This window comes from Jaculus jaculus, chromosome 7 (assembly GCF_020740685.1).
Source record: "Jaculus jaculus isolate mJacJac1 chromosome 7, mJacJac1.mat.Y.cur, whole genome shotgun sequence".
Lineage (NCBI taxonomy): Eukaryota > Metazoa > Chordata > Mammalia > Rodentia > Dipodidae > Jaculus > Jaculus jaculus.
This window is the reverse complement of record NC_059108.1, coordinates 157,275,138-157,562,232: the sequence shown is the minus strand read 5'-3', so window position 1 is coordinate 157,562,232 and position 287,095 is coordinate 157,275,138. Positions and strand designations below refer to the sequence as shown.

General features: G+C 47.2%; 6 protein-coding genes, 1 non-coding gene and 2 pseudogenes across 21 annotated transcripts; 1 reads left to right on the top strand and 8 right to left on the bottom strand.

The window, feature by feature from the left end:
* Positions 1-16,372: 16,372 nt before the first annotated feature.
* LOC123462373 lies at positions 16,373-16,563 on the top strand. The gene has a single exon (XR_006638202.1). It is a non-coding gene; the product is annotated as a U2 spliceosomal RNA (small nuclear RNA).
* A 21,486-nt stretch (positions 16,564-38,049) lies between these two features.
* Positions 38,050-49,536, bottom strand: Tedc1 (tubulin epsilon and delta complex 1). 3 transcript variants are annotated; one of them, XM_004665572.2, is made up of 8 exons: positions 49,244-49,533; positions 49,074-49,152; positions 48,441-48,643; positions 48,040-48,195; positions 47,385-47,483; positions 42,156-42,242; positions 41,660-41,839; positions 38,050-39,919 (listed from the first exon to the last, which is right to left on the bottom strand). In XM_004665572.2, the coding sequence occupies exons 1-8, from the start codon at positions 49,376-49,378 to the stop codon at positions 39,590-39,592; spliced, it is 1,269 nt and encodes a 422-aa protein (XP_004665629.1). In that variant the 5' UTR covers positions 49,379-49,533; the 3' UTR covers positions 38,050-39,589. The 3 variants fall into 3 exon arrangements, with proteins under 3 accessions (XP_004665629.1, XP_045009786.1, XP_045009785.1); XM_045153851.1 differs by lacking the exon at positions 41,660-41,839 and having other exon boundaries at positions 49,244-49,536; XM_045153850.1 differs by lacking the exon at positions 47,385-47,483 and having other exon boundaries at positions 49,244-49,534.
* Positions 49,537-51,545: 2,009 nt separating this feature from the next.
* Crip1 (cysteine rich protein 1) lies at positions 51,546-53,384 on the bottom strand. The gene is made up of 5 exons (XM_004665661.2): positions 53,235-53,384; positions 52,304-52,398; positions 52,168-52,225; positions 51,800-51,846; positions 51,546-51,672 (listed from the first exon to the last, which is right to left on the bottom strand). The coding sequence occupies exons 1-4, from the start codon at positions 53,272-53,274 to the stop codon at positions 51,806-51,808; spliced, it is 234 nt and encodes a 77-aa protein (XP_004665718.1). The 5' UTR covers positions 53,275-53,384; the 3' UTR covers positions 51,546-51,672; positions 51,800-51,805.
* A 9,272-nt stretch (positions 53,385-62,656) lies between these two features.
* On the bottom strand, positions 62,657-68,573 carry Crip2 (cysteine rich protein 2). The gene is made up of 8 exons (XM_004665660.2): positions 68,436-68,573; positions 65,530-65,624; positions 65,403-65,460; positions 65,035-65,175; positions 64,893-64,961; positions 64,719-64,813; positions 63,322-63,379; positions 62,657-63,224 (listed from the first exon to the last, which is right to left on the bottom strand). The coding sequence occupies exons 1-8, from the start codon at positions 68,476-68,478 to the stop codon at positions 63,157-63,159; spliced, it is 627 nt and encodes a 208-aa protein (XP_004665717.1). The 5' UTR covers positions 68,479-68,573; the 3' UTR covers positions 62,657-63,156.
* Positions 68,574-71,913: 3,340 nt separating this feature from the next.
* On the bottom strand, positions 71,914-126,070 carry Mta1 (metastasis associated 1). Of its 8 annotated transcripts, XM_045153988.1 has the most exons (22): positions 126,003-126,070; positions 101,547-101,614; positions 97,267-97,360; positions 94,334-94,384; positions 93,614-93,740; positions 93,479-93,542; positions 89,727-89,844; positions 83,451-83,553; positions 82,611-82,710; positions 82,162-82,350; positions 78,973-79,047; positions 78,551-78,609; positions 78,119-78,234; positions 77,672-77,823; positions 77,387-77,576; positions 77,165-77,254; positions 75,794-75,946; positions 75,580-75,615; positions 74,264-74,275; positions 73,141-73,172; positions 72,685-72,836; positions 71,914-72,603 (listed from the first exon to the last, which is right to left on the bottom strand). In XM_045153988.1, the coding sequence occupies exons 1-22, from the start codon at positions 126,028-126,030 to the stop codon at positions 72,453-72,455; spliced, it is 2,160 nt and encodes a 719-aa protein (XP_045009923.1). In that variant the 5' UTR covers positions 126,031-126,070; the 3' UTR covers positions 71,914-72,452. The 8 variants fall into 8 exon arrangements, with proteins under 8 accessions (XP_045009923.1, XP_045009924.1, XP_045009925.1 ...); XM_045153989.1 differs by lacking the exon at positions 74,264-74,275; XM_045153990.1 differs by lacking the exon at positions 75,580-75,615.
* Positions 126,071-135,981: 9,911 nt separating this feature from the next.
* On the bottom strand, positions 135,982-157,508 carry Tex22 (testis expressed 22). The gene is made up of 3 exons (XM_004665658.2): positions 156,683-157,508; positions 137,724-137,852; positions 135,982-137,622 (listed from the first exon to the last, which is right to left on the bottom strand). Exons 1-3 carry the CDS (start codon positions 156,833-156,835, stop codon positions 137,443-137,445), a joined length of 462 nt encoding a protein of 153 aa, XP_004665715.1. The 5' UTR covers positions 156,836-157,508; the 3' UTR covers positions 135,982-137,442.
* LOC105944572 lies at positions 149,653-150,193 on the bottom strand (annotated as a pseudogene).
* Positions 157,509-157,546: 38 nt separating the features above from the next.
* Pacs2 (phosphofurin acidic cluster sorting protein 2) lies at positions 157,547-254,640 on the bottom strand. Of its 6 annotated transcripts, none has more exons than XM_045153982.1 (24): positions 254,516-254,640; positions 217,560-217,647; positions 215,323-215,412; positions 206,191-206,316; positions 192,534-192,696; positions 191,620-191,693; positions 191,158-191,238; positions 189,723-189,782; positions 179,826-179,983; positions 177,424-177,514; positions 177,027-177,119; positions 176,306-176,448; positions 174,509-174,644; positions 174,051-174,155; positions 173,739-173,845; positions 173,115-173,269; positions 172,104-172,214; positions 171,540-171,648; positions 165,836-165,878; positions 163,927-163,969; positions 163,522-163,663; positions 161,948-162,174; positions 161,501-161,614; positions 157,547-160,294 (listed from the first exon to the last, which is right to left on the bottom strand). In XM_045153982.1, exons 1-24 carry the CDS (start codon positions 254,632-254,634, stop codon positions 160,176-160,178), a joined length of 2,697 nt encoding a protein of 898 aa, XP_045009917.1. In that variant the 5' UTR covers positions 254,635-254,640; the 3' UTR covers positions 157,547-160,175. The 6 variants fall into 6 exon arrangements, with proteins under 6 accessions (XP_045009917.1, XP_045009918.1, XP_045009919.1 ...); XM_045153983.1 differs by having other exon boundaries at positions 174,509-174,641; XM_045153984.1 differs by having other exon boundaries at positions 177,045-177,119.
* A 5,935-nt stretch (positions 254,641-260,575) lies between these two features.
* LOC123462645 lies at positions 260,576-260,719 on the bottom strand (annotated as a pseudogene).
* Between the last annotated feature and the right edge of the window lie 26,376 nt (positions 260,720-287,095).

Genomic DNA, 287,095 nt, shown 5'->3' with positions numbered 1-287,095 from the left:
CTACTGTGCCAAGCATCTGCTGGGTGCCTGTGCTATTTCCACAGTACCCACTCAAGACAGGTAGCATCATGGAGAAAAGCAGGTGTCACTCCTGGGTTGTACCCAGAGTATGCCACTCCTGGGGAAACACCAAGCAAAGGGCAAGGCATGTGCTACAGTAGTGCCAAAGCCAGAAAAGACTGAGGGACTCCCTCAACTAGAAGGAAGAACACTGAAGATGGGTGACAAGTGCCATACAAGGACCCATGGAGCACATTACTGGGACAGAAGGGAGGTTTAAATATAGTCCATGGATTGCACAGAAATACTGCATCTGTAGTAGCTCCCTGACTTGGAGGTTACAGATAGAGAGAGCCCTTTGACTTCAGGGTATTCTCTTAAGTGGTCAGGATAATGGGCACCATGTCTACAGCTGCATTCCTTTTTTTTTTTTTTTTTTCATTCCTTTTTTTAAGAATGAGGTGCACAGGATCTTGCTACATTACTCAGGCTGGCCTCAAACTCATGGTTTCAAGTGATTCTCCCACCTCAGCCTTCCAAGTACCTGGGAATATAGGCACATGGCACCATACTTGGATCCACATACTAATTTTCAAAATATCCATGTATTAATGTCTACCAATAGGTGTATATTACACATGTTGTACGTATGCATATATGTACACAGTGTGTGAGTAGAGAATAAGGTAAACTGGGCATCTGGGTGAGCACATTATGGGAGTTATGGGCCCTACTTCTTCAGGTTTTAACTTGATATAATGTTTTAAATTATAGATATAATTCTTCACATTAACAAGAAAAATATGATCAAGTCAATAGATGCAGAAAAGACATATAACAGAGTACAATCATTGGTTATGACATAAAGATGAGCTCTCAGGGCCGGGCGTGGTGGCGCACGCCTTTAATCTCAGCACTCGGGAGGCAGAGGTAGGAGGATCACCATGAGTTCAAGGCCACCCTGAGACTACAGAGTTAATTCCAGGTCAGCCTGGACCAGAGTGAGACCCTACCTCGAAAAACAAAAAAAAAAAAAGATGAGCTCTCAGGACACTAAAAATGAAGAGAAGTGCCTTCAATCTGATAAAATGTATCAACAAAAATCTTGTACAAATAGAAGCCTCAGTAATGAAAGATCAGAAATATTCTTGTTTTTAAAGCATAGACACTTTTTTAAATATTTTACTCATTTTTTATTTATTTATGTATTTATTTGAGAGAGAGAAAGAGGCACAGACAGAGAAAGAGCAAGGGAGCCTGCCAGGGCCTCCAGCCACTGCAAACGAACTCCAGGTGCATGCGTCCCCTTGTGCATCTGGCTTACATGAGTCCTGAAGAATCAAACCAGGATCCATTGGCTTTGCAGGCAAATGCCTTAACTGCTAAGCCATCTCTCCAGCTCAGAAATATTCTTTTTTGTTCATTTAATTTATTTAAAAGAAAGAGAGAGAGGCAGAGGCAGATAGACAGAGAGAAAGGGCATGCCAGGGCCTTCAGCCACTGCAAAAAAGACTCCAGACACATGTGCCACCTTGTGCATTTGGCTTATGTGAGTCCTAGGGAATCAAACCTGGGTCCTTTGGCTTAGCAAGCAAACACCTTAACCACTAAGCCATCTCTCCAGCCCAGAAGTATTCTTTTTGAACCATAACTAGACAGATGTCTGAAGCTACCATGTCTATTAATGTTGCAATAGGGACACCAGAAAGCAGGGATATACATGCAAGGAATAAGAACTGGAGATTTAAAAATGAAACATGAGCCAGGCATGGTGGTACATGCCTTTGATTCCAGCACTCCAGAGGCAGAGGTAGGAGGATCACCATGAGTTTGAGGCCACCCTGAGACTACATAGTGAATACCAAGTCAGCCTAGACTAGAGCAAGACCCTACCTCAAAAAAATAAATAAATAAATTATAATTTCCTCAAACTGAGCTATAATTCCAAGTAATCACAAAATGCAAATTTTTTTTCCTAATATTCTAAAATGACCATGAAAAGGCAGAGTCAGGCAAACAGGAAGCAGAGCAGGACATGCCCTCCATATATGAAGGCTATCTTAAGATAGAGTAATTCACAAAAGGACAAACAAGAAAGAATGAAAAACACAGAAATAATCCAGATGTGGAGGCACATGCATGAAACAACAGCAGTTAGGAGGCTGAGGCAGAAGTATTGGCAGTTTTCTGCCAGCCTAGTCTACAGATAAAGCCTTGTCAAGGAAGGAAGGAAGGAAAGAGGTAAGAAGGGGGGGCAGAAGAGGAAGGGAGGGAGGGAAATAGGGAAAAAAAGGAAAAAGGCAAAAAGGAGGGAGACTGGAGGAAGGAAGCAAGCAAGGAGCATCAGCCAGGTGTAGTAGTCACAACTATAACCTCAGCACTGGGGAGGTGAAGGCAGGAGGATCAGGAGTACAAGGTTACTGTGATGGTTTGATTCAGGTGTCTCCCATAGGTCCCCAGCTGGTAGCAATTTGGGAATTGGAGCCTCGTGGAGGTAGTGTATTGCTGAGGGCAGGCTTATGGGTATTATAACCAGCTTCCCCTTGCCAGTGTTTGGCACACTCTCCTGCTGCTATTGTCCACCTGATGGTGGCCAGAAGGTGATGTTCACCCTCTGCTCATGCTGTCATTTCATCATCATGGAGCTTCCTCTCAAACCTGTAATTCAAAATAAACCCTTTCCTCCCACAAGCAGCTCTTGGTTGGTAGGTTTGTTTGTTTTTTTTAATTAACATTTCCCATGATTATAAAATATATCCCATGGTAATTCCCTCCCTCCCCACCCCCACACTTTCCCATTTGAAATTCCATTCTCCATCATATTGCCTCCCCATTACAATCATTGTAATTACATATATACAATATCAACCTATTAAGTATCCTCCTCCCTTCCTTTCTCTACCCTTTATGTCTCCTTTTTACCTTACTGGCCTCTGCTACTAAGTATTTTCATTCTCACGCAGAAGCCCAATCATCTGTAGCTAGGATCCACATATGAGGGAGAACATGTGGCGCTTGGCTTTCTGGGCCTGGGTTACCTCACTAATATAATACTTTCCAGGTCCATCCATTTTTCTGCAAATTTCATAACTTCATTTTTCTTTACCGTTTTTTTTTTTTAATTACTTATATATTTGAGAAAGAGAGAAAAGGAGAGAAAGAATGAGCATGCCAGGGCTTCCAGCCACTACAAGCAAACTCCAGATGCACGTGCCACTTTGTGCATCTGGCTTACATGGGTCCTAGGGAATTGAACCTGGATCCTTTGGCTTTGCAGGCAAGCACCTTAACTGCTAAGCCATCTCTCCAGCCCAAAATAGGAGCCCTCCTTTATTATTTATTTAGTTTTGGTTTTTCAAGGTAGTCCTGGGTGGCCTTGAACTCACAGTGATCCTCCTACCTCTGCCTCTTGAGTTCTGGGATTAAATGCATGTGCCACCACACCCTTGGTTGGTGTTTTCTGCCAACAACATGAAGCTGCCTGCTACAGTAAAGTTAGTACTGAGAAGTGGAGTCATTCCTGCTAAAAACCTATGTGGCTTTGGTCATTTGGAACTGATTTGGAGGAATATGGAAGGATTTGAAACCCTGGCCTAAAAGATGCCTTGCAATGCTGTAAGTGGACAATTCTGGTCAGAGTTGAAAGACCTGAATGCAGTAAGAACTATGGACTGTGAGGTTTGGCTTGTGAGGGTGAGAAAAAAACTTCCCCTCAACTGGGCTAGAAGCAGTGTGTGTGAGAGGCTTGCTGTTTATGGCCCTGTCCTGAGAACTTGTGCAGGGTTGCATTGTGTAGAAAGGGACTGATATGAGCAGAGGGATATGGCACAGAAAGAAATGAAATCTTTGAACTGAAACTGCTCCCTGTTCTACAGCAACTGTTTGAGAGATTACAACTATTGAGACTGGGCCAGCTGATCTGCATTGTAACATCAAGAAGAATGCAGACTCTATTGAAGTAAGGGGTTTGAAAGCTAAAGGAGTGTTGTACTCTTCAAAGTTGGATTTATTTGCCCCCTGGATTAACAAGTTGGTAGCCCACCTGGCACTATAGAGTATAACAAATGCCGAAGAGAGGGTCATTGAATTTGCAACTTGGTTTTGTTTTGGAAATGGCCATGGGCAATGTGAAGCAGGCTTGTTGGATTACCTGCATGGAGACCTGATGGACCCATGAGGATGAACCATGGATTGCAGTGGGGACCCAATGGAGATGCCAGGACTATGGAATAGCTGCCAAGGACAGCTTCCAGTAGTGGAGGAAGTTTTCCAGGACTTTGAGTTCCCCAGCTGGAGGGGCAGAATCAAAACTCCTAAGACTTGTCACTAGCTAGAATTATTGGACTTGGAGACTTGTCACTGGTTAGAGTTGTCAGACTTGGAGTACTGTACAGCAAATTTACTCTACCATTGAAAGGTGTAAGCAACTATTGCCAGCTTTATCAAAAGCACCTGGGTCAGGCTGGAGAGATGGCTTAGCAGTTAAAGGGCTTACCTGCAAAGCCAAAGGACCCTGGTTCAATTTCCCAGTATCCATGTAAGCCAAAGGTGCATGCTTCTGGAGTTCATTTCAGTGGCTAGAGGTCCTGGCATACCCATTCTCTCTGGCTGTCTCTCTCCTCTCTCTCTCTCTCTCTCTTTCTGTCTCTGTCTCCACATGCACATAAAATTGAAACTTTTTTAAAAAGCCATTGGGTCAACTCACAAGAGATTTAGGTGTCCCCTGTGTCAGCTGTCTACAGTAATACACAAGATCTGGTGACCTGGGGGAGGGGGTAATAAGAACATACAGAGAAGAAAAGATCTAAGAATAATGAGCTCCATTGAGATGGTGTCTCTTGAGTTTCCATGCTCTATAAGTAAGACCTCACCCCAAGGCTGAGGGAAGAGCATCCAAGAAATAATTCTGACACAGGAGTCTCCATTAAGGTGGCTACTTTGGAGGCCTCATGTTCCTATATGCTTTGTGACACCCCCACCCCCAATAAGTTCATTGGTTCACCAAACTTGTATTAGTGTAATAGTACTTTGGTCTGCCATCTGAGCCCCATTTGGGGTGAATACGTGCATCTGCATCTACCCAGGGGAAGTTTCCTATGACATGGAGCTACAGTTTGATGGTTTAAACCTTACATTGGTCAAATATTTCTTTGCTATGCCCAATGTTATCTTTTGCAGTGTGAATGTTTATTCTGTGCCATTATGGGTTTTTTTTTTTGTTTTTTTTTTTTGTCCTTGTTTTTGTTTTTGGTTTTTTACCAGTACAGCTCAGTTAAAAGAGCTTGGATTGGGCTGGAGAGATAGATGGCTTAGCAGTTAAGCGCTTGCTTGTGAAGCCCAAAGACCCCCATTCAAGGCTCCGTTCCCCAGGACCCATGTTAACCAGATGCACAAGAGGGTGCACGCATCTGGAGTTCGTTTGCAGTGGCTGGAGGCCCTGGCATGCCCATTCTCATATTCTCTCTCTCTCTCTCTATGCCTCTTTCTCTCTCTGTCTGTCACTCTGAAATAAATAAATAAAAATCAACAAAAGACCTTGGATTATGGGGATATTTGAACATCACTGGGGTTGATAAAAACTATACTTTGGACTTCCCGGTAAGATGGTTGCATAGGAGTCACAGTAATCCAGCCTAGGGAGGGATTTGAGCAAAACCACAGCAAAATACACTCTTCATCTGAAAACTGAATGTGTATAGCTTTTTTTCCACCACAGCAGAGAAGCAGGTGAGACAAAGATCTATCAGAAAGGAGGAAATCGGCCAGAATCCCACCATGGAGCCTGTGGACCGAGCTGCAGGACCCACACAGATCTGCACACCCCCTTGCTGCCCAGCTGCAGGAGCAGAGACCAAACAAGCGAAATAAAACCCTCATCAGCCTCCTTGCAAAGTCAAGAAATCTGAAGGAGAGCCAGCTGGACACAGGTGGGATGAGGAACTGAGCAGTTCCAGTACTCCAGGCTTCCCGCACTCTCCCATCCCCCAGCCACAGCACTGTGACCCTCCAGAAGGCATTCAGCTCCCAGCAGTGGCAGGGCATCCAACCCAGCTGATCAGAGCACCAGGTTCCCTACACAACACACAGGGATCAAGATAGGCCCTCAGCATTGGTGAGATTTGAAGCCACCTCAAAAGGTAATGCGGCCAAGTGACAAAAAAGCAGGTACATAGGCCTGCACTAGAAGTGCTAATCTCTCTAAATCAGGGCACGTTACATATTCTTGGTTGGATTTACCATTCACAATTAAGCTGTATTGGGGGGTTGACTATTGTTGCCTTTAATGCTTTCAGACTCGTAGGGCCTTGGCCTTTTTCTTCTGTCATGATTTGGGGCAGGGTCTGGTTCAGACACAGGTGGACCTGGAACTCATTTCAGAACAGAAATCTCAACCTCCCAGCTGACAGGATTAAGGGTGTAGAGCAACACACACCCTTAGGGTTTATGACTTTATAAGGTTATCTGTTTGTTTTGATCCCCACACTTGCATACCCTGTGCTGGTTTTTATTGATTGTGCATATTGCTCAGTTGAATTTTAGAAATTCCCAGTAAAATGCTCTACCCAACCCACAAGAATATTTGAATAGCAGGCAAACTCAACACCTAGTATTACTTCTATGGTTGGATTGGAGTACAAAAGCTATACTTGGCACCTTAAACTCCTACTCTGAAGGTACATAAACTTGGACTTCCAAATCTTAAAAGCACCACAGATTATTATAAAACCCAAGCATCCGTCTGTGATGGTGGAAACCAACTGCCTTCTAATTGGACTGGAGGCCTGCTCCATGGGAGGGAATACATCCCTGATACTGAAAACTTAAAACAGGGGTAGTCATGAGCCCTAGAGTTATAATGTCTGCTGTCTGGCTAACTGTATATACTATGCTTATCAAACTGCCCAGTAGGTACTTCTCTTATTGTTGATACCCATATATTAATGCTACTCTCACTTTTGGTAGAGAATCTTCTCTTTTCAGATGACAATGACCTTGAGATGACTCAGAAGGCATCATGGTGCTGGAAGAAGTGACAAGAGTGCTCAGCACTGCAATATCTCTGTCATACCTTCCAAGGCTCAGGGTCTATTGTGGAAGAGGTGGTGGAAAGAATGTATGAGACAAAGGAAGGGTAGGACTCCCTGCAACATGGGCCCCCCAGACACAAAATAGCCTGGATATCCATGACCTCACAATGCCTGACACTACCTACACAAGACCATAATAGGAGGAAAAGATCATGACATCAAAATAAAAAGAGAGACTGATTGAGAGGGAAAGGGGATATGATGGAGAATGGAGTTTCAAAGGGGAAAGGAGGAGGAGGGAGGGCATTACCATGGGATATTGTTTACAATCATGGAAGTTGTTAATAAATTAATTTAAATTTAAATTAAAAAATTTAAAAAACAGGCATCAAATCAACTCAGAAAGCAAAAATCACAACATTATAATACAATAATCACAAACGATCAAGATAATGCAATCCCACCAAAAATTATAAATCCATCAAAAATGGCCCCCAAAGAGACTGTTTTCAATGAAATACCTGACAAAGATTTCAAAAAATGATTTTATTTATGCTCAAAGAAATTAAGTAAGAAATCAAAGGAATCAAAGAAGAAAACAAACTCCTGAAGGAATTCCAAGAGAACATAGGAAACCAGATTAATGAAATAAGGTGATTATAAGACATGAGTAAGGAAATAGAAACACTGAAGAAAAAGCAGGAAGAAATTCTAGATCTGAAAAGCATAGTCAGTCAAATAAAAAACTGTGGAAAGTCTCACCAGTACAATGGATGAAGGAGAGAACAGAATATCTAAACTAGAAGACCAGGTGGCACATCTAACACAGTCAAAGAAAAAGACAAGCTAATAGGAAGGTATTCATGAGAATTTTAAGATATCCAAGACACTATGAAAAGATCAAACATAAGAATTCAGGGCATAGTAGAAGGAGAAGAATTTCAGTCCAGAGGCTTAGTAGGCATTTTCTTATTTTTTTAATTTTTTTTTGTTCATTTTTTTTTTTTTATTTGAGAGTGACAGAGGGGGGGGGGGAGAAAGAGAGAAAGATAAAGAGAGAATGGGCATGCCAGGGCCTCCAGCCACTGCAAACAAACTCCAGATGCATACGCCCCCTTGTGAATCTGGCTAACGTGGGTCCTGGGGAATTGAGCCTTGAGCCAGGGTCCTTAAGCTTCACAGGCAAGAGCTTAACCGCTAAGCCATCTCTCCAGCCCTTAGTAGGCATTTTCAACAAAATCATAGAAGAAAATTTTCCCCAAATTGAGCAAGAAATGCCAATGTAGATACAGGAAGTTTTTAGAACACCAAACAGACAAAACCCAGAAAGAATCTCTCCTCACCATGTTATAATTAAACTACTAAACATGTAAACCAAAGAAAATTTTTTTTCCTTTATTTATTTATTTATTTATTTATTTATTTATTTATTTATTTATTACTAACACTTCCATGATTGTAAACAATATCCCATGGAAATGCCTTCCCTCCCCCAATTTTCCCCTTAGAAACTCCATTCTCCATCATATACCCTCCCCCTCTTAAATCAGTCTCTCTTTTACTTTGATGTCATGATCTTTTCCTCCTATTATGATGGTCTTATGTAGGTAGTGTCAGGCACTGTGAGGTCATGGATATCCAGGCCATTTTGTGTCTGGGGGGGAAACAAGTTGTAAGGAGTCCTACCCTTCCTTTGGTTCTTACATTCTTCCCACCACCTCTTCCACATTAAACCCTGAGCCTTGGAAGCTGTGATAGAGATATTGCAGTACTGAGCACTCCTGTCACTTCTTTCCAGCACCATGATGCCTTCTGAGTAATCCCAAGGTCACTGCCACCTGAAAAGAGAAGGTTCCCTACCAAAAGTGACAGTAGCGTTAATATAAGGGCATGAGCATTACGAGAAGTGCTTACTGGGTAGTTAGATAAGCATAGTATATACATTTAGCCAGACAGCAGAAGACGTTATAACTCCGGGGCTCATGACTAGCCCTATTTTAAGTTTTCAGTATCAGGGATGTATTTTATCATTTTTTTTCTTTTCAATTTTTTTTATTAACAACTTCCATAATTATAAAAAATATCCTATGGTAATGCCCTCCCTCCCCCCACTTTCTCCTTTGAAACTCCATTCTCCATCATATACCCTCCCCCTCTCAATAAGTCTCTTTATTTTGTTGTTGTTGTTGTTGTTTTTATTTTTCAAGGTAGGGTCTCACTCTAGCCCAGGCTGACCTGGAATTCACTTTGGAGTCTCAGAGTGGCCTCGAACTCACAGCAATCCTCCTACCTCTGCCTCTACCTCTGCCTCCCAAGTGCTGGGATTAAAGGCATGTACCACCACACCCAATCAGTCTCTTTTATTTTGATGTCATGATCCTTTCCTCCTATTTTGATGGTCTTGTGTGGGTAGCATCAGGCACTGTGAGGTCATGGATATCCAAGCCATTTTGTGTCTGGGGGGAACACATTATAAGGACTCCTACCCTTCCTTTGGCTCTTACATTCTTTCCACCACCTCTTCTGCAACAGACCATGAGTCATGGAAGGTGTGACAGAGATACTGCAGTGCTGAGCACTCTTGTCACTTCTTTCCAGCACCATGATGCCTTCTGAGTCATCCGAAGGTCACTGACACCAAAGAAAATATATTGAAAGCAGTTAGAGAGAAAAAGCAAGTCACCTACAAAGGCAAGCCCATCAGAATAACAGCAGGTTACTCAACACAAACTTTAAAAGCCAGAAGGGGAATGGAGAGATGCTTAGTGGTTCAGGCATTTGCCTGCAAATCCAAAGGATCCTGGGTCGATTCTCCAGGACCCAAGTAAGCCAGATGCACAAGGGCATGCATCTGGAGTTCATTTGCAGTGGCTGTAGGCCCTGGCATGCCCATTCTCTCTCTCTCTCCCTCTTTTTCTCTCAAATAAATCAATAAAAATATATATTTTTTTAAGCTGGGTGTGGTGGCACATGCCTTTAATCCCAGCACTTGGGAAGCAGAGGTAGGAAGATTGCCATGAGTTTGAGGCCACCCTGAGGCTCCATAGTGAATTCCAGGTCAGCCTGGGCTAGAGTGAGACCCTACCTCAGAAAAAAAAATTATATATGTATATATATATATATATATATATATATATATATATATATATATATATATATATATATTTAAGCTGGAAAGGCTTGGAAAGATATATTCCAAGTTCTGAAATATAACTACTGTCAACCAAGATTACTTTATCCTGCAAAGCTGTCTATCCAAATTGATGGAGAAATAAGGACATTCCACAACAAAAACAGGCTAAAGGAATTTATGACAACTAAGCAAGCTCTACAGAAAATACTTGAAGGAATCCTTCACACTTAAGAGAAAGCAAAGCATACATATGAGGAAATAGGAAAAAATAAACCATACTCAAATAACATTTAAAACAAGTGAGTAAAGGGAAAACAGGAAGCACTACAAACCAAGAAGAATGGGGAGAACAAATACATATGTTTCAATAACTCTTAATATCAATGGCCTCAATGCCCCAACAAAAAGACACAGACTTGCAGACTGGATTAAAAGGCAGGATCCTAGGCTGGAAAGATGGCTTAGTGGTTAAGCGCTTGCCTGTGAAGCCTAAGGACCCCAGTTCGAGGCTCGATTCCCCAGGACCCACATTAGCCAGATGTACACGGGGACACACAAATTTGGAGTTTGTTTGCAGTGGCTGGAAGCCCTGGTGCACCCATATTCTATCCCTCCCTCTTTCTCCCTCCCCCCCACCTGTCTCTTTCTCTGTCTGTTGCTCTCAAATAAATAAATAAAATTAAATAAAAGGCAGGATCCTGCCATTTGTTGCCTCCAGGAAATTCATCTGTCAATAAAAGATAGACACTGTCTTAGGGTGAAAGGATGGAAAACAGTATTTCAAGCAAACAGGCCTAGGAAACAAGCAGGGGTTGCTATCCTTATATATGACAAGATAGACTTCAAACCAACATTAGTGAGGAAAGATAAAGCAGTTAACTTTATACTGATTAAAGGAACACTTCAACAGGAAGACATTACAATCTTAAACATATATGCACCTAACATGGGGGCTTCCAATTTCATCAAGCAAATACTATTAGAACTAAGGTCACAGATAACACCAAACACAGTTGTAATGGGTGACTTCAATGTCCCACTCTCAACATTTGATTCCAGCACTCAGGAAGCAGAGGTAGGAGGATCGCCATGAGTTCGAGGTCACCCTGAGACTCCATAGTGAATTCCAGGTCAGCCTGGGTTAGAGTGATACCCTACCTGGAAAAATCAAAAAAACAAAATTAAAAAAAAATTAAAATCTTTTTTTGTTTTTTCAAGGTAGGGTCTCACTCTAACCCAGGCTGACCTGGAATTCACTATGGAGCCTCAGGGTGGCCTCGAACTCATGGTGATCCTCCTACCTCTGCTTCCCGAGTGCTGGAAATTAAAGACATGAGCCACCACACCTGGCTTATGAAAATATTTTTAAAAATAAAAATAGAGAGACATCTACATTAAATGATGTCATGGGACAAATGGTCCTAGCAGATATCTACAAAACATTCCATACAAATGCTGCAGAATATACATTCTTCTCAGCAGCATATGGAACATTCTCTAAAATAGACCGTATATTAGTACAAAAAGCAACTCTTAACAAATACAGCAAAAATGAAACAATCCCTCGTACTCTATCTGACCACAATGGGATTAAACTACAAATTAGCAACAAGTTAAAAAAAAAAAAAAAAAGAGCATACAGAAATGCATGGAGACTAAACAGTACACTGAATTGAATGATGAATGGGTCATTGAAGAAATCAAAAAGGAAATCAATAAATTCATATAATCAAATGATGATGAGAACATAACATACCAAAACCTTTGGGACACAATGAAGGCAGTCCTAAGAGGGAAATTTATAGCTCTAAGTGCCTGTATTTAGAAAATTAGAGGGCTGGAGAGATGCCTTAGTGGTTAGGGCATTTGCCTGCAAAGCCAAAGGACCGAGGTTCAATTTCCCAGGACCCATGTAAGCCAGATGCAAAGGAGCCAGATGCAAAGGTAGTACGTGCATCTGGAGATTGTTTGCAGTAGCTGGAAGCCCTGGAGAACCCATTCTCTTTCTCTCTTTCTCCCTGCCTCTTTCTCTCAAATAAATAAATAAATAAAATCTTTTTTCAAAATTGGAGGGTTCACAAATGTGGTAGTTTGATTCATGTAATCCCACAAACTTAGATGCTCTGAATGCTAGGTTCCCAGCTGATGGGTATTTGTGAATTAACTGTAGCAGTATATTGTTGGAGGAGGGCTTATTGGTGTTATAGCCAGCTCCCCCTTGCCAGTGTTTGACACATTCTCCTGTTCCTGTTGTCTACCTTATGTTGGCCAGGGAGTGATGTCCACCCTCTGTTCATGCCATTGTTTTCCCCTGCCATCATGAAGCTTCCCTTCAAGTCTACAAGCCAAAATAAACCCTCTTTTGTCACAAGCTGCTATTGGTTGGGTGATTTCTACCAGCAATGTGAACCTGACTACAACAGTAAAGTGGTACCAAGGAGTGGGATTGCTGCTAGGCACCGGACTGTGTGGCTTTGGCCTTTTGGAGCTGACATACTTTAAGAATATATATGCCTCTAAGCATGATAATCTGAAAGAAATGGGTGATTTCCTTGATTCATATCACCTACCAAAATTAAATTAAGATGAGATAAACCAATTAAATAGACCTATTACAAGTATAGAGATCCAAGCAGTTATAAAAAATCTCCCAACTATTTGTAGTTTAACCCCATTGTGGTCACATAGAGTACAAGGGATTGTTTCATTATTTGCAGATGATATTATTCTATACATAAAAGACCCTAAAGACTCTACTAGCAAAATGTTAGAGCTGATAAAACACTTTTAGCAATGTAGCAGGATACAAAATAAACACACAGAAATCAGTAGCTTTCCTACATACTAACAACAAACATGCAGAAGATAAAATCAAGGACTCTCTGCCATTCACAATTACCTCAAAAATAAAGAAAGAAAGAAAGAAAGAAAGAAAGAAAGAAAGAAAGAAAGAAAGAAAGAAAGAAAGAAAGAAAGAAAGAACCTTGGAATAAACCTAACCAATTGTGGTGGTTTGATTCAGGTGTCCCCCATAAACTTAGGTGTTCTGAACGTTAGGTTCCCAGCTGATGGAGATTTGGGAATTAACACCTACTGGAGATGGTGTATTGTTGAGGGCAGGCTTATGGGTGTTACGGCTAGTTTCCTGATACCAGTGTGTGGCACATTCTCCTGTTGCTATTGTCCATCTGATGTTGGCCACGGAGTAATGTCCATTCTCTGCTCATGTCATCATTTTCATGATCCTCATCACGGAGCTTCCCCCTTGAGACTGTAAGCCAAAATAAACCTCTTTTTTCCCACAAGCTGCTGTTGGTTGGGTGATTTCTAGCAGCAATGTGAACCTGACTGCAACACCAAGGAAGTGAAAGATATCTACCACGAAAACTTTAAAACACTCAAGTGAGAAATTGCAGAAGACACTAGGAAATGTAAAGACATCCCATGTTCTTGGACTGGAAGAATCTATATTGTGAAAATGTCAATCTTACCAAAAGCAATCTATACATTTAATGCAACCCCTATCAAAATTCCAATGGCATTCTTCACAGAAATGGAAAAAAAAAAGAAATACTAAAATTCATTTGGAAGCACAAAAAACCTCAAATAGCCAAAACAATTTTGAGCAACAAAAATAAAGCTGGTAGAATCACCATTTTAAGCTATATTACAAAGCCACAGTAACAAAAACAGCATGCTACTGGCACAAAGACAGACATTTAGATCAATGGAACAGAACAGAGGACCCAGATGTTAATCCAGTCAGCTACAGCCATCTGATTTTTGATTTAAAAAAGTGCCAAAAATATTCATTGGAGAAAAGACAGCCTCTTCAACAAGTGGTACTGGAAAAACCAGATATCTATATGTAGAGAGATGAAAATAGATCCTTGTCTTTCTCCATGCACAAGAATCAAGTCCAAATGGATCAGAGACCTTAATATCAGACCTGAAACCCTGAAATTGTCAGAGGAAAAGGTAGGGGAAACCCTTCAACATACTGGCATAGGCAATGACTTTCTGAATATAAATATTTCTGAATATAATTGCCCAGGAAATCAAACCACTACCCAACTACTGCTATCTTATGAAATTGTAACACTTTTGTACAGCAAACGACACTGTGAATACAGCAAAGGGACAACCTACAGAATGGGAGAAAATCTTTGCCAGCTACACATATGAGAGGATGAATATTCAGAATATACAAAGAACTCAAAAAAGAAAATGATAAGAAATCAAACAACACAGTTAAAAAATGGGCTATGGAACTAAATAGAGAGTTCTCATCAGAAGAAATACAGATGGCATATAAACATCTAAAAAAGTGTTCTAGGGCTGGAGATGTTGGGAGCCATGAACCAAACCTCGGCCATGTTAACAGAGACTGCCATATAGCAAGTTAAAGTTTCTACTTCCTCACCTAATACTCAACTACCAGAAACAAAGACTGCCATATAGCAAGTTAAGTTTCTACTTCCTCACCTAATATTCAACTACCAGCAACAATGGGATCGTACACCTGGCCAAACATTCCGCCATCCTGCCAGTAGCTGATGAAGAAACAAAGACATTGCAGTTTAACCAGTAACTCTGTGATCTTTGCCCTAACTATGTCCCCTTCCCCCTACAACTCCTTGCCCTGACCACGTCCCCTTCCCCCTACAACCCTATATAAACCTACATGTAAGAATAAACTCTCGAGGCCATGACAAATGCCTAGCATGGTCTCCTTCTTGTGTCTGTTCGTCTTTCACCCAGGTTAGCTTCTCCTTGAGTCCTTGTTCAACTCCCCGCTGGCTGGGGCAAGTGGCGCCCAAGAACGTGGGGCCCAAGGTACGAAGTGTGACCTGGGCGTCGCTTGAGTGGACGGCCGTCCCAACCATTAGACCGCCACCCCACCAGAGGGGTGAGTGAAGGTCTGCATAGAGGTCACTACAGGCAATACACCTGTAATACAGACCTGCACCACGATTGACGCAGAAAAAGCCCGCCTGTGAAACTGATCCATTTGAGGTAAACGACGAATTTTAGGCAATTAAAGTAAAGACTATTGAGTCATTTTTTTCAAGGCACAAGAACTGCGGGACTTCCTTTTTGCACTTCTTTTCCTCCTTTTAATTTCGGTTGGCGCCATCACGTGGAATTGCAACACAGCGTCAGGGCAACTGAAGTCTCTTGGCCAGGGCTACCCTCTGGCATTGGCTGAAGGCCCCTAGCTCCGTGTGCGAATCCCAACAGCCCATTCGGGCGTTGGCAAAGACCTCCTATCTAGCCTCTTCTTCCTATCAACAAAACTGGGTACGCAACAGCCAGTAAATGCTCTTAGAGCGGCTGCCAGTTCTTAAAATTGCGGTCAGGCCCATCAGGGAACCCCCCATGCCAGTTCTCCAACCAGGAATGTTGCCCTCTGGTCTTGCTGTTTCTCCTTTTTCCTTTTCTATCATGGGACAGACCCTAAGTAAGCATAAATTGTTGAAAAGCTTAAAACTTCTCTCAAGGCACAAGGAACACAGGCTAAAAAAAAAAAAAAAGATTTAACAAAGAGTAAAAAGGAGCTAATTGCCATAGTAAAAGATATTTTAAAAACACAAGGAATTGAGATTACTTCAAGTTCTTTTTGATTTTATCAGGAGGATTTGTTCTTTGTGTGTGTGTGTGTGTGTGTGTGTGTGTGTATGAATGTATATGTGTGTGTGTGTGTTTATGTGTGCTCATTGTGCTTGCTAGTCGTGTCATGTTTGTGACTGTTTGTAACTAAAGAGATGAGATGGACACAGGTGACATTCCTTTCTCTTCTAGAAAACCAGTCAAGGAAATCAAAGACCTAAGCATAGAAATTAAAAAGGAAAAGTTAAATATCTTTTACAGGAGTAAATTTGCCAGATATTTGTTCTAGATCAAGTTCACCTTACAAAGAGGATTATTAAAAACAACAAAACTTCCTCTAAAGAGGTAACATATAATTTGCCAGATATTTTAAAAAAGATTGTAATGTCCTGTTACTTAAAAGGTGGAGACAACTGACCTGACTTCTGAGCCAGCCTGCCTCAAGATAACAACACAATTTGCCTTAGCTACTCCTAATAAAATCATTTCCAAGTGTGTTATTGGTATTAATGATATAAAATTATATATTAAGACTGTTTTCTTTTAAGTAATAGTATTAATCAATTTGGTGTAATTTTTTAGTAGCCTTATAAGAAAGATAATCACTTCTCAGCCTTTTGGCTAAGATCAAGTATAGTATCTGTTCTTATCAGTTTAATATCTGATACGACCTCTATCTGAGGACAATATATTAAATGGATTTTTGGAACTTGGAGTTGGAATAGGAGCTTACTCCGTCCACTCCATGCATCGACCTGGTATTGCAGTACTTCCAGGAATGGTGCAACCCCTCAGGGGAATAAAAAAAAAAAAAGAGAAAAGATAAATAATGATGGGGTGAGATAAATTGATTGAAGGAACTGGGAAATAATTTTTCAATGTTGGGACATAGAATGCTCATTAAAAATGCTTTTTGAGTGGTACTGAGAATGTTAAGGTATGTGGATAAAGATGTGCGTATGTAGGAAAGAATTTTCAGGCTAAACCTAAATGCCATGCCTAAAGTTAGAGATTCTTCAACTGTTTACAGACTCTCAAGGATACTCTAAAAGTTTTATATAGGGACATAGTCTTAATCTAAATTCATCTTACATTAGACACAGGTGATGCCTATGTTAAGTGGGTCACAAAGTCATAAGTACAGATGTAATTGGAAGTTTAACCAGGTTAAACATAGACAAGAGTCCATCACCTTGTGTTTTGCAAATGGGTAAATTTGCTATGTAAAAACAAACAACTTCAAAATAGGAAAGAAATGTCAGGATGCTCATCTCTCTGCTCTGTAATTTCATTTTGTTCTTGCTTTCCAACATATGCTACTTAAATTCATGGAAAGCTGGACTCTGAAAACAAAAAAAACAGGGCTGGAGAGATGGCTTAGCGGTTAAGCGCTTGCCTGTGAAGCCTAAGGACCCCAGTTCGAGGCTCGGTTCCCCAGGTCCCACGTTAGCCAGATGCACAAGGGGGCGCATGCGTCTGGAGTTCGTTTGCAGAGGCTGGAAGCCCTGGTGCACCCATTCTCTCTCTCCCTCTATCTGTCTTTCTCTCTGTGAGTGTTGCTCTCAAATAAATAAATAAAAAATTAAAAAAAGATGGAACCCCCTTTATCTCAAACCCCATGCAAATTTAAGCCATGTGTGCCCCAGACTCTGACTAGAGACAAAAATGGCCAATTGTCTCTGACAAGGAAAAAGGAATACAGCATATAACTATAGTTCTCTTTAGTACATCTCTTATGAACACCTAAAGTCACATCTGTTAGATAAAGTCTCTCACTAGACAAAATGTTAAATAGATAAACTGAGTCTTATGATAAGGCCTCACTCATTAACAGGTCACTGATGCTAATTTGTTATGATTTAAGGGTTATAAAACTGGCTTTAAGACTCTCTCAGTAAAGTAAATTAGGTTCCTCTTTTCATCAAGGTTTTAACTATTCTCAAGATAAAGGCTAACATAGAAATGTTTAATTTCCAAAGGTAAAGTACTCATACCTAAAGATATTGTGACTTTACAGATAGCTTCTGTCTTATTTATGCTAATTTTATTGAATGGTCATAACTAGGTTTAATCACTTAGGTTTAAGTGATTCAATTTCAATAATAATAATAACTTTCATCTTTCTGGGATTTGTTGGGATAGCTTACTTAAACTTTATCAAATTTAAGTCATGGGTAAAACATCAAATTGTTTTATGTTAATAAAAATTTCTGTGATACATAAAATCAATAGCTATCAAGTTTAAGCCAAAATCATTGGTTGTCAAATAATATTTTTCTTTCAAAAGTTTATCAAGGGCTGTTTTGGCTCAAAATAGACCAAATTCTACTCTATTCTGTGTAAAATACCTGTCTCAATTTTGGCACCATGATAACATTTTGTTAGATTTAGTTAACTTACATTCAAAAATTCTAACCATACAAAACAGTCTCTTGATTTTGATGCTACTAAGGCTGCTAATGATTTATTTACTACAATTAAGTCTGTTTTGCCTGGTTGGGACTCTCTAAGTTCCTAGATAGGCAGATTACAGCTGTGGGAGTTTGCCTTCTGCTTCTCTTATGCCTATTGCCTTTTTTCAAGTGTTTAATGAAGTCTATTGTAAATGTTCACACAGAGGTCCGAGCTATACACTATAGGACATGTCCCTGGCTCTCTCAGACTTTATCCTAGTTCTCCCTGAATTTTGTCCACTGATGGCCAGAGATGGATAAGAAAAAAGAAGGAGAATCTAAAACAGAGAAACCTGCTGGGTCAAAAAACACTGAGGATAAGGTAATCTCGGACTTCTGGTTAAGATGGCGGCGTAGGTACCACGCCAAAGCAGCCTAGGGGGGAAAAAGACCACAAAAACTCAGCAAAATACACACTTTTACTAAAAAGTGAGGTGTACAGGAAATTGAAGCGGCAGCAGAGAAGTAGAAGAGATCCAGAGCATTCAGAGCCCGCACAGGCTGGCAAAAACGGCTCCGGCAGCTCCGCCAACCACCACAGCAGTAGCGCACCAGAAAGCCTCCAGGCTCAGCTCCAGCCGCAGGAAAAGCCAGGTGCAGGAAGCTTCCACTCACATCGGCGCTCTCTGCAACTCAGGAAACATGAAGGGAGAGCGGCAGTAAGCAACGGAGGAGCAGACCACGAGGTAGAAGAACACATGGAACAGCAAGAGAACCAGAGCAGTTGTGACTCCCTCCCCTCCCCCACCGCCTGAGCCCAGCTCCAGAGAACAGAGCAGCGGTCCCGGGATTGCCCACGCCAACTTGAGCCAACAGCAGGACCCAAGCAGAAGCAGAGTTCGGCAGCAACATCAGTGGCTCTGGCACTGGTAACAGCGGCCCAGCAGTAGCAGCTCCAGTCGTGGCAGCAGCAGCAGACCCAGCAGCAGCAGACCCAGGAGCAGTAGCAACAGCAGATCCCACAGCAGCAGCTTCAGTGAGAGCAGCAGCAGTGGACACAGCAGCAGCAGCTTCAGCAGCAGTGGTGGCTCCAGCAGTGGCAGCTACAGTAGCAACAGAGGCAGCAGCAGTGGTGGGTCCAGCAGCAGCAGCTTCAGCAGCAGCGGCTACAGACCCAGCAGCCGTAGCTTTAGCAGCAGCAGTTCCAGCAGCAGGGGTGCTGATCTGCAGGGCCATACTTGTCAGGCTTGGTTTGCCCCACAGGAAAAGCCAGTGCCCAGCTCCAGAAATCAGAACAACATCCCGACGACCCAGGCAGCAACTTGACTGAGACCAAAATCATCCAAGGTAACTGGGATTGCACCAGGGAAGGGTCTCACTTGGTCGCAAGCTGACTTGGATCCCTCAAAAGACCAGAAATCTTAACCTCTTTGTTGATAGAGGATCTGGTCGTTATAATAACTACTCTGGCATACATACTTGGGGCTGTTTTTGACTGAATGTGTACAGTGTTTAGTTAAATTTTAGAATCTACCTGTATTTTATTCCTCAGCCTGCTTGAATACTCCCATAGCAGGGAAACTCAACCCCTAGGAACACCTTTGTAGATACTCTGAGAGTCTTAAGAGCCATACCTAACACCTTAAGCTCCTACCCTGAAAATATATAACATCAAATCAACTGATACAGCTAAGAATACCCAGCTAGCTAGAAAATCCAAGCATTAACTTAATCCAAGATGCAAAAATATATACATTATAACACAAGAAACACTAAAAAGCAAGACAATATAAATCCACCTAAAAGTATTAATGCATCAGAGATGTCCTCCAGTGAGAACGAGTTAGAGGAAATGCCTGAGAAAGAGTTCAAAAGAATGATTATAAATATGTTCAAAGAGGTCAAAGAACAAATCAAAAGAATCAAAGAAAAAATCAAAGAGGAAATCAAAGGAATCAAAGAAGACGCAGGACACCAATTTAATGAAATAAAGAAGGCAATACAAGACATAAATAAGGAAATAGAAATAATAAAGAAAAACCAGTCAGAATTACTAGCAATGAAGAACACAGTTAATGAAATAAAAAACTCTGTAGAAAACCTCACAAGTAGGATGGATGAGGGAGAGGACAGCATATCTAAGCTAGAAGACCAGGTGGCAGATCTAATACAGTCCAACAAAGAGAAAGACAAGCTTATAGAAAAGTATGAATGGGAATTTCAAGATATTCGGGACACTATGAAAAGATCCAATATAAGAATTCAGGGCATAGTAGAAGGAGAAGAATTCCACTCCAAAGGCACAATAGGCGTCTTCAACAAAACCATAGATGAAAATTTCCCCCAAATTAGGAAGAGGTGCCAATGCAGATACAGGAAGCCTTTAGAACCCCAGCCAGACAAAACCCGGAAAGAACCTCTCCTCACCATATTATAATCAAACTTCCAAACACACACACCAAATAAAAAATATTGAAAGCAGTTACAGAGAAAAATCAAGTTACCTACAAAAGCAAGCCCATCAGGATTACAGCATATTATTCAACACAAACTTTTAAAGCCAGAAGGGCTTGGAGTGATATATTCCAAGTTCTGAAAGATAACAACTGTCAACCAAGGTTACTTTATCCTGCAAAGTTATCCATTCAAATAGATGGAGAAATAAGGACATTCCATGACAAAAGCAGGTTAAAGGAGTCCTGGAAGACAAAACTAGCTCTGCAGAAAATACTTGATAGAATCCTCCATGCTGAAGAAAAGGAAAAGCACACATATAAGGAACCTAGAAAAAAAAAGCAATACTCAAATACTAGTTAACAGAAGAGAGCACAGGTAGAACCAGAACCACAAAAAAAATAATGGCAAACATATATACACACCTTTCAATAATATCTCTTAATATCAACGGCCTCAATGCCCCAACGAAAAGACATAGGTTTGCAGACTGGGTTAAAAAGCAGGATCCTACAATTTGTTGTCTCCAAGAAACTCACCTTTCTACAAAGGATAGACATTATCTTAGGGTGAAAGGTTGGAAAACAGTGTGTCAAGCAAATGGGCCTAGAAAACAAGCAGGGCTTGCTATCCTAATATCTGACAAGGTAGACTTTAGTCCAACGTTAGTCAAGAAAAATAAGGAAGGTCACTTTATATTGACTAAGGGCACACTCCAACAGGAGGACATTACAATCCTAAACATATATGTACCTAACATGGGGGCTCCCAAATTCGTCAAACAAACACTATTGGAACTAAGGTCACAGATAACACCAAACACAGTGGTGGTGGGTGACTTTAACACCCCACTCTCATCAATTGACAGGTCATCCCAGGAAAAAATAAACAGAGAGGCATCTGGACTAAATGAGGTTATAGAAGGAATGGACCTAACAGATATATACAGGACATTTCATCCAAAGGCTGCAGAATATACATTCTTTTCAGCAGCACATGGAACATTCTCTAAAATATACCACATATTAGGACACAAAGCAAATCTTAACAAATACAGGAAAATTGAAATAATTCCTTGCATTCTATCTGACCACAATGGAATTAAACTACAAATCAGTAGCAAGAAAGGCTATAGAGCATACACAAAATCATGGAAATTAAACAATACACTACTAAATGATGAATGGGTCAATGAAGAAATCAAGAAGGAAATCAAAAAATTTATAGAGTCAAACGATAATGAGAACACAACATATCAAAATCTCTGGGACACAATGAAGGTAGTTCTAAGAGGTAAATTTATAGCCTTAAGTGCCTATATTAAGAAATTAGAAAGGTCGCAAGTAAATGACCTAATGCTTCACCTTAAAGCCTTGGAAAAAGAACAAGGCAAACCAAAAATCAGTAGATGGGAAGAAATAATAAAGATTAGGGCAGAAATTAATGAAATAGAAACAAACAAAAAAAATCCAAATGGCTGGGCGTGGTGGCACACGCCTTTAATCCCAGCACTTGGGAAGCAGAGGTAGGAGGATTGCCGTGAGTTCAAGGCCACCCTGAGACTACAGAGATAATTCCTGGTCAGCCTGGACCAGAGTGAGACCCTACCTGAAAACAAAAAAAAAAAAAAACATCCAAAGAATTAACGAAACAAAGAGTTTGTTCTTTGAAAGGATAAACAAGATTAATAAACCCTTAGTAAATCTGAACAAAAGAAAGAGAGAAGAGACACAAATTAATAAAATCAGAGATGAACAAGGTAACATCACAACAGATTCCAGAAAAATTCAAAATATCATAGGGACATACTATAAAAACATATACTCCACAAAGTATGAAAATCTGAAAGAAATGGATGATTTCCTTGATTTATATGACCTACCTAAATTAAATCAAAATGAGATTAATCACTTCAATAGACCTATAACAAACATGGAGATCCGAACAGTTATCAATAATCTCCCAACTAAAAAAAAAAAAAAAAAAAAAAGGTGGACTGGAGAGATGGCTTAGTGGTTAAGCGCTTGCCTGTGAAGCCTAAGGACCCCAGTTTGAGGCTTGGTTCCCCAGGTCCCACGTTAGCCAGATGCACAAGGGGGCGCACGCGTCTGGAGTTCGTTTGCAGAGGCTGGAAGCCCTGGCGCGCCCATTCTCTCTCTCCCTCTATCTGTCTTTCTCTCTGTGTCTGTCACTCTCAAATAAATAAATAAATAAAAATTAAAAGAAAAAAGAAAAAAAGAAAGGTAATCTCCATTGTGATGGGGTGAGCAAACAACAGTACTTTAAAACTTTTTAAATTAATAAGGCCATGGTACCTATGGGAGCCCTACAACCAGGCCTCCCCACTCCAGTAACAATTCCTACAGGATATTGTAAAATCATTATTGACCTAAAAGATTACTTTTTCCCTTATACCCTAAGAATTGTCAGCATTTTACAGTTAGTTTACCTGTGGTAAATTTTAGAGGCCCTAAAGATCGTGGAGGCTACAGTTATGAGCCAAAGGGTCACTTTTATCTCTTATAAATAGCCTCTTCTCCTGGTTATTTGTGCCACTGACTTTACACCCACCAGTGTGTTCTGGCAGAAGGGGCCCCTCTTCTGGGTCCATTTACCCTCCAAAAGTTAAAAACGGGGGATTTATATCCCATTAAAGGCTCTCCAAAAAACATTCTTCATCATGCGCTGTTTGTCCTAAACTTTTTAACCCTTGATACTCAGGGAAATTCAGCTGCTGAATGCTTTTGGCACACAAATACAAAAAATACCTTTGCCAAAGCCATGTGGAAAGATCCTTTAACTTTAAAATGGAATGGCCCAGACCCAGTACTCCTTTGGGGACGAGGATCAGTATGCTTATTTGACACTAAAGAAAATGCTGTGAGATGGCTTCCAGAGAGACTTGTAAAACAAGCTGATGATCCTCCAGCGACATCTCACATATCCAGGGAAGAAACACTTTCCTGAGAGAATCTCCCTTTTTTCCCTAACAGGACAAAGCTGGAAGGACCTCTACTTATCTTAATCCTCTCACTCACAATCGGAACCATTATTATAATTAAAATCATATCTTTTATATGTCAACAGATTAAAGCCATTAAGGTGCAGCCTTTACAGGTCCATTATCACAGACTGGAGCTGGCAGATCCAGGCATTGCCACTGAAGACCTACCACCTGCAGCTGCCACTCTCCCTTTATCTTACATTTTGTACTTATTTACTATACTGCTGTCCTTTACACCTCTGCTATTGCTGCGGTCTACCTGTCTTGGCCAAATAGCTACCCCTCCTACGGGAGCTGCATAGGATTCAGACCTATGCATATCAACTCACAATAAAGTGAGTGTGATATGGACACCAACGTGGGTGCAAGGCAAAGCACAGCAAGGGAAGGTCCTTATCTGACTGCTTCTGAATTCCCTGAGAGGTATACCTGGCTTGCATGGAGGTTGGTACCATAACTGTTATCACTAAGGCCGTGCCTCACTCTCCGGCCACATAGGCCCTGCCTCCCCTCCCCAAAAGGTACCAAGGGCCAAAGATTGTGGGAAAAAGACATCCCATGGGAGGAGTCAGGTCCCTACTCCCCCAGTTGGTTAATGCCCACCACTGCAAAGCGGGCCTTCCCTCTTTTTGTATAAAAGAAGGGAGGAGATGTTGAGAGCCATGAACCAAACCTCGGCCATGTTAACAGAGACTGCCATATAGCAAGTTAAAGTTTCTACTTCCTCACCTAATACTCAACTACTAGAAACAAAGACTGCCATATAGCAAGTTAAGTTTCTACTTTCTCACCTAATATTCAACTACCAGAAACAATGGGATCATACACCTGGCCAAACATTCCACCATTCTGCCAGTAGCTGATGAAGAAACAAAGGCATTGCAGTTTAACCAGTAACTCTGTGATCTTTGCCCTATGTCCCCTTCCCCCTACAACTCCTTGCCCTGACCACATCCCCTTCCCCCTACAACCCTATATAAACCTACATGTAAGAATAAACTCTCGAGGCCATGACAAATGCCTAGCATGGTCTCCTTCTTGTGTCTGTTTGTCTTTCACCCAGGTTAGCTTCTCCTTGAGTCCTTGTTCAACTCCCCGCTGGCCAGGGCAGGAGAGATGGCTTAGCAGTTAAGCGTTTGCCTGTGAAGCCTAAGGACACCAGTTCAAGACTCGATTCCCCAGGACCCACATTAGCCAGATGCACAAGGGGGCGCACATGTCTCGAGTTCATTTGCAGTGGCTAGAAGCTCTGGCACACCCATTCTCTTCTCTCTCTCTGCCTCTTTCTCTCTCTGCCTGTAACTTTCAGATATATAAATAAAAATAGACAAAAAAATTTTTTAAAAAGTGTTCTATATCCTTAGCCATCAGGGAAATGCAAATTATAACTACTTTGATATTCCATCTCACTCCTGTCAGAATGGCTACCATCAAAAAACAAATGAGGACTGGAGAGATGGCTTAGCTGTTGAGGCATTTGCCTGCAAAGCCAAAGGATCCCAGTTCGACTCTCCAGGACCAATGTAAGCCAGATGCACAAGGTGGCAAATTCATCTGGAGTTCATTTACAGTGGCTGGAGGCCCTGGCTTTCCCATTCTCTCTCTCAAATAAATAAATAACATGTTTTTTTTAAAGCAAAAGAAAACAAATGACAATAAATGGATGCAGAAAAAGGGGAACCCTTCTACACTGCTGGTGGGAATGTAATCTGGTACAGCCGTTGTGGAAATCAGTGTGGAGGTCCCTGAGGTAGCTAAAAATAGATTTACCATTTGATCCAGCTATAGCACTCCTAGGCATATATCCTAATTATTCTTCTCACTACCTTAAAGATACTTGCACAACTATGTTGATCACTGCTCTATTCACAATAGCTAGGAAATGAAACCAGTCTAGATGTCCCTCAACAGATGAATGGATAATAAAGATGTGGTACATCTACACAATGGAGTTCTTTCTATTCAGCAGTAAAGAAAAAGAAATTATGAAGTTGCTGGGAAATGGATGGATCTGGAAAGGATTATACTAAGTAGGTAACCCAGGCCTAGAAAACCAAACATCACATGTTCTCTCTCATATGTGGATCCTAGCTACAAATGTTTAGACTTAGTATATAAGCTAAACCAAAAAATCAGTAGCAGAAGCCAGTAAGCTAGAAAAAGGCTAAAAGGGATGGATGAAAAGTAAGGGCTTAGGGGATAGCATTGTATATATGTAAGTAGAAGAACAGATTACAAGGAGTGTAATGACCTAAGTGAGGCCATGGGAAGGGATTGAGTAAGAGAAGGGTGGGGGGAAGGGAGCATCATTGAAAATTCAAGACATTCTGAATGAGACATATGAAAGCATACTTCTTTGGATAACAGCACATCCAGAAGCCATAGATTACTACTAGAAAATTTTCAGTTCCAGGGATAGGATACCTACCAGTCAGTTGTTGGCCAGGGAGGTCCCTTCTGCCTCCAAAATCATTACAGGCTCTTGCCAAGGCCTTTGGTTCCCAGGAGAAAAAAATGGTAAGACTCCACATGCATGGGCAGCAAGATCACTGAAAAATCTAGCTGGTGCTGAGCTGAAAACCTTCTCCCAGTAGCCCAGCCAACTTTCAGCTGGAAAAAGCTGCACTGGATACAGCCCTATGGGAGACAGAAGTCATCAACAGTGAAAACAGTGGGCACTGAAGCCTCAAATTTGGCCAGGCAGGCCAAATGACCAAAGGTGTAATAGTGACATGTCTGCTCTGGGAGAAACCAACTGCTCTCTAATTGGACTGGAGGCCTGCTCTATGGCAGGGAATACATGTCTGGTACTGAAAACCTAATCAAAAGACTATGGCAGGGGAGGTCATGTGCCTTAGGAGTATAAAGCCTGCTCTTGTCTGGCTAAGTGCATACATTATTCTCACCAAACTGTCCTGAAAGCACTATACTAATGTTCATATCCATATATTAATGCTACTCTCACTTTGGTTAGAGAAGCTTCTCTTTTCAGATGGCAGTGACCACTGGGATGACCCAAAAGGTAACATAGTGCTGTGAAGAAGTGACAGAGTGCTCAGCACTGAAACATCTCTATCACACCCTCAAGGCTCAGGGTCCATTGTGGAAGAGATAGCGGAAAGAATGTAAGAGCCAAAGGAAGGATACAACTCCTTAAGAATGCAACTGTCCAGACAGAAATTGGCCTCAATATCTATGTCTTTGCAATGTCTTCAGAAGATTGTCATAATAGGAGAAAAAGGCAATGACATCAAAATAAAAAGAGAAACTAACAGAGGGAGGGGATATAGTGGAGTGGAGTTGTGAAGAGGACAATCGGGGAGAAGAGGGAAGTATCATGGTTTATTGTCTGTTAAGTATAAAAGTTATCAATAAAAATTTTTTTAAATCTATACTTTTAACCAGGCTTAGTGGCTCATGCCTTTAATCCCAGCATTCAGGGGAGGCAGAGGTAGGAGGATCGTTGTGAGTCAAGGCCACCCTAAGACTACATAGTGAGCTCCAGGTCAGCCTGAGCTAGAATGAGACCCAACCTCAAAAAAAAAAAAAAAAAAAACCAAAAAACTATACTTTCCATTGTATTTTACATCATGTATGGTTATCAGTTTATGGGGACTAAGGGAGGAATGTTGTAGTTTGATTCAGGTGTCCCCCATAAACTTAGGTGTTCTGAATTCTAGGTTCCTGGCTGGTGGCAATTTGGGAATTGCAGCTTCCTGGAGGCAATGTATTGTTGGGAGCAGGTTTATGGGTATTATATATAGCAAGCTTCCCCTTTCCAGGGTTTGGTACACTCTCCTGCTGCTATGCCCACCTGATATTGGTTAGGTGGTGATATCCACCCTCTGCTCATGCCATAGTTTCCTCCTGCCATCATGGAGCTTCCCCTCCAGTGTGTAAGCCAAAATAAACCCTTCCTTCCATAAGCTGCCAGCAATGTGAAGCTGGCTGCAACAGTTAACCTAGGCTACTTACCAATGAACACCAGATCTCTAGCAAGTAGCACTGAAGACCAATGGAAATGGAGGAAAGGGACTTTCTGCAAAAGGTACTGAGATAATTTCCACTCAGAATCAAAGTACAGAACTATGAGTGAGCCTTGCTATATGTAACTTAAAATCCTCTTTTTTTTTTTTTTTTCTTTTTTTGTATTTTTGAGGTTGGGTCTCACTCTAGCCTAGACCTGGAATTCACTATGTAGTCTCTGGCTGGCCTCAAACTCAGTGATCCTCCTGCCTCAGCCTCCAAGGGCTGGAATTAAAGGCATGTACCACACCCTGCCAGATAGACAGACAGACAGATAGATGAGAGTTCTTCAAGGTAGAGTCTTGCTGTAGCCCAGGCTGACCTGGAATTCACAGTCTCAGAGTGGCCTTGAACTCATAGCACTCTTCCTACCTCTGCCTCCCAAGGCAATAGAGATAGAGACACAGAGAATTGGTGTGCCAGGGCCTCAGCCACTGAAATCAAACTTGAGATGCCTGTGCCACCTATGGGGAATGTGCAACATTGTGCTTGCCTCATCATTATGCGTCTGGCTAACATGGGATCTGGAGAGTTGAATATGGGTCCTTGGGCTTCACAGGCAAGCACCTTAACTGCTAAGCCATCTCTCCAGCCTTTTTTTGTATTTCTTAAGGAGAACTCGTGTGCCATGGCCTCCACCCACTGCAATCAAACTCCAAATGCATGTGCCATCTTATGTGTTATGTGCAACCTTGCATGTTTGCATCACGTTGTGCACCTGGTGGGATCTGGAAAGTAGAACATGAGCCCTTAGGCTTTACCAGCAAACGCCTTAACTGCTAAGCCATTTCTCCGGCCCCTAAAATACATTCTGAAAGATGAAATGTGAGGTAGGAGGCTCACCATGATTTTAAGGCCAGCCTGGGCTAGAGTAAAAACCTGCCTCCAAAACCTAAAACAGGGCTGAAGAGATGGCTCAGCAGTTAAAGGTCCTTGTTTGCAAAGCCTATCAGTCCAGATTCAATTCCCCAGCGCTCATGTAAAGCCAAATGCAAAGTAGCACATGCACCTGGATTCCATTTGCAGCAGCAAGAGACCCTGACACATTCTCTCTCACAAATATATTCTCACAAAGATGAAATGTGATCCCTGCTTCACAGTCTATACATAAAGTGAAGTTCAATGTAGCATGTAGCCCTAAATGTGAAAGGCAAGGAAAATAATCCATTTTTGTTTCCCCCTAGAAGATGCCTTATACTGGGAAATGTTGATAATGTATCAAATTACTGAAGTATTCTTATCTCAAATCTTTTATGCATTTTATATATATTGTATGTGCATACTGTAGTGTGTTTCTGTGGTATGTGCACATGCATGTGTTCCAGTGCTCACCTACAGTGGGGTGTGCTTCCTTTCTATGACCAGAGGAGAACATCCATCTCACTTCATTGTTCTTCCTTCCACCTGTTCTTACTAGAGTGGGAATCTCTTACTGATCCCAGAGCTTGCTATTTTCTCAATAATCCCAGCAATTTTCTGGTCTCTGCTCCCCATGGAACTGGAGTCATGGACATGCAAAGCCACATCCAGTTGTTTATGTGGGTCCTGGTGGTCAAATCAGTCTCTCAGGCCCTCCTGCTCACATAGGAAATGCTCGTAACCACTGAGCAATCTCTCCAGACTCACATCTCAAATTTTCAATGCCCACTAAAAAAGGATAATTAAAAGATGTGATCAGGAGCCAGAGGGATGACTTAGGGGTTAAGGTGCTTGCCTACAAAGCCCAAGGACCTGGGTTCAACTCCCCAGTACCCACATAAAGCCAGATGCACAAGGGGGCGCATGTGCCTGGGGTTTGTTTGTGGTGGCTAGAGGCCCTGTTCAGTCCATTCTCATTCTGTTTCTCTCAAATTAAAAAAAAAAAAAAATACTTTAAAAAAAATGTCACCATGAGCCAGGCATGGTGGTGCATACCTTTAATCCCAACACTTGGGACGCAGAGGTAGGAGGATCACCGTGAGTTCAAGGCCACCCTGAGACTACATAGTGAATTCCAGGTCAGCCTAGGCCAGAGTGAGACCCTACCTCAAAAAAAAAAAAAAAAAAAAGTCACCAGGAGCTGAAGAGATAGCTTAGCAGTTAAGGCATTTGTGTGTGAGCTCTAAAGACACAGGTTCAATTACCCAGTACCCACGTAAACCAGATGCACAAGGTGATATATACTCCTGGAGTTCCTTTACAGTGGCAAGAGGCCCTGGGGTGCCCATTTTCTCTGTCTCCCTATTTATTTGTGTAAGACAAAGACAGAAAGAGAATGGGCACCCCAGGGACTCAAGCTACTGCAAACAAACTCCAGATGTATGTGCCACCTTGTGCATCTGGCTTACGTGGGCACTGGGGAATCAAACCAGGACCCTTTGGCTTTGCAAGCAAATGCCTTAACCGCTAAGCCATCTCTCCAGCCCCTTATTTTTGTTTTTTTTTTGAGGTAGGGTCTTGCTCTAGGCTACATTGACCTAGAATTCATTCTCAGAGTGGACTCAAACTCACAGCAATCCTCCTACCTCTGCCTCCTGAGTATTGGGATCAGAGGCATGCATGACCATGCCTGTCTCACTTTTTAAAATAATTTTTAAACATCTTATCATATATATATATATATTATTTTTATTTATTTGGGAGAATGAGGCAGAGGAAGAGAATGGGCACACTAGGGCCTCCAGTCACTGCAAACAAACTCCAGATGCATGTGCCACCTTCTACATCTGGCTTACATGGGTTTTTCAAGGTAGAATTTCACTCTAGCCCCAGGCTGATGTAGAATTCCCTGTGTAGTGTCAGGATGGCCTTGGATTTATGTTGATCCTCCTACCTCTGCCTCCTGAGTGCTGAAATTAAAAGTATGCACCACCACAACTGGATTTTTTTTCTTTTTAAAAATATTTTTATTGGATCACTACCATCACCATCATCATCACCACCACCATCACCACCACTACCACCACCACCACAGCCCGGGACCCTGGCCCGTGGAATGGCACTATCCACAGTTAAGATTTCCTGTGAGCCACACGTACTGGTGTGCCCAACTTACCGGGGGCCATCTGCCCGATTGCCCCTGACTCTGGCAGTGGGGTCCTCGATGGCAGTGGGCATCTCCCCCTGAAACCTGCCAAGCTGGACGCCACAGCTCTGCACGACAACACCTTGGCCACCTCCGCGCTCCCCTCAGAGGCTTGCAACCATGTAGTCCTAGCCTGCAGCCCGGGCATCCCCGAGGAGCACTACGTGAGCGAGGCTGTGGATGATGCTCCCGGCTACCGAGGGTGCCGGGATGCCTGCACCATCACCGACGTGTGCAACAGTACCAACCTCCCGGAAGTCGAGATCATCAGTCTCCTGGAGGAGCAGCTGCCCCACTACAAGCTAAGAGCCGACACCATCTACGGCTATGATCACGACGACTGGCTGCACACGCCGCTCGTTTCTCCAGACGCCAGCATCGACCTCACCACCGAGCAAATTGAAGAGACTCTGAAATACTTCCGTGACCTATGACTCACTGCGCTGTGACTCACCGTGGTGCCGGGTCATTGTATGAGAAGACATAGTCCCCAAGATCCATTCTGGACCGGTTGTCTGCACCCAGTAGGGCAGTGATACCCCATGGAGGGTGGAGGGGGTGCAGGGCTCTCCGTCAGCTCTACTTGCTGTTGAGTGTCCAGGGCAGACGCAGCCCGGCCATCAGGCTTGGGGACCAAACCCCACTGCTTCCCGGGTGGACGAGCTTCGCTTTGCCCTCCCTCCTCCGCTGGCAGGGAGGAGAGAGGAGGCTCTGAGTTTCTACCTAAGTTCACTGAGGGTCAGCTGAGCCTTTCTGAAAATCTTTCAGCACTTTCCCAGCCAGGTGGACTTTTAAGTCCTGACAAATCTGAGAAGTGCAGAAAAATAAAGCAAGTGGCTTGGGTCACAGTGCCCATGACCTTCCCAGTCACCACCATTCAGCAGGCACCGGGTGACTCGTGCTGTGTTGGCCGTTAGGTGCCTCTGACTCCTTGTTGGAATTCCTTCCCGGGTCTCTTAAATAACCTTTGGTGACGGGCACTGGTCCAAGGACCTCTTTGCTGTGTGCCACATGCAGACGCCTTGCTGACCACGCCACCTCGGAGCTGACCAGGAACCGTCTTTTTCATGAGGAAGAGGACCCCAGTTCAGAAGCAAACACGTTTCGGGATATTGTTACAGTTTGCTTTTACCGTAAAGTGCTTTTAACGAAGCGGCCAGTCGATACGTAGTGACCAACGGGCATGTGTAATCTTTCCAGGACTGGAGTCCCAGGCGAGGCCTTCTGACTAAGGAGATGAGCCATCGCCTGCGACATTGATCTTCCATGACCCAGCCCAGGGACTTTGCACAGGGCTGGACCCACGGTGTAGGCAGCTCCCAGGGCCTTTGGAGGAGTTCTCAGCTGAGTCCCTTGGCCTTACCTGTGGGAGGAGGGAGAGCCTGGAAGCTTCTATAAGCCTGCTTCTTTTGTGTTGTTTTTTTTTTTTTTTTTAAAATAGGGTCTCACTCTAACCCAGGCTGACCTGGAACTCACTATGGAGTCTCAGGATGGCCTTGAACTCACAGCGATCCACCTACCTCTGCCTCCCAAGTGCTTGGATTAAAGAAAGGTGTGCACCACCGCGCCTGGCATTGTATTAAATTTCTAAAGCTTAAATGTGAACCAACTATAACCAGAATTATACAAGGATGCAGAGTCTGAGCTTCTTATCGGGGAGTTGGGGCAGGAGTTCTGTGCGGGCCCTCCACGCCTGGACTCTGGCCGCCCATGAAGTGGAGCTTGCAAGAATTCCCATCTTTTTAAGAGAGTTTTTAATTTTACTTTTTTATTTATTCATTTGAGAGAGACGGGGGGGGGAGGGAAAGAGAGAGGCAAATAGAATGGTTGCTCCAGGGCCTCCAGACACTGCAAATGAACTCCAGATACATGCATCACCTTGTGCATCTGGGTCCTGGGGAATCAAACCTGGGTCCTTTGGCATTGCAGGCAAGTGCCTTAACTGCTAAGCCATCTCTCCAGCTCTTAAATATTAAAAAAAAAATTATTTTTAAAATTTATTCATTTGAGAGAGAGAGAGGCAGATAGAGAGAGTGGGGAATTCCCATCTTTCTTGATCCACTGTGTCCCCATGGTCACAGGCGTGTGAGTGTGTGCAAAGATGGTTGCACAAATGTTGTGAGGAGCCTGAGTCTGTAATTCATGCTCATAGGCCTAGACCCAAAGAACTGGAATCTGCCCTGGCTACTGTGCGAGTCCACTGAGCAGCCGGCCGTGACTTTAACTACTTTGAGGCAATGTCTCACTGTGTATCCCAGCCTGGCCTTGAACTCATGGTATTTCTGCCCCATCCTCACGAGTACTGGGGTGACAGGCATGGGCCATCACATCCAGATGACATGGGAGCTTAACCAGACCCTTCCCTTTCCACACTACTACCTGGAGTGCTGGGGAGGCGGCTCATTTGGTAAAGTGCTTGCTGTGAAAGCACAAGGGCCTGGCTTTGGGTTCTCAGCCCTATGTAAAAGCCAGGTGTGGTGGCATGCTCCTGTGGTCCCACCCTGGGGTGGCAGACAGGAGGAACCCAGGCGCTTGGTGGCTAACTAGAACAGCTGAATGGGTGAAAGACCTCCAAAAACGAAGTTAGGAAGACACCCAACATCTACCTCTGCTCACCCCACATACCCTCACCTGCACATGCATATGCATGGACATGTATGCACACCTGCACAACACACACAAAAAGAATAGAGTGGAGAATGTTTCTTTAAAAAGATCTTAGAGTTAGGCATGGTGGCTCACACCTTTAGTCCCAGCACTCAGGAGAATAGCTATAAGTTTGAGGCCAGCCTGAGACTACATAGTGAATTCCAGGTCAGCCTAGGCTACAGTGAGACCCTACTTTGAAAACTGGGGGAAAAAAAGATCATAGATTAAAGAAAACAATTTAGCATTTCTTTCTGGTCACTAAAGTGTGCTTATTTAAAATTATTGGGAAAATGAAAACAAAAATGATGAATAAGTTAGTAATACCAATCTCTTCTTCTTGTGAGATTTTTCTGGGTTTTTTAAATGCAAAATATTTATTCTGTACTTGGAAACACGATGCTTTTAAAATTAGTTTTGTATACCAACCATTTCCTTTGTCAGTAAAAATCTTTTTTTCCTCTTAAAAAAAAAAATATTTTTATTGGGCTGGAGAGATGGCTTAGCGGTTAAGCGCTTGCCTGTGAAGCCTAAGGACCCCGGCTCGAGGCTCGGTTCCCCAGGGCCCATGTTAGCCGGATGCACAAGGGGGCGCACGCGTCTGGAGTTCGTTTGCAGAGGCTGGAAGCCCTGGCGCGCCCATTCTCTCTCTCCCTCTATCTGTCTTTCTCTCTGTGTCTGTCGCTCTCAAATAAATAAATAAATAATTTAAAAATATATATATATTATTTATTTATTTATTTATTTGAGAGAAAAAGAGGGAAGGGAGGGAGGGAGAGAATAGTTGCACCAGGGCCTCCAGACACATGTGCCACCTTGTGCTTCTGGCTTACGTGGGTCCTGGTGAAATCAAACCTGGGTCCTTAGGCTTCACAGGCAAGAGCCTTAACTGCTACACACCTGGATGTTTTTTTTTTTTAAGTTTTTTTTTTTTAATTTATTTGACAGTGACAGACAGAGAGAGGAAGAGATAGAGAGAAAGAATGGGCACGCCAAGAACTCCAGCCACTGCAAACAAACTCCAGACGCATCCGCCCCCTTGTGCATCTGGCTAACATGGGTCCTAAAGAATCAAGCCTCAAACCAGGGTCCTTTGGCTTCACAGACAAGCACTTAACCACTAAGCCATCTCTCCAGCCCTGGATTTTGTTTTTTTTTTTAAGATTTTTACTTTATTTATTTACTTGACAGAAAGAGGGAGAAAGAGAATGAACACGGCAGGGCTCCAGCCTCTGAAAACGAACGCAAGATGAATGTGCCACATTGTGAATCTGGCTTATGTGGGTCCTAGGGAATCGAGCCTCAAACCAGGGTCATTAGGCTTCACAGGCAAGCGCTTAACCGCTAAGCCATCTCTCCAGCCCAAGGATTTTTTAACTTAAGACATAAATTCAAATGCATTTTTGCCCTAGTAAATAGAAGTTATTTGTTACCAAAAAGCGGCATAGAAAAATGGCTGAGACACTGTGAACCAAGAAGGCTGAAGGACTTCCAGGTCTAGAAGAGACAGAGCAAAGTGTCCCTGGGGAGCAGCTTAGACTACTCCTATATTCCACAGGGAAGAGGGGACAGCATGCCCCTGCTCTGGCTCACACCCCAGGGGCCCACAGTTGTTCCTACCACAGGCACTATCTCCATCACCTGGTCACATGGCCCCCAGGGAGCAATAGTGATACAGGGACTGAGCAGTTCAGGAGAAAGCTCTGGTTCACAAAGGAGAGGCCAGACTGCAGGGAGATCGTGCTGGATGAAAGGCTGACCCTTGACCACTCTGGGCTTATCTGGGTCAGAAGAACGCCTTTGGCTGCTGGATACTTAAGTGTGTTGGCTTGATAGTCCTCCCTCCATTTGCCAAACAGTGAGTGCAAGTGAAGGCATAGGGAGATTTCATCAGACCCCCACCTGATACCTCAGGCATCTCCTATGCCAACTGTATGCAATAATGCACAAGGCTGGGTGGCCTCAGGAGACAGAGTATATAGAGGGCAAAAGATCAAGGAAGAATGAGATCCATGGAAGTTGTTTCTTTGGGATCCCAATGCTCTGTGAGTAAGCCCTTACTGAGGCAATCCTGACAGTGAGCCCCACTGAAGTTCTGCTTTGTGGACTCCATACTTCTGGAGAGGGACCAGGAGCTCCTTAAAGTGGCCATGGGGAAGTCACCATCCAGGATGGGATGAGACTTCTTGGTGACGCAGCTGAGCCTCTTTGGGGGCTCCATGTTCCTGTAAATAACCCCTCTCTATATTCTGTAAGTAACCTCAATAGACTCATGGGTTCACCAAACTGCTATTGGTGCAATCACACTTTGGTCTGCCATCTTTATCCTCATCTGGGGTGAAGACATGTTCACATCTCCCCACAGAAAATACACCCCTGACAGTAAGCATGAGAGTCACTTCCTGCCTATGTGGTCATGGGCTATGCTGTTTCCAACCAGATGCTTCCCTATGTGGTCAGGCCCTCCTCATGGGATCTCTGAGTGAATCAAGCTTCTTCCTTCAAGACAGCCACCCCAACATTACATGCCATTGCTGAGGCCCTTGGTTTGCCATCAGGAATAGATGGTAAGACCCTGTTGCTGAAGACTCCACATATTTGGGCTGCAAGGTCACTGAGAAACCCTGCTGGAGCTGAGCTGAAAACTTCCTCCATGTAGACCAGCTGACAAAAAGCTGGAAAAAGCCACGCTAAATGCAGTTCAATAGGAGAGAGAGAAAAATCACCAGTGGAAGATACCCAAAGGTGGACACAACAAGCCTTATATTTGGCCAGCCAGGCCAAATGACCCATCAGGTGCAACAGTAGCACATCTATTATGGGGGAAATCAACTGCCCTCTAATTTGACTGGAGGTCTCCTCCATGGGAGGGAATACATCCCTGATACTAAAAACCTACAACAGGGATAGTCATGAACCCTAGGGGTGTAATGTCTGCTGCTGTCTGGCTAAAAGTATATAGTATGCTCACCAAACTGATTAATGTTCATACCCATATATTAATGCTACTCTCACTTTTGATTAGAGAAGTTCTCTTTTCAGATGGCAGCGACCTTGGGATGACTCAGAAGGCACCATGGTGCTGAGAAGTGACACAGCAGTGATGAGCACTGCAATATCTCTTATCACACCTTCCAAAGCTCAGATCCATTGCAAAAGAGGTAATGGAAAGAATGGAAAGGATGTAAGAGCCAAAGGAAGGTAAGACTCCTCACAACATGCTCCTCCAGGCACCAAATGGCCTAGATATCCATGACCTTACAGTGCCTGACACTACCTACACAAGACCATCATAATAGGAAGATCATGACATCAAAATAAAAGAGACTGATTGAGAGGGGGAGGGGATATGATGGAGTGGAGTTTCAAAGGGGAAAGTGGGGGGGATTACTATGGGATATTGTTTACAATTATGGAAGTTGTCAATAAGAAAATTTAAAAAAAAAGACAGCTACCCCATGTCCTGCCATCCCTGATTAAAATACATGCAAAATTTGAGTCTGTATGCTGTGCAGCCAGCATCCCACTTAGCTTGTGCCTGTACAGCAGACTCCAAGAGAACTGACAGGCATGTTGTCCCTACTTCCTGTCCTGAATTCTGGTTAAGGACTCACCCCTACCTCACTTCAGGCCACCAAATCAATGGCCCACCTATAGCCCCTGTCCTTGGCCCTGGGGCCCTCTTCTGCACATCATCTTTACTTGGCGTCCAAGATTCATCCTCTCCTGCCCCCACCCCTACCTGCCCCTTCACCATTGTCTTCCTAGCCACAATGCATGATAGGCCTATGGATTAGGCTTCAATCTTGGGTCCTGGCCTCATCATCGCCAGTGTGGTCTCACCGACATCATGGGTTCTCAGCTATTGTCCAGCCACTAATTCAAGATTTATGCAGCTAACTTCCTGACCATTTCCCCACTGGAATGCCAAGGTGAAAGTGCTAAAGCTAGGCTCCCAAGATAGCTGGTTACGCAAACCCTCAGCCTGCCCAGCTCAAGCAATGAACTGAGGACCTCCCCACACCAGTCCACCAGACCCTGGAGCAACTGGAATCCACCTAGCTCCCTGGCCCTCTGCTGGACCCCAGAGCCTCTCTGTTCAAGTCAGACCAGACCCAAGCCCTGTACCTGCAGCTCACCTCCTACCACCATTCCCCCACTCTCACAGCTCACCACTAACAAATGTCCCTGTACCATCCTCCTTAGGCTTGTTAGGATCCCCTCCATGCCAGCAGACTCCTTCTAACCACCACCCTGCCCAGCACTCATAGGTCAAGCATAGCCCAGCTATATTGGAGTGTCCATGCATGACTACCACATTACATACATGTACTTATTGTCGGCTATTCCCTTCTGGATGCAAACCCTGGGCCTCTGCTTTTCTCACCACCCCCAATTCCCAGACAGTACCTTATGTATTCTGACCAAATGATTGAGGGAAGAAATAACCATGACCAGGGAGGGACAGAACCCATACATGGGGTGAGGGTGGACACTCCTAAAGGGCAGGGACGGCTCCAGGCCCAGTCATAACCACACTTGGGCAACTTCGGACACATGCACCACTTTGTGCATCTGGCTTTAATTGGGTACTGGGGAACTGAACCTAGGCAGTAAGGCTTTGCAAGCAAACACCTTTAACCACTGGGCCATTTCTCCAGCACTCATGTTCATAAGGACTGCCACCAAAATCTTTTGACACATCATTTATTAGACCCTGGATTATCTTTCTTCATGGTCTGCCCCCTCCCAAAGGTACCAGGGATAGAATCCAGAGCTTCACACGTAGTAGTCAAGTGGTGTTCCACTCAGCTACATCCTCAAGATATTCCTTCACATTGCCCCTCAGCTCCCTGAGTCACACGCACACACACACATGGGATTCTGACTAGAACAAGTGGAACCCTGGCAGCAGAGCATATGGAGAAGTGACTACCCATAACACTGGGTCTGCATTTGGGTTTCTTAAAGTAAATATCCAGAAGGCTGCTGGGAATCCCAAGTCCGGGCAGTTTTCGGAGGCAAGGAGCTCAAGGCTTGCTTATTAAAGCACAAGAGCCCTCATGACACAGGGGCAAGGAGCTGAAGACAGCAGAAGGGCTGGGTGCAGAAGCCCAAAGGCAACTTTGCAGTGGTGGAGGCCACATGCCCTAGACCAGAACTGGAACCCACAGGCAGAAGCAACATGAGGAAGAGCTGCAGGCCAGGAGTTCAGCACAGCGCAGCGGCATGCCTAAGGCTCCAGTAACTCTCAAGGCTACATCCATGAAGGTCACGGAGGCCATTTAACACGGCTCCATCCAACAGCATGTTAGAAACAGCTGCTGGAGCACAGCGGCATGATGGGCAATCCTAGAGAGTGCCTACTCGTACCAGAGCTGGCATACCAAATGTGGACTGTCACTCAGCACACAACCCAGGCAAGCAGAAAGACCCCATGGGAGAATGTTCTGGTAAAGGGCCTAGGATGCCTAGTCTGGAAGTGGCCTTGAGACTGAGCTGGTAGGTCCCACCACTGCCTGATGTTGGGTCAGTGTTTAGAGCTGGGGATAGAGAGAGAGGCAGGGCTGGAGGCCACAAGGCCTGCCTGTGCCCACTGGCTGGGAGAAACTGAGATGGGAGAAAGCCATCCCACCAAGCTATATGGGTACATCCTGAACACAGGCAGCTTTGTCAGGGCTGAGCTCACACAGCAAGCTCCAGAACAAAGGCCCTCTGTCTGCACTGCTGCTTCCCCTCCCCCTCACTTCCCAGGGCTCCCATCTGCCCCCCACACCTCACACATGCACACCAGGCACATCCATGGCCCAGCAAAGGAGGGCTCTGCTGCTCAGCCTGGAGTGAAGGACATAGCCAGAGTCCAGGGAAGGGTACAGGAAGTTGTTCAGAGCTGTTCCATTCAGGAGAGGCCTGGGCTTCCCTGACACTTGCCTCTCCGGGTCCCAACATACTCTGTGCTGTAGACCATGCCTATCTCTCCATCGTAGTGCCAGCCCTGCTCAGGGCTGAAAGGGCACTGGGAGAAGGGAGGAGGGCAGCAGCCTGGTCCCCCAGGGAAGGTTCTACCATGCATTTCTAGATTCCTTCCCAGAGGGACCAGCCCATGGCCACATTACAACTATAAGCCTAGGGTCTGGAGGGAACACATAGCCTGGAGCTCTGCACCCACACCTTAGGCTGCTCCTCTGATACCTAGTTAGGCCCTTCACACAAGGGCACATTCAGGGGCCCTTAGTGTCCAGGAGCCAGGATCCAAATAAGGCCAGGCAGGGTTCCTGCCAGCCTGGCCAGCTCCTGCTGACATTGATCTTGTAGTTGGCGCAGTGACCCGTCCAGACTGGCCTCCTGAGTCCTCAGCATCCTGATCATTTCTGCCGCCTGCAAGTCTTGGGGTCCCGGTGTCCCATCCTTGCTTCTCACCAGTCGGTGGGGCCTCTGGAGCTGGGGAGGGCCTCCGGATTGTTCCCAGGATCTCTGCAGGGCTGTCAGCTCCTGTTCCACAGTCTCCTGCAGGGTTTTCCTTGCAGTAATCCACTCTGGCCCCCTGCCTAAGCTGCTAACCTGAATGAGAGAAGGTGGAAGCTCCTGAGCTCTGGTAGTGCTGTCCCCCAGGATGGATGGCTCAAGAGCCTCTCAACACTCTCCGCAGCCCCGCAGCCCTGAGGCTCCAAATGAAGGCTAAATGCCCAGATATAATTTCAGTCAAAGAAACGCTGACCACCCTAGATCAGCACAGAAGACCCAGCCGGCCCACACTGCTTCACCCTCACAAAGCACCAAAACCCTATACCAGCAGCAGCTGGGACACAGGAAGGCCCAGGGAAGCAAGACCCCAAGTCTTCCCTCAGGACCTCCAGCCATAGTCCACCAACCCTGGCTCAAAGACAGAGGATGGAGTGAGTGGGGCTGACCCTCAGGGCAGTGCTTATCCAAAGACCCTATGGACAGCAGGTCTGGGGTGGAGGCCAAACTGATGAGATCTTCCCGCCCAAATCCACTCAGATGGAAGCCACACTGAGCCCCTGGGTGCCTTGCAACTCTGCCCGTACAGTTCTCAAAAAGTGCCCTGAACCAGGACAAGAGCAGGACTTACTCCTAGGGAAGCAACTACTTTATTGGAGGGGAGGGCACCTCCAACTCAACTACAACCCAAGTAGGGTGTGGCAGGGCAGTCTCACTGGAGTGGACATGGTGGGCACACAGCCCCTGCTCTTCATTGAGAGTTACTAAAGAGCACAGGTGGAACCTGCTTGAAGCATCTGATAAAATGCTACCAAAAAAAGTAACTGATGCCAGGCATGATGGTGCACACCTTTAATCCCAGCACTTGGGAGGCAAAGGTAGGAGGATCATCATTGTGAGTTCAAGGCCACGTTCAGAGTACATAATGAATTCCAGGTCAGCCTGGACTAGAGCGAGACACTACCTTGAAGAAAAAAAAAAGGTAACTAAGGCTGGGGTGATGTCTCAGCAGCTAAGAGCACTTGCTGGGAGTGTCTGAGACTACAAGAACCCAGATAAATATCTGGGTGTGACCACATGCCTATAGTCTCAGGCTGTGCTGAGGTTTGCTGATGGGAAGAGAACAAAGAAAGGAGGAAAGGAGGAGAGGGAGGGAGAGAGAAGGGAGGGAAGGAAGGAGGAAGGGAGGGGGGGAAGGAAAAGAGGTAGGGATGGAGAGATGGAGGAAAACAGCAGCTCCAAGTAGAGAAAGACCCCATCTCAAGGAAGTATGTGGAAGAGCAACAGGGAAGGGAACCTGAAATCCTCCCCTGGGATCTACACACATGCATACACATGACACATAAACACAACACACCACACACACACACACACATTCTCTCTCTCTCTCTCTCTCTCTCTCTCTCTCTCTCTCTCTCTCCCTCTCTCTCTCTCTCCCTCTCTCTCTCTCTCTCACACACACACACACACACACACACACACACACACACACACACACACGATAGGCAAAAGACAGGGCAGGTGGTTGATGTAAGTGGAGGGGTAGATAATTCGGAGCAGGAATGCCTCCCTCCTCTGTACAGAGTCTCCAGGAGAGGATGGGGACAGTAGTGAGGGACAGTACTGTCCCTAAACTACAGACCCCTGTTAAAATTTAGTGGCTGGATCTATCACCTACCAAACTTAATTTAATTAAGTAGGTGATTCTACTATTGGCTCAAATGGTGAACTGTGTTCTCCTCCAGAAATGGCCAGCTCAGGGAAAGAGAAAGGAACAAGGTGAGGCTTGAGGGTGGGCTAGCAGTGATGGGCAGGTGAGGCAGCTGTCCAGGAGCTCACCTGGGCCTCCCAGGCAGCGCGACGGGGCTCAGCTGCCTCCTGAAGCTCCTCCTGCAGGGCTTGCAGCTCCCATGCTACCAGCTCCAACTCACCAAGCCCACGTTCAGGGATCACAGGCAGGGTCAAGGGCTGTGAAGGCACTGCAGGAGCCCCTGGGGTACAGGCACCCAGGACCGTGTCCTGTGAGAGAGTGAAGCACCATGCTTCCAATGGGGGCAGAAAGTGCAGATATCCAGAAGGCAGTAGTGACACTCCCAGGTCCCAATGCACAACTACTGACATGCCAGCTTTTGGTGGAAGACAAAAACCAAACCTCTGGGAGAACCACATGAGAGCCAGCAACATCAGGTCTCCACAGAGGACAAGCAGATGTCCTGAGAGCCTTCTCTTCTGTCTGAGAGGTACAAAGAACTGCCCCACCCCTACCACCAAGAGGCTGTAACTGCTAATGGGGCTGGGGAAGGAAAGGGAAGGGAAGCAGGGAGAGCTTCCTCACCATCCACTGCCAGAAGACCAGCTCACAGCGTCGCCACTCCAAAGCCGCCTCCAGGCGCACATTCTCACACTCCAGTGCCTGCAGTAGCTGACAAAAAAAAAAAAAAAAGCCATAGCTGAAGGCTGGAGAGATGGCTTAGCAGTTAAGCGCTTGCCTGTGAAGCCTAAGGACCCCAGTTCGAGGCTCAATTTCCCAGAACCCACGTTAGCCAGATACACAAGGGAGTGTACACATCTGGAATTCGTCTACAGTGGCTGGAAGCCCTGGTGCACCCATTTTCTCGCGCACGCTCTCTCTGCCTCTTTCTGTCTGTCGCTCTCAAATAATAAATGAATAAATAAACAAAAAGCCATAGCTGAGCCAGACCACCCACTGCTCACCTCCTGTACCAGGTTCTTTCTGGCCCCAGGGATCAGAGGGGCCAAGGCATCACCACTAGGCCACCACTCTCTCTGGCTTTTAGGGTCCTTACCACACAGAATCTACCCAGCACAACTACCCTTACCCTTATCAAGACACATGGCTATGCTTGGCTGCCATTCCTCTCTGAGAACATCTGTGGCCCCCTTGTCTGCCCTCCCTATAAGGCTCACAAGGTGTGGGGCTGAGTCCAGGGGCCTCTGAACAAAGTGCTCCATCCATACCCTACTGACTGTGGGCTGGGCATAGATGAGGAGGCCAAGGACTGGGAAGCTTCCTGGGCCCTCCCGTATAACTTTGGGAATCCCCGAAGTCAAGCAGGAGTTTGCACCTGACCAAGTAGTAGAAGGTGGCCGTAGGAGTATGGGGTAGGAGGGTAGGATAGAGGTAAGCCATGCTCTAGAAGGAAGGACAGGGCCAGGTCAAAACAAACCCACCACCAGCAGCAGCAGCCCAGAGGCTGCTGGGCACTAACAGATATGCGTCAGAGATTCCAGCACAGTGACCCAGAGTCCAGCATCACTGGTCTGCTCTGGCCTTTGCCTCCTGAGGCTCCTTCTCCTGTCTGGCTGGACCCAGAAGCCCCCTAGCTCCTTGCCCCTCAATCCTTGGTTAGAAACCCCCAACCTGGAGGCTCTCTTCTAAACACACTCACCCAGAATACCTGATCATTCCTTCTAAAAAACAAGATACTGGGAGATTTGCAAGTTAAGGATGCCTCTGGACATTTTATAGGTGAATGCTCAAAGGCCAAATCCATACAAAAGGCAAGTGTTCTCACCCTTGACATCTGTGTCAGGGTTCTAGGGCCCCTATGCAGGAAAAGAACTCCTGTGGGGGACAGCACATGCCAGGCCCTCTGCCCCCAAATTCTTCATCCCTGGCTCCCCAGAATGCAGAGAGCAAATGGAGAGATGGGGCCTGGGGCCCAAGCAGTGGGGAAGAAGCCTTGAGTACCAGCCAAAACTAGTCCATCTGAAACACAGCAGACACAGGGGAATAGAACCACCATGTGTGGGTCCCAGGATCCTCGGAGCCACAGTTCCCTAGAGACAGTCAGGCAACTTGCAAAGCAGGGTCTTGAGCGGCCGTGAGTGCGATGGGAAGTACACCCAGGAGACAGCTTCAGAGAGTAGCTAGGTTTATTTGCCAGGGGAATGAGTTTTTATAAGCAGTTGAGAGAGAGCAGGGAAGAGGGTCCTAAGGGGATTAGTGGGTTCAAAGGTTGCTTGCCTAGGAATGTTCATTCCAGCACTAGGGTGAGTCAGGTGATCTACATAGTTGTAGGAAGGGGGCCGCAGGGGGATGGGCTGTGTGAAGACTACTGGCTGATAAGGAGCTTCCTAGGCAACTGGCCAAAGGTCACAGGGCTATGAGCAAAGCCTAAGTCTCAGGATGTCCAGGTGTCCTGGACCTGGAGAGGGAGTGGCCTCCTGTAGCTAGAGGCCCTTACCTGCGCCTGGGAGCTCAGGCATTTTAACCCTCAGTGGCCCAGGGCCCTAACCTGTGCCCCACAACCACAGAACCATAGACAGAGATGGGAGGTAGGGAAAGATGTAAAGAGCCAGACCAGAGGAAGGGGAGCAAACAGGTCTACAACCCAAACCAAATGAGCAAAGACCCCACCCATGGGTACAGGGCACCTAAACATACTAGTAGAAGGACATGTAATTCAGTCTTTAAACTCTAGAAGCCAGGCATGGTGGCACATGCCTTTAATCCCAGCACTCAAGAGGCAGAAGTAGAAAGATCACTATGAGTTCAAGGCCACCCTGTGACTACAGAGTGAATTCCAGGTCAGCCTGGGCTAGAGTGAGACCCTACCTCAAAAAACCAAAATAAATAAATAAAACAGTTGCCAGGAGGCCCAATACCACTAGAACATGGGCGGGGTGGGGGGGACATGATGAAGAAGCAAACAAGCCTCTTCACCGTCTCATGACTCTACACCCCAATTCTGCATTCTCTTGAGGTAGCTATCGCACCTGCAGGAACAAGGGCACAGAGGGAGCAAATAAATGGTGTGGGCTCTATGGTAATTAAAAGAACTGCATAGTCACACAACAGCATACCTGGCTGCTCACACATCAGGCACAGATCATTCCAGAAGCTTTTGGGACCCATTCTAGAAATAGAGATCTTGCAGGTAGGCCAGGTCCAGGCTTTGGACACCTTCCAGCAACACAGAAGAAAGCCAACCCATGGCCCCAGTCCACATGGCCACAACTGTCTGCAGTCTGCAGCACCAGCACAGGCCAATCTCTGAGACAAGGTATGTCTTATCCACCTCTCCCAGTAACTGGTCACCCAGCAGCATCCCAGGCAGTGCCATAATGAGCCAGAAAGGCCTTCACTCTGCTCCAATCCAAAGACCAGGGGCTAGAAGCTTAGTTTTGCTGAGTCACTACTGAAAGGATGTCAGAACCAAAGGCACAAAGGGACACCCAAATGCTGCCTAAGCACTTCAAGGCCAAGTATTGGCCATACCACACTGAGCCTAAGAGACGGAGGCCCAGCTGATACCAATAGTCAGGCAGCTTAGAACCCTTGGCCCATAGGGGGCACACAAATCCAGGCTTTGGCCAGCTCCCCTCCAAAACACGGAAGAAATCCAGGAGCAAGGAACAAGGGTCAGACCCATTTGCTCCTGACCCTGGATCCTCTGGTCCCATCTGCAAGATAGGTATGAGATAAAACAGAGGGTTAGGAAAAGGAAGAGGCAGAGAAGGGGCTGGGCCTGAAAGGAGGGGCAACCCAGCCTAAGCTCCAACCCTGCTACCCAGTACTAGATACCTAAAGCCAGTGGAGCAAGCCAACTACTCAGGATAGACCACAGTCCATCTCAAAAGTGGTGGCCAGCTCTGATCCTGTCCTAAAACCTCAGGGCAAGCCAGACATGGTGACACATGCCTTAAATCCCAGCACTCAGGAGGCAGAGGTAGTAGGATCGACATGACTTTCACCCCAGGCTAGAGCAAGACCCTACCTTGAACAAAAAAAGAAAAAGAGGGCTGGAAAGATGGCTTAGCAATTGAGGTGCTTGACTGCAAAGCCTAAGAACCCAGGTTCAATTCTCCAGGACCCACATAAGGCAGATGCACAAGGTGGTGCATGTATCTGGAGTTTGTTTACAGGGGCTGATGGCCCTAGCATGCCCATCCTCCCCCTCTCTATCTGCCTTTCTATCTCTCTCTCAAATAAATAAACTTAAAAAAAAGAAGAAAAAGCCCAGAGTGGTGGTGCACGCCTTTAATCCCAGCACTCTGGGAGGCAGAGGTAGGAGGATCACCGTGAGTTCAAGGCCACCCTGAGACTACATAGTGAATTCCAGGTCAGCCTAAGCTAGAGTGACACCCTACTTCAACAAACAAAACCAAAAAAAAAAAAAAAAGAAGAAGAAGAAGAAGAAGAAATCCTCAGGACAAAGCTGACCAAGAGAAAAAAAAAAAAAAAAAAACAGTGGTGATGTGCAGTCAGGCCCCAGAAGAAGGTCAGCAGAGGTGAAAAGAGAGGGGGCAGAGAAAGTGGGAGGAACTGAACTTACTGAGGAAAAGCTGGGGATGGGCCAGCAGACACCTTTTTTTCCCCCCACATTATGGGCTTATTATAGAGACTATCACAAGAAAAACATACAAACACACCTGAAAAGATGCAAAGTCCAAAGCACATGTGAAGAGGACCTGCTTACATCCCTCCCCAGGTACACCAGGAACTTCCCATGTTCTGATACCTAAAAGCCCTACAAACTCTGACATATTGGGTTTCCGTGAAGATATCATTACTTAAACCTGACTGATTAAGTCACTGGTGAGCACCTCTCCCCTCATCAGAGGTTGGAGTATGAGGCTGCAAGTCCCAACTCTAATTCTATCTTACCCTGAAACTGCCTAGAAGGCTACCTGTCATCAGTCAACACACTAGTATAAAAAAAGACCTGAGCTGGGTATGGTGGCACACACCTTCAATCCCAGCACTTGGGAGGCAGAGGTAGGTGAATCTCCACAAGTTCAAGACCACCATGAGACTACATAGTGAATTCCAGGTCAGCCTGGGCTACAGTGAAACCCTACTTTAAAACACACACACAAACACACACACAACAAAAAGACCCATCACTTTCCAAGCATCTTAGGAATTGTATGCCATGAAATAGGACAAAGACCAAATACATATTTAACAATATCACATACTGACACTCTTCTTGTCAGTGCCCCAGCAACTTTAGGCAGAGGACACATCACCACCCAAGCTCAGAGCCTGGTTCTCTTCCAGGCCAATGCACTCCAAGACTTGGGTCTACCTGGGAGCCCCAGGAACCCATCATCTCATAAGAGGTGATGAAATGGCCCTCCTTAGAAATCACAGGGTGGCCTATAGTCAGCAAGTAGCACCAAGACATACCTCAGCACACTCTCCACAACATGCCCCTGTGAGCTTGGTCCTAGGCTCTGAAGGGCAGCTGTCCCCAACACTAAACTCCTCCCCAGTTCCAGGCATACCAAATGACAGTGTACACCTAAAGGCTCAGCTCAGATCTGAGATCAGTATTCCTCCATTCTGGTGGTCCCCATCCTTAGCCACTTCCAGCCCAGGCTAGACAACATGCCCTCCAACACAGCTCCTAGTCTGCATTCCTAGACAGGCAGGCAGTCCATGCAGTAGGTAGAGTTCTGGCACCCACAAATGATAGCAAATTTGAAAAACACCCAGAGGCACAGAAATCAAAGCCTGACACTAGCCCCAGGTACTCCCCAACAGGGCACACTCCACTATGGGCAATGCCTGCTACAAAACTTTGCCAGTCCTCACCTGTTGGGTGTTATCTGGGTCCCTGAGCATCTCTGTTTCAGCAACAGACAGATGGCTAAAGCGCTGGTGACTGTGGCTTCCACAGGTGTACAGGTGTATCTGCAAAAGCAATATGCTCAGACTGGGGAACAGCTCCCCAACATTTCCCTCAGCCCTATGTGAGACCCTCATAGCCCACTTACAGCCAGGCAGAACAGGGCCAGGCTTAGGATAGCTAAGCAATGCTGGGGTCCAGGCAGAAGAGGGGCAGCAGGCATTCTCCATGAGTGCTTCACCACCCCACCTTGTTCCCCAGGGGGCACAACACGGTAAAGACAGGCCCCACCCAGCTCACAGAGGTGAGACCTGATTCAAAGGCCAGATTAACCCGGGCATGGTGGCACACGCCTTTAATCCCGGTACTCAGGAGACAGAGGTAGGAGGATCGCCTGAGTTCAAGGCCACCCTGAGACTCCATAGTGAATTCCAGGTCAACCTGAGCTAGAGGGAGAACCTACCTCAAAGAAAGAAAGAAAAAAAAAAGTCAAAGGCCAGAGTAGGAACAGGCCCAGCAGTCCAGTGAGCCAACAATGTGGGCAGATATGAGCCACAGGAAAAGACGACCTGGGATGCAAGACAAACAGGAGAAGCATGAGAGGTAATATACCCCTACTACCTTGCTCAGGAGGGAGCAGTGCTCCTGTTGACTGGAAAGCAATTGCCGCCACCTGATCCGCAACTTTCCCATCAGCCACTGCACTTGGTGGAGGTCCACAGGACCTTCTATTTCCATACAGGACGCAGGAGGGCCAGGTCTGGCCAGGACCACAGACTGGAAAGGAAGCAAGAGTCAAGACCTGTTCTATGCCCCACACTGCCGCAATGAAGGGGCTAGAGCAGTGTGGGCCACGCTGCCTACCCAGGACTAAGCCTCCCCATCTCAGCTGGGAAGCTGGATGAGCCCCTCCGAGGGGCAAGATTAGACCTGTCTTTGCTCTGGGAACAGGATTTGGAACCACAGAGAAACCCAGGACTCTTGAGTAGAGCTGGGCCTAGACACTTTCACTCCATACTCACCTCAAACAGGGACACCTGGTCACCCAGCTGCACCCGGCTCTGGGCCAGCAGCTGCTCAAGCAGGGGTCCTCGTGCCAAGAGCCAAGACAGGGCCAGCAGCAGCTCCCGGCTACTCTGGGAGTTGCCCTCAGAGCGTTGTGCCAGAACAGACCTAGGATAGCCCTGGGAGCGCAGCACTGACTTCACCAAGCGGACTTGGAACTCTGGAGGAGCAGACCAATAGCTCGCGCGGGGATGGCGGGTGGAAGGGGACCCTACCTAGAGAAGACACCATCTGAATCTCTCCAGGAACCTTTACACCCCTAGCCATAGACTCGGAAGAGGAGACCAAGAAGGGGGTCCTCTGAGAGCCTACTATACGGCCAGGTCCTAACCAGGAGGCAGGACTTCTCTGGGCGGTTGAACGGGGTCTAACCAACAGCAGAACTTCACTGGAGTGGGCAGGTGAAAGGGGCCAGAGCTGGTGGGACCAGACCTTGGAGAAATGGGTGGGGCGGTGGCTGTCATTAAGGATTGGAACAAGAGCTAAGCCTCTAGGAGCAAAGTTTACCAAACACGCACCTTAAACCCTAACGCCCCATGGACGGATCCAAAGGTCTTCGGGGGTGTGGCTTCCTAGGGGGCGAGGCTTACCTGGAACCAGAGTGGCGCCAGTTTTGTCTGTCGCGAGCGGAGAGAGCACGCGGAAAAGAAGCTGCCAGAGCGCGGGAGCCTGCAGCGAACAAACACGAGGTCAGAGGGGCCAAGGCAGGGTATCCGCCCGGAACAACGCCCAGCCCGGCCGCCTGCCCGGAGAGGCTCACCGCCTCCGGACGGTCGAACTTGGCGCGGCGGAATATCTCAGGGCTGGGCCCAGCTGGTAGCGACCGACTCAGAGCGGCGATAGCCTCGGGCAAGGCCCCGGCCGCCCTGTCCTCCCGGCGCCTCCGCCTCCCCATGCAGCCGGCTCTATGAAGCGTCGGACAGCCCGCCGAGGCGGGCCGAACCAGCGACCAATCACCGCGCCTTTGCCGCCGGGCCCAATGAGCGGTGACCCTGGCATAGCTTAGTCATCCTGTGCGCAGGCACTTCCGAGACGCGGGGGTGGGCGTCTTGGGTGTAGCCAACTCGACAGAATTCGCCCGGTCTGGAATCCGCCAATCAGCGCCTTTAGCCACCCGCCGCCTAGCAACCGCGGCCAGCGCGAAACTAGAGAGTGCGCATGCGTCCGAGACGCCCACCAGTCCGCCCCAAGCTGCGGTGGTCGGAGCTCTCACCACCAGGGGGTGCCAGAGCCCTACCGCAGGCAACTCAGCAATGCAAAGCCTGGGGCGACCCACCGACCGACCTCGTAGCCAATATTTAGAGAAGAGTTTCTCTCCATTACCGCATCTCACTTTAAGCCTTGAGGAAAATCTACCAATTTAGGAAAAAGTGAAGTGGTCTTGTTTTAATTGAGGTTTCCCACAAACCACACATTGGCAGGCCATAAGCGAAGGCCAAAAGGGAATCTGCAGGGGCGAGAACGAACTGAGCTCTGCGCACTCGACGTCACTAGGGTGTAGCTGGGACAAGGAACTGTACCGTGTGTACTCCACACCTCAAAGCCAGAAAGGAAACAGGTGGAGAGGAAGGTGCGGAAGGAGGTTGGAAGGAAACCTCAAGCACCTGATTGCTTGGCCACACCCACATGCTGGTCACGCCTTCCGGAAGCGCCGAACTCGGGGCCCACTTCTCGGCTTTGGCTTTTCGAAAGTCTGCCCAGAGGCAGGCCTCCGTACTGTCCTCTGCTTCACCCTGGCACCTGCCAGCCGCCTCTTGCTGCAGAACCTCCTCAGCTCGCCCTGGCGCTCTCAGCTCTTCTGTTTCCGGCCCTTCGCCAAATGGCCGCGCCCAGCCAGACTCGGCCCGCGTACTCCTGCTCCTGCTGCCCTGCGTCCAGAACCAGGCCGGTCCTGCCCACAACCCAAACACGCAGAACCCCACAGCCTTGGGAGCAAAAGTTTTGTTTCTGGTCGGTGTGCGTCCCAAGGAGCCCTTTGCCTCTCAGGGTCTTTGCAAGGAGAGACCCTGCCCCAAACAAGGTGGAAGGCAGGAGTGTTCCTCCACCACCCCTTAACTCTTATAGGTATCATCTCCCTGAGGGTTCACCCCCAATTGGTTCCAAATTGTCTAAGCTACAACGGAGGGGGAGACACAGCTTTGGGAGCTAGGAGACAAGGGCCTCAGGGATGAGGAGTAACTGAGCAAAGGATGTCCTACAGTATCTGCCCTGACCTCACGATGTCGTTGGACCCTGTGGTCGGTTCCACATCACCCCAGCTTTTCGCGCTCTATCGGTAACCCTCAGGTAGGCATCTTCTGTTCTCCATGGTGTTGGCATTCGGAGCAATATAAAACACCCTGGCCTCCAACTCGTGGAATTCTGGATTACCCAGTCTTACACTGCACTGTCAGTCAGCCTGCAGTACATGCACCAAAACCTATGGCAGGTCAGGCCAGTCCAGCTAAGCATCTCTGCTCTTGATGCTCGTCAAAGTCTGGGCGGCCAGCAGAGGAGGACTCAAAACTCAGAGTGCCCTGATTAGGCAAAGGAATTACCATAAAGTCCACTCTACTACTGCACAGCTAGCCCTCAAATCCCATAAGAGCACCAGGCCACCTGGGGCATTCCAGGGAAGGAAGGACAGCCATGTGGAGGTGGTGTCTGGGTCCTGGCTAAGCAGCTGCAGCACACCCACAAGGGTGCAGAGGGGAATCACAGGGGGCAGGGTGGGGTGGCAGGAAGTGGAAGGGGGCCAGGCAAGAAGTACACACAACTCTCCCAAATCTGCTTTAAAAAGGAACCGGCTCTAGCTGACTCACCCTCTGACTGTGGCCAGCTCCACCCACCCCATCCTCATGCTCCTCCTGGAGCCCCGCCCCAGACTAGAACTGGTGAGAGGTCTCGGGTCACTTCAGTGGGTCCTCGAGTTAGAAAGATCTGAACTCTTTCCCTGCAGAGAACTTCCACCATGGGCCCCTCCCTCAAAAGCCACCAGGAGGGCAGCAGCTGGGCCTGGGGTGACAGCTCTCAGCTGTAGTTCCCCTCCCACCAACCACCACCAGGCAAACACAACACAGGCCTTCAAAGATTCAGGTTTATTGAGGGTGTGAAGGGCTACTGGGAGACCTGCGTGTCTGGGAGTAGGATCTGGCATGTGCCTGGGCTGAAAATGCCCCAACCCGTGGCAGAGGATAGGATTTCCATGGCCTGTAAGAAGAGAAGAGACAGGTGTGGTGCTACCTCCATGCCCTGTACCTGCCCACCAGGGGTAGGCCCTGAGGAGTGTCCCCATCTTGTGGGCGGGTGGATTGGGTGGGAGTGGAGATGAAGCTACCTCGGTCTACTTGAAAGTGTGACTTTCAGCTCCACCTCTTCCGAACCCTGCAGAAAAGATACAAAGGTCAAAATGGGGCTGGAGAGATGGCTTGGTGGTTAAGGCACTTGCCTGCAAGGCCAAAGGACCCAGGTCTCACATCAACCAGATGCAGAAAATGGCGCACACGTCTGGAGTTTATTTGCAGGGACTGGTGGCATACCCATTCGCTCTCTCGCTCACTCTCGCTTTCTGCCTCTCTCTCATGCTCTTTCTCATTCTCCATAAATAAATAAAAGTTTAAAGAATATTTTAAAGACAGGTCAAATGTTGTGGGAAGGAAGCTGGAGGTGGATTAAGAGGTGGTCAAGAGCTGTCCAGCCACATACCTTTGGGCCCAAACATGGCGGAGTAGCAGGGATGGTTGCAGTAGGGTTTGCCTTCATGCTGCAAGGAGAAGGACATGGGTGACTTCCTTCACCCCAACCCTTAACCCCAGTGTCTCTGCTCTCCAGCAAAGCCTACCTCAGCATGGCCCCCGGAGGTCAGTGTCTTTCCACATTTCTCACACTTCAAGCAAGGCCGATGCCAGTCTTTGCCCAACGAGGTCACCCGCTCAGCTGCACAGAAACACCCTTCTTTGAGACTGAAGGCTCAGTACACCCCTCCCCCATGACTCATTCTCTCAACTTGGCAGCCCACTCTGACGCCCATGGAGGAGGTACCTCCCAGTCCTTTGGTCCATATCTGCCAAATCAACAGACAGGGTCGCTTAACCCCTGGGGCATTCCTAGGTGCTAGCCCTTAGGGATTGTAGAGCTCTAGAGGAGACCTTTTGAGGGCTGGGTGGAGTGTGGGGAGCGGGATCAGAGTACCTTGGGTCAGGACCCCAGAGTTAAGTCCTCTGACCTCTGCGCAGGGACAAATGGGACCACTTATGTCCTTCCTTCCCTTCCGTGGGGGCCCAGAGGCACGAGAAAAGCAGGAAGCAGGGCACGCAAAATCAGAACGCGCCCCGGGATGTCGGATTCCCCGTCTGTTTCTACTTAGCTATGGGAGGGGCAGTCCCAGTCCCACGTTCCTTCCTAGCCCGCGGGGACCCCGCCCAGGGCGCACCAAGAAAAAGCGGGAGACAGCACCAATTAAAGGAGGAGGGAGACCCAAAGGCTGAGATGATGGAAACGGAGAGACCCAGAAGCTGGGGTCACAGAGACGGGAAAAAACCAAAAGCAGGAAGACGTGGACACAGGAGACAGTGAATGGCCAGAGTTGACAGCAGACCCACCTGACGCAGGCTGCCCACCCTCACCTTCCAGACCGCCGCGAGGGAGGTCTACAGGTTGGCTCCCCCGCCCATTTAAGTGGCCGGACAGGCCTCAGGGCCTCGCTTTCGCATCCCGCCTGCCTTGCGCCCGAAGGCGCGCTAGGAGAGGCCGGGATAGCCGGGTGTGCTCACCGAAGTACACCTCCTTGTCGCACTTAGGGCACTTGGGCATGGCGGAGCCTGGTGCGGGATGAGTGTCTGCAGCTAGGAAGTAACAGGCTGTCGATTCCGGACTGGGCGGAGTCGGCCTGGTCCGTGCTTTTCAAGGACCCCACGGCCCTGCCCCTTGAGGCCCCTCCTCCAGGTCCGCCCCCTGAGTCGGGAACTTGGACCCCAGGACCTCAGATCCGGACTGACTGATAAAGTACTGTCTTTTGTTCCACTCCGGAATCTGGCAGACTCACCCTGGCCAAAGGCCGAAGTGAGGCGCAGGGTCTCCGGGGGACCCCCTGGGGGAGGGACTGTTCGGGCTCTCGGGTCCACGCCCCGTTCCCTTGGAGCAGTGTAGCCTGCAGTCCTAGATCTAGGGCCATGGGGATGTCCCAGACTGGAAGTGGCTCCCCACCTGAAGCCAACAACTGCTTGCACCTGCGCAAGCCGGTGGAGAGTCAAAGAAGGAGCAAATCCCCTTTAAAGTTTAGATGAAGCTGGGCGTTGTGATGCAAGCCCGTCACCCCAGTACTAGCGAGGCTTGAAGCAGATGGATCGCCATGAGTTTCAGGCCAGCCTGGTGTAGAGGATAAAACTGTTTCAAAACAAAAACAAACAAACAAACAAAAAAGTGTAGGTGGATAGCGTTGGAAGTCATTCTTTGCACACTTTGACCCTGTCTTAACCCAGAGGATTGAGGACATATTCTGAGAGTCTCAGCCTGATGGCCCAACCCTTCCCAGCCCTTCTCTGGTCTTTCAACCCACGCAGAGATCTGGAGACCAGCCTCCCCGTCCTGGAATACCCAGTCCAGCTACCCCCCCTCCAACAACTCGCTGCTCCCTGAAAACTCTACAGACCCGCAGCTGGAACATCCCAGGGGAATTCAGAGGGGATTCCCACTTAGGGCAGCTTATGGGGACCACAGAGAGAAGGGTTGAAGACTGGATGGACAAGGAAGATGAGGCCACACCCAAATCTCTTCCGTGATGCCTCAGGAGACAGGTCCTTATCGCTGGGGGAAGCACCCTAGCCCGCAAACGATCCAAGTCCGCCACCCTGCCAAGGCAGAGTCTGGCCCACGATTAGTACCAGGCAGACACCGGACGACCTAGAAGGGCTGACGCATGCCCTAGGGCCTGAGATGCAGAAGGGATGCCAAAGAGCCCCCATCATTCCATAAACTCAGGCCTCAATCTGAGTGACACCTGAGCCTTCTATCCCCTTGCCTAACTCACTGGTAGTGGGGTCATTGTCAGATAAACACTTCCTCCCCCCTTCATCTTCTTGCATTGTGCAAACTATATACTACCCCAGAATATGGACCCTTCCTTTTCTTGCTATCCCTCCCTTCAGACATCTTGCTACTGAAATCCTCATCTCCCCTTGGCAGACTCATCTCAAAACAATATGTATCCTCAGGTCCTGTCCAGGCTGTATCCCTGCAGCAGCACTGGTACTATCCCCCATACTGCCCAGGGACCCTGTGTCTGGGACTCAGCCTTGACTACACTTGTGTTCATACCTACCATTGCCAGCCCCCAAGGCTTTAGGGGAAGGGAGCTGGGGACCTCCATATCGGGATGCACCTCCTCTGACCCTAGCTGGGGTGGAGACTGGAGCACATAGGCTACAGGATTACAGAGGCACCATTCATCTGATGCAAAAACCAAAGACCAGGAACCCCACAGGTGTATTCCAAGTCCCAGCCCCCAACATTTTCCATTCTTGTCCCTTTTTTCTGGGACCACCACCACCACCACTCTGCCAACTTGGGCTCTACAAATACCACAAGGACATTCTGAAGTCCTCATGGACTGAGGTACACAACCCTACAAAGATGAACCCCACTTTCCAGCCTGGCAAGCCTTGAGACTCACCATGAGGCCTGGATCAATATACTCTGCCAGGCATGGGCAGCTCTGAGTGACTTCTGGACTTAAAGCACCAGCCCAACCCTCCCCACATCCATTTCTTTCTTTCTTTTTAAGATGCATAGAATTGCCTTTATTTATACTGAACAATTGATTTTTTTGTAAAGTTATTTACTTTTTTAAAATTTTTTAAATTTTTGTTAACATTTTCCATGATTATAAAAAAATATCCCATGGAGCCGGGCGTGGTGGCGCACGCCTTTAATCCCAGCACTCGGGAGGCAGAGGTAGGAGGATCGCCAAGAGTTCGAGGCCACCCTGAGATTACATAGTAAATTCCAGGTCAGCCTGAGCCAGAGTGAGACCCTACCTCGAAAAACCAAAAAAAAAAAAAAAAAATCCCATGGTAATTCCCTTCCTCCCCGCCGACACTTTCCCCTTTGAAATTCCATTCTCCATCATATTACTTCCCCATCTCGATCATTGTACTTACATATATACAATATCAACCTATTAAGTACCCTCCTTCCTTTCTTTATCTTCCCTTTATATCTCCTTTTTAACTTACTGGCCTCTGCTACTAAGTATTTCCCACATCCATTTCTGAGGTTCTTCTGGGCCAGTTTGATAAACAAGAGGTCTTGACCTCTCACCTCCTGACCCCATAGTCTGGAGACCAGCAGGGATAAGAGAGAGGCATCCCATAGCTAGAAGCTCAGATAGAAATCTGAGCAAAGTCCCTGGTGACAGGAAGAGAATACAGGCATGGCCCAGGACCATGTGGAAGCATTAGGTCACTACCACCACAGATCCCTAATCCTGGCCACACACATACCCTCAACTACTCATGGAGAAAACCAACAGCTGCTCAACAGGGCCCCAGCAGGCTGCCTACCTCCATCCCTCAACCGGGACCATGTGCTCCAGGGATACCAGACTGGGTGTCTGGATGCAGATGAGTGTCCTGGGCCTGCACGCATACATGCCTGTATGGGGTGGGTCCTTCGTGGCTTCTCTTGGGTCCTGTGTGTGGTCTCAGAGCACGTGGCAGCCCATGTTTCTGTTCAGCCCCACCCTACCACAGATTACTTGACAGATCTTCCCCAGCTTTCACCAAAGGACATTGGCTGGCACAAATGGGGACAATGACCTGGTCCTTGTTGTGCCCTCCACTGCACCACCCCATGATGGTTCCTTCCTTCATACCCTGGACTACAGTCCCACCTTGCACTTGGGACCCCCTCCCCTGAAATCATGATGAGTCCTTCTTGGCCTTCCTTGCTATTGTTTCCTGTTTTCATGGCCACAGGAGGGGTGCCAAGGGCCATGGGGCGGTGCCGTCTGTGTTAGTACACAGCAATTTTTCCAGACTATATACTCAGATGCACACACGTACATACACAGAGTCATGCACAAGCCAGCCCAGCTGCACAGGCCTGTGATGCTAGTCAGTCCTAATCAGGCTGAGGCAGGATTAGCTGTTCCCTGGACTACACAGTCAGACCCGTTAAAAAAAAGAAAAGAAATGAGCTGGACATGATGGCACACACCTTTAATCCCAGCACTTGGGAGGCAGAGGTAGGAGGGTCACCATGAGTTTGAGGCCACCCTGAGACTACATAGTGAATTCCAGGTTAGCCTGGGTTAGAATGAAACCTACCTTGAAAAAATAAAGTCATAAAGTCATACTCTACTCTGACCCAGACACACACAATCCCTGGAACTCTCAAAACTTACATAGTGGCTGCAAGTGTTCTGAATTCTTTGTAGTCCCCAGCTTCTTCCTCCATCCAGGCACCAGAACCAGGCTGCTGGCCCACCCAGGACCCTGCTCCCATCTGAGGCTCAGTTGGTTCCACTCTAGGCCCTGCCAGTTTGCCTGAGCCCCAGCCAGCACCACACACCAGATGACCTCTGCTCACCTGCTATCTCTTGGCCCAGGCTGTATGGAGGAGGATCATTGAGCAGGCCCACAGGGGCAATCTGACTGGAAGCCTTGGCTTTTCTGTATGACTGCATGGAATGGGGGAGGGAGATAGCAGTGTAGTGAGTGATAGAACAGGACACTGGAGCTGGAGAGATGGCTTAGCGGTTAAGCACTTGCCTGTGAAGCCTAAAGACCCCGGTTTGAGGCTCAATTCCCCAGGACCCATGTTAGCCAGATTCACAAGGGTGTGCACACATCTGGAGTTCATTTGCAGTGACTGAATGTCCTGGCGTGCCCATTCTCTCTCTCTCTCTCTCTCTCTCTCTCTCTCTCTGCCTCTTTCTGTGTCTGTTGCTCTCAAATAAATAAGTAAAAATGAACAATAAAAATAAAAATAAAAAGAAACAGGCATGGTGGCGCATGCCTTTAATTCCAATACTTGGGAGGCAGAGGTAGGAGGATCACTGTGAGTTCAAGGCCACCCTGAGACTACATAGTGAATTCCAGGTCAGCCTGGGCCAGAGTGAGACCCTACCTTGAAAAACAAAACTAAATAAATAAATAAAAAGAAACAGGACACTGAGAACCAGGGACAGCATAAGAGTATATGGTAAGGGGGAGCTATAGGATCATCATTTATCTGCTTAGCCTCTCTGCAACCTTCCCCCACCCTCCGCATGCCCTCAGCTGGACAGGATATTATACCCCAAGGCCAGCCAGAAAAAGCAAGGCTGAGCCCTCTCACCACTGAGGAATTCTAACATCCACCCCCCCACCAGAAAAGTTCAGTTCCTCATGGAAAGGTCCCCTTCCTCTGCACAGAGTGTGGCAGAAACTTCCCTCACCCAGTGCTTTGCCTGGTATCCCCCTGAGGTCAGATATGAAAATGTTTGGCGGCTGGAGGCTAGCCAAGCCTGTTCTGTGTTTGCAGCACTTAGGTGCATGCACTGCCAGTGCACACAGCAGAAACCATGGAGAACCCAACCAAATACTCAGCACTGACCTCCCTAGGGCCCACACTCCCTGGCCCTCCCCTCAGCCCAGTTGAAAACAGTCACAAGTTCCCAGGGCCTATTTTCAGCAACTTTTATCTCCTGGGACCCTTGTCTGGTCTGAGAGCTGACCCCTGGGTGGGCCTGCTAGGATGATTGGCCACAGTGGAACTGGACATTGCTTCCCAGACAGGCTTTTCTGCACTTCAGGCCTCATACCTTAGGCCCAAATGCAAGGTGCTTAACTTCCTCCTTCCCCAGAAGCATGCCATGGCCAGAGATATGGAGCAGATGGGGGTGGGGATGTGCTCCTCAGCCAGGCTTTCCCCAGTAGAGCTGCACCCTCTGCCTGGGGCTCATGGTAGTATAGCCAAATGAGATGCCCTGCCCTGTGCCTCCTTGAGGCTGCCCAGTCTCTGCTTCCCGGAGCCAAAGCCCAGTCAGAATCTCCTACAATTCCAGCCTCCCTAATCCAGCAGCTGAGGCCTACTCATGGCCTTAAGCCCACACCCACAGCCAGCCTGGCCTAGGAAAAAGGATGACCCACACCTACCAGTCCTTGCCTGTGCCTGTCCAACAGCTAGATCTAGGGCATAAGCACATGGGCATTTTGTGTGTGGGATATATATATATATGTGTGTGTGTCCATATATGTATGTAGACATGCATGTGGAAGCCAGAAGACAAACTCAGGTGTCATCTTCAGAGACGTACATAATCCACCTCTTTTAAGATACAGTCTTGACAGAGTTAACTCCAGGTCAGCCTGGACCAGAGTAAGAGTCTACCTGGAAAAAACAAAAAACAAAAAACAAAAAACAAACAAACAAAAAAAAAGATACAGTCTTATTAGCTGGGCGTGGTGGCACACGCCTTTAATCCCAGCACTGGGGGGGGGGGGAAGGTAGGAAGATCACCGTGAGTTCAAGGCCACCCTGAGACTCCATAGTGAATTCCAGGTCAGCCTGAGCTAGAGTGAGACCCTACCTCAAAAAAAAAAAAAAAAATAGTCTCAGGCTGGAGAGATGGCTCAACAGTTAAAGCCTGCAAAGCCTAATGACTGAGGTTCAGTTTCCCAGTACCCACATAAATCTGGATGTACAAAGTGGTGAGTGTGTCGGGAGTTTGTTTGCAGTGGCTGGAGGCCCTGCTGTACCCATTCTCTCTGTCTCTCTTTTTTCTCTGCTTGCAAATAAATAACTAAAAATATTTTTTAGGGCTGGAGAGATGACATAGTGGTTAAGGTGCTTGCCTACAAAGCCACAGGACTCAAGTTTTGATTCCTCAGGACCCACATAAGCCAGATGAATAAGGTGGTGCATGCTTCTGGAATTTGTTTGCAGCTGCTAAAGGCCCTGGCACACCCATTCTCTCTCTGACTCTTTCTCTCCCCCTCTCTCTCACAAATAAAATTTAAAAATTTTTGAAGAAAAGATAAGAGTCTTTCATTAACCTGGAGCTCACTTTAGACTAGATTGGGTGACCAGCTTGCTCCAAGGAATTAGCCTTCCCAGTGCTGGGACTACAAACACGCATACATGAGTTCTAAGGAGCAAACTCACATCCTCTTGCTTGGGAGGCTACCACTTAACCAACTGAGCTATTATATGGGTTGCATGGTGACTTATGTTTTGCTATGCCCTGTGTGTGTGTGTGTGTGTATGTGTGTGTGTGAGAGAGAGAGAGAGAGAGAGATGGGGGAGGGAGGATTGTGGGTGCACATGTGCAAAGGTGTACTTGTGGAAGTCAAAGACCACTTTCTGGTAGGTTCTCAACTTCCAGTTCCTTAGAAGCCAGGTCTCTTTTTGTTCTCCACTCCATAAGTTTCTGGGATATTCTATATCCACCTCCCTTTCCACTGTAGGTATACAAGGATTACAAAAGCCCATCACAACTTCTGGCTTTTACATGGGATCTGGAGATCTGAACTCACAAACAATGCATGGCAAGAAACTTTATCCATTGGGCCATCACCCCTGTCCTCAAGTTGATTTTTTGATAGCCCACACACAGCCAGCAAGCAGTGAGTTGGGTCTACTCTACCACCCTGAGATGGATGGGTCCTCAGGGTGCCAGAAACTAGGGGGTGTTTTGGTGGGCAGGATGCCCAAGGCTGATGCAGGGGTCATTGGCCTAGGGGAAGCTGGGCTAGGACAGGAGTGAGATTGCTGGGAGTTTGAAGCATGGACCAGAAGATCAGAGAGGAGATATATATAGATATATATAGGCCAAGCCCTACACAAAGAAGTCCAAATAGGGAAACCAATAGGGGGGTCAGAGAGAGAAGCTAGGAAGGCCTAGCTAAGGGCGGCAGTTAGATTACACAGATGGTCAGTGGAGTGTCTGGGGAATGCGCTGGTAAAGGGCTGCCTGGGCTATAGGCTGTAAAGCTCCTTGTGAGTCCCTGAACTCAGCAGGCAGAAGGTCCTGAGAGGAGTGAGGCGGCCAGATGGCACCTGGAGTCATTTCCCTAGCTGTCAGGTATGAATGGAAGCACGGGGCACCTTCCCAAGGAGGACAAAGGCTCTATTCCCCCTCCTCTTCATCGTGGGGCATCGGAAGCTGATGCCCTGACTAGCCCTGGCGGTTCAGCGGACACCGCCTGGCAACAAGACCCAAACAACAGAGCACCGCCGGGTTTCCACGACGACTCCTTGGAAACAAACACGCTGGCGTCATCTTCCCCCGCAGGAAAAGGGCAGATCCTGCCCCACCCCAACCAGCCTGGAAGCAGAGCAAAGCTGGCCACAGGGTCAAGGGCAGATCTGCACTGCGAATACCCTGCCCCTCTCTCCAGCCCAGCTAGGAGAGCCCCTCTCACCCTCACAGGCCCCACCCAAGATTGTGGGAGGTCCTGTTCCCTGACAGATTTTTTTTCTTTTCAAAAAAAAAAAATTTTTTTTTTGTTTTTTTTTGAGGTAGGGTCTCACTCTAGCCCAGGCTGACCTGGAATTCACTATGGAGTCTCAGGGTGTCTTAGAACTCATGGCGATCCACCTACCTCTGCCTCCCGAGTGCTGGAATTAAAGGCGTGCGCCACCACGCCCGGCTCATATCATGGGATATTTTTTATAATCATAGAAGTTGTGAATAAAAAAATTTTTGGCCGGGAGTGGTGGCGCACGCCTTTAATCCCAGCACTCGGGAGGCAGAGGTAGGATTGCCATGAGTTCGAGGCCTGAGACTCCATAGTGAATTTCTGGTCAGCCTGGGCTAGAGTGAGACCCTACCTCGAAAAACAAACAAACAAACAAAATCCCATGATAATATTCTCCCTCCTCCCATGTTCCCCTTTGAAACTCTATTCTCCATCACATCCCCTCCCCCTCTCAATCAGTCTCTTATTTTGATGTCATGATCTTTTCCTCCTATTATGATGGTCTTGTGTAGGTAGTGTCAGGCACTGTGAGGTCAAGGGTTTTTGTAGGACCTGGTCGCTGCTTTCTGAAGCAACCTCACCCCACAGAGTGTGGACAAGCCCTTCCCCCCACCCTAGCCCAGCTGATCGCCAGCGGCCTGGCCTGGCTCTTTCCCAATGCCTCATCCCTGTGAGTGAGGCGATGAGGCTTGAGCTTCTCAGCGCTGGATACTTGTCAAATCTTCCCGCAGGTCGCCGGCCCTGCACATGGCTACAGGCCTGGCGCAGGTGGGAGGGCCGCCCGAGGTACTGCCAGACGCTGGGGCAGAGGGCCTGGCGCTCAGGTTCAGCCACACCCGCGCTAAGTGGCCTAGAGGGATGAACGGGGGAGCCAGGAACAGGCCTGAATGCCCCCAGCACTCCCGGAGCGTGAGATCCAGGAGACTTCGCCCTAGGCGGAGGGACATCTAGGACATACACGGAACAGCTAACAGGGGCCCTGGACAGGGTAGGGCTTGGGTGGAGCACGCTGTTATTGAGCTCGGCAGGAACCTTAAGGCAGAAGCGCCCTCTGGTGTTCCATATGCGTATACTCAGGTGATGGCCCTCTACAAACCCACCAGAGTCCATGGGTGGAGAGATCCTCAGACCCTCTACAGCCACAGACTACCTCATTCTATCCTTGGATCACCTTCACCGACTAGAGGCAGGCCAGGTCCTGTGTACAGAAGAACATGGCCATAGCTGAGCCTGGTCAGATCTGGTATGACTGCACCCCTAAACTCCATTCATGGACTTCCCAGCCCTATTGTATTGTACCCCTACCTAAATCCACACCTGATCCTCTCTATACAGGCCCTCTCTGGTCACCTGTCTCCCTTCCCTGGCCCCAATGTCTTTTGCTGGTTCTCAAGTCTGACCCCACAAATGCATCTCTTGGTTATAATGCCCTAGGGTCTAAGCACAGCCCCATGGATACCTCTCACCTGTGCATGACCCACTGATGTGTCCTTATGGGCCCATCTTTCCCTTACCTGGACCTTTTCCCAGAAGCCCAACCCCCCACCTCTACCCAGTTTAGCCATTCCTTGCTGTCTCAACCATCTTGGCTGGCATCATTGCCTAAAGCAGCCTTTCCATCACAGATGTTTCTGGATCCCACCTTCACCAGCACTGGATCTAGGGGTGCTTCATGGAAACAACTGTGGAGGAACAAAGGGACACTGTCCTAGACTCACACCAGCCCCACACCCTTGGCATTTCTCAAACCTTTTATTGCTAGCAAAAGTCTCGGCAGCTGTGAACCATATAAGGGGTGAATAGGGGGCAGTGTGAGACTCAGCAGGGGGCTCCTGCCTGGCAAGGGTGCTGCCACCTCGTGAGCATGTGGCCATTACCAGCAAAGCACAAATCGTACTGGTGGGCAGGCACTGTCAACAGGGAGAGAAGACAGCTACCTCAGAGTCGCCAGAATCATGGGGACACAAAAGAGAGGGAGGAGGAAGGGAGAATGCTAAGGCTCAGGAATACAGAATACACAGGGGCATGAAGGCAGACACAAAATGGGCAATCGGTAACATAGGACATGCTGAGAAGGTGACACCCAGCTTGGATTTGGGCCTGCTGTAGAGACTGTCCACAAGGCCACCTCTCTGGCCCTGGATTTGCAGGCAAGACACACTGAGGCAGGACTGAGCAGTGGGTCACTCTCCCTCAGAGCCAAGTAAGAGAACCTTGGGCAGTGACAGCAGGTCTAAGGCTGAACTGTGCCTTCAGGGTCCTTGTCATAGATGTAGCTTCCCACGCCTCCGGTATTCACTCCTGTGAAAAAAGGTGGCTGGGGTGGCTGAGCAGGAACAAGCAGGGATCTGGGGAAGGGGAAAGGTCCCCGTGTCTCTCCTTCCCTATCCATACTCACCCTTGGGTCCAAAGAGTATTCCATAGCAAGGCTTGTGGCAGTAGGGCTGGCCATCATGCTGTGGGCAGGATGGAGAGGGTGCTGACCACAAACCCTCTTCTCCCACTTCCCCAGACATGCCAAGATAATATGATTTGGAATTCTACCTCCCTTCCTGAGAGCCCTCAGGCTCCCAAGACCACCTTGGGAGGGGTAGCACACCCCCAAAAAACATCATGGTGCTGATGCTATAGCCACTAGAGGGCAGCCCTTATTGCTTGGGACAACCCTGGGTAGCCCAGGCTGATCTAGAACTCACTCTGTAATTCCAGGTTGACCTCCAACTCACAGCAATCCTTCTACCTCTGCCTCCCAAGTGCTCCATCTCTTTTTTTAAAAAAATAATTTCTTATTAATTTACTTGTTTATTTACTAATGAGATAGAGAAAGAGAATGGGCATGCCAAGGCCTCTAGACACTGCAAAAGAACTCTAGATGCATGTGCCACCATGTGCATCTGGCTTACCTGGGTTCTCAAGTTTGGCAGGCAACTGCCTTAATGACTAAGCCATCTTTCCAGCCAATATTCTTTTTTTTTTTTTTAAAAAGCACGTTATTAATCCAGGCGTGGTGGCACTCGCCTTTAATCCCAGCACCGGGGAGGCAGAGGTAGGAGGATCGCCATGAGTTCGAGGCCACCCTGTGACTCCATAGTGAATTCTAGGTCAGCCTGGATCAGAGTGAGACCCTACCTCAACAAACTAAAACAAACAACAAAAAAAAGAAACCATGTTATTTATTTATTTAAAGAGAGGGAGAGACTGAGAATGGGCACACAGGGGCTTCAAACCACTGCAAATGAACTCCAGATGCATATTCCACCTTATGCATCTGGCTTACGTAGGCACTGGGGAATCAAATGGGTCCTTAGGCTTCACAGGCAAGCACTTTTAACTGCTAAGCCATCTCTTCAACCCCCAATTTTTTTTCAAGGTAGGGTCTTGCTTTAGCCCAGGCTAACCTGGAATTTACTATGTAGTCTCAAGATGGCCTCAAACTCACAGCAACCCTCCTACCTTAGCCTCCCAGAGTGCTGGGATTAAAAGCACACTCCACCACCATTCCTGGCTTTTGTCCCTTAAATTCTTTACTTCATTTATTTGTTTGAAAGAAAAAGAGAATGGGCACACCAGGGCCTCTAGCCACAGCAAATGAACTCCATATGCATACGCCACCATGTGCACCTGGCTTATGTGGGTCTTGGGGAATCAAACCTGGGTCCTTAGGCCTTGCAGACAAGTGCCTTAACGGCTAAGCCATCTCTCCAGTCCCCTTGAATTCTTACTCCAATACTTTCTTCCTCTCTGTGGCCCCTTTCAGTCCTGCATAATCCCTACACATCCACTCTCACCCCTCACCTCCGCATGTCCGCCTGGGGTCAGTGTCTTGGAGCAGCGTTCACAGCGCAAACAAGGCCGGTGCCAGTCCTTGCCTAGCGATGTCACCTTCTCAGCTGAGGAGGAGAATGATGATGATGACCCTGGCCCAGAAGCACAGGTTCCTTAAAGCTGGGGCTGGGTGTGGCCACTCACCAAAGTAGACCCTCTTGTTGCAGCGAGGACACATGTTGGGCTCCCCAGTGAATGTGGTGACACTAGAGGCTAGGGAAATAGGACTGGGTCAAAGTGGGCCTTGCCCAAATACACTTAACCCCCCACCCAGAGTCCATCCTACCTTTGCTGGGTCCTTTGGGGGGTCCACTGGCCTTCCGCTCCTCAGCTCGAACCACAGGGACCTCAATGGGGCCAGTGACCTGAGGGGACTCAGTTGAGGGCTTCTCATAGATGTAGGAGCCAGCCCCTCCAATATTCACGCCTATAGGTGGCAGGTATGTTATGCTAGCAGGTGGCTAGTAGCCAGTGGCTTTAACCCCACACAGCTCTCACAAGAGTGACTTCTCAGCCAGTCATGTCATGGTTTTCCAGGGCAGGAGAGGCCCAGAGACAGAGGAGGGGGAAAGAGGTAGGATATCTCCCCCACATACACACCTGGTGTCCACAGGAGCTGTCCTGTGTCACAGAGCTGTCAGGGATCCTGCTTACCTTTGGGTCCAAACAGGGTGGCATAGCAGGGCTTGTGGCAGAAGGGCTTCCCATCATGCTAGACAGAGGAATGATGGTGAATGAACTGTGGTGTGTCCCCTTCAATCCCCTCCAGAAGTACACTCACCTCAGCATGGCCCCCAGGTGTCAGCGTCTTGTTACAGCGCTCACACTTGAGACAGAACTTGTGCCAGTCCTTGCCAAGAGAGCTCACCTTCTCGGCTGTGGGCAGGAGGGGGTCAGGGGAAGAATGCTGGCCAGTCTCCTCGAAATCTCCAAACTTCCATGACCACACCTCTCCACTTCACCCCACCCATCAGGCATGAGGCCTGACTCCCATAGGAGTTCTAGTTGCTTATGTTTTCTGGAGATTCCCTAAGCAGCAGGCAACATTGGTAATCGGCCTATAGCTCTACTCTTCTGGTGGATCTTTCCCATATCTCTAAGTGGTCCCAGCCCATGCACCCATTGATACCCCCAATGTCTGCTAACTATCCATTTATAACCCCTCCTTCAAACCTGCTTTATACTCACACCAGCCCCCACTTGCTGCCCCTCTCACTTGTTCTCAGCCTCCACACCAAAGACCCTAACAGAACCAGAAGATCCCCCTAACTAATGGTGGAGTCCAGGACCTCCAGCACCCACTGAGTGAATGAAAGCCAGTCCACCCAGGGACCACTCTCTAGCTGCCTCATCCTAAGTAAGCTCTGAGATCTGCTTCCATTCACTCAGCTGCCTCCAGCTGCCACTTTGGTGCCAAAGGTTTGTGACCAGCTGCTCAGGATGGTAAGCCCTGCTGCCCCCATCCCCGGTGGCTCCTGGGCCACATCCCAAAGGAAGGAAGCCAGGCCTTCCCACGGGAATAAGGCAGGAAAAGGGTGGAGAAACAGGCAGGAAGAAGGGCCTGAGCTGGGAGCAGAGCCTGAATTCCAAAGGGAAGGGGTTTGGCTGGAGGTGTGTGGGAGGAGGGGTGTCATGCTTGCTTGGCTAGGGCACTCTACTGGAGAATGGCAAAACAGCTCTTGTGGCTCTCCTCAGAGTTGCCCATAGAATACCTCTGAGGCCAGGCCTCCCATCTCCTGGGCAACCCTGGCAGGGAAATGCCATGGAGCACACCCTACACTGAGAGGCCCAGGGGTGCTGCTGCTGCAGGACAAGTCTAAATCCTCTGCGTGTCGGAGGCTGGCTCCTCATAGCCTTGTGGAACCTGCTGGGCATGGCCAAGCCAGGCTATCTGCCAGGAAGCTTGAGGCCCCTGCCCTGGACAATACCATTTAGCGACCTCTCTGATGCTGAGACAACAAAGACCAGCCAAGGTCCTGCTGTGTGCAGGCCAGGGCAGGAAGGAGCTGTTTGGATAGAAGGCAGGCTTGGCCCCACACAAACCTGGCACCCTTTCCCAGCACTTAGATAAGGAGGTTGGGATGGCCATTGGTGGCCAATACAGCTGCAGCTCAGGGGCTGCCAGAACCACACTGCTCTGGCCAGCTCTGGGATGTGGGCCATGTGGGGGCAGGGAGCTGACCCTCAAACCAAATGGCTGGGTCAATGGCCCCACTGCAAATCCAAATTTGGAACACAGAATTGATTGGGTCTAATAGCTTGGAAGGGAATGGGTAGCCCACCTAGCTGCAATCTTCAGGAAACACAGAGGCACCCTGGGGTCCCTATGGCCTGGGATCTGCTCAGATGTGGGCTGCTAGGGCACAGCCTGGCTGGTGGAGGGCAGCATTCTGGACCCCAGCCTCCTTACCAGTGCCTCCCACAGGACAGAAGCCAACGAACAACTCTGAGGTGCCTTTGTTTTCTGCTGAGAACCAGAAGCGCCCAAGCAGGCTGAGCACTTTTCCAGGTTGCCTGTTGGCCTAGGCCCCAGAGAGACCAGTAGGCCTGGCCTGGGGCAAAGTCATGCAGAAGGGCCCTGAAGACTGTCCCCATCTTGACACTTGTCAGACTGCCCTCTCTAGGATAGAGACTGAGATCTGAGATTGGGCAGCTGCCCCCCCCCCCCTTTACACAGCCCCGAGGCAGCAGGAAGCTCCTGGCTCAAGGCCACACAGAAGCACTCCAGGCCAAATCCAGTCTTTGCCCTCTGGGAACAAAAGTGGCCTGTCCTCTCCTTTTGTCAGCTGGAGAAGCCCACTGACCTTCTGCATATCCTGGACACTGACCACTGTTTCTGGGGTAACCAGAAGAGGAACCCTGTCTTTTCAGCTCCTGCCAGCCATAGTTCTAGCCCTGAGTTCATGGGTAAGGACATGCTACACAAAGTTGCTCAACTAGGAGCAGAGCCCTACGATATTAGCAGTCAGAGACCAGGGTGCCTGATGAAGGAGGCTGCTTCCAGGGACTACTTTGGTGGGGGCTAACCCTTTCTGCCTAATATGGCCTCCTACCCTGGTAATGCTGACCCCAAGATGCCAGTGACCTGGCCACCTGGTGCACTCTGAAGCGCGTGGAGACCCACTTGTCACCGTGCTCCACCCCGGGTGAAACCATGGAGGCAAATGGCCAAGGAAGGGAGCAGGCTGGGGCACGCAAAAGGCATAGACCAAAGTCGCCCCCGCTTGGACTGAATCCCTATTCCAGTCGGAGCCAGACCTGGTCCAACCGCCTGGGCACAGGTCGGAGTGAGGGCTGCGGTCAGTGTTCGGGGCCACGCTGCAAGGCAGGGATGCCAGGACCCGACCGGACCGCGCGGGACCAGCCCCAGGCGCGTGGCCTCGTCCGATCCGCCCGGAGCAGCGCCGAGGAAGAAAGGTGATGAATCGGTGGCGGAGAGCGCGACCCAAGCCCCAACCCACCAGGATTCCGAGCACGCCGGCGCGCCCACCGGCCGCTTCGGGGCCTACCCGCCAGCATCGCCCCTAACCCGAGCGGAGCGAGCCGGCGTGGCCGCCCTCGGCGCTGCCCCACCCTCCGGGCGCACCCTCGTGGGCAGTGTGGCTACTGGCAGTGCATCCCGAGGCCAAGGCGAGGGCGGTTCTGAGGCAAGGGGCTGGCGGAGAGGGCAGGCGGGCGGGTACTCACCGAAGTACACGGTCTTGTCACACTTGGGACATTTGGAAGCCATGGCCGGTGCTCCCGGTCGGTCCGCGCCCTCCGCCCGCGCTCGCCTCGGCGTCTTCGCCCGCGCTGTCGCGCCGGCCCCCCACTACCCATTGGTCTGCGGCCAGGGCGGAGCCTCGGGAGCCCGGCCCCCGGACGCCAGCAGCCCTGGGTGCGCGCGGCGGGAGGGCGCACCTGCCGGAGCCGCTGGGACCCAGCCTGGCGACCCCGGCCCTCGGGTGAGGAGGCGTTCGCCAGGCCCGCCCGTGGTTCCCGTGACAGCGTCGGGGCTCCCGCAAGCCCTCACGAGCGAGTTGGGCCCCCGCACCCTGGCCGGCTCGTGGGGGCGCGAGCAGCTCCCAGCCCCCACCCCTCCCGCCGTCGCCTCCCTTTGTTTCCTTGTTTCCATAGCGACGGCCGCGGCGCTGGGCGCCGGATTCCGGGCGGGGCGCCGCGGTCCTGTCTGTGGTGCTGAAGGCGGGTGGGCGCGGCTCGCCCAGAGGCGCCGCCGCTTCCAAAAACAGCGCAGGAAACCTCTGGGATGGCGGGGCGGGGCGGAGGCGGCCAAACCTGCTCCAGGGGCGGCAAGGGCACTTGGACCCTAAGGCTCCTCCCTTCGCGCTTCCACGCTGGGAAGAATGGGGCACTTGCTCGGGTTCTCCGCGCGCCAGGTGTTTTGGGATACACGCCCTGCGCCCAGGACTGCTGTTGGCATTCCTCTTCGCCCCAGAGCCTCTGACTCCTAGCCCCCAAAGCATCTGGCAGGGCGGAAGAACCAAGGATCCTGCCAATCATACCCTGCCAGCACTAAGGACCCCACAATGTCCCACTCTTTTCTTTCCTCCATTCTGGGACCCACAGGCCCTTCTCTGAGACTTCTGGTCACACCTGAGCCTTGGGTCTGACAAACACTCCCTCCTACCTATCCCAAGTCCTGATGACCTGACTCAGTGCAGCCAACTGTCTCTGGGGACACCCCTCCTACCCTGTCTTCACTGCTTTATGCTAGACACCTGTTTCCTCTGCTTGATGCATCTGCCCAGTCCAAGGACTGGGACCAAGTGGCTCCTGCTGCTAGGCATGTTGGTGAATCCTGGCCTACCATGGCTCCCTGGAATGGTCCCTCCCTCTTCCTTGCGTACACACACACTTCCTGCAGCTATTGCTATTTCCATGGTGACAACAGCTCAGAAACATGTCGTTTCCCCCCACCCCCACCAGCCTGACTGACCAGCCTGACCAGCTCCCCCTGAGCACCACTGGACATGTGCCAGCCAAGGCAGGAGGCAAGGCAAGGAGGCCTCAGCAGTTCCTTCCTGGATATAAGCAAGGCTCCTTGCTCAGGCTGGAGTTATGAGCCCTGACCCTGATGTAGCACCCTTTAATGTGCCTTTTCCAACTTCCTTCTCATCATGAGGACCCTTGGGCACCATCATACCGTTGATATTTGCAGTGGAAGACTGGGCTGGTTGGGCACATGTGTCTTCTAAAAGGACAGGGGCTTGAGTGTGCCCAGCCCTGTCAGAAGAATGGATATGGGTGGGGCCTTTCCAAGGGGTGGCATCAGAGGAGTATTCAGTACTGCACAGATACCCAGGTTGGGAAGGGGACGGTGTGTGGAGGGACAGGAGAGCCCATTGGCTGTTCTTGTCCTGCCTATTCTGCTGCTCTGGGTAGAGGTGGAAACTCCCTGTGTCATGAGACTATTCTGGGCCTGGCAGAAGATGCATGGGCTGAATGAGTGGCCTTGGTCTCCACCTTTAAAGCCATGGAGAGCAGGCCAGGGCAGGATGGTAGGTGTGAACGATGGCAGGTTATTGGGTCAGGTTAGTGGAGAGCCCGGTTGGCCAAGCCAGATGGTTGTGTCCGTCCACTAGGACCCCAGCATGAGTTGAGGTGCTCTCAACTGTCATGCAGGGCAGGGAGCCTGGTCTCAGATCTGGTGCAGGGAATTCAGGGCTGGGTGATGGACAAGTGAGGCCTTGGCCAGGGTAGGGTATGCAGGGTGATTCCAGGATGGGTCTGCAGGCCAGACCTAACCCCTCAGAGAATGACTGTCCAGCCATCCTGAATGCCCATTTTCCTCATCAGCAAGGCTTTGGGAGGATAGAACCATGCTTTCCTTTAGCCTGTGCCCACTCCCCATTTCTCAGCCCTGCCTTGGTTCTCTAAGCATCCAGAAGTGGTCATGCAGCCCAAGCCATGTTTTACCTGCTCCTGGAATGGACACTATAGCTAGGGGGTTAAAGTTGGTCAGGGCAAAAGGATGAGACTAGGATGAGACCTGCTTCCTCAGGGGCCCTCTTGCCCTTGGGACAGATTTCTTGACCAAGACCTGGAAATATCTTTTCATCCAACATGTCTCCAGAAAAGAACAGCCTTGAGGAGATGACCCTGTGTCTAAGGAGGGTAAGGACTCTAGGATGGAAAGGACTGTCTTCACCCTGCTTGAGCTGATAGTCCCTGCTCTTCCTGCAGACCTTCAGTTTGAAGAGGCTTTAGAGGCCCTCAAGGTCTTTTTTGGGGCAGTTGGGCACACAGATGGAGCTCAGGATCAGCTGGGGGAAGGGAACCCAGTGACCCTGAGAGGATGGGTATGGTATATGCCACAGACTTGTCCCAGACACCCAAGCCTGTCTGATAGGCCCCCATCACAGGCTTGCAGAAAGAGGCCAGGATGCCCCCTTATCTGTCTCCAAGGCGGGAACAGAAGTGGTTTCTATTTTAATCTCCTGGCTGAGATTTCCACACATCACAGGCGCCTGTGTGGAGTGGGGTAAAGGAGGCAGAACCCAAAGAAGGATAAGAGCCCATGGTTTCCAGGGAGGGGCTGGATGACTCCTCCCAGTGGAAGCTGAGAGGTCATCCAGAGTCAGGCCTCCTTCCTCCAGTGGCTGGCCAGGCCAACACCTGTCTCTAGGCCTGCAAGGGTAGGTGCAGGGGAAAAGCTGAGATAGGATTTCTGAGCAAAATTTGAGCAATTATTACTTTGGAAAAGCACACCTGCTGGGATGGGTGTGACTGGGCAGAAAGCCTCAGACATCTGGGAAAGGATCTGCTAGGGGCAGAGAGTTGGGGCAGGCTGACCCAAGTGACACTTGGTGGGGAAGTCATGGGGCCTGACGCAGGCTCAGCTCCCTATGCAGCATCAGACCCTGGTGGATAGACAAGATTCATCAGAGCTCCTAAGGTGGAGGTCCTTGTACCCTGACCCTGACCCCTACTGGAAGGGCAGTAGGCTGTGGGCCAGGGGTCTGGAGTCTGTAGGAGCTAATCTCAGAATGACAGAGACCAAAGACATCAGCATGGGCTACCTGTTGGGCCCAGGAGTCCTCTAGGAAGAGGTGTCCTGGTCCCAGATTGCCAAGCAAAGCCTTAGGGGTCTTCTAGTAGTTAGGGAAGGGTGGGCCTGAGGCCTAAAATCAGGGGCTGGAAACAAAAGACACAGAGAAGGGCTGGCTGGGTTTTTTGCTTTTTATGTGATTTTTTTCCTTGTTTTTGTTTAATATGAAAATTACTTGAAAAGACAAGGGGCCAACCTCGCCAGGCAGCTTGGCCACCACTGGCCGCACTGATCCTAACATTCCAGGTGTAAGTTACAGAGCTCAAGTTCATCTACAAAAAAAGTAATAAAAATAAAATTTAAAATGGCACCTTCAACAGAACACAACAAAACCTCAGGGCCGACCCGGGTGAGAGGCCCTGCAGCACAAGGCCCAGGGCGGTCCTCAACTCTGCTCCAGCCAGAAAGTAAACACAAAGCTAAAAACGACTCCTCGGCGTCCTGGAATAAGTTAGACTGCACTTCTTTCCCCACGTGTGTGTCCACCTGAGGAGCAGTTTCTCTGCAAGTGAGGGCGGGAGGTGGGGCACTACAGAAACAGAGGGTGGGGCAGACAGCAGTCTGGTGAGGGAAGGAGGCCACCTGGCCTGCACAGACCTTGTGGGACACTCTGGGGCTGATGGAGGGGCCCGGGCAGGCCAAAGGGTGGGTAATGCCTAGTCCTCAATGACGATGGGCTCATCATTGACTGGTGCAGGTGGGGGTGGCCTCAGTGGCAGGACCTGGCTCTGGCGCAGGGCAATGGGCTTATAGGGCCGGCGAGCAGCGCGCTTGGTTTCTGAGGATGAAAGCAGCTTGCGGATTTTCCTGTGGATAAGCAGAGGCAGGCTGGTAAGGGCCAGAGTATGGTGGCCAGGCCTCCCGCCCCATCCCCAGTAAGACCCTCACCTGGTCTCCTCGGTGGCCATGTAAAATACATCATCTGGGGCATCAATCCAGTTCATCCGCCGCCGCTTGACAGGGGGCAGGGAGCCCCCACGGATCAGGCGCACTTTGGTGGGGTATGACTTTCCATTAAGCAGGAGGTTCCGACTTGGTCCCTGTGGTAAACAAGAAGTATGAATGAGGGGAACAGTGCTTTGTGTGGGCCCCACCTTATAAACCACTGCCTAGGTGCACTGCATTTGGGGAATCCAGGCTCCAGGAGCCACAACCAGCAGACCTAGCACAGGGAGTAAGTCCCAACAGGCCAAAGGTGTTGGTCTTGGTACTATCTCCAAGGTCTGGCCAAGGCCTCCCAGATGTTACCTCATGGTACCTGGTAAGGCTGCCTGCCACCCCCCCTAATGCTTGAGGGATCTGTGACCAAATAGGAGTATACTTCATCTCTGGCCACCCTCTTACCATATGCCTGGTCTGCCCATGGTTTGTCAGACCTGGTAAGAAAAAAAACACCAAGTGAGGTGGGCAGGGAAAGCATGTCCAGCATCTACAGTGCCTCCACACCAGGCCTAGGCCACAGGTACCAGAGTGGGGACACAGCCTCTTGAGGCCATCACCTAAAATAAAGCCAGCCTACACCCAAGAGGGCCTGGAAGATGCTGTAAAAAGCTCAACCCGTGGGGCCCCACAGCTCTGCAGGCTCTGAGTATCACTGGATACCAGCTAGCAAAAGACAGTAGTTTGAGCTCCAGGAGAAGGCCAGGTGTCTTGGATCTGACACTTGCCTGCACAAGGTAGACCACTTACCCACTTCTCACTGAGCCAAGACAGATGAAGTCTGGTTATACCCAAAGTAACCAGGCAGTGCCCAGTGCTATAAAAATAGCAAAATGCCAACACCTCTCAGGACAGCCCATTGCCTGCTGGCCACTCACACTCCAAAGACAGAGCTGCTTGTGACCAGGGCCTGGGGCTTAGGTCACAGCCACACCACCATTTGAGCCCAGGCATTCTGGCAGGTGCTGGGTAGGACACTGAAAGTTCCTGACTATAATAGCATGCTTGCAGACTAAGGACCTAAGAGGGACTGGGACATCGCTGGAGTAAAGGCAAGAGGCTAACCTTGGGCTGGGTGGTAAATGCACCTGAGCAGGAAGTAGGCCTGCGAAGTGCTGATGCCTCCTGGACCTGCCTGCATATGTGCCAGGCACAGGTCACTGGGTGGCCTGGCCCCCACAGGACAGGACAGGATTCCTTAACTCTACAGAGTCTGGGAATGGCATTCTACCTGTCCCAAACTCAGCTGAGGTCTCCCACTTTTTTGTCAAGACAGGATCTCAATATGTAGCCCAATTACAAGGACCCTCTTGCCTCAGCTTCCAGAATGCCAGGATTAAAGTAGTAGCCGGTCCTATACCTCTGCTTACAAGCTGCTTCCTATGCAGGCTGGGTCCTCGACCTAGCCTTTCGCATTTAGCTCACTTAGCTCTTGCCTGGTCAGCACCACCTGGACAGACAGCCTGCTTACACTACTAAGGATCCCAGCCCTGCACTCATGGATAGCACTATCACAAGAGCTACTTACCCAAGTAAGTGCCTGCCAGAGTGACGAGGTGGCAAAGGGAGAAGACACATACTAGAGTTAGAGTGAGTGGCACACACTGTGGCAGCCGAGCCGTGGGGTGGAGCAGCAGGCAGCACAGGGCAGTGGTTAGTGAGTTAAGACCCAGAGTGCTGGGGACTAGTGCCTCTCCCAGAGCTCCCATCTGCATCCCTGTGTCAGACCCAGACCCAGACCTGTGGCTGCCCATTGCACCCTCAAAAGGCTGAGAATGTCTCCATGCAGCCAGCTCCCAGACTACCTCCAGCATCTAAGTCTGGACTTAGTGCCTCAGGATGACCACTTCTGACCTGGAAGCCTGATCTTCCCAGGCCAATCCACAGGATCATGGGCTTCCATTACATCCTGGTTGGATACCCACTGCAGAATGTACCTCCGGATCCTCGCCCTGAGCTTTGGACAATTCTGTGGGAGTGACCTGCTCTTTATAGAGGCCAGGGGCAAGGTCTGAGATGGCTGCTCCTGGGCTCCGCTTCATGAGACACAGACACCAAGACCAGCCCCACCACCAGATAGCAGGGGTAGAGGGACACAGGCAAAGAAAGGGCCTCAGAGGTCACCTTACCACTGGGCTGGCTGTGCAAGAACATGCCTGATTGGATGAAGTACATAGCTGGATGGCCACTGCTACCTCCTGGGTCCCAGGCCTGGCCCTCACCTTGCCCTGTGACCCCTTTCCTGTTAGGTAGGGTGAGGCCTGCACTGGCTCATGCTGGCTAGTGCCCCAGGTCTCCCCACAGATCTTGCCCATGCCTTAAATATCACCTCTCCATACTGATGATATCCAGGTTACATGCTATCCCTCCTCCCTATATGGGGCCATGGCTCTACTGTTTCTACTCCAACAGCCCAGAGTCTGAGCCAATCCTCAGGTGGAAGGCACCAAGGCCATATGCAAGTCCAGGCACCAACCTGTCCTGCTGTCCCCACCAGGCAGGGCGCACAAAGTATTGCAGGCAGTGTGAGCGGGCTCCATGAGCAAGGCTGCGGGCATGCGGGCAGTCACAGCGCGATGGCAGTGGGGGCACCAGGGCCACACATGCAAGGACAGTCCACTGAAGGCTGGGAGGGACCAAGGATCAGAGTACCAGGGCTCCTGGGCTCTCCGTCAAGTCACAAGTGAAATCAAGAGGCATGTAGTGGTCTGGGCTGTGGCCTAGGCCTGTGTGGACTGCCCTTGAATGTGCCCTGAGCCACCCACTGTGCGAGCAGACAGCACACACAGGCATCACAACAGCGCCCGGCTACAGCACCCCACCATTAGCCACCCCAGACCTTACCCCTACTGGGCATCAAGAGGCGCTTCTTCATGTTGCCTGGCAGTGCCCAGGGATGGAAGAGAGAGGAAAAACAAACAAACAAACAAAAAACAAAAAAACACCATCAACTAGGACAGCCATGCCCTGGACCATGAGGAGCCCCGGGCCAGCACTTCTTCTCCTGGCATACTGGGCCTAGCCTCCTCACCAGGTCCACCAATGAAGCCAGACTCACCATCCACCCCATTGTGCTGCTCATAGCTTCTCTTGCCCAGGATGGTGGGGGAGCCATTGTTGATAACGGGGGCTGACTTAGCGGGGGTCAGACTGCTGAGCATACTGGATGCACTCTTCACAGGGTCGGGCTTAGGGGGTCGAGGGTGGGTCTCTGTGGGAACAGCAGAGGCAAGAGTTCATCTAGGAATACTGGTGCAGGGAGAAGGCACTCCCTACAGTATTGACACCTTATTCTGAGGCCCCACATGGAGCACAGGTACTGTGACTAGGCTAGAAGGGGAGAGTTACTATGCTACCAGGGCCCAAGGAAGCTGGGGCATCCAGGACCTTCTCCAGCAGGAGTAACAGCCTAGTAGCACCCAGCCCAGTGCCTTGAACATTTAGTGGATGGCTGGGTGACTGCCAGAAGCTTACAAGACCCAGACACAGCTCATAAACACAGCAAGCCCATCAGACAGCCTCCATGTCCAGGCCACCAGGTTTGATGGCAGCAGACTGGCCATTGGCCAGACACTCCCTAAGGAAGGCTGATTCTGGCACTGGCCCCATCATCCCATGGAACAAGGGTGAGGCCAGACCAGAACAGGGAGCCATGCCAGAGCCATTTGTGTCTACATGGAGCACACTTAGATCATGGGTCTGGAATGTCCTTCCTAGGAAAGTTACCTCCACACTAGAGGATTGATTCATGAGCCCACACAAACCCCATCTACTGTGAGGCTCCCTATCCCAAGTGTCTGGCCCAACCTTCAAATGCACTATTTCTTGCTTTGCCAGTTCTTAGACTCACACAAGTGACAGCCTACACTTGTGATACTGCTAGACAGGTCTGTACCTCCCGCCTACCAAAGGCCTGGGCTGCCCTTGTAGAGGGACTTGGCTGGAGAAGAGGCCTCCCTGCGAGCAGCAGGTAACCATCCCATCCTGGAGGCCCTGCAGGTCAGCCTGCGCCCAACCAAAACCACAGTGGGGACACAAGGCTGCTGGGTATGCAAAAGAATGCTAGGCCTGAGGGGGCTGAGCCTCAGGACTGGGAGGGGACAGGAAGTAGCACAGGCTCCAGTGATCTGAGCCTGGCTTAGTACAAGGTAGCCTTTAAAAAAGGGCAGCTTCGGGCTGGAGAGATGGCTTAGCGGTTAAGCGCTTGCCTGTGAAGCCTAAGGACCCCGGTTCGAGGCTCGGTTCCCCAGGTCCCCATTCTCTCTCTTCCTCTATCTGTCTTTCTCTCTGTGTCTGTCGCTCTCAAATAAATAATAATTAAAAAAAAAAAAAAAAAGGGCAGCTTCAATGACCACCAAGTACTCCCGAAACAGAGCTGCTAGGGTTAGGCTTAGGAAGCTGTGCCTGATACCCCCGCGCCCCAGCTTACCGAGATACCGGAGCACAGCCTCCAGGGGTTTCCGCACTGCCTGCTTCAGCACCAGTGGGCTCTGGGAAGCTTCAGGCAGTCGTGCTGTGCCTGCAAAGGGAACAGGTAGGGTGAAGGGCTAGGTCCCCCAAGAGCCAAGGTTCTCACCTGTACCCCAACCTTGAATATTTGGCTTGGACCAGGTCCATTCTGACCCAGGGGAAGAAATGGGGGATGACTTACACTCAGCCTTGATTGCTGCGCTGTTGATGGGCATGTAAGGGTGCCGTGCAGCATGCCATGGGCGTAGAATCTCACGGCACAGACGCCGGGCAATGCGTGTCAGCTTGGTAGTATGCAGGTAGAAAGCCTGCCTTGTCTTCATGGCAAACTTGGGGCTCCCACTGCTCCGGGCTGGGATGCCATGGGGACTCTGTGGAATGGGGCACACCGCCCCAACACAGCACCATGACCAGAGGCATGGACTTGCAGCCAACATGCAGCAGGTGGTGGGCATGTTCGACTTACCATGTTATTGCGGTTTGGTCCTGGCCTCTCTCCATCTAACCGGGTTGGCATTTTCAAGCCACCATATTTCTTCCAATATGTCCAACAAGATGCGCAGAGGCGACACTGCATGTTAGGGGGACCCCAAGAATACCACTGGTAAGACTGTGTGGCTACGGACAACAAAGTTGGAAATAGACGGATTCTTAAGCAGAACCAACGGTGCAGAGAGCATCCCAGTGTTCCCACCGCCACCGCAGCCACCCCATCTGCTGGCCCTGAGTTGAGCCTCCCTCCCACTTCTGAGGGACTTTCCCAAACCACCCACCACTGCTGCAGCACCACCTCTGGCAGGTCTTCCCAGGTTTGGCTACGGGGGGCTTCAGAGGCCACTTGAGCACCACAGCTACAGAGTGGCATCCCTGGTGGCCTCTGCTGCTTGGGATGGGTACCAAGCACAGCACTTACTGTAACAGCTCTCGCAGGCCCGGCCGGCCCCCGGGGTCTGGCCTGGCGTCCCTGTGCCATTCACCACACTGGCCTTGACACTGTTGACGCTGATCTGGTTTGGATTTGGCTTGTTACTGATGGGGGAGAAGGATCAGTCACAGCAGCCCTAGGGTGGCCACATCACAACAGACACCTGTCCTTTAGAAGTGGCTGCCATTCCCCACATCCCAGTGTGCTAAACATTAAGCCCAGCTGGTACCCTGGGCCAAAAGGGTTTGAATACTGATCCACTCTCCCCATTTAAAAAGCCTATAACCTAGAGCAAACCCACACTTGGAGAGGGAGACTCTGGGAGCTTCCCTGACTAGGCCAAGGGGCCACCTGGCCCATCAGACCTCCACACCACTGCCACTTGCAGCAAGTACCCGGGGACACAAGGACAAGACTTACTAGTTGGGAATATAAACTTGCTTTAACTTGCTCTCTGCTTCAGCTGCTTTCAAACGTTTCTTAAAACAAAATACAGAGTCACACAGGTCAATAGTCTGGCCAGATCACAGTCGGGACACCACAGGAAGGGGAACATGCATGCAAAGTTATCCTCAAATGTGTAAGGGAACCTGAGACAGAATTGGCTCTCCCAGCCTGGCCCAGTGCTGGGGAATGGGGGTATGAGGCTGGCCAGGGCCTACAACATCCTTTCATCTCAGCCTTGAATCCTCCTTCTAGTGACCCCCAACTCCTTCCTCTCTACCCTGGGGCCTGTAAGAAGTCTGTGGGGAGGGATAGGACAGATACAGTGTAGCTGGATGGGTCCTAGTAAGGGGGGCTGTGGAGGGACAGGGCAAGTGTGGTGTGGCGGGTCAGCCCACCTGCTGGACGTATCTGTCGGTGGTCTTCCACATGTAGTAGTATTCGATGATGCTGGTGAGTGATTTCCATGGAAGCTGGGGTGAAAAGGACAGGTCATGGGGCGGCAAGAAAAGGGCTACTGCCCAGACAAGTTAGAGAGGATGGTATGGTTGGGGCAGTGCTGGGATGTTATTATCGGGCCCCCACTAATGGAGTCATGACAGGCAAGGACCCTCAAGCATAGTGCCAAACCTGGCAAGCCCAGAGGAAGTGTGTGGCTTGACCTTCCCCTGAAAACCCATGCTGGGACACAGTGCCACTGTGTCTGTTTGGGTCCTGAAGGAAACAACAAGGACTCCAGGACACTATCCTATTGATAAAAGATGAAAGGACAGGCTCAGCAGACTCTTGTGTACTCTCGCCCTTCTGTCTTCTGTCGAGATGATGTAGCACAATGGGCCTTGTTGGGTGCAGGACTTCCACCCTTGACTTCTCAGCTTCCAGAGCCTTTCTATTTATTATAAGTTACTATTCTCATGTGTCCTGCTCAAGCAGCACAAGAGAGGCCAAGACAGGACAAGGGGTTGCTGCACCAGCTTATTTTGTTTTTAAACTTAATTTATTTGAGAGAGATAGAGGAAGGCAGAGAGAGAGAGAGAGAGAGAGAGAGAGAGAGAGAGGGAGAATGAATGAATGAATGAATGAATATGGGTGTGACAGGGTCTCCAGCCACCGTAATAAACTCCAGAAGCATGTGTCACCTTGTGCGTCTGGCTTACACAGGTCTTGGGGAATGGAACCTGGGTCCTTAGGTTTCTCCAGGAAGCACCTTAACCACTAAGCCATTTCTCCAGCCCACCACTTTTTGTTTGGGGGTGGGAGGATTGAGGCATGGGTCTTGCTCTAACCCAGGCTGACCTGGAATTCACTATGTAGTCTCAGGGTGGCCTCAAACTCTCAAGTGATCCTCCTACCTCTGTCTCCAGAATACTGGGATTAAAGGTGTGCGCCACCATGCCAGGCTCCAGTTTATTTATTTATTTATTTTGTTTATTTATTTATTTGAGAGCGACAGACAGAGTGAGAAAGAGGCAGAGATGGACAGAGAGAGAGAATGGGTGCGCCAGGGCCTCAGGCTACTGCAAACGAAATCCAGGTGAATGCACCCCCTTGTGCATCTGGCTAACGTGGGTCCTGGGGAATTGAGCCTCAAACTGAGGTCCTTAGGCTTCACAGGCAAGCGCTTAACCACTAAGCCATCTCTCCAGCCCTCCAGTTTACATTTTAATACTGCATTTTACCTTGACCAGAATGCCAAATTTTCTTCTTCTCTAGGCTGAGTATAATTTAACCATAGGACTTCCTTCCATATATTCTGTCCTTCTCACCAGTCTTTAATTTTGGCCCTTGGGCTGAGGTGTTTTCCCTCTTGTGATGCAATAGTGTCTGGAGCTACATCATGACTCCTCCCCATTTTTCCTGGGTCACAAGCTAAGAACATGAAACTTGCAGTCTTCAAAGGCTTGAGGGGTTGATTTTTGGCTGCTAGAGATCAAACTCAGGGCCTTCCTCAGAGTGCCTTACCACTGAGCTACACTTCTAGGCTAGAGTTTTAGTTCTTAGTCTAATGGCATGGTTAGAAAGCCTCACCTATAAAATTTCTGCTTTTCTAGTATTTACCTATCTTATCCATACAACCAACATCCTTTGATTAAACGCATGAGTGTTCCATGGCGCAGAGATATGCAAGAAGCCAAGCTTGAGTGTTCTGTAAAGAATGCAGAGTTCTTAGCTGGTTGTGTCACACCCCAGCAGGAAATTGCTGGAGAGTTCAAGCACTCAAAAGTTCTGTATTTGGTTCACTTGATCTTCCAGCCAGCAGGCCTTTTTCTACAACAGGTGAACAACTCTCAAGTGCTGTCAGCTCTGTTCCAAGCCATACTGCTGCACTTTCTTCCCATCTCTTTCTTCTTGCTATAGTTTTTGTCTGAGATGGCTTCACTCATTCTGTTGGCTAAGTCAAATACAAAGCTGTCTGGCACAGGCCAGGTGCTATGGTACTATGGGCTAGTGAGGAAGTAGCCGATGTTTGGGTCTCCTTGGGGCTTCTCCTTTAGGCCTGCAGCCCTCCAGTCTGTGCCTGCATCCTTGGCACTGTGTGTGATCTTGGCTGGGCCATCCTGGTTTGGGCTCCTTTTGGGTTTTTTTTTTTAATTTTATTTATTTTCCTTTTTTAAAAATTTTTATTAACATTTTCCATGATTATAAAATATATCCCATGGTAATTCCCTCCCTTCCCACCCCCACACTTTCCCATTTGAAATTCCATTCTCCATCATATTACCTCCCCATGACAATCATTGTAATTACATATATACAATATCAACCTATTAAGTACCCTCCTCCCTTCCTTTCTCTACCCTTTATGTCTCCTTTTTAACTTACTGGCCTCTGCTACTAAGTATTTTCATTCTCATGCGGAAGCCCAGTCATCTGTAGCTAGGATCCACATATGAGAGAGAACATGTGGCGCTTTGCTTTCTGGGCCTGGGTTACCTCACTTAGTATAATACTTTCCAGATCCATTCATTTTTCTGCAAATTTCATAACTTCATTTTTCTTTACCACTGAGTAGACTGGTTTGGGCTTCTTATTAGTGCTGTTTGAGGCTTTACTATGTAGCCAAGGTTGGGCTCAACCTAGTAGCAATCTCCTACCTCAGCCTTCTGAGTCTTGAGATTACAGGCAAGTGCTATTGTACCCAGCCTTGTTATTACTTCGATGTTGTTCACATGGACAATGAATGGCAGCCCAGTGTATCCTGGTCACCTCATCATGCCCAGACATACTCTTCCTTAAGGTGCTCTGTTGGCTTTCAGTCAACTTTAACACCTCAATCCTTTGTGAAGTTGGGGGAAGGGGACCTTGAGGACAGAGGCTCTCTCATAGTGAAGAACCTGCAGGTTTTCCCTTCACACAGGAAGGAAGCTAAGTTTAATTAAGAACAAAAACAAATAAATTCAGGCAGCTGTAATTCCCCTTGAGGATGCTCTAGGCCCACCACACACACTTATGATGAAGGTTAGGACTCATACCAGAAAGGGGTGCAAAGCACCAGCTATAACATGCACACTGATGGGTGCCTACCACAGCCTACTGGGAGATGGGGCCCAGCCAGCCACTCCCAGAACCTTACCCATGACACTTACAAAATCCTGCTGAATATCCGTGAAATCTTTCCCATATTTTTCTAGAGCTTCCTCAAACAGGTTGGCCTCTGATGCGGACCACTCTTCCATCTCATCCCGGCAGAGCACCGGCCCGCCCTGTGGCACAAGCGCCGAAATGGCCTTGGAGATGTCATAGATGTTTTTGTGCAATGTGTCCATGGCATGGAACTGCAAGACAGGAGGACTCCCCTGGGTCTAGGCTGCCCTAACTGTACCTGCGACATGACCCCCCACCTTCAGATCTTAAGATGACAATCCACTGGCTGTCTGGGCCCCTAATGGGGACCCTTCTTTAACTCCCTTAGCATATGATGACCAAGTCTGGAAGAGGCTAGAGTTCAGGAAGACAGATACCCCCCTAGGGTCCTGTGTGCCTGGGTGGATGCTGGATCTTGGAAGATGAGGGAAGGTGGCAGTAGCCCACTCACCAGGGTGATGTCTCGGGAGGCTGCTGCGGCACTCATGTGCAGGCTAGGCTGCCGCACAGAGCTGCTGCAATCCAGGGCCCGTGCAAAGGTGCCCACAGAGCTGAGGAAAAGGAGACACTGACCATCAAAGCAGACCAAGGGGACTAGATCCCACCAGGCAGATTACCTGGTGGTAACCTGGGCAGAACCTAGACCCAACAAAGAACCCCTGGGACTCAGTATTCATGAAGCCCAGGGCAGAAACTGTGGGGGCATCTTGGTAGCACATAAGCTCCATGTGTAAATATGCCAGGGGGCAAGAAACATACAGAGTGTTATTGACAGAATCTTCTACACCCACAGATGTCTGGTGGAGAGCACTGTATCAGGCTATGCCTCAGTGCTGGGGACCCTGAGCCTGCAGCAAAGACAAGCAGGACCCTCCCCCCCCATCCTGGGTCATGGTAGGTCTGGAGCCTCAGCACTAGTTGTGGGGCTCAGTCTCCGTCCAAGCAGCTTCTGCCCTCCTCACACCCTGTAAAGCAGGAGCTAGGAACCCCTTGGCCCAGTCCTAGCTTAGCCCTAAGAGAAATGTCAGTGGTGGGGACAACCCCAAAGTACTTAATGAGAACACAGGCCCAGCCACCCAAGCACACCCATCCCAGCATCTGCAGAGACCCAGGAACAGTCCCGGCTTCCAAGGACCACATGTTCATCTGGGGAAGGATCTAGTCATGGAACTGATGTGAAAACTAAGACCCCACATCCCTAAGATCCACTGCAGGGCCCCAGGCTGAGTCCCTTGTGATCTTGTTCCAAGGTCCAGACAATACCCCATTGCCCCTGGTGCCTGGAACTCACCGGGCCACCACAAGAAACTGGTCTATCTGCTTGTCAACCAACGGGTTGTGGGCCTCCCACACCTTGGTCTCCAGTTTGGACTGGTCACGGCCATCTTCCTCACCTACATGGAAGAAGTGTGGTTTGGGGAGGTCAGCAAAGGCTATAAAGAAGAGCCTGACATTGGAGCCAAGGGTCCATCAGCCCCCGCAGTCTTATGGCGCCAGGTACTGGGAGGTTCCAGGATAGAGAAGAGCTGTTGGACCTTCCACAGGAGGGGAAGACCAGAACACGGCCACAAACGTACTCTAGGGCATGCATGACACATGACTGGCTTCTTCATCTGCACATGCCATGGCTGGAGGTTTCAAGTAGAGTACTATGCAGTCAGAAAATGAGGAGGCCTGGGTGAGCAGGTTACCAGTATCCCGGTGGAACTGTCCTACCAAGGCTATTGGACACTGTTACCAAGGAGACACAAACCTATCTCCCAAGACTCTCTTGCTGCCCCAAGGCTCCATTCTGGCCCATCAGGTCTGGCTGTCCATGGAAAATCCTAAATGTGCTGGGGGCTCTGGTGTCATAGTAAGACCTCTTCTACTGTGAACTTTGGGGCAGTTCCAGATGAAATAACCTTCTACTCACAAAGAATATACATTGGTGTAGGGAGCTCCCTAGGAGAGTAGTGTCATGATCCCAGACAGGCCTGATGAGGGAAGAGGCCCCAAGAGAAATCCTACAATCGCTCTTTGTCTGACTCTCTGGGTAAGGACCGTATCCATAATTTAGTGAAGGTATCAAGTTTCATGGTTCACAGCAGATCCAATCAGCTCCCCTTTGGCCCTTGGCAGCCATGTACTGTGTGCTTGTGGCACTGTAGGGTGTGTCAAGTCCTACATCCAGGCACTAAGTAAGCTCTCTGGGTAATGCAAGGCTGGACAGCTCTAAGAAAACATTCCTGACCCTAACCAAGAGTTACTGTCTCCAGATCTTGCCCTGAGTCCAGGGAAGGTTTGGTTTCATGATAAGTGAGTCACTGAAGCTAGGGTCTGAAGCCCAGCACTGCAGAGGAATACAACAGACTTAATGGGAACTGCCATGAGGACTGAAGGTCTTGATCTTCAGCAGAGGTCCTGGAGGTCTCAGTTGACATCTGGATTCTGAAGCACCACCCTGTGCTTCTAGCACAGTGGGATTTTCCCAGTGTTACGGGTGAGTGATGCAGACTGCTCCCCTCACCTGGGACCAAGGCATGCAAACCCTGGTATTCTAGGGTTTCAAGCAGAGATACTGTTCCCAAAAAATGCCTGGCAATCATCCCAAGCAGAGAGCAAAGCCTGACTTGGACCCTAAACTGCTCACCAAGGTCATTTACACTCCCTTTGAAATTTCCAATGCACTGAAGGCAGATATGCAATTTCGTATCACTCAAAAGGGACACTGTGTGTGTTGGGGAGGGGGGCGGGGAAGGCCACTGCCCCTTGCACCAGAGGTCAAAAGCCAGAAGGCCACAAGAGTACTGGGATGAAGGAAGCCACTATAGTAGGCCTGAGATTCCCTTCTTTGCCCAAGAAAGTGGCCTGTGGTGCAGAGGAGACAGCCCCAGGACCTGAATACAGGACTTCCCTGGGGAAGATGCTCCAAGCAAGATCTCTCCATCTCTGCAGGTTTCCACACAATCTAAGTTCATGTGAATTTCACAGCTTAGGCCTCTGTTTCTTCCCTCAGACCCTTCCCCTGGAACAGGTTAGGAAGGCAGATACAATGGCTATGTAACCCCAGGGCCAAGCCTGCTTGGAGAAGAGGCTACATTATACCAGCACAAGGTTAGCAGCTGGCTGGGCTCTGGCTGGGTTAGAAGCATTGCACGTGCATTAGAGTGCTACAGAGTGGTAGGGATTGGGTGAAGAAGTCAGCCACAGGACAAAGGCAGGTCAGCAGACAGAGAGGGCAGCTTCTAGCACCCAGAGTGAGAGGTAGCACCTTGGTGAGGCAGGCACCACACAGCAGCCACCCAGCTCAGTTTAGCACTTCATTTTTAGAACCAACCAGCACTAGAGACAAAGAATAAAAAGCAGAAGGGCTGAGCTGTAGAGATGGCAGTGGTTGAAGTGCTTGCTTACAAGCCTGATGGCCCAGGTTCAAATTCCCACTACCCACATAAAGCAGGATGCACAAAGTGGCACATGCATCTGGAGTTTGTTTGCAGTAGCCCGAGGCCCTGGTGTGCCCATTCTCCCTCTATCCCAAAGCAAACAATAATAAATTAATTAAGAATAAAAATAAGGGGCTGGAGAGATGGCTCAACAGTTAAGGTGCTTGCCTGCAAAGCCTAAGGATGTAGGTCCAATTCCCCAGTATCCACATAAAGCCAGGGGTGCATGCATCTGGAGTTCAAATATAGTGGCCAGAGGCCCTGGTGCACTGGAGAGATAGCTCAGCAGTTAAGGCACTGGCCTGCAAAGCTTAAGGACCTGGGTTCAATTCCTCCATACTCACATAAAGCCAGTGGCCCATGCATCTGGAGTTCAAAAGCAATGGCCAGAGGCTCTGGTGCACCCATTCTCTCCCTTTCTCAAATCAATTAATTAGTTAATTAATTAAAACAATATAAAAGCAGAAGGGCAAGCTGGGTGTAATGGCACACAACTTTAGCCCTAGGCTGAAGAAGGAGGGTCGCCATAATATCAAGTCCAGCCTAGGACTACAGAGTGAGTTCCAGGCCAGCATAGGCTAAAGTAAGACCTTACCTTGAAAAATCCAAATAAATAAATACCAGAAGGGGAAGGGAGTAACATGTAAAATGAAGTAAAGAATGTGTGATGCCCTGGGTTCTATCCTCAGCCTTGCAAGATAGTCTCAGAAAAACTAGGTACTACGTTCGGACAAAACAGAAGGCTACAGAAAAAGAAAAAGTAAAACATTCATTAAGAGCCAGACACGGTGGTACATGCCTTTAACCCCAGTACTCAGGAGGCAGAGGAAGAAGGATTGCCGTGAGTTTGAGGCCACTCTGAGACTACATAGTGAATTCTAGGTCAGCCTGAACTAGAGAGGACTGAAAAACTAAAAACAAATGAAGAAGAAGAAGAAAGAAGAAAGAAGAGAGGAGAAGGAGGAAGAAGAGAGGAGGATGAAGAGAGGAGGAGAACGATGAAGAGAGGAGGAGGACAAAGAGAGGAGAAGGAGGGAGGAGGAAGGAAAAGGAGGGAGGAGGAAGGAGGAGGAGGGAGGAGGAGAAAGGAAGAAGAAGGAAGAAGGGGGAGAAAGAAGGAAGAAGAAGGGGAGTACCCAGAGAAAAATATAACCATAGAAAATACCAATAAAGGCTGGAGAGATGGCTTACTGGTTAAGGCGCTTGCTGGTAAAGCCAAAGGACCCAGGTTAAATTCCTCAGGACCCACAGGTGGCACATGCATCTAGTTTGTTTGCAGTGGCTAGAGGCCATGGTGTGCCCTTTCTTTCTCTTTCTCTCCCTCTCTGCCTCTTTCTCTATCTTATATAAATAAATAAAATAAGTTAAAGCTGGGCATGGTGACGGACGACTTTAATCCCACCACTCAGGAGGCAGAGGTAGGAGGATTACCATGAGTTCGAGGCCACACTCAGACTACATAGTGAATTCCAGATCAGCCTGGACTAGAGTGAAACCCTACCTCGACAAAAACAATAAATAAATAAACTAATTAAATAAAATAATTAAACACACGCGCACACATGGGTTGGAGAAATGGCTTAGCAATTAAGGCACTTGCCTGCAAAGCCAGAGGACCTTGGTTCAATTCCCAAAGACCCACGTAAGCCAGATGCACAAGGTGGCACATGCTTCTGGAGTTCGTTTGCAGGCTGGAGGCCCTGATGCACCCATTCCCTCTCTATCTGCCTCGTTCTCTCTGTCTGTCACTATCAAATAACTAACTAAAAATAAACAACCAAAATAATACATATATAAACACACAATTGAGCAGAAAAATGAGGGAGCATACTGAATGTCAGCTAGAAAAAAAATAGAAGAAAGGGCTGAAGTGATGACCTAGCTGCTAAGACACTTGCCTGCAAAGCCCAAGGACCCAGATTCAATTCTCCAGGACCCACATAAGCCAGATAGACAAGGTGGCATACACATCTGGAGTTTGTGTGCAGTAGCTGAGGCCCCGGTACACCCATTCTCATTCTCTTTCTCTCACCCAAATAAATAAAATACTAAAATAAGAAAACAGAAGTAACAGATCCCCAGTTCCCCTGTGAAGGTCACTAAGTAACCACACCAAAAGACAAGAGGTCAACATAATGAGTGAGGCCTCCAAAGCTCGCTGTGGTGGGGGATGACCCTCCTCTGACCATCAGACATCACTAAAGAGGTTCTGTCACCACTACTGTGCAATGGGTGGGGTCAGGCTAGGCTGACTCAGGAACCCAAAAGGCACAGGGAGATGAAGAAAAGAGAAGACAGAGTCCAGCCACATGGAATCCACAAGGCCCAGGAGACCCTGAAGTGAACAACAACCCTCAACTGCAGCAGAGATCAGCAGCAGCAAAGATGAGTTCCAACATCAAGAGGACACTAAGCCAAGGCCTGGGCCAGCAACACAAAGAAGGGAGCTGCAGCCACTCAGAGACAGACAGGAATCCAGTGGGATAGGTAAGAAAATCAGGGAGTCGGGAAGATCATTGGCAGCCACAGATACAGAGCTAGAGAGGTATGGAAGCATACACCTGCAACCTCAGCACTCAGGAGGCCAGGGCAGGACTGCTGTAAATTCAAAGCCAGTTTGGGTTACACAGTGTGTTCCAGGTCAGCCACATTTACATAATGAGACCCTGCTCAAAATAAATAAATAGAAATAGCAGGGTGTGGTGGTGCACATGTTGAATTTCAGCACTTAGGAGGCAGAGGTGGGAGGATCACTGTGAGTTCAAGGCCAGTCTGAGACTACATAGTGAATTCCAAGCTACAGCAAGACCCTACCTCAGCAGGAAAAAAAAAAAGGGTGGGGGGAGATAAGGCAATACATGGCTTGACCAGAGCTGAGGGTGGCTGCTGGGCAAGGCCGTATGTGAAAGAGCTTTTCAGCCATATAGCCTGTTACTGTGGCAGAGGAGCAGGAGGGTAGGGGAAATTCAGGGTTATCCTGATTTTGACCCAAGGGCCTGAATCTAGACCCAACTCCAGCCCCATAAGTGTAATAAAGCTATTGTTCATCCACCTTGTGCTTTCCCCAAAGCCCACATGTGCTCCAGCAAACTGCCACACTGCAAGCCTAAAATGCCACTATTCTTCCACATAGAACGCTCACAAATGCCATAGATTACTCTTATAGTTGCTGTGACAACTATACAGTTGCATCCTCACTTAGAAGCACACGTGGAAAAGGGACTTGAGCCACAACCCACAGCCACCTCCTAGAAGCTCAAATCCAGCAAGGCTACGAGGGGGCAGATCCACAAGCATCCACAAAGGCCAAGCTGGGCATGGTGGCACACACCTTTAATCAGCACTCGGGAGGCAGAGGTAGGAGGATCGCTGTGAGTTTGAGGCCACCCTGAGACTCCATAGTAAATTCCAGGTCAGCCTGAGCTAGAGTGAGATACTACCTCAACCCCCCCCCCAAAAAAAAAGAGAGAGAGATGAAGGCCAGGGATGGAGAAATAGCTTAGCAGTTAAGGCCTTTGCCTGCAAAGCCAAAGGATTTTGGTTTGACTCTCCAGGACCCACATATGCCAGATGCACAAGGGGGTGTATGCATCTAGAGTTCGTGTGCAGTGGTTGGAAGCCCTAGCATGCCCATTCTCTCTTTCTTTCTCAAATAAATAAATAAAACATTTTTTTTAAAGAGAGAGAGCGATATGAAGGCCAAAGTCTCAGGATGATAAAACTATCCTGCCAGGGCTGCTGAAGAAGCAGATGTGGGAAGGGACCGGCCAGTCTCTGGCTGCCGGGTCAGAGCCTGTGAACACGTCTGCCATAGCAGTAGCCATGCAACTATGCCTACCTTCAGCCCCCAGCAAGCCTCTAGCACAGAACAGACACAGGAACCCAAACCCCAGGGAACTCACTCCAAAGAAACACCTTGGAGAGAAAACCCTTTACACTTGTAACGAGCCAGGTGTGGTGGTACACAACTATAATCCCAGCACTCATTCCCTGTTCCATGGACAGCTATGCCTGGCCAGCATCTCACTACGTGAATGTGTGTAGGCATACATGTAAGACACAGCCAGAAGCACCAGGTAAAGTCTCTATCTGGCAAAGGGGTGTTACCAACCAGGGTTGCTGTGACCTAACCCTAACCCTACCTTCTTTCAGCAGGTCCGTGATGTCGGCCTGATAGCGGTTTCCTACTCGAATCTCCCCTTTATCAGCCAGGAGGGTCTTCTGCTGTGGGTCGTAGACTAAAGAATAGAAGAAGAAATCCTGAAAGACATCACACAGGATGGAGGCATCAGACAAGCCCTCAGTGGCTGGCTGCTCCCCACCAGCCAGCCTGTGTCTGGGGGAGGAAGTATATGTGTCCATGATTGTGGATAGAAGTCACTACAGCAATAGGAAGAGTGCAGTGAGAACTGGGAGGGACTCTACCTATTTAGGAACTGACTGGTGATGAGCCATGAATTTGCTGGCCTGACCCACCCCACAAAAAGCCCCTGCCCTCTTATCACCAGCAATAATCTGAAAGCATTCGAGAGAGCCACAAAAGTCAAGGTACCTAGTAACAAACCCAACAGAATAGGCAAGTAAAAGCACAGAAAGGCCTAAATGCTCTAGAGGTGGTACACACAGCGGCCACTAGAGCAACTGCCAGTCTTCGTGGCAGATATAGTTCTTTGTCCTGAGTCTACGTTCACTCAGACCTTGGCCACTTGGCTCTATTCAGAACCAAACACATACAACACAGCCTTTCCCTGTTCCATGCTCTAAGCTAAGTCCTATTCTCTAGAAAGATCATGGAGACAGTTGTTTTGAGCCTCCTGGGCCTGCTCCTGGCCTGGGCTCTCCACACGACCTAGGTTCCTATTGCCCCATGTTTATATACCATGGCTCTCTGTAGTGGTTTGAATTAGGTGTCCCCCATAAGCACATGTGTTTTGAATGCTTGGTTCTCAGCTGACGGCAATTTGGGAAGTGGTACCTTACTGGAGGTGTGTTGGGGTGGACTTTGGGGTGTTATAGCCAGTTTCGTTTGCTCACTCTCCTGCTGCTGTTTCCCCTGCTGTGGCAGAGGTGACGTTCAGCCTCTACTCGTACTGTGTTTCCTGCCGTCACAGAGCTTCCCCCTGAGACTAAGCCAAAATAAAAACTTTCCTCCCATCAGGTATTTTAGCCAAGTACTTGGTCCCAGCAATTTAAAGGTAACTAGAACATCCTCAATTCCTTTGCCATTTTCCAGCCCCCATCCTACTTCCTCCTAGTGCTCTGAAAACTACTCTAAGAACCATACAAACAAGATCTGACAATGAGAGCTGCACTGTCCTGGGTCCAACCAGCCCAATAGGCTATAGAGCTGCCCCGACTCCTCTCCTGCTCTACCTGGCTCTTTATCCAACCTGTCACTGTGTTCAGATCTCACTACTATTTCTTTGAATTAAGAAAACATGGGGGCTAGAGAGATGGCTTAGCACTTAAGGTGCTTGCCTGCAAATCCAAAGGACCCATGTTTGACTCCCCAGGACCCACGTTAAGCCAGATGCACAAGGGGGCGCACACATCTGGAGTTTGTTTGCAGTGGCTGGAGGCCCTGGTGCACCCATTCTATCTTTCTCTTTACCTGCATATTTCTGTATCTCTCTCTCTCTCTCTCAAATAAATCAATAAATATATATGTAAAAGAAGACATTGCCTGGAGCCAGGCATGGTGGCACATGTCTTTAATCCCTGTACTCAGGAGGCAGAGGTAGAAAGATTACCATGAGTTTGAGGCCACCCTCAGAATACATAGTGAATTCCGGGTCGGCCTGGGCTAGAGTGAGACATTACCTCGAAAAAAAACAAAAACAGAAAGAAAAAAAAAAGCTGCAACAAAACAGAACACTAGGACCAGCTGGTAACTCACTGCCTAGGCTGTCTCAGTCACCCCACACTGCAGGGACTGTCCCTGTGTCTGTTACTCCACAACCAGCCTTTGGCTTACAAACAAATGTCTGTATCTCCTCCTGGTCTTTGGTGTCACCCAAGGTCCTTCCAAAGTGAAAGCAGCAGTCCTCCTTCCCCTGTGGAAACACTCCTAGCAGCAGCCACAGTGTCTGTTCTGGGTTCTTCTGTGGCCCCTCTGCAGACCTGGCTGTCTGGAGAATGGTTGCTGTGGATTTCAAGACTTCCCAGACTCCTGGCCCTGCAGAGCCTCATGTAGCACTCACTGGACTATCATGTTCAGCTGTTTGAAGGCTCTGTGGCAGCAGTGGGGTTATGGCCAAGAACATGGGGTGGCAACCCCGCAGAGTAGGCTCTGATATGCATGAGAAGTATAAGACTAAGCTTAGAACATGGTCTGCCATCCTGGATCCATCAAGGCCTAAGTGTCAGTGGCACTCCCTAAATTGGGCTAAGCTAATTGAACATGGGAACTGGAGGCCATAGTCACCCTGAGGCAACAATGCCCTGAAGGAGTCAGTCCCAGACTAGGGGACACACCTGTCCCCTACTTGACTTGCAAATCTTTCTTTTTTTTTTTACTTTACTTTTATTTATTTATTTGAGAGACAGAGAGAGAGAAAGAGGCAGAGAAAGGCAGAGAGAGAGACAAAGAATGGGCACGCCAGGGCCTCCAGCCACTGCAAACGAACTCCAGACGCATGCTCCCCCTTGTGCATCTGGCTTACGTGGGTCCTGGGGAATTGAACTGAGGTCCTTTGCCTTTGCAGGCAAATGCCTTAACCACTAAGCCATCTCTCCAGCCCCCAAATGTTTCTTTAAACCACCATATCATCCAAAAAAATGGCATGTGCAGTTGCTGTAGCCCATCTAGCCTCAGAAACCTGACCTTTCCAGAAGCAATGCCCCAAAATATCTTCAGGGACTTTGCTTTCTTAGGGACAGGTATACTTTTGTGGTGTAGCATCTGTGGGTAACGTCCCACAATGTACAGGGTAACCCTAACTAAGAACTACTTGGAACAAGTATAGCAATGTCATAACAAGGCCAGAAGCCCTGAGGGCCATGTCAGACTGGGGACAGAAGTAGCCTATGCAGGGCCAGGCGTGGTGGTGCATGCCTTTAATCCCAGCACTAGGGGTAGGAGGATCGCTGTGAGTTTGAGGCCAGCCTGGAACTACAGAGCTCCAGGTCAGCCTGGGCTAGAGTGAGACTCCACCTCGAAAAACAAAAAAAAAAAAAAAAAAAGGGGGGGGGGTCTAGACAGATGACTTAGTGTTTAAGCCCTTGCCTGTGAAGCCTAAGGACCACAGTTCAAGGCTCGATTCCCCAGTACCCACATAAGACAGATGCACAAGGTGGCACATGTATTTGGAGTTCATTTGCAGTGGCTGGAGGCCCTGGTGTGCCCATTCATATATTCTCTCTCTCTCTGTTGCTCTCAAATAAGCAAATTAAAAAAAAAAAAAAAGCCGAACATGGTGGTGCATGCTTCTAATCTCATTAATAATGTAGGTGGATTACAGTGAGTTCGAGGCCACTTTGAAACTACATAGTGAATTCCAGGTCAGCCTGAGCTAGAGTGAGACCCTATCTCAAAAAAAACAAAAACAAAACCAAGAAATAACCTATGTAGGGTTCTCCATCATGAGACCCATCAAGCCTCTTATAAGCCGTCAGGAGGGAAATGAGGAGGGGCCCACTACTGGAGTCCTGGCAAGGTAGGAAGGAATGTCTACCTACGCCAACCAAATCCTCCTCTAGAGTGGGGATCTCCTCACAGAGGACATCTGGGAAGATGTGAACCCAGGAGGAGCTTCCCACAAGACACCTAGAAATGACCAGCAGATACAGGCTGGCTTCCTCTCAGAATGTTGGTGTAGGAGATGCTATAGGAAGGGAGGGCCAGAGTACAATGAAGAGAGCAGGCACCATGCCCAAGCCAGGGGACAGGCCTCACCTCTCGCTCCAGGTAGGACTTGAGTGACTCGGTCTCGTTGAGCAGGGTGACACTGCACTTGCCCCTGGAAGAAAAGGACAAAGAGGTGGAGGAGGAGCGGGAAGCAGAGCTCTGGGCGGGGGCCGTGGGAGCTACCTGATGTGGGTGGCAGGCAGTGACTCCAGCTGCCTGGACAGAAACAGCTCCCTATGCCGCAGTTGGTGCTTAAGTTTCTCAGGCAGGTCCACCATTTCTGGATTCTCCACCTCCTCCTCCACTTCCCCTAGAGGACAAAGAGGCCCGGTCAGCCAGCCTTGCATATGCCAACTACTAACTCTAGCCTCTAGCGTGCAGGGCACCAAGCACAGGAGGGCCACCTCCCTGCCTGGCACATCCTCTGCCCACCCCTAGGCAGCCCAAGAGCTCTGACCAGGGCCTCACAGATATCCTGGCACCCAGGAAAACAGGGTTCCAGGCACCAGAGCCAGAAGAGGACATGGTGTCCAGAATCAGCCAGAATTAGCCTCAGAAGCAGCAGGCCGAGAGGCAGAAAAAAGAGGGACACAGTACACAGCCAGGATAGGAGGGACAGAGGCCACTGCCCTCAGTCTGGGTCCTGTCCTCTAGGTCCCGAGGCCATATGGCCCTTCATAGCCCACTGTAGACCTCCCTGCACAAGCAGGACACCCCTTGGAGCTGGGGTCACAGCCAAGGCTGGGTTGCAGGCCAAACATAGGGAAGCCCCCTCAGCCAGCTGGCAGGGCACGCAGGTACGGGCATGCAGGCAGCCCGTCCAGGATATAACCATGAGCGTCGCCCGCCCCAGCCCAGGGACACAGACTCGAGGATGCCCTCCTTGCAGAGGTCGGCTCTTACCTTCCTCGCCGGTGTCCGCCCCCGGTCCGGCTCTATAGCAGACTGACAGGGCTACATAACAGACAGACAGCACCCAGACGGCAGGTTAGGGCCAGAGCCAGCCGCTTGCTCCCTGCCCAGGGCCCGGACCGAGGAGACACGGGGGCCATAGGCCTCCCAAGTGGGACAAACACCACCCAGCTAAAGACCACCCAGGCCTCCTGCCCACCCTAGCATTCAGGCTGCCCACCCACCTTCAACCTTTTCACACTGCTGCCTAACAACCTCTCTGTGCACAGTTCCTGTCTTCCCCAGCCAGATCACTTCCCATAAGCAATGCACTAGTCAGGGCCCAGGCCCCTAGATGGCATGTACAGGAGGCAGATGTCACCCAGACAGGATTACCCAGACTACAGTAAGAGGACAACACGCCAGCAACTGGGGACACTGTCCACAAGGAAGGGCGTAGGTTACACTAAGGTCATAGACAGCACTTCAGAAGATTGGATAGTGCCCATTACCCTCTGCCAATAAAATACTTCTTAGTTCATTCCAACCCCAAACTGGGGGGAAGGGAAGTGTGGAATAGTGTGCTTCATGGTGGTCCTGGTGTGCCCAGTATGTCCACCAGAAGGACATCTCTGGCCACTGTCACCTAGGCTCAACTCAGTTGAACAGGCTTGCCTACTCTCTATTGCCCCTGTGTGGTGACTGAGGGGAAAACTGGCACCTTTGGAACTACAGCCCAAGCCTCAGACACCTCAGAAGCCAAGGCCCAGGAGCAGGGCTCTAGGATTGTTCCAGGCAGGCATAGCTAGGCCCCAGGTCATCAGCTCCCAGAGCCCATGCAGCTGGTAGGGCTGGCCAAGAAGTTCCTTGCTCTAGCAGCCAGGAACCATGCAAACACCTCACCCTCAGCTGCAGACATCACTAGATGTACCCTAGAGACAGGCTTTGTCCACAACCACCATGTTGGACAGCAGAGCTAGGGGATACAGCCAGACCTCCAGTGGTGGATGGGCCTGTGGATGGCATTATGTCTGGTCCTCAGGTACAGACCTCCACCAGCCTAAACAGGGGCCCATAGTAGTTCTGGATACCCTCACCTCTCCTAGGCCCAGAATAAGACTATAGGTTTCAAACCCTCCATGAATTCTGGGGCAGGTAGGAACAACCCCCATCCATACTCCAAACCCTATCTCAGGACCCAGAAAAATTAGTGTTAGGCTCTCAAACCTCCTCAGCCTTGTTCTACTGAGTCTTGGACTTCCTCTAGAGAGCTCTGAAGAGGAGTTAAGCCACATCCCTACCCTGGACCCTCACGGGGATCTGGAAGGGCATTCTACTGCAAGGGTGTCACAGGCTGGTGGCATCTGCCTCTTGTCTAAGGCCAGTGCTTGGGATGAACACCACAGTAGGGCTCCAGAGGGTCTTGAGTCCTTACAGGAAGGGCCCTCTGCTATGGGGCAGCAATATCTTGGCTGCAAGTGAGCTGGAGGAGAAAAGTAGCAGAAAACCCTCAGCAGGCACAAGACAGGCTGGGGGAAACTTGCCTGCGTGGTTAGGCTCAGTTCACAGGAGGCTGAGGCAGACTCCCATGCTTCTTGCCTGGGAATTGTCTAGGGGTTCTGAGGGCCTTTTAGGGGGCTTGTGTTGGCCCCCAGCTCCCTCCAGGAGGCCTTCAGCCTTATGCTAACCTCTCCCAGAGATCATTGTTGAACCCTCCCACCACCACACCCCCTCTGACACAGAGGCCCATGGGCCACCTGCACAGCAGTGAGGTATTGACCAGCCCACTGTGCCCAGTGGTCCTCAGAGCAAGCCACCGTACGCCACTGTGGTCCTCCTGGGACAGCCCCAGCTTCCCTGCAGTGTCGGTTCTCACTGCAGAGCTGCAACCAGGCATACCATCCACAGCATGTAGCCCTGTATCTGGAAAAGTCACTGGCTGTGGAGTCAGGGGATACACTATCACCATCACTACTGTTGCCCTGATGTTAGCTCTGATCTCTTCTTGCCCCATCCCTAGTTAGTACCTGGGCTAGGGAGGAACCTGGCTGGGCCTAGGTACCCTGCCTCTCAAACACCCATGCTAGGAGCAAAGCTCTAGTCTGACTTGCTGCCAACACATAGAGGTCCTGGCTCTTACAGCCAACTCCCACCCATTAGGAATGGGGCCTATAGGAAATATAGGTGGGTCTTAGAGCCTCCACCCAGCAACAGAAAAATCACAGACAATGGCTACTGAAGTCTTGATGAGAATGTGTCCACTGATAGATAGAAGGCCCAGGAAGCCCTACTCTTACCAAGCCTCACAGCATCCAGACAGGTTACCAGACATATGTGGCAACTGAGAATCTCCCCAAGGCCCAGCAGCTGCCCTATACACACACAACCCTGCTTGTTACAACCTCAAGTGCACAAGACATTGACTTCACCAGTCTGTGGGAGACTGTGTCAGGGTGAGAGAACAGATTGAACATGAGGACCTGGTGAATGTCTGATGTGGAGGGAAAGAGCCGCTGCAGACCATGCTATCAGTTTTGGGTTTTGAATTCCCAAAGCAAGGAAGAAGGGCTTTGTTACAGAAAATGCTGCTAAGGATGCAATTAGCACCTCTCAGCAAAATGAAAACAAACGAAACATCCAAAGGTCCAGGCAGTAGCCATAGGCTCTGCCCTAGGCCAGGTCCACCAACATCCCAGGCTGGTCCATGACAATGGGCACAAGATGCTGGTGAGAGGTATGAAGAGGATGTTACCTCGATCATGAAGAAACCATAAGATCTAAGAGGGCTTGTGTACCTGCACAGAGCCCTACAGGTGAGTTACCAGAGCACAGCTACAGACAGGCTAGGGCAGAGCTCACCAGAAGTGGCCTCAGCAAGGCGAGGACCCAAGAGCAGGCCCTGAGGGGAACAAACACATCATCCCAGGGGAAAAGCCAAGACTCACTTGCATGCTTGTCAGCCAGGGCAATGAGGGTGCTGGAGATGTCCCGTCTTCTGTAGAAACACACCACCTTGGCCTCCACATTCCCGTTGGCAGTCTGTAACAGTAAGGCAGGGTTCTGAGCAGTGCAAGCTCCAGAAGGGGCCTCAAGATAGGACCTGCCCCCTCCACTAAGACCCCAAGAACATTTACACAGTAAAGGGTCAAATCTCCAGTTCCTCAGCCTAGTTGTGGGGCCCCAAGAAGTAAGCTGAGCTGGGTGTGGTGGCACATGCCTTTAATCCCAGCATTCAGGAGGCAGAGTAGGAGGATTGCCATGAATTCAAGGCCACCCTAATACTAGCGTGAATTCCAGGTCAGCCTGAACTAGAGTGAGACCCTACCTCGAAAAAAAAAAAATGAGCTGAGAGCAGCCACAATGCTAACACCTCCAAGGTCAGATCAAGGTTGCCAAAGAACCCAGGAAGGGAATGCACACTGGACTAGGCCCAGCAGGACAACCCCCCCCCCACACACACACACTGTAAGCTGCCTAAGAACATCAAAGAAAAGGCCACTGTGCCAGGGAGAACCATGGCTAGTTCTGGGCACCCACTTCCATCCAATAACCCAAGCACACAAAGTGCTATGTTGCTGCTAGAGACCCCAGAGCCCAGGGGAGTGGGGAGAGAGGGGCTATGTCTGCCAATTCCCCCACCCCACTCCAGGCCCAGCTTGCTTCACCAGAAACCTACAAGGACAGCCCTGGGTACAGATTCCAGCCACCCCTGCTTCCCTCTGGCTAAAGCTGCAGCACTACCCAACACAGGGCAGGTAGCAGGAGGCAGGGGGAAGGCTGGCTTACAAAGTGGACTGCATCACAAACAGCAACCACTTGGGTGAGACCACAGGCCAGCTGTGCGCTTCAATCGGGACTCATGTGACACCATGTGCTTGTTGGCATTAGCAAGGAATTTTATACAAAGTCTACATAGAATGCTATGACCACTACCTATGCCTTGGATATAGAATCTACATAAATTACTTGGAGGGTTCCTGCACAGGCTACTTGTCTCCTCATTCCTACTTATCTACTTGTTTACTCCCATCAGAATGGGCTATGGACACTTGCTATACCTGCAGTCATCATCCAACACTATTCTATCCTTCCTATTGGGGTCAGGCCGTTCTATTGTAGCCACTGGGAGCTCATTCAGTGGCTCCGGTGTCCCTCTGACCAGTCCACCATGGTGCAGTGAAACACTTTTGCGAGTGCAGTTTATCAAAGCAGTACATGTAATCTGAAGCCTCAACACACAGAGCCTGCTGTGAGACACAACAGCCCTCATCCCAAGGTGGCAGCTTGGGTCTAGACTTCCATCAAGGTCTAACCATCACTGCAGACCAAGCCTCACCCAGTATATACTGCCTCACCTCCACAATACCGTATTTCTGATTATGTTAGTTTTCTATGTTTGTACTCTGATCACATAACTACCTAAAAATGGCTGAGTTGTGCTGGAGAGATGGCTTAGCGATTAGGCTTTTGCCTGCAAAGCCTAAGGAACAAGTTTCAATTCCCCAGTACACACATAAGCCAGATGCACATGGTGGTACATGCATCTGGAGTTCATTTGCAGAGGCTAGAGGCCCTGGCACACCCATTCTGTATCTGCCTCTCTCTCCCTCCCAAATAAATAAATAAATTTTTTTTTAATCAACTAGGGGGCTGGGGAGATGGCTTAGTGGTTAAGGCATTTGTCTGAGAAGCCAAAGGACCCCGGCTCGATTCCCCAGGACCCACATAAGCCAGATACACAAGGTGGCACATGCATCTGCATCGGGGGCATACCCATTCTCTCCCCCTCTTTCTGTCTCTTTTTTATCTCTCTCTCTCTCTCTCTCAAAAAAAAAAAAAAAAAAAAAAAAGACTGGGTTTCTACTGTGACTCTGTTCCTTTTCTTCCATTTCTGGAGGTCACCATCACTTACTTTTTTTCTATTTTGCTAATTTTCCATGAAACTATCACAGACTCTTCCAAATAGGCTTGAGAGTTGAACCCTTGAGCCAATGCCATGACTTGGACAATTCTACCATCCTCCTGATAATCCTGGTGGGATCCCTCCACTGTCCCATAGCAGCAGCCTTGCTGCAGGGGTGCACAGGCTCCACAGCCTCCCAAGAGGCTGACGAGTGTGTTAGGTCACCTGGCCATTTCTCAGGGACACACGATCCTTGTTTCTGTGTGCCATGTTCTATCTGGATAGCAAAACACATACTCAAGAAGGCCCTATGTTCAGTTCTTGTTCCATTGGTCACCCCTGCCTGTTGACAAGGCTTTCGTTTCCTGTAATTCCTTCTTTGTGGGTATTGGGCCACGGGACTCAGTCTAGCTTTCAGACTGTTCTCCCATGGTCTCCACATTCCTGTCCTACTTTCTAGGAGGTGTCTTTAGCCATCACCTAATCTGCCCTTTCCTTTTTCAGTTCTGGGAGCCTGTGCTCACTGAGCATTTCCCCCAGGCACAGTATATGCCTGTACACTTCACCTCTTCCCTCTTGAGAACTTCAGTGTGCTCTGGACTTGGTCCCCTGCACCAGCACCTTTCCCACCTAGCTTCATTTGCATGTGTGCACTAACCCTTCATGTTCAAGCCCTCTCTGAACACCTCATCTTATTACCCACAGGGAGATGCAGAAAAGCTGGAAAACCAATCAATGTATGTTGCCATCATTCCGCTGAACACAGCATACTGGCTTCCAGGAGTGACCTCTGACTTTCCTAGACCCTTTGAGGAGAACCCACCTGCACTGTGCATGTTTAGCCAGGTGGTGAGTGCAGGTCCTGGGGCATCCAGTTTTAGCCCAGAGAGGGCTATATGATAATTTGGGTTGCCAGACTTGCGACCTGTTTTCTGAGTTTGGCCAATTCCCATGGCAAGCACTATGCCTGGTCCTCCTACTCTAACCTAGGTCAGGCTCAGCAGGGTCAAGGGAAAGGCAGCACACTGCCCTGTCTGAGCCAAAGAATCCTAACTCACCACTCCAACATCCCGAGGTTCGGGAAAACAACTTCTCTGGAAGGTCTATGGTACTTGGGAAAGCTAAGGTTGCTTCAGGCCACCCAGGCTAGCAGAAAGGAGGGTGGATCTCCAGGGACTCAGGTCTAGGAAATACACAGCACCATAACCTGCATCTAGCTGGGGTGGAAGCAAGGGAGAGACATGCCTGCCCATTCCAGCACCCAGGAAAAGCTCCCAACCAGGTGCCAGCTCAAGTGAGACTAGGGCCAGAGAGATGGCTCAGTGGTTAAAGGCACATGCATGCAGTCTCACAGCCCAGCTACAGTGCCCATGTGAAGCCAGATGCATGGTCTGGAGTTCATTTGGAGCAGCAGGAGGTATTCCCATTCTCACCTCCCTTCTCCACCCACATACAAATAAAAATACATGAAAAAGAAAAATGAAAAAAAAAAAAAAACAAAAAAAAACAGGCATAGTGTTGCATGCCTTTAATTCCAGCATTTGTGAGGCAGAGGTAGGAGGATTGCTGTGAGTTCAAGGACACCCTGAGACTACATACTGAACTTCAGGTCAGCCTAGGCTGGAGTGAGACCCTATCTTAAAAAAAAAAAAAAAAGACAGTGAGGTTGGGGGCAGGCAGGCTATATCTCTTGGGGGTGGGAGTGGGCAGACTACATCTCTTAGGGTTTGGGGTACAGCCAAATGTTCCAGTAACCAGAGGGGACAAGAGTGACAAGGTGTGCATACATGCTGCAGCTCTGATATGACCTGCTCTCAACAAGCCAGCTGCCCAAATGCACAGTGAACTGGATGGACCCAGGATTTTGCATCTGTGTAGCCATTCCTCCACACTTCTGGCCTCTGCCTTAGGTGGACTGAGTGTTCCATAGGCAAAACCACATCCCTTGACTAAGAAGCAAGTACCTGACAGCACTCCTAGCACATAGACAGTATATGTACCCTGAAGACTCCCATGGGCAAAGCAGGAAGCCACCTTGGATTAACAAGGAAACAGAAGGCAAGGAGGATGGGGCAGGAGTCAGTAAATACTGAGGGCTGCTGCCCCAAGCAGGCCAGCATCTTCCAGGCAAAGCTGCAGCTTGACCATACTTTGAGGGCATCCTTGAGCATATCCTCAAGAAGATATGGCTCCAAAGAGGTCACCAGGGACTCACTCAGCCTCTCCTGGAGGGACACCCAAGTCCAGGAAGCCCACCCACAGCTGTATAACCCCGCCCTTCCCACCGGGTGCAGGCAGCGGCACCACCTTATGAGCTCCTACCTTATTGAGCTCTTCGATCCTGCGGATCAGGTATGGGTTACTGGAGGAGTTCTCAAAGTAGACGTAGTCTGCAAATAGAGAGACTATCACATGGGGCACAGAGTTCATGGGCCCTCCCCACCACTCTTAGGACCTTTTTGCCCACAGGCATGGGTTGGGGGATGGCTCAAATAAACCTTCTGGCAGGGAATCCTCCATCCCTGCCCAGTCCCACACAAGAGAAACATGTGGCTAGAACCCAAACAAACAGTTCTGGGCCAGAACATAGGAAGTGATGGGGTAAGGAGAAGGTAGGGACCATGGTGGACACAGGCTGCAGCTCTCATTCTGCATAAGAGCTAAGTGCCTGTAGGTGCTCACCTGGGGAGGCCATAAGGGATAACTGCAGTCCCTGCCCCCCCAAGCCAGCTCAGAGCCACAGAGAAACCTTCCCAAGCGACCAGTGACAGTGTGTCCACCATCTGCCACCAGAGGCCATCTCAGCACAGCAGTATACTTCTCATCTTTCCTCCAAAACAACAGAAACAGCAACTATGCAGGACTCAGGACAGGGCTTCCAGAAGAGCAGACACAGGATTACTCTCCTCCAAGGTAAGGAAGAGTGACAGTACTAAGAGCTCAGAAGTTTGGAATCCCGATGGTGCCACGGGCACCAGAGTCCCCCAGGACAGTCAGTTTAGTGCAAACCTGGTCCTATTGGTGAAATCACACAGCCCATGACTTTCTAACTAACTCACAGATGGAGAACCAGCTGCTCTGGAGGCTGAGGCTGAGCCTGGACAACCCAGGCTGCTTTGTGGCAACAAGGCTCCAAGAGTTCCAGAGCACCAACAGGGACTCAGTTCTGGGATCAGGTGAGACTATCATCCCCATAAGGCTCATCCTGCCATAATGGGGCCAAGTGGGCAGTCAGTAACAGGAAGTGCTGGGTTGGGTTGACTGTGTGGCCAGCCCTTGTGAAAGGGCCCCTGCTTCCATCTGGGCAAAGACCTGCAGGTACATGCCTGTCGCTGCATTCTCTTCTAGACCGAAACCTAGGATGCAGCCACACCTTCAGAACTCTAGGGGGATAACGAGAGGCACTCATGTTGGGGTGAAGAGGAAAAAGGCAGGGCCAAGGAAGTGAGGAACACAGGGTTTAGAAGGTTCTGAGCTCAGACCTGGAGACTCCTAATAAGTAGTTTGAGAAAATACAAAACTTAATGATCACACATGGATTGTATCTCAATGAAACTAGATTTTTAAAAAAATATTGTGCCAGTCATGGTGGTGCATGCCTTTAATCTGAGCACTAGAGAGGCAGAGAGGTAGGAGAATTGCCATGAATTCAATGCCACCCTGAGACTCCATAGTGAATTCCAGGTCAGCCTGAGCTACAGTGAGACCCTACCTCGAAAAACAAACAAACAAAAAAGTTTTATTTAGAGCTGGGCATGGTGGTGCATGCCTTTACTCCCAGCACTCAGGAGACAGAGGTAGGAGGACTACCAAGAGTTCAAAGACACCCTGAGTGAATTCCAGGTCAGCCTGTCTACAGCAAGATCCTACTTCAAAAACAAAGATAATAAAAACATTTTATTTAAGCTGGGCGTGGTGGCACACGGCTTTAATCCCAGCACTTGGGAGGCAGAGGTAAGACTTTGAGGCCACCCTGAGACTACATATTGAATCCCAAGTCAGCCTGGACTAGAGCAAGACCCTAATTTGAAAAAACAATATATATATTTACTTGAGAGAGAGAGAGAGAGAGAGAGAGAGAAGGAGGGAGGTAGAGAGAAACAGAAGAAGAGGCAGTTAGTGACAAAAGAGAATGGGGGACTTCCAATTAAGATGGTAGTATAAGAACCACCAAAGCAGCCTAAGGGGAAATTAGCCCCTCTACCCCCCAAAAAACCCCAGCAAAATACACTCTTCTACTAAAAAGCAGAGAAGTAGGAGAGCTCCAGAGAACACCCAGAGGCCACATAGGCAGGCAGAAGCTGTGGCACCAGGTCCCTAGAGCCACAGCTACAAGGCTTGGCTTGAGCCACAGGAAAAGCCTGGTGAGAGATTTGCCACTCACACTGGAGCTCCTTGCAAACTCAAGATACATGAAGGGAGGACTGCAGTGGCCAACAGAAGAGCAGCTCCTGAGGTAGAAGATCATGTGGACCAGCAGGAGAATTAGAGCCACCATCAACAGCCTCCTCTCCCCCACCACCAGCGCAAGTAAGCACCAGAGACCAGGGGAAGGGAGCTCACGGCACCCAGCACCTGCGAACAGCGCAGCGATCCAGCGACCCAGCCAGCCTACTTTGAACCCACAGTGCACCAAAGAGGGAACCAAGCAGGAGCACAGCAAAACTGAGACCAAAATCATCCTAAAAGGTAACTGGGATTACACTAGGTCAGTACCCACCAATAAGCATGGCACATAGGCTTGAATTGGAAGTGCTAATTGCACCTTCCATATCAGAATAAAATATATGTTAAATCTGATGGATGGTCAGATTGGCCAATCTTAAATAAGCTACATTTTTTTAAAAAAATTTTTTGGTTTATTTTTATTTACTTATTTGACAGCAACAGACAAAGAGGCAGAGAGAGAGAAAGAGAGAGAGTGGGTGCGCCAGGGCCTCCAGCCACTGCAGATGAATTCTAGATGCGTGCGCCCCCTTGTGCATCTGGCCAACGTGGGTCCTGGGGAATCGAGCTTCGAACCTGGGTCCTTAGGCTTCACAGGCAAGCGCTTAACCACTAAGCCATCTCTCCAGCCCTTAAATAAGCTATATTTTGGGCCTGTTATTTGTTGCTTCTTAATTTATAGTGGCTTTGTGTCCTCTTCTATTGTTCACTAGGGAAGGGTCTCACTTGGTCACAAGCTGACTTGGAACATTCAACAGAATAGAAATCTTAGCCTCCTAATTGACAGGATTAAGGGTCTGGGGCAACACACATCCTAAGGGACTGTGACTTTGTTAGAGGACTTGGATGTCATAATACCTACTCTTGCATAAATACTCTGTGCTGTTTTTCATTGAATGTGTACATTGTTTAGTTAAATTTTAGAATCTGCCTGTATTTTGTTCCACTCAGCCTACCTGAATACTCTCATAGCAGGCAAACCTAACATCAAGAGTCACCTTTATAGATACTGAGAGTCTTGAAAGCCATACCTAGCACCCTAAGCTCCTACCCTGATATTTAACATCAGATTGATTGATACATCTAATAATACTGCAGCTAATTAGAAAATCCAAGCATTAAATTAATCCAAGATGCAAAAATATATACATTGTAACATAAGAAACACCAAAAATCAAGACTATATAAATCCACCAAAAAGTATTAATGCATCAGAAATGACCTCCAGTGAGAATGATTTAAAGGAAATGCCTGAGAAAGATTTTAAAAGAATGATTATAAATTTGCTCAAAGAAGTCAACGAGGAAATCGAAGGAATCGAAGATGACACAGGAAACCAATTTAATGAAATAAAAAGGTCAGTTCAAGACATAAATAAAGAAATAGAAATAATTTTTTAAAAGTCAGATTTACTAGCAATGAAGAACACAGTCAATGAAATAAAAACTCTGTAGAAAATCTCACCAGTAGAATGGATGAAGGAGAGGACAGAATATCTAAACTAGAAGATCAGGTGGCAGGTCCAACAAAGAGAAAGACAAACTAATAGGAAAGTATGAATGGGAATTTCAAGATATTCAGGATACTATGAAAAGATCAAACATAAGAATTCAAGGTATAGTAGAAGGAGAAGAATTTCACTCCAAAGGCACAGTAGGCATTTTCATCAAAATCATAGAAGAAAACTTCCCCCAAATTGGGGAGGTACCAATGCAGATACAGGAATCCTTTAGAACACCAACCTCTCTTCGCCATACTATAATAAACTACCAAACACACAACCCAAAGAAAAAATATTGAAAGCAGTTAGAGAGAAAAATCAAGTTACCTACAAAGGCAAGCCTATCAGGATCACAGCAGATTACTCAACATAAACTTTAAAAGCCAGAAGGGTGTGGTGTGATGTATTCCAAGTTCTGAAAGATAACAACTGTCAATCAAGATTACTTTATCCTGCAAAGCTATCCATTCAAACAGACAGAGAAATAAGGACATTCCACAACAAAAGCAGGCTAAAGGAATATTTGAAGACAAACCCAGCTCTACAGAAAATACTTGAAAGAATCCTCCATGCTGAAGAGAAGGAAAAGCACACAAATAAGGAACCTGGAAAAAACAAACCATACTCAAATAATACTTAACACAAGACAGCAAAGGTAAAACCGGAAGAACTACAAAAAAATAACAAAAATAAATACACACCTTTCAATAATCTCTCTTACTATCAACAGCCTTAATATCCCAACCAAAAGACAGGTTTGCAGACTGGGTTAAAAAGCAGGATCCTGAGTCAGGCGTGGTGGCGCACACCTTTAATCCTAGCACTTGGGAGGCAGAGATATGTGGATCACCATGAGTTCGAGGCCACCTTGAGACTTGTGAGTTCCAGGTAAATCAGCCTGGATTAGAGTGAGACCCTACCTTGAAAAACAAAGCAAAACAACAAAAAAGAGTATCCTCCAATTTGTTGCCTCCAAGAAACTCACCTTTCTACAAAGGAGGGACACTATCTTAGGGTGAAAGGTTGGAAATGGTGTTTCAAGCAAGCAGGGGTTGCTATCCTAATATGTGACAAGGTAGACTTCAATCCAACAATAGTTAGGAAAGATATGGAAGGTCACTTTATATTGATTAAAGGCACACTCCAACAGGAGGACCTTACAATCCTAAACATATATGCATATAACATGAGGGCTCCCAACTTTATCAAACAAACGCTATTAGAACTAAGGTCACAAATAACACCAAACACAGTTGTAGTAGGTGACTTCAACACCCCACTCTCATCAACTGACAGGTCATCCTTGCCACCATCAGGTGGACAACAGGAACAGTAAACTAGACTTTTTAAAATTTTGTTTCTTTTTAATTTATTTGAGAAAGAGAGGGAGAGATAATGGGCACGCCAGGACCTCCAGCCACTGCAAACAAACTGTAGACACATGCGCCACTTTGTGCATCTGGCTTACATGGGTCCTGGAGAATCCAACCCAAGTAAGTCCTTTGGCTTTGCAGGCAAACATCTTAACTGCTAAGCCATCCTTCCAGCCCCAAAACTAGATTTTTAAGAGGGTCTCAAGACCGTAATCTAAGAGTACATTTTTAGCTTTCCCATAAGTCAGAGCAGAACAAATCAAACCTAAAACTCCAAATTATTCTTACTTACCAAAAACTGGAATAAAAACAATATTTCTCAAGCGGAAAGCGTACAGGTAAGCCAAGACCCTATTCCCTCAGTGGATGGCTGTTCAGCAGTACCCAGGGATAAAGCCAGCACTCACATGAGACAGGCATGCACCGAGGTGCCTCCTCCAGGGGAGGGATGAAGATACAAAGGTATCCAAGGGCAGGGAGCAGGGCACATGGGTGTAAGGATGGTGTGGTGACATGCCATGAACAAAGGGCTGGCACAGGGCATGTGGACAGGGAGATACATCATGGCTGGTAGCAGTGACTACACACCCTTTCCATACCTCACAGAACTTTGTGCCAGCAAAAGAAGCATACTGTATGTAAGTTACGCTTCACTAGGAGGAAACACAAGGCAGGCAGGTAAAGATATACCAAACAAAAATCAAAGGAACCAGCAATTAAAATATCAATAAATCTTGGGCTGACAATAATGGTGGGATGTCCCCTCAGGTCCCAAAGCCATAAGTGAGGAGAGTAACAGGACAGAGCACAGGGGCAGCTTTATATCAAACACTGGACAAATGATGGAATGGACCAGCTGCCCAAAAGACAAACCAGCAAAGCCTGCCCAGGAGGAAGCAGACACTATACATCTGCTGCAAACAGTGACCCATACAGAACCCCTCCTACAACAGCAAAAACTCAGGGCTGGGGATATAACTCAGTGACAGACAGCATGTCTAGTATGTTCAAAGGCCCTGGGTTTGACAGCCAGTACCACCTACCCTCATCCACTTCTGTGCAAATATCTTATCAAACATAAAAACACTAGTGAGGAAAATTAAGGAATAGCTAAATAAGTGGTATTGTAAAAGGCACATGGGTTACAGTACAGGTTGGCAAACTTCTGCAGTGGTCCAAACGGTAAGGAATTGAGACTGTACAGGCCATGTATGAACTAAAGAACAGTAGTAAATAGGTGGTAATAAAACAAAACACAAATTTTTAAAGTGGGGGTTGTTGAAGGCATGTTTTTTTAATTCATCAGAAGGGAATCTTCTTTCTATCTATCTATCACCTACCTATCTGGAGAGAGAGAATGGGCACTCAGGACCTCTTGCTGCTGCAAACAAACTCCAGATGCATATACCACTTTGTATATCTGGCTTTACTTAGGTATTGGGAAATAGCACCCAGACCAGCATGCTTTGCAAGCAAGCGCCTTTAACCACTGAGCCATCTCTCCAGCCTAAAACTTCCAAATTTGTTTTTGTTTTATTTTTCAAATTAGGGTCCCACTCTAGCACAGGCTGACCTGGAAGTTACTCTGTAGTTTTGTCTGGCCTTGAACTCATGGCCACCCTCCTACCTCTACCTCCCAAGTACTGGGATTAAAGGTCTGGCCCCAAAATGTTTTCTTTGCTTTCTTTTTTTATTTATTTATTTCTTTCCTTTTCTTCTTCTTCTTTTTTTCTTTTCTTTTCTTTTCTTTTTTTTTGTTGTTTTTCAAGGTAGATTCACACTGTAGCCCAGGCTGACCTGGAATTCACTATATAGTCCCAGGCTGGCCTCAAACTCACAGCAATCGTCCTACCTCTGCCTCCTGAGTGCTAGGATTAAAAGGTGTACACCACCATGCCCAGCCTCAAATTTTTTACTGATGAAATCACAAATAAAATCATCAAGTTGATTTTAAAAATGCAAAAGCATTGAGCAGACTGGAATTTTTTAGAGTTGTAATTGGCTTCACTGGTGTCATGAGTGTTCTACACACACTCCACCAACAGTGCTGGGAGGGCTCTCAATGGACAGGGCTGTCAAACATGTGACTGGAGCTCCACTAGGTACTTCTCAGGGCCTACTCTCCCAGAATGTCCAAAATCTAAGCGTTCACTCCACCAGTCAGGCACAGCTTAGAGGAAGGTCTGCCCCTTGATCTGTTCCAGGGAAGTGGCCTCAATGCCCTTGGAATGTCTCCTACCAAGACCTTGGCCTTACCTTGTAGCCTCTTAACAACATGGCTTATAGTGGACCATGTGGTAACAGCCTGATCACTGGAGTTGACAACCAACTTCCAGGAAGAACCCTGATTCCCATGGTCCAGGCTGGTCATCCCTCGACCTGGAGAGAAGGCTGGGACCAATGCCAGCCTCTCCAGACCCCCTCCCCTTGTGCTCTTGGCGTTGGTTGACACCTTTCCATTATTATATTATAGCAGCACCTTTGAGTTCAAAGTGCTGTACAGAGGCCCATGTGTCCCCGCAAAGAACTGGGTCTGAGGGTAGTGCTAGGGACCCTCTCCCACACATACAAGAATTACTGGGAAGACTGACACCGCCAAGTGCAGAGTGAGCCCTAAAGGCAATCCTAATCAAACCTTTCCATTTTACCTCTGCGCAGTTTACTTTTTGCCAGTCAGTGCCAGAATGACCTTAACACAGTCCAAGCTTTGAAGTCCAGTGTTGCTCCACCTTGGGTGGCAGCACTTCAGGACAAATTCACAGCATCACCAAGCATAAGGACAAAACTCATTTCTAAAGTCATTTCCTGGGCTGAAGAGATGACTTAGTGGTTAAGGCACTTGCCTGAAAAGCCTAAGGACCCAGGTTCAATTTCCCAGTACCCATATAAGCCAGATGCACATGATGGTACATGCACTTGGAGTTCATTTGCAGTGGCTGGAGGCCCTGGCATGCTTGCTCTCTCTCTCTCTCTCTCTCTTTCTCTCTCCCTCTCTCTCTCTCTTTCTCTCAAATAAACAAAAATATTTTAAGCTGAGCATGGTGGTGCACGCCTTTAATCCAAGCCCTCAGAAGGCAGAGGTAGGAGGAGTGCCATGAGTTCAAGGCCACCCTGAGACCACAAAGTGGATTCCAGGTCAGCCTGGGATAAACCAAGACCCTACCTTGAAAAAACAAAAATTAAAAATAAATGTTTTTCAGCTAAAGATTGACCTACCATATGACCCAGCTATAGCACTCCTAGGCATATATCCAAAGGACTCATCTCATTTCCTTAGAAGTACGTGCTCTACCATGTTTATTGCTGCTCAATTTATAATAGCTGGGAAATGGAACCAGCCTAAATGTCCCTCAACTGATGAGTGGATAATGAAGATGTGGCACATTTATACAATGGAGTTCTACTCAGCGGTAAAGAAAAATGAAGGTATGAAATTTGCAGAAAAATGGATGGACCTGGAAAGGATTATACTAAGTGAGGTAACCCAGGCCCAGAAAGCCAAGCGCCACATGTTCTCTCTCATATGTGGATCCTAGCTACAGATGACTGGGCTTCTGCGTGAGAAGGAAAATACTTGGTAGCAGAGGCTAGTACGTTAAAAAGGAGACATAAAGGGAAGAGAAAGGAAGGGAGGAGGATACTTAATAGGTTGATATTGTATATATGTTTAAGTACAATGATTGTAATGGGAGGTAATATGATGGAGAATGGAATTTCAAAGGGGAAAGTGTAGGGGTGGGGAGGGAAGGAATTACCATGGGGTATTTTTTTATAATCATGGAAAATGTTAATAAAAATTTAAAAAATAAATGTTTTTATTTATTTGAGAGAGAGAGACAAACAGACAGAGAGAGACAGCATGGGTGTGCCAGGGTCTCCAGCCGGCTTACATGGGTCCTGGGGAATTGAACCAAGGTCCTTTAGCTCTGCAGGCAAACGCCTTAACCACTAAGCCATCTCTACAGCTTTATTTTTAAATTTACTTTTATTTGAGACAGACAGAGGAGAGACAAAGACAGAGAATGAGTCCACCAGGGCCTCTAACCACTACAAACAAACTCCAAATGCATGTGTTACCTTGTGCATCTAGAGAATTGAACCTGGGTCCTTAAGACTTCATAGGCAAGTGCCTTAACTGCTTAGCCATCTCTCCAGCCCTAAATAAAATATTTTAAATCACTTCCTGCTTCATTGATGTGATTACAAGTGGTCAGTCTCTTTCCTGGAATCTTTCACTCTAGCCTGAGTTTGAGCACTGCCAAGCTACCATGCTGAACTGCAGTGGGTCAGGGCAGGATATTCAGCTTTTTTTTGGGGGGGGGGTTTGAGGTAGGGTTTCATTCTAGCCCAGGCTGACCTGGAATTCACTATGTAGTGACAGGGTGGCCTTGAACTCCTACCTCTGCCTCCCAGTGCTGGTATTAAAGGTGTGTGCTACCATGCCCAGCTCAGCTTCTGCTTTTGTTTGTTTGTTTTAATGTTATTTATTTACCTGTAAGCAGACAGACAGGGAGAAGAGACAGACAGACAGAATGGGCACGCCAGGGCCTCCAGCTACTGCAAATGAACTCCAGACACATGTGTCACTTTGTGCATCTGGCTTTACATGGGTACTAGGGAACTGAACTATGGTTGTTAGGCTCTATAGGCAAGCTCCTTAACTGCTGAGCCATCTCTCCAGCCCTCAGCTTCAGTTTTTGACAACTGTTCTAGGACTAGTAACAGTCAAGTACATGAGGTCAGGCAAGCATTGTCCATAGTACTGGTGCAGAGATATGACAGAGCACCTACTGATTAGCCAGTGGGTAAAAGGCTATTTCCAGCTAGGCATGGTAGCACACACCTTTGACCCCAGCACTTGGGAGTCAGAGGTAGACTCACTGTGAGTTCAAGGCCAGCCTGGAATTACAGGATGAGTTCCAGGTCAGCCTGGGCTAAAGTGTGACCATACCTCCAAAGGAAAAAAAAAAAAAAGGCTGAGTACTTTGCATTCTTATTCATCAATCCACACCTCTGTTTGCTCCATATAACCCATTTGTCACAGATTTTAGCAGACTCCATTCTAGTTTGCACTAAGCACTTCCCCAGAGTATCCTGACTATGCATTGTTCCAGAAGCTCATACCTCCCTCTAATACCTCCACTGAGTAACTGAGTAGCCCCAGGAACATCAGCTTACCAAGAACCAAGAAGCCGCAAGATACCTCTCACTGTTCCAACTACAGGAATGCCTGAAAGCCCTCAGCTTCTTGAAGCATTGCCTAGGGTGGCTCATCTCCTCAGGACACTTTTCTCTCTCTGTCTCTTTTTTTCCCCCCTCTTTTTTTTCTCTGTCTCCATCTAGTCCAGGCTGACCTGAAATTCACTGTGTAGTCTCAGGGTGGCCTCACTCATTTATTAATCAAAGAGAAGTGTCCGGGCATAGTGGTACACTCTTTTAATCCCAGCATTTGGGAGGCAGAGGTAGGAGGATTGCTGTGAGTTCAAGGCCACCCTGAGACTACATAGTGAATCCCAGGTCAGCCTGAGCTAGAGTGAGACCTTACCTTGAAAAATAAATAAATAAATGAGTGACTTGACATCTGACTGTATCCACAAGTTCATCTTTTATTTCCTGAGGATCAACTTTCTATTCTGAACATTATGCTTCCTCAGGTCAGGAATCTTGTGATGCCAACATGTACCATTTTTCCCTCCCACAACAACTATGTCCTGAATCCTGAACAAGCCTCTGCCATACAAGACAATGACTGATGACATACCTGATACTGGGTCTGAAAATCCCAACATTTGCCGGGCATGGTGGTGCATGCCTTTAGACCTAGCACTTGGGAGGCAGCGGTTGGAGGATTAGCATGAGTTCGAGGCCAGCCTGAGACTACACAGTGAATTCCAGATCAGACTGGGCTATAGTGAGACCCTACCTCAAAAAAAATAAAATAAACAAACAAAAAACACGCAACATTTGAAGCCCCCACTTCACAACTGGGTATGTTAAGACACAGCAACACATATCATCTTAAAATGCTAAGAGCTAAAGATATGGGCCAATAGAAGACACTTGCCTGAATGCCCAATGACCTGGGTTCAATTCCTGTGTACCCACATAAAGCCAGATGCACAAAGTGGAGCATACATCTGGAGTTTGTTTGCAACAGCTAGAAGCCCTGGCATATCCAATTCATACTCTCTTCCTCCCCCCTTGGAAATAAATAAATAAAATAATGCTAAGGGCTGCCATTGTATCCATGCAGCTCCATAGTGTTGAGCACACACACAAAAAGCAATGGTCACTGTGACACCATGACAAAAAAATAGCTGTTCAGTCCTTGTCCTTATTTCCTGGCACATATGGCTGCAATTCATCTGGAGTGCCCTCAAGATTCATGCTTGGCCCCCAACATGTGGCTACTGGGAGGTGGTACTACTGAGAGGTAGGAGGATCACCATGATGAGTTCAAGGCCACCCTGAGACCAACTCAGCCTGGGCTAGAGTGAGACACTACCTAGGGGAAAAAGAAAGAAGAAAGAAAGAAAGAAAGAAAGAAAGAAAGAGAGAGAGAGAGAGGGAGAAAGAAAGAAAGAAAGAAAGAAAGAAAGAAAGGCAGGAAGGAAGGAAGGAAGGAAGGAAGGAAGGAAGGAAGGAAGAAAGAAAGAAAGAAAGAAAGGCAGGCCGGCCGTGGTGGTGCATGCCTTTAATCCCAGCACTTGGGAGGCAGAGGTAGGAGGATTGCCATGAGTTCAAGGCCACCCTGAGACTACATAGTGAATTCCAGGTCAGCCTGGACCAGAGTGAGACCCTACCTCAAAAAGCCAAAAAAAAAAAAAAAAAAAAAAAAAAGGAAGGGAAGAAAGAAAGAAAGAGAGGGAAGGAGGGAAGGAAGGAAGTGGTATGGTCTGGGGTCTCTTCCTATTAAAAAAAAAAAAAACTTTTTTTTGTTTGTTTGCTTTCAAGGTAAGATGTCCAGGTTGATGTAATCTCAGGCTGGTCTCAAACTCACATCCTCCTATATCTGCCTTCCAAGTGCTGGGATTAAAGGTGTAAGATGCCATACCAGGCTCTTCCTATTGTCTTAAAATATATTTTTAATTTATTTATGAGAGCCACTGCAAACAAACCCCAGATGCATGTATCGCCACCATGTGCATCTAGCTTACATGGGTTATGGAGGATCAAACCTGAGTCTTTAGGCTTTATAGGCAAGCACCATAACCTCTAAGCCATATCTCCAGCCCTCTTATTTTTCTTTACTGCCCCAGCTGCCATAAGGGAAGCAACTTTGCTCCTCCACCCATTTCCATCCCAATATCCTGCTGTGCCACAGGCTCAAAGACAACAGGAATAGATGACCATAGATGGACACCTCAGAAACGTGTGCCAACAAGTGCAAGTGACCACAGACAGTGTGGTAGTTTCAATTCATGTCCCCCAATAGACTCAAATGCTTTATGAAAGCTTCTAACTTAGATTTCAAGCCACTTGACTGGAAGAGGTGAGTGTCCCTATGAGGTCTAAAAGGTATGCAGAGTGCCTGAGCACTATCTGGGGTTCCCAGAGTATGCTTGCTTTTTGGTGGTGCTGGTGGTGGTTCCTTCCCTCTGTGAGGACCTATGAAAGGGGCCAGCTCCTTCCACCATCATGGAACTTCCCCTGGATCTATAAACTGAAATAAATCCCTTCCTCCCATAAGTTGTGTCTGGTTTAGAACAGCATGAAGCTATGACAGACACCTCAGAAACATGAACCAAAATAAATCTTTCTTCTTTGTAAGTTAATCATCTCAAATAGTCACAGCAACAAAAAGGTGACTAACACAGGATGCTAATGTGATGGCTGTGCTAGGGTTTCTGAGGCCACAGGGTGAGACTGGACCTAAAAAGATCAAGTAGGATCAGAAGGCTGGGTCTTTCAGCCTACCACCTTCAGGGAGGGGATAGGCTTTATAAGCTGAGCTGGTCACCAGTAGCCACTGGACTTGATCCTGACTATGTACTGGAGACTCCATAAATGAACAGCCTTGGTTCAGAGAACTTTGTGCAGCTGAATATATGGAGGCATCTGAAGGAGGGGAAAGCCACTAGAGGAATGGAAGCCGCATGGATGCCCTATCCACTTACTCATCTGTCTGCTTTGTGATTTGTGTGTATTTGTGGCTTGTGTGGATGCACATGCACGTAGAGGCCACAGAACAACCTTAAGTGACATTCCTCAGACACTTACCCATCTTTTTGAGACAGGGTCTCACGTTGGCCTGAGGCTCACCAGTTAGGCTGCAGAGAGCTTCAGGGATCCTTCTGTCTCTGCCTCCCCAATGCTGCCATTACAACTGTGCACCACTACACCCAGCATTTTTACTTGGGGCCTAAGAACCAAACTCAGATCCTCATGCTTATGTGGCAAGTATTTTACTAACTGAGCCATTCCCCCAGTCCTATGGCATCCCTTGTAATAAACCATCAAACACACTCAGTGTTCACGCTGTAAGCTGCTCCAGCAAATTAAGTGAACCAGAACAGGGTGTAGCAGAAGCCCTGACCTATAACTAAAGGTGTAAAGCTGTAAAGTGGGATGTCCTGTGGAGCTGAGTCCTTGGCCTGTAGGGCCTGACATCAGAGCCCTGTTTAATCACAAGCCACCAGGATGGTGTCCCCTGGAGACCTGACTGGCTGCTGATGGGAGAGTACCCCTACTATCCCACAGCACTGGCAACAGGGCTGCAGTGCTCTGTGCTGCTGTGAGAAGAAAAAGCAGGCTAGTAATAGCTTAGGTTGCCACAGAATATACATGTTAACTTAAACATGGCCATGTTCCAATAAACTTTATTTATGGCCACTGAAATTTGAATTTCATAAAATTTTCTCATGTTATAAAGCATGCTTTTGATTTTCCTTCTCCACCATGTAAAAAAAATATAAATGCCATTCTTGGCTCATGAGTCACAAAGACCCAGTTGGTGCACTGTGCAAGTCTCTCAGAGGCGTTGGTATTGGCCAGGATGTCAATCCTCCCCCACAGTGATGATCCAGTCCTCCCACTAGTTTGTTTGCTTGTTTGTTTTTTTTTAGAAATCAACATGTTTTAAGAAAAAGTAAAAATAAATAAATAAAACAGACAAGCTGTACAATTTTGAAAAGAGCAAAGTTGGAGGACTCTACCTGATTTCCAAAACCACCAGGACAGAGCTGCAATAATGGGCAAGACAATGTGTCCTAGCTAAAGAGACACACAGACCCATGGGAAAGCATAGCCAATAGGGCAACAACGTGGGACAAACTGATTTCTGACAAAGTATGAAGACAATTCAGTGGGAAGAAGGGGTGTTTTTAACAAATGGTAAATATCAACTGGACATGCACCTGCAAAAGCCAAAAAAAAAAAAACATCCTGACCCTCTCATAGACACTAACCTAAGTAGAGGCTAAAATAAGACTGAAAACTACAAGGAATCTGCAACAAGAAAGGACACTTTGTAACTCTGAATTAAGGGGATTTCTTAGTCACAAAATGCTCAATTTCAGTCCTCTGAAAAAGGTCTCAAATCCAGATTAAAAAATAAATCCATGGGTAGAGTGTAGTTAAGCTATGGAGCACTTACTTGTCCAGCATAAGCAGACTCTAAGTTAGATTTCCAACTCACAAAATAAATCAATAGGATGCCCTGAATGGGAGGGTGCGCGCAAAGAAAGGTAGCAAGACCAGAGGAGATAAATCACCCCTCATATTTCAGCCAAGGCCCAGGTGAAACAATGGAGGAATTGGGTAGATGAGCTTCCATGGTGAGCCTGACAATCAGTGCCAGGGTGAAGGAGACATTGAGTACACTCAACACTTACCAAAGCAGAGATCCAGAGGCTCCTGAGAGCTCATCACTGAAGTAGACTTAAAACTCACCCACAAAAAAAAGATTAAAAAAAAAAAAACAACTCACCCACCATGGCTCAGGGAATTTTGTGAAAGGGAGTGGGGCAGGGATTGTAAGAACCACAGGTTGGAAGACATGCCTAGAGGCATTGCCTCCATCCAGTAACTGAATGGTGCTCCAAGAACACATACCCCAAAACCCCATGGGTTAGAATACCAGCAATCCCACTGAGGAGGGGCCCAGCAGAATGGTGACAGGGGAAGGGAAAATATGGTACAAACACACAACGTATCCATACAAAGTATGTTCTTAATAATAATAGTTTTAAAAAGCTGGGCACGGTGATACACGCCTTTAATCCCAGCACTCAGGAGGATCACCATGAGTTCAAGGTCAGCCTGAGAATATATAGTGAATTCCAGGTCGGGCTGGGCTAGAGTGAGACCCTACCACAAAAAAAAAAAAAAAAAGAAAGGAAGAAAGAAAGAAAGGAGAGTGAGAAAGAAAGATAGATGGATAGATAGATTAAAAACAAGCAGTCAGGGCTAGAGAGTTAGCTTAGCGGTTAAACGCTTGCCTATGAAGCCTAAGAACCCCGGTTCGAGGCTCGATTCCCCAGGACCCACGTTAGCCAGATGCACAAGGAGGCGCACATGTCTGGAGTTCATTTGCAGTGGCTAGAGGCCCTGGCGCATCCATTCTCTATCTTCTCCCTCTCTCTCTGCCTCTATCTCTCTCTGTCGCACTCAAATAAATAAGAATAAAAAAAAAAAAAAACCAAAAAAAAAAACAGGCAGTCAGAGCTGGAGAGATGGCTTAGTGGTTAAAGCATTTACTGACAAAGCCAAAGGATGCAGGTTCGATTTCCTAGTACCCACATAAATACAGATACACAAGGTGGCACACATGTCTAGAGTTCATTTGCAATGGCTAGAGGCCCTGGCACACCCATTCTCTCTATCTGCCTCCTCCTCCCTCTCTCAAATAAATAAATAAAATGGCTGGGCATGCCTTTAAACCCCAGAATGAGACCCTACCTTGAAAAACCAAAAAATATATGTATTTAATTTTTCTTTTTTAAATCAGGGGCTGATTCTCACTCGGAGAACTTTGGAATATCACTTGCCCATTTCTCATGAAGCTAAATGTAGACTGGCCATTCAACCTAAACCATGAGACTTGGCATTTTTTTTAAATTTATTTTTATTTGAGAGCGACAGACAGAGAAAGGCTGATAGAGAGAGAGAATGGACGTGCCAGAGTTTCTAGCCACTGCAAAGGAACTCCAGACGCACGTGCCCCCTTGTGCATCTGGCTGACGTGGGTCCTGGGAAATCGAGCCTCGAACCGGGGTCCTTAGTCTTCCCAGGCAAGCGCTTAACGGCTAAGCCATCTCTCCAGCCCAAGACTTGACATTTTTATATAGGAGAAACGAGAACCTATGACCTTTTGTTTTTCTTTCGGTTTTCCACAGTAGGGTCTCACTCTAGCTCAGGCTGACCTGGAATTCACTATGTAGTCTCAGGGTGGTCTCAAACTCTCGGCAGTCCTCCTACCTCGAGGTAGGAGGAGTAGGAGGACTGCCGTGAAAGCAGCAAGATCCAGAATCAGGGAGGGACTCTGCCCTCTGCATGCATATACATGAGAGCACACATTTGCATGCACATACATGTATATACACCACAAAACAAATACCACACACAAACAAAAAATAAACCACAGCTCTGCTTATATAAAGTATACTTAAAGACATCTTAATATACATACATACATATACATAGTAGAGCCCACACTTGTTCCACAACAGCTTAGTTCTCCATCACCATGGTCACCAACTACTGAACACAGACCCCCTTCCTCCAGGAACAGGCAAGGCCCTGTGAGCCTCTGGTCAGGGCATTTTTGTGAAACAAGCCCTAGTGGTCCTGTTTTATAATTAACAGGTCTTCTTATTTACTAATGCCTAACTCAGGCTCAGAGCATGGTGACTCACACCTCTGAACCAATAGAGCCTGGCACTCAGGACCACTAGACAGCATGCCAGCAGTGCAGTGGGGGTCACCAGACAGAGAGGTCACCAGCAAAGAAACAAAATGCACAGCACTAAAGACAGAGAAAGAAGCCTGCTTACCGGAAGTTAGAGAAGGCAGGCAGCAGCTATATGAACGTAGAGGATCCTAGCACGACAGATGTGAAAGACAGCCGCAACTCCCCTCCAGGTCCCACTCCCACAGCTCACACCTCACTCTAAGTCAGATCCAGTATAGCCAGAGACAGAAGTGTTTTCCTTTTTCAAGTTTAGGGACAGAATACAGAAAAACAGACCAGTCCTCAAGAAAACAATTTGCAGGCCTGCTCCAGAGCCACAACCACATGACAGCATCTCAGCTCTCTGTCCTATGCCTTGGCCTACTAGACTTGGATGCTCCGGTAGTCATGGCCTCAACCAATTTCGTGGGTATTGTCCTCCATCCTTATCCAGGTCCTGCCTCCCTACCAGGACCTCAGTAGTCCCCATAGGCCTGTCGGCCCAGCTTGGACTCCATTTCATACTGGAGGGCCCCTGGGAACAGTGATGACCTTGGAGAGCAACAAGTACAGGGAACCACCTCACAGTTCCCACAAAGTTCATGGATGGGAGAGACCAGATCCTACCTGTAAAAGCAAGTGATAAACAACTACTGGGGTTAAGTGTCCAGTGTGCACAGGTAACCAGGTAGCCCAATGGGTGGGGTGGGGGATTCTGCTGACTCACCAGTACAGGTCTTAGGGCTCATTTTCAGTTGTGTCAGTTTTAGTCATGTCCACTATGAAGACTCCAACTGTAGCACTGAGCCAGGCCCTGCCACTGACCATTTCCTTCCACTCTTAGGTAAGGAAAGAACCTTTGCCTGCGAACCCCTAACCAGGAACCTAGAGGAGCTTTCCAGATGCCCCAGCCTAAAGCCATCACCAATAGCTCAAGCACCGACCCCTTGGGCTGAGGCAGAGCTGTTTGGGACATAGGCAAGCCATGCAAGTGCTTTGGGCCATAGGGCCCCTACGGGACAGAAGAGCCTGAAAGCAGGAAGCCAGATTACAGGCCCTCTAAGCAGCTGTAAGCATGAACAAGGGCATAAACAGGATCTGCTGCTCAGAAGGATCGTCTCCCCAAGAAGTCAGGGGCCTGAGTTGGGAAGAACTGCAGAGGGCATCACCAGAACCCTGGTCAGCAAGCAACAACATGGGGACTATGTGCAAGACACTTCCCTGAAGTTCCAGCCTTGGGGGTTACATCCTATGGGCACGAGGACTGTACTGTGGCAAGCCCTGGGAGGGGCTAGACCCCAACTGGGCACATAGGTGACCATGCACCTACCCAGGATAAGGTGCTAGGGTGACACCTGACATCACCTTGCAGACTGGTGGCTACAGCCACCCAAAGCCTCTCTCAGGGCTCCACCTATGGTACACCCAGAACCACAGCTGAGGAGGCAACCCCAACACCCTTCAGGCTGTCACACCAGCAAGAGGGGCCCACAAAGACTTTTTACCCAGTGTCACTAAAGGATCCCTGCTGGTGATACTCAGTTGTGGGCAGTTTGGGGGATGTCACTGAGGTACAGGGTCCAAGGAGAGAGTACCAGGCAAGGAAGCAACAACACTTTTAATTTCCTGAGAATAGCTTGATGTCAGGCTGCACATGGACTGGGTGGACCAAAGCCTCAGATTCTAGGGGAGTAGAGCAACAGTCAGGCAAAGCTGAACTCAAAATCTGAGCACCCAAGTTCAACTGGAGGCAGACAGGGCAGGTAAGGGCCTGTACCCACCCCCACCCCCAAGAAGCACGGAGTATCCCTGTCTTCCCATGTGACACTCCTGAGAGAAACTCTGACCACAGGACCCCATATCCCTGCTCCATAGAACGACTTTGATGGCCACTGCAGATGACACCAGACCCAGTAAGCCTGTTATGGGAGCTTTAGCCGCAAAAGCAGCTTCTTTGGATCATTTACTCCAGGTTCCTTTTTTTTCTCTGTTTGTTAATCCAAGAGTTGTTTAATGACCAAATCTTTCTCTCAAAACAAAATGATTTAGTCCAGCATGCTGGCACACACCTTTAATCCTAGCACTTGGGAGAGATAGGAGGATTGCTATGAGTTAGAAGCCAGTCTGGAACTAGAGTGAGTTTCAAGTCAGCCTGGGCTAGAGTACGACCCTACCTTCAAATAAAACAAAAAAGTAGCAACTGAGGCCAAAAGCAGGTACCCAGCCTCACCTCCCACCCCATACTAAAGCAATCTAGCTCTGCTCAGCACAAGGCAGGGCAAAAAGCAAGTCTTTGTGAGGGTTAAGAAAGGGTGTCCTGGCCAGGTGTGGTGGAACACGCCTTTAATCCTAGCATTAGGGAGGCAGAGGTAGGAGGATCGCTGTGAGTTCAAGGCTGCCCTGAGACTACATAGTGAATTACAGGTCAGCCTGGGCTAGGGCAAGACTCTACCTTGAAAAACAAAAAAGAAAAAGAAAAAAGGATGCCCTGGAGCCTTCTCTCACAAGTTGTGTAGGGCAACCCCATGTTCCTCTAATGACACTCTCCCACCCGAGCCCGCGGCCTGCTTTTACAACATCTGCTATCCATGATGCTCTCTCACAGAAGGGAGAGCCATGACATCTCAGGTCTTCCCTGTGGTATGTGCTGCAATAGGAAAAAGCTGGGCAGGACCCAAAAGCCTCAGTGGGACCACTCAAAGTCGTCACACACTAGAGAAGACCAGAGACCAGGACACTACAGTCTCATGGTTTAGGTCTGAAATTTTCATCCTGGGAGTGTCTTAGATAAAAAATTTCAGGGCTGTAGAGATGGCTTAGCAGTTAAGCGCTTGCCTGTGAAACCTAAGGATCCTAGTTCAGGGCTCAATTCCCCAGGACCCATGTTAGCCAGATGCACAAGGGGCACATGCATCTGGAGTTCATTTGCAGTGGCTGGAGGCCCTGGTGCGCCCATTCTCTCTCTCTTCTGCCTCTTTCTCTCTCTGTCACTCTCAAATAAATAAAGAAATAAAAATAAACAAAAAAATTCAACTGAGGGACTGGAGAGATGGCTTAGTGGTTGAGGCACTTGCCTGCAAATTTCAATTGAACTAAAAATGCTGGGACTGAAGTTGCAGCTCAGCAGTGGAATGCTTGTCAAGGCCCTGGGTTTGATTCCCCAGCACTGCAATATATACGTACGTGTGTATATACATTTTTGTTTGTTTTGATTTTCAAGGTATGGTCTCCCTCTAGCCCATGCTGGCTTGGGTTGCACTACGCAGTCTCAGGCTGGCCTCAGACTCATGGTGATCCTCCTACCTCTGCCTCCCATGTACTGGGATTAAAGGTGTGCCACCATACCCAGCTAAAATTTTTGTTTGTTTGTTTAATTTTTATTTATTTACTTGAGAGCAACAGACAGCGAGAGAAAGAGGCAGAGAGAGAGAGAGAGAGAGAGAGAGAGAGAGAGAGAGAGAGAGAGAGAGAGAATGGGCGTGCCAGGGCTTCCAGCCACTGCAAACAAACTCCAGATGCGTCCGCCCCCTTGTGCATCTGGCTAACGTGGGTCCTGGGGAATGAAGCCTTGAACCGGGGTCCTTAGGCTTCACAGGCAAGCGCTTAACCGCTAAGCCGTCTCTCCAGCCCTGTTTGTTTTTTGAGGTAGGGTCTCACTCTAGCTCAGGCTGACCTGGAATTCACTATGTAGTCTCAGGGTGGCCTTGAACTCATAGTGATTCTCCTACCTCTGCCTCCTGAGTGCTGGGATTAAAGGCATGCGCCACCACACCTGGCTTAAAATTTATATATATATATATATTTTATTTATTTATCTGACAGAGAAGGAGGGAGGAAGGAAGGGAGGGGGGATAGAGAGAGAGAGAGCATGGGTGTGCCAGGGCCTGCAGCCACTGCAAAAGAACTCCAGATGCATGCACCCCCTTGTGCATCAGGCTAACGTGGGTCCTGGGTAATTGAACCTGGGTTCTTTGGCTTTGCAGAAAAATGACTTAACCACCAAGCCATCCCTCCAGCTTAAAAAAATTTTTTTAAGTGAAAATGCTGCCAGGTGTGGTGGTGCATACCTGTATAGCACTCAGGAGGCAGAGGTATGAGGATCGCCATGAGTTTGAAGCCAGCCTGAGACTACATAGTGCATTCCAGGCCAGCTTGGGCAGAAGACCCTACCTCAAAAAAAGAAAAAAGAAAGAGAAAGAGACAGAAACACTCAAAGTTCTGGTGATGTCTCAACAATTAAAGGCACTTGCTTGCAAAGCCTGCTACTCTGAGTTTGACTCTCCAGTATCAACGTAAAGCTGGTCCCCCAATCTGAAACATGCATCTGGAGTTTGCAGTGGCAAGAGGTCCATGCATGCCCATATTCACACATGCTATCAAATATATTTTTTTGTTTGTTTTAAAAAACACAGAAGCAGGCTAGAGAGACGACTTAGAGGTTAAGGCATGTGCCTGCAAAACGTAAGGACCCAGGTTCGATTTCCCAGTACCCAAGCCAGATGCACAAGGTGGCACATGTGTCTGGAATTCATGTGCAGCAGCTGGAGACCCTGGTACACCCATTTTCTCTCTCTCAATTATGTATCTATCTATAAAGAATGGGAGGGAAGGAAGGAAGGGAGGGAGGGAGGGAGGGAAAGAGACAGAAGGCAGGCGTGATGGTAATCTCAGCACTCAGGAAGCAGAGGTAGGAGGATTGCTGTGAGTTCAAGGCCAGCCTGAGACTACATAGTGAATTCCAGGTCAGCCTGGACTGGAGTAAGACCTTACCGAAAAAAAAAAAAAAAAAAAAGAAAAAAGAAAAGAAAAAGAAAGACAGAAGGAAGGGGGGGAGGGGAGAAGGGAGGAGAAAGGAAAGAAATTCAGCTGCCCCAGGCCTTCCTCAACCCTCAGTCTCACAGGATAGTCTCAGCAAGGACAGACCCTGAGTCCACCACACATCACACTTGCAAGGCATTGGAATGTGGCCTCTGTACAGCCAGCCAATTTACCAAGGAAGAAGCAGGCCATGTTCTCTCCCTGGCTGACCACTTCACCCAGGCAATCAGTTGGCACACAACCTTGGCCATTGAACCTTCACTCCACCCAGCCTACCCTAGGAGGACCTCCAGTTGACCTGCAGGGAGGACACAGGGTACCCAGATGCTGCATAGCAGACCACTCTTCTGGCATATGACCCATGTAACACTTGGAGCACACTTACAGTGGGACATGGCTGTTTATCTGGAATTCAAGACTTAATGGGCATCTATACTCTTCTCTGCTACATATACCCACTGACAGAGGTCCCAACCTAGGTCTCCACCAGCCACCCTCCCAGGACAGAGCAGGCTGCCCAGAGGACCAGACCCCTGAACTGAGAGGCCTGCTCAGAGGGTGTTTTGAGAATTTGGCCAGCAGTATCAGGATAAGAGGCCAAGAGCCAACCAGGACTTTCTAAGTGGCACCAGGAATCCCTGTAAGCAAGCAGGGACTGAGGCAAGTCCATCTTTAGGGGCCCTTCCGCCACCTGCTAAGGACACACGGTAGGTGCTGGGGACTGACAGCTCCTGTAAGTTCACCATCCCATACTCAAGGCTGCACATGAAGAGGGACCCTGACTGTTGCTGATCCTCAACTACACAAAGGGGAAAGGTGTCTCTCCTGGCACTGCAGATCAGCCCCCATGGGACCCCAGACAGGCCAGGATGGCTGCCGCAGGACACAAAATGAGGACAGAGATGGATCCTTAAGCACACCACAGGGAAATTGAGGCACAAACAGCCTGCCAGCCAAGCAAGGTAGCAGAGAGACCCAAGTCAGGGCTCAGGCCTTCCTTGCCAGTGTGCTGGGGTCCTAGCTACAGTTCCCACTCCAAGCCCTCATAAGCATCCCCCAGCAAGGCAGGAGTGGGTAAGACCCTCAGGGCCTGGCTGAAGTGCCTGAGTTGAGTACCCAGAGTCCTAAACCCCATCTCACTCACACTGCCACCCTCTTCCTGGCAATAGATACAGACCTCCATGCGCTTATCACTCACTGCTCTCCTCAAGGCATGAGATAGACCGTCATGAGGAGAAACCACACAAGGACCAGTCTGAAGACTTGGATCATGGAGGCTTTGCACAAGTGAGGAAGAACCTTCCACAACAGGGATGCTGGAGTTTAAGAAGCTGCAAGGTCAGCAGGTGCCTTGGGGACCTTATGTTGGGGGAGGAAGGTGGTCTATGGGCCCAGCACATGCAGGAACATCACTAGGATAGTCATGAGCACAGCAGAACTGGCCTCTGCCCTGCATAAAGACCAGTGAGCTCCAGCCATCTAGTGCTCTGACCCATTTCCCCTGGGACTGGCAATGCTGGAAAGGCAATGGTGGTCCCTACCTTGCAGAGTCCCACTACCCAAGACCGTGCCCTGTGGGGCTCCCACAAGACCCCTAGGGGTAGGACCACCCATTCAAGTGGAAACAGTTGCAAGGATGTGCCCAAGGCCGCAGAGCAGGCATGGCTTGACCATGCTCTTGTGAGAAGGGTACATCCTGGGCACTCAGGGGTCAGGATCATATGGGGGACCAAGCAAGCAGAGGTATCCCCTGGTCCTGTCCCACAGCGTTGCTCTCCCAGAGTAGAAGCCCACTTTGCTGGTGGAAAAAGATAGTACCAGAGACCTGGGAAGGCTCATGCACATTAACCCTGTGATCCCAGAGAGTCAACAAGCCCAGCGAGAGTCAAAAGACCATGGGATAAAATGAAGGGGATCAGTATGGATAAGGTATGTGCAAGAGGACCCCAGAGCCTCCCAACATACACAAACTGGGTAAAGATTCAAAAATGGAGGCTTCCTGGGTCCCAACCAATGGGGGGTGGGGGACAGCCCGAGTGGGCAGCTCTCCCCCAAGACCAGCTCATTGGGGACCTCTCATCTCCCCAAGGCCTGTAAAGCACCTCCTAGCTGGGCCACGGTGAGCAGCAGCAAGGAAAAGTTTGGGGTGACTCAGAGAGCTCTTGGGAAAAAGGTTCCCTTTGAGGCCGACCCCCAGGAATCTCTGGTAGGGGGAGCCCCAGGGCCGCGTGGGAGAGGCTTTGGATAGGAATGTGGACCCTGCCATGGGACTCCAGGTCGCAGCTCACGGAGCTGGCCCTGCACGGCCCCGGAGGAAACCCCTCGTCCCCGGGAGCCCCAAACTCCTACTCGCGGGACCGCAGCCAGCGCTTCAGAGCCACGTGCTACTGCTCGGGGGCTTCGGCCCGGACCCAGGCCCAGGCCTCTGGCCCGCCGGGCCCACCGGCCACTGGGATGCCCTTAGCCTCCTCGCGCCTCTGACGGCCACCCCCGGCCCCCAACAGGTGGACAGATGCCCCTCCCGGTGGCAGCTTGCCCACCAAGCACCCACTCCGGCTGGTGCCGGCCAAGGGGCCATTTTGGGCCGGGGCGAGCCCTGGGCCGTCCAGAACCGAGGCGCGCGGCGGCGCGTTGGGGGAGGGGCGCGGGCGCGCGAGGTGGCGCGGGGGAGGGGCGCGGGCGGCCGCGGCGGGGCCGGGCAAGCGCGGACGGCGGGCCCGCGGCGCATAAAGGCCGTGGCGGGGCCTTACCTCCGACCCTGTACATGTTGGCGGCCATGTCCGGGCCGGCGGCGGGGCCGCGGGGCGCGGGCGGGCGGACGGGCGCGGGCCGGCGCGGGGGCGGGCGCGGGCCGGCGCGGGGGCGGGCGCGGGGGCGCCGGCGGGCGGTTTAAAGGGGCCGCGCTGCTCCGCCGCCGCCGCCGCCGCCGCCTCCGAGGCCGCCGTGGCCGCGCAGGGACGGGAGGGCCGCGGCGCGGGCGGGAGAGGAAGAGGAGGAGCGGCCGCGGGCGGCGGGGAGGGGCCTCGGGCGCCGCCGCCCACCGCGCGGGCCGTTACCCGACCCCGCGCCGCGCCGGCCCGCGTGCCCTCCCCGGGTGGGCCCAGGGCATCCCCGGTGGCCCTCCGACTCCCCTGCCCGCGCTGCCCCTCCTTCCCCCTTGCCTGGGTGGGCCCTAGGCATCCCGGGGCTTCTCCCGCTCCCCTGCCCGAGTGGGCCCGTTAGCATCCTCGCGTGTCTATTCCGCGCCCCTGCCTAGGTGAGCCCTGGGCATCCCGGGATGACTGTCCTGTGCTCCCCGAACAGGTTTGGGCCCCTGAACATCCTGACTCCCCTGCGCCCCTGCCCGGTGGAATCCTCAAATCATCTGAGCGATTCTCCACACTCCTCTGTCTAGGTAGGCCTCCAGAGTCGGTAGGCCCTCTGAGCGTCCCCTGGGAGGTTCTCCGGGCGTGCCCTGGGTCCTTCTTGTGGCCCTTGCAGCCTCATGCAGATCCTCTCTCCCCAAGCCATCTAAGGGTCCTCCGGATGCCTCTCATCTTCCAACCTCCTTGGTCATCCTTGAACCTTGTGACTTTGCCCTCCTCCTTGATAAAAGCAGGTTCCCCTGTAGTGAGAAAGCCAAGAGGAGACAGACCTCAGCTGAAGCTGGCAGTTCACAGGCTTTGTGCTGGAGTGCTGAGAAAGGGTCCTCTGAGGAGCTTTCAGGACGTCTCTCAGCAGAACCCATCAGCATTTGTGACCGTGGGCTTCCCTTTGCCTCTATCGAAGGTCTGTGGAGTGTGGAATGCTCAAACATGACCCCAGGGGCAGAGAACAGGTGGTATCATACCTAATAGAGAACCATGACCCTGCTACAGTGAAACAGGCATTGTATGTGGGAGCGAAGGTGGTTTTGGCAAGCCTGTGGTGCTAGCGGTTACTCAAACAGTAAAGGGCCATAACTGTGCGTCCCTGTGGGACATAAAACAGAGCAAAGAACTGGAAATCAAGCATCTTGGGCCACCAAGCAGGGTTTGGGCAGGTGGTTAGGGGCCCAGGGCTGGTACGTGGCATACCTGCATGACACTTGGACCAAAGCTAGGCAGGGTCACAAGGACAGTGTAAGCCACAGAACTGTGCATCAAAAGGAGTTGAAAACCGGGCGTGGTGGCACACGCCTTTAATCCCAGCACTCAGGAGGCAGAGAGGTAGGAGGATCGCTGTGAGTTTGAGGCCACCCTGAGACTACATAGTGAATTCCAGGTCGGCCTGAGCTAGAGTGAGACCCTACCTCAAAAAACAAAAAAAATTCCTTTGGGAGCTGGAGAGATTGCTCAGTGATTAAGACACTTGCTGGCAAAGCCAGAGGACCCAGGTCGATTCCCCAGTACCCACATAAAGCCAGATGCACAACGTGGTGCATGCAATCTGGAGTTCATTTGCAATGGCAAAAGGCCCTGGTGCAAACATCTTTCCATCTGCCTGTCTTCCTCTCCCTCTCTCTCCCTCCCTCTCTCTCTCACACACACATAAATAACATACATTTATTTATTTATTGGAATTGGAATTTAGCATGCATGCTATAAGGGAGTAGGGGGATGCGGGATCTCCAGGTGCTTGCTTTTATTTGGAGTGTTATTGATAGAAAGGGTAAAGAAGAGAAGTGCGTGAAGACAGGATATATACAGGCAGTCTCCCCACAGGTGTAGGAAAGTACAAAAGTGGGTCTTCCTGACAGGCCTGCCCCTCCCATGCATGTGCAGCAGAGGATCATTACAAACTGGTTAATGTCCAAACAGTGGTCAAGGTGGATAGGACCAAATGGGTACATCCTATATCTGCATTTGCCTCCATTCCAGAGAACCGTTCCACACAAATCATTTTCCTTGTGGGGTAGGGAGGCAGAAATGGCTGCCAGAGCATAGACAGCCAGGGCTGACTTCTGTAAAGGCTTCGGCATTCCAAGCCAGTGCTGGCCACAGCTGAGGACACATCTCTGAGAGGAGAGTGGTGGTATGCAGTACAACCTTAGAAGAAATACTGTTCAGCTCATTGCCTTCCCCTTTGCAGACTAGAGAAGGTAGACTGGATGTGTTGCCTGCCCCTTAACCTAGCTTAGAAGCAAACAGATACCAAATGAGTGACAAAAAGGAGTAAGATGGCTGTGTGCATTTGGTAGCAGAGACTCAGGACAGAGAGAGATATGCTTATGCAAGTGTATGAATGCTGGCATGATGACCACATCATCATATAATCTGAAAGTAACACTGGAAGGAGGGAGGCACAGGGCACGTGAAAACAGGAGAGCTTTGCCTGCTCATATCCTGGTAAGAACTTGGATGAAACAGTCCAGAACTCAATGACAAAGCAGCAAAAGAAAGATCAGAGCCAAGGAACATGCTAAGGGTCACAGCACACCTTTGCTGGAATAAGAGTAGCAAGAGGGAGATTGTCAAACTATTATGGAAAGAAAGGCTTCATATCATTTCATAAAGACAAAGCAATTGACTGGGCCCATTCACATTTTCTGAGCATCTCCTCCATGCTATAGACCAGTCCAAACACTATAGTCTCTGACTTGAGGAGCTAGCAGGGGGAAAGAGATTTAAAAAAAAAAAAAAAAAAAAAAAGTATGAATGTCCTGTGCTTTCAAGGCAAAGAATGGGATAAAGGGACAGAGCCTTAATAGTGAGGGGCCACCACTGATCTCCTGAGAGATCAGGGAAGGAGGTGCAGGTGAACAACAGCCAAAAGACAACTGGATAGGGCTATGTCCCCTGCAGGACCTTGTGGGTCTTGGGAATTTGGCTCTGACTCAGGGGCTCAAGTGTCCCGAGCTTTTTTTTTTTTTTTTTCAAGGTACAGTTTCACTCTAGCTCAAACTGACCTGCAATTCACTATGTAGTCTCAGGGTTGCCTTGAACTCATGGTGATATTCCTACCTCTGCCTCCTGAGTGCTGGGATTAAAGGTGTGCGCCACCATGCCCAGTTTCTGAGCCTATTTTGTTGTTGTTGTTTTATTTATTTATTTGAGAGCGACAGAGAGAGAGAATGAGAGAGACATAGAGAGAATGAGCACTCCAGGGCCTCCAGCCACTGCAAACGAACACCAAACGTGTGTGCCCCCTTGTGCATCTGGCTAACATGGGTCCGGTCTAGGGGAATCAAGCCTTGAACTGGGGTCCTTAGGCTTCACAGGCAAACGCTTAACTGCTATGCCATCTCTCCAGCCCCTGAGCCTACTTTTTAATAAATTATTTATTTTTGGTTTTTCGAGGTAGGGTCTCACTCTGGACTAGGCTGACCTGGTATATGTTGTCTCAAGGTGGCCTTGAACTCACGGCGATCCTCCTACCTCTGCCTCCTGAGTGCTGGGATTAAAGGGGTGCACCACCATGCCTGGCTTTAATAGATTTTTTATAAATATATTATTTATGTATTTATTTGACAAAGAGAGGTAATGGGTGCACCAGGACCTCTAGCCACTGCAAATGAACTCCAGATTCATGTGCCACCTTATGCATCTGGCTTACATAGGTCCTAAGGAATTGAATCTGTGTCTTTTGGCTTTGTAGACAAGCTCCTTAACCACTAAGCCATCTCTCCAGCCCTTAGCCTATTTTTTTGTTCAAAAAGATTCTTAACTTGGTTCTGGAGGCAGAAAGTCTGCAGGTTGGAGAGATGGCTTACCAGTTAAGGCACTTACCTGACAAGCCTAAGGACCCAGGTTTGATTTCCCAGTACCCATGTAAGCCAGATGCATAAGATGGCACATGCATCTAGAGTTCATTTGCAGTGGCTGGAGGCCCTGGTGTGCCCATATTCTCCCTCCTCCCCCATCTATCTATCTATCTGCCTCTTTCTCTTTCTCTCAAATAATTTTTTTTTAAAAAGCTTGTGATTTCTCCAGCATCATCCAAAGCTCAGAGAGCTCAACCTTAGGAGGTGTTAACGGTCATTTCCTCATCCGATTTTTAGAAATATTTTATTTTCATTTATTTATTTATTGGGGGGGGGAGAAAGAGAGAATGGGACACCAGGGCCTCCAACCACTGCAAACGAACTCCAGATGTATGCAACCCCTTGTGCATCTGGTTAATATGGGCCCTGGGGGGCTGGAGAGATGGCTTAGCGGTTAAGCGCTTGCCTGTGAAGCCTAAGGACCCCGGTTCGAGGCTCGGTTCCCCAGGTCCCAAGTTAGCCAGATGCACAAGGGGGCGCACGTGTCTGGAGTTCGTTTGCAGAGGCTGGAAGCTCTGGCGCGCCCATTCTCTCTCTCTCCCTCTATCTGTCTTTCTCTGTGTGTCTGTCGCTCTCAAATAAATAAATAAAAAATTTAAAAAAAATTTTAAAAAAATAAAAATAAAAAAATATGGGTCCTGGGGAATCGAACCTGGGTCCTTTGGCTTTGCAGGCAAACTCCTTAACCACTAAGCCATCCCTCCAGCCCTCCCATCTAATTTTTCATGCAAATATAAAGGTCTCAGGAAAAAATTGGATATAATAGTGCACAAAAAAATAAGGTTATTTTTAAAAAGCCAGATGTGGTAGCACACACCTTAAATCCCAGCACTTGGGAGGCAGAGGTAGGAGGATTGCTGTGAGTTTGAGGCCAACATGAGACTACACAGTGAGTTCCAGGTCAGTCTGGGCTAGAGTGAGAACCTACCTCAAAAAAGATTTTTTAGCTGGGCGTGGTGGCGCATGCCTTTAATCCCAGCACTCGGGAGGCAGAGGTAGGAGGATTGCCGTGAGTTTGAGGCCACCCTGAGACTCCATAGTGAATTCCAGGTCAGCCTGGGCTAGAGTGAGACCCTAACTCGAAAAACCAAAAAAAAAAAAAAAAAAATTTAGAGTGCTTGCGGAGATGGCTCAGTGGCTAAAGGTGTTTGCTTATTAATCCTACAGGCCGAGGTTTAATTCCCCAGCCACTCATGTAAGGCTATCCTGGCATTCAATTGCAACAGCAAAAGACCCTGTTGTGCACACACACACTTTTTGTCTCTTTTTTTCTAAGTACTGTTTCATGGTAGCTCAGGCTGACCTGAAGTTAGTCTCAGAGTGGCCTCAAATTTACAGCAATCCTCCTACTTCCGCTTCCCAAGTGTTTGGATTACCTGCAAAGCCTATGGATCCAGGTTTGATTGCCCAGTATCAACATAAGCCAGATGTACAAGGAGGCGCATGCACCTGTAGTTCATTTGCATTGGCTGGAGGTCCTGGCCTATGCATTCCTATTTGCTTCTTTATGTCCCTTTCTGTCACTCTCAGATAAATAAAATACATAAAAAATTGTGGTTTTTCTTTATTTATTTATTATTATTGTTATTATTATTATTATTTGGTTTTTCGAGGTAGGGTCTCACTCTAGCCCAGGCTGACCTGGAATTCACTATGGAGTCTCAGGGTGGCCTCAAACTCATGGCAATCCTCCTACCTCTGCCTCCCGAGTGCTGGGATTAAAGGCATGCGCCACCACGCCCGGCTAAAAAATTGTTTTTTAATACTTTTAAAAAACATTTTATTGGACTGGGGGGATGACTTAGAGGTTGAAGGTGATTGCAGCAGTGTTGCTGGACCCAAGGTTCAATTCTCAAATTCTTAAGTGCCTATGTGAAGCCAGATACACACAGGCACAAGCATCATTTGCAGTGGCAAAAAGCCCAGGCATGACTATCCTTCCCACCTCCTATTTTTTGTTTTTTCGAGGTAGGGTTTCACTCTAGCCCAGGCTGACCTGGGGTTCAGTGTAATCTCAGGATGGCCTCAAACTCAAGGCCTATCTCTGCCTCTCTTCCTCCCCTGGGATTAAAGGTATGTGCTACCACGGCCCATGCCTGGTACACCTGGCAAATATGTACTTTTTTTTTTTGGGTTTTCAAGATAGGGTCTCACCCTAGTTCAGGCTGACCTGGAATTCACTATGGAGTCATAAGGGCCTCTAACTCATGGTGATCCTCCTACCTCTGCCTCCAAGGGCTGGTATTAAATGGTATTAAAGGCATACGCCATCATGCCCAGCATAATATTTTTTTTTTTTTGAGACAAAGAGCATGGGCTCACCAGGGCCTCTTGCCACTGCACATGTTCTCCAGATGTATGCACCACATTGTGCATCTGGGGGTTTGAACAACAGCTGGCAGTCTTAGGAAGCAACTACCTTTAACTGCTGGACCATCTCCTCAGCCCAAGCTTAAATGTCTTTTTGTTTAAAAAAGATTTTATTTATTTGAGAAAGAGGCGGGGGGGGGGAGGAAAGAATGGGTACATCAGGTCCTCCAGCCACTGCAATCGAATTCCAAATGTATGTGCCCCCTTGTGCATCTGGCTTATGTGGGTCCTGGAGAATCCAACTGGGATCCTTTGTTTTGCAGGCAAATGCCTTAACCACTAAGCCATTTTTCCAGCCCTTAGATATCTTTTTTAATTGATTGATGTATTTATTTATTTTTGGTTTTTTGAGGTAGGATTTCACTTTAGTCCAGGCTGACCTAGACTTCACTATGTAGTCTCAGGCTGGCCTCAAACTTACAACACCTGGCACAAGCCTGTTTTTTTTTTTTAATTAATGTATTTATTTTAGAGGAAGGGAAAGAAAGGGAGAAAGAATGGGCACACCAGGGCCTTTAGCCATTGCAAACAAATTCCAGATGCTCGTGCCACCTTATGCATCTGGCTTCATGTGGGTACTGGGGAATCAAACCTGAGTCCTCTGGCTTTGCAGGCAAACACCTTAACCACTAAGTCATCTTTCCAGCCCTTAAGTGTTTTTTGTTTGTTTTTGTTTTTCAGGGTAGGGTCTTGCTCATCCAGGCTGACCTGGAATTCACTATGTAGTCTCAGGCTGGCATCAAACTCACAGCCATCCTTATACCTCAGCCTCTTGAGTTCTGGGATTAAAGGCATGTGCGACCATGCCCTAAATGTTTTTAAAGTAGCACTTAGCTTCAGAATGTCCACCCTTTCATCCCATATATCTTAAAAATAGTTGAAACATCTTCCTCCCAGAGTTAAAAGCTGTCACTTCAGTGACTAAGTTGTAGAAATTGAAAAACAAAAACATTCTTCATTGTGTTAATTATAAGAAATTATTTTTGCAAAGCCAATGAGGTTTCTTCAGAGGAGGCAGTGCTGGGCACTGTGTGGCAGCAGAGAGCCATGAACTACATCTCCTAGGTGCCCCGGTGGCACTGCACTGGATAGGATCTGTTGCCAGAGAGTCCCCTTCTGCATCAGGTGTCCAGTGGCCTCTACTCCCCATTCAGAGCCAGCCAGAGTCTCACAATAAGAAGGGCGTTGAGTTATTCAGGCAGGCTTCAGGGCCAGCCTGGGCAAATCTGAGCTGTGCTGACAGTGGTGGTGGTGAGGTGTCCCTTGAATCTTGAGGAGGGACAGATGCTGACCTGGTGTTCAAGAAATGAAACATGGTGGTAGTCTTGCTGCTGCATATGTAGGAATTAAGTACAGTAATGCTAGAAACTTTAACTGGGTTCCCCTGCCTGTATTCAGGAGTTTTTCCTCTCCCCAGCTGGCTTGGCCAGCCTCACCTTAAGCTCCAATGCCCATAGACCCTTTCCCCAGATATTTCTAATTTAAAAATATTTATTTATTTATTTATTTGAGAGAAAGAGGCAGAGAGAGAGAAGGGGAAAGGAGGGAGGGGGAGAGGGAGAGACAGGAAGAGAATGGGCACACCAGGGCTCCAACCACTGCAAACAAATTGCAGATGCATGAGTCCCTTGTGCATCTGGCTTATATGGGTCCTGAAGAATCAAACTGGGATCCCTTGGCTTTGCAAGCAAAAGCCTTAACTGCTAAGTCATCTCTCCAGCTCTCCCCAGATTATTTCTGCTCATGGTAGAATGAACTCTTGTTTGTTGTGAGCTCCCCAGATCCTTCTCTGTTCCCAGGTTTTCCCAGCAGGATGCTGTGGACACTGGGGACTGAGCCATTTGTGGTTGTGGGGAGCTGTCCTGTGCACTGGAGGACTTCAGCAGCACCCGGCCCTCTGCCCACTAGCCAACAGCAACATGGGGAAGGTACCATACTCTCTTCCCAGAATGTCCTATATTTGTTCCACAGGGCCTGAGAATATGCTGGGTGACAGGGCAAGGGAATCAAAGTTGCTAACAACATGGCCGTAAAACTGGGAGGTTACTCTAGTCATCTGGGTGGGCCCAGAGTGGTCACAAGTTTCCTAACTGTAGGAGGGCAGGGAGGAGGTGTGAGAACAGAGTTCAGCCAGAGCTGCTGCAGCAGGTGGAAAAAGAAAGGCAAGGATCTTCTTAGTGCCTCAGACAGACTCTGCTGTGCTCTCATCTTGAACCTAGCCCAGCAAAACTCCCTGTGGACTGCTACAGAATTTGATGATGATGTATTCTTTTTTTAAATTTTTGTTTATTTTATTTATTTATTTGAGAGCTACAGACAGAGAGAGAAAGAGGCAGAGAGAGAGTGTGTGTGTGTGAATGGGTGCACCAGGGCCTCCAGACACTGCAAACGAACTCCAGATGCATGTGCCCCTTATGCATCTGGTTAACGTGGGTCCTGGGGAATCAAGCCTTGAACCGGGGTCCTTAGGCTTCACAGGCAAGCACTTAACCGCCAAGCCATCTCTCCAGCCCTGATGTGCTCTTTTAATATACTAAAACAGCAGAGTGTGGTGGCACACGTCTTTAATCCCAGCACTTGGGAGGCAGAGATAGGATTGCCATGAGTTCGAGGTCAGCCTGGGCTACAGTGAGACCCTACTTCAAAAAAAAAAAAAAAAAAACCCAACATAAAACACTAGTGTCAATCAGTTTACAGCAGCCACTAAAACTAATGTCTGGCCCTAGTGTGGCACTGTCACTCCTCCAAGCTCAGGGTCCTTGCTGTACTGAACTTGCTGGCCCTGTGACCACACTTGCCACAACAATTAGTCAGTGGACCAGGATCAACTCAGGACCTCAGCCTGACACCTGTGATCAGGAAGATTCCAAGGAAACCCCTACAGAGGACCAAGCTGGCCACCTCAATATATCCCTCCATCTGGTTGCAGCCTCGGGAGACATCCAGGTAAGAGAACAAGGGTCAAGAGCTGGAGAGCTGGCTTAGTGGTTAAGGTGCTTGTCTACAAAGCCAAATCACCCCAGTTCAAATCTCCAAGGCCCACGTAAGCCAGATGCACAAGGGGGCGCATGCATCTGGAGTTCATTTGCAGTGGCTAGAGGCCCTGGCCTGTCTATTCTCTCCCTCTCTTTTCTCTCTCTCTCTGCCTCTGTCTCTCAAATAAATAAAATATACTCTTTAAAATTTGTTATTTATTTATTTGGAAGTGACAGAATGAGAAAGAGGCAGAGAGAGAGAGAATGAGTGCACCAGGGCCTCTAGCCACTGCAAATGAACTCCAGATGTGTGTGCCCCCTTGTGCATCTGGCTAATGTGGGTCCTGGGGAATCGAACCTCAAACTGGGGTCCTTAGGCTTCACAGGCAAGTGCTTAACTGCTAAGCCATCTCTTCAGCCCAAAATATACTTTTTTAAAAATGCCAGAGCCAGGCATGGTAGTGCACGTCTTTAATCCCAGCACTTGGGAGGCAGAGGTAGGAGGATCACTGTGCGTTCGAGGCCACCCTGAGACTACATAGTGAATTCCAGGTCAGCCTGGGCTACAGTGAGACCCTATCTAGTAAAACCAAATAAATAAATAAGTAAATAAAAAGAGAACAAGGGTCAAAAGGAGCTTTGTCAACTTACGACAGAGTCCTTTAAAGCCACGCAGAGCTGAGAACCACAGAGTACATGGCACTTCACCTTTCCGCACACTGTGTGGGGCTCTACCCAGAGAAACTCATCCTCTAGGTCATTTTCGGAGCCTCTGAGTCAGGGTAGGGACAGTGGTGTTCTTCAGGGCCTTAGCCAAACCCCACTCCTAAAGACTAACTCCTGTTCCAGTCCTTGTGGCTCCATGGCCTACCCTCCCTCAACTCTTAGTATCCTTACAAATGTGAAGACTCCTAGACTGGACAAAAATGACATTCAGCACACACTAGAGGGAACTGAGAGGGGTTGTCCAGCTGGGTGATCTAAGCAGGTGTCTTGGAGGAGGAAGATAGGTGGGAAAGGAGGGAGGGAGCCAGATGGGGGACAGCACTACCACCTGGCTGGTTCCTGCCAGACACATCTGGTAGCACAGGCCTGATTCCTGCCCTCACTAGGGTCTCAGATATATCACTTCCTCTTGATTAAAAGACTCCTCTATCAGGAAAGGAGGAAAAGATCATGACATCAAAATAGAAGACTGATTAAGAGGGGGAGGGAATATGATGAAGAATGGAGTTTCAAAGGAGAAAGTAGGGGGAAGGAAGGAATTACCAGGGGTTATTGTCTACAGTTATGGAAGTTGTCAATAAAAAAAAAATAATTAAAAAAAGACTCCTCCACCCAGCAACAGCCACAGAGAAGCCTGGTCCACCCTAACAGTCCAAGACACTCCCCCACACTGCTACCCTGTCAGGGCTGAGGTCACCACCCTCCTTTTCCTGTCTTCCATTCTAATCCTTCTAGATTAATCTCCCCCAAATGTAGCATGTGTTGTCACACCAGCTTAGAACCCTTTTTCAGGCCCCCAATTTTCAAACAGAGGTAGACATGGCTGTAGGCCAATGCTCCTCACACACCCTTGACCCCCTCTGCACACTACCTTCCTAGCCCTCCCTCCTTCACCAAGTCCAGTATCCAGGATGAAACCAGTACCACATCCCTCTGTCCAGTGCCTCACTCCAGTTGTCCCTACGCAGCCTCTATTGGCTCAAATGGCTGTCAGAAGGTCCTCCTGGGTGCCTCTCACCACCTTCGTAGAAAGCGGCTCAGTTCTCCAGCCTCGCCCCTGGTGGGGCCAGCCAATCATTAGGTTATGAGCCAGTGTTTGTGTGAGAATCCCACCTCCCCAGTAAAACACGTGGCATGGGTGGCACAGAATGCGGGCTTTCGGGGAAGGCTCTGCCCCTCCCTCTCCAGTGGCAGCCTCAGGCTGGACTGGGTTACCCCCTCCCCGGGCACTCCGTACCCCAACCAGTGCCTTAGGAGTCCTGAAATCTCCACCCGGTCCTGCTTATCTCCAGAGAGTGGGTTATTGACCCCCTGATGGGACATGAAGAGTATGTGGAGGTCCCCAAGGAAAGCACTGTACGACAGATAGCTAGGTTAAGCCGGGCTCTTAGGAAGGTCTTAGGAAGGGGGTGACCTCGAGGTCTGGGCCTCAAAAGTAGAGCTCTGCCAGAAGGGCGTGCTCCGAGCCAGGAAGTCTTGGAAGGCGTTGGTGGAGGCAGCGGACCTCAGCGGGCGGGGGAGGAGCACGTCCCTGTCCACATCCTCAGACACCAGCTCTGCCACCATCTGCGTGATGTCCTGTAGGCGACAGCGACGTCAGGGGCCTCGCAGACAGGCAGGGAGGGAGGGTAGGGGAGGAGGGGAGGCTCCCGCCCGCGCGCCCGGAGCCTGCCACGCACCGGCCTGGGGGACGGGGTCCCAGAGGAGTCCCGCCTCGGCTGCCCGCGCAGCGCCGCCAGCCGCCTGCGCTCGTCGATGCTGATGCTCCAGCGGCGGCCCGAACGCCTGCGCTCTGGGGGCTCGCTCACCTGCGGGGACAGAACCAGACCGCGGGTCGTGCCCGGCAGACGCCACGCCTTCCTCAGTAATACGGACCTGACCTGGCCTCGCGGGCTCCAGCGCAGGCAGGCTCCGGAGAACGTGCTGCATTCCGCCACCGATCCCTGGGTGCTCCGGGATCAGCGCGGCTGCAAGGGTACGACCGCTGTGGACCAAGCCCTCTAAGAACGGGACAAAGGAACCAGTTGTTGTGTGTCCCCAGCAAGAAGGGTCTTAAATGTCAGCCCCCAGCCAGCATCCTTGCTGTCCAAGCTTCTAAAGTGATCCTAAACACTGGGCTCTAACCCCAACACCGACAAAAAATAAAATGGTGCCAGGAGTGGTGGCGCATCGCATGCCTTTAATCCCAGCACTTGGGAGGCAGAGGTAAGAGGATCTCCGTGAGTTCAAGGCCACCCTGAGACTACATAGTGAATTCCAGGTCAGCCTGGGCTACAGTGAAACCCTGCCTTGAAAAACCAACCAAAGAGAGAGAGAGAGAGAGAGAGAGAGAGAGAGAGAGAGCGAGAGAGCGCAAGCGAGCGAGCGAGCGAGCCAGGCGTGGTGGCACATACCTTTAATTCCAGCACTTGGGAAGCGGAGGTAGGAAGATCACCATGAGTTCAAGGCTACCCTGAGACTGCATAGTGGATTCCTGGTCAGCCTGAGCTAGAGTGAAACCCTACCTCAAAAAAAAAAAAAGAGAGAGAGAGAGAGACAGCGAGCACCAAAGCAGCCTGTAGGGGCACTGCCTAGATGTACTATCTATTGAAGGCCCTCTAGACATTGCCCTGCTTAGGGGAACATCCTGCTGCCTTCCAGGAGGCTAGGCCAAAAGTGAGGGATGAGATAACTCCAACTGAATCATAAGAGATAAAATAACATTTTACCCAGCCCTTCCACTTCTGCAACATACCCAAAAAAACTGAAGTCAGGGACTTGGGAATTGGACACTCATGTTGTCCACAGCAGCGTTATTTCCACAATCAAAACAACCCAAGTACTTGAGGGATGGAGAAGCAACATGTGTTCTGCCCAGACAATGGAACATTATTCAGCCTTAAGAAATAAGCACAGGTTGGCCATGCATGGTGGCACACACCTTTAATCCCAGCGCTTGAGAGGCAGAGGTAGGAGGATCCCTATGAGTTAGAGGCCAACTGAGACTACTTAGTGAATTCCTGGACTACAGTGAAACCCTGCCTCTAAGGAAAAAAAAAAAAAAAAAAAAGGGAAAAGCAGCACAGGGGCAGTTAAAGTACTTTCCAAGATTAAAATGGCACCAAGGGATGGATTGTAGCTTGATGGTAGCATGCTTGCCTAGCATGGTTAAGGCCTTGGGTTTGATCTCAAACACCACACTCAAAACCAGAGCATGGCATCTGGGGAGATGGTTCAGTGGTTAAAGGCACTTGTTTGCAAAGCCTGTCAGTCTGGGTTCAATTTCCCAGTACCCACATAAAACCAAGTACAAAATAGCACATGAATCTATGCAAAGCTAAGATGCCAAAGCTCTCAGGCCAATTGGTATGATATCATTTGTAGTCTGGCAGATTGTTTGAAGTGGCAAGAGACCCTGTCTCAAAGAAGATAGAGCACAGACACTTCCAAGTTGTCCTCTGACCTCCACACACACACTGTGGCACACATGTCCATACACACATGAGAGGGAGTTAGTTTTGTTAGGCGGTTAGGGTGACTGGGCCCCTGAAAATAAGAAGCAGGGCCTCTTTCTTTGGGCCTATCCTTGCAGTCTGTACTTCGCTAGAGATCAAAGTATGATCTCACTTCTTATCTCTTCCCTAGATCTATTTTTCCACAAGCAACCTGGGCCCCTCCTGGCAGGGAGGTTTTTGCTAGGATTCAAATCTGGTCCTAATATTGTGGTCAAGTTCAGCCCCCAGAACTTGGCTTCATGGCTAGCTTCTACCAGAGACAGCCCTAGACCCAGACCAATCAGCTGTCCCTCCGCTCACCTGAGCCAGAAGGTAGGGCCTACCACCATAAGGTTATAAACATATTTTTGTGGGGGAAGGGCAAGGTCTCTGGGCTGCCTGACCACTTGTGAACCTCCAGCTTCTTGTGAGTTTCTCCTATGCAGCCTCTGGCCAAGCGGAGAAGAAAACTTCCTAACCCTACTTCCCACATGGGCTCTTTCCCCTCCTGCTCTCCACATGGCAGTTCTTCATGCTTTCTTTTCTGTCCTCTCCATAGTTTTTCCAGGCATACCATGTGGGCTCTCAAGCCATGTTGGTATATTTATTTTCCTTCCCTTGGTTATGTATTTCCTTAAATAAGTATAATAATTTATTACTTATCCTCAGTCTTATTTTATTCAGTTCTTTGGTTAAAAGTAGACTCGAACCCAAGGTTTGGGGTTCAAGACCTTCCTGAACCCCTAGCACCCCATTTCACACATACACAGATAAATAAGTAAAATTAAAATTGAAAAAATAGGGCTTGCACAAAGCATCAGAAGCCCACTGTCACATCGTAGCAGTGGAAACTGATAGGTGAGGTCTTTAAAAAAGGCCTGAAAGAAAATTCTTCCTAAAATTTTTCCTAAGCAAATCATCGTACAAGTATATAAAGATATTTTCACATCCTTTCAGTCTTTAAAGTCTCAATAACCTTAACATCCTGTAAATCTTTCTGGAGGAAGTTGTCAGATGAGATGCTCTGGGAGTAAAGAGAGAAATAAAAAAACCAAGGACACAGAATTCAAAGAATCAGAGACAGACAGGAGAGACTTGCATATGGCTCTGAGGGTAGCAGACCAAATGAAGAAGGCAGGCCAGGGCTTCGGGAGGGCCACAGTCCAGGAGAAAAAGTCTTACATGACTCAATATGCTTGTCCATTTGTCAGAAGAAACAAATATGTGATGGAAGGTTCCAGAAAAGATAATTAATTGTAAAAGATGGAAAAGAGAGGAAGTGGAGAGGAAGAAGAGGAAGCAGAAAAGAGACAGTTATTATTGCCAAGTTAAAACAAAGCTGTATGAGAAAAGAAACATCCCAGCATGTCATCCCTCAGCTATGGCAACACTAACCACATCACAGCTGACACTGGAAGCAGATCCAAGGCATATGACAGAACTACATGGGAGGGTGGAGAAAGGAAGACTGCACAGGAGGAGGCAGGGTGCTAATTCCTCAGTTTTTTTTTGGCTGCGAGTTAAATCTAAAATTGAGGAGTAAGAGGAAAACAGCGTTAGCCACATGTGCACATTCTATCATCACATGTTGACATGACCACCTACAAGAGAGCTGACAGCAGACCTTTGGGACCACTGCCCCACACTGTACATGAATGTATTAACAGATCCCTGTAACACACAAGCCTGTTACTACACAGTGATACAAATGGAACTTTTTTTTTTTTTTTAAGGTAGCGTCTCGCTCTAGCCCAGGCTGACCTGGAATTCACTACAAAAGCTCCTACCTCTGTCACCTGAGTGCTGGGGCTAAAGGCATGCACCACCACACCTGGCCCAACCATCCTTTTAATTGATGCTTTAGTGAAAAAGAAAATCAATACTGAAATGTGAATTTATTTACATAAACAGGACACATCAATCCTCTCTATAGATGAGCAGTGACCTGTGTCCTCTGAAGACAATCTATAGCTTAAAGCACAATACAGTCCAAATAAGTAACGCCCAAAACAATTCCCAAGGAAATCGGCTAAGAAGCTGGAAAAAGAACAACAAAAATAATAACCAGCAGTTTAAAGAAGGGATTAGGAAATAAGTGAATGAATCAGGAATCAGATCAGTGAATGAATGAAAGAAAAAATAGTGAACAAGGATCATAAATGAATTCCTTGAAAAACCAATTGAACAGTGTTACTCTTTCCTTACACACTCATTGGATCCTCTATACTCGTCTTCATCATTTTTGCTAGTTTCCTCTTGTTTGGTGTTCATTTAGCTGCTTCTTTGGGAATGGAAAATCCCCAGATTACCCATTCTTCAGTTTGTTTCTTTTATGAGCTAAGGATCAAATGCAGGATCTCATACATGTTAGGCAAGTATTCTATCACTGACCTATAGTCCCAGCCCCTAATTCATCATTTTAAAAATAATAATTTTAGCCGGGCATGGTTGTGCACACTTTAATTTTTTTTTTTCAAGGTAGGGTCTCGCTCTAGCTCAGGCTGACCTGGAATTCACTATGTATTCTCAGGGTGGCCTCGAACTCATGGCAATCTTCTTACCTCTGCCTCCCAAGTGCTGGGATTAAAGGCGTGCGCCACCACACTTGGCTGAGGTGCACATTTTTAACCCAAGCACTCAGGAGGCAGACTGCATAGAGTTTGAGGCTACCCTGAGACTATGTGGTGTGAGCTGAAGTTCCCAGGAAGTGCTGCATCCCTCAGATAAGTCTGAATGGACTGATAAAGCTCCTGTGATCACAGAGAGATGGAATGTTGCAAGTCAGAGCCAAATTACCTTGGGCTATCTTTAGCTCCTTTAATAGCCACTTCTGTGACTGAACTAACATCCTGGCGACTATCAATTGATCAGATGTGATCCTTTTGAAATGTAAGAACAGACCCAGCTTCCACCCACCCAAGGGCTAAGAATGTTATCAGATAACATCTGAAGCCAATGGTGGAGAGTTCTCAATTTACTATAACTCACCTACCTGATGGTCAGATGGAAATTGTTAACATATTGGAACATGGAATTTGAGTTAACTAAAATCTGTGTTCCCTGGCCATGGTCATTCATATTTGGCTCCAGAATAATCTCTTATCCCCTTTGAGATGAGAGCAGTGTTTTTTGTGTTGAAATAGTGAATGCCAGGTCAGCCTAGGCTAGAGCGAGACCCTTGAAAAACAACAAAAAAAAATTGTGTGTGTGTGTGTGATTGTGTGTGTGCATATGCATGTGTCACAGCATATGTATGGAGTTGAGAGGACAACTTTCAGTAGGTCCTTGCTGACTACCTTTTTTATTATATTTTATTTACTTATTTGAGAGAGAGAGAGAGCAGAGTTTCTAGTCACTGCAAACAAACTATAGATGCATGTGTCACCTTGTGCATCTGGCTTAAGTGGGTACTGGGGAATGGCACCTAGGTCCTTAGGCTTCCCAGGCAAGCATCTTAACCTCTAAGCCATTTCTCCAGCCCCTCCTTCTACCTTTTTTGAAGCAGAGTCTCTCATTGTTGTTCACTGATCTCTTCACGAACTTCTGAAGAGTCCTTGTGTCTTTACTTTGCTTCTCACCATAGGTGCCCTGGGATTACAGAAACCATAGCTTCTGGCTTCCACATGGGGCCTGGAGATCTGAACTCAGGAACTCAAAATTGTGTAGTAAGCATTTCATCTACTGATACATCACTCCAACTCAGCTTTCAGGATATTTTACTCATTGCTGTTTTGTTTTTCAGACAAGATCCTGGCATGTAGATCAGTCAGGCTGGCCTCAAACTCATAATCACAGGTGTGTGCTACAATGCCAGCATCCTCATTTTAAACATCTTTCTCTCTCTCTCTTCCTTCCATCTTTCTTTCTTTCCTTCCTTCTTTCTTTGTTTGTTTGTTTCTTTCTTTCTTGTTTTTGTTTTCGAGGTAGGGTCTCTCTAGTCCAGGCTGACCTGGAATTCACTAGGTAGTCTCAAGGGTGACCTTGAACTCATGATCCTCCTACCTCTGCCTCCCAAGCACTGGGATTAAAGGTGTGTGCCACCACACCCGGTGTAAACTTTAAAATTATAGAAATATTGTATTTTCTGCCAGACTTAACATCTTGTGCCCTAGTTTAAAAATCTGTCAGGCTTCTTCCATTTCTTTTTTTGTTTTGTTTGTTTGTTTTTTGAGGTAGGGTCTCGCTGTGGCCCAGACTGACCTGGAATTCACTATGAAGTCTCAGGCTGGCCTCAAACTCATGGCAATCCTCCTACCTCCACCTCCCAAGTGCTGGGATTAAAGGCATGTGCCACCACACCCAGCCAATTTTTGTTGTTTTAAAAATATTTTTCAGCGGGCTGGAGAGATGGCTTAGCGGTTAAGGCATTTGTCTGCGAAGCCTAAGGACCCTGGTTTGATTCTCCAGGACCCATGTAAGCCAGATGCACAAGGGGGCACATGCGTCTGGAGTTTGTCTGCAGTGGCTGGAGGCCCTGGCACACCCATTCTCTTTCTCCGTCTCTTTCTCTCAAACAAGTAAACAATAATAAAATATTTTCAGGGGCTGGAGAGATGGCTTAGCTGTTAAGGCGCTTGCCTGAAAAGCCACAGGACCTCAGATCAATTCCCAGGACCAACATAAGCCAGATGCACAAGGTGGCACATGCGTCTGGAGTTCATTTGCAGTGGCTAGAGGCCCTATCTCATCCATTCTCTCTATCTCTCCCTTTGTCTTTCTCTCTCAAATAAATTAAAATATGTATGTATAAATTATATATGTATATATACACACTATTTTTTAGACTGGAGAGATGGCTTAGTGGTTAAGGACTTCCTATGTTGCCTTATCTTGTCTTCTCTTCTCTTGCTAGGACACAGTTATTTCTACTTTTTGGTGCAACCAGTGCACACACAATCTATTCAGTGTTGACAACCGACTCTATCCTGTTCACAAATGATACAAGGAACTTGGAGCACTTTAGTTCCACTCAGGCACCAACCTCATAATTATCTGTGGCAGCTGCACTGGGATTCCATCCTAGAGCTCCAAGACTGCTGCACTTATCAGTGTTGCTTCCAGTTTGCCTGCCTAGCTGCTTCTTGTCCATCCTTCCCACCCCTCTCCACCCCCCCACCCTCCCCCTGAGGTATGGTCTTACTCTAGCCCAGGCTGATCTGGAATTCATTCTGTAGTCTCTTGGTGGCCTGGAATTCACAGCAATCCTCCTACCTCTGCCTCCTGAGTGCTGGAATTAAAGGTGTGAACTACCACACCCAGCTTCATCCACACCTGAGATGGACAAATTCTTTTAATTTCTATCCACCCACACTCCCTCCCCCGACCCTTCCCACAATCTCAGGATGGCCTCCAATTCATTATGTTGTGGAGATGGCCTTGCACTTCTAATCCTTCTGTCTCTGCCTCCTGAGTGCTGGAATTACAGGTGTGTGCCACCACCCCTAGTTTATGTAGTACTAGGGACCAGGCTCAGGACTTGGTGCATGCTAGACAGGCACCCTATCCACTGAACTACATCCCTAGTATTCTAACTTTTTTTCCCCTACTGAGCATAAAATTAAAAGTTGACTGTTGTGCCGGGTTTGGTGGCACACACCTTTAATCTCAGCATTCTGGAGGCAGACATAGGAGGATCACCATGAGTTCAAGGCCACCCTAAGACTACATAGTGAATTCCAGATCAGCCTGGGCTAGAGTGAGACCATACCTCAAAAAACAAACAACTAAAAAAGTTAACTTAATGCTTAGTGTGGCAGATAACTATGATTCTAGCAATTGGAGCAGAGGTAGAAGAATTATAAATTTGAGGCCAGCTTAGTCTCAAAGTCTCAGAAACAAATAGGTGGGAGGCCGAGATAGACGGATTGCTATGAATTCAAGGCCAGCCTGGGCTACAGAGTGAGTTTCAGGTCGGCTTGGGCTACAGAAAAATATACAAAAAGGTTGACTGTTTCTTCTTAGCAAGTGTGCTGCCCTTATCTGGAACAAACCTCTAGAGCTGTGGGTAAGGTGGTACCTATGACCTCTCTGTGGCTCCTTCCAGTGCTTCTGAGAGCTTTCAGTATCTCTGTCATTCTACAGTTTTCCTATGATACCTCTAGGTAGGCGATCCTTTTATTTATCCTTCTGGGCTTTGTTGGGCCCTCAAGACTATACTTAAATTGCTGTCTGTGACAGCCAAACTCCAGGATGGCACATAGTGATTCTGACCTCCTAGCAGTCATACTCCAGTTTCAACTCTCCCACATTAAGCAGGGATGAGCAGTATAACATGCTCAGGCTTCAGGTCACTGAGAAATCAAGCTGTAGTTGATCTAGAAGCCTCCTCCCCGTTGACTAGCTGTCAGGATGCTGGAAAGAGCTATGTGGCCTATTAGGGGAGAAATGTCATCAATTGCCTTAACCAACAGTGGACCCTGCAAGCTTTACCACTAGCCAGCTAAGGAAAATGTACCAACTAGTCCAACTATGCATGTCTGTTATGGGGGAAACCATCTGCTTTCTGATTGGATTTGTGGCCTGCTCCACAGAAGGAAATTCCTGACTGGTACTGAAAATCTAGTCAAAAGCCTATTGCTGGTCTGGAGAGATGGCTCAGAGGTTAAGGCACTTGTCTGCAACACCTAAGGATCCAAGTTCAATCCCCCAATACTCAAATAAAGGCAGATATACAGGGTGGCACATGAGTCTGGAGTTCATCTGCAGTGGCTAGAGTTTCAGAGTTTGAGTAAAGGAAAGGTGGAGGGAGAGCTAATCTGGTATACCATTCTATCTGCCTCTCTCTCTCTCTCTGTCAAATAAATAAGTATATATATATATACACACACACACAAAAAAATTTTTTTATGGGGGGGTTTCAAGGTAGGGTTTCGCTCTAGCCCAGGCTGACCTGGAATTCACTGTGTAGTCTCAGGGTGGCCTTGAACTCACAGTGATCCTCCTACCTCTGCCTCCTAAGTGCTGTGATAGGATTTCACTCTAGCTCAGGCTGACCTGAAATTCACTCTGTAGTCTTAGGGTGGCCTCAAACTCATAGCAATCCTCCTACCTCTGCATCCCAAGTGCTGGGATTAAAGGTGTGCGCCACCACACCCGGTTTAATAAAATATTTTTTTAAAAAGCCTATGGCTGAGCTAGACAGATGGCTTAGTACTTAAGGTGCTTGCCTGCAAAGTCTAAGAACGCAAGTTTGAATCCCCAGGTACCAACCACATTACTGGATGCAGGATGCAAGCATGCAATGTCACACATGTGCACAAGAGGGCATAACCATCTGTAGTTTGTTCCCAGTGGCTGAAAGGCCCTGACATGCCCATTCTCTCTCTCTTTGCCTCTTTCTCTCTCTTCAAAAATAAAACAATGAAAATAAATAAATAAACAAATAACAAATAAAAGCTATGGCTGAGATGGTCATATGATCTAAGGGGAAAACTATTGTTTGGCTAAGTAGATATATTATGCTCACTAAACTACCCTCTAAACACTTGTGTTTATGCCCAAACACATATGCTACTCTCCCTTTTAGTTAGAGAAGTTTCTCTTCTCAGACAGTAGAGACCACTGAGGTGACTAGAAAGTCACTATCATGCTGAGAAATGACAGTGGAGTAAAACATCTCTATCACACCCTCCAAGGGTCAGAGATCATTGCAGAAGAGGTGTTAGAAAGAATGTAAGGACCAGAGGAAGGGGAGGAGTGCTTACAATGCAATCTTCCAAACATAAAATGGCCTTGATATTCATGACCTCATGTGGCTGATGCTATCTACACAAGACCTGCATAACAGGAAAGGAAAAAATGAAATGATGGCATCAACATAGACGAGAGACTAGTTGGAAGGAAGGGATTCACTGGAGGGAGTATTTAGGGGGGATTATGATCATAGTATATTGTCTATATTTAAGAAAGTTGTCAATAAAAAGTTCATAATGAATGAATGCCTAGTTTTTTTTAAATTTATTTAAGAGAGAAAGAGGGACATAGAGAATGGGCATGTCAGGACCTCCAGCCACTGCAAACAAACTCCAGATGCATGTGCCGCCTTTACATGGGTCCCAGGGAATCAAACCTGGATCCTTTGGCTTTGCAGGCAAATGCCTTAACTGCTAAGTCATCTCTCCGGCCCACCTAGTTTGTTTTGAACTGCAATGTTGGTGTAGTTTGCCAGAAATATTATTTGCATTAAGAGTAAAATTTTCACAGTTTGAGTAAAGGAAAGGTGGAGGGAGAGCTAATCAAAATCTGAGAGGAGGGCTGGAAAGATGGCTTAGTGGTTAAGCGCTTGCCTGTGAAGCCTAAGGACCCTGGTTCGAGGCTCGGTTCCCTAGGTCCCACGTTAGCCAGATGCACAAGGGGGCGCACGTGTCTGGAGTTCGTTTGCAGTGGCTGGAAGCCCTAGCACGCCCATTCTCTCCCTCTCCCTCTATCTGTCTTTCTCTCTGTGTCTGTCGCTCTCAAATAAATAAAAAATGAACAAAAAATATTTTTAAAAAATCTGAGAGGATATAAACAAGTCATATGGAAACCTACTTTTTTGGACAATGGAACACTCAAGAGCCATAGATTGTTGCTAGAAAATTTTCAGTGCCAGGGATGGGATGGGATACCTTCTAGTGAGTTGTTAGCCAAGGAGGTCCCTGATGCCCCCAAAACATTACAGGTCATTGCCAAGGCCCTTGGTTTCCCACCAGGAATAGATGGTAAGACCCTATTGCTGAAGACTCCACATACTTGGGCTGTAAGGTCACTGAGAAATCCTGCTGAAGCTGAGCTGAAAACCTCCTCCATGTAGACCAGCTGACAGAAAACTGGAAGAAGCCATTTTGCATGCAGTTCAATGGGAGAGACAGAAGTCACCAGTGAAGATGCTCAACAGTGGACGCCGCAAGCCTTATACTTGGCCAGCCAAGCCAAATGAGCCAAAGGGTGCAATAGTGGCACATCTGTTATGGGGGAAACCAACCAGTCTCTAATTAGACTGGAGGCCTGCTCCATGGGAGGGAATATATCCCTGATACTGAAAAGCTACAACAGGGGTAGTCATGAGCCCTAGGGGTATAATGTCTGCTGGTGTCTGGCTAAATGTATATACTGTGCTTACCAAACTGCCCAGAAAGCACTTCTCTTAATGCTCATACCCTTATGTTAATGATACTCTCACTTTTGGTTACAGAAGCTTTTCTTTCTTTTCTTTTTTAAAGCAAAGTGAAAACTATTATTAGCTGCTTGAATCTACCAAGTCTAAACAGAAGTAACTCAGATGACTAACCCAAGGCACTTCTTCCAAGACTAGTAGCAATACTCATTGTGTAATGCCATCTCTAATAAGCTGGTTTTTCTCTGTTCTGCTCCTTCATCCTACAGATGCTCCATCTCACAGACTGCCTTCTGCAGCTGCCTCTGAAAGCAGAGAAGCCAAGGTAAGAGGAACAAAGTATGCCTGATGGGTCCTGGGGCCCAAGAACACGTGCTGTAGCTGTGCAGGGCCAGGACACTTCCATGCAGAAGGTCAAAAGACTGTTTCCAGGAGGAAAAGGGATCACATCTTGGCTGTCAGTCGCCCTGAGACTCACAGGTAGTTACCAGACAGCAACCTTAAAGCTCTTGGGTAGTGGTTAAAACAAAAACCTTTTGGTTTTCCTTCTAAAACTTTCATTCTGTTTTTGTTGATGCTTTGTCCATAAGTTACTGACTTGATGACACCAATTTATTTAGGCCAATTAGGAACAAAGCCAAATTGCATTGTTTTGGGGTCTAATTAGCTGATAAATCACATTCTGCTAGTGACTCTGTCATGTAACTTTTAATAAAAACGCGTAAGTTGCATTGATTATTCCCCAAGAGACCAGAGTCCAATGGTTTTTGAGATGAGCACCTCTCAATTCACCAGCTTCCTGTCCTGCTCTTGCCAGACTGTTCTGAGAACCCTGGAGAAGGACTAAAGTTCCCCACCAACCTGAGACTGTATTTGAGCCTTTACAACATTAACTGGGAAAAACAAGAATCCCAACATGGCACCCAAAAGACCTCCACAGATAAAGTCACTGACCAGATGAGCACTGTGCATCATCGCCGTAGGCAGATGCTCCTTAATAAGCCCTCAAAGGCCAAAGAAAAGGGCATTGCTAAATCCATTTCAGAAAAGAATAGGCACTAAACCTTGATAATATTCCCTGATCCCATGACATTTCAGCACCTGGAAAGCCTGGTGTTTGTGAATTTGTCGCGATGCTTATGATCTTGAAGCAGTGTCTGAACTCTTTCCAATGCAGTGAAAATGGCTTCTGTTGTCCCTGCAAGTATTGCTGCCACCACAGGTTACAATCTCAGGAGCATTGATGTGCTTCTGGAGAAGGCAAGATAAATCCTCATAGAGACCAAACATAAGGGGCCAGAGTAGTCGTTTTCTGCATCAATGGCAGGAGGATTCCATGATACAGGTTTTGAGATCCATCCCTCCTCAACTGAAGGACTGCTTCCCAGGTTTTGAGCCCACACATCTGCTACCGAGAGAGGATCTTCTGAGTGGGATATGTGATTGCTACATTGTTGAAAGCTGCACAGCAGCCATACAAGTAATGCTTCATTTCTCCAACATTTGTAATGTGAGGAGACAGTTCTTGTTTTGAAGATGTTAGGATCCATGATCTCTTCTCATGAGCTTCTGAATCCATCATGTTGCTTAAGACTTTTCTTCTTCAGGAAGGACTCTTTTAGCCTGTGACACCAGCTAAGCCTGGTGTTAAGGATGACAGCTTCTTGGTAACTACCAATTTCTTCCATTGTTATTAGCTTGTCAGGTTTTCTTTTCTGTAATCAATTTTAATAACTGGATTTCCCCTTGGTGGCTTGCGAGAGAGCCCACGCCTGCTCAGGCGCCTGGAGAAGCATTTCTTTTCAGATGGCAGTGACCTTGGGATGACTCAGAAGGCACCATAGTGCTGAGTAGATGTGACAGAGGAGTGCTCAGCACTTAAATATTTCCATCACACCTTCCAAGGCTCAGGGTCCACTGTGGAAGAGGTGGCAGGAAGAATATAAGAGCCGAAGGAAGGGTAGGATTCCTTACAACATGCTCCTCTCCTCCAGACAAAAATGGCCTGGATATCCATGACCTCACAGTGCCTGACACTACTTACACAAGACCATCATAATAGGAGGAAAAAATCATGACATCAAAATAAAGAGACTGAGAGGAGGAGGGGATATGATGGAGAGTGGAGTTTCAAAGGGGAAAGTGAGGGGATAGAGGGAATTACCATGGGATAATATTTACAATTATGGAAGTTGTCAATAAAAAAAGAAGAGTAAGGTTTTCAATATTCATGAAATTTTTGTTTTGTTTTGAGGTAGGATCTCACTCTAGCCCACACTGACCTGGAACTCCCTCTGTGGTCTCAGGCTGGCCTGGAATTCACAGTGATTCTCCTATCTCTGCTGCTCATGTGCTGGAATTAAAGGCATGTGGCACCACACCCAGCTCATGAAAATATAGTTTAATTATTTATTTGTATGTGTGTGTGGAAGGGACATGCCACTACAAGAGCCCATCATCTGGCTTTATGTGAGTAGCTGTGGAATTGAATCTAGGCCAGTAGGCTTTGCAAGAAAGTACCATTAATCACTGAATCATCTCAGTTGATAAAAATATTTTTGTTTTTGTTTTTTGAGGTAGGGTCTCACTCTAGCCCAGGCTGACCTGGAATTCACTATGGAGTCTCAGGGTGGCCTTGAACTCATGGTGATCCTCCTACCTCTGCCTCCCGAGTGCTGAGATTAAAGGTGTGCGCCAACATGCCCGGATGTTTTGTTTTTTTTGAGGTAGGGTTTCACTATAGCCCAAGAAAATACAAGGTAGGATTTTACTGTAGCCCAGACTGACCTGGAATTCACTATGTCTATGTTGTCTCAGGTTGACCTTAAACTCATGGCGATCCTCCTGCCTCACCTTCAGAGTGCTAGGATTAAAGGCGTGTGCCACCACTTATTGTGAAGGTTTTGTATAGGTAGTGTCAGGCACTGTGAGGTCATGAATATCCAGGCTATCTTGTGACAGGAAGATTGCATAAACAGTCTTATCTTCCTTTGGCTCTTATATTCTCTCTGCCATTGCTTCTGCAATGGACCCTGAGCCTTGGCAGGTGTGATTTGTCTCAGTGCTGAACACTCCACTATCACTTCTTAGCAGTATGGCTGGTTGCTTTTGAGTCACTCAGTGGTCACTGCCATCTGAAAGAGAAGCTTCTCAAACAAAAAAGTGAGTAAAAGCATATTTGAAAAGTACTTAAGGTGGCTGGAGAAATGACTTAGTGGTAAAGATGCTTGCTTGCAAAGCCAAAGGATCCAGGTTCAATTCTTCAGGTCCCACATAAGCCAGATGCACAAGGTGACACATGTGTCTGGAGTTTGTTTGCAATGGCTTTAGGGCCTGGTGCGCCCATTCTCTCTATCTCAAATAATAAAATGAAAATAAATAAAATAAATGCTTACAGGGCAGTTTGGTGGGCATAATATATTCATTTAGCCAGAAAGTGTTACTGCCCTAAGGTTCATGACCCCCCCCCCCAACCATTGGCTTTTGACTAGGTTTTCAGTACCAGGCCTAATATAATTTATTTTTAAAATTAGTTTATTATTTTTGAGAGAGAGAGAGAGAGAGAGAGAGAATGAGAATGAGAATGGGTGTGCCAGGGCCTCTAGCCACCACAAATGAACTCCAGACACTTGTGCCACCTTGTGCAGCTTATGTGGGATCTGGAGAATCGAACCTCAGTCCTTAGGCTTCACAGGCAAGCGCCTTAACCACTAAACCATCTCTCTAGCCCAATTTATTTAAAAAAAAATATTTTTTGTTAGGTGTGGTGGCCTATGCCTTTAATCCCAGCACTCAGGAGGCAGAAGTAGGAGGATTTTCATGAGTTGGAGACCAGCCTGAGACTACATTAGTGAATTCCAGGCCAGTTCGGGCTAGAGCAAGACCCTACCAAATTTTTGTTTGTTTGTTTTTTTCTTATTTAAGACAGAAAGAAAGAGGCAAACAGAAATAGAGTGAGTATGACTCCAGATGTATGTGCCACCTTGTGCATCTGGCTTTATATGGGCACTGGGGTATTAAACCCAGGGAGTAAAGCTTTGCAAACAAGTGTCTTTAACCACTGACCAATTCCTGGAAATTTTAAATTAATTAATTTGAGAGAGAGATGGAGGGAGGAAAGGAGAATGGGCACACCAGGGCCTCTGGCCACTGCAAATAAATCCCAGATGCATGGGCCACCTTGCACATCTGGCTTTATATGCATACTAGGGAATTGGATACAGGTCATTTGGCTTTGTAGGCAAGCGCCTTAACCGCTAAGCCAATCTCTCCAGCTATAATTTTTTTTTTTTGTATTTATAACTCTCATTTATTTAAAAAAGCCATCTTCTCAAGAGCCGGGCATGGTAGTGCATGCCTTTAATCCTAGCATTTGGGAGGCAGAGGTAGGAGGATCATCATGTGTTTGAGGCCTCCCTGATACTACATAGTGAATTCCAGGTCAGCCTTAGCTAGAGTGAACCCCTCCTGAGAGGAGGAAAAAAAAAAAGCCATCTTCTCTGACATATATCTACATGAATTTGAGGTCAGCTATGTGAAGTGCACTGAAATTACCTATGCCTGCCTGTAGCTTTTTAGCTGATGAAAAAATACTTAAGAATGTCATCACAGCTGGGCGTGGTGGCACATGCAATTAATCCCAGCACTCAGGAGGCAGAGGTAGGAGGATCTCTGAGTTCAAGGCCACCCTAAGACTACATAGTAAATTCCAGGTCAGTCTGGGCTAGAGTGAAACCCTACCTAAAAAAAAAAACAAAAAACAAAAAAAACAGCTGGGCATGGTGTTACATGCCTTTAATCCCAGCACTTGGGAGGCAGAGGTAGGAGGATCATCTTGAGTTCAAGGCCACCCTGAGACTACATAGTGAATTCCAGGTCAGCCTGGACTACAGTAAAACCCTACCTCAAAACAACAACAACAACAAAAAAAGTAACCTGTCTTGCCGTATGGGCTGTGCCATGATTTCTTAGGCAGCTCATAGCTCTTGAGTCCAGGGTCTGGCCCATGTTCCAGTCAGAAACAGTGCCACTGTCAATAGCCCAGTTATCTGCATGAGATACTAATTTTTTGAAAACTGCTTCTGCAATAGGTGACTGGCAACTGTTACCTCATCCATCTTCCGAGGCTGACACTGGTGTACAGAGACTGCATCGGCCTCATTTATTATTATTTTTTAAACAGGGATTACCAGCTAGAGGCATGGCTTAGTGTATAAGAGTGTTTGTTGTACAAGCATGAGACCTTGTGTTCAATCCTCAGCTCCCACGTAAAAACCCAGGTGTGAGAGCTGGGCATGGTGGCTCATGCCTTTAATCCCAGAACTCAGGAGGCAGAGGTAGGAGGATATCTGAGAGTTCGAGGCCACCCTGAGACTACACAGTGAATTCTAGATCAGCCTGAGCTACAGGGAGACCCTACCTTGAAAAACTAAAACAAAAAAGAAACAGGTGTGGCCATACATGTCTGAAATCTCAGTGCTGATGAGGGTAGAAACAGGATGAGTAGGAGCCAGGTGTGGTAGTAGATACCTTTAATCCCAGCACCTGGGAGGCAGAGGTAGGAGGATCACTGAGAATTCAAGATCACCCTGAGACTACACAGTGAATTCCAGGTCAGTCTGGCCACAGTGAGAAAAAAAAAAAAAAAAAGGTTCAGTGAGATGCCCTGTCTCAAGGAAATAAGGCAAAAGACAGAGAACACCTGATGACTTCCTCTGGCCTTGCACAGATGTGCACATACACACACACACACTAAACATACACCAGAAAAGAGTAATGGACACCTGATGACTATCTCTAGCCTTACACACATGTGCATGCACACACAAACACACATGAACACACTAAACATACACCAAAAAGAAAAAAATAGGGATCACACCAAATTATTTTAGGGGTAGTGGTAGGTTTAAAACATGTCTTCAGGGAGATGTGTTCCTCATATAAAGCCCTAGACAAAACAGTTTAGTTCTAAGAATGAACAGTTTAGTTCATAGTTCTGTTATTAAAGAGAACAAAACGGGAACCTCTCCATTGCATTGGTTGGAAGTTTTTTGGTTTGTTATTTTTTTGTTTTGTTTTGTTTTTCAAGGTAGGGTCTCACTGGCCCAGGTTGACCTGGAATTCACTATGTAGTCTCAGGGTGGCCTCGAACTCATGGAAATCCTCCTACCTCTGCCTCCCAAGTGCTGGGATTAAAGGCATGCGCCACCACATCTGGCTGTGGGTTATTTTTAGTATACTAAAACTACTAAGTTTCCTTGGTTTATAATTAACCTTTTTAAAAAATATTTTTATAGCTGGGCATAATGGCACATGCCTTTAATCCCAGCACTTGGAAGGCAGAGGTTGTAGGACTGCTGAGTTTGAAGCCACCCTGAGACTACATAGTGAATTCCAGGTCAGCCTGGGCTACAGCAAGACCCTACCTCAAAAAATTATATATTTATTTGTGAGGTGAGAGAAAAAAAGAATAGGCATGCTAGGGCCTCTTTCTGCTCCAAATCAACAGATATATGCGCCACATTGTGCATCTGACTTTACATGGGTACTGGAGAATCAAACACTGAGCTAGGAGGCTTTGCAGACAAATGACTTTGACCTGTGAGACATTTCCGTACCCCTGCTCCTCCTTTTATTTATTTTTTATTTTGGTTTTTTGAGGTAGGGTCTCATTCTGGCCCAGGCTGACCTGGAATTCACTATGTAGTCTCAGGGTGGCCTTGAGCTCACAGCAATCCTACCTCTGCCTCCCAAGGGCTGGGATTAAAAGTGTGTGCCACCATGCCCCGCTTTTTGGGGCTGGGTATTCTTATTTTCCCAGTGAACTTTGGCTGCTTGGGAGTTGAAAGACAAAACAAGCACTTAAGTCTTTATGGTGATTGGTGGGCTATGAGTTAAATGTCTTGGAGAACCCTGTTGAGTATTGCTCTCCAGAAGACATCATTTCTCCATCCTTCAGGTAGACCTCTATAATTCTTGGTGGTGTTGAAAATCCCCCTCAAATAGGTTTTGCATATCTCCCAAGCTTTTTATCTTCCTTTGTTGATCCTCCAGCCTGTTGCCACAGCTACAGGCTACTGACTTCCAAACTTTCCTACTGTGTAAGGAATCCAATCAGTTCCTCTGGACTGACTAGGAGAGTCATGGGGTCTCCATGAGACTAGCTTCACATGTCCAGTGCTGGTCAGTCACATTAGGCATATAAACTGGGCACTCCTCATTTTATCTGCCTGGGCTGGCCCTGGCTAGGCCCAGGCCCAGGCCCAGCCAGGAAGGCCCCCTAGCCCTTACTCTCTGCATGGGTCCTTTATCTCCTCCAGCTCCCCACATGGTAGGAGGTCCTTGAATTTTCTTTTCTCTTTCCTTTCCATGCTTTTTCCCTCAGACCCTCTACATGGGATCTCTTTCCTTAGTTCTACTTCCCTCAATAAATATAATAATTTAATAATTGTCCCGAGTTTTTTTTCTTTCAGTTTTTCGAGATAGGGTCTCACTCAGGCCCAAAGTGACCTAGAATTCACTATGTAGTCTCAGGGTGGCCTCAACCTCACTGTGATCCTCATACCTCTGCCTCCCCTGAGTGCTAGCATTAAAGGCATGCGCCACCATGCTCGGCTCAGCTTTCTTTTTTATTCAATTCTGTGACTAAAACTAGAAACGAACCTAGAGTTTGGGTGCAAAGATTTTCCTGGGACCTTAGCACTCCGTCACAAATGGAGCTCGCTGCTTGCTGACCAGGGTGTGCTGCTCCAGCCTGAGGGCCTCACAGGCACAGCTGCTATGCACATTTCTGGGATAGCTGCTATCCCTCCTGTGGTGGGGACTTAGTTCACCTTCCCAACTAGTGACACCTTAGCCAGAAGTGAGAGGCACTGAGGAATACTGAGGCTGACCTCTTCATTGTGCCCAGCAAAGGGAAACATGGGGGTTCATATTCACCTTGGAGCTTAGCCAGGGCCCCCAACTGCATGTTTCTTCATAGTCCCATCCGGCGACCTCCTGCGGCCCGAGAGGCTCCTTCCCAACCAGCCCACCTAAAGCAGGCTTTCCAGCAGTACCTTCTGCTTACCCAGTCTTGAGTCTGCATTTCCTCCTGAGGGTTGCTCTCAGTGTCGGGTCGTCCCCAGGCTGCTGGAGGCACACTAGGGGTCGATGGCTGACTACGCGATCGCGATCGCTGCGACTGCGGTGTCCTCTGGGGGCGCAGCTGCCTGCTGTCCATCTCTTTCCAGCAGGCGGCAGTCCACACCTTTGGGACTCAGGAGGAAGGTGCAGGAAGAGGGAGGACCCTACTCCGGCTTCCAGGACCCCTGAATCAGATTGCACATTCTGCTAAGGCTATCTTTCAGCCACTAGCCCACCGACGGGGGCCTTCTGGGTGACCTTACTGCCCTGCTTCGGCCACCACCACCCATCAGCACCCCAATCGAAGCAGATGCCGCCCTTGTATGTCCCTGTCCTCCCCGCAGAGCCGCTCGTTCAGCCTTCCGTGACCTTGCCTCTCAGGAGCTGTGAACTCCCAGCCTGGCCAGCCCCTGAGACTGCCTCCACCCACACACCCCGCCAGGCCAAGCTGAGCCCCCTGATCCCACCCGCTACCCAGGTCTGCGCTTTGGGGGCCGGCGTGACGCAAGCCCCAACAGGAGAGGAATATACTCATTTGGGCCAGGGTCGACCTAGTAGGGTGGCGGGGTGCAGGCCGACTCAGCGGAGTTGGGGGATGGCTTGCACTCAGTGAGGTTTGGGGGGACGAGTTCTACCCGTGAAGTGGACAAGGAACACACCTCACACGCCCAGAGCTGGAACTTCCGTTTCTCAGGCCCCGCCCACCAATTTCATTTCCGCCCTCGAGGCTTGCGACGCGTTTCTGCGAGGCCCTTGTCTGGGTTCTAGTGCTGAGCCGCTCTCGTGACCCTAACACACCAAGAGGAAGTCAGCAGTGGGCGGCCAGAGTGCCGTCAGTTTATTAGTGTCGCTTCAGCACCTTGAAATCATCCACATGGTCACATGGAGCAGATTAACGTCTGCTCCCGAAAAAGCTATTTACATGAATCCTGCTTTCCATTAAAAGTACTAGCAACACACACACACACACCCTAGAAACCAATCACAGCGTACAGGACAGACTGCAGAAGTCCAGGCTCCCCAGCCGCCAGCCCCTGTTGGCCCCTCACCAGTAAGGAGTGTGGGGAATTCCAGAGCATGAGAGTCCAGTGGCTTGGCCCTATAAGTGATGGGACATATCCATGAGTTCATTTGGGGTGGAGGCTAGAGGCAGTCTTGGTGTTCCGCTTGGGAGGAAGACCTGCAGGGTGCATGACAAGCCCCTTCACATGTGCCCTAGGCCCCATCTGTTCCTCTACCATCAGCTCTGCTTAAGGTCTGCTCCAGGACACTGGCTAGCATGTCAGAGAGGATGACAGGGACCAACCTGGAAGCAGGACAGTACTTTACCTGCCCACGCAGTGTCACCCAGCGTTGCCCAGCAGTGACTGATGGTTAAGGCCAACACATACCCATCTTCACTGTCCTCATTGCTGCCCTATCAGATGGCTTTGGCTTCTAGTCATCCTTCAAAGGGACAAAGTGCTTTTCCAGGAATCCTCATTACAACTCCATGAGGTAGGCAGGGGAAATGGGAAACTGAGGCACAGAGAGGGATGACTGCTGCCCAGGTCTGTCTGTACCTGGCATAGAGCCTTTTGTGGTGGATACCTGGTGCTCAGATGCTAGGCTCTGTAGACCAGGCCCAGGGCTAGCTGCTGGACAGATGGTTCTTGCCCTCTCCTTGCATGTGTGTGATTGGAGCTGTGGAGCCAATCAAAGAAGTATGTGCAGGGGATGAGGTCTCCCAGAAAGAGTATGCCCAAATAGCCATGAACTTGAGCCACCTTGACCTTCAGTCTAAAAGGCTAAATTTTTCCTACCAAGGGTTAACTATGGAAAAACTGGAGGGGCAAGTAAACCAAGCTCTGGAGCTCTAAGCATCAGAGTTACCCGACTCCTTACTTCAAGCTCTTTTCACAGTGTATCTCAACCTCTGCCAAACACTGTGCTTAGAGACTGCCCCTGAGGCCTGTACCCAAGTCCTCACCTTAGACAAATGCACCATGTTCGGCAGGTATGTCACAGGAAAGAAAAATGGGTCCTCTCACCCCAGGAAAGATGAGGACTCCTCTGACTCAGCCTACCCCTGCTCCTGGTAGTTTTCTAAGCATAGCCTCATACAGTTCTCAATCTCAGGACACCAAGCCCAGAACTCCCAGGTGGGCCAGTGTCCTCGGTAGGGCCACAGCTTCCAAGGGCAGGAGATGGAGGGGATCTGCCTATGGATGAGGAGCATGTTGATAACAGAACCAAGGCAGTGCCTCCCACTTTCATGGGTCTGGGTGTGCCAGGTAGTCAAGTGGTCAATGACCCTGGCTGAAGGCTAGCATACTCCTCTCCTGCTAGGTGGGAAGGAGGTTGAGACAAGATTACTGCCCAGGATAGGACCCAGATGGCACTGAAGAACTTGGCTTGAATGGGCCCTAGCCTTGAAAGGGTTGCCTGGCACGTGCAGTCAGGCCAGCCTGCTGGAGCCTTCATTAGCTACATTTTTGCTGTAGGTACCACAGATGTGTGCGTGACACACACACACACACACACACACACACACACACACACACCCCTAATCTCCTGTCCCCCAGCAGTTCACAACCCAAAGACCCACATGGCTAGTCCTGGATGGTCCTGTTCCAGCAGGCATAGTAGTGGTAGGAGGGCACAGCAGGGCAAGCCTCAGGCAGATCCCAGCAGCATCTCCTGTTTCCCAGAACAGACACTGGGACATTTCAAGGACCACATGGATCTGTGAGGATTAGTGGGGGGGGGGGGGGGGGAGGGGGGGAGCAGCAGGATCTGTAGAAGTCTAGTATGCACTGTAGCAAAGGGGTGGATGGGTGGGACTTACTGGCTCCTCCTAGCCCAAGGGAACTTCAGGAGAGAGCAACATCTTTTTGGCAGCTATGTCAGCACATATATTGAGAGCATTAGAAAGGTCTGCTTCTATAAAACCTCTACCACAGGGCTAGAATTTATTGGGAGCCACGCCTGGATGGTGTTGGGGGTTGCTGTCCCTAGCTAGGGGACTGAGTAAGCTCATAACCCTCAGCCTCTTTCTACCAAGCTCCCAGGCCTTGCCTGCTCCAGGCTCCCTGAGGAAGCAGAGTCCTGACTTCAGGGAAGGACATAACATGAAGCCAAGAACCATTTCTTGCTTGTGGTTCTGGGGCATCCTGAGATCAGAATGTACCTTGCTTGACTGTCCATCCTCCCCTCTCAGCCAGACATTCTGGTTAATAAGCAGAGCAAAGTTACTTGGCACCCTACAGGGAGCTATGTTCCCCTTAGTTTGTGGGTTGTAAGCACATTCATACTTGACTGTTTCCTTGTGTTTTTAAGAGTCTGTCTCTGTAGTAACCAAGTGCTAACAGAAACACAGCTGCCCTCCATCAGTGGACAACACAGGACAGGAAATGAGCTCCTCCACTGTCCTGCGCCAGCTCCCTCCATGGGTAGAGCTAGAAGGTGGCCTTGGAGTGTCCAAAGATGCAGATGGGGAAGTGCTTCACATGGGAGGACCACTGGGCAGCCAGCTGGAAGAACTTGACATCGCTGCACTCCACGCCGTCGATGAGGACTGTGGGAGAGGGCCACCTGATTGCCTGCCTGTCTGGTGAGTTGCCAGCCAGGGAGCAGGACAAGCCCAAGGCTAGAGTAATCCTACCCTCTGAAGACTCAGTGCCATAGGGGCTCATCTCCCAGGGGAACTGGTGGCAAGGGCAGCTTAGGCCACACCTCAGCCAGGCACTGTTCATCCATATCACCTCCTCTCCAAGGCCAGTCCCATTTAAAACACTTGCACTTCCAGAGATGATTGTGAGGAGACCACCCTCCAACAACACAAGTGTACACATCAATCACCTTTAATCCCAGGCCTTGGGAGGCAGAGGTAGAAGGGTCACTGTGACTTCAAGGCCAGCACTCTAGGTCAGCATGGACTAGAGTGAGACCTTACCTTGAAAAAAATTAAAAAAAAAAAAAAAAAAAAGAAAAACTACAAAAGGAGAAGCTGAGCTCAGTAGTAAAGCTCTTGACTAGAGTATGTAAAGTCCTAAATTCAATCCCCTGCACCCCTTAAAAAAGAAAAAGAAAAAAAAAAAACAAAAACATAAAAATCTATCAGTAAGAACACAGAAAAAGTTGAAAAACCACTTGAGTTTGAAAAGCTCTTAGATGCAAGCAAATGATTTCTGAGAGCCAGGCATGGTGGCGCACACCTTTAATCCCAGCACTCAGGAGGCAGAGATAGGAGGATCACCATGAGTTCAAGGCTACCCTGAGACTACATAGTGAATTCCAGGTCAGCCTGAGCTAGAGCGAAACACTACCATGAAAAACAAAAACAAAAACAAAACAGGGCTGAAGAGATGACTTAGCGGTTAAGCGCTTGCCTGTGAAGCTTAAGGACCCCCGTTCGAGGCTCGATTCCCCAGGACCCACGTTAGCCAGATGCACAAGGGGGTGCACACATCTGGAGTTCGTTTGCAGTGGCTGGAGGCCCTAGCATGCCCATTCTCTCTCTCTCTCTCTCTCTCTCTGCCTCTTTCTGTCTCTATCTGTCACTCGCAAATCAATAAATAAAAAATAAACAAAAACAAAACAAAAAAAGTTTTCTGAGCATGAATTCTGTAATACGCCTTTCATAGCAAAACACTTGGTTCCTGTGCTAGATTTGATAAGACAGGAGTCTGCTTTCTTCCATGCTCACATTTAACAGAGAACCAAATGGGACATAGACTGACTCCCCTAGCACCCCATGGAGTACCCCCGAGGCCATGCTCACCCCTCAGCATGTTTTGCTGGTGCTTGGCTGTGCAGATCAGACGGCTGATGCCTTCGATGCACTGGCTTTTGGATTCCACATCCTTATCCTTTGCTTTCTTGGGCAAAAACATCACTGGGAGGAAAAGGCCCCTACAGTAAGCATGGCAGGAGAATAGCAGCCATGGGAACTCAGCTGGCCCCCACCCTCAGAATGGGATGCCAGTTTCTTCGTGTGACCAAGACACTAGCCCTCTGGCCATGAGACCAAAAGCTGCTCAGACCCTCAGTGTCCCCAAGGCTTAAGGGGCTATGGTATCAAAGCATGTTGGACCCCCTCCCCATTCAGAGGTGAACAGTAGGGACTTGAGTTTTGGGAACTTCCTGGAGAGAGACGTTCCCATCCCCAACAATCACCTTGATTGCCCATCTCCCACTCTCCAGTCTGCTTTCTGCACCCCCACCTCACCCTTCTTGTTCTTCTCCTTGGTGACCACGGTCATGGACATGGTGGCTGTGGCTGCGGCCTCGCCGCTGCTGGGCAGCCTGCTGACCTGGAGGGACCGGAAAGTGCACTTGAGCGTGTTTTTGGTGGTGGGCAGATCCTTCTTCTCGGCATCTCTCTTCCTGTCCAGGGGCTGTGCTGCTGTCCAGTAGTCCACCTGCAGCCCCATGAGCTCGGCACCTGTGCCCTGGCTGAGAAAGGCAGAGGGAGGCTGCTCACGCCCATGGCGATGGCATGACACTATCCTGTCACAGGCAAAAAGGTGTGGCCAGTACCTATCCAAACTTGCTGGCAAGTCAATTTCAAGAAGTACAATGGAGTTGTTTGCTGAAATACATTTTGTGCCCATTGGCCTGGTACAGTTGCTGTGCCCAGGCAGCCCACAAAACTACTTTCCAAGGGCCCTAGCGAATGGCTCTCTTAGAAGTGGCCTAACTAGCGTGAGCTACTGGCTGAAGGATTCGTGATAAGAAGCCAGCAATCTGACTGGACTTAAAATCTTTATGGCCCCACAGACCAACATTCCTGTGCAGGTGCAACTTTGCTCAGCATGGGTAAGTTCGGCTCAAGAGACAGGTGGCCTGGCAGGACGTGACTGACCCATGCAAGGTCTGAAGAACCTGTCTCCTGCACTTCCTCCCTCAGTTCCTCTTGGCATAGCACACTCTATACAAAGCGCTGCGCAGGCTCAGTGAGGCCTTATGTTCATTTATGATGGCTCCTGACCCCAGGGGTGCTCAACAGAAACATAAGGCCCCCTTGCTATATGGCAGATGTATCCAGCCATCCAGCCATCAAGAGTCCCTCACAAGGTCTTGGACCTGCCCACGCAACTCTGACAGGCTAGGAATATGAAGGGTGTTTCATCACCTTACAATAAGATAAGGTGCAAACTGTTTTTGAGGTAGTGTTTCACTCTAGCTTAGGCTGACCTGGAACTTACTCTGTAGCCCCAAGCTGACCTTGAATTTACAGCAATCCTCCCACTTCTATCTCCTAAGTGCCAGATAGAGTCTTTTTTTTTTTGGGGGGGGGGAGTTTCAAGATAGGGTCTCCCTCAAGCCCAGGCTGACTAGGAATTCATTATGTAGTCTCAGGCTAGCCTCAAGCTCATAGCAACCCTCATACCTCTGCCTCCTGAGTGCTGGGATTAAAGGCATGTGTGTCACCACACCCAGCTAGAGTGGGTTGTAAGCTAGAGTGTACACTTTTAATTCCAACACTCTGGAGGTTGAGATAAGAGGATCTTTGTGAGGTCAAGGCCAGTTTAGGGCTACAGAGTGAGTTCCAGGTTAGCCTGGGCTAGAGGGAGACTCTACCTTGCAAAAACAAGCCGGGCATGGTGGCGCACGCCTTTAATCCCAGCACTCGGGAGACAGAGGTAGGAGGACTGCTGTGAGTTCGAGGCCACCCTGAGTCTCCACAGTGAATTCCAGGTTAGCTTGGGCTAGAGCAAGACCCTACCTCAAAAAACCAAAAAAAAAAAAAAAAAAAAAAGAAAGAAAAAACAAAACAATAAAAAGAGAAGAGCTGTTTACCTGGGGGAGGACAGCCCTCCACTCACAGAAGGGGAGGAGGGTGGAGTGGGTGAAGCCTCCTTGGCTGCAGGAGATGTGGACGCAGAAGGTGGGGTGGAAGAGAGCGCATTGGAGCCTGAGGGAGCTGCATCATCTGAGTCACCTTTAGGGAGGAGTCACAGGCTAGGGTGAGACCTTCTGTGATAAACCTCAGGTGAGATGGACCAGGATCAGAGAAAGGGCCCCAGGGGCAGTGGCCTGTATAGAAGGCAGAAGAATCTTTTCCTTGGCTGGGAAAACACCCTGTCTGCCTTGACCTAGGGCTCTGTGGGGAAAGGAGCCCCACAATGAGAAGCAGCAGAGCCATGCTGGTCCCCAATACCAGAGAGACTGCCTATCCAAAGGGCCTCAGAGAGTAGAGGTTACCTGATGTGGCTGAGGATGGTTCCACAATTCCAACCTTCACAACCTAGGAAGCAACAGACACTCGCTAAAGGCTACAGGGGGGGCTGCTGGCCTGCCCCATTGCCTTGCTCAGGAACCCACCGTGGCGCTCAGTCAAGGCAGGGTACAATGTCCCTGCTGTTGTCCAGCCTCTGTGCCTATAGCAAGGAAGGCAGGTCCAGGCCCCATCTCATCTGTGGGGCAGAGCCCATGACTGACCGACATCCAGCAAGACCAGGATGCTGTACTTGGGCTGTAAGGCCACTGAGAAATCCTGCTAGAACTGAGCTGATAACCTCCTCCATGTAGACCAGCTGACAGAAAGCTTGAAGAAGCCATTCTGCATGCAGCTCAGTGGGAGAGAGAGAAACCACCAGTGAAGAAGAAACAGTGGACATGGCAAGCCTTATATTTTGCCAGCCAAGCCAAATGAGCCAACCAGTGCAATAGTGGCACATCTGTCTTGGTGGAAACAAACTACCCTCTAATTGGACTGGAGGCCCGCTCCATGGGAGGGAATACATCCCTGATACTGAAAACCTACAACAGGGGTAATCATTAGCCCTAGGGGTGTAATGTCTGCTGCTGTCTGGCTAAATGTATATACTATGCTCACCAAACTGCCCACTAAGCACTTCTCTTAATGTTTATACCCATATATTCATGCTACTCTCACTTTTGGTACAGAACCTTCTGTTTTCAGATGGCGGTGACCTTGAGATGACTCAGAAGGCATCATGGTGCTGGGAAGAAGTGACAGAGGAGTACTCAGAACTGCAATATCTCTATCACACCTTCCAAGGCTCAGGGTCCATTGCGGAAGAGGTGGCAGAAAGAATGTAAGAGCCAAAGGAAGGATAGGACTCCTTACAATATGCTCCTCTAGACACAAAATGGCCTGGATATCCATGACCCCACAGCACCTGACACTACCTACACAAGACCATCAAAATAGAAAGAAAAGATCATGACATCAAAATAAAAGAGAGACTTATTGAGAGGGGTAGGGGATATGATGAAGAATGGAGTTTCAAAGAGGAAAGCGGGGGTGGGGTGGGTGGGACGGTATTACCATGGGATATTGTTTACAATCATGGAAGTTGTTAATAAAAAGACCAGGATGCTGGCATGAAAGATGCTGATGTAAAGGCAGGAACAGTTCCAGAAAACTGCACAAGCTGATGGGGACAGTATATTCACTGTCCAGTATGGTAGCCACTAGCTACATGAAGCTGTGTGGTTTTAGAGTGAATTACACTACTACATCAGGGCCTGAGCCACATGCTAAGTGCTCACAGGACATTTTCATCACTACTAAAAGGCCCTGAGGACTGTAGACAGTACTGTTCCCTGCAGGGGATAGCTATTCTAAAATCTCATCCTGCCTGGAGACTGTGTGCCAGACAGCTATAGAGGTCTCACAGTAAGACATCTCTACTGGAGATAAGGTGGGAGGAAAAGGCTATAAAAACGGAGATGGGAGAGAGCCAGGGTAGAGGCGAGTCCAGGGCCGACAGAGGAAATGAAGTCTGCAAATTCATAGCCATATCCAGCCCAAGCAAAAGAAACCCAACAGGAGGCCCATCCTATCTCTTAACTCTAGGCAAATAGGGCTGAGTCTCCCCTCTCCTAGGTGCTGGGCTGGCAATGTCTGATACTGGCCCCCACAGTACCGGGTTGTTTCCATGCATCCATTATGGGAAGTTACAGCTCTTGTCTTTCAAATGCTGGAAAGAAGCAAGGGGCTTAAATAAGAAAGCAGGAAGTCCTTAGCTGGTTCCCATGGGCAAGAGTTCTGAAATGTGCAATGAATGCTAATGTAAAAGCACTCTGTTGTGACAGGCATCTTAGCAGGCCCACTTTTCTGGTGAATGAAGTTAGTAATACTCACCCCAACAAAAGGAATGAACCTCTGAGAGGATTCTTCATCAGGGCTGAGAGCAAGAAAAGCAGAGAGTTAATGTTCCCTCCCAGCACAGCCACAGCTTTCTTCTGGTCTAGGGCCTGGCCTACCCATTCTTAGCCCCAGATTTCTGTGCCCCTGGGAGGCGGCTGGTGCAGTCTAGTAACTGGGAGGATCAGGATGTATAGCTCCTCATCCCACCAGACTGCTGCCAGCCCCACCAAGCTGCTTCCCTGCTTGGCCTAGTGCTATGTATGTCCTATGGAGTCCAGACCTGAGGAACAGACTGGACCTTCTCCAACAGTTGGGGGTGGCCTCCCCAAAGCCAATGTCACTAGCTTTGGACATGCCAGGTCCTAATAGTAATACTCAAATGTAGTCTGAGGGCTAGGCCAGCCTGTTGGGCCCATGCTTGGAGGACCTGACCACACTTAGGATGAGGTTTCTGAATGTGGCTCTGCACAGCATCTGGCAAAACCACAGCCTATCCTGGTCATAGAATTGGGGGGGGGGTCCAGAACAAGAAGATCTGACTAGACAGGAATGCCTTTAGATAAATTCCCCGAAGGAGGGTCTCACTTTAGCCCAGGCTGTCCTGTAATTCACTATGTAGTCTCAGGCTGGCCTCGAACTCTCCACAACCCTGTATCTGCCTCTAAAGTGCTAGGATTAAAGGCATGTGCCACCACACCCACAGAAATCTTACATCACACCCTAACCACGCCCAACCAGCTGGCCTCACCTATTTCAGCTCGCCAGCCTGTGTCAGTAGCGGGATTTAGTGCTTGCCTATCTTATCCAATTAGATCTCTTATTTTTTTAATTTTTATTTTTAGAGAGAGAGAGAGAATTGGCACACCAGGGCCTCAGCCACTAGGCGAACTCAAGACGTTTGTGCTACCTGGTGGGTATGTGAAACCTTGAGCCTGCCACACCTTTGTGCATCTGGCTTACATGGACTCTGGAGAGTCGAAAATAGGTCCTTAGGCTTTGCAGGCAAGTACCTTAATCGCTAAGCCATCTCTCCAGCCCTAGATCTCTCTTTTGATGCATACCCTGCCCAGGTGTGGGTAAATTGTTCCTCTAAGCCCAGGCTGATTGGCTGGGAAACCTGATATAGGTGTGTCCAGGTGTGGTGGCACAAATTCTAAAGTATAACCTCCTGGACCCAGAGGGAGGTATGCATTTTCTCTCTCCAGAACAGGCAATAACATTTTTGGGTCCTCAAATGTGTAAGCCATGCTGGGGTGGGAAGAGACACTTTTTTATTAGTCTTCACTTGTTAGTCTTCTTGAAATCACACATTTAAAAAATCCCTTTTCACCAGGCATGGTGGCGCACACCTTTAATCCCAGAAGTAGGAGGATTGCTGTGAGTTTGAGGCCACCTTGAGATTACACAGTGAATTCCAGGTCAGCCTCAGCTCGAGTGAGACCCTACCTCAAAAAAAAAAAAAAAAAAAAAAGTCCCTTTTCATTTTTTCCCCCCTCTAAGATCCATGCTTGTTTATGTGGGCTCTCCTTTCTCCTTACTTTATCTTCCCTTCCCTTCCCCCACCCCCATTTTCTCTCTTCTCACATTTTTTTTCAAGGTAGGGTCTCACTCTAGCTCAGGCTGACCTGGAATTCACTGTAGTCTCAGGGTGGCCTTGAACTCATGGCAATCCTCCTACCTCTGCCTCCCGAATGCTGGGATTAAAGGCGTGTGCCACCACGCCTGGCACTTGCCCACATTTTTATAAGAGCTGAATAAAGTGTGGTATATTTAAATATTATTTTCTTGAATTTGGAATTGCCAATTCTTTGATAGTTTGCAGATACAAACTTGGGAGTTCAGGAAGCAACCAGAACCCCAATTTCCCCCATTACAAGCTCATCTACCACGGATGCCACAGGTCCAAGTAGAGAAACAACAAGATGAAAACCCTTGTCTTTCTCCTCCACTGCCCTGAAGGGCTGGCCCTGTAGTTTATCTCTGTAGAGGTTCCTTGCTAACCACTCCAGTTCCAAGTGGCCCACGGAGCTCTCCAACACGACATGACATCAGCTTGGGTCACATGGGTCCCTCAGCAGCAGTGTGTTCTTCCAGGCCTCTGGAAAGGTCTGAGGGCAGGACTAGGCCTGGGGCTGGGTGGGGCCAGCCTCCTCTACACTCCAGCTCCCTTGTGTGCATTTGGAGACCAGAGCCTGTTATCAACTAGTGTCGCATCCACTTTCTCTGTCTTGATTCTTCCCGTCAGCACAGGGTGCCAGTGCGCCACCTCTCCACAGACATGTCTTTGTCCATGGGGCCAAGCAGTGGCCAAGAGATGGGGTGGGCAGGGGCAGGCTTCTCTCTGAATCTAGGTCATAGGGGGAAACCCTCAGGTACTGCCCTGTAGCAGGTGCTGCCCAGCACAAAATCTTTAGAGATGTCTTTGCAGGAAATAGTTGGAGAGTTATGTGGCCAGCCTAACTGCTCTAGTTACCATCTTCCAGGACCAGCAGTCCCTTTCCCTACTGAGGCAGAGGCCTGTGCCCAGAGCTCCCCAAATGCAGTGTGCCCACAGGCTGGACCAGAAGCCTGTGCTTGGCATCAGCCCAGAGGCATCAGAAGTAGTCTCTGCCTTCACCTCCCTAAAGACCAGTCAGGTGCTTTAGGAGGAAACACCTACAGACTATGTCCTTCCCTCTGAAGATGACCTAATTCACAGCCTCACAGTCTTTCTTCTTTTTTTCTTATCTTCCTTTTTTTTTTGAGGTAGGGTGTCACTTTAGCTCAGGCTGGCCTGGAATTCACTATGTAATCTCAGGGTGGCCTTGAACTCACAGCGATCCTCCTACCTCTGCCTCCCGAGTACTGGGATTAAAGGCATACGCCACCATGCCTGGTCCAGCCTCCCTTTCAATCTCTTCCCCCTTGTCCATTCCAAATAGCAAATAATCCAAATTCTGAGCCCAGACCTGTTCTACCCTTGCTTGCAGTGACCATCCACATGGGGTCCCACCTGCTCTCTTCAGGTAACACTGAGTCCTGGGCCCAAAAGGTCACAGAAAGCAGGAAGCCATGCAGGCACCCAATGGGAAGGCTCCAACACAGGGCCACCTACCCTCCATGGGGCCCTCCAGGACCATGGCAGAGCAACTTCTTATGTGTGCTCCACTCAGACACTCGAGGGCACAGCATGGCTGGCAAGACCGTGTGTGGCCAAGATGCAGGAGACATTGCAACACAGAGAAGCCACTAGAGCTAAAAGGAAAGCTGTACCCTGAACCATGCAGACAGCCCTAGCAATAGACCCCAATGCCTCACTACCATCCTGGGCCATGCAGAAAGCCCCAGCATGTGTGCAACAGCGGTGACACTGACTGATTGAGCCCGAGAGCCCTGGACGGAGAAGTGTTCAGTACCCACAGCACATGTGCTCCTGGAGGACCAGAGAGTCAGCAGCCTAGGGACCGCACATGCCCTTAGTCTGTTGCAAAGATTTTCCTTGGTGCCCAAGGCACAGAGATGGGGCTCCAGGGCCCCTTTAACCTCCATGCACCAGAACAGAAGGCTGAGGTATATGCTGCTCAGGTCTGACCTCAGGGCTCAGCCACACTTAGAAGACAAATCCCAGTCCTAGTCAGTCAGCCACACTGCAGTGGAGGAATGGGGCAGGCAGGAGCCACCTTGTGAGAGAGGGCACAGCCCTGCAGAGTTCTCACAGAACCAGCTTGGGAGGGCCAGGCAGGACCCTGGGCCTTCACTGGTTTCCTTACAGGCAGCTATACCAACCCAGTGCCAGTGTCACCACTGTATCATGAGCAGGAGAGGCATGGGGAACGGAGAGGGTCTCTTCAAGCCTGATTTGGTAGACAGAAGTGCGGAGCGGGAGAGCATGCTACAGGCTCCTCCTACCAGCTGGCAGCACAGGCCAGGTTTCAAGGGTGGGAGAGACATGAAGGCTGGTCTTTCTCTAACTCAGGAGGCTTGTTTAGCAGGGAGGACTGGTGTTCTGAGCCCCATGTCCTGCTCAGATTGTAACAAAGAGGCCTTGGCTCCACCACCTTGTCTTGGACACTTTTCCCAAGACAGCAGATATTGAGACAGGCGTGGAAGATGACAGGCAGGACTCTCCCAGCAAGGAAAGGGGCATGTCTGTGGGTGCCTGGCACTAGGCTAAGTTTTCAGAGGGTGGACCTCACCATGAAGAGAAAAGCATCATAACCTCTGTTTGAGGTCTTAGGGGTCTGCCTGCCTTTCTCAGTAAGCCAGAAAAGACACTGGAAACCCCTCTGTGCCATTGGTCCTGGGAGCCAGATTCTATAATGCAGAAGATGGCTGAGGCATGTGTTACCCTTTGCCATCTTCTTGGCTTCCTACCTCCACATTCTCATAAGCAAGACCATTCCTTGAGGCTCTGCGCGCGCGCGCGCGTGTGTGTGTGTGTGTGTGTGTGTGCGCGCGCGCGCAGCCAAGTTACTAATGTTAAGCACTGTGAGAGCAATAGCCAGCACAGGGCATCCCTGACAACAGTGTCAATGTGATGCCAGCTCTGCCTCTAGTTTAACAAGAGACTTCAAAAGCTGAATACCCCAAGAGTGGTTTTGTGGGTCAGTTCGGCTCTTCCAGGAAAGGGTCCACACCTGCTCTTCAGGGAACAGACATCCTGCCTAAGGACACTAGGGGAAAGGTACTTGACCCTGCTAAACAAGCCTTAAAGACCAGCCTGGGGATAGACAGGGGGCACAGACCAGAGAGCTATACCTCAAGGTAAAGTCAAAGTGAAAGTGCTTTTTCCTTTATGGAAAGCCACCAAGAGAGAAAACAGAAGTGTTAAGACACTATCAGGAACTGCAACGAGACTTCCACATACTGAGGTGAGAGCATTACAGTTCCAGCTCCTGGGGTCTAAGTGACTCTCAACCTGTCTCATTCTGGGAGCAGTTTGAGGACTCAGTTTTGTCCAAGGCCTGTGTGGGGTGGAACTGCTCCATCCACCAGAAGTCCTGGAGCACCAGGTAATGGGGGAGCAGAGCTGGATATCTCTGCTGACCTACTGTAACACAGACCTAGACCTTAACTCCATCTAGAGAAGGTGGTGTGTCTCATGTATGAGTTAGCAGAGATTCTGCACTTTGTTCTCCTTGGCTGCAGGATCTTTGCCTCTTCTGGATGAGGGTGTCTCAGGCTCTGTGCCTTTATCTCCTTGACTGCATGCAGGACAGTCTGAGCCAAGAGGGAATTTCTAGTCCCCTGAATCCATAGGGTGGCCCCTGCTCATGTCTGTGCAAATGCCCTTGAGAGAAAGGGCCCAGCTCCAAGCCTGCTCTGCCCAGCCTGTCTTTTGCCCAGAGCTCTTAAGCACTGCTCTGCTCTGGGAAGGTGGGAATGAGCTGAGCAACAAGGCCAAGACCAGGACAATGAGACTCCTGAAGTCTCCAGCCTATGAAAACCAGGCTGTGGGAGAAACATATTTATATCTGAGGGCCCAACTGTTGGGACTACCACAATTAATGGCATTATGAAACTTCAATGTGCACAGAAATAGAAGGTTCCAAGAACCCAAGTGCCAGCATTCTGATCTGATATGGAGGCAGCAGAGCTGCCTACCAATGACAGTCACTCTGGCCTTTCAGCCCAGCTCCACTGCACGTTCACCCCACACCCATAGTGTAGAGGGGCTGGTCACCTCCTTCAGGACCTTTAGCCCCAGCCATTGTGTTACCTCTTTTGCTTGTAGGTCAGCATGGCCTCTGCAATGGGGAGCTGGTGAGCACAGTTGGCCCCAGAGATGTACTGTGTGATGCGTGACACAATGTCAGGCGTGTCCTGCACTGCACAAAGAAAGGTGGTGGCAGGTCAGCATGGTGGCTGGGTGGAAGCCACTAGGCAGAATCTGCTAGAGTCTGGGCCATGATATCTCAGGCACATCACTGGAGTTCCTCTGTTCCCCACCAGATGTCTTGGGCCTCAGTGCCTGCCCACAGTGGTCCACGGGTGAAGGTGCAAAGCTTTCTCCCCAAATCCTGCAGATATGCTCCAGGGACCTGTCCCCACCCCTTCCCAGATGGCCCCACAGTCCACATCAAGGTTGAGGTTCAGGCTGGGCAAGGGAAGCTTCCACAACACCCTCCATCCTATGGCACAGCCTGGGAAAGAGGCAGACAGACACACAGGGGTCTATCAGGATGGTAGGTCTTGGGTGACAAGCAGTCCCCTTCTCCAATGAAGGGGAGCTATAGATGGGAAGGACAGCCTTCCTCTGAGGAGCACAGTGCCCAGTCCTCACCAGTGCTCTGGGTCTCCAGCTTGTTGAACAGGTCTCTCCAGGCTAGGTCCTGGAAGAAGTTGTTGTAGCGGTAGTCCACGGAGCCCAGGTACCTGGCCACAGGATGGGAGCCTAAAAGCCCAGGCAGAGTTGTCACCATTTGGAGTTTGGCTTCTGCACCCCACTGTTCTGGGCCCCTCTGTAGTGGGCTGCCAAAACCCACAGGAGAAGCTGTGATCAAGTCTTTCCCTGTTGCTTCATCAAGGGAGCCCAATAGGAAAGTGGTGAGCCATGGACAAGCTGTCATCTCTAGGCTTCACTACTTGTCAACATATAAGGCCTCAACAAGTTCATTTTGTAGTCAAGGGAACTACCCAATAGCCTGGAGTTCAAGTCCATCTGGACTATGACAAGCTCCAAAGAGAGCTTTGCATTTATAATCATGGCATGGTCTGTGACAAGGCAGCCAGCACAGGGGACAGCTTTGCCTTCTAACCATGATTAGGACTGTTGTCACTTTCATTTCTTTTCTGCGCTTTTATTTATTAACAGATCCTCACTATTTAGTCCAGGCTGGCTTGGAATTTTCTTTTTTTCTTTAGGCTTGAAATTTTCAATCCTCCTGCCTTCTGAATGCTGGGATTAACAGGTATATACCATCACATTCAGCCCATGGTTTTTTGTTTTTGTTTTTCGAGGTAAGAGTCTCACTTTAGTCCAGGCTGGCCTGGAATTCACTATGTAGTCTCAGGGTGGCCTCAAACTCACAGCAATCCTCCTACCTCTGCCTCCTGAGTGCTAGGATTAAAGGTGTGCACCACCACACCTGGCTCCATGTTATTTTTCATTTAAAGAAAGTTAATAAGCTGTGAATTGCAACACATGGAAGTTTTAATAGAACATTGCACTACCACCTCCACAAGGCTGTGTCCCTTCATATAACAATGGTACCTATGCCCTCACCACAGGGCTGTCATGTCTCTGAAGTCCCTGAGGTTTAGTCACAGTGGCCAAACAGCAAAGGCCCCTCACCCAGCGGGATGATGAGGAAGCGCATATAGCCGAGCCAGTCTGGCGTCTTATGGGACAGCTGCTCCACGAAGAGCCGCAGGATTGCACTGAGGTAATGCTGTGCTCCAGCCACGGCGATCTTCACAGGGGTCGGGGGCTGAGAATTGCAGTTGCAGCTACGACCCCAGACAGGAGAGGCAGGGAAGCGACACACACCTCAGTGGATCTGTCCTCTGGGATCAGGCCCAGAACCACCCTGCTGAGTCCTGGGAAATCTGCCTCTAGCTGCAGCTCCTGTCATATGTCCTATGGAACCACCAAACTCAGAATACCCTACCAGCAGGAGAGCTTGGGGTGGGAGGTGACTGGATGTGCCTGGGCGGAGAGATAGTGCTCATGGCCTCTGCTGAGACCACTGCAAACAGCCCAGGAGCCTAACAGAGGCTACTGCTACCCTCATCACCTCAAATGAATTTCAGGACACCCACTGGGCTTCAAGGATACTGCAGGCAGCTTGTATGGAACTACTCATGGACAAAATAATTATCTCAGAGCAGTAGGCAGGGTTGGGGTATAGGGATCCCAGTAACTATTCAGGCAGCAATGCCAAAGGGTGGACACACAGGGAAGGGGCAGCAGACTCACTATCTCTGTATCCGAGAGACGATGGTGCTGAAGGCTGCCTGCACATCAGCAGCAGAGCATGTGCACACCACAGGGAGTGTGTGCCTCTGCAGGACGTCTGAGAGGAACTAGGAGTGAACAGGCAGATGGTGAACTAAGTCTGGCAGTCACCATGCAAGCCTCAGCTTGGGTCTCACAGAGACCAGAGAGATCCATGAACAGTGAGGCATCTGGACCATAACCCCACAGCTCCAGCATGAACTTCCATTCCAGAAGGCCAAACCAACCCTCAACAACCTTCCCCAGGGCAGAGCACAAGGTGGCGCCTCCTACCTGACCCTGCCAATCAGAAGTGTTGACAAGAATGATGTTTTCAGGGAGCTGGTCATCAGAGATGAGGATGTGGTTCAGCTGGTCATACACGGTCTTCCTGGGGATCTGAGGACACCAGGGTGTCCACACCGGGAAAGACGCAGCACCCAGTGCTCTCACCTCCCAGCCCTGGCCTCAGTACCCCAGCTACAGAGGTTGGGAACAGGTAGGGAAGTGTCCAACACAGAGGGGCCCTGAGCTGAGTCAGCCACACCCTGGGTAGACCTGGTCCAGGGAGGCAATAGGACAGCCATAATAAGCCCCAGAGGCAACAAGCTTCCTGATAAGAGAACCTCTGACTCATCCCCTTGTCTGCAGGGAACATTCCTCAGCAGGCACTTCAGGTCTGCCCAGCCTCCAGAGCCTCTTGGCTTCTCTGCCTGGCCAAGGGGGCACCCTCCCTCAGCTCCCACCCACACCTGCAGCTGGCTCCGTGTGTCTGGGCAGCGCTCATTGTCCAGGCTGTTGGCCCGTTCGTTCTGTGGTCGAGCTGGCTGCCGCTCCTTTAGTGATGTGCTCCGGCCCCGGCGGCCAGCTGGCTTTGCTTCTGACCTGCTGGGGACCAGGAAAGGATGAAAGGGGCAGCTGGGACAGCAGGGCAGGTACAGTAGTAGGCCTTGGGTTCACTGTCGGTTTCACACTGTGCTGCTCCAAGAAAAACAAATGTGCTGCAGAGAGCAGCAAAGAATCACCCCATGGGGAGCAGAGCTCTGAGCCACACAAAATCAGGACCCTGTGAGGACCCAAATGGTTACACAAGACTGAGATGTGGGAGTCTACACAGCACTCAGCACTTGGCTCTGCTTCCTCACCTGCACACAGGTAGGGATGCAAATGGAAGGCAGGAGCTGACTGGGTGATTGCTGCCTAAGTCGGGCCCTAGGCCCCTGTTGGGCAAATGACAACGCATAGACTTCAGTGTTTCCCAGACCATCTGGAATACCAAAGGAATGTACAAAGGAGCCTGGGGGGGTGGAGCAGAACTCTGATCCTGGGGCTTTGAACTGGGGTTAGAGGCAGAGGCTCCTATTGGAAGAAATCTAGAATTGTGGATTAAATGCCAAAGCTGGGATTTTAGGAACAGATCTGAACAGAATGATAAGACAGGTGCACAGCAAGGAGGGTGGCACAGACCCAGTCCCATTTGAACAGTTCCACCCCAAGACCCTATAAACATGGGCTTCAAGACTTGAGTGGACATCTCAACACTACACATAAGCAGGTGACATTGGAGCCATAGCCCAAAGGCTGGTGGGAAGGCTGGAAGAGCTGCAGGGGCATCCATGACAGCTGTGCCATCCCTCTGACATGTTTAGCCACCAGGACAGTAATGCTTAGATAAGGGGCTGGGCAAAGCAACTGCCCACCTCCTTTGCCTCCCAGGTCAAGCCAAGGCAGGTTTTGACTCCCAGTGGTTGCTACCTATCCTGGAGCAGACAAGGCCTGGGGAGGGCCAGTGCCAAGGAGGGTTCAACAGGAGGCAGGGGGTGTTACATGCCTCTAGTAAACAAATCCCCAAAGGGCTGATTTGACCAAGACAGTTGTGCCAAGACTAAAGAAATATCTTTTTGTTTGTTTGTTTTTGTTTTTCGAAATAGGGTCTTGCTCTAGCCCAGGCCAACCTGGAATTCACTATGTAGTCTCAGGGTGGCCTCAAACTCATGGCAGTCCTCCTACCTCTACATCTCAAGTGCTGGGATCAAAGGCGTGTGCCAGCACACCTGGCTTAAAGAAATATCTTCACAATCACTCCACCAGTACTGATGTTGGGACCTCAAGACCTTCCCACACCTTAATGCAAATGACACTCAGAGAAGTGGGGCTGTGACCCTGTCATGGCCTCTTGCTTGGCCAAAGGCTGACCATGCTCAGACCCTATGCTCACTGGGGATGGTCAGTCCTGCAACTGCTACCACCAGCTATGCCCAAAAGACCCCTGTGACGTGTCTATCTTCACAATCTCCTCAAGTGTGGTTGAGTGTCCTGAGACCCCAGCAGCTTCATTCCCGTGAACTTCAGTGTGGGAGTGACTAGTACTTCTCTGCAACACTGGCTTCTGGGGTGCAGGCCAACAGAAAGCCAGACAGAGGCAGCAACTAGTGACCAGATAGGGGTCCAACGTGTTGCTCTTGGAGTACAATAGTAGGCCTTGGTCCCAAAAAACTGGCTTCGCACATGCCCTGTGGAGAACACGGCTACTTAGTACAGGTCCACACCTGGTGGAGGGAATGACCAGTGATTCAGTCTTGGTGATCCTCCCACTGGGTGGCAGCTTCTCGGTGAATACATCCAGGGTAGAGGTCTCAGCCTCTGGGCTGTCCTCGGGCTGCCCTGGTGACTCCCGTAGGGCTGGTGTACTCTGGTGGGTAGAGAAGGAAGCTGTGTGCACCTACCTGGCCATTAACACATCATCCCAGGGTTCTTCTTGCCCCTGTGGCCCTAGCTGAGGGGCGAGGTCTAAGCCTTTTCTGGCCCAAGGTTTTGCATATGACAGCCCTACATTATGTGTGGGGTGGAGGGGGGATGTACAACACAGCCTACAATGGGGAGGTCAGAGAGCTCTTGGTCCAATTGCCAAAGTGAGACTAGCAGCAAACATGCTAAGACACTGCTCTCCTTGCAGTACCCAGGTACCTTAACTGACATCCAGGCACCTTAACTGACATGACTCCACAAGGGCATTGGTAGTGAACCCACCACCCAAAGGCCATGTGCTTGATAGTGAGGCTGGAGACATGGCTGTACATCCACCAGAGTGTCCCATCCCCTTGCCCAGACCAAGAAGGGTGAGGCAAGTGTGGCCTGATAACCTGGCAGCCTGACCCCCCCTGAGTGCCAGCCTGCCTTGACACATCATGTGTTCAGGGTATGTGAGCACAGGCCCTCTGTGTGGAGCCTTGTATGTCTGAGGTCTGGTGCACATCGACAGGTGAATACCTCCTCCTGCCTGCTTACAAGGGCCACAGTGTCGGAAACGTTGTCACTTGGCTGCTTGCCTCCCAGAGACCGCATCTTTTCGGGCACATCCGCCTGAGGAGATGAGATAGGAATCAGGCTGTATTATACACTGGGTACTGAAGCTGCCTCGCTCTGGACAAGAGGAAGCCTGGGGAAATGGGATAGGAGTCTACTGGACTAAGGAGGACTCAGGGTAACCCCAGAAGTCATGAGTCACAGGTCACAGGTCACACGGCACAGCCCTGAGCCCAGGACATACCACAGCCCAACTAGAGACATGCTGGCTTGGTATTTGTGACTCATAAGGGCAGGAAGAATGAAAATGCCTAAGCCATAACCAATGGCACCATCAAGCCATAACATGGCCCCTACTCACCGGGCTTGGAGGTTCCCTGTGACTCCGAGTGCTGTGGATGCTCCCGATCTCTGTCTGTGAGCTGGAGTGTGACAGTCCTTCAAAGTATGGCCTGGCTCAAGGAGGGAGCAGGCATTATTTTCCAAGAGCACCTCACACTGAAAGTGAGGTTCCCTTACCACACATGGAAGGGCAGATGGCAGGGAACTCAAGGGTAGGACAGAGATGTACCAAAAGAAGCTGGCATTATACAAGAGCCATAAGAGTACATACCCACCTAGAGGGCATTTGGCACCATATGTGCTTCTGGAGTGACTGAGCAATCAGGAAGACCCAGCTCCTACATGAGATCAACTGCAGAAAACATGTATCCCAAGATCCTCCACCTGCTCATGGCCTTACCCCAGAACAGGGCTGTCAGCAGCACAGGGAGCTTGGATTCCAACTCTACCACAAGAAATGTTCTTAACAACTCAACATTGGTGGTACCACCAGCAAGTCTACACCTTTATAACCAACCTGACCATTCCAAACCAACCCAGATATTTCCAGACTAACTGCACCAAGCAGGTCATACCAGACCAGGCCTGACCAACAAGGACAACCCAGAACAATCAGAATAACCATATCATTCTAGCTAGACCAATCTGTACCAACGTATCAGATAACAGTAAAGAGAAGGGGAGAGTAGAGATGTTGTCAAACAACTCAAGCTGTAATTGCTGGCAGGATACCTTCAGAACAGCTGGTAGCACCCACAGGTAATGAGACTGTGACTTGAGAAGATGTAGGTTATCACTTGTGTGACTACTCAGGGTCATGGCCCTAAGGTGCCCACACCTCATCCCAAAACTGTGGGCTTGAGCTGGCCAGGGGTTGATCAATGTCATAAAGTTCACAGTGAGGAGGACTTGAACTATGTGAGTAGACCTCAGGAGACTCCACAGAGAACTCGCTCAGGCAAGAACAGGAGATATGAGGCAGGAGAGACCAGCACTGACGTGTGTGAAAGGGGACTTGACCAGAGGAGGAAGGCATGAGGAACCGAGTTGTGATCACTAGCATGCTGAATCTGGAGGTATCTCCTTGGTCTGGTGAGAGCCAGTAGCCTGCCACTCTGACCCGCGTCTAGCAAGACATGGAACAGAGAATGACACGGAGAATTCAGGATGTTTCCCTGGAATGGGGAGTATAATAGATACTGGATTTTTTTTTTTTTTTTTTTTTTTTTGGTTTTTCAAGGTAGGGTCTCACTCTGGCTCAGGCTGACCTGGAATTCACTATGTAGTCTCAGGGTGGCCTTGAACTCATGGTGATCCTCCTACCTCTGCCTCCCGAGTGCGGGGATTAAAGGCGTGCACCACCATGCCCGGCTTATAAGGATTTTTTTTTTTTTTTTTAATGAGACAAGGTCTCACTAAGTAGTCTAGGATGATCTTCCAGCCTCAGTTTCCCAAGTGCAAGGTTTACAAGTGCTGCATCAGTCCCAACACCAAGCTCAGCTATATTGGGTTTTGAAAGATCCACAATAGCTGTCACTTGTTACAGCAGCCACTAGGAACTGACACACCATCACGTGGGGTGGTGTCAAGGGGAGAGAGCCAGGGTTAACTATAACTTGCCTCCAACAATGCAGGAAGCCCATTTTTCTCATCTGTGCTTCTCTGTATTGTCCAGGTTAAAAGCTTAAAAATGAAGTGTCTATAATTCTTCTCATCATTCTTAGGGCTTTCTGCCCGCAATAGCCAAACCAAGGCCCAGGTCTCTATACCATCTGTCCTGAATATACCATGCCTTCCCTAGCCCCACATGTCCATAGCAAATCTGCATGTGGACCTGCCTGCTTGATTTTCCTGCCCCTAACTACACTGAGGATGGGTGTTAGCCAAGGGTCCCTGTGTAGCAGAAGCCTCTGTGGTCCCCAGTATATGCTAGCCCTGCCTGTGCTGGGTGCCTGCCCCAGGACCCAAGCTCTGGTTTCACAGAGAATCTTCTAGCTCAAGTCCTATCTCTTCTTCCCAACAGACTTGAGGGCACACAGGGTTTTGTCATGTTGCTACTGCTCACCCTGAGAACCATCCTTTCCTATAAAAAGATTTCATACATGACTGTTTGGGTTAAAACCCACTGTTCCTCCCCCACGGGGCCAGCCACACACCTTCCCTCATCTGCTTCTCCACAAAGGTGTCTTTCCTCTTGTTCATGGTAGTCCACCCACCACAAGCTGGGGCTTACCTGCATATTGCCTCTTCACAGGCTGTTCTGCTGGTCTGGCCCACAGGAGCCTTCCTAAGCCCATGCTGTCCCAGGGCAACCCAGAAAATCCAAAACTATTCCAAAAATAACCTGCCGGGCTGCTCAGAAGTCACTTTGTCAAGACTCAGGCTCATCAGAAGTATGGGTTTCCACCTGGTGCAGCTCACCTGAGCTTGGGCTTGGGGGTGCTAAGAACACTGTCATCATCGTCCATGTCGGGGCCACTGTCACTGGGGTTCTCAACGTCCAACGTGTCATACAGAAGGTCCAGGTCTTCCTCCACCTCAGGGACATGTTCCGTGGGGTCCTGTTCCGAATCTAGGACCTGCAGCAATAGCAATGTGTGTGAGTGTTCCACAAAGGCCTGCAATACCCGCCAATGCATTAGCAGTTCAAGGCTAATGAAGCAGAATGTACAAGAACAAAGGCCACCAAGAACACTTGAACACATCCCATTTTACTTGCTCTTCGCCCCTCCACCCCCGGAAGTAGGGTTTCACTCTAGCTCAGGCTGACCTGGAATTCACTATGTAATCTCACTGTGGCCTTGAATTTATGGTGATCCTCCTACCTATTCCTCCCAAGTGATGGGATTAAAGGCGTGCACCACCACATCCAGCTCCATTTTATTTGTTTTTATTCTCATTAGAACTGGGAACATCTCTTAAAGACATATCACTTGGGTGCTAGGCATAGTGTGGTCATGCTACCTGGCTACTGGGCTTATCCAGGGCATGCTTTGAACACAGAGCGTGTGCCTTACAAAGTACACAAGCAGGCAAACATAAAGGGTAGATGAACCCATCACCACCTCCTTCGACCTAGTATGAAACACCTATTTCTCAGAAAGTTCCCTTGGTTTGGTACAGCCATAACCACGTTCTTCCAGGCAATTACCATCCTGGATCCAGTCCCTACAAGCTTGGTTACTTTTAGAGGCCACAAAGCAGGATTCAGTCTCTTATGTTTGTTGTCTATCATTCAGCATGATATGGCATATTTGGAACTCATCCAAACTGTGTCTGCCCAGAGCTGATAATCCCTTTCTATTTTTTTTAATTATTTTTTATTTATTTATTTATTTATTTTGAGAGCAACAGAGAACGAGGCAGAGAGAGAGAGGGGGAGAGAGAGAGAGAGAGAGAGAGAGAGAGAGAGAGAGAGAGAGAGAGAGAGAGAATGGGCGCGCCAGGGCTACCAGCCACTGCAAATGAACTCCAGACGCGTGCGCCCCCTTGTGCATCTGGCTAACGTGGGACCTGGGGAACCGAGCCTCGAACCGGGGTCCTTAGGTTTCACAGGCAAGCGCTTAACCGCTAAGCCATCTCTCCAGCCCGATAATCCCTTTCTAAATGAGACCCAGGTCTGTTTCAGGAGCTGCCTGTCGACCAGTATCTGAGCTTACTCTTACATGTAGCTAATGCAGAGGAAGCTGCATCAGTCCCAACACAAATGTGTACAATATGTAGATGTTACCATGTTATCATCAATTTGAGGCACAGTGTGGGTGAACTACAGGTGTCCAATGACTGTCATTCATAATGGCTGCAGTACTGTGTCTGTCTGTCTGTCTGTTTGTTTGTTTGTTTGTTTGTTTGTTTGTTTGGAGGTAAGGTCTCACTCTAGCCCAGGCTGATCTGGAATTCACAATGTAGTCTAAAGGTGGCCTTGAACTCACAGAGATCCTCCTACCTCTGCCCCAAGTGTTGGGATTAAAGGCATGTGACACCATGCCCAGCTCAGTAATATGCACTTTTGCCAGCACTGTGGGGGGCTCTCCACTGGCCCCACTTGTTCCCCTCTTCCCCCCTTCTTTTTTTGCCTTTTTTTTTTAAAGGTAGGGTCTTATTGTAGCCCAGGCTGACTTGGGATCCACTCTGTAGTCCCAGGCTAGCCTTGAACTCAGTGATCCTCCTACTTCTGCCACCCCTCCCAAGTGCTGAGATTAAAGGCATGCACCACCACACCTGGCCCCCTTCCTTTTTTTGTATTTCTGAAGTAGGGTCTTGCTCTAGCCTAAGTTGAGCTGGAATTCACTATGTAGTCTCAGGCTGGCCTCCATCTCACAGTGATCTGCCTACCTCAATCTCCCAAGTACTACCTTTGGAGTGCTGGGATTAAAGGTGTGAGCCACCATGCCTGGAACAAAGCTTTATCAGATAGGTGATTTGCAAATATTTCTATCACTCTGTGACTTGTCTTTCATTCTCTTATCATTATCATTCAGAGAGAAAGTGTCTTTATTGGGGCAAAAACAATATATACGATACCACATCTACCATCTTAACCTTTTTTTGTTTTTGTTTTTGAGATAGAATCCAACTCTATCCCAGGCTGACCTGGAATTTACTTTGTAGTCTCAGGGTGGCCTCAAAGTCATGGCCATCCTCCTACCTCTGCCTCCTGAGTACTGGGTCCTCATTTTGAGGATTAAAGGTGCTGAGATTAAAGGTGTATGCTGCCAAGCTCAGCTATCTTAACCATTCTTTCCAAAAAAAAATTTATTTTTATTTATATGAAAGACAGAGAGAGAGAGAGAGAGAGGGAGGGAGGGAGGGAGGGAGGGAATGGGTGTGCAAGAACTTCCAGCCACTTCAAACACACTCCAGCTATATATGCCACCTTGTGTATTTGGCTTATGTGGGTTCTGGGGAATCAAACTGAGGTCCTTTGGCTTTGCAGGAAAGCACCTTACAAGCAATCTCTCCAGCCCTATCTTAACCATTCTTAAGTGGACAGGTCAGTGGCATTAAGTGTAATCACAATGGGGCAATCACTCGTCCCCAGGATGCTTCCATTTTCCCAACTGTTTCCATTAAACACTATCCCTCTTTTCCTTCCCCAGTAGCTCATGTGCCTTGATATCCTTTTGCACCAGCCTCCCGAATACTTGGGATTAGAGTGGCTCCAGCTTCTAATATTTTTAGAAGATTTAAATTTCTGGTTTTAAATTTAGAAACATAACCTACTGGTAGCCAGCTTTTGCATGTAGTATAGACTATCAAAGTTCAGTTTTCTGTTGAAGATCATCTTTTAAAAATCAATTACCTACAATGATTGTAATGGGGAGGTAATATGATTGAGAATGGAATTTCAAACGGGAAAGTGTGGGGGTGGGGAGGGAGGGAATTACCATGGGATATATTTTATAATCATGGAAAATGTTAATAAAAATTAAAAAAAAAAATCAATTACCAAGGGCTAGGAAACTGGTGATTGAAAGTGCTTTCTTGAACTCAGGTTCAATTCCCAAACCATCTACATAAGAAGGACACAAAAAGTGGCGCAGGTGTCCAGTGTTCATTTGCAGTGGTAACAGGGCCTGTCATACCAATACCTACACACACACACACACACACACACACACACACACACACACACACACATAAATAAATAAATAAATAAATAAATAAATAAATAATAAAAATCAATTAATAGCACAGGTGTGTCACCTGCAGGTATACTTAAATGAAGGCAATGGGGGACAGCCTTTTCACTGAGGCTGAGAACTCCACAGTCACATTTCATCCTGAGCCCACCCTCGTCCATAGAGTCTGCACAGAAGCTCTGCCTGAGTTCCACAGGCAGCCTGGAGGCTGTACTATCTGAAGGTGTATACCCCATGGTAATGGTCTCATGGCAAAAGAAACTTTGGTTATGGAATTGTTTTGAGGAGTCTGGGGAGGTGACTGGGGCATGATGTTGGAGGTCTCATGAAAGACATTAGTGATCTTATAAAATGGGCTCCTCTAGTTTCCAAGTGAGGACACACACTGTTCTTGAGGAACAGGTCCTCTCCAGAACCATGAGCAGGATACATTAGTTGTTCCTAATTGCCCAGCATTCAGCTATGGCAAATCTCAAAGTAGAAGGCAGAAATGGGTATCGAGAAGTGGAATGCAAAACCAGAATGCTAATAGAAACGTGGAGAGTGGGGCCACTCCAATGAGGCCTCTACCAGGAAGGAAGAGTGCCTTTCTGGGGACTAGAGGAAAGGCCATCTGTCATGAAGTGGAAAGCCTGGAAAATCTGTCATGTCCAAGTGTTTTATGGAAGACCAAACTATGCAGTATAAGCTAGCCTTGAACTTCCTGGGAAAAGAAGAAATTCTAAGTGACAAAACAGAATATCTAGAAGAAACCTGCAAGTACAGTGTGAAGGGAACTGTATGGCTTCTCAACTGTTTAAAGTAAAATACTAGAGAGAAATGGACTATAGGATATATAATTATAATATAATATAAAGTTATAATATATGATATATAATTTGTTTTTATTTTTGTTTTTTCGAGATAAGGTCTCACTCTAGTTCAGGCTGAACTGGAATTCACTATGTAGTCTCAGAGTGGCCTCAAACTCATGGCGCTCCTCCTACCTCTGCCTCCCGAGTGCAACACCATGACAGCTTATGATTCATAATTATTTTTTAAATTTTTTGTTCGTTTTTATTTATTTAGTTGAGAGCGACAGAGAGAGAAAGAGGCAGACAGACAGAGAAAATGGGTGCACCAGGGCTTCCAGCCACTGCAAACAAACTCCATATGCCTGCGCCCCCTTATGCATCTGGCTAATGTGGGTCCTGGGGAATCGAGCCTCGAACCGGGGTCCTTAGGCTTCACAGGCAAGCGCTTAATCACTAAGCCATCTCTTCAGCCCAGATACATAATTTTTATATAACAGAAATCAGAAAGAAAATCCTCAGGCGGGCCATGTTGTAGAGACTACTTAGGGAGAATACCAGGCTATTACCACAGGAAGCTGACAGGAGCAGCATGGATGAGGGAGTAAAGAACTACTCAACAGGGACAACAGGGTGACCTAAAGACACTTTAGAATCTTCCAGGCCACCTTGCCCATCACAGGCCCTGGGATGAGGCCATGAGAACAGCAATTTCAAGGTTCTACTCCATAAAACCTGGTGCACTGCTCCTTGGCCACCCAGCTGTGGCTCCATGGGGTCCAGGTATGATCAGGCAGCAATGGCCACCTCTCTGGAAGGTACAGGTGAACAATCTTTGTTTAGACAAAGTATACATGTGTCAGCTATTGCAGTCTGCAGAGCTATGGGAATGGCCATTTTTAGCCAGCTTTCATTGCATGTGCTGTCCCAGGAAGTGACCTGCCAGAGGCAGGACTACAGCAGACAGGTTACACTCAGTTAAGTCCAGAGAGACCATGGCAGTTGGGTGTGCTGAGACAACAGAACAGCAGTCACCAGCAAGCAACACCAGCCCAAAGGAGTCATGTGTATTTGGTTATAACCTGAGAGATGGTGGGTGCACCACCTAGATCCCAGGGCCCAAACTCCTAGCCCAGTGTGTCCAAAGAGCAGAGCACCAAATCAAATGATTCAATATTTACCCTTTGGGGTTTGGGACTTACTGGGGACCAGGTTGCCTCGCTTTCCTTTTCTCCTTTTTGGAATAAAGTATTTGCTCTACGCTAACCTCATCATTGCTACTCTTAAGTCTAACACTTGTCATGGGCTCATGGCTGGGGAGGAGTCTGCCCCAAGATAAGTCCCACCTTGAGCCTCATCTACATCTGACACCTGGTCTTTAAATTTTTCATCTGATGCTAGAATGAGTGAAGGTTCATTAAGGGCTACTGGGATGAAATGAATGCATTTTGCATGTGAGAACACAAATTTTGGGGGCTGTGGTGGTTTGTTCAAGTGTCCCCCATAAACTTAGGTGTTCTGAATGCTAGGTTCCCAGCTGATGGAGATTTGGGAATTAATGCCTCCTGCAGGTACTGTATTGTTGGGGATGGGCTTATTAGAGCCAGTTTCCCCTTGCCAGTGTTTGGCACACTCCTGTTCCTATTGTCCACCTGATGTTGGCCAGGAGGTTATGTCCACACGCTGCTCATGTCTTCCCCTGCCATCATGGAGTGTCCCTCCAAATAAATTTTCCCCACATGCTGCTCTTGGTTGGGTAGTTTCTACCAGCAATGCGAACCTGATTGCAACAGTAAAGTTGGTACTGAGGAGTGGGATTGCTGCTAGACACCTGACTGTGTGGCTTTGGCCTTTTGGAGCTGATGTTTTTCTCTTTTTTTGGGGGGGGGGCTTTTTGAGGTAGTGTCCCATTCTAGCCCAGGCTGACCTATGTAGTCCCAGGCTGGCCTTGAACTCATAGCGATCTTCCTACCTCTGTCTCCTGAGTGCTGGGATTAAAGGTGTGCACCACCATGCCCGGCTTGGAGCTGATTTTTTTTTTATTTTATTTATTTATTTATTTATTTGAGAGCGACAGACACAGAGAGACAGACAGATAGAGGGAGAGAGAGAGAATGGGCACGCCAGGGCTTCCAGCCTCTGCAAACGAACTCCAGACGCGTGCGCCCCCTTGTGCATCTGGCTAACGTGGGACCTGGGGAACCGAGCCTCGAACCAGGGTCCTTAGGTGTCACAGGCAAGCGCTTAACCGCTAAGCCATCTCTCCAGCCCTTGGAGCTGATTTTTAAGAGGAATCTATAAGGACTTGAAACCTTGGCCTAAGAGATGCCTTGAAGTGCTATAATTACAGTTGATAATACTATTCTGTTCAGAGCTGAAAGACCTGAATGCAATAAGAACTATGGACTGTGAGGTATGGCTTGTGAGGGTGAGAAACAGCTTTGCTGGGTCTGGGCTAGAAGCAGTTTGTGTGAGAGGCTTGCTATTATGCCAGTGTCCTGAGAATCTGTGCAGGGTTGCATTGTGTAGAAATAGACTGGTGTGAGCAGAGGGATATGGCAAAGAAAAAAATGAACTCTTTGGGCTCAAACTTCTGTCCATTCAACTACAATCATATGAGAATTTATAACCTTTAAGATTGGGGGAAAAGGAAGAATGCAGATTCTTCTGAAGGGGCCTGAATGCTCAGAATATCCTGTTCTTCAAAGTCTGATTCCACCCTGGATTAACAAACTGGCACCCCACCTGGTATTATGGAGTATAAGAAATACAGGAAAGAGAGGGTCATTGAATCTGTAACATGGTCTTGTGTTTTGGAAATGGCCATGGGCAGTGTGAAGCAGGTTTGCTGGATGCCTGCATGGAGACCTGATGGAGCCATGAGGATGGACCGTGGATAGCAGTGAAGACCCTATGGAGATGCCAGAACCATGAGATGGCTGCCAAAGAGAGCTAGCTGCTATCCCCAATAAAGTTTTCCAGGACTGTAAGTAGCCTAGCTGGAGGGGTGGAATTGGAACTCCAGAGACTTGTTGCTGGTTAGAATTATTGGACTACATGATTGAGATGGGGAGGTAATATGATGGAGAATGGAATTTCAAAGGGGAAAGTGGGGGGGGGAGGGAATTACCATGGGATTTTTTTTTATAATCATGGAAAATGCTAATAAAATTTTTTTAAAAAATTAAAAAAAATAAAAAAATAAAAGAGACTGATAGAGAGGGGAAGGTGATATGATGGAGAGTGGAGTTTCAAAGGGGAAAGTTGGGGGAGGAAGGGCATTACCATGGGATATTATTTACAATCATGGAAGTTGTTAATAAAAAAATAAACATTAAAAAAAAAGAATTATTGGACTATGAGATGGATCACTGACTAGAGTTATTGGACTTGGAGCTAAAGAGTTTGATGTTTGCCCTGTTTAAATTTTGTATTGGTTGAGTATTTCTTTGGAATGCCCAATGCCATTTTTTGCACTGTGGATGTTTATTCTGTGCCATTATGGCTCCATTAAAAGATTTTGGACTATGGGGATGTTTGAACATCACTGGGATTGATAAAAACTATGAGGACTTTTTAAAAAAATTTTTTTAATTTTTATTTAATTTTATTTTAATTGAGAGAGACACAGAGAGAGAGAGAGAGAGAGAGAGAGAGAGAGAGAGAGAGAGAGAGAATAGGCGTGCCAGGGCCTCCAGCCACTGCAAATGAACTCCAGACGCATGCGCCCCCCCCCCCGTACATCTGGCTAACGTGGGTCCTGGGGAATCGAGTCTCGAACCGGGGTCCTTAGGCTTCACAGGCAAGCGTTTAACTGCTAAGCCATCTCTCCAGCCCCTATGAGGACTTTTAAAGTTGGAATGAATACATTATATTTTATATTATGTATGGTTATCAGTTTATGAGGGCCAGAAGCGGAATGTGGTGGTTTGGTTCAGGTGTTCCCCATAAACTTCGGTGTTCTGACTGCTACGCTCCCAGCTGATGCAGATTTGGGAATTAATACCTTCTCGAGGCAGTATATTGTTGGGGGGTGGGCTTATGGGTATGATGGCTAGCTCCCCCTTGCCAGTGTTTGGCACACTCTCCTGTTGCTACTGTCTACCTTATGTTGGCCAGGGGGTGATATCCACCCTCTACTCATGTCATCATTTCCCCCTGCCATCATGGAGCTTCCCCTCGAGCCTATAAGCCAAAATAAACCCTATTTCCCCACAAATTGTTCTTGGTTGAGTGATTTTTGCCAGTAATGTGAACCTGACTACAACAGGGGCTATGGATAGAATATTTTGGTCTGAATATTTGTGCCTGCCTCAAATGTGTATGTTGAAACCATGAGATGATGCACTAAGAGGTGAGGTCTTTGGAAGCATTCTCCTTCCATTCACCTTGTGAGGACACAGCACAGCCTATGAAGAAAATGGCCTTCTCCAGACAACAATCTGCTAGTAGGCCAGGCATGGTGGCACGCGCAGAGGAAGGAGGATCGCCATGAGTTCAAGGCCACCCTAAGACTATACAGTGAATTTCAGGTCAGCCTGAGCTAGAGTGAAACCCTACCGTGGAAGAAGAAAAAAAAAAAAAAAAAGAATCCCTTGGCCCTCCAGCCTCCAGACCTGTGGGCAGTATGTTATCGTTATATCTTAAGTATCCAGCCCCAGATGCCTAGTTATAGCACTGTGGACAGTTTAAGATTGTTTACAGCATCACAAAGGTTATTACACATCCCAAGGTTGCTGTGCTGGTCACAAACTGGGGACAATGTCTATTGTAGAGCCCAGTGACTGGGAATGCTGAGACACAGGTGATAAGAGTGTGTGATAAGACAGATTCTTACCCAAAAGGGAGTGATATGTGGCAGACAGAGAAGAGATCACATGTTCGATAGCCTGTGTGAATTCTACACAAATATGGGGTGGAGGGTTATTCCTCTGAAAATGACAAAGTTTAGTTCCCTGAATAGTATCTGGGACATTGGCCAAACTTTCCTGAATTTGGGCTAAATCCCAGAAGCCAGGACCAAACCTGCGCACATCAGGTTCTGAGACTAAGCAAAGTTGTGGGCAAGTGTAGAATTTGTTGATACAGCTCTTCTTAGAGGCCCTCATGATTCTGGGCTAGAGGGCTCATCTTGTTATATCCACCTAAGGTGGACTGGGCCTATTCCTTTACAAGATGGAAGCAACAAGACTCAGGTCCTGATGGCCACCCGACTGAAGTAAGTTCGTGATGTTACAGGGTCGCTGCTGGCCCCACAGGAAGCCTTGGGGCCTAGCAGTGGCACCCTCAGCACTTGAACCTGAGAAAAGCAGTTCTGAGTGTAGATACAAGGGCTGAGTTGGGACCCTGCTGCTCTGAGGTGTGGCCCTAACCTATGTGGATACAGAGTCATTGTGTGCGGACACATGTTGAGTGATGGTGCTGCTGTGAGGACCCAATACCCAGGCATCTCCTCTGTAGTGTGGTCCCAGAACCATGGCAATGTTCTGTGAAAACTAAGGTATCTTTCTTTTGATTATTTAAGTTATGTAAACTCAAGGCAGAGATTAGGAGACTAGAGAAAAACTAAGAGAACCTAAAGGCATGTCGGCTGCAGGGAAAGGGGCACAGGCTCTCTGCTTACTTTTTTTTTTCATAAACTCAGAACTGCAATCCAAAATAAAGTTTACTTATGAAAACAAACATATCAGCCTTCCTCCAGTTGTCTTAAAACTTGAGAGTTTAAAAGGTACCAGCAGGTGACCCTGTCCTCTGCCAGCCCCTGTGGCCAACCATACTGGTAGGCAAAGGACAATGTCCCACAGACAGTAAGCACAGAGCCAGACCTGGCCTGGAGTTCCCAGTTGTTCAGCACAATATAAGGTGGAAGTATGGCAGCCACTCACCTCCTCTGACACTTTAAACCTGCGTAGCAGCGCCACGACCTTCTGCTTGAAGTTCTGTTGCTGCAAGACAAGGAGCACAGTCAAAAACCATGTGGAAGCCACATTTCTGGGACACAGCAAAGCCAATCTTGGTGACTAGAGAGGGCATAGCTGCAACTAATGTGGGCTAGATGCAACTCATACATTCAGCCATATGCATATTCCCTGTGTTTGGAACCACAGCTGAGGAAAGGACTCAGAAGACTCAAGAGGAGCCAACCGTCCAGGCCCAGTGAGGGGAACTGAGACAGGGCACAGAAGCCTCACTAGTGCCTTCCTGCAGCTCCACCTCCCAGGAAATCCCCTGACCTCACCAGGAGAAGGCTGCTATGCACTCTTCAGGGTATTTAAGTGGACACAGAGTAAACAAGGCAGTGGCACCGTAAACCCAGGTCACATTATTCCCTGGGCCACTGTGGGCTGCAGAGCCTCTGTTCCAGACACTGTCCACCAAATGAAGTGGACCTCTACCTTCACTGTAGTACTGACCCTAAACAGGGAAGGCACCTCCTGCACACATCCCTCTGTGACTAGTCCAGGGTCCTAGAGCTCACTGATGCTGCCTGCAGACAAGGGAGACATGACTTCTCTGCATTCAGAGAAACTCATATATCGTGGTTACCACCTGCCAAAAACGGGGTGCAGCCTAGTGCTGGACACTTAAGGGACTCCGATGTCCAGTGGTGGTCTCTATACAGGCTGAGAATGGGCTAGGGTCAACTCCGTATTTTCTCCTATGAGCAATGCCTGACAACCTAGTCCCTATGCCCTGTGTCAGCAGGCCAGACAGACACCAACAAAAATGGACCCTACCTATACAAGGTTCATTTGGGTATAGAGCAAAGGGGAGAATATCAACCCCATGCCTTTGCTCGTGGGGCCGTGGGCATTAGGCAGCAATCCTAGCCTTATTCCAGACTCCCTGGGCCAGTGAGCACACAGAATTTGAAGCCAGGGCATGTGGTGGTATGAGAGGGAGACAGCCAGAAGACATCCCAGCCTGGCTTGGGTCCATTTTGCCTGATGACGACCAGGTGTTGGACTAGATAGCACCCTGCCTGAGGGCAAGTAGGCAGTTTGCTAGTCTGAACTGAAGTCTTCATGTAGGCCTCAAGACAGGCCACTTCCCAGCAGGGCATGGTGGCGCACACCTTTAATCCCAGCACTCAGGAGGCAAAGATAGAAGGATTACCTCGAGTTAGAGTTCGCCCTGAGACTACATAGTGAATTCCAGGTCAGCCTGAGCTCGAGTGAAACCCTACCTCAAAAAACAACAACAACAAAGGGGGGGGAGCTTCTCATCTTGCCCACAGCCCCCTAGGAGGCTCCTCCAACCAATGACCCCCCTCCCCACCCTTGCCCTTCCCCAGTGTTAGTAAAACCAGTTTCCACCAACCCTGGTCATGGACGTCGTTCTTACTATCGTGCGCCGCTGCTTCTTGGGCTTCCCCACATCAAAGTCGTCCTCATCAAGATCCTGTGGAAACAAAACAGTGCCTGACGCCACAATGTCTGAGACCACAGTGCCTGCCTGGAAAGCCCAGTTCAGCAAACTGTATGAAGGAGGCAATCTTGAGGACAGCTGGCAAACACTGCCTCTCCCAGCCCCTGCAGAGATGTCCACAGAGGCACTCTCAGGACCCCACAGACCTTGTGTGGGCTGGCATAAGCAAACCCTTGCATTCAAAGGGGAAAGTTGGGGGAGGGAGAGCATTACCATGGGATATTTTCTATAGTCTTGGAAGTTGTTAATAAAAAGATTTGAATAAAAAAGAAAGAAAACCCTTATAGCCTCATGCCACTCATCTGTAGAGAGGCGAAAGTGGATCCCTCCTCAAACTCCAGGTGGCCATGTTACCTGCCCTTGAACAGCATCATCACTGGCTTCCTGCTCAGAGGAAAAGCTTTCGTACTCCTCCTCAGAGTAGTTATCTGTGGAATAAGCAAATGGAAGGGAGGGCATCTTCAAATTCCGCCTGGTGCCATGACAATGAGTTGGCAACCAAACCACAGGTGTACCGAGAGTAGAGGGGAGTTTAGAAGAGATAGCCCTATGCAGAACAAAGGGGCCAACTGCCATGGCCTTCTGCACCAAATACCCTGTGGACATCGGGCGATGTGGGAGAGGACAGTGGGAGTTACAGTGACATCAATTATGATAATAACAGCAGTTGACAGATGCTCAACCATCCTCATACCAGGAACCCAGTGTTCAGACCATCAAAAGGATTGCAGGGACCGGAGAGATGGCTTAGCAGTTAAGGCGCTTGCCTGAGGTAAGGACCCAGGTTTGATTCCCCAGACCTATGTAAGCCAGAAGCACAAAGTGGCAAGCCAATTCTGTGTCTCTTCTATTTCTTTCTGCTTATAAATAATTAAAAACAAAATATTTTAAAAAGCATTGCAGGCTCCTGTAACAACTTTTTTTTCTCTTCCCAAGGTATGGTCTCCCTCTAGCCAGGCTGACCTGAAGTTCACTATGTAGTCTCAGGGTGGCCTTGAACTCATGGCAATCCTCCTATCTCTGCCTCCTGAGTGTGGGATTAAAGGCCTGTGCCACCACACCCAGCTCCATAATGCCTTCTTATTGAAGGAGGCACACAGGACTTAGGCCTGAGCAAAATGTCACAATCCATGACCACAACAGTACACATGACTTTTTTCATAAAGCTTCTAGCTGAGACAGCTCTGCACTTCCTCTAATCACAACAGGTCAGGTCTCTTAGGAAGTGACATGTGCATCGTAGAGAAAGGAAGGGCACAGTTTCTTACCTGTAGACTTAGCCTTGGGGCCAGCCTGCATGGCGCTGTCCTCATGGTCAATGGGCTGACTGGACAGGGAGACGATCCAGATCTCAGCCACCTTGACAGAGGCTTCTTTGATGTTGCTATAGAGGCTCAGCACTTGGCCACCCTCAGAGGGGTGCTGCATCACCTGGGGAACATAGTTCTAGAAAGTTTCACAGGCAGGGAGGTCCACCATTTGGGAGCTCCAACATCTGTGACCAGGGAACACATATCAGGCAAGCAACAAGACTGTAGAAAAGAGGCTGAGCAGAAAACCAAAGGAAGAATGGTGGGGGGGGGGGGCACAAGAATGGGCCACAAGAAGACAACACTGGGCTGAGCAGAGAGGCTCAGGCTCAGGTACTTCCAAGTGAAGTTAACAGAGAGGTTTATCTATAGGCCACCTGCTCTCTGGCACCCTGGAAAGCCAACCCAGCAGACCTCAGCCCCTTGATCACTTCTACCCACTGCCTAGCTGGGTGTGTAGTAATGTTGCTGAGGGCCGTCAGTGGTACTCTGACATGACTATTCAACCTGGACACCTGGTGTCCAAGACTCCTGTCTGACAAGGACGAGCTACCAGCTCAGGCCATGTCTCCAAGGGCACATGTCGCCCACCAGGCCTGGCTCACAGGAGAATCAAGGCTTTGGCCTACTGTCAGGATAGCCACAGCCAGCCAGCAAGGACACAGGAACCCAGTAGTCAGACCACCTAGAGCCCTCACCCTGGCACTGCCTCAGAAGCAGGCAGAAACAATTGGACCTATTGCCAAAAGGGACCTTTGTACACCAAACGATGCCTTTGGGTCATCAGATCAGATCCAGATGTCAGAAGTGCATGTTTTTTAAATACCAGGTCTCAGCCAGGCGTGGTGACACATGCCTTTAAACCCAGCACTTGGGAGGCAAAGGTAGGAAGATCGCCATGAATTCAAGGCCACTCTGAGAATAGAGTGAATTCCACGTCAGCCTGGGCTAAAATGAGACCCTACCTTGAAAAAAAAAAATATGATGGAGAATGGAGTTTCAAAGGGGAAAGTAGGGGAGGGAGGCCATTACCATGGGATATTTTTAATAATCATGGAAGTTGCTAATAAAAAAATTGAAAAAAATGAAAATAAATAAATAAATAAATTTTAAAAAATCAGATCTGATGTGGTGGCAACTCTAATCAGTGAACATAATAAATTTTAAGATAGCTCACATTTGCTTTGACCATCATTTCGGAAACTCAATCAGGAGGTAGCTGGCAGCTTAATGCCAACACTCCTATACAACTAGAGCCTTCATGTGCTATATGCACACAGGTGACAAACATGCGGCAGGCACCACAGGAGACAGCACCCCTTGCTTGTCTCTGCAGCTGCACTGTGTTCTTGTCACCTCCAAGTGACTTGACTGTGTGAACAACAGACTGTTCAGAAACCAAGGCCTTCTCAGGAGGCTGAGCCTTTGCTAACAAAGTGAACTTCAGGGTAAGGAGTCACTCAGGCTTGCAAGGAGCAGGACAGACTGGCTATAATTAGAAGCCCTCAGCTCTTGAAACAGATTAGCTGCTGGTAGGACATGGCCAACATGATTGCTCACACCCACTTCTGCAGGAACCCAGATAGGGCTGTGCCTATTTTCCTGGCCTCCTACAAGGGAAGGGTGCAGAAGAAACAGGCCTCCTGTTGATGCCAAGTCTGCTCTGACCCCAGAAGCCTGTTACCCTTTGGAGTGCCCTGAGACAGAGCCACAGGGGAGACAGGGCTGGTCATGCTCACAATGTCAGGAGCAGGCTCTTCAGCTGCCTTACCTGGCAGCTTCCCTTCCTGACCAGTGCCTCTTGTGCCAGTGGAATCTCAGGGTGGCAAGCACAGGCTAGGCACTGCCCAAGGGCTACTGTCCTATCTCAAAGCTATCTGTTCTTAGTCATGGCTCTGCTCTCAGCCTTTCTCTACATGCTTTGCCCTTCTTGGCCCAGAACTCTTGATTCCTCTGACTTCAGTAAGGCTTCTGGAACTCTCCTGAGCTGGTACTGGCCAGCTGGATACCATCCTGGACAGCTGTTACTACTTCAGCCTTCAGAAGCCATCTGGCTTTGTAGTAAAGAACGGTCTGCCCACTAGGAACCAGGGATGCTGAGTGACCATAGCAAAGGGCTAGAGCCAACTTAGCCAAGTGGTAGCGTCTCCATCTGGATTCCCCACAGCTTCCCTCTTTTGGTCTCAAAAAATTTCAGTGTCATGATAAACTGCTCAGGAGGTCAGGCACCATTGTAAATGGTATCAAAATTTTGTCAAAACAGCCAGGCATGGTGGTGCACATCTTTAATCCCAGCACTTGAGAGGGAGAGGTAGGATTGCCATGAGTTCAAGGCCACTTTAAGATTACATAGTAAATTCCAGTTCTGCCTGGGCTAGAGCAAAACTCTATCTCAAAAAAACAAAAAACAGCTGGGCATGGTGGTGCATGCCTTTAATCCCAGCACTCAAAAAGGCAAGGGTAGGAGGATCTTGGTGAGTTCGAGGCCACCTTGAGACTACATAGTGAATTCCAAGTCAGCCTGGACTAGAATGAGACCCTACATTTAAAAAAAAAAAAAAAAACAACTCCAGTTAAGATGGCGGCCTAGGAACAATACCAAAGTGACCTAGGAGAAAAGGTCCCCAAAAAACTCTAGCAAAGTATACTCTTCTACTGAAAAGTGAGGTGTATGAGAAATTACCAATGACAGCAGAGAAGTAGGAAAGATCCATAGCATCCAGGACACACATAGGCAGGTAGAACCAGCTCCAGCAACAGTGACACCAGGTCTGTGGGGCCACAGCCGCCAGGCTCGGATTGAGCTGCAGGAAAAGCCAGGTGAGGGGATTTTCCACTCACACCGGAGCTCCTCGCAAACTCAAGAAACATAAAGGGAGGACTGCAGCAGCCAATGGAGGAGCAGCTCGTGAGGTAGACGATGAAGTGGACCATCAAGAGAACTAGACCGACCAGCCATAGCCTCACCCCACTCCACCACCAAGCACCAGAGACCTGGGGAAGGGAGCTCACAGCACCCAGCACTAGTGAACAGAGCACAAACCATGTGACCCATCCAGCCTACTTGAACCCATAGCACAGCAAACAAGGATCCAAGCAGTAGTGCAGCATGACTGAGACCAAAATCATCCCAAAAGGTAACTGGGATTATACCAGGTCAATACCCATCTGGTATATAGGCCAGAACCAGAAGTGCTAATTGCACCTTCCATATCAGGATAAATTATATGTTAAGTCTGATGGATGGTCAGATTTGCCATTCTTAAATAAGCTGTATTTTGGGCTTGTTATTTGTTGCTTCTTGATTTATAGTGGCTTTGTTTCCACTCCTGTTGTTCATTAGGAAAGGGTCTCACTTGGTCACAAGCTGACTTGGAACACTCAACAGACCAGAAATCTTAACCTCCCAGTTGACAGGATTAAGAGTGTAGGGCAACACACACCCTAAGGGACTGTGACTTTGTTAGAGGATCTGGTTGTCATAATACCTACTCTTGCATAAATACTCTGTGCTGTTTTTCATTGAAAGTGTACAGTGTTTAGTTAAATTTTAGAATCTGCCTGTATTTTGTTCCACTCAGCCTACCTGAATACTCTCAGTGCAGGCAAACCCAACACCTAGCGTCACTTTTGTAGATACTCTGAGAGTCTTGAGAGCCACAACCCAGCCCCTTAAGCTCCTACCCTGAAGATGTATAACATCAGATTGATTGATACATCTAATAATACTGCAGCTACCTAGAAAATCCAAGCATTGAATTAATCCAAGATACAAAAATATATACATCGCCAATAATCAAGACAATATAAATCTACCAAAAGTATTAATGCATTAGAAATGACATCCAGTGAGAATAAGTTAGAGAAAAGGCCTGACAAAGATTTCAAAAGAATGATTATTAATATGCTCGAAGAAATCAAAGGAATGAAAGAGGAAATCAAAGGAATCAAAGAAGACACAGGACACCAATTTAATGAAATAAAGAGGTCAGTTCAAGACATAAATAAGGAAATAGAAATAATAAAGAAAACCAGTCAGAATTACTAGCAAGGAAGAACACAGTCAATGAAATAAAAAACTCTGTAGAAAATCTCACCAGTAGAATGGATAAAGGAGAGGACAGAATATCTAAGCTAGGTGGCAGATCTAATACAGTACAACAAAGAGAAAGACAAATTAATAGGAAAGTAGGAATGGGAATTTCAAGATAATTCGGGACAGTATGAAAAGATCAAACGTAAGAATTCAGGGTACAGTAGAAGGAGAAGAATTTCACTCCAAAGGCATAACAGGAATTTTCAACAAAATCACAGAAGAAAAATGCCCCCAAATTGGGAAAGAGGTGCTAATGCAGATACAGGAAGCCTTTAGAATACCAACCAGACAAAACCTGGAAAGAACCTCTCCTTGCCATATTATAATTAAACTACCAAACATACAAACCAAAGAAAGTACATTGAAAGCAATTAGAGAGAAAAATCAAGTTACCTACAAAGAAAGGCAAGCCCATCAGGATCACAGCAGATTACTCAACACAAACTTTAAAAGCCAGAAGGGTGTGTGTGTGATATATTCCATATTCTGAAAGATAACAACTGTCAACCAAGATTACTTTATCCTGCAAAGCTATCCATTCAAATAGGGAACCTGGAAAAAAACAAACCATACTCAAATAATACTTAACACAAGACAGCAAAGGTAAAACCAGAAGAACAACAAAAAAAGGGCAAAAATAAATACATACTTTTCAATAATATCTGTTAATATCAACGGCCTCAATGCCCCAACCAAAAGACACAGGTTTGCAGACTGTGTTAAACAGCAGGATCCTTCAATTAGTTGCCTCCAAGAAACTCACCTTTCTACAAAGGAAGGACACTACCTTAGGGTGAAGAGTTGGAAAACGATATTTTAAACAAATGGGCCTAGGAAACAAACAGGGGTTGCTAGCCTAGTATCTGACAAGGTAGACTTCATTCCAATGTTAGTCAAGAAAGATAAGGAAGGTCACTTTATATTGATTAAGGGCACACTCCAACAGGAGGAAATTACAATCCTAAACATATATGCACCTAACATGGGGTCACCCACATTCATCAAACAAACACTATTAGAACTAAGGTCACAGGTAACACCAAAAACAGTGGTGGTGGGTGACTTCAACACTCCACTCTCATCAATTGACAGGTCATCCCAGGAAAAAATAAACAGAGAGGCATCTGGACTAAATGAGGTCATAAAGGAATGGACCTAATAGATATATACAGGACATTTCATCCAAACGCTGCAGAATATACATTCTTTTCAGCAGCACATGGAACATTCTCTTAAATAGACCATATATTAGGACACAAAGCAAATCTTAACAAATACAGGAAAATTGAAATAATTCCTTGCATTCTATCTGACCTCAATGGAATCAAACTACAAATCACTAGCAAGAAAAGCTATAGAGCACACACAAAATCATGAAAACTAGGGCTAGAGGGATGGCTTAGCAGTTAAGGCGTTTGCCTGCAAATCCAAAGGACCCAGGTTCGATTACACAGAACCCATGTTAGCCAGATACACAAGGGGGAAACACGTGTCTGGAATTCATTTGCAGTGGCTGAAGGCCCTGGCGCACCCATTCCTTCTCTCTCCCTCTTTTTCTGTCAAATAAATAAGTAAAAATAAAATATTTTTTTAAAATCATGGAAACTAAAAAAGATACTACTAATGATGAATGGGTCTATAAAGAAATCAAGAAGGAAATAAAAAAATTCATAGAGTCAAGTGGTAATGAGAACATAACATAGCAAACCCTTTGGGAAACAATGAAGGCAGTCTTAAGAGGGAAATTTATAGCTTTAAGTGCCTATATTAAGAAATTAGAAAGGACGCAAGTAAATGAACTAATGCTTCAACTTAAAGCCTTGGAAAAAGAAGAACAAGGCAAACCGAAATTCAATAGACGGGAAGAAATAACAAAGATTAGGACAGAAATTAATGAAATAGAAAAAAAAAAAAGAAAAAAAATCCAAAATATCAATGAAACAAAGAGTTGGTTCTTTAAAAGGATAAACAAGATTGATAAATCCTTAGCAAATCTGAGCAAAAGAAAGACAGAAGAGACACAAATTAATAAAATTAGAGATGAAAAAGGCACCATCACAACAGATACCAGAGAAATTAAAAAAATCATAGGGACATACTACGAAAACATACACTCCACTAAGTATGAAAATCTGAAAGAAATGGATGATTTCCTTGATTTATATGACCTACCAAAATTAAATCAAGATGAGATTAATCACTTAATAACTTAAATAGACTTATAATGAGTATGGAGATCCAAGCAGTTATCAAAACTCTCCCAAGTAAAAAAAAGTCCAGGCCCAGATGGATTTGCTGCTGAATTTTACCAGACCTTCAGGGAGGGACTAACACCATTGCTTCTTAAGCTTTTCCATAAAATAGAAAAAGAAGGAATCGTACCAACTCCTTCTACAAAGCCAGCATCACCCTGATACCAAAAACAGGCAAAGATAGAACAACAACAACAAAAAAGAACGAAAGAAAGAAAGAAAGAAAGAAAATTACAGACCAATCTCCCTCATGAACATAGATGCAAAAATTCTCAACAAAATATTGGCAAACAGAATACAAGAATATATCAGAAAGATTGTTCACCCCAACCAAGTAGGCTGTATCCCAGGGATGCAGGAATGGTTCAACACATACAAATTGATAAATGTAATATATTATATAAATGGACTGAAGGACAAAAATCACATGATCATCTCATTAGACTCAGAGAAAGCATTTGACAAAGTCCAACATCGCTTCATGATAAAAGTTCTACAGAGACTAGGGATATAAGGAACATTATCTCAACATAATAAAAGATATTTATAAGCCTACAGCCAACATATTACTAAATGGGGAAAAACTGGAAGCTTTTCCACTAAAATCAGGAATAAGACAAGGGTGTCCACTGTCCCCACTTTTATTTAATATAGTTTTGGAAGTCTTAGCCATACCAATAAGGCAAGAGACACACATAAAAGGGATACAAATTGGAAAGGAAGAGATCAAGTTATTATTATTTGCAGATGATGTGATTCTATACATAAAGGACCCTAAAGACTCTACCAGCAAACTGTTAGAACTGATAAAACACCTATAGCCATGTAGCAGGATACAAAATAAATACACAGAAATCAGTAGCCTTCCTATATGCTAACAACAAACACACAGAGGACGAAATCAGAGAATTACTCCCATTCACAATTGCATAAAAAAATAAGTAAATAAAGTACCTTGGAATAAACCTAACCAAGGAAGTGAAGGATCTCTACAATGAAAACTTTAAAACACTCAAGTGAGAAATTGGAGAAGACACTGGGAAATGGAAAAACATCCCTTGTTCTTGGAGCAGAAGAATCAATATTGTGAAAATGGCAATCTTACCAAAAGCAATCTGAACATTTAATGCCATCCCAATCAAAACTCTAATGGCATTCTTCATGGAAATAGAAAGAACAATCCAAAAATTCATTTGAGATCACAAAAAAATCTCAAATACCTAAAACAATACTGAGCAACAAAAATAAGGCTGGTGGTATCATCATACCTGATTTTAACCTATACTACAGAGTCACAGTAACAAAAACAGCATGGTAATGGCACAAAAGCAGACACGCAGATCAATGGAACAGAATAGAGGATCCAGCCGGGTGTGGTGGTACATGCCTTTAATCCCAGCACTGGGAAGCAGATGAAGGAGGATCACTGTGAGTTCGAGACTCCATAGTGAATTCCAGGTCAGCCTGGGCTAGAATGAGACCCTACCTCGAAAAATCAAAAAAAAAAAAAAAAAAAAAAAAAAAAGAAAGAAAGAATAGAGGACCCAGATGTAAGTCCAGGTAGCTATAGCCACCTGATATTTGATAAAAATGGCAAAAATATTCACTGGAGAAAAGAGAGCCTCTTCAGCAAATGTTGCTAGGAAAACTGGGTATGTATTTGTAGAAGGAAGAAAACAGATCCTTCTCTCTCTCCATGTACAAGAATTAAGTCCAAATGGATTAAATACCTTAACATCAGACCTGATACTCTGAAACTGCTAGAGGAAAAAATAGGGGAAACCCTTTAACATATTGGTCTTACCAAAGACTTTTTGAATATAACCCCAATCACTTAAGAAATAAAACCACAGGGCTGGAGAGATGGCTTAGCGGTTAAGCGCTTGCCTGTGAAGCCTAAGGACCCCGGTTCGAGGCTCGGTTCCCCAGGTCCCACGTTAGCCAGATGCACAAGGGGGCGCACGCGTCTGGAGTTCGTTTGCAGAGGCTGGAAGCCCTGGCGTGCCCATTCTCTCTCTCTCCCTCTATCTGTCTTTCTCTCTGTGTCTGTCACTCTCAAATAAATAAAAAATTTAAAAAAAAAAAAAAAAAAAAGAAATAAAACCACAGATTAATGGCTGAGACCTCATGAAATTACAAAGATTTTGTACTGCAAAGGACACTGAGAATAAAGCAAAGAGGCAACCTACAGAATGGGAAAAAAATCTTTGCCAGCTATACATCTGATAGAGGGTATCTAGGATATAAAAAGAACTTAAAAAAAATAAGTAATAAGAACTTACAACCCAATTAAAAAGTGGGCCATGGATGGAAAAACAACCCTTTTTCCTGGATCAGAAGAATCAATATTGTGAAAATGGCAATCTTGGAGGGAAGGCTAATCAAAATCTAAGAGGATATAAATAAATCATATGGAATCCTCCAGTTTTGGACAATGGAACACTCAGGAGCTGTAGATCATTGCTACTCTCACTTTTGGTAGAGAATCTTCTCTTTTTAGATGGCAGTGACCTTGGACAACTCAGAAGGGTATCATTATGCTAGAAAGAAGTGACTGGAGTACTGAGTAATATCTCGATCACACCTTCCAAGGCTCAGGGTCTAATGAGGAAGAGGTGGCAGAAAGAATGTAAGAGCCAAAGGAAGGGTAGGACTCCTTACAACGTGCTCCTTCCAGAATAAAATGGCCTGGATATCCATGACCTCACAGTGCCTGACACTACCTACACAAGACCATCATAAGAGGTGGAAAAGATCATGACATCAAAATAAAAGAGAGACTGATTGAGATGGGGAGGGGGTATGATGGAGAATGGAATTTCAAAGGGGAAAGTAGGGAGGGAGTATATTACTATGGGATTAAAAAAATTTTTTTTTGTTTATTTTTACTTATTTGAGAGTGACAGAGAGACAGAGAAAGAGGCAGATATATATATAGAGAGAATGGGTGCGCAAGGGCCTCCAGCCACTGCAAACTGAACTCCAGACGCATGTGCCCCCTTGGGCATCTGGCTAACGTGGGTCCTGGAGAATCGAGCCTCGAACCGGGGTCCTCAGGCTTCACAGGCAAGCGTTTAACCACTAAGCCATCTCTCTAGCCCTACTATGGGATATTTTTTATAATCATGGAAGATGTTAATAAAAATTGAGGGAAAAAAATGGGCCATGGAAACAAATAAAGAGCTCTCAAAAGAAGAAATATGGATGGCAATTAGCACCTAAAATTTTTTTCTACATCCCTAATCATCAGGGAAATGCAGATTTAAACTATGTTGAGATTCCATCTCACTTCTGTCAGATTGGCTACCATCATGAAAACAAATGACCATAAATGCTGGTGAGGATGTGGAAAAAGAGGAATCCTTCTACACTGTTGCTGTGAATGCAATCTGGTCCAGCCATCGTGGAAATCAGCGTGGAGGTTCCTAAGACAGCTTAAAATTGATTTACCATATGACCCAGCTATAGCACTCCTAGGCATACATCCTAAGGACTCATTTCATTACCTTAGAGATACTTGCTCAACCATGTTTATTGCCACTCAATTCAGAACAGCTGGGAAATGGAACCAGCCTAGATGTTCCTCAACTGATGAGTGGATAATGAAGAAATGACACATTTATACAATGGAATTCTATTCAGTGGTAAAGAAAAAAGAAGTTATGAAATTTGCAGGAAAATGGATGGATCTGGAAAGTGAGGTAACCTGGCCCAGAAAGCCAAATGTTTTCTCTTGTATGTGGATACTATCTACAGATGACTGTACTTCTGTTTGAGTAGGAAGAAAACTTAGTAGCAAAGACCAGTAAGCAAGAAAAGAGATATAAAAGGAAGAGAAAGGAGGGGAGTGGGGTACTTAATAGGATGGTATTGTATATGTGTAAGTAGAAGGATAGATTAATGGGAGTGAAAAGGCCCAAGTGAAGTCAGGGGAAGAGATTGAATAAAGGAAAGGTGGAGGGAGGACTAATCAAAACCTAAGAAGATATAAATAAATCATAAGGAAACCTACCTTTGTGGGCAATGGAACACTCAGGAGACATAGACTGTGACTAGAAAATTTTCAGTGCCAGGGATGGGATACCTTCCAGTGAGTTGTTGGCCAGGGAGGCCCCAAAACAGGGAGGCTACTGCTGAGGCCCTTGGTTTCCCACCAGGAATAGACGGTAAGATCCTATTGCTGAAGACTCCACATCCCTGATACTGAAAACTTAAAACAGGGGTAGTCATGAGCCACAGGGGTGTAACATCTGCTGCTGTCTGGATAAATGTATATACTATGCTTATCAAACTACCTAGTAAGCACTTCTCTCAATGTTCATACTCTTATGTTAATGCTACTCTCAACTTTTTTTTAAAAATTATTTATTTAGTTATTTGAGAGCGACAGACACAGAGAGAAAGACAGGTAGAGGGAGAGAGAGAGAATGGGCGTGCCAGGGCTTCCGGCCTCTGCAAACGAACTCCAGACGCGTGCACCCCCTTGTGCATCTGGCTAACGTGGGACCTGGGGAACCGAGCCTCGAACCGAGGTCCTTAGGCTTCACAGGCAAGCGCTTAACTGCTACGCCATCTCTCCAACCCTCAACTTTTTTTTTTTCAAGGTAGGGTCTCACTCTAGCCCAGGCTGACCTGGAATTCACTATTGAGTCTCAGGGTGGCCTTGAACTCACAGCAATCCTCCTACCACTGCCTCCTGAATGCTGGGATTAAAGGTGTGCGCCACCACGCCCAGCCTACTCTCACTTTTGGTAGAGAACCTTCTCTCCTCAGATAACAGTGACCTTGGGATGACTAAGAAGGCATCATGATGCTGGAAAGAAGTGACAGGAGTGCTCAGTACTGCAATATCTCAATCACACCTTCCAAGGCTCAGGTTCTAATGCAGAAGAGGTGGTGGAAAGAATGTAAGAGCCAAAGGAAGGGTAGGACTCCTTACAACGTGTTCCCCCCAGACACAAAATGGTCTGGATATCCACGACCTCACAGTGCCTGATGCTACCCACACAAGCCCATCAAAATAGGAGGAAGCAGATGAAGGAGGATCACTGTGAGTTCGAGACTCCATAGTGAATTCCAGGTCAGCCTGGGCTAGAATGAGACCCTACCTTGAAAAATCCAAAAAAAAAAAAAAGAAAGAAAGAAAAAATTGTTTTTCTTTTATTTTTCAAGGTAGGGTCTTGCTCTAGCCCAGGCTGTCCTGGAATCCACTATGTAGTCTCAGGGTGGCCTCAAACTCATGGTGATTCTCCTTCCTCTACCTCCCATGTTCTGAGATTAAAGGCATGTGCCACCACACACAGTGAAAAAAAAATAATTTTTTTTGTTGTGTTTTGTTTTGATTTTTTTATTATTATTATTTATTTATTTATTTATTTGAGAGCGACAGACACAGAGAGAAGGACAGATAGAGGGAGAGAAAGAGAATGGGCGCGCCAGGGCTTCCAGCCACTGAAAATGAACTCCAGATGCGTGCGCCCCCTTGTGCATCTGGCTAACGTGGGACCTGGGGAACCGAGCCTCGAACCGGGGTCCTTAGGCTTCACAGGCAAGCGCTTAACCGCTAAGCCATCTCTCCAGCCCTGTTTTGATTTTTTGAGTTAGGGTTTTCACTCTAGCCCAGGCTGACCTGGAATTCACTATGTAGTCTCAGGGTACCTCGAACTTGTGGCAATCCTCCTACCACTGCCTCCGGAGTGCTGGGGTTAAAGGCATGTGCCACCACACACCTGGCTTAAAATATTTTTGAAAAAATTATATTTTTCCAGCCAGGCATGGTGGCGCATGCCTTTAATCCCAGCACTCGGGAGTCAAAGGTAGGAGGATTGCTGTGAGTTCGAGGCTACTCTGAGACTACATAGTGAATTCCAGGTCAGCCTTAGCTAGAGTGAAACCCTACCTTGAAAAACATAATTATTTATTTGCAAGGAGGGGGAAAAAGAGGGAGGGAGGGAGGAGAGAGAGAAGAGGAAAGGAGAGGTGAGGCGAGGAGAAGAGAGACAGACACAGAGAGAATGGGTAGCCAGGGTCTCCAGCCAATGCAAGTTAACTCCAGATGTACACACAACCCTGTGCATCTGGCTTATGTGGGTCCTGGGAAATCAAACTTGGGTCCTAAGGCTTTGCAGGCAAGTGCCTTAACCACTGAGCAATCTCTCTAGCTCACCCTCTTCTTTTCTTTTTTTCCAAAACAAATTTCCATCCTTATAGAAAAAGGATAAGAGAAACAACAACATGTAGATATGGATTCCCAGGAAGCATCCCTGTAAGTACCCTCTGGTTAGGCTCCTTCTGGGTTCCCCTTCGCCCTCACCCTTCCCCAGGCATGCTGCACACGTGCTAGTACATGGTGTCCCTACCCAACACCTTCCACAACCTCCACCCAAGTTCCCCAATACTCGTGACAACCCACAGACCAAAGGGGTTACCATGGGAAACAGCCAGCCACCGTAGGAGGCAGGATACTGCAAGGACAAGAACATGATCTAATGTCTGGGGGCAGTCAGGTGAGGTGAGCTGAGCTGGGCTAGAGGCTCCAGGACCTAGAAACGGAGGTTCTGGTGAAAGGCAAATCTGGAGAACCTGGAGGAGGATGGTCAGAAATGACAGAAGGTAGGCTTTTATAAACACCAGTGGCTGGAAGAGGGGAGCCTTGGGGGTGATGAGCCTTCCCCCAAAAGAGGAAAGAAGATGCACTTTTGGGATAGTTACTCCAGCATGATCTAAAGGAATTGGAGGAGGAGCAGCCAGCCCTGAGGCTGGGAGGGCAAAGCTTCAAGATCCAGGAGAGAAGATGGGGTAAGTCTAGGTGCTCTTGTCATGGTGAGGAAGGAGCTAGGGACACTTGAACCACTTAGGAACTAGGCAACTCAGGAGCCCTGGGAAGCTGAGGCAGGGAACAATGCACAGACTGGCCAACTGCCACCCTACCTGTTCTTTTGAGGAGCTCGCCTGCTGGTTGCAGCCCAGCTACTCATCTGAATGGCGGGGAAAGGGTTAGGGCAAAGGGGAACCCAGAAGGAGCCTAAACCAGTGGGAACCTGCAGGGATGTTTCTTGGGAGTCCAGGACAGACTGTCCCAGGATCTCTGCTGGAAGGTGAGCTGCATCCAGCTGTGGGCATGGGAGCAGCTGTGCTGCACAGCATGGAATGGAAGACCAGAGTGTGGCACTCTGCCATTGCCTCCAAGCTCCTGAGAGGGTCACTTGGAGTATAGACAGCCACATACATGAGAGAAACCTCCTGTGTAGTGTTCTCAGACACTCACCTCAGCCATGTTGATGGAGCCTGCAGCCAGTGTTTTGTAGCCCAGGATTGTCCGGTTCTTATATCGCTTTCTGCGCTGCAGCATGATCTGGAGCTTGTTACCTTCTCTCTTCAGGAAGTGAGGATACTGTGGGCACAAGTGTGCATCCCAGGCCACACTGTCAGCAAAGTCTGTGAGGAGCAGCTGCTGACAGTGCCCAGGCCTTCTAGAGTCACCTGGGTCCTCAAGGCCCACCCCAGGAATCAGCACATTAGTGAGCCCCCCACCCTGTGCAGTACAAGGCTCCATTTCCACATTGATGGCAGGTAGACATGACCTATTTGTCAAGATATATGGCATGGGCTATGTGTCTGGGAACATTCAGACACAGCTAAGCAATGCCTCTGTCCAGGATATTCAGGTCCTAACTCTGGTATCCTATATGTGGGAATAAGAGGACACCTCCTATGTGGGGCACTGCTCCTCCCATCCACCAAGGGCTGCAGATTGTGACAGGGGCTTCTGCCCAGGTTCTTAGATCTCACAGAACCCAGTATAAGTCTAAGGAACAGAGGTAGGTAAACTCTGGGTTATATCAAGCACTTCTCAGGGGCTAAGAGATCACGTACTTGACACAGCACTGTATGTTTGGTAAATTATGCTTCAAATGAACTGGAACCCCCACACAGTAGTACACAATGAACTGCAAAAGCGGCTAAGCTGAGCTGACAGTCCACCTCCAGGAGGCACATTCGAGACACTCAAAGTGCTTTGAATTTATATTGTGTCCACATGGTCCTGGCCATATTTTTTTTTTTTTAATTTACTTATGAGAGAGAGAGAGAGAAAGAGGCAGAGAGAGGGAGAGAGAGAATGGGCGCACCAGTGCTCCAGCCACTGCAAACAAACTCCAGACACATGTGCCTTCTTGTGCATCTGGCTTACGTGGATCCTGGGGAATTGAACTGAGGTCCTTTGGCTTTGCAAGCAAACACCTTAACTGCTATGCCATCTCTCCAGCCCCCCATCTTTTCTTTTTTTTTTCTTCCAAGGTTGGGTCTCTCTCTAGCCCAGGTTGACCTGGAATTCACTCTGTAGTCTCAGGGTGGCCTAGAACTCATAGCGATCCTCCTAGCTCTGCCTCCTGAGTGCTGAGATTAAAGGTGTATGCCACCATGCCCAGCTCTCCATCTTTTCTTTTTAAAAAATATTTAGGGCTGGAGAGATGGCAGATGGCTTAGTGGTTAAGGCGCATGCCTGTGAAGCCTAAGGACCCATGTTCAACTCTCCAGATCCCCCCCATGGGCCAGACCAACAGAGGTGAGGCATGCGCAAGTTCACACATGCCCACTAGGTGGCGCAAGCATCTGGCATTCAATATCAATGGCTGAGGCCCTAGCGTTAGCAGTTAAGGCACATGCCTGAGAAGCCTAAGGACCCAGGTTTGATTCTCCAGGTCCCATATAAGCCAGATGCACATGGTAACGCATGCATCTGGAGTTCATTTACAGTGGCTGGAGGCCCATTCTCTCTCTATCCCTCCCTTCCTCTGTCCCTCTCCCCTCTCCCTGTCCCTAATAAATAAATAAATAAAAATAAATCTTAAAAAAGTTAGTTTTTTTAAAATGTTAAATTAAGAAATAAAACTAAAAAGTAGGAGAAAAGCCTATTAAAAAATACTTTAAAAATATTTTATTTTAGCTGGGTGTGGTGGGGCATGCCTTTAACCCCAGCACTTGGGCGGCAGAGGCAGGAGAATTGCCATGAGTTCAAGGCCACCCTGAGACTACATCATGATTTCTAGGTCAGCCTGAGCTAGAGTGAAGCCCTACCTCAAACAAACAAACAAACAAACAAAAAAGTTATTTTGCTAGGCGTGGTAGTGCATACCTTTAATCCCAGCACTCGGGCAGCAGAGGTAGAAGAATCACTATGAGTTTAAGGCCACTTTGAGACTACATAATGAATTCCAGGTCAGTCTGGGCTAGAGTGAAGCCCTACCTGAAAATAAATTATTATTTATTTCCAGGCTGGAGGTGGGGGTGGAGAATGGGCACACCAGGGGCTCTAGCCACTTCAAACAAACTCCCGATGCCACTTTGTGCCTCTGGCTTTATGTGGGTACTGGGGAATCAAACCTGGGTTGTTAGATTTTGCAGGCAAGTGCCTTAACCACTAAACCATCTATCCAACCCCTGCCCTTCTTTTCTAAACACAAGCATAAAAGGACCATGACTTGATTCTTTGATATTTGGATCTCACCATTTTTTTTCTTTTCTTCTTTGTCTTTTTTTTTTTTCCCTTTGGTTTTTTGAGTTAGGGTCTCTCTCTAGCCCAGGCTGACCTGGAATTCACTATGTAGTCTCAAACTCACAGTGATCCTCTTACCTTGGCCTCCCAAGTGATGGGATTAAAAGCATGAACCACCATGACCTGCCATTTTCCATTCCATATATATTTTTTGGGGGGGGGGGGGCATGTAGTAGCACAAGTTTTTGATTCCAGGACTTGGGAGGGTGAGGTAGAAGGAGGATCATTGTGAGCTTCAAGCCAACCTGAGACTACAAAGTGAATTCCAGGTCAGCCTGGGCTAGAACAAAACCTTACCCTGAAAAGTAAAAAAAAAAAAAATGTGTGTGTGTGTATGTATATGTGTGTGTATGTGTGTGTGTGTGTGTATATATATATATATATATATATATATATATATATATATATAAATTATTGTTGTTATTGCTGGGTGTGGTGGCACTGTCTGTAATCCCAGCACTCGGGAGGCTAAGGTAGGTGGATCACTGCAAATTTAAAGCCAACCTGAGACTACAAAGTCTCACAAATCATGTATGTATACGATTTATTTACAAGGAGATAGGTAGAATGATGTGCAAACAAGGGCCTAATGCCACTGCAAACGAACACCAGATGCATGTGCCACTATGTGCACATGACTTTACATGGGTACTCAGGAATCAAACCCAGGCCATAAAGCTTTGCAAACAAGTGCCTTTAACCACTGAGTGATCTTTCCAGCTCCTCCATTTTCTTTTCTTTTCTCTCTTTTTTTTTTTTAAAGATGGAGTTTCACTGTAGCCCAGGCTGATCTGGAATTCTTAGGGTAGCCTAAAACTCACAATGATCCTCCTACCTCTGCCTCATGAGTGCTGGGATTTAAGGTGTGCACCACTACAAAGGCCCACCTCCATTTTCTTTATCATGGTAAAAAGAAAAAACAAAAAACTACCAGAAAGTAAACCAAGAAGATTTTCTAGTTACTTAAAAACAAACCAATAGGGCTATAGAACTAAATAGAGAGCTCTCAAAAGTACAAATACAGATGGCATATAAGCATCTGAAAAAATGTTCTACACCTCTAGTCATCAGGGAAATGTAGATTAAAACTACATTAAGATTCCATCTCACTCTTGTCAGATTGGCTACCATCATGAAAACAAATGACCATAAAAGCTGACAAGGATATGGAAAAAGAGGAATCCTTCTACACTGTTAGTGGGAATGCAATCTGGTCCAGCCATTGTTGAAATCAGTGTGGAGGTTCCTAAGCCAGCTAAAAATTGATTTACCATATGACCCAGCTATAGCACTCCTAGGCATATATCCTAAGGACTCATCTTATTACCTTAGAGATACTTGCTCAACCATGTTTATTGCCACTCAACTCACAATAGCTGGAAAATGGAACCAGCCTAGATGTCCCTCAATTGATGAGCAGATAATGAAGATATGTCACATTTATACAATGGAGTTCTACTCAGTGGTAAAGAAAAAATAAGTTAAGAAATTTGAACTACCCTCCAATTGGACTGGAGGCCCACTCTAAGGGAGGGAACACATCCCTGATACTGAAAACTTAAAACAGGGGTAGTCATGAGCCACAGGGGTGTAACATCTGCTGGTGTCTGGCTAAATGCATATACTATGCTTAACAAACTGTCCAGTAAGCACACCCTTATATGAATGCTACTCTCACTTTTGGTAGAGAATCTTCTCTTTTTAGATGGCAGTGACCTTGGGACAACTCAGAAGGTATCATGGTGCTAGAAAGAAGTAACTAGAGTGCTGAGTAACATTTTGATCACACCTTCCAAGGCTCAGGGTCTAGTGGAAGAGGTGGTGGAAAGAATGTAAGAGCCAAAGGAAGGGTAGGACTCCTTACAACGTGCTCCCTCCAGACATAAAATGGCCTCGATATCCATGACCTCATAGTGCCTGACACCACCTACACAAGACCATCATAAGAGGAGGGAAAGATCATTACATCAAAATAAAAGACAGACTTATTGAGATGGGGAGGGGATATGATGGAGAATGGAATTTCAAAGGGGAAAAGGGGGGAAGGGAGGGTATTATCATAGGATATTTTTTATAATCATGGAAAATGTTTTAAAAAATTGAGAAAAAATTTAATTAAATCAAATTTAAAAAAAAAAAAAAGAAAAGGGATGGGCTGGAGAGATAGCTTAGCAGTTAAGCACTTGCCTGTGAAGCCTAAGGACTCCAGTTCGAGGCTCCAGGACCCATGTTAGCCAGATACACAAGGGGGCGTATGCGTCTGGAGTTCGTTTGCAGTGGCTGGAAGCCCTGGCGCACCTATTCTCTCTATCTATCTACCTCTTTCTCTGTTACTCTCAAATAAATAAAAATGAGCAAAAAAATTTAAAAAAAAGAAAAGGGAAACCAGACATGGCTTAATTTTATGGCTATATCATAATAAAGAAGCTCTGTTTTGAAAAAAAAAAGAAATTTGCAGGAAAATGGATGGATCTGGAAAGGATTATACTAAGTGAGGTAACCCAGGCCCAGAAAGCCAAGCGTCTCATGTTCTCTCTCATATGTGGATCCAAGCTATAGATGATTGGACTTCTGTGTGAGTAGGAATAAAACTCAGTAGCTATCAAAATTCCAAAGGCTTTCTTCATGGAAATAGAAAAAGCAATCCAAAAATTCATTTGGAATCACAAAAAACCTCGAATATCTAAAATAATACTAAGCAACAAAAAAGAGGCTGGTGGTATCACCATACCTGATTTTAACCTATACTACAGAACCATAGTAACAAAAACAGCATGGTACTGGCACAAAAACAGACATGTAGATCAGTGGAACAGAACAGAGGACCCAGATGTATGCCCAAGTAGCTATAGCCACCTGATATTCGATAAAAATGCCAAAAATACTCATTGGAGAAAAGACAGCCTCTTCAGCAAATGGTGTTTTGAAAACTGGATAAATATCTGCAGAAGAATGAAAATAGATTCTTCTCTCTCGCCATGCACAAGAATTAAGTCCAAATGGATTAAAGACCTTAACATCAGACCGGAAACTTTGAAACTGCTAGAGGAAAAAGCAGGGGAAACCCTTCAACATATTGGTCTTGGCAAAGACTTTCTGAATACAACCCCAATTGCTCAGGCAATAAAACCACAGATTAACCACTGGGACCTAATGAAATTACAAAGATTTTGCACCGCAAAGGACACAGTGAAAAAAGCAAAGAGGCAACCTACAGAATGGGAAAAAATCTTCGCCAGCTATATATCTGATAGAGGATTAATATCTAGGATATACAAAGAACTCAAAAAGTTAAATAATAAGGAATCAAACAAGCCAATCAAAAAATGGGCTATGGAGCTAAATAGAGAGTTCTCAAAGGAAGAAATACGAATGGCATATAAGCATCTAAAAAAATGTTCTACGTCACTAGTCATCAGGGAAATGCAGATTAAATCTACATTGACATTCCATCTCACTCCTGACAGATTGGCCACCATGATGAAAACAAATGATCATAAATGTTGGCGGGGATGTGGAAAAAAAGGAACCCTTCTGCACTGCTGGTGGGAATGCAATCTGGTCCAGCCATTGTGGAAAACAGTGTGGAGGTTCCTAAAACAGCTAGAGATTGATCTACCATATGACCCAGCTATAGCACTCCTAGGCATATATCCAAAGGACTCATCTCATTTCCTTAGAAGTACATGCTCAACCATGTTTATTGCTGCTCAATTTATAATAGCTGGGAAATGGAACCAGCCTAGATGTCCCTCAACAGATGAGTGGATAATGAAGATGTGGCACATTTATACAATGGAGTTCTACTCAGCGGTAAAGAAAAATGAAGGTATGAAATTTGCAGAAAAATGGATGGACCTGGAAAGGATTATACTAAGTGAGGTAACCCAGGCCCAGAAAGCCAAGCGCCACATGTTCTCTCTCATATGTGGATCCTAGCTACAGATGACTGGGCTTCTGTGTGAGAATGAAAATACTTAGTAGCAGAGGCCAGTAAGTTGAAAAGGAGACATAAAGGGTGGAGAAAGGAAGGGAGGAGGATACTTAATAGGTTGTTATTGTATATATGTAATTACAATGATTGTAATGGGAAGGTAATATGATGGAGAATGGAATTTCAAATGGGAAAGTGTGGGGGTGGGGAGGGAGGGAATTACCATGGGATATATTTTATAATCATGGAAAATGTTAATAAAAATTAAAAAAAAAAAACAACAACTCAGTAGCAAAGGCCAATATGGTAGTAAAGAGATATAAAGGGAAGAGAAAGGAAGGGATGGGGTACTTAATAGGATGGTACTGGATGTATGTAAGTAGAAGAATAGATTAACAGGGGTGTAAAGGCCCAAAGTGACGTCAGGAGAAGAGAATGAGTAAAGGAAAGGTGGAGGGAGGGCTAATCAAAATCTAAGAGAATATAAATAAATCATATGGAGCCGGGTGTGGTGGTGCACGCCTTTAATCCCAGCACTCAGGAGGCAGAGGTAGGAGGATCGCCATGAGTTTGAGGCCACCCTGAGACTACATAGTGAATTCCAGGTCAGCATGGGCTAGAGTGAAACCCTACCTCAAAATAAAGAAAATTAGTAAAATAAAATAAAAATAATTAAATAAATCACATGGAAACCTACTCTTTTGGACAATGGAACACTCAGGAGATAGACTGTTGCTAGAAAATTTTCAGGGCCAGGGATGGGATACCTTCCAGTGAATTGTTGGCCATGGAGGTCCCTGATGCCCCCAAACATTATAGGCCATTGCTGAAGCTGTTGGTTTCCCCCCAGGAATAGATGGTAAGACCCTATTGCTGAAGACTCCACATACTTGGGCTGCAAGGCCACTGAGAAACCCTGCTGGAACTGAGCTGATAACCTCCTCCATGTAGACCAGGTGACAGAAAGCTGGAAGAAGCCATTCTGAATGCAGTTCAATGGGAGAAAGAGAAATCACCACTTAAGATACTCAACAGTGAGCACTGCAAGCCTTATATTTGGCCAGCCAGGCCAAATGAGCCAATGGGTGCAATAGTGCATGTCTGTCATGGTGGAAACCAACTGCCCTCTAATTGGATTGGTCCATGGGAGGGAATATATCCCTGATACTGAAGACTTAAAACAGGGGTAGTCATGAGCCACAGGGTTGTAACGTCTGCTGCTGTTTGGCTAAATGTATATACTATGCTTATTAAACTGCCCAGTAAGCACTTCTCTTAATGTTCACACCCTTATATTAATGCTACTCTCACTTTTGGTAGAGAATCTTCTCTTTTCAGATAGCAGTGACCTTGGGATAACTCAGAAGGTATCATGATGCTGGAAAGAAGTGACTTAAGTACTGAGTAATATCTCGATCACACCTTCCAAGGCTCAGGGACTAATGTGGAAGAGGTGGCAGAAAGAATGTAAGAGCCAAAGGAAGGGTAGGACTCCTTAAAACGTGCTCCCCCCCCAGACACAAAATGGCCTGGATATCCATGACCTCACAGTGTCTGACACTACCTACACAAGACCATCATAGGAGGAAAAGATCATGATATCAAAATAAGAGAGACTGATTGAGAGGGTGAGGGGATATGATGGAATTTCAAAGGGGAAAGTGGGGGAAGGGAGGATATTACCATGGGATATTTTTTATAATCATGGTTGTTAATAAAAAAAATTTGATAAGAAAAAAAAACCATTTGTGCCAGGCATGGTGGTGCACACCTTTAATCTTAGCACTTGGGAAGCATAGGTAAAAGTATCAAGTATCGCTGTGAGTTTGAGGCCAGCCTGGAGCTACAGACTTCCAGGTCAGCCTGGGCTAGAGTGAGACCTTACCTAGGGGGGGGGGGGGGGAGAAGAGGCGAGCAATATTATCAGGCTGGAGAGATGCAAAGCCTTAGACCCAGGTTTGATTCCCCAGGACCTACGTAAAGCCAGATGCACAAGGTAGTGGCATATGCATCTGGAGTTCATTTGCAGTGAATGGAGGCCCTGGCATACCTATGTTCTCCCCCCCGCCCCAAATAAATATTAGAAAAATACATTAAAAACATTAAAGGGCTGGGAGATGAAGAAGCTCAGCAGGTCAGGCATGTGCTTGCAAAGTCTGACAGCCTGGGTTTGATTCCCCACAACCCACACTGGGCCAGATGCACATAAGTCTGGAGTCTGTCTGCAGTGCAAGGATGCCATGGTGCTCTCTCTCTCTCTCAAATAAAAATAATAATAATAAAATTTTTAGCCGGGCGTGGTGGTGCACACCTTTAATCCCAGCACTGGGGGAGGCAGAGGTAGGAGGATCACCAAGTGTTTGAGGCCGCCCTGAGGCAACATAGTGAATTCCAGGTCAGCCTGGGCTACAGTGATACTCTACCTTGAAAAACCAAAATAAATAAATACATAAAAATAATTTTTTATTTTTATTATTTTTGTTTGTTTGCTTTTTTCAAGGTAGGGTCTCTCTCTAGCCCAGGCTGACTTGGAACTCACTATGTAGCTTCAGGGTGGCCTCGAACTCATGTGATCCTCCTTCCTCTGCCTGCCAAGTGCTGGAATTAAAGGCATGTGCCACCATGCCCAGCTTTCTTTTTCATTTATTTTTTCAAATAAATTTTTAAAAAGCATTGAAAAACAAAAAACTCACAATCACAAGATAAAGAAAGGACATAGGTAGCTCTGACTAAGTTGCGGTCATCTACAAAGACTCTGAAGAGCAAATGTGCCCATCACTCCCCAAGGCACTGACCAGGGTGTGTTCAACACCCCAAAGTAAGTGACCAGGGCACCAAGCAGTGAGAGTTCCATTCCTCACCCAGGGCTCTGACCATAGAGATCCCCCATTATCCAGTGTTGGACTCACCTGCAGAGAGAACGTCAGGGCCAGGTCAGTTTCCACTTGTCCACTAGGGGGCAGCACAATCTCATGAGATCGGAGAACACGCTTGGAGCCCTGAGGAAACACACCTTCTAGTTTAGAGGTAAGTAAGTTGATCAGAACCAGTCAAGGATAGTTACACCAGCAGGACAAAGGCCTAGCTGTGGAAGTATGAGCCTTAAAAAAATGTCCTTATCTCTGGGCATGGTGGCACATGCCTTTAATCCCACCACCTGGGAGATAGGAAGATTGCCAGAGTTCAAGGCCACCCTGAAACTACATAGGGACTTCCAGGTCAGCCTGGGCTACAGACCCTACCTCAAAAAAACAAAATAAACAAACAAACAAACAAAAAGCACAGATACTGTAAAGGGACACAAAGATCAGGTGATCCAAACTGCACAGATACAACATTCAGGTAGGTTTCAGCCAACAGAAAATATTGATCAGCAAGTGGATGATGATTCTTTGGCACAAAACAAAAGAGAACTCCAATCTCCCACATAACAGCAAAGTAAATTCCATCACAGGTTTTTGAGTATCAGCTCCATCAAGGATGCGTCCTCCATGCTGAGAAACAAGCAGACATGGCTAGAGGCAGCTATTGATAAGGCACTAGGGCAGGATTAGGGTTAGCAGGGGAAGCAGTGGCTACAAAGAGGGGAAGTGAAAGCAGAGGGGGGAGCAAGCACAGGGCTATGTAGGAGGGCAGTGTGTTTGGGCACAGCTGTGATAAGTCCACAAAGAGGCCATGTGAAGGTTCTTCTCAGATGCTTAATTGCCCAATGCTGGATCCACACACCTGTAGAGGGGTCCAGAGGCAGGCCCCTCCCTACCTGGCATCACGTTCATCTTAGCTTCTGTGCTGCAGAGAATATGAGCTGCCCAGGAAGCAAGGACATGTGTGCACAGTTTGAGGGCCAGCCCAGCAGGAGCCTGGACACCTGCTTGTACTACTTCTAGGATCTGAGGAAGTTTTCCCTAGTTTTGCCAAGCCTATCAAATACAGGCACAGAGCCAGCTAGAATCAGCTGACCTGGACAGGAAAAAGTGCCCAGTCTGGGGCTGAAGGTCTGCTGGGAAGGGAAAGAGGAAGGACAAGGGGAGCATGCATAGAAGGCTGGAGAATGATGGTATGAAGAGCATTCTGGGTCCCTGACTTTTAAGGGCTGAGGGTTCAGTAATAAGGGGTCTGGGGCAGTTCCACAGAGGCAAGGAGTGGAAAATAAAGCCTGAGGAACAAGGTCAGAGTGTGGGGAGGGTGAGCCACATCACAAGTCACATGTTCACAGCATCAATTCAGATCCCTACAACAGGTCAACTTTTTTTTTTTTTTTTTCCCCCTGAGGTGGGGTATCACTGTAGCTCAGGCTGACCTGGAATTCACTATTCCAGACTCAGGGTAGCCTTGAACTCACAGCGATCCTCCTGCCTCTGCCTCCCAAATGCTGGGAGGTCAGTTTTTGCATGTGTGACTTTCTGCATTGCTCTGAAGACCTGAAGAAGCCATAACCTCTCCTATCCATGAGGCCCAGAACTCAGCCTTATGGTAACGTCCCAGAGGGGACACTGAGGGAGCTTTGGTCTGTAGAGAAGCTTGACGTGCATCTTGGCCACATCTGTGTCCTTGCAGAGTGATCCTTCTACCTCTACTGGGATTAAAGGTGTGCCCATTTGGATGCTAAGAACCCAATAGTATCTCCAGGGAGGAGGGGCCTCCATGACCTCATCAAAGCAGAACCTTTGGGAGGGGCAGGTAGTTCAGGAGAGGAGATAAGACAGCCCTGCCTCCTTAGACTCCAAACATACATCTTAAGTGTGAAAGGGGAGGATCATGTGAGGAAGAGCCAGAGTGGAAGACAATAGCACTGCCTGGGGACCAAGTCTGAGTATTCTACTCCATAGGCTCAGGGTATCCACTAGTACAGACTGTGGGCTGGGAACAAGGGACAGTAAGAAGTAGCTGTGTGCCTCCCACCCTCCACCCATGTTCACAGTTCACACCGACCTAGTGTGAAGCCCCCTGCTCTGCCTGAGAGAAGCCAGGAAAGCACCTACTCCTGCAGACAAGCGTCTCCGACTAGGGGAGGTAGTAAGGAGGGAGATGGGCAGGGGAGCAGAGTACCAAGTGACAATTCTCGGGAGCACAGGAACACTGTTGCCCAGGGACTATGTGAAGAGTGAGGAGCAACCTCACCTATGGGTGCACGGCAAGGGCTCACCTGCATCTTGACAGCAATCACCATGGACATGAGCTCTTTCTCCAGCTCCCGGAGCACCGCCAGCTTCTTGAGAGTCATGCTGCACAACCTGCAAGGCAGCAGGCACAGCCCTCAGAGGGCCCCAGGCACCTCCCAGCCACACTGCCCAGATGCATGACAGACTACAGGCTTGGCCCTAGTGCAGCCTCCCTCAGGGGTCATTGAGCTGGGAAAGGCTGCAGGGACGCTCCCAAAGAACAGGGCTCAGCCCCGAGTACAGCACTCAGCTATGGAAGCACAGCCAGCCGTCCACCACATACACTTAACTATGGCCTCACTCTTTCCACCAATACCACTGCCAGAAAGGTGTGAGCACCCTTTTAATTGCTAATTTCACCTCAACATTGAGACCTTAAAGCAGAAAGGGAGACAAGGGCTGCCCTGGCCAGAGGTAGTCTGGGAAACAGGGGAGTACCCAGCACCTCTGAGGAGCACTCTCTAGGAAATGGACACATGAATGCCCTTCCTGTCTGCATCTGCTGAACCAAGAATGTCTGGCTGCTTCCTGTGTGTCCACATACCTTCGTGGAGGCACCTGTGCCACTCATGTGCACTATGCACATACTCAAACACAATGTATACATAAGCCCTAGAATGACTGAATGAGGACACCCAAGGTCCACCAAAGGTGTGATAACTGCACCTTTACTGGCAAACTTCCAGAAACTTCTCCACAGCTCTCTGTAAAATCACTTTTCTACATAAATACTGCTTTAAGACATTTGTTTAATGGGGCAGTATCAGGCAAACATGAAGATATCCAAATTAAGATGGCACTGGCCAAAGGTGGTGGCACACGCCTTTAATCCCAGCACTCCAGAGGCAGAGGTAGGAGGATCACTGTGAGTTCAAAACCAGCCTGGGACTACATAGTGAGCTCCAGGTCAGCCTGGGCTAGATGAAACCCTACCTTAAAAAAAAAAAAAAAAAAAGTTATGAGTTCAAAAAAGAAAACAGAAGAAAGGGACCTCACATCTTGGGTTTCGGATGGGGACCCCACACCATCCTGGATTTAAGATGGAGACTCTACCCGACACTGGGTGAAGACAGCGAGAGGCTCTCTGTAATGCACTAAGTTCAGGGCAGCAAAGTGACGGCTAGGTGCCTTCCTGAGATGACGGACAGCAGGCTGGAAGCAAACAAAAGTGTCCCTAGTGGTCAGATGCTGGAGAGAATCCAGAGAGCTGAGCAAGAGAACCAAGGCACAACAGGTTTCTCCTTGCCTTAACACTTGTGGTCACCAGACTGAGCCATATGAGCAGCTCCTGATGGGATAGGCAAGGACACAAGCTAGGCTATGGGACCGACCTGTAGGAACCTAATGGGTATGGATGGCCTGCTAGGAAGCAAATAAGCTTAAAATGCTCTGGGAGCCCATCTTGGTGGGACACGACTTTAATCCCAACACTTGAGAGGCATTGGTAGGAGGATTGTAGTGACTTCAAGGTGACCCTGAGAGTACATACTAAATTCCAGGTCAGCCTGGGATAGAGTGAGATCCTACCTTAGAAAACCAAAATTAAAATTAAAAATAGGGCTGGAAAGATGGGTTATTGGTTGAGGTGCTTGCCTGCAAAGCCAAAGGACCTTAGTTCAATTCCCCAGTACCCACGTAAGGCAGATGCACAAGGTGGCACATGCATCTGGAGTTAGTTTGCAGTGGCTGGAAGCCCTGGTGTGCCCATTCTCTCTCTGCCTCTTTCCCTCTCTCAAACAAACAAATAAATAAATAAAATATTAAGATTAAAATTAAAATGCTCTGGGGGAAAAAAGACACCCCCAGGCAAATTAGACCAGCTATTAAAAGAAGGGCTGAGCCGGACATGATAGTGCATACCTTTAATCACAGCACTTGGGAGGCAGAGGTAAGAGGATTGCCATGAGTTTGCGGCCACCCTGAGACTAACAGTGAATTCCAGGTCAGCCCATACTAGAGTGAGACCCTACCTCGAAAAACCAAAACAAACAAAAAACAGAAGGGCTGGGGGAAGGGGGCTGGAGAGATGGCTTAGCCATTATAGCACTTGCCTACAAAGACAGAGGACCCAGGTTTGTTTCCCCAGGACCCACATAAGCCAGATGTACAAGGGGGCACACGCATCTGGAGTTTGTTTACAGCAGCTGGAGGCCCTGGTGTGCCCCCCAATTTCTCTCTCTCTCTCAAATAAAAATAAATAAATAAACTTTAAAAAACAGGGGCCTGGGCGCTGGAGAGATGGCTTAGTAGTTAAACACTTGCCTGTGAATCCTAACAACCCGGGTTCGAGGCTCTATTCCCCAGGACCCACATTACCCAGATGCACAAGGGGGTGCACAACTGGAGTTCATTTGCAGTGCCTAGAAGCCCTGGCATACCCATTCTCTCTCTGTCCCTCTTTCTCTCTCAGTCACTCTCAAATAAATAAAAATAAAAAATACATAACAAAAAAATTTAAAAAGAGGGGGTTTGGGGATGTGACTCAGTGACAGAGCTCTTGTCTGGCATGTATGAGGTACCTGTGTTCCCTCTCCAGCTCAGTTAAAGTAAGTAATGAAAGGAAGGAGGGAGATCAGACTACTGGCTGACAACCTTCATGAACATAGGTGCAAAGTTCTTAAAGTATTTGCAAACAGAACTTAATATACCATAACCAAGTAGAGGTTACTTCCAGGAATAGAAGGCTGGCTTAACCTTTGCAAATCAACACAAACAACACATCCTCAATCAAAATGGTACGGTATGGATGAGTTTCCTAATGGGCCAGGTGTTAGAGGCTTGGTCCCTCCCTAGCCTGTGCCAGCATTTCTAGGTGATGGGGCCTTGAAGGAGACTGCGTGACCCAGCCCCTTCCTCCTCTCGTCTTTTTGTTTCCTGGCCAGTGTGCTCCCATCATGATACTCCACTCAACATATGACTAAGAGCAACTTCTGAAATATTGAGCCCTAGAAGTTGGTTCCTTGGGTGTTAGCTCTCATGCTGGAAAACTGACAGAGAAAGCTGGCACTGAGTGTAGTTGTTGCTTTGGCAACACCTGGCTGACAATGTGCGGGGAAGCCTTTGGGATTAGCCTGTGGGAGAAGTGTGGAGCAGTTTGCAGGAGCAGGCTGGACAAAGTCCAGTTTGCCAGGCAATTCTACCACTCAGGCTAAAAACTCCCCACAAGCCAGAAAGAGAAAGAACCCTCAGAAAGATGAAAACTATTGACAAAGAGCCTGGAGCTCATATCACAATAGTAGCGAGGCTGAGTACTTCTTCCCCTGAGATGAAATGGAGGTCCATCTGCCTCACTGCTGTTCTGTTCCTCACCTAGCTCTGGTCCTGCCCAGGGCAACAGGCAGGAAAAGGAAATAGAAGGCTTACAGACAGGAAAGGGAAAAATAAAACTATGCTGCCTGCATGCAAAAAACACAAAGAATGCAGGAAATCTGAAGATAAGTCCAATAGCCAATGAACTTAGATCTTCAGACCAGGTTGTCTTTAAGCTACAGTCACATAGCACATGCGACAATGAACAACTGGAAGTGCTTAAAATGCCCTCATAATACCTCCAAATAAAGTAGATAAATCTACAGTGAATGCACACCTATGTTAGAAACTCAAAATGCTCATAAGAGATCCACCGTCTATTGATACAAGTGAAGAGAGCCAGGCTTAGGTGCTACAGATGAATTCTTCCCAAACGAATCTGTAGATTTCCCATGATTCCTGTGAAATCCCAGAATCTTGTTTAGTGTTCTGTGAAAATCAACAAGCTGATTTTAAATTTTATATGCAAAGGAGCTAGAACAAACACGTCTTAATAAAGAAAAACCAAGAAAGCCAGGCTCTCTAGCCCTGGAGTATCATCACCACACCCTGAATAACTGAGACAGTATGGTACAATAGAAGGGGAGGCAGAAATAAGCAAAGCAGAAGAGGGAGATGATAAATTGGACTTTGTCAAAATTTAAGGCTTTTTTCTACTAAAATCACAAGCATTGAGTGGGAGAAAATCTTTGCTGGCCACACATTTCATGAAGGAATTTTTTTTGTTGTTTTGTTTTTGTTTTCTGAGGTAGGGTTTCACTTTAGCTCAGGCTGACCTGGAATTCATTACATATTCTCAGGATGGTCTTGAACTCACAGTTATCCTCCAACTTCTGCCACCCAAGTGCTGGTATTAAAGGCGTGTGTCATCCACCATGCCAGGCTTCATGAAGGATTTTGTTTTGTTTTGTTTTTGTTTTTTCAAGGTAGGGTCTCACTCTAGTTCAGGCTGACCTGGAATTCACTCTGTAGTCTCAGGGTGGCCTCGAACTCATGGTGGTCCTCCTACCTCTGCCTCCCGAGTGCTGGGATTAAAGGCGTGCACCACCATGCCTGGCCCTCATGAAGGATTTTATCCCAAGTACACAAAGAAAGTATGACAAGAAAGAACCAAGTACATTTCACAATAATAATAAAAATCATGAAAGAGGACTGGAGAGGTGGCTTAGCAGTTAAGTGCTTGCCTATGAAGCCTAAGGACCCTGGTTCGAGGCTCGATTCCCCAGGACCTACCCACTTTAGCTAGATGCACAAGGGGGCACTTGCATCTGGAGTTTGTTTGCAGTGGCTGGTGGCCCTGGTGTGCCCATTCTCTCTCTCTGCCTCTTTCTCTCTGTCTGTCACTCTCAAATAAATAAATAAATAAATAAAAGCAAAAACTCATGAAAGATTAAAAAAAAGTACATGAGCAAAGTATCTGAATAGGCATGGGAAAGATAGATACATGGAACACAAAAGGTGCTCAACATTAATTATTAGTGTTACAGGCAAAATAGATGCAACTCAAACTGAGGTAGTTAGGGTAACTGGGCCCTGGAAAGTAAAGATAGCAATATCCTTAAGTCTGCCCTTGCAGTCTTCACTTTGCTACAGACACTTTGCTAGACTGACTTCTTATCTCTTACCTAAAGGAGTTCCCTGAACCTCACTTGGGAAGGGAGGGTCCCTTACCTACAATTTAAATCTAATCCTGACATTGTAGTTGATCTAGTTCAGCCCCCACTCAGCTTCATGGCTAGCCTCTTCCTGAGCCATCCTCTAGTCCAAACCAATCAACTGTCTCTTAGGCTCACCAGAGCCTGAAGGTAAAAACCACCACAATAAGGTTATAAATAGATCCTTAACAGGGGCAAGGACTATCCTGGCTGCCCATTCATCACTCCTGAACCTCCAAGTTCTGGTAAGTCTTCCCTTATCTCAGCCTGGCTAGGTTGAGACAAGGGAAGAACCCCCTAACCTCTCTCTAACCCCTCCTGCCTTCCTTCCATATGGCACTAGCTCTCTGTACTTTTCTTTCCTGTTGTCTCCGGGTTTTTTGTTTGTTTGTTTTTGGTGGTGCTAGGCATGGAACACAGGGCCTTGTGGATGCTAGGCAAGCTCTCTGCCACTGAGCTACATCCCTAGCCCCTCCTTCTCTTAGTCTAATATAAAGTCTTTCTAAACCTTACCCTCTGGTTCTGTGGATTTTAATTATTTGAATTAACAAGACAATAATTGAGGGTGCCCTAAATTTATTGGTACATTGGCATATTGTCAAGGAATCCCAAAATTCCCGTTTCAAAACCACAAACAGACACCACAGGAAAGCTATTCAATGGCTCTAAAACCCCAAAAAATGTAGCCAGGGTGTGGTGGCCACGCCTTTAATCTGGCAGGCAGAGGTAGGAGGATTGATGTGAGTTCAATGCTACCCTAAGAATACATAGTGAATTCCAGGTCAACCTGGGCTAGAGTGAGATCCTATTTCAAAAAAATAAAATAAAATAAAACAACAAAACAGGCTGGAGAGATGGCTTAGTAGTTAAGGCACTTGCATGCAAAGCCTAAGAACTCATGTTCGACTCTCCAGCTCCCACATAAGCCAGACACACAAAGTGATGCAAGCACATAAAGTCACATATGCACACAAGTCTGGAGTTAGATTGCAGTGGCTGGAGGCCCTGGTGTACCAGTTCTCTCTCCCTCCCCTGCCCCTTGCATTAAAAAAAAAAAAAAAAGGCCAGTCTGCTGTACTTGGCTCAAAATTTTTAATTTTTTTTTTTTTTTTTTTAAAGAGCTGGAGAGGTGGCTTAGCAGTTAAGGCACTTGCCTGCAAAGCCAAAACACTCAGACTCAATTTTTCAGGACCCATGTAAGCCAAATGCACAAGGTGGCATGTACATCTGGTTTGTTTGCAGTGGTTAGAGGCCCTGGTGCGCCCATTCTCTACCTTCCCTCTCTCCATCTGCCTTTCTCGTTCTCAAATAAGTAAATAAAAATAAAATATTTTTAAAAATTTTAAAAAAAAAACCAGAACGATGGCTGGGTGTGGTGATGCACACCTTTAATCCCAGCATTTGGGATCTGGGACCTTTGGCTTTTCCGGCAAGCACCTTAACCACTAAGCCATCTCTCCAGCACCCAAGATTTTTTATTTTATTATTTTTTTTAATTTTTATTTATTTATTTATTTAGGATTGAGAGAAGGAAGCAGAGAGAGAGAGAGAGAGAGAGAGACAGGTAAAGCGAGAATGGGCACGCCAGGGCCTTCATCCACTGCAAATGAATTCCAGACGCATGTACCCCCTTGTGCATAAGGCTTACGTGGCTCCTGGGGAATCAAACCTGGGTCTTCTGGCTTTGCAGGCAAGCACCTTAACCACTAAACAATCTCTCCAGCCCCCAAGATTTTTTTTGCCATTATTGAAAGATACATTCTGGAAGTATTATAAGGTATGTTCTAGAAAGAAAGGCATCAGGATTTGACTAGAGTTCCTAGCAAGTCTCCCATGCTAGCTGACACTCAGGAAGTCAGGAGCAAAGACACAAAGTGATCTAGGACAAGACATGTATCACTAACCTGTAATTAAAGCTCACAACTGTAACAGATAAAGTCACAGAATGGAAGCAAATGGAACTTTACAGCAATGACACTATAAAATGCAAGACCACTGATGGGCACTGTTCACATCTTAAACAATCTGCTGAGTATTAAGTATTACCGCCTGTTCTTTCACCATGTCTGCTCAAAGTCGCCAAGTAAAGAACTAGCTAAGAAGAGCTGGGGAAATGGCTCATTGGTTTAAGGTACTTGTTTGCAAAGCCTGCCAAGCTGGGTTGGCTTGGTTTCAATTCCCCAGTACTCATATAAAGCCAGATGCACCAAGTAGCACATGTGTCTGCAGTTCATTTGCAGCAAGAGGCCCTGGTATGCCTGTCCATTCTTTCTGTACTCAAAAATAAAGAACCTGCCAGAAACCAGGCATGGTGGCACACATCTGTAATCCCAGCACTCAGGTGACTGAAGTAGGAGGATTGCCTTAAGTTGAGGTCAGTGTGGGCAAATATAAGATCTGGCTCCACACCTAAATGGCCATGTAATGCAGAGCTGCATCCACACATGTGGGTAAGCAGATGTTTGCTGCACAAGGGCAGAGAGTAACAAAGGGTCAGACTGTGTGCCCTCTAAGTACATCTGTGAATGGCCAATGTGATCAGCTGTGCCTGTTTGTTCTCTATTTTTCCTTCGTATCAAGCCTCCCATGCTAGCTGCGTGATGGTTCCCCTTTCATGGTCAGCTAAGCAAGGCCCTGAGCAGGCTACACCCAGCAGTGAATGAATAGAGGGGACCTACATTGCTTCCTGGGTAGCAGGCCATTCCATTCCCCTTATCTGCAATGATGACAGAGCCCAGACAGCCACCTTGGGCCCTGAAGTGGAAGCTAGCCCCAATGAAATGAATGAAATATCCTGTGGCCAGCACTGGACCACATACATACACCTGCCCCTATGCCTGGCAAAAGAAAACATGACTAGCTCAGCACTTCATTATTGGCTTCTAGTCATAGAAACACCATGGGCCCTAGACCACTAGGGACAGCCCATGTAGGTATTCTACATATGGCACAAGTTGTCCTACCTCATATACGTCTTCACTTGCCAAGACTGCAAAAGAATTGTTAATTTTGTGAAACTGAATTTCATTTAGGGACAGATGACACTTAATGACCTTGATCTTTGCTTCTTTATTCAGTGTTCAGCATTCTTGAATAAATGGTTAGAAGTTTCTTGCATAAGTCCTTCCCTTTTCTTGCTGTGCTAGAGATTACACGAGGGTATTGTGATACTAGGTAACTAGTTCTACCACTGAGCTGTTCCTCTAGCCCTTTTCATTATATTTTGAGACTGGGTCTAAGTTGCTCCGGCAAGGCCTTAAATTTACAGAATTCCTGCCTCAGCATCCTGAGTACCTAGGACTGCAGATGTACACCATCCCATCCAGCTGTCCAACAGCACACACCTTTAATCTGAGTACATGGGAGGCTGAGGTAGAAAGATTGTCATGAGAGCCAGGCATGGTAGCACACGCCTTTAATCCCAGCACTCGGGAGGCAGAGGTAGGAAGATTGCCATGATTTCAAGGCCACCTTGAGACGACATAGTGAATTCCAGGTCAGTCTGAGCTAGAGTGAGACCCTACCTTGAATAATCAAAAAGGAAAAAAGAAAGATTGCCATGAATCTGAGGCTAGCCAGGGGGTACAGCATGAGTTCCAGGTCGACCTGTGATAGAACAAGACCCTGCCTCAAATTAACCTGGTGTGAGGAGCAGTAGTAGTAGTAACATATATGGTATGTGGTATATGCACCTGGGTGTGCAGATGTGCATGTCCTATGCACACATGTGGGAAGGCCAGAGGAAGATGTCACACGTCCTCCTCTATTGCTTTTGTGCTTTATTTACCTGATACAGTCTCTCACGGAACCTGGAGCTCCCATTTCAGTAGATTGGTTGACCAGGAACCTCCAACAATTTTCCTCTGCCTCCCTCAGTGTTGGGGTTACAGGCATGCAGTGCCATGCCTTTTTTTTTTTTTTTTTTAGGTAGGGCCTCACTCTAGCCCAGGCTGACCTGGAATTCACTATGTAGCCTCAGGGTGGCCTCGAACTCATGGCAATCCTCCTACCTCTGCCTCCCGCATGCTGGGATTAAAGGTATACACCATCACACCCAGATCATTCATACACACACACACACATACATATATATCTGAGGGGGGACAGATAGTGAAATGGGCACTCCTAAAGCCAGGCGCAGTGGTGCACACCTTTAATCCCAGCATGCAGGAGGCAGAGGTAGGAGGATATACATTCAAACCTCAGCAAATGTTTTTCTTCTATCATGTCTCTCTTTTCTTTGTGGGTGTGACACATTAGCAGATGTCTCAATGTTAAGTTTAGCAGCCCACATACCCGAGCAACCCTACTTCTCTTAATGTCATACACACCATCCTGTGCCTCACAGCTTCGGCCTGTCAATGGTCAGATGACTGGCATGTAGGCCAGTGACAATTAATTGCCTGCTCTTCTTCCAAGGGAGGCCTGTGCACTTCCAGACACCATATCCTCATGAAGTGGACAGTCTGACCTCTTTCTACTATATCTAATCTCAGCCAATTACTGAGGACAGGTTGAGTTTTCCTTGCCTGACATGTCCAGGGCCAGAAGTGTTCTTGAATGTTTGTATATACACACTGTGATAACTTGCAGGCGAGGCCCAGGTCCAAACATAAAACTCATTTATGTTTCATATATACCTTATACACATAAATAAGACAAAAATTTCACAGTATCTTTAGCATAGCTTCAATTTTCACCTTTGGCAATAATGGTGTTCGAAGTTATGGATTTTGGAGCACTGTGGATTAAAGACTAGAGATGCTCAACTGATAATTCACTTTTTAAAAAATTATTTATTTATTTATTTGAGAGCGACAGACACAGAGAGAAAGACAGATAGAGGAAGAGAGAGAGAATGGGTGCACCAGGGCTTCCAGCCTCTGCAAACGAACTCCAGACGCGGTGCGCCCCCTTGTGCATCTGGCTAACGTAAGCCATTTCTCCAGCCCCATCCTTAAGATTTGACCCCCGCACAGGGCTAAATCTGTGGGACCCAAACTTGCTGACTGTGTGTTTGTTAAGCAGGACAACTGAAGGGCCTTTTGTTTTAGGAACTTCCCCCTCACACATGCCTCTCTGTGTGGGAGCTGGACTTGTAGCAGCTGGCCACCCTCCACCATGCTGAGAGCTGAGGAATGCCACATGCAAGCACCCTGAAGGGCAACATCTACTCACCCCTGCCCAGGCCCTATTATAGTGAGGTACAGGGGAGAGTCCAACAATGCCAGCTGTAGCTTGCATAGTCCTCACGGAACGGCTTGTACAAGAAGTTGTAGGCTCATCACACCTTGAGCACTACTGCTCCTTCAGGGTCCCAATCCTCATCGGCTGAGTTCAGATTTCTCTGGTGTCTGAGCCTTATCTAGAAATGGCTGCTCCTGGTTAATGAGTTAAGTCAGAGGTGCCTTCTCAGCATCCCCACTGGCTAGCACTCAGGGCTAGGGCAGCTGCTGCTGAAGGCAGTGGACCAGGATCAAGTCAAGCACCCTCTGGCCACTGCATCTTCAAGTCCCCAACTTCCCATGCAAGCCTCATTCAGGGAAGTGACAGAGAGGGTTCTATCACAAGCTCTGAAGTCAGGGGACAGAGATGGCACAGGTGACACAGAGGTCCTACCTGTGTAACGCCAGCTGGGAGTACCACACTTCCCCTGTCCCTGCCCCCCGCGCATGCACACATTTGGCAAGGAGGTCTTCAAAGGGGACTGTGTGGATAAGGTAGGGTTTCACTCTAGCCCACACTGATCTGGAATTCACTATGTAGTTTAGGCTGGCCTAGAACTCACAGAGGTCCTCCTACCTCTGCCTCCCAAGTGCTGGGATTAGAGGAGTGTGCCACCACACCTGGCTTTGGATTTCTTCTTCGGTTTTTGTTTTGTTTTTCAAGGTAGGGTCTCACTATAGCTCAGGCTGGAATTCACTACATAGTCTCAGGGTGGCCTCGAACTCACAGTGATCCTACCTCTGTCCCCTGAGTGCTGGGATTAAAGGTGTGCACCATCATGCCCGACTCTGGATTTCTTCTTGATCCCACATCAAGAAAGACTTTCAACCCACAAGAGTCTAGTTGCTGGGAGTATGAATCACTGTCTAGTGGGGAAATCCACACTCTAGAGTCCATCCACTGTGCCCAGGCCTGGGATCACCTAAGAGACCTTGCAGAGCCATTATTTCTTCTGTGCGATCACCTAAGAGACCTTGCAGAGCCATTATTTCTTCTGTGCTGTCCTGGGTGTGCCATGAGGCCTCATACAGAGGATGTCCACAACTGGAAGACCCACCATCAATCAGCTCAGAGTCACTTAGGAGACCCTACAGGGCCATGACTTCCTCTGTACTGTCCTGGGTGTACCATTAGGCCTCACACAGAGGGTGTCAGAAGACCCTCCATCTATCAGGGTTCAGATGCAGATCCTTTCATCTCAGTCAAGCTCTGTCCTTCCTTCACCTTAGCTGTTACCACCACAGAACAGGATTGACATAGTGGGGCCCTTGCCAAGGAATGCCCAGGCTTCACTTCTGGAAGACTCCCACTTCTAGGTGCCACCATATGACCTTTATTCATTCTTGCCACATGGACAAACCCTGCACTTGGTGAGCTGAGGGCACAAAACCAGCCTCTCACCTGCTCATGTACTGTCCCAGCAACATTCAAGGAGCTAAAAGGGTCTCACACACTTGGGATCAGCTGGCAACACCACCTGTGCTAAGAGTTGACGATTTAGCAAATAGGAACACTTCTAAAGTACAGTCCACAAGGAGGAATGGACAGCTGCACATCAACAGCTGGACTCTGAAACTCAGAAAGAAGGTGGAGTACCCAGCCTCACAGGCAGGAACCCTGGATGGCTCACAGCTAGATAAAGGCATCCTTGCAGTAGCCCAGAAACTGAGGGAAGTGACTCTTCCTCAGCTTCCACCCAATCCAGGAGATGAAAATATGACTGACCAAAAGGAGGAAAGACAGACACTCATATGGGAAACAGTCTGAAGAGGATAAAAACAATGTCAATACTAAATAATATATACAGACTGAAAGGAAATCTCTTAAGAACACAAAGAATGAGGGCTGAATAGACAGCTTAGCAGTTAAGGTGCTTGCCTGCAAAGCCAAAGGATCCAGGTTCAATTCCCCAGGATCCACATAAGCCAGATGGGCAAGGTGGTACATGTGTCTGGACTGTTTTGAGGTGGCTGGAGGCCCTGGTGCACCTATTCTCTCTCTCTCTCTCTCTCTCTCTCTCTCTGTCTCTCAAATAAAAAAATTACAGCTGGGTATGGTGGCGCACGCCTTTAATCCCAGCACTCGGAAGGAAGAGGTAGGAGGATGGCGTGAGTTCAAGGCCACCCTGAGACTCCATAGTGAATCCCAGGTCAGCCTGGGCTAGAGTGAGGCCCTACCTTGAAAAAAAAAAAAAATTACATTGGGGCTGAGGAAATGGCTTATTAGTTAAGGCATCTGCCTACGAAGCCTAAGGACACCGGTTCGATTCCCCAGGACCCACGTAAGCCAGATGCACAAGAGGATGCATGTGCCTGGAGTTCCTTTGTAGTGGCTGAAGGCCCAGACGCTCCCATTCTCTCTTTCTATCTGCTTCTTCCTTTCTCTCTTTCTCTCTAATAAATAAAATATTTTTTAAAAAAAAGAAAGCCAGGTGTGATGGTGTAAGCCTTTAATCCCAGCACTTGGGAAGTAGAGGTAGGAGGATTGCAGTGAGTTCAAGGCCACCCTGAGACTACATAGTGAATTACATGTCAGCCTGAGCTACAGTGAGATCCTACCTCAAAAATTCAAAAGAAAAAATAAAAGAAAGAAAGAAAATATTAAAGAATACAGATAATGGGGGTTGGAAAAATGGCATTTGCTTTCAAAGCCAGCCAACTAGGGTTCAATTCCCAAACTGATACCCAAATAAGCCCAATTAAAAAAAAACTGGTGGCCTGGAGAGATGGCTTAACAGTAAGGCATATGCCTGCAAAGCCTAAGGACCTAGGTTTGATTCTCTAGGTCCCACGTAAGCCAGATACACATGGTGGCACATGTGTCTGGAGTTCGTTTGCAGTGGCTAGAGGCCCTGGCATGCCCAATCTCTCTCTCTCTCTCTCTCTCTCTCTCTCTCTCTCTAAAATTGGTCAAGGGTCTGAGGTTATTTGCAGGGGCAAGACCTATGTGTGCACATGCACGTGCACACATACATACAAATAAATAATTTTTAAAAGAATACAGAGAACACACATTGCACAATGTAAAATGGAACAAGGAACAGGTTGGTCACAAACTTCTCAAAGCCATGATAGGGTAGGCCAGAAGAAAAGTACTAAGGAAGAAAATCATAAATCTAGAATTCTTTGGTTCTCAAGGATAAGAGGAACATACCACCTGTGTCATTCAAACAGAGCTTTTACTCACAAGCCTGAAGAATCCACAGAAGTCATTCCAGGAAGAAGAAAGTGGTCAGCAGGCAGCTATAAGAGGCAAAGGTGAACACAGCATCCTCACTGTGGACAAAGCTAAGAGCTGCTGTATGCATGCAGCAGCCAAGGCACAGTGACCTACTGATGAAAATGAAAGCTTCCAAGAGCCAGACAAGGGAGTTCAGGAACCGGCCTGTGAGAAGGGCTCACTTTTTTTGGATGGAGGAGGGGTACTGGCCTTTAAATGGTAAGATTCACACTTCAGTTGGCAAAACTTGTATGTGGCCCGCAAGACTGAGTTTCCTTCTGCCTTCCTTCCTTTTCTTTCTTTATAATTTTTTTATTTTTTTCGAGGTAAGGTTTCACTCTAGCCCAGGCTGACCTGGAATTCACTATGGAGTCTCAGGGTGGCCTCGAACTCACGGCAATCATCCTACTTCTGCCTCCCAAGTGCTGGGATTAAAGGCATGCACCACCACGCCCAGCTTTTTTTTTTTTTTTTTTTTTTTTTTTGAGAGGGTTTTCAAAGTAGGGTCTCATTCAAGCCCAGACTGGCCTGGAACTCACTATGTAGTTCCAGGTTGACCTCAAACTCACAGTGATCCTTCTACCTCTGCCTCCCAAATGTTGGGATTAAAAGTGTGCACCACCATGGCTAGCTTCTTTCTCAACATTGTTATTTATTTATTTGTAAGCAGAGAGGGAGGGAGGGAGAGACAGAGAGAGAGAAACAAATGAGAATGGGCATGTCAGGGCTTCTTCCACTGAAAACAAATTTCACATGCTTGTGCCACTTGGTGCATCTGGCTCTATATGGGTACTTGGGAACTGAACCCAGGCCATCAGGCTTTACAAGCAAGCACCTTTTAGCTGCTGAGTCACCTTCCCAGCCCTGACTTTATTTTCAAAATGATTTTTTGAATGTATTTATTTATTTGCAAGCAGAGAAAGCAATAGAAAGAAGACACAGAGAAAGATAGGGAATGGGTGTGCCAAGGAATCCAGCTGCTGCAAATAAATTCCAGAAACATGTGCCACTGTGTGTCTGGCTTTATGTGGGTACTGGGGCATTGAATCCAGGTTGTTAGGCTTTGTAAGCAAGTGCCTTAACCGCTGAGCCATCTCTCCAGCCCTCAAATGACTGTTACTCAGTTTTATTTACTTCTCTCTGTTTTAACCCTTCATTACCACTTAAAAAAATTTTTTTTGTTTATTTTTATTTATTTGAGAGTGACAGAGAGAGAGGGAGAGAGAGAGAGAATGGGCATGCCAGGGCTTCCAGCCACTGCAAACAAACTCCAGACACGTGCACCCCCTTGTGCATCTGGCTAACGTGGGTCCTGGGGAATCAAGCCTCGAACCGGGGTCCTTCGGCTTCACAGGCGAGCACTTAACCACTAAGCCATCTCTCCAGCCTGCCACTTTAAAAAACAATTATTTTTTTTCATTTAGTTGTTTATGAAACAATGGGAGAGAGAGAGAATGGGCATGCCAGGGCCTCTAGCCACTGTAAACGAACTCTGGGTGCATGTGCTACCATGTGAATCTGGCTTATGTGGGTTCTGAGGAACTGAACCTGGGTTCCTTTTTTTTTAATTTTTTAAAAATTTTTAATTTATTTATTTGAGAGTGACAGACACAGAGAGAAAGACAGAGGGAGAGAGAGAGAATGGGCGCGCCAGGGCTTCCAGCCTCTGCAAACGAACTCCAGACGCATGCACCCCCTTGTGCATCTGGCTAACGTGGGACCTAGGGAACCGAGCCTCTAACCGGGGTCCTAAGGCTACACAGGCAAGCGCTTAACCGCTAAGCCATCTCTCCAGCCCCTGAACCTGGGTTCTTAAGCATCACAGGCGACCTTCACCACTAAGCCATCTCTCCAGCCTAACCACATTTTTCTGTCTCGTACTTTTTCTTGTTTTTTTTCAGAGCTGGAGATGGAACCTAGGATTTCAGGCATGGTTGGCAAGTGCTCTATCACTAAACTTTACCATTAGTCTCCTATAGCAATTACCTTCTCATTGCTAGGGCAAAACACCCAACCAAAAGTAGCTTATGGGGGCTGGAAAGATGACTCAGCAGTTAAAGGAAGTTGCTTGCAAAGCCTGATGGCTGGGGTTCTATTTCCCAGTCAGTACCTGTGTAAAATGTACAAAGTGTTGCATGTGTCTAGAGTTCATTTGCAGTGACAAGAGGTGGCCCTGGTGTGCCCAAAGTCAGTCAATCTGTCTGTCTCTCTCTTCCTCTTAAATAAACAAACAGGGCTGAAGATATGGCTTAGCTGTTTAAGGCTCTTGCCTCCAGAGACTACCAACCCAGGTTCAATTCCACCCATGTAAATCACATGCATGAGACGGAGTATGCATCTGGAATTTGCAGTGGCTAGAGGCCCTGGGACACCCATACTCTCTTTCTCTATATATCTGTATCTCTGCTTGCAAACCAATAAATAAAATATTGTGCTGGAGAGATGGCTGAATGGTTAAGGTGCCTGCCTGTGAAGCCTAAGGATCCAGGTTCAATTTCCCAGTACCCTCATAAGCCAGATGCACAAGGTAGCACATGCCTCTGGAGTTCATTTGCAATGGCTAGGGGCCTTGACACGCCCCTTCCTTCCTCTCTCTCTCTCTCTCCCTCAAACAAATAAATTAAATAACTAAAATATTTTTTTAAAAAAGAGTAACTTTTTTTTTTCTTCTTTTCGAGGCAGTGTCTCACTCTAGCCCAAACTGACCCGGATCTCATTCTGTACTCCCATGCTGGCCGAGAACTCTCAGTGATCCTCCTAACTCTGCCTCCTGAGTACTGGGATTAAAGATATGTACTACCATGCCAGGCAAAAAGTTTTCCTTTTTTCTTTCTTTCTTTTTTTTTTTTTGTTTTTTGTTTTTTGAGGTAGGGTCTCACTCTAGCCCAGGCTGACCTGGAATTCACTATGTAGCCTCAGGGTGGCTCTGAACTCACAGCCATCTTCCTACCTCAGCCTCCCAAGTACTGGGACTAAAGGTATGCGCCACCACGCCTGGCTCTATATATATTATTGTTGCTGTTGTTTTTTCGAGGTAGGGTCTCACTCTAGCTCAGGCTGACCTGGAATTCACTATGTAGTCTCAAGGTGGCCTCCAACTCATGGTGATCCTCCTACCTCTGCCTCCCTAGTGCTGGGATTAAAGGTGTGCTCCACCACAACCAGTTTATATTTTTTTAATTAAAAATCACATGATCATCTCATTGGATGCAGGGAAAGCATTTGACAAAATCCAACATCCTTTCATGATAAAAGTCCTACAGAGACTGGGAATAGAAGGAACATATCTCAATATAATAAAGGCTATTTATGACAAACCTACAGCCAACATCTTACTAAATGGGGAAAAACTGGAAGCTTTTCCACTAAAACCAGGAATAAGACAAGGGTGTCCACTGTCCCCATTTTTATTTAATATAGTTTTGGAAGTCTTAGCCATAGCAATAAGGCAAGAGACACACATAAAAGGGATACAAATTGGAAAGGAAGAGATCAAGTTATCATTATTTGCAGATGACATGATTCTATACATAAAAGACCCTAAAAACTCTACTAGCAAACTGTTAGAGCTGATCAAAACCTACAGCCATGTAGCAGGATACAAAATAAATACACAGAAATCAGTAGCCTTCACATATGCTAACAACAAACACACAGAGGATGAAATCAGAGAATTACTCCCATTCACAATTGCATAAAAAAAAAATAAAGTACCTTGGAATAAACCTAACCAAGGAAGTAAAGAATCTCTACAATGAGAACTTTAAAACACTCAAGCGAGAAATTGCAGAAGACGCTAGAAAGTGGAGAAACGTCCCCTGTTCCTGGATTGGAAGAATCAATATTGTGAAAATGGCAAACTTACCAAAAGCAATCTACACATTTAATGCAATCCCTATCAAAATTCCAAAGGCAGCCCGGGCGTGGTGGCGCACGCCTTTAATCCCAGCACTCGGGAGGCAGAGGTAGGAGGATCGCCGAGAGTTCAAGGCCATCCTGAGACTACATAGTGAATTCCAGGTCAGCCTGAGCCAGAGTGAGACCCTACCTTGAAAAAAAAAAAAAAAAAAAATCCAAAGGCATTCTTCATGGAAATAGAAAAAAACAATCCAAAAATTCATTTGGAATCACAAAAAACCTTGAATATCTAAAATAATACTGAGCAACAAAAATAAGGCTGGTGGTATCACCATACCTGATTATAACCTATACTACAGACCCATAGTAACAAAAACAGTGTGGTACTGGCACAAAAACAGACATATAGATCAGTGGAACAGAATAGAGGACCCAGATGTAAGCCCAAGTAGCTATAGCCACCTGATATTCGATAAAAATGCCCAAAATACTCATTGGAGAAAAGACAGCCTCTTCAGCAAATGGTGTTGGGAAAACTGGATATGTATCTGCAGAAGGATGAAAATAGATTCTTCTCTCTCTCCATGCACAAGAAGTAAGTCCAAATGGATTGAAGACCTTAACATCAGACCTGAAACTCTGAAACTGCTACAGGAAAAAGTAGGGGAAACCTTTCAACATATTGGTCTTGGCAAAGACTTTCTGAATACAACCCCAATTACTCAGGCAATAAAACCACAGATTAATCACTGGGACCTCATGAAATTACAAAGATTTTGTACTGCAAAGGAGACAGTGAAAAAAGCAAAGAGGCAACCTACAGAATGGGAAAAAATCTTCGCCAGCTATATATCTGATAGAGGATTAATATCTAGGATATACAAAGAACTCAAAAAGTTAAATAATAAGGAATCAAACAAGCCAATCAAAAAATGGGCTATGGAGCTAAATAGAGAGTTCTCAAAGGAAGAAATACGAATGACATATAAGCATCTAAAAAAATGTTCTACGTCACTAGTCATCAGGGAAATGCAGATTAAAACTACATTGAGATTCCATCTCACTCCTGTCAGATTGGCCACCATCATGAAAACAAATGATCATAAATGTTGGCGGGGATGTGGAAAAAAAGGAACCCTTCTGCACTGCTGGTGGGAATGCAATCTGGTCCAGCCATTGTGGAAAACAGTGTGGAGGTTCCTAAAACAGCTAGAGATTGATCTACCATATGACTCAGCTATAGCACTCCTAGGCATATATCCAAAGTACTCATCTCATTTCCTTAGAAGTACATGCTCAACCATGTTTATTGCTGCTCAATTTATAATAGCTGGGAAATGGAACCAGCCTAGATGTCCCTCAACAGATGAGTGGATAATGAAGATGTGGTACATTTATACAATGGAGTTCTACTCAGCGGTAAAGAAAAATGAAGTTATGAAATTTGCAGAAAAATGGATGGACCTGGAAAGTATTATACTAAGTGAGGTAACCCAGGCCCAGAAAGCCAAGCGCCACACGTTCTCTTTCATATGTGGATCCTAGCTACAGATGACTGGGCTTCTGCGTGAGAATGAAAATACTTAGTAGCAGAGGCCAGTAAGTTGAAAAGGAGACATAAAGGGTGGAGAAAGGAAGGGAGGAGGATACTTAATAGGTTGTTATTGTATATATGTAATTACAATGATTGTAATGGGGAGGTAATATGATGGAGAATGGAATTTCAAATGGGAAAGTGTGGGGGTGGGGAGGGAGGGAATTACCATGGGATATATTTTATAATCATGGAAAATGTTAATAAAAATTAAAAAAAAATGGGAAAGTGTGGGGGGGTGGGAGGGAATTAACATGGGATTTTTCTTATAATCATGGAAAATGCTAATAAAAAATAAAAATAATAATAAAATAAAATAAAAGTTTAAAAAAGCAGCTAATGGAAGAAAAGCATTTGTTGTTTGGCTTACAGTTTCAAGGAAACTTCATCATGGAAGGAAAAAACATGGCAAGAAGACAGCTGTCATATCAGCAGGGAAGAAGTGGAGAGAATAAGCCCCCAAGGACACACCTCCTCCAGCAAGGCTCCAACTCCCAAAGGCTCCACCAGGAGGAGATGAAGTATAAGCCTATTCACAAACACATGAGGCCATGGGGGACATTTTACAACAAAACCACCACAACCCCAGAGGATAACTTTCAGCAAGTAGATGAACCACACCAGTTCAGCTGTGTTAACAAGTTCCCTGGGGCTGAAGCTCTGAGAACACCATCCCAGGTGTGCATTCTAGCTGTCTCCCAAAAATGCCCACAAAAAGCCGGGCGAGGTGGTATAAACCTTTAATCTCAGCACTGGAGAGGCAGAGGTAGGAGGACGGTGTTGAATTTGCATCCACCCTGAGGCTACATAGTGAATTACAGCTCAGGCTGGAGAAGAGTAAGCAAATTCCTGAGCTCCTAATTGCCTGTCTCTGTGTCCAATGACATCTGAAGACAGCTCTACATCAGAGACACCAATGATGCTCATCTCTACTAGTAATCCTTAAAGAACTCAAGATAGCAAAGAGGAAACTCATGAGGTGTTCTCATGTCTAACCAGACAAGCTTTCCTTTCTGAACCAACAACCTCACTGGCAAATCTAGTTACGCTGTCCTTCCTACTCTACGAGTAGTTCACCTCCCTGAGAAAGGCATATTCACCCCACCAGGCACAGCCACTATCCCCACAGGAAGCCACCACACCACCTGGCAAGACAGCCTGGGCTCCTATTTTGGTATGGAACATGTATTTTTTTTTTTCCAGGTAGGGTTTCACTCTAGCCCAGGCTGACCTGGAATTCACTATGTAGTCTTAGGCTGGCCTCGAATTCACGGTGATCCTCCTACCTCTGCCTCCCAAGTGCTGTGATTAAAGACATATGCCACCATGCTGGCACATGTATGGTTTTAAGACCCCAAAGCAGAACTGCCTCACATGTCCCTGAGCTATATAAGAGAAGCACATTCCCCAGCTAATGGCAGCAGCTGTTCCCCTGCCTCAGAACTCTGTAGCTGTATTGGCCAGTCACAATGTGGCCAAGGCTTACTCTGTGTCCCACATGGGCAGTTGAATGTCTGTGTATGAAATGGAACTGCCATTAGCCAGTGCTGCCCAGGGAATACCATGCAAAGCAGTGGACATTTTTCCTGAGGTCATTACTATCCTTTCTTAAAACACAGATTCATAGGTGTGATGGCACACGCCTTTAATCCCAGCACTCAGGAGGCAGAGGTAGGAGGATCGCCATGAGTTCAAGGCTAGTGTGAGACTACATAGTGAATTCCAAGTCAGCCTGAACCACAGTGAGACCCTACCTCAGGGAGTAGGGGAAGCCATTGGCCAGGCGTGGTGACACACACCTTTAATCCCAGCACTCTGGAGGCAGAGGTAGGAAGATAACAGTGAACTCGAGACCATCCTGAGACTACATAGTGAATTCCAGGTCAGCCTGGGCCAGAGTGAGACCCTACCTCGAAAAACCAAACACTATATCTATATCTATCTATCTATCCATCTATCTATCTATCTATCCATCCATCCATCCATACACACACACATATATATACATAAATATATATACATATATATGTGTATATATGTGCATGTGTGTATGTGTATATATGTATGTATGTATGTATATATTCATGAGTGAGTGAGTGAAAGAGGACTGATGACAATGCCACAGACCACCTCTCTCTCAGGCCAGATGCTCAAGAAAGAGCTGAGCACATATCTATCCCCAAGGACACTGGCCTCAGGGATTGCTATATGGTCCATGTGAAGGGGCTCCCCTTCATCCTTTTCTCCACATGCCTCCACAGGCCAGCTCCTACTTCCCAGAGTCCATTTCAGGGCAGGAACCTCCCTGAGACAGACTGCAGAATGGCTCTCAGGGCCTAATCATCTAGAGACCAGACTGCTGGATAGAGACCTTTCACCAGAATGACCCCAGCTGTCCATCCCTGTACCTCAGTCACTAATTAAAGAACATTTTAAAGCTCTGATGATGTACCAGAACTGACGTGAGGCAGGTACAGCAGCCACCCAGGCCAGTCCAAGTCCACCATGGCCCCTCCCCCAGTGTGTACACTTCTCCCTGCCCCAACAGACAGCCTTGGATCCAGCCAACTATGAGCTCAAGATCCTGCCCATGCCCCTGCCCCTCAATCACAGATGACTAAGCAGAAAAAGTGGCAAGAGGGCTAATGCTCCTACCCAAGAACCTATCCTCTGCCTCTGATGAAGGCCTGCAAAATCAGCGCTGGTGGAAGAACCACGTGAGGAAGCTAATTCCCTCACCACTCCCACCTGCCCCTACCATACCCATGATTTACCTCTAAGCCAGTATAGACTTCCAGCTCTGAGCCCAGGCCTGAGGGAACAGTCTCTGGACAGTGCTAACATGCCTAGCCTGGCCCTATCATAGTCGCTGTTTCTGAGGACAGCACCCTGAAAGCTGTGTGGCCTCAGGTTCAGCTCCCCAAGCCCTTCTGCTATCCCCAGACTTACCCTAAAGCCCCCTCTCTCTACTGTTTTTCACATCAAAGCAAACAGTACCCACCAACAAGTTGCCTGTCTTTCCCATGCTGGATCTGATCAGCTCTATGTTTGTAAACACATGCCACTCTTGGCTCCACTTCCTGCCAAGGCTGGAGGACATGTGGTTAGGGTGTAAGGATTTCTAAGTTACTCTCCAGTCAACTTTCTAAAGTACAATAACCCTTAAGTCATGCTTGCACCAAATGGGACATTTGGTGGTTAAACCAGAAGTCTGAAGTCACTGAAAGAATAACAGACCCACCATGCAGGGCAAGTGCAGAAGCCTTAGGGCAGCAGGTGGACAGTGACAATGTCCTAAGTGACCAGGGGCGACATCCTAGCTGCAAGGTCAATGCAGAGAACATGGCAGTTCACCTGGGTACTTAGGTCATGGGAGCCTTTAGACTAGGGCAGATCACAATCAAAATTTCTGCCCTTCATGGCCAAGGACACATCCCAGTTTTGAGGTGGAAGGAGTCCTAAAGACATCCAGAGGGCATTCAGTACATGTATTCTTTGTTTTGGGGATTTTTGTTTGTTTGTTTGGTTGGTTGGTTTGGTTTTTTGAGGTAGAGGGTTCTCACTCTAGCCCAGGCTGACCTGGAATTCACTATGTAGTCTCAGGGTGGCCTGGAACTCACAGTGATCCTCCTACCTCTGCCTCCCGAGTGCTGGGATGAAAGGTGTGTACCACCATGCTCAGTGTGTATATTCTTGATTGAGGAATCCCTGAATATAGAAGGACACTCACTCCTTTGTGGGTACCATTGTAAAACATCTATACAAGGCTCCACCAGTCACTATGCAAAGCCAGTGACCACTCAGCTTCTCAGCACTCAATAAAGACACAGAGGGAGCCCCTCAGTAGAGACAAGCCATGAGAGCCACCCTGGCTAATAGATAAATTCCACCACCCATATCCAAACCAGGGTATAAGCATTGGTTTCAGTGAAGCCAAACAGGCCTGTTCTTCCCATGTGGAGATACAGGCACAGAGGCCTCATTCATGCTGCAGCACCTGAGCATGGGATACAAACCGCAGCTGACCTCACCAGCAAGTCCCAACTGGGTGAGATACAGTTAAAGACTAGGACTGGTGTGCCTCTTGTAATGACAGGTGAAGAACTGGTATGGAAAGTGAAGCTTCAAACTAATTAGGATTGAACCTAATTTTTTAGCATTAAAGGCCGGGCATAGTGACACACACCTCAGGAGGCAGAGGTAGGAGGATCGCCATGAGTTCGAGGCCACACTGAGAGTACATAGTGAATTCCAGGTCAGCCTGAGCTAGAATGAAACCCTACCTCAGGAAAAAGAAAAAAAAAAACAAAAAACAAAAAAAACAAAAACAGTTGTTGGGCTGGAGATATGGCTGAGCAATTAAGGCACTTGCCTGCAAAGCCTAATGACTCAGGTTCAATTCCCCAGTACCCACATAAGACAGATGCACAAGGTGGCACATGCATCTGGAGTTCATTTGCACTGGCTAGAGGCCCTGGTGCAACCATTCTCTGTGTCTCCCCCCCCCCCTTTTTCTCTCTCTCTTTTCCCAAGGTAGGGTCTTGCTCTAGTCCATGCTGACCTGGAATTCATGATATACTCTCAGGATGGCCTTGAACTCATGGTGATCTGCCCCTGGCATGTCCATTCATTTTCATTCTCTCCCTCCCCCCTCTCTCTCTCTCTCTCTCTCTCTCTCAAATGAATGAATGAATGAATGAAAGGACAAAAAAAAAGTGAGGCTCCTGTGAATAAAGCAAAGAGGCAACCTACAGAATGGGAAAAAATCTTTGCCGGCTGTACATCTGATAGAGGATTAATATCTAGGATACGCAAAGAACTCAAAGAATTAAATAAGAAATCAAACAAGCCAATTAAAAATGGGCTATGGAACTAAATAGAGAGTTCTCAAAAGAAGAAATACAAATGGCATATAAGTATCTAAAAAAATGTTCTACATCCCTAGTCTTCAGGGAAATGCAGATTAAAACTACATTGAGATTCCATCTCACTCCTATCAGATTGGCTACCATCCTGAAAACAAATGACCATAAATGCTGGCAAGGATGTGGTAAAAGGGGAATCCTTCTACACTGTTGGTGGGAATGCAATCTGGTCCAGCCATTGTGGAAATCAGTGTGGAGGTTCATAAGACAGCTAAAAATCGATCTACCATATGACTCAGCTATAGCAGTCCTAGGCATATATCCTAAGGACTCATCTCATTTCCTTAGAAGTACATGCTCTACCATGTTTATTGCTGCTCAATTCACAATAGCTGGGAAATGGAACCAGCCTAGATGTCCCTCAACTGATGAATGGATAATCAAGATACGACACATTTATACAATGGAGTTCTACTCAGCAGTAAAGAAAAATGAAGGTATGAAATTTGCAGGAAAATGGATGGATCTGGAAAGGATTATACTAACCCAGGCCCAGAAAGCCAAGTGTCGCATGTTCTCTCTCATATGTGGATTGTAGCTACAGATGATTGGGCTTCTGTGTGAGAAGGAAAAAGCTCAGTAGCAGAGGCCAGTAAGTTAAAAAGGAGATATAAAAGGAAGAGAAAGGAAGGGAGGAGGGTACTTAATAGGTTGGTATTATATGTATGTAAGTAGAAGAATAGATTAATGGGGTGAAAAGGCCCAAAGTGAGGTCAGGGGAAGAGATTGAGTAAAGGAAAGGTGGAGGGAGGGCTAATCAAAATCTAAGAGGATGCAAATAAATCATATGGAATCTTCCAGTTTCGAACAATGGAATACTCAGGAGCCATAGATCGTTGTCAGAAAGTTTCCAGTGCCAGGGATGTGATACCTCCAGTGAGTTGTTGACCAGGGAGGTCTCTGATGCCCCGAAAACATTATAGGCCATTGCCAAGGCCCTTGGTTTCCCACCAGGAATAGATGGTAAGACCATATTGCTGAAGACTCCACATACTTGGGCTGCAAGGCCACTGAGAAATCCTGCTGGAACTGAGCTGATAACCTCCTCCATGTTGACCAGCAGACAGAAAGCTGGAAGAAGCCATTCTACATTTAGTTCAATGGGAGAAAGAGATACCACCAGTGAAGATACTCAACAGCGGACACTGCAAGCCTTATAATTGGCCAGCCAGGCAAAATGAGCTAACAGGTGCAATAGTGGCATGTCTGTCATGGTGGAAACCAACTGCCCTCCAATTGGACTGAAGGCCCGCTCCATGGGGGGGGGGGGACACACATCCTTGATACTGAAAACTTAAAACAGGGGTAGTCACGAGCCCTCGGCATGTAACATCTGCTGATGTCTGGAGAAATGTATATACTATGCTTATCAAACTGCCCAGTAAGCACTTCTCTTAATATTCATACCCTTATATTAACGCTACACTCACTTTGGGTACAGAATCTTCTCTTTTCAGATGGCAGTGACCTTGGGATGACTCAGAAGGTATCGTAGTGCTGGAAAGAAGTGACTGGAGTACTGAGTAACATCTCAATCACACCTTCCAAGGCTCAGGGTCTAATGCGGAAGAGGTGGCAGAAAGAATGTAAGAGCTGAAGGAAGGTTAGGATTCCTTACAACGTGCTCCCTCCAGACAAAAAATGGCCTGGGTATCCATGACCTCATAGTGCCTGACACTACCTACACAAGACCATCATAAGAGGAGGAAACAATCATGACATCAAAACTAAAAGAGCAACTGAATGAGATGGGGAGGGGCTATGACGGAGAGTGGAATTTCAAAGGGGTTAAGTGGGGGGTGTGAAGGTATCACCATGGAGTATTTTTTATAATCATGGAAGTTGTTAATAAAAAATTAAAAAAAAAAAAACAAGAAATTTAAAGAAAGTGAGGCTCAAATTAAACAAAAGCCTCTGGTATACATGCAGATGGCAATGGGCTCCTGGCCACTACTGTCCCAATGTGGCCCATATGGCCTTACAAAGGACTGAAATGCAAAACAGAAGGAACCAGCAGAGAGGCCGAGCCTACAGGTTAGCACAGAAACACATGTGGTATGGTCAGCATTCCTCCTGCCCTTCCCGGTGCTCACCACTCCAGAACCAAATCTGTGAGAGGGATGTGTCAGCAGACTTTACTTCTTTGGGTCTATCTATGCCTATCCAGGGGAAGGCGAGGAGGGGCAAGGAGGGGAGGCACTGGCCAGCTCCACATTTTTCTGGTGAAAACTGAAGGTGATTACTGAACTGCTTACCTTGTGTGGTGGTTTTATTCAGGTGTCCCCCCATAAACTTGTGTGTTCTGACTGCTAGGTCTCCAACTGCTGGCAATTTGGGAATTGGAGTCTCCCAGATGCAGTGTATTGTTGGGGGTGGGCTACAGGTGTTGTAGCTCCCCCTTGCCAGTGTTTGGCACACTATCCTGCTGTTGTTGTCCACCTGATGTTGGCCAAGAGGTGATGTTCACCTCTCCTCATGCCATCATTTCCCCTGCCATCATATCATGGAGCTTCCCCTTGAGTCTGTAAGCCAAAATAAACCCTTTCCTCCCACAAGCTGCTCTTGATCAGGTGTTTTCTACCAGCAACAGCAAGGCCAGCTGCAACACCTTAGCAAGGTATGTGTGGCTTCCCTGCCAATCACTACTGCAGGGAACACAGGCTGAACAGGATAGAATTGCAGATTTTGCAGAGAGAGGACAAGGAAGCTGACAGCCAGGTCCCTATACCATATGAGGCCTGTCTGAGCTCAGAATCTCCTGCTTTGGCAAGGCACACATCTGCCTGAGTTAGAAGTAAAAGGTCAAGAGGTGATGCAGAGAGGGCTATGTGGAGACCGAGACCAAATCCACACAGCCCAAGCATTCTGCCCCATGACTGAGGGTTTATTATAGGCTGTCTGCTTCCATGATGGACATGCATGCAGAAAGAGCCTGACCTGGGCAGAGCCCCTTCCTGAAAATGGAATGCTCAGTGCTGGACCACGGGGTGACACACCCTTCCTGTAGGATCTCAGCAGGTGGCTGGATGCTGCCTGTGGCCAGGAGATAGTACCCACTGCCCTAATAGAGTGGTTGGTAAAAAGCCAGCTAGGCCGGGTGTGGTGGTGCATGCCTTTAATCCCAGCACTCGAGAGGCAGAGGTAGGAGGATCGCCATGAGTTCAAGGTCACCCTGAGACTACATAGTGAATTCCAGGTCAGCCTGAGCTATAGAGTAAGACCCTACCTTGGGGGAAAAAAAAAAAAGCCAGCTAGTACAGTGAGGATGGACCACCAGGCCTGTGAACACTACAAACAGGAAGGTCAACTTTGTGGCTTCCCAGATATCCTCCAACACACCTCTGCACCTTGTGGCTATAGCCACCTCTGCTTGGAAAACATCTATAACATTGGGGGACTATGCAGGAGATCCAGGGTCTCAGCATCAGACTCCATAGGGCTAAGCAATGGTCTCACAGCCCTAAGGGGTTCCTGAGCCACCTGCCCTTCATGAGGAATGAAATTGAGGGCTGGAGAGCTGGCTCAGCAGGTAAGATGCTTGCTTGCAAAGCCCAACAGCCCAGGTTTGATCTTCCAGTACACATGTAAAGCCAGGTGCAGAAAGTACAGAAAGTAGTGCATGCATTGGAGCTTGTTTGCAGCAGCTAGAGGCCCTGGTGGACCCATGCACCCATTCTCATTCTCTTTCTCTCCCTCTGCTTGCCAATAAATAAATAAACATACAAATGAATGAATGAACTTGAGGGCATTGTCTCCCTACACAGGCTGCTTTTTTTTTTTTTTTCCTTCGAGGTAGGGTCTCACTGTAGCTCAGGCTGACCTGGAATTCACTGTGTAGTCTCAGGGTGGCCTTGATCTCTCAGTGATCCTCCTACCTCTGCCTCCCAAACGCTGGGACTGAAGGTTTGAGCCACCATACCTAGCAAGACTGTTCTTCTTGGAGGAGGCCTGAGAGTTCCAGTCCTACTACTTGGAATGCTAACCCCAGAGGTTGTGATGTCATCCTTATGGGTCTGTGTAAAGACTACCTATGCTCGACAACACATGGCACATCTGCTTCAACCCACCTCCAGAGCAGAGAACTCAGCCTTTCATGCATTCAGAATTCACACACTATTTTCAAGGCCAACTATCTCTCAGTGCCATGGGTAGCAACCCACTGCAGAAGACTAGGCAGTCACGAACCATGGCTATCTGCACACTAGCAGTAGAAATGCTGCCTGCTGTGAGCTGTCTCCTGAGCACCACTAGCACTGAAGCAGAGTGAACATGTCCCAGAAAACCACAGCCCTGAAGCCAAGGTCTAGAACAAGCAAAGCAGGGCCTGCCCACAAGTCCTGGGCCCTGCCACATACACCTCATCTTGCCTGTATATGAGCATGGTGCATATGCATGCATATGCACACACACCACCTCTATTGTTCTGGCCATGCCACCTAACACCTGGCCCCAGAAGTCCTCTGTATGACAGTGCTCTGAAGCCTGCATACACCCATCACAGCATCAAATAAGACCCCAGTTACTGTGCATGACAGCAGATCAGCTTTCTGGAACAGTCTTCCTACTCCTACCCATGCTCCATGGACACCCTGCTCTACTAACTCCTTCCTGATGCCCAAGAAGAGAGAGATGACCTTGGTTTGCAGGGGCACCTCAGCCCTACATAGTTCTTAGTCATGCAGCACTCAACAAGACCCAGCACCATAGACAGAGCAGACCACTTTTTCTGCACAAAGCCACTTTAGGAAAATGAAGGTGTCACAGCACCATGTCCCACAGGGAACACCAGCCTGCTAGGCTGCACAGCATATCCACATGATACCCCACATCAGGACAGAGAAGCAGCCAAAGGCAGTTTTCCCAGCCCCAGTCCTAAAAGCAGTGCCTGGGCAGGGTAGACAGAGCAGAAACAGCCATGCTTATCACAGCAATGAGCCTGCCCTCCTCCAAATCCCCAGGGCCCCTCTAGGCAATGGGTTCCACCATCCTTCCCCTGGGACCCTGCCAAGGAGATGCCAGAGCAGTCCGAGTCAGCCTCTGAGGCACCCCCTTTGGCAGACCTCCTCCCTCAGACTACTGTGACCCTCCCCCAGAGTCAACTCTCAAACCCTACATACATCCTCACACCCATCTTCTCCCTAAAAGCCCACCTTCAGCTAAACTTTCATCACTTCAGGACCCCAATCAGCACAGTTTGCTTTACCAAATATACACCCTCAAAACAGTGCAGATTCTTCTTTTTGTTCAGATTCTTCTGTTACTCAGCAAAATCTACTGACCAAGTAGCTACTTGGACTAGACCCTAGGCAGGGCCAGAGCTAACACTGAGCCAGACAGACAAGGTGCTGATGGAAGAAACACAGTCTCTGTCAAGGAGGCATAAGACATGCTCTAAAGAACTGTCCCATCATGTGAGCACAACAAGCTAAAGAGGAACACAGCCTACTCTCTGCCAAGCCTTATGGGATGTCCAGTGAGAAGGGCTCACATGTCTACCAAAAGCTGCAAAGGTAAGCAGAGAGAACAGGATAAAGGCAACAACTGAAGAGAAAGGGGCTGAGAGAGCCTCCAAGAAGTAGTGAAAACCACCAATCCACAAAGTCCAACAACCCCAACTGGGGCCAAAACAAAAGATCTGCCTGGACACAAAATCAGGCAAGCAGTTCCAATAAGGAAGTGACCACAAAGCCACCTCAGCAGACATCTTTCCAGTGAGTCAAGCAAGACAAGATGCTTGCTGACTCCCACATACAGCAAGACCAGAAGACAGTACATCTCCTCCATGGGGAAGATGCTGCCCCTGGGCCCGCACCATGCCCTCTGGAATGAAGGAGAAAAGAACACAACTCACTGTCAGTAGATCCTCCCCAGAGCACAGCCCAAGGATGTTCTCAGAGGCAGGGAGGAGGACTCCAGGTTTTGAGAAGTTAAAAGCAAAGTGATGAGTTTAAAGGTGCCAAGTATCAACAACTAAAGAAGGAATGGAGCACTACTAGGAGGACGGCAGAAATACACACAACAGCATATGCAAATAAGGCAGCTGGGCTAGAATACAGTGCTCTAAAGTCTGTGCTGCTCAGATGGAAAATAAACTAACTAAAATATGGCAACTATTGTGTAATTGAAGTCCCAGGACAACCAGTAAAGAAACAGGAGTGATTTAAATATTTTTTTTTTTTGAGGTAGGGTCTCGCTTTAGCCCAGGCTGACATGAAATTAACTATATAATCACAAGGTTGTTTTGAACCCACAGTAATTCACCCCAGTGCTAGGATTAAAGGTGTGTGCCACCACGCCCTGCTCTTGAAAACTTTTAAATAGGGAGTGAAGAAATGTAGTGCATGCCTTTATCCCACTGCTCAGGAGGCTGAGGTAGGAGGATTGCTGTGAGTTCGAGGCCAGCCTGGAACTAGAGAGTATAAAACAGGCATGAATTAAATATCACCAATTTTTAGGTAATGTAAATGGACTGAATGCTCCAGTTCCCGACATGGTCCTATTGGAAGAAGACAAAATCTAAACACAGACGACATGGTTGCACAAACTTTTAATCCCAAGATTTGGGAGGCTGAGGTAGGAGGACCGCCTGGAGTTCAAGGTCTGCCTGGGCTAGAATGAAACCCTATCTTTAAAAAAAAAAAAAACAGGGGCTGGAGAGATGGCTTAGCAGTTAAGCGCTTGCCTGTGTAGCCTAAGGACACTGGTTCAAGGCTCAATTCCCCAGGACCCATGTTAGCCAGATGCACAAGGGGGCGCACGCGTCTGGAGTTCATTTGCAGTGGCTGGAAGCCCTGGCATGCCCACTGTCTGTCTCTCTCTATCTGCCTCTTTCTCTCTTTCTCTGTCACTCTCAAATAAATAAAAATTTAAAAAAAAAAAAAAACAACAGAGCAGGACATGGTGGCGCATGTTTAATCCCAACACTTACTTGGGAGGCAGAGGTAGAAGGATCACTGAGACTACTTAGTGAATTTCAGGTCAGCCTGGGCCACCTGACCCTACTTCAAAACAAAACAAAACAAAACAAAACAAAACAAAACAAAACAAAACAAAAAAGACAGGAAGACTGAAGAGATAGCTTAGCAGTTAAGGCACTTGCCTTCAAAGCCAAAGGACCCAGGTTCATTTCCCAAGAACCCATGTACCCATGTAAGCCAGATGCACAAGGTGGTGCATGTGTCTGGAGTTCATTTGCAGTGGCTAGAGACCCCTGTGCACCTTTTCTCTATCTGTCCCTTTCTCTATCTCTGTCTCACATAAATAAATAAAATCTTTAAAAAGTGTTTGCTGCAAAGCCTGCTGGCCTGGGTTCAACTCCCCAGACCCCACATGAAGCTAGATGCAAAGTGGTATATAAGTCTGGACCAAACAGCAAGAGACCTGGTGTGCCCATGCATATACATAATACATATTTGCAAATAAATAATTTTAAAATGCATCAACTTAAAAACAAAAAGCAAAAAACCCCTGCTCATCCAGAAATGCCCAAGCTGGAAGCAGGGACATATTTGTGGCTACAGCTACTCAGAGAGCTGACTGGAGGATGGCTTGAATTTAGGGCCAGCCTGGTAAGCATATGGAAACTATCTCAAATAAACACACCCATGAAAAAAAGTAGCAAACTGCAAAGTGGGAGGAAACATTCCTAGTCCATTTATTTGAGCAGAAGTTCTCCACCTCCACTAAGTATTATCTCATCAACTCAATAAAGGAGATGGACTGTTCCCAACAAAAACCCGGAGCCATAGCAGTTAAAGCACTTGCCTGAAAAGCCAATGGATCCAGGTTTCATTCACCAGTACCCATGTAAAGCCAGATGCACAAGGCAGCACATGGGTCTGGAACTCATTTGCAGTGGCTAGAGGCCCTGGCATGCCTATTCTCTATCTGGTCCCCTCAGTCTCTAATAATAAATACATTTTTTTTAAAAAACCTGAGCCAGGCGTGGTGGTGCACATCTTTAATCCCAGCACTGGAGAGGCAGAAGTTGCCATGAGCTTGAGGCCACCCCGAGACTACATAGTGAATTCCAGGTCAGCTCTGAGCTAGAGCTAGAGCTCTGAGCACTACCTCGGAAAACAACAACAACAACAACAACAACAAAAACCCTGGAGCCAGCCTCTGCCACCAAACAAGAAAGTACTTAATGGTGGCTACTCAGGAGTCTATGAAAAAGTTGTCATACAGCTTTCAGAATGGCTGAAATGAGAACAGAAAGCCCAGAAGTACTGTGGGAGTGAAGATGGAGCTTTCTTATAAAGTCAAGAGATACACCCCTCTCTTCTGGCAGTTGCTACCAGAGTGAAAACACAGGTCCACGAAAAGCCCTGTATAACAATGGCAGCTTGGCGTGGTGGCTCACACCTTTTTAATCTCAGCACTTGGAAGGCAGAAGTAGGAGAATCACCATGAACTACATAATGAGTTCCAGGTCAGCCTGGGCTAGAGGGAGACCCTACCTTAAAAAAAAAAAAAAAAACCACAATGGCCACAACAGCCTTCAATAATTATAGCCCCAAACCAGGCATGGTGGCCTGGTGACCTTTAATCCCAGCACTCAGGAGGCAGCAGTAGGAGAATCACCATGAGTTCGAGGCCACCCTGAGACTCCATAGTGAATTCCAGGTCACCCTGGGCTAGAGTGGGACCCTACCTCAAAAAACAAAACCAACAGCAAATAATAATTACAGCCCCAGGGCTAGAGAGATGGCTTAGTGGTTAAGCGCTTGCCTGTGAAGCCTAAGGACCCTGATTCGAGGCTCGATTCCCCAGGACCTATGTAAGCCAAATGCACAAGGAGGCACATGCATCTGGAGTTTGTTTGCAGTGGCTGGAGGCCCTGGCATGCCCATTCTCCCTCCCTCTCTCTTTCACTCTGTCACTTTTAAATAAAAAATAAAAACAGCCAGGCGTGGTGGCGCACGCCTTTAATCCCAGCACTTGGGAGGCAGAGGTAGGAGGATCACAGTGAGTTCGAGGCCACCCTGAGACTCCATAGTGAATTCCAGGTCAGCCTGGGCTAGAGTGAAACCTTACCTCGAAAAACCAAAAAATAAAAAAAAATAAAAACAAAAAAAGGGGCTGGAGAGATGGCTTAGCAGTTAAGGCACCTGCCTGAGAAGCCTAAGGACCCAGGTTCGATTCTCCAGGTCCCACGTAAGCCAGATGCATATGGTGGTGTGTGCATCTGGAGTTTGTTTGCAGTGGCTAGAGGCCCTGATGTGCCCATTCATATTCTCTCTCTCTCTCTCTCTAATAAATAATAAATAAATAAATCAGAAAAAATATTTTAAAAAATATTAAATAATAATTACAGCCCCAAACTACCCAAATTGCAACAAACCCAAATGTCAAACACATGGATTCATTTTCACAAGAAAATGCAACACCTTACTTTACCAGAGCTGGGAGCCAGGAATCAGCAGAGGCAATGACAGATGTCTTGACTAAGGAGGGCCAGGAGACCCTTGGTAGGGAACATTTCAATACTTACAGCAGGGAAAAGATTATTATCCCCTACAGAAACTATTGAGACTCAAGTGTACAGGAAAAATGACCACAAAAATGAATAGGAATTTCACTGACAAGTATAAATGCCCTAGAAGAATCGTCAGAGAAATTCAAACTAAAACCCACAACACTATTTCAAACTGACCAGATTGTCAAAAATTAAAAGTCAGGGGCTGGACATTCTGCATGCAGTTCAGTGGGAGAGAGAGAAATCACCAGTGAAGATACTCAATAGTGGACTCTGCAAGCCTTATATTTGGCCAGCCAGGCCAAATGAGCCAACAGGTGCAATAGTGGCATGCCTGTCATGGTGGAAACTAATTGTCCTCTAATTGGACTGGAGGCCCACTCCATAGGAGGGAATACACTCCTGATACTGAAAACTTCAAACGGGTAGTCATGAGCCCTAGGGGTGTAACGTCTGCTGCTGTTTGGCTAAATATATATGTTAAGCTCATCAAACTGCCCAGTAAACACTTGTCTTAATGTTCGTACCCATATATTAATCCTACTCCCACCTTTGGTGGAGAACCTTCTGTTTTCAGATGGCAGTGACCTTGGGATGACTCAGAAGGCATCATGGTGCTGGAAAGAAGTGACAGGGATGCTCAGCACTGCAATATCTCTATCCCAGCTTCCAAGGCTCAGGGCCCATTGAGAAAGAGGTGGTGGAAAGAATGTAAGAGCCAAAGGAAGGGTAGAACTCCTTATAACGTACTCCTCCAGACACAAAATGGCCTGGATATCCATGACCTCACAGTGCCTGACACTACCTACATAAGACCCTCATAATAGGAGGAAAAGAGTATGACATCAAAATAAAAGAGACTGATTGAGAGGGGGAGGGGTATGATAGAGAATGGAGTTTCAAAGGGGAAAGTGGGGGGAGGGAGGACATTACCATAGGATATTGTCTACAATCATGGAAGTTGTTAATGAAAATAAATAAATTATTCTAAGCCGGGCATGGTGGCGCACGCCTTTAATCCCAGCACTTGGGAAGCAGAGGTAGGAGGATTGCTGTGAGTTCAAGGCCACCCTGAGACTCCATAGTGAATTCCAGGTCAGCCTGGGCTAGAGTGAGATCCTATCTTGAAAAACCAAAAAATAAAATAAAATAAAAATAAATAAATAAATAAATTATTTTAAAAAGTCAGGGGCTGGAGAGATAGCTTAGTGGTTAAGGTGTTTGCCTGTGAAGCCTAAGGACCTAGGTTCGATTCTCCAGGTCCCACTAAGCCAGATGAGTCTGGAGTTCGTTGACAGTGGCTAGAAGTCCCGGTGTGCCCACTGTCTCTCCCTCTCTCTAATAACCGAATAAATAAAAATAAATCAGAAAATAATTAAAAAATTAAAAGTCAGACTTGAGCTGGAGAGGTGGCTTAGCAGTTAAAGTACTTGCCTGCAAAGCCTACAGACCCCAGTTCCATTCCTCAGTACCCACATTAAGCCAGATGCACAAGGTGGTGCATGAACTGAATTACAGAGGCTAAAGGCCCTAGTGCACCCATTCACTCTGTCAAATAAATAAATACTTTTTGTGGTTGTTGTTCTTTTTGTTTTTTGAGGTAGGGCCTCACTCTAGCCCAGGCGGACCTGGAATTCACTATGTAGTCTCAGCATGACCTTGAACTCATGGCAATCCTCTACCTCTGCCTCCCCAGTGCTGAGATTAAAGGCATGCGCCACCACACCCGGCTAAATAATTTTTTTTTTAAGTCAGGCTTAAGGTGGCCAGAATTAGGGTAATGAGGATTTTCGTGCCACTGCAGGGGCCTGGAGTTGGCACAACTGCTCTGAGTAAGTCAGAGCAGTAGCACTGAGTGCACATGCCCACACCCTCAAATCCTCCCACTGGGAGAAACATGCTCAAAGCATGCTGTCCACAGGGAAAGGCATGAGCACAGAAGGCAGGTATGAGAACCTCTACAGTGACAGGCCTATAATTAAGCAAAACCAGGAAACAAGCTAAATGTCCTTGGCAGAAGTAGGGACATGGTACCATCATTCCAGGGAATGGTATGTAGCAGTGAACATGCCAACAGAATCCAACATAGACGTGGCTCATAAAGCTAAAGACTAGGCCAAAATGAGCCCCTTCCTCCCACATCAGTTAAAGGCAGGCCTGCTGCTCATCCCGGGTGCCCCATCCTGCCTTACCTGAAAGCCTGTCCTAACCAGCCTTCCCTGTAGAAAGTGGACCTTAGAGGACCTCAAACAAGCCCAGAGCCCACGTAGTGAGACAAGCCTGTAATCCTTTACACACAGGAGGCAGAGAATGGAGAGAGTTCAAGAACACCCTGGGATATATAACAAATTCAAAGCCATCCAGAAGAATCAAGAAGACCCTATCCCGAAAATACAGCCCAGCTCCACTGGAGGGCCTGTGACCCGCCTGGTCTCCCACCTCTCTGCGGTTAAAGGTTTCAGTCCTAGCTGGGTTTGGGGACATGCCTGTAGTGTCCAGATACAATGGAGGCTGGGATGGAGGGGTTGCCTGAGCCTAGGTGTACAGAAGCAGTCTGGGCAACAATGTGAGACCTCCAGAAAAAGAAAAGGGGGTCCTTAGTTCTCATTTGGGAAGCACAGAAGTGCTGAAGGGACAAGGCAAAGGCAAGTGTGCAATGTGGAGTGGGAAGCTCAACAGAGCAGACGAATGGGCTCCAGAAAAGCTGGAAATCAGCAAGACTTAAGAGAGGGTCCAGCACGGCTCCTGGTGCAGGAGGCTTTGAGTCAAATACTGGCCCTCAGGTCTCACAGATTCGAGTCCTCCGCCCCACAGCTGTCCTGTTCAGCATCCGTCCTTTTCCTTTGTACAGGGCATTGGCAAGACAAGACTCTGAGTCTTGTCATGCACTCAGAAAGGGCAAAACCACTGTCCAAAGCACTCTGCACTCCAACACCTGATAAAAGAGTGCTACAGAGAACCGCCAGCTGACCCATTTGGAGCTCGCAGGAGTCCTCTACTCAGACACCGTCTGGGTAGGGGTGGGAGTGCGTATTGCCAGCCAGGGTCCTGTACCTGGAAAGCCTTTCAAAGGCCCCGGCTGAGAAGCCCGCTCTCTCTGCTTGCAGCTCTCTCAGCCAGGTACCTAGTGCGTCCCCACGCTCAGAGCTAGGCTCCTGAGCAGGATGTAAGTCAAAAAGCCATCACAAAAGTTTCAAGCAGAACGGGTGGGTTGCAAGTCCACCCCGACATGATGGCCACAGCGCTGGCCCGGTAGGTACACCCTGTCTAGCTCTTTCCAATGCGCTACGGCACTGGTTATCTACCGAGGGGAGGGCCATCAGGTTTTTGCAACCACACAATGAACAGCTTCGAGCAGGAAGCCGTGCAGACTCTGAAGCCGGCTCCCAAGGGCCGGGCACAGCGCCAACAGGTGATGAGAGGGCCGCAAGTTGGCGCGTCCTGAGCGCCCGAGGTCCAGGCCTCTGGGGTCTGATAGGGCGGCAAGGCACGGAGAAGCACCCTCCCGGAAGGCCCGCCTGCCGGCCGGCCAGCCTCTCCCGGGCAGGCAGGTGTCAAGGTGCAAGCAGTAGGCAAGCCGCAGGCCGGCCCCGCCCAGAGGACCCGCTCTCCGCCTGGCGCGCGCTCGCTCGGGGCCGCGGGGCGCGCGCGGACACGACGCGGCGCGGGGACGTACCTGGGAACACAGCTTGGGCTGGAGCCGTCCACCTCCCAGGTGGCGAACAGGTTCATGGGCACCGGGGTATTGAGTGCGCTGGGCGCGCCGGGCAGGCCGAGGCGGCCCCGCTCGGCCATGGCGCCGGCCCCGCAGTCCCTCGGCCGCCAGAGGGCTGCGCCGGGGCCGCGGGCGCGCGGCGGGCGGGCGGGCGGGCCGGGCGCGCAGAGGGCGTAGGCACGGTCACATGGTGCCGGCGGCCCGGCGGGCGTCGGACAGGCCCGCGAGCAGCGTCTGGGCTGCGCCCTCGCCCCGCCCCTCTGCCTTGTGGCGCCGCGGATTGGTCAGCATGGCCAGCCTCGCGCCGCGCACCCAATCACCGCCCTCCGGAAGTGAGATGCGCGCAACCCGGGGCGTCTCCGCTGCTGGAACGCGCCGCCGCGCGCCTGCGCACAGACTCCGCCCGGCGCGCCCGCCCCTCCCCTCAGGGACTGCAGGGAGAACCGCTAGAACGACCGGGTCCAGAAGCCCTCAGCCTCCTTACCCGGCCCCCTGTGGCAGCCAGCATCCCGGGCGCCCACTGAGAATGCTTGTTCCTGTGCTCCCCACACCGTATCTCTGGCCTGGAGTATCCCCGCGTCTCTGTCGCGGTGTGTCCCTACACAGCCGCTCCTCGCCAACCGCCCCCCCCCCCCCGGCCCTGGGCCCCTTGGGGTTGCCGAGAGCCCCACCCACCCGTGTCCCTTGTCAGGAGGTCGTAGGCCTGTGGTGAGGCCTGCTCAGCCACCAGTTGCCCCTGCATTCACGTCTTGCCCAGCCTTCAGGAGCGTTTTTCTGAGTTTTTGTCAAGATCAGTACAAATGTTTGGGGCAGGGTCGCTCTTGCCTTGGGTTGACTGAACTGACGAGCCAGGCCAATAGGAGGCAACGACCATAACCCACTAGTCCAGCATGCTGGGGAACTCAAACCAAGGGAAAAATGTCTAGAGGAGACAGCTGCCACTCCCCTGGCATTTTGACTTATCTCTGGTCTAAGTCAACAGATTTGGGAAAAGGTTTTCTGGCATGCCTTGTTTCTTTGTATCCACAACTCTACACAATAGCCTTTTTCCCCATGGGTAGCTTCACAGAAGCCATTGCAGCCTAAGACAGTCTTCTTTGACTTGGCTGACTCCTTGGCCTTGAGATTTGCCCTGGAAACTCGGGTTACTGTTTCTCCCCCTCCCCAGGGAAGGATCTTCCTCCACTGTTACTCCCCCAGTATCCTCCAGCTGTAACTCCAGGATTGGAGCTACAAACAGCTGCAATTGCCTAAAGCCGGGTCCCACTTTGGAGAGAACAAGGGAACCTGTGTTTTCTACATGTTCCCCACTCCTTTGGTGGTTAAACAAAGTCACGAGGGTCTGTCTCTATGATGGCCAGCTGACTCGGTATTGTCTAACAGTGCAGCTCTGCTGGAGCCAGCAGTGAGATGTGTACCTAGGAGACAGGGGTCTGTGTTCAGAGTGTAGCAGCCCTGGTGAGTACGGTCATCCACTGACCTCAGCACTTGGCATACAGTGCTAGGGGCAGGCTAGGGGCCACATTGCAGGCTGATGAATGGCCCGCCTGATACTTCGTGTCTGTGTGCACCAGGCAGGCGGTGCAACTGGGGACAAGGGAGGAAATGTGAGTGACAAGCCAAGCACACTGGGGCTTGCCACCAGTGGTCTTGGTTGAGCTGTGCCACCTTGTACCAGACAGCAATGTGTCTACTCCATTAATATAACCTCTTTACCCTTCCCCATTTTAAAGAGGAGAAAATTGAGGCATATGAGATTATAGATCTTCTAAGGGGATGAGTCAGGGCATAAAGATGTGATGAGCGTAAGGCAGGTGTGCAAGCATGGTGGGGCCCATGCCTGAAGGATCTTTGGACATGTCCAAGGTACAGGGTCCACAGATCCCCTAGGCCTCTCAACAAGGTAGGACTGCAGCAGACTCAAGTGCATTCACTGAGAGAATACTGGTGTGTACAGAGCCTTCTGTTGTCCCTGGCCCTTCTGTGGGAAGGCCTGTATCACTCTGCAATTACCTTTGGGCTCTAGTCCATCAAGTAAGTGGCCAGGGCCCTGAGGAGCCCATGGCTTGGCAGCTGCTTTGGCTCAGATACAGCCTTGTATGGACAAGTCCCTGTCAGTCCTGCTATGACAGGAGCACAGCTGCAAGCTCTTGGCTGTGGCCTTGTGAAGCTGAGCCAACATCATTCAGAGATGGAAATGTCACACACATAAGGTAGAATAATCACATGAAGTACAGTACATGCAGGTCTACTTCAGGAAAAGAAATGCTGTAACCAGGAACCTGGTAACCTCTGGAAGTTAAGTAAGCATGGAGGGAGAGGCTGTGGGACTGATTGTAGCACACCCACTCTGAGCTTACAAGTGTTGCAGGTATGGTCCACAGGAATGGAACAGGTATGTAGACATTTAGAACAAGAGCTGCCTGTGCTGGAGAACTGTGATTGGGGCTCTGGCAAGTAGGAAATTCACAAGCAACTGTTGTATCTATCCATCCCCTAGTTTATGTCTAACTGTTCTATTCAGGCAAAAGCCTGAGCTTCATGAGTCAAGATGGTATCTAAGGTCTTCCTTGTAGATGTTCTGCTAGGTGGCCCTCATGAACCAGGCCCTAATCCTCTAATGCTGAGTACTATAAAAATGAGAAATGGCTTAGTGGTTAAGGCGCTTGCCTGTGAATCCTAAGAACTCATGCTCTAATCTCCAGGTCCCATGTAAACCAGACACGTAGTGATGCAAATGTGCAATGTTGCACATGCGCACAAGGGGTCATGTGTCTGGAGTTCATTTGCAGCATCTGAAGGCCCTGGCACACTCTCAATCTCTCTCAAATTAAAAAAAAAAAGTGAAATGAGGGATAGAGAGATGGCTTAGTGGTTAAGGAGCTTGCCTGCAAAGCCAAAGGACCTGGGTTTGATTCCCCAGTAACCACATTAAGCCAGATGCACAAAGTGGCGCATGCATCTGGAGTTTATTTGCAGTGGTTGGAAGCCCTGATACGCCCATTCTCTCTCTGTCTCTCTGTCTCTCTGTCTCTCTCTCTCTCACTTACTCACTCTGCCTCTTTTCCTCTCTCAAATAAGGGGGGGGAGAGAGAAATTCTGCCAGGTATGGTGGCACACACCTTAAATCCCACCACTCTGGAGGCAGAGGTAGGTGGATTGTTATGAGTTTGAGGCCACCCTGAGACTATGTAGTGAATTCCAGGTCAGCCTGGGCTAGAGTGAGACCTTATCTCAAAAAAGCATAAAAAGGGGCTAGAGAGATGGCTTAGAAGTTAAGGCATTTGCCCGAGAAGCCAGAGGACTCAGGTTCAATTCTCCAAGAACCACGTAAACCAGATGCACAAGTTGGCACATGCATCTGGAGTTTTTGTACAGCAGTTGAAGACCCTGACGCACCCATTCTTTTTCAAATAAATAAAATAAACATTAAAACTATTTTAGGGGCTGGAGAGATTGCTTAGTGGTTAAGGCATTTGCCTGCAAAGCCAAAATCTCCAGGTTCGACTCTCCAAGACCCACATAAGCCAGATGCACAAGGGGGCCATGCATCTGGAGTTCATCTGCAGTGGCTGGAGGCCCTGGTGCATGCATTCTGTCCCTGTCCCCCCCACACACCTCTTTCTCTCAAATAAATGAAATATATCTTAAAAAATATTTTAGGGCAATAAAAAAAGAGGGCTGGAGAGATGGTTTAATGGTAAAGACACTTACCTGAAAAGCCTAAGGACCCAGGTTCAATTCTCCAGGTCCCACATAAGCTAGATGCACATGGTGTTGCATGCATCTGGAGTTCGTTTGCAGTGGCTGGAGGCCCTGGTGTGCCCATTCTCATTTTTTCTCTCTCTCTCTGTCCCTCTCTCTGTCTCTAGTAAATAAATAAATAATCAGAAAAAAAATTTTAAGGAAAAGAAAACGTCTCCAGTGATCTCACAGACTTGCAGGTGGGAAGGTCCAAACATTTGCTTATTCACTTATTTATAAATAATTATGACTTGGGTGTGATGATGAATGCCTATAACCCCAGCACCAAGGAGGCAGAGACAGAAGGATAGCTCGAAATTCAAGGCCAGCCTGGTCTGCATAGTAAGTTTGAGGTTAGCCAGGGATATACAGCAAAGCCTTATCTCAAAAACACAAAATAAACAAGGAGCTGGAGAGATGGTCCAGTGGATAAAACACTGGCTGCACAAGCATTAGTACCTGAGCTCAGCTCCCCAGCACCCATGTGAAGCCAGATGCTGTAGCACGACATCTGTAATCCCAATATGCTTAGGGTGAGCAGGGAGGTAGAGACAGATTTACAGGCCAATTAGCTTGACATACAAACACAGGGGTAAACAGTGAACAACTAAGTGGGAAACCTTGTTTCAAGCAAGGTGAAAAGTGAGGACCCACATTCAAAGTTGTCCCTGATCTTTTCATGAATGCTATGACCTGCACCCAAAATCACACACACACACACACACACACACACACACACACACCAACAACAACAACAACAACCACCAAAATAAGTGATTATCAAGCCAGTGTCAAACCCTGGGGATACAGGAAAGAGACAACCAGAGGCAGTGCTTTTCCTGGAGGTCTGGACATTCTCCTGGAGATAGGATACCCAGTATGCTTTCTGACACTGTGCAGGAAGGCAGAGGGTGAGAAGCAAATGAAGTTTGATGAAGACTGAGGGAAAGACATAGTCATTCATATAGCAGGGCAGGGCTGGCTTTGGATGGGTGGAGTGCCTCTGAAGATTTGTATCAGGCATGTCTTTACCCTGACAGTCCATAGGCCACAACATGAGCCCAGAGCAGCTGCAAGCCAGGAAGACACATGTTCCAAAGCTTTCTATGAGAAAGGCCCTAGGTGGAGACAACAATTAGGCAGTTCACAAGAGAAAAAGCTCTTAAAATAGTTATTTCATGGCATGAATATGACAAATTCTCCCAGCTTGTGGCCTCTCTTTATTTTTCTCATGTAATTTAATAACTTTTCAAGCTTCATTAATCTTAGACCAAGTTACAGTTAAATTTTAATTTAAAGGGCTGGAGAGATATCTTAGTGCTTAAGGTGCTTACCTGCAAAGCCTAAGGACCCAAGATCAATTCCCCAGCACCCATGTAAGCCAGATGCACATGGTGGCACATGCATCTGAAGTTTGTTTGCAGTGGCTAGAGGCCTGGAACACACATTCTCTCTCTCTCTAATAAATAAAAATATATATATTTAAGTCGGGTGTGGTGGCGCACGCCTTTAATCCCAGTACTCAAGAGGCAGAGGTAGGAGGATCGCTGTGAGTTTGAGGCCACCCTGAGACTCCATAGTGAATTCCAGGTCGACCTAGGCTAGAGTGAAACCCTACCTCGAAAAACCAATACATACATACATACATACATACATACATACATACATATGACATACTTATATTTATATTTTTTTGAGTCAGATATGCTGGTGCACGCCTTTAATCCCAGCATTCAGGAGGCAGAGGTAGGAGAATCTCCATCAGTTCGAGGCCACCTTAAGACTACTTAGTGAATTCCAGGTCAGCCTGGGCTAGAGTGAAACCCTACCTTGAAAAAAAAGTTTTGGGCTGGAGAGATGGCGTAGCGGTTAAGCGCTTGCCTGTGAAGCCTAAGGTTCGAGGCTCGGTTCCCCAGGTCCCACGTTAGCCAGATGCACAAGGGGGCGCACGCGTCTGGAGTTCGTTTGCAGAGGCCGGAAGCCCTGGCACGCCCATTCTCTCTCTCCCTCTACCTGTCTTTCTCTCTGTGTCTGTTGCTCTCAAATAAATAAATAAATAAAAATTTAAAAAAAATGTTTATAAGAAAAAAAAGTTTTTAAAGTCTTATAAAAATATCTTTTCCTTTTTCGTTTTTCAAGGTAGGGTCTCACTCTAGCCCAGACTGACCTGAAATTCACTCTATAGTCTCAGGGTGGCCTCAAACTCATGACAATCCTCCTACTTCTGCCTCCTGAGTGCTGGGATTAAAGGAATGTGCCACTACACCTCACCTGGCATATTGTAGTCAATTTAAGGGACCATAATGGCATCAGTTGTCCTTTAAGGCTTGTAAAATGGTATCACTATTGCCAGCTGCTTAGAAACTACTTCTAAATTTCTGCAGAAACACATTCAGATAAGGAGATTAATTGGCTTGGCTTCATTCCCCCCCCCCCCTCCACCCAACCCTCCGGAGGTAGACTCAAGCCCAGGCTGATCTGGAGTTCACTGTGTAATCTCAGAGTGCCTTTTTTTTTTTCCCTCAATGCTGGGAATTGAACCCAGGGCCTCACACATACCAAATAAGCACTCTACCACTGAGTTGTTTTCCCCAACTCTGTTATATCCATGAACTATCTGTTAGTACCAAGATTTTCTTTGAGATTTTCTGTATTCAGATCATTTTTTCCTGACCTGTTTTGATGTTGTGTGGCCTTGTTTTCAAGGTGGCTTATTGGTAAACAATAGATTCTGAGCTCTGTGCACCAAGGCAAAGAGGCATCTGTAGAGGGGTTGCTCTATCTATGGAGGCTCGGAATCAAAGAAAGAGCAAGAAAGGAATGGTAGCCAGGCATGGTGACACATGCAATTGGGAGGCAGAGGTGTAAGGATTGCTGTGAGTCTGAGGCCACCCTGATACTACATAGTGAATTCCAGGTTAGCATGGGCTAGAGTGAGACCCTATACCTCAAAAAGAAAGAAAGAAGAGAGGGAGGGAGGAAGAGAGTCAGTTGTAGTGGCACATACCTTTAATCCCAGCACTCTCAAGGCAGAAGTAGGAGGATCACTGTGAGTTCAAGACCACCCTGATACTACATAGTGAATTCCAGGTCAGCCTGAGCTAGAGTAAGACCCTACCTCAAAAAAAACAAACCAAAAAAAGGAGGACTAGAGAGAGATGGCTCAGTAGTTAAGGTGCTCACCTACAAAGCTTAACAACCTGAGTTCAATTCCCCAGTATCCACATAAAACCAGCTAAATACACAAAGTGGCACATGCATCTGGAGTTCATACACAGTGGCTAGAGGCTCTGGTATGCCCATTATCTCATACACTCTCTCTTTCTCTCCCTCTCTATCTTTCGGTGTTTACAAATAAATATTTTTTTTTAAAAAGCCAGGCATGGTGGTGCATACCTTTAATCCAGGGACTCCTGAGGCAGAGGTAGGAGGGTTGTCATGTACTTGAGGACACCTGGAGACTACATAGTGAATTCCAGGTCAGCCTGGGCTAGAACAATACCCTACCTCAAAAAAAAAAAAAAAAAAAAAAAGGAGGGCTGGAGAGATGGCATAGTGTTTAAGGCACTTTCCTGCAAAGCCTAAGGACCCATGTTTAACTCCCCAGATCCCATGTAAGCCAGATGCACAGGTGACACATGCATAAAGTCGCACATGTGCATAAGGTGGTGCATGGGTCTGGAGTTCAATTGTAGTGGCTAGAGGCCCTGGTGTTCCAATTCTCTCTCTCTTTTTCTCTCATAAAAAAAAAAAAAAACAGCCCCAAAGTCCCAAAGAGCTGCTTTGTCCCCATGGACATGAGAGGACACAGAAGACATGGCACAAGAACCAGGAAGGTGCCCTCACCAGACACAAAGTCTGCCAATGCTTTGATCTTGGATGTACAGCCTCAAGAACTGTGGACAGATTTCTGTTGTTTATCAAATATCCAACTTGATATTTGCTTGGATTAAAGATGTTCACCACTGTGCCCAGCAGAGAGAGATAATAGGCACCCCAGGTCCTCCAGCTGCTGCAAACTAACTCCAGACACATGTGCCACTTTGTGCATCTGGCTTTATGTGGGTACTGGGGACTAGAACTCAGGTTGTTAGGCTTTATGGACAAACACCTTAATTGCTGAGTCATCTCTCCAGCACTTTTTTTTTGAAGGTAAGGTCTCACTCTGGTCCAGGCTGACCTGGAATTAACTATGTAGTCTCAGGGTGGCCTCAAAATCATGGTGATCCTCCTACCTCTGCCTCCCTAGTGCTGGGATTAAAGGCATGTACCACCACGCCCAGCCTGTTTTTGTTTTTGAGGTAGGGTCTCACTGTAGCTCAGGTTGACCTGGAATTCACTATGCAGTCTCAGGCTGGCCTTGAACAAAAAGTGATCCTCCTACCTCTGCCTCCAGAGTGCTGCGATTAAAGGTGTATGCCATCACACCCAGCACCTGTTTTCTAAGGACATTCACATTCATTAATGATTCCAGGTTACTCCCTAATGTCATCATTCTGGGAGCTAGAGAGGTTCAATGTGAATTTGGGGAATGAATCAGCACTCATATATCAGAGGTTGTTGGTGGACCCTAATGTCTGTTCTTCCTCCTTCTTAGGGACAGAGCCCCCAGTTTGGGCCTTGGCAAATGGCCCTCCAGAAGGGAGACTATCTTCCTTAGCTTTCTACCAGCATTTGCAGAGGTTCTGTGACTGGGTTCTAAGGACAGTCAAATGTATGAATAGCACCATATCCTCTGTGGGGAGACTAAGGAAGATCTTAGAGTTCCCCAGTACAGTTATATGCCCACAACGGGCAAAAGAAGAGGTAAGAATTATGTCAAAGTTCACCCAGAATAATAATTGTACCATCACGGCTACAAACTCGCTGAAACTATTCTGACTCTTCTCATTAAGAGAGGGGCCACTGACACATTAACTGTCTCTCATTGTGAGTTATGATGAGAGGTGTGAAGCCAGGCCAGCTGGTGCCACAGGCACTCACCAAAGGCACGGTGTTGGTACTGTCACTACCAGTACACTTGGGAAGAACAGATGGAAGCTGACAAATGTGTCAGGTGGAGCCGGACATAGTGGCACATGCCTTTCATCGGAGTACTCAGAAGGCAGAGGTTGGAGGATTGCTATAAACCAAGGCAAGCCTGGGAGTACATAGTGAGTTCCAGGACAAATAGAGTGAAACCTTACCTCAAAAAAAAAATAAATAAATAAAATAAATTAAAAAAATGTAAAAGGCAGCTAGAGAAGCCACCACGAGGGGGCCAAGCAGGGCATGGTGGCTGTGGAGTGCTCAGGGGAGGCCAGGGCAGCTGATGGTCATGACTGATAAATTTCAAGGTAGCTTGGCCTGCCCCTTCTTCCCCATCTACCTGTTTGTCCTGCCCCCGAAACAGCCACCACCCTGGCTCCACTCTCTCATGATCACCTGGATCCTCCTGCCTGTCAGCCTTCTCCATCACTGGCATATGGACTGTGTATGCCATGGCTGTGAGGAACTACTACATGTGCCCCTATGAACTGTTCCTACAATGAGTCCTGCTCTTTTGACCCTGCTGAGCAAGGAGGCCTCAAGACCTGGTGCACCCTGGATGATATTCCTCTCATCAGCAAGTGTGGCATATATCCCCAGAGAGTTGCCTCTTCAACCTCATTGCCAATCTGGAAGCTTTCATGGTGGGTCTGATCTGCCTCCTGCAGTACGGGCAGCTCTTGGAGCAAAACCAGCACTCCTGGATCAACATCACAGCACTCATCACTGGTTGCACTAATGCTGCAGGCCTTCTAGTGGTCGGCAACTTTCAGGTGCCTCCCACTCCCCATAAATTACTCCTAAGTAAGGCCTGGCTGCCAGACCCTGGAGGTTGATGGCTGGGAGGCTAAGGAGGAAAAAAGGAAGGAAAATGGATGGAGGGGCCAAGGAGTGGGGCTGCTTCATGGATTAGTTTCTGTCTGGGCCAGGTGGACCATGCCAAGTCTGCACTACATTGCAGCTGGTGTGACTTTCCTGGCTGGGCTGCTCTTTGTCTGCCTGCACTGTGTTCTCTCCTACCATGGGGCCATGGTGGCTATGGCCCACCTGCGGAGTGTGCTTGCTGTCATCACCTTCATCACCCTGGTCCTTAGTATCCTTTTGGGACAGTGCAGCCAGGATCTCACCCTCTAGTTCAGCCAAGGTGGGGGTGGGGGAGAAGCTAGAGTCCTTTGACCAATGTCCATGTGGTCTGCCTTTCCCTTTGGGGAAGAATGATCCTTATTTACCCCAGAGCCCTGTTAAATACTGGGTCAGAACAGGTATTTCTAGGTTGTTGATGTCCTGCTGAACCTTTCCTTAGCCCCACTCCAGGCGGTATCTTCTTTGTCCATGAGAGTCCTCAGCTCTAGCATGGGGCAGCCCTGTGTGAGTGGGGGTTAGGGTTAGGGTTAGGGTTAGTGTCATTGTGGTGGTTTGATTTAGGTGTCCCCCATAAATTTAGGTGTTCTGAATACTAGGTTCCCAGCTGATGGATATTTGGGAATTAATGCCTCCTGGAGGGAGTGTATTGTTGGGGGCGGGCTTATGGGCTTTATAGCCAGTTTCCCCATGCCAGTGTTTGGCACACCCTCCTGTTGCTGTGGTCCATCTTCTGTTGGCCAGGGGGTGATGTCCACCCTCTGCTCATGCCATTGTTTCCCCCTGCCATCGTGGAGCTTCCCCTCGAGCCTGTAAGCCAAATAAACCTCTTTTTCCCAGAAGCTGCTCTTGGTTGGGTGATTTCTACCAGCAATGCGAACCAGACTGCAACAGTAAAGTGGTACCGAGGAGTGGGATTGCTGCTAGACACCTGACTGTGTGGCTTTGGTCTTTTAGAGCTGATTTTCAAGAGGAATGTGGCAGGATTTGAAACCTTGGCCTAAGAGATGCTTTGCAGTGCTGTAAGTACAGCTTGATGGTCTATCTTGGCCAGAGCTGAAAGACCTGAAGGCAGTAAGAACTACAGACTGTGATTTTTGGCTTATGAGGGTGAGAAAGAGCTGTGCTTGGACTGGGCTATCAGTTTGTGAGAGAAGCTTGCTCTTATGCCCGTGTCCTGACAAGTTGTGCAGGGTTGCTTTGCATAGAAATGAACTGGTGTGAGCAGAGGAATATGGCACAGAAAGAAAAATCTTTGGGTGAATTGCTGCCCGTTCAGCTACAACTGAGAGATTACAACCTTTGAGACTGGGCTAGCTGACCTGTGCTGGGGCAACAGAAAGAATGTCGACTCTTTTGAAGGAGCCTGAGTGCTCAAGGAGTGCCCTGTTCTTCAAAGTCTGCTTTATTCCCCCCTGGATTAACAAATTGGCACCCTACCTGGTATCATGGAGTATAAGAAATGCTGGAAAGAGGGTCATTGAGTTTGCAACATGGTCATGTGTTTTGGAAATGGCCATGGGCAGTGTGAAGCAGGTTTGCTGGTTGCCTGCATAGAGACCCCATGGGGCCATGAGGATGAACCGTGGCTTGCAGTAGAGACCCAGTGGAGATGCCGGGACCATGAGATGGCTGCCGAGGAGCTGCCGGCCCCGATGAAGTTTCCCAGGACTGTGAGTAGCCTAGCTGGAGGGGCAGAATTGGAATGCCAGAGGCTTGTAGCTGGTTAGAATTATCGGTCTTGAAGATTTCTCACTGGCTAGAGTTGTTGGACTTGAAGCTATAGATGTTTGCCCTGGTTGTTTTAAATCTTGTAATGGTTGAATGTTTCTTTGCTATGCCCAATGCCATCTTTTGCAGTGTGAATATTTATTCTGTGTCATTATGGGTTTTTTGAGGTTATATTTTGGTATTATGGCTCAGTTAAAAGATCTTGAACTATGGGGATGTATGAACATCATTGGAATTGATAAAAACTATGGGGACTTTTAAAGTCAGACTGAAAGCATTGTATTTTACATCATGTATGGATATCAGTTTATGGGGGCCAGGGGCGGAATGTGGTGGTTTGATTCAGGTGTCCCCCATAAATTTAGGTGTTCTGAATACTAGGTTCCCAGCTGATGGATATTTGGGAATTAACGCCTCCTGGAGGGAGTGTATTGTTGGGGGCGGGCTTATGGGCTTTATAGCCAGTTTCCCCATGCCAGTGTTTGGCACACCCTCCTGTTGCTGTGGTCCATCTTCTGTTGGCCAGGGGGTGATGTCCAACCTCTGCTCATGCCATTGTTTCCCCCTGCCATCGTAGAGCTTCCCCTCGAGCCTGTAAGCCAAATAAACCTCTTTTTCCCAGAAGCTGCTCTTGGTTGGGTGATTTCTACCAGCAATGCGAACCAGACTGCAACAGTCATCAATATCCTCATTTTCTTTTTTTTTTTGTTTGTTTTTCAAGGTAGGATCTCACTCTAGTCCAGGCTGACCTAGAATTAACTATGTATTTTCAGGGTAGCCTCGAACTCATGGCGATCCTCCTACCTCTGCCTCCCAAGTGCTGGGATTAAAGGCATGCACCACCACACCTGGTGATATCCTCATTTTCTAAGGCAACTTCAGCTACGAGTTTGGGGCAATTTTCTCAGATACACTGGTGGCTGCATTGCAGCCTGCCCCTGGCAGGACCTACAAGTCCTCTGGAAGCAGCAGCACTTCCACCCACCTCAGTTGAGCCCCTAAGAGCATTGCCATGATCTGAAGTCTGGAGGGTGCCTGGCCTGGCCTCCGCAGTACCCCACCCCTTACCTTCTTTTTATTTATTTTGTACCCAAAACAGTTTTTAGCAAGTATTCTGTTGGGATCTGGGCTTCCTCACTCCTAGAGACAAGGCTGTCCCAACACCTACCTGTGCCATAGAGGAGTAGGCCCTGCCAGCTGTCTCAGCTGCATGTCCTATTCCCCCATACCACGATACAGTTGTATTGAAAGGTCACCTGTCCTCACTTGCCCAGCCAGCCCTTCAGGTGCCTCCTACTCCTAGTGTCAGAACCAGACCACTGGGGCTTTCTGCTGCAGGAATTGGGAGCTGGGAACAACAGGGGAGGATACAGGTCTGAAGAGTACAGGTGCATGCCTTAGCCTAGGGAAGGCTCACTGGGATTCTTCACTTTGCCTTTCACTTCCTTTAAGGTGAATAACATAGAACCACAAGGGTATTTTAGTACTTTTTGATATCTATTCAGAGAATTCTAATTTGAAAAAAATAAATAAATAAAATAAAAATAGGGGACTTCCGGTTAAGATGGCAGCATAGGAGCCACGCCAAAGCAGCCTAGGGGAAAAAAGACAAAGAAAACCCAGCAAAATACACACTTTTACTAAAAAATGAGGTGTATGAGAAATTAAAATGGCAGCAGAGAAGTAGGAGAGTCCCAGAGCATCCAGAGCCCACACAGGCAGGCCGAAGCAGCTCTGGCAGCAGCGCCCTGGCTCCAGAAGCAGAAATGGCAGTGGAAGCCATGGCTCCGGCTCCAACTCCGGCAGCAACGGCAGCTCCAGCAGCGGCGGCTATAGCAGCAGTAGCAGCGGACCCAGCAGCAGCAGCTTCAGCACTGGCAGCGGCGAGTCCAGCAGCAGCAGCTTCAGCAGCAGCAGCAGCACCTTCAACAGCTGCAGCAGCAGCTTCAGCAGAGGGGGTGCCCATCTGCTGGGCCACAGGTGCCAGGCTCGGTTTGCCCCAAAGGAAAAGCCAGTGCCCAGCTCCAGAAAACATAACAGTGGTCCAGCAACCCAGCCAGCCTACTTGACTGAGAACAAAATCATCCAAAAATATAAATGGGATTGCACCAGGGAAGGGTCTCACTTGGTCACAAGCTGACCTAGAACCCTCAACAGATAGAAATCTTAACCTCTTTGTTGATAGAGGATCTGGTTGTTATAACACCTACTCTTGCATAAATACTCGGTGCTGTTGTTGATTCAATGTGTACAGTTTTTAGTAAAATTTTAGAATCTACCTGTATTTTGTTCCACTAAGCCTGCTTGAATACTCTCACAGCAGACAAACTCAACCCCTAGGACCACTTTTCTAGATACTCTGAGAGCGTTAAGAGGTACACCTAACATCTTAATCTCCTACACTGAAGAAATATAATATCAGATCAATTGATACAGCTAAGAATACCCAGCTAACTAGAAAATCCAAGAATTAACTTAATCCAAGATGCAAAAATATACACATTATAACACAAGAAACACCAAAAATCAAGACAATATAAATCCACCAAAAAGTATTAATGCATCAGAGATGACCTCCAGTGAAAACAAGTTAGAGGAAATGCCTGAGAAAAATTTCAAAAGAATGATTGTAAATATGTTCAAAGAAGTCAAAGAACAAATCAAAGGTATCAAAGAGGAAATCAAAGGAATAAAAGAAGACGCAGGACACCAATTTCATGAAATAAAGAAGGTAATACAAGACATAAATAAGGAAATAGAAATAATAAAGAAAAACCAGTCAGAATTACTAGCAATGAAGAACACAGTTAAGGAAATAAAAACCTCTGTAGAAAATCTCACCAGTAGAATGGATGAAGGAGAGGACAGAATATCTAAGCTAGAAGACCGGGTGGGAGATCTAATACAGTCCAACAAAGAGAAAGACAAACTAATAGAAAAGTATAAATGGGAATTTCAAGATATTCAGGACACTATGAAAAGATCAAATATAAGAATTCAGGGCATAGTAGAAGGAGAAGAATTCCACTCCAAAGTTATAGTAGGCATCCTCAACAAAATCACAGAAGAAAACTTTCCCCAAATTGGGAAAGAGGTGCCAATGCAGATACAGGAAGCCTTTAGAACCGCAGCCAGACAAAACCTGAAAAGAACCTCTCCTTGCCATATTATAATCAAACTACCAAACACACAATCCAAAGAAAAAATAGTGAAAGCAGTTAGAGAGAAAAATCAAGTTACCTACAAAGGCAAGCCCATCAGGATTACAGCAGATTACTCAACACAAACTTTAAAAGCCAGAAGGGCTTAGAGTGATGTATTCCAAATTCTGAAAGATAACAACTGTCAACCAAGGTTATTTTATCCTGCAAATCTATCCATTCAAATAGACGGAGAAATAAGGACATTCCATGACAAAAGAAGGCTAAAGGAGTATTTGAATACAAACCCAGCTCTACAGAAAATACTTGAAAGAATCCTCCATCCTGAAGAGAAGGAAAAGCACACATATAAGGAACCAGGAAAAAACAAGCAATATTCAAATGCTAGTTAACACAAGAGAGCAAAGGTAGAACAGGAACCACCAAAAAAAAAAAAAAAAAAAAGCAAATATAAATACACAACCTTCAATAATATCACTTAATATCAGTGGTTTCAATGCCCCAACCAAAAGACATAGGTTTGCAGACTGGGTTAAAAAGCAGAATCCTACAATTTGTTGTCTCCAAGAAGCTCACCTTTCTACAAAGGATGGACATTATCTTAGGGTAAAGGTTGGAAAACGGTGTTTCAAGCAAATGGGCCTAGAAAGCAAGCATGGCTTGCTATCCTAATATCTGACAAGGTAGACTTCAGTCCAACATTAGTCAAGAAAGATAAGGAAGGTCACTTTATATTGATTAAGGGCACACTCCAACAGGAGGAAATTACAAACCTAAACATATATACACCTAACATGGAGGCTCCCAACTTCATCAAACAAACACTATTAGAACTAAGATCACAGATAACACCAAACACAGTGGTAGTGGGTGACTTCACCACCCCACTCTCATCAATTGATGGGTCATCCCAGGAAAAAATAAACAGAGAGGTCATAGAAGGAATAGATCTAACAGATATATACAGGACATTTCATCCAAAGGCTGCAGAATATACATTCTTTTCAGCAGCACATGGAACATTCTCTAAAATAGACCATATATTAGGGCACAAAGCAAATCTTAACAAATACAGGAAAATTGAAATAATTCCTTGCATTTTATCTGGCCACAATGGAATCAAACTACAAGTCAGTAGCAAGAAAGGCTATAGAGCATACACAGAATCATGGAAACTAAACAATACACTACTTAATGATGAATGGGTCAATGAAAAAATCAAGAAGGAAATCAAAAAAATTTATAGAGTCAAACAATAATGAGAACACAACATACCAAAATCTCTGGGACACAATGAAGGCAGTTCTAAGAGGTAAATTTATAGCCTTAAGTGCCTATATTAAGAAATTAGAAAGGTCACTAGTAAACAACCTAATGCTTCACCTTAAAGCCTTGGAAAAAGAAGAACAAGGTAAACCAAAAATCAGTAGACAGGAAGAAATAACAAAGATTAGGGCAGAAATTAATGAAATAGAAACAAAACAACAGCAAAAAAAAACAATCCAAAGAATTAATGAAACAAAGACTTGGTTCTTTGAAAGGATAAACATGATTGATAAACCCTTAGCAAATCTGACCAAAAGAAAGAGAGAAGAGACACAAATTAATAAAATCAGAGATGAAAAAGGTAACATCAAAACAGATGACAGAGAAATTCTAAAAATCTAAAGGACATACTATAAAGGCATATACTCCACAAAGTATGAAAATCTGAAAGAAATGGATGAGTTCCTTGATTTATATGACCTACCTAAATAAAATCAAAATGAGATTAATCACTTAAATAGACCTATAACAAGCATGGAGATCCAAAGAGTTATCAAAAATCACCCAACTAAAAAAAGTCCAGGCCCAGATGGATTCATTGCTGAATTTTACCAGATCTTCAAGGAAGAGCTAACACCATTGCTTCTTAAGCTTTTCCAGGAAATAGAAAAAGAAGGAATTCTATCAAACTCCTTCTATGAAGCCAGCATCACCCTGATACCAAAACCAGAAAAAGAGAACAAAAAAAGAAAATTACAGACCAATCTCCCTCATGAACATAGATGCAAAAATTCTCAACAAAATATTGGCAAACAGAATACAAGAATATATCAGAAAGATCATTCACCCTGACCAAGTAGGCTTTATCCCAGACATGCAGGGATGGTTCAATATATGTAAATCTATAAACACAATATATCATATAAATGGATTGAAGGACAAAAATCACATGATCATCTCATTGGACGCAGAGAAAGCATTTGACAAAATCCAACATCCCTTCATGATAAAAGTCCTACAGAGACTGGGAATAGAAGGAACATATCTCAATATAATAAAGGCTATTTATGACAAGCCTACAGCCAACATATTACTAAATGGGGAAAAACTGGAAGCTTTTCAATTGAAGTCAGGAACAAGACAAGGGTGTTCACTCTCCCCACTTTTAGTTAATATACTTCTGGAAGTCTTAGCCAAGCAATAAGGTAAGAGACACACATAAAAGGGATACAAATTGGAAAGGAAGAGATCAAGTTATCATTATTTGCAGATAACATGATTCTATATATAAAGGACCCTAAAGACTCTACTAGCAAACTGTTAGAGCTGATAAAAAACCTACAGCCATGTAGCAGAATACAAAATAAATACACAGAAATCAGTAGCCTTCATATATGCTAACAACAAACACACGAAGGATGAAATCAGAGAATCACTCCCATTCACAATTGCATCAAAAACATTAAAGTACCTTGGAATAAACCTAACCAAGGAAATAAAGAATCTCTACAATGAGAACTTTAAAACACTCAAGCAAGAGATTGCAGAAGACACTAGGAAATGGAAATATATCCCTTGTTCCTGGATTGGAAGAATCAATATTGTGAAAATGGCAATCTTACCTAAAGCTATCTACATATTTAATGCAATCCCTATCAAAATTCCAAAGGCATTCTTCATGGAAATAGAAAAAAAAATCCAAAAATTCATTTGGAATCACAAAAACCTTCTAATATCTAAAATAATACTGAGCAACAAAAATGAGGCTGGTGGTATCACCATACCTGATTTTAACCTATACTACAGACCCATAGTAACAAAAACAGTGTGGTACTGGCACAAAAGCAGATATATGGATCAATGGAACAGAATAGAGGACCTAGATGTAAGTCCAAAAATACTCACTGGAGAAAAGACAGCCACTTCAGCAAATGGTGTTGGGAAAACTGGATATGTATCTGTAGAAGGATGAAAATAGATCCTTCTATCTCTCCATGCACAATAATTAAGTCCAAATGGATTAAAGACCTTAACATCAGACCAGAAACTCTAAAACTGCTAGAGGAAAAAGTAGGGGAAACCTTTCAACATATTGGTCTTGGCAAAGGCTTTCTGAATACAACCCCAATTGTTCAGGTAATAAAACCACAGATTAATCACTGGGACCTCATGAAATTACAAAGATTTTACACTGCAAAGTGAAAAAAGCAAAGAGGCAACCTACAGAATGGGAAAAAAATCTTTGCCAACTATATATCTGATAGAGGATTAATATCTCAGATATACAAAGAACTCAAAAAGTTAAATAATAAGGAAGCAAACAAGCCAATCAAAAAATGGGCTATGGAGCTATGGTTAGGTTTATTCCAAGGTACTTTAATGTTTTTGATGCAATTGTGAATGGGAGTGATTCTCTGATTTCATCCTTCGTGTGTTTGTTGTTAGCATATATGAAGGCTACTGATTTCTGTGTATTTATTTTGTATTCTGCTACATGGCTGTAGGTTTTTTATCAGCTCTAACAGTTTGCTAGTAGAGTCTTTAGGGTCCTTTATATATAGAATCATGTTATCTGCAAATAATGATAACTTGATCTCTTCCTTTCCAATTTGTATCCCTTTTATGTGTTTCTCTTACCTTATTGCTTGGCTAAGACTTCCAGAAGTATATTAACTAAAAGTGGGGAGAGTGAACACCCTTGTCTTGTTCCTGACTTTAATTGAAAAGCTTCCAGTTTTTCCCCATTTAGTAATATGTTGGCTGTAGGCTTGTCATAAATAGCCTTTATTATATTGAGATATGTTCCTTCTATTCCCAGTCTCTGTAGGACTTTTATCATGAAAGGATGTTGGATTTTGTCAAATGCTTTCTCTGCATCTAATGAGATGATCATGTGATTTTTGTCCTTCAACCCGTTTATGTAATGTATTACATTTGTAGATTTGCGTATGTTGAACCATCCCTGCATCTCTGGGATAAAGCCTACTTGGTCAGGGTGAATGATCTTTTTGATATACTCTTGTATTCTGTTTGCCAATATTTTGTTGAGAATTTTTGCATCTATGTTCATGAGGGAGATTGGTCTGTAATTTTCTTTTTTTGTTCTATCTTTGCCTGGTTTTGGTATCAGGGTGATGCTGGCCTCATAGAAAGAGTTTGGTAGAATTCCTTCTTTTTCTATTTCCTGGAAAAGCTTAAGAAGCAATGGTGTTAGCTCTTCCTTAAAAGTCTGGTAAAATTCAGCAGTGAATCCATCCGGGCCTGGGCTTTTTTTAGTTGGGAGATTATTGATAACTGTTCGGATCTCCATGTTTGTTATAGGTCTATTTAAGTGATTAATCTCATTTTGATTTAATTTAGGTAGGTCATATAGATCAAGGAAATCATCCATTTCTTTCAGATTTTCATACTTTGTGGAGTATATGCTTTTATAGTATGTCCCTATAATTTTTTGAATTTCTCTGGAATCTGTTGTGATGTTACCTTGTTCATCTCTGATTTTATTAATTTGTGTCTCTTCTCTCTTTCTTTTGGTCAGATTTGCTAAGGGTTTATCAATCATGTTTATCCTTTCAAAGAACCAAGTCTTTGTTTCATTAATTCTTTGGATTGTTCTTTTTGTTTCTATTTCATTAATTTCTGCCCTAATCTTTATTATTTCTTCCCGTCTACTAATTTTTGGTTTGCCTCGTTCTTCTTTTTCCAAGGCTTTAAGGCGAAGCATTAGGTTGTTTACTTGCGACCTTTCTAATTTCTTAATATAGGCACTTAAGGCTATAAATTTACCTCTTAGAACTGCCTTCATTGTGTCCCAGAGATTTTGGTATGTTGTGTTCTCATTATCATTTGACTCTATAAATTTTTTGGTTTCCTTTTTGATTTCTTCATTGACCCACTCATCATTAAGTAGTGTATTGTTTAGTTTCCATGATTTTGTGTATGCTCTATAGCCTTTCTTGCAACTGATTTGTAGTTTAATTCCATTGTGGTCAGATAGAATGCAAGGAATTATTTCAATTTTCCTGAATTTGTTAAGATTTGCTTTGTGTCCTAATATATGGTCTATTTTAGAGAATGTTCCATGTGCTGCTGAAAAGAATGTATATTCTGCAGCCTTTGGATGAAATGTCCTGTATATATCTGTTAGGTCCATTCCTTCTATGACCTCATTTAGTCCAGATGCCTCTCTGTTTATTCTTTCCCTGGATGACCTATCAATTGATGAGAGTGGGGTGTTAAAGTCACCCACCACCACTGTGTTTGGTGTTATCTGTGACCTTAGTTCTAATAGTGTTTGTTTGACGAATTTGGGAGCCCCCATGTTAGGTGCATATATGTTTAGGATTGTAATGTCCTCCTGTTGGAGTGTGCCCTTAATCAATATAAAGTGACCTTCCTTATCTTTCTTGACTAACGTCAGACTAAAGTCTACCCTGTCTGATATTAGGATAGCAAGCCCTGCTTGTTTTCTAGGCCCATTTGCTTGAAACACCATCTTCCAACCTTTCACCCTAAGATAATGTCTATCCTTTGTAGAAAGGTGAGTTTCTTGGAGACAACAAATTGTAGGATCCTGCTTTTTAACCCAGTCTGCAAATCTGTGTCTTTTCGTTGGGGCATTGAGACCGTTGATATTAAGAGATATTATTGAAAGGTGTGTATTTATGTTTGCCATTTTGTGTGTGTGTGTGTGTGTGTGTGTGTGTGTGTGTGTGTGTTACTGGTTCTACCTGTGCTCTCTTCTGTTAACTGGTATTTGAGTATAGCTGGTTTTTTCTAGGTTCCTTATATGTGTGCTTTTCCTTTTGTTCAGCATGGAGGATTCTATCAAGTATTTTCTGTAGAGCTGGTTTTGTCTTCAAATACTCCTTTAACCTGCTTTTGTCATGGAATGTCTTTATTTCTCCATCTATTTGAATGGATAACTTTGCAGGATAAAGTAACCTTGGTTGACAGTTGTTATCTTTCAGAACTTGGAATATATCACTCCAAGCCCTTCTGGCTTTAAAAGTTTGTGTTGAATAATCTGCTGTAATCCTGATGGGCTTGCTTTTGTAGGTAACTTGATTTTTCTCTCTAACTGCTTTCAATATTTTTTCTTTGGTTTGTGTGTTTGGAAGTTTGATTATAATATGGCGAGGAGAGGTTCTTTCTGGGTTTTGTCTGGCTGGGGTTCTAAAGGCTTCCTGTATCTGTATTGGCACCTCTTTCCCAATTTGGGGGAAATTTTCCTCTATGATTTTGTTGAAGATGCCTACTATGCCTCTGGAGTGGATTTCTTCTCCTTCTACTATGCCCTGAATTCTTATATTGGATCTTTTCATAGTGTCCCGAATATCTTGAAATTCCCACTCATACTTTTCTATAAGTTTGTCTTTCTCTTTGTTGGACTGCATTAGGTCTGCCACCTGGTCTTCTAGTTTAGATATTCTGTCCTCTCCCTCATCCATCCTACTGGTGAGATTTTCTACAGAGTTTTTTATTTCATTAATTGTGTTCTTCATTGCTAGTAATTCTGACTGGTTTTTCTTTATTATTTCTATTTCCCTACTTATGTCTTGTATTGCCTTCTTTATTTCATTAAATTGGTGTCCTGCCTCTTCTTTGATTCCTTTGATTTCCTCTTTGATTTCTTCTTTGAGTATTTTCATGTGTTCTTTGACCTCTTTGAACATATTTATAATTATTCTTTTGAACTCTTTCTCAGGTATTTCCTCTAACTCTTTCTCACTGGAGGACATTTCTGATGCATTAATACTTTTAGGTGGATTTATATCGTCTTGCTTTTTAGTGTTTCTTGTGTTATAATGTATATATTTTTGCATCTTGGATTAAGTTAATGCTTGGATTTTCTAGCTAGCTGTGTATTCTTAGCTGTATCAATTGATTTGATGTAATATATTTTTAGGGTAGGACCTTAAGGTATTAGGTGTGGCTCTTAAGACTCTCAGAGTATCTACAAAGATGTTCTTAGGGGTTGAGTTTCCCTGCTATAGGAGTATTCAAGCAGGCTGAGTGGAATAAAATACAGGTAGATTCTAAAATTTAACTAAACACTGTACACATTCAATCAAAAACAGCCCCGAGTATGTATGCAAGAGTAGTTATTATAATGGCCAGATCCTCTATCAACAAAGAGGTTTAGATTTCTGGTTTGTTGAGGTATCCAAGTCAGCTTGTGACCAAGTGAGACCCTTCCCTGGTGCAATCCCAGTTACCTTGGGTGATTTTGGTCTCAGTCAAGTTGCTGCCTGGGTCGTTGGGCTGCTGTTCTGATTTCTGGAGCTGGGCACTTGCTTTTCCTACGGGGCAAACTGAGCCGCTGCTGCTGCCTCTGCTGATGTCGTAGCTGCCACCACCGCTGCTGAAGCTGCTGCTGCTGCTGTGTCCACTGCCGCTGCTCCCCCCGAAGCTGCTGCTGCGGGATCTGCCACCGCTGCTGCTGCTGGGGCCGCTGGTACCGGTGCTGGAGCCGCTGAAGTTGCTGCCGAACTCTGCTCCTGCTTGGGTCCCGCCGTCAGCCCAAGTTGGCGTGGCCGGTCCCGGGCCGCTGCTGTGTTCGCTGGAGCTGGGTTCAGGCGTTGGGGTAGGGGAGGGGAGGGAGCCGCGGCTGCTCTGGTTGTCTCGCTGCTCCACGTGTGCTTGTACCTCGCGGTCTTCTCCTCCGCTGCTCGCTGCCGCTCTCCCCTCACGTTTCCCGAGTTGCGGAGAGTGTGGTGCGAGGGGAAAATTCCGCACCTGGCTTCTCCTGCGGCTCGAGCCAAGAGTCTGGAGGCTTTCTGCTGTGTCGCGGTTGCGGCGATTGGCCGAGCTGCCGGAGCCGCCCTTCCCGCCTGTGCAGGCTCTGGATGCTCTATAACTCTTCCACTTCTCCACTGCTGCCTCAATTTCCTATAGACCTCACTTTTTAGTAAAAGTGTGTATTCTGCTGAGTTTTTTTGGTCTTTTTCCCCCCTAGGCTGCTTTGGCGTGGTACCTACGCCGCCATCTTAACCGGAAGTCCTCCTTTTATTTTGATGTCATGATCTTTTCCTCCTCTTATGATGGTCTTGTGTAGGTAGTGTCAGGCACTATGAGGTCATGGATATCAAGGCCATTTTATGTCTGGAGGGAGCATGTTGTAAGGAGTTCAACCCTTCCTTCGGCTCTTACATTCTTTTTGCCACCTCTTCCTCATTAGACCCTGAGCCTTGGAAGGTGTGATCAAGATGTTACTCGGTACTCTAGTCACTTCTTTCCAGCACCATGATACCTTCTGAGTCGTCCCAAAGCCACTGCCATCTGAAAAGAGAAGATTCTCTACCCAAAGTGAGAGTAGCATTAATATAAGGGTATGAATATTAAGAGAAGTGCTTACTGGGCAGTTTGATAAGCATAGTACACTTATTCAGACGTCAGCAGATGTTATACCCCTAGGGCTCATGTCTACCCCTGTTTTCAGTATCAGGGATGTATTCCCTCCCTTGAAGCGGTCCTCTAGTCAAATTGGAGGGCAGTTGGTTTCCACCATGACAGACATGCCACCATTGCACCCGTTGGCTAATTTTGCCTGGCTGGCCAATTATAAGGCTTGCAGTGACCACTGTTGAGAATCTTCACTGGTGGTATCTCTTTCTCCCATTGACCGGCATGTAGAATGGCTTCTTCCAGCTTTCTGTCAGCCGGTCTACATGGAGGAGGTTATCAGCTCAGTTCCAGCAGGATTTCTCAGTGACCATGCAGCCCAAGTATGTGGAGTCTTCAGCAATAGGGTCTTACCATCGATTCTTGGTGGGAAACCAAGGGCCTTGGCAATGGCCTATAATGTTTTGGGGGCATTAGGGGCCTCCCTGGCCAACAACTCACTGGGAGGTATCCCATCCCTGGCATTGAAAATTTTCTGGCAATGATCTATGGCTCCTGAGTGTTCCATTGTCCAAAATCAGAGAATTCCATATGATTTATTTATATCCTTTTAGATTTTGATTAGCCCTCACTCCACCTTTCCTTTACTCAATCTCCTCCCCTGACCTCACTTTGGGCCCTTTTACCCCAGATAATCTATTCTTCAACTTACATATATACAATACCAATCTATTAAGTACCCTCCTCCCTTCCTTTCTCTTCCCTTTTTATCTCTTTTTTAGCTTACTGGCCTCTGCTACTGAGTTTTTTCCTTCTCACACAGAAGCCCAATCATTTGTAGCTAGGATCCATATATGAGGGAGAACATTCAGTGCTTGGCTTTCTGGGCCTGGATTACCTCACTTAGTATAATCCTTTCCAGATCCATCCATTTTCCTGCAAATTTCATAACTTCATTTTTCTTTACCACTGAGTAGAACTCCATTGAATAATTGTGCCATATCTTCATTATCCACTCATCAGTTGAGGGACATCTAGGCTGGTTCCATTTCCCAGTTATTATAAATTGAGCAGCAATAAACATGGTTGAGTATGTACTTCTAAGGAAATGAGATGAGGCCTTAGGATATATGACAAGTTTTTTTTTTTTTTTTTTATTTATTTATTTGAGAGCGACAGACACAGAGAGAAAGACAGATAGAGGGAGAGAGAGAGAATGGGCGTGCCAGGGCTTCCAGCCTCTGCAAACGAACTCCAGACGCGTGCGCCCCCCTTGTGCATCTGGCTAACGTGGGACCTGGGGAACCGAGCCTCGAACCGGGGTCCTTAGGCTTCACAGGCAAGCGCTTAACCGCTAAGCCATCTCTCCAGCCCGACAAGTTTTTTTTTTTATATTTAAAAATTATTTTTGGAGATAGGGTCTCACTCTGGCCCATGCTGACCTGGAATACACTATGCAGTTTCAGGGCGGTCTTGAACTCACAGAGGTCCTCCTACTTCTGCCTCCCGAGTGCTGGGATTAAAGGCATGCACCACCACTTCTGGCTACAAAAGCTTTTTAATTTCATGAGGTTCCAGCAGTTGATTAGTGTTATTTCCTGAGCAAGTGGGGTTATACTCAGAAAGTCTTTGCCTATGCCAATATGTTGAAGGGTTTCCACTACTTTTTCCTCTAGCAGTTTCAGAGTTTTAGGTCTGATATTAAGGCCTTTAAACCATTTGGACTTGATTCTTTTGCATGGAGGGAGATAAGGACCTATTGTCATCTTTCTACATATATTCAGTTTTCCCAGCACCATTTGTTAAAGAGGTTGTTGTTGGGCCTTGAGAGGCCTGGGATTGAGGCCTAGTAGAACATCCTGAGCCTAGCTAAAGTTTGGTGATCTGCCTCAGGCCAGCTACACCTAATGGCTTCTGGCCTGCTACTTTCATGTAGGAGTTGGAATTCCCACGTGTGCACTTGGGACCAATCATCTCAAAGGTTGAGATTTACTATTGGCCCTTACCTCTCCCCCGCTTCCTAAAATCCTCACCTTTGTTCTCAACATTAATAGGCAACTGCTTGTAACAATAAAGTGAGTTCTTGCTTCAACAAGACTCCCGATTCAGTGTGGTTTTTCTCTGGTGACTAGGAGAGGTTCTGAGTCATCTGATGCTCATCCTTCTCCTCAACCCCTTGGGAGGAACCAGCAGGCCTGGTCCCTCCTCAACACTACCTACCCGCCAGGAATAGCCCGGCATCTGGTGCATAACATGGGGCTCTGGGAACCTGGCAGACTAGTGCCCCATGAGAGGCATTCTCATTGAGGAGGTCAGTGTACATGTGCGGGTGAGCGTACCCTCTTAAGTTATGAGGCAGTCCTCATGTCTAATGTGCTCAACTTTGCTTCTATAACCTGTACTTGTTTGTCAACATCTCTTCATTCTCTTTCTCTTTCCTTTCACTTTTGGTTCCCTGGCAAGCTACATCTGTGGTTTTTGTATTTCTGAACAGGTCATATGTCCCTAGTGGACACATTGTGTGGCTTTTGACCTTTAGGCTTGTGCATCTCTCTCTCTCTCTCTCCCTCTCTCTCTGCTTAGGCCTGTGAAGACAGGCCATCTTTTTCTGACATTATGGAACTTTCCCTGGATCTGTAAAGTTCAATAAATATCCCTTCCTCCATAACTATACCTGGTCTGGAAGTTTATCTCAGCGAACCTGAAGCTATCTGATACAGAACTTGGTACCAAGGAGTGGACTGAGATGAACCTGAGCATGTGGATGTTGATCTTTTGGAACCTTTGTTTTGGAGGAATAGACATGGACTTGGTGATTACAACTGAAGGTGTCTTCTGGAGTGGTAAGCCAAATTTTATGAACTATTCTAGTGAGAGTCTAAAAATGCTAATTGCAAACAGCATGGAACCTCGAGGCTTGGCTTATGAGCTTTCTAAGGGAAAGGAAAGACTGCAGAGGACTTTGTTGGAACTGGGCTACTGGAATAAGGGATGGCTGCATCCTGTTGCCCAGGCCCAGAGAGTTTAATCAAGGTTAACTTTGTAATGGACTGATGTGCGTATATAGGAAGGAATTTTCAGGCTAAACATAACTGCCATGACTAAAGTTAGATTTTTCAACTGTTTACAGACTCTTAAGCTACTCCAAAAGTTTTATATAGGGACATAGTCTTAATCTAAATTCATCTTACATTAGACACAGGTGATGCCTATGCTAGGTGGGTCACAAAGTAGTAAGTACAGATGTAATTGGAGGTTTAACCAGGTTAAACATAGACAAGAGTCTATCACCTTGTGTTTTGCAAATGGGTAAATTAGCTATGTAAAAACAAACAACTTCAGAATAGGATAAGAAATGTGAGGATGCTTAGTTCTCTGCTTTGTAATTTCATTTTGCTCTTGCTTTCCAACATATGCTACTTAAATTCATGGAAAGCTGGACTCTGAAAAAATGGATAAAACCCCCTTTATCTCATACCCCATACAAGCTTAAGCTACATGTCCCCTAGACTCTGACTAGAGACAAAATGGCCAATTGTCTCTGACAAAGAAAAAGGAGTACAACATATAACTGTGGTTCTCTTTAGTTCTTCTCTTTTAAACACCTAAAGTCACATCTGTTAGATAAAATTTCTCACTAGGCAAAATGTTAAATAGGTCAACTGAGTTAAGGTATTTGACCAGGTTACAAATTCCTTACATAAGATAAGCATCAGACTTACCTAATGTGTATATCAGGGAAAGGATGCCTTCATTAAAACATTTAATTGGATTAAATCTAATGTTTACCTGATGCCAAGGTTTTAAATAATGGAGAAACTGAGTCCTATGATAAGACCTTACTCATTAACAGGTCACTGATGCTAATTTGTTATGATTTAAGGGTTATAAAACTGGCTTTAAAACTCTCTCAGTAAAGTAAATTAGGTTCCTCTTTTCATCAAGGTTTTAACTATTCCTAAGATAAAGGCTCACATAGAAGTGGTTATTTTTCAAAGGTGAATTACTCATACCTAAAGACATTGTAACTTTAAAAATAGTTTCTGTCTTATTTATGCTAATTCTATTGAATGGTCATAACTAGGTTTAATCACTTAGGTTTAAGTGACTTAATTTCTTTTTTTAAATTTAACTTAATTTTTTTTTCTTTTCACAATTTTTATTAACATTTTAAAGTGACTTAATTTCAATAATGATAACTTTCATCTCCCTGGGATATGTTAGGATAGTTTACTTAAGCTTTATCAAATTTAAGTCATGGGTAAAACATAAAATTGTTTTATGTTAATAAAAGTTTCTGTGGTACCTAAAATCAATAACTATCAAGCTTAAGCCAAAATCATGGGTTGTCAAATAATGTTTCTTCTTTCAAAAAGATTTGTCAAGGGTTATATTAAAATTCAGCTAGCTGTTTCGGTTTAAAAAATTATTAAACTCTATGGTTCTGTTTCCAATGTTCTCTGGGTAATTTGTACCAACACAGGTATTAAACTAATCAGAGATGTCTTCAAACACAGGTGCTAAAAATTTCTAGGTTAAGGGCTGGAGAGATGGCTTAGCAGTTAAGCGCTTGCCTGTGAAGCCTAAGGATCCTGGTTCAAGGCTCAATTCCCCAGGACCCACGTTAGCCAGATGCACAAGGGGGCGCACACATCTGGAGTTCATTTGCAGTGGCTGTCCCAAGGTCACTGCCATCTGAAAAGAGAAGATTCTCTACCCAAAGTGAGAATAGCATTAATATAAGGGTTTAAACATTAACAGAAGTGCTTACTGGGCAGTTCGTTAAGCATAGTATATACACTTATCCAGACATCAGCAGATATTATACCCCTGGGGCTCATGACTACCTCTGTTTTAAGTTTTCAGTATCAGGGATGTATTCCCTCCCATGGAGTGGGCCTCAAGTCCAATTGGAGGGTAGTTGGTTTCCACCATGATAGACGTGCCACTATTGCACCCGTTAGCTCATTTGGCCTGGCTTGCATTGTCCACTGTTATCTTCACTGGTGGTAGCTCTTTCTCCCATTGAACTACATGTAGAATGGCTTCTTCCAGCTTTCTGTCAGCTGGTCTACATGGAGGAGGTCATCAGCTCAGTTCCAGCAGGATTTCTCATTGGCCTTGCAGCCCAAGCATGTGGAGTCTTCAGCAATAGGGTCTTACCATCTATTCCTGGTGGGAATTTCATTGGTATCTGTTGTAATGGTGCCATTTTCATCTCTAATTCTATTGATTAGTATCTCTTCTCTCTTTCTTTTGGTCAGATTTGCTAAGGGCTTATCAATCTTGTTTATCCTTTCAAAGAACCAACTCTTTATTTCATTGATTCTTTGTATTTTATTTTTGTTTCTATTTCATTAATTTCTGCCCTAATCTTTATTGTTTCTACCCATCTACTGATTTTTGTTTTGCCTTGCTCTTCTTCAAGGAGTTAAGGCGAAGCATTAAGCTATGTACTTATGACGAATGGGCCACCTTGTACATCTGGCTTTATGTGGATACTGGGGATTTGAACCTGGGTCCTTTAGCTTTGCAAGCAAGCACCTCAACTGCTAAGCCATCTCTTCAGCTCCTATTTATCTTTATTGTGTGTTTCCATTGACAGTGATGTGTGCTGAGAAAGGAAATGATATATGTTCTGTGTCAGATGTGTCAGGACGAGCTTCTGCTGATCAGGGCTGGGTACTCACCAGTTGGGGCTTTGCCAGTCCTGGAAAAACAAAATAATCAAAGTGCGCTCCAGGCTCTGCCTGCTGCATGCTGAGGACCATTCCTGTCTGAATACTGCTTCATTAGATGGCATCCTTAATGTCAATGGAGACCATACACATCTGTACACTTGTTTAAAAAGACTAGTGGAGCGCCAGGCGTGGTGGTGCACATCTTTAATCCCAGCACTTGGGAAGCAGAGGTAGGAGGATTGCTGTGAGTTTGAGGCTATCCTGAGACTACATAGTGAATTCAAGGTCAACCTGGGTTAGAATGAAACCCTACCTTGAAAAACCAAAAAACCAAAAACAAAAAAACAGACCAGTATAGGGCTGGAGAGAAGGGCTCAGTTATTAAAGATGCTTGCTTACAAAACCTGCCTGCCTGCCTCAGTACCCACACAGAACCAGATACACAACATGTTACATGTGTCTTAAGTTCATTTGCATCAAGAGGCCCAGGAGTACCCATATTCACTCTTTTTGTCTCCCTCTCTCTCTCATACACACACATACAAATATACAATAATAATAATAATAATTATTATTGTTATATAAAGACCAACCTGGACATGGTGGCACATAGCTTTAATCCTAGCATTTGAGAGAGGTAGGAGGATTGCTGAGAGTTTGAGGCCAGCCTTAGACTCCATAGTGAATTCCAGGTCAGCCTGGGCTAGAGTGAGACCCTACCTCTAAAAACAAAACAAACAAACAAACATGACCAGTAAAAAATAGTAGTGACAGAAGATGCACTTGGGAGCTAAGGGTTTGAGGCCAGCCTGAGATTACAAAGTGAATTCCAGGTCAGCCTGGGCTAGGGCAAGATGCTACGTAGAAAAAAAACAAAAACAACAATAGCCAGGCATGGTGGCACATGCCATTAATCCCAGCACTCCAGCAGCAGAGGTAGGAGGATTGCCATGAGTTCAAGGCCTCCCTGAGACTACATAGTGAATTCCAGGTCAGCCTGAGCTACAATGAGACCCTACCTCAAAAAAACCAAACAAAAACAACAAAACCAAACAACAAAAACACTGTTTATTTGTTAGATGTAGGCGAATGCAGACCTAAGGCCCCCAGTATGTTTCAGCTCATTCAGGTGCTAGCGCCCCCTTCTGGGTCACTAGGTTCAGGAGAGTGAGCTCCCTCACTCTTCACTTAGAGAGGCCTGGTTTGGTGGAGCATGCCTTTAATCCCAGCACTGGGGAGGCAGAAGTAGGAGGATCACTGAGTTTGAGGCCACCCTGAGACTACATAGTGAATTCCAGGTCAGCCTGGGCTAGAGTGAGATCCTACCTTGAGAAGGAAAATAAAACAAACAAAACAGCAAAACAGGGCTGGAGAGACGGCTTAGTGGTTAAGGTACACGCCTGCAAAGCCTAAGGACCCAGGTTCAATTCTCCAAGTCCCACATAAGACAGATGTCCATGATGGTGCATGCATCTGGAGTTGGTTTGCAGTGATTGGAGGCCCTGGCGCACCCTCTCTTTATGGGGAAGGGGTAGGTTAAGAGCAGTGGATCATGGAAAATGCTAATAAAAATAAAAAATAAAAAAAAGAGCAGTGGAATAAGGTATTGTAGAATCTGTGTGTGTGTGTGGGGGAAGGGATTTATAGTGAGATTCTGCAAACCTGGTTTATATTTTATACTTTTACATAAAGAAACATTTGGAGGTTCTTCCTGCTTTAATGCCATGACCTCCAGCTCTGGGCTGTGTTTTCCTTCTTGGTGGAGGGAACAGTGAATGGACAGGCTGGACTGGTGGCACATGCCTTTAATTCCAGCACTTGGGAAGCAGAGGTAGGAGTATCTCTCTGAGTGTTAGACCAGCTTGAGACTACATAGTTATATAGTGAATTCCATGTCAGCCTGGGCTAGAGCGAGACCCTACTTAAAAATAAGAAAGCCAGGCGAGGTGGCACACGCCTTTAATCCCAGCACTTGGGAGGCAGAAGTAGGAGGATCACCCAGCCACCCTGAGACTTCATAGTGGATTCCAGGTCAGCCTGAGCTAGAGTGAGACCCCTACCTTGAAAAAACAACAACAACAACAAAAAACCAAAAGGCTGTGGGAATGTATTCAGGTTCAGGTTTCAGGCATAGCAAGATATTGACTGCTGAAATGAAGGTGAATTGAAAAATGATAAACTGATAAACTGTGAGATAAAGGGCTGAGAGGGGTCTGGGCAGCATCCTGAAGCCCTCCAAGCAAGCCAGGCTCAACGTGGTCACTGTGCCAGCTGCAGAACTGCTGAGCCTGTCTTAAATCCTCCTCAGTCTAGTCTTCTCTTATTGCAACGTATATTGGGATCACGAAGGAAAGCTGATGCTCTGAGAGGCATACTACCATGTGAGACCTAGAGGATCTCAGCCATAGGATTCCGCCTAGGGTCACCAACCCCAGACACCCGCTGTAGAGAAACCAGGTGCTCCTTTACAAGTTGAATGGAATCCCTTGGGATGTCCCCCAAATGTGGAAATTGTAGAGCACAACAGGTCTTAAAGGTCCTTCATTTGCAGTAACCATTACTGGGTGGGAGAGGATAGGACAGCTTGCCCGCCCTCTTCCTTTTCTTTCTTTCCTTTTTTGCTTTGGTTTTTCCAGGTAGGGTCCACTGTAGCCTAGGCTGGCCTGGAATTCACTATGTAGTCTCAGGGTGGCCTAGAACTCATGGCGATCCTCCTACCTCTGCCTCCCAAGTGCAGGGATTAAAGGCATGCACCACCACGCCCAGCTTGCTACATTGAGGTAGGCTCTCACTGTAGCCCAGGCTGGCCTGGAATTCACTATGTAACCTCAGGGTGGCATCCAACTCACAGTGGTCTTTCTGTCTCTGCCTCCTGAAAACTGGAATTTAAAGCCTTTTGACATTTCTATTGGGGTTACACTGGCTTTGCAAACTGAACAGTTTATGCCTTTATAATGTTGCTTCTATCTAGGAAGAGGCGTTTCTCTGACTTAGTTTGAGTACCTGTCCTGTCCTGCTAACTTGTGTTTAAAAAACGTGGTTGGGCTGGAGAGATGGAGAGATGGCGCAGTGGTTAAGTGCTTACCCGTGAAGCCTCAGGACCCCGGTTCGAGGCTCGGTTCCCCAGGTCCCACGTTAGCCAGATGCACAAGGGGGCGCACGCGTCTGGAGTTCGTTTGCAGAGGCTGGAAGCCCTGGCGCGCCCATTCCCTCTCTCTCCCTCTATCTGTCTTTCTCTCTGTGTCTGTCGCTCTCAAATAAATAAATAAAAAATTTTAAAAAATAAAAATAAAAAACGTGGTTGTAGGCTGGAGAGATGGCTTAGCTGTTAAGGCGTTTGCTTGTGAAGCCTAAGACCCAGGTGGGAATCTCCAGTATCCACTTAAATCAGACGCACAAAGTGGCGCATATGTCTGGAGTTCGTTTGCAGTGGTTGCTGGAGGCCCTGACGCGCCCTCGCTGTCTCTAATAAATAACAAACGAAAGAACAACAACAAAAAAACACCCCGTGGCTGTTATTGTGACCAACACCAGTTGACAGCTGAGGGCTACCTTGGCAGGGTCTTCATCCATTCCGCCTGGGACCACTGGGACGACACTTATCACTGTTCAGAAGTGGAGAGAATTGACAACAGAAGGGGTGGGCGGATGCAGAGGGGTCATGGTCTTCACCCTGGGGCTTTTCTGCCCCGACCCAGAGGACACTCCTTGGTCACGCCCACAGA

Bases quoted from the DNA above. Each gene is read 5' to 3' on its own strand.
- Crip2 (XM_004665660.2), bottom strand. From the start codon at position 68,478: ATGGCTTCCAAATGTCCCAAGTGTGACAAGACCGTGTACTTCG. The intron at 64,962-65,034 runs GTAGGATGGACT...CTATTTCCCTAG, and splicing joins CCCCAAAGGACCCAGCAAAG to CCTCTAGTGTCACCACATTC. The intron at 63,380-64,718 runs GTGAGGGGTGAG...TCCTGCCCACAG, and splicing joins CCCCAGGCGGACATGCGGAG to CATGATGGCCAGCCCTACTG.
- Crip1 (XM_004665661.2), bottom strand. From the start codon at position 53,274: ATGCCCAAGTGCCCTAAGTGCGACAAGGAGGTGTACTTCG. The intron at 52,226-52,303 runs GTAGGCTTTGCT...TTCTCCTTGCAG, and splicing joins CCTCCGGGGGCCATGCTGAG to CATGAAGGCAAACCCTACTG. The intron at 51,847-52,167 runs GTATGTGGCTGG...TCTTTTCTGCAG, and splicing joins CGCCATGTTTGGGCCCAAAG to GGTTCGGAAGAGGTGGAGCT.
- Tex22 (XM_004665658.2), bottom strand. From the start codon at position 156,835: ATGGACAGCAGGCAGCTGCGCCCCCAGAGGACACCGCAGTCGCAGCGA. The intron at 137,853-156,682 runs GTAAGCAGAAGG...CTGTCCCCGCAG, and splicing joins AAATGCAGACTCAAGACTGG to GTGAGCGAGCCCCCAGAGCG. The intron at 137,623-137,723 runs GTGCGTGGCAGG...TGTCGCCTACAG, and splicing joins GGACCCCGTCCCCCAGGCCG to GACATCACGCAGATGGTGGC.
- Tedc1 (XM_004665572.2), bottom strand. From the start codon at position 49,378: ATGGGGAGGCGGAGGCGCCGGGAGGACAGGGCGGCCGGGGCCTTGCCC. The intron at 48,644-49,073 runs GTAAGCCTCGCC...CTGCTCCTCCAG, and splicing joins TGGCGCCACTCTGGTTCCAG to AGTTCCAAGTCCGCTTGGTG. The intron at 48,196-48,440 runs GTGAGTATGGAG...CTTCCTTTCCAG, and splicing joins ACCAGGTGTCCCTGTTTGAG to TCTGTGGTCCTGGCCAGACC.
- Mta1 (XM_045153988.1), bottom strand. From the start codon at position 126,030: ATGGCCGCCAACATGTACAGGGTCGGAG. The intron at 89,845-93,478 runs GTGAGGCCTGTC...GATGTCTTTCAG, and splicing joins AGTCCTACCTGGAGCGAGAG to GATTTCTTCTTCTATTCTTT. The intron at 72,837-73,140 runs GTAAGAGGGTGG...TGTTTACCACAG, and splicing joins ATGGGCAGACCAGGCATATG to GGACCAAGTCGGAACCTCCT.
- Pacs2 (XM_045153982.1), bottom strand. From the start codon at position 254,634: ATGGCCGAGCGGGGCCGCCTCGGCCTGCCCGGCGCGCCCAGCGCACTC. The intron at 191,694-192,533 runs GTAAGAAACTGT...CTTATTCCACAG, and splicing joins CCCCAAGGCTAAGTCTACAG to ATAACTACTCTGAGGAGGAG. The intron at 191,239-191,619 runs GTAACATGGCCA...TTGTTTCCACAG, and splicing joins ATGATGCTGTTCAAGGGCAG to GATCTTGATGAGGACGACTT.